Source organism: Platichthys flesus, chromosome 2, assembly GCF_949316205.1.
Source record: "Platichthys flesus chromosome 2, fPlaFle2.1, whole genome shotgun sequence".
NCBI lineage: Eukaryota > Metazoa > Chordata > Actinopteri > Pleuronectiformes > Pleuronectidae > Platichthys > Platichthys flesus.
In genome coordinates this window covers 1,309,130-1,597,487 of record NC_084946.1, presented here as the reverse complement: position 1 = coordinate 1,597,487, position 288,358 = coordinate 1,309,130, and the positions used below count along the sequence as shown (strand labels likewise).

At 40.4% G+C, this 288,358-nt stretch overlaps 3 protein-coding genes and 1 pseudogene across 3 annotated transcripts; 3 read left to right on the top strand and 1 right to left on the bottom strand.

Moving 5' to 3' along the window:
* Nucleotides 1-110,343: 110,343 nt before the first annotated feature.
* On the top strand, nucleotides 110,344-111,641 carry LOC133974258 (putative nuclease HARBI1; annotated as a pseudogene).
* Nucleotides 111,642-111,705: 64 nt separating this feature from the next.
* On the bottom strand, nucleotides 111,706-113,008 carry LOC133974823 (uncharacterized). Its single transcript, XM_062412601.1, has 5 exons — nucleotides 112,623-113,008; nucleotides 112,301-112,359; nucleotides 112,165-112,227; nucleotides 112,015-112,077; nucleotides 111,706-111,926 (listed from the first exon to the last, which is right to left on the bottom strand). Exons 1-5 carry the CDS (start codon nucleotides 112,867-112,869, stop codon nucleotides 111,738-111,740), a joined length of 621 nt encoding a protein of 206 aa, XP_062268585.1. The 5' UTR covers nucleotides 112,870-113,008; the 3' UTR covers nucleotides 111,706-111,737.
* A 4,837-nt stretch (nucleotides 113,009-117,845) lies between these two features.
* LOC133974241 (receptor-type tyrosine-protein phosphatase gamma-like) lies at nucleotides 117,846-239,081 on the top strand. Its single transcript, XM_062412146.1, has 11 exons — nucleotides 117,846-118,488; nucleotides 146,791-146,973; nucleotides 159,383-159,531; nucleotides 179,660-179,755; nucleotides 193,721-193,787; nucleotides 203,211-203,368; nucleotides 219,439-219,631; nucleotides 228,135-228,319; nucleotides 236,406-236,514; nucleotides 236,990-237,039; nucleotides 238,272-239,081. The coding sequence occupies exons 1-11, from the start codon at nucleotides 117,846-117,848 to the stop codon at nucleotides 239,079-239,081; spliced, it is 2,643 nt and encodes an 880-aa protein (XP_062268130.1).
* An 11,207-nt stretch (nucleotides 239,082-250,288) lies between these two features.
* Nucleotides 250,289-287,629, top strand: LOC133974807 (receptor-type tyrosine-protein phosphatase gamma-like). Its single transcript, XM_062412578.1, has 17 exons — nucleotides 250,289-250,370; nucleotides 252,139-252,230; nucleotides 254,480-254,571; nucleotides 260,158-260,254; nucleotides 261,257-261,339; nucleotides 261,552-261,686; nucleotides 263,058-263,192; nucleotides 263,566-263,741; nucleotides 264,992-265,127; nucleotides 270,153-270,299; nucleotides 271,894-271,987; nucleotides 274,963-275,039; nucleotides 275,843-275,971; nucleotides 276,630-276,776; nucleotides 277,607-277,749; nucleotides 282,472-282,607; nucleotides 282,853-287,629. Exons 1-17 carry the CDS (start codon nucleotides 250,291-250,293, stop codon nucleotides 283,000-283,002), a joined length of 2,049 nt encoding a protein of 682 aa, XP_062268562.1. The 5' UTR covers nucleotides 250,289-250,290; the 3' UTR covers nucleotides 283,003-287,629.
* Nucleotides 287,630-288,358: the final 729 nt, after the last annotated feature.

The following is a 288,358-nucleotide window of genomic DNA, read 5'->3' as shown; positions in this document are numbered from 1 at the left end:
GGCCTCTGCATTTTAATGCCATATCCTTTTGGTCTCACACGTGAAACTCTTTTGCAAGAACTGGAGCTGGGGTCTGAGGTGGTCCTTAAATGTTCGCAAGGTAGCTTGGTCTTTTTCTGAGACAGTTGAGTTTCACAGTGTTGCGGTTCTTTGTTGTTGACCTTTCTTCCTGCTGTGTCTGTTATTATGAGGCAGCTGGCGTGGTAAGGCAGCTAAGCACACAGTTGGCTGTCATCCTGGCCAGCAGATATCCAGCCCAGGCTCCAAAGTGCTGTTGAAGCTCTACTGCTGTTTATACTAATCCGCCTGTCCCCATGTTCTTTTGCCCCCCTGCAGCACTGACAGGAAGCCAAGCCGAGTCCCAAGCCCCTGCCCTTAGCCTTCGCAAAGCCACAGCTGATGGGACGCGACTCCGGAGAGCTGCCGCAGAGGAGACCTACTGGGCCTACTCAGGTGTGTGTCTGTGTGTTAGTGTACTCTCTTTCACTGGTATAACCAGTTTGAGACATTACAGTTAACTCTCTGCGATGAGTCTTGGTTGTTCCACATGGTTTGGGAAAATTGGAACGCCTATACAATTATTACTGGTAAATAAAGAAAAAATGAAAAGCTGAGCTACTGAAAGCCAGTAATGTTGCATACACACTAGCAGGTGAATGAATCAGAGCATCACATACTTTGGGAAGGATTCTTGTGCAGTATTTCTTACATACAACAGTTGGAATGCTTCAGATTTGTTGGTTCAAACCCTCAGAGTGTATGTGAAAATTGGGTAAATGTCATAAATAACTGCATTAAGTACGTTTTTAGTCAAGAAACTAGGATCAGTTCTCTGAACACAAAAGCAATACAAATGTTTCCATTAAAATTGTGATACTCAAAATAAATCTGTCATATGCTCAAACACCGTCATCTAATGGGAGTAAACATTTTGAGACCATGTCAGAGTCATGTTGTTCTTAAAAATGAAAATTCACTAGGACTTGTATCTCTTCAGACCTAATAAAAGAACAGAAAAAACGTGCCTCCATACTGCTTGTGTGGTGCCATCTAAGTTTCAGCAAGCCCCGACATTCATATTTGACACGACACAAGGTCATTTGAACCATGTTTTAGGCCTAAATGTCAACTGATATCTTCCTACAAGTGTATTCACAGACCCTTAGACACACCATCATGTTGCTGCGTCCACTAGCTTAGCCACTTCCTGTGGTATTGTGTTTTACAGTCGCAGAGCAAGAATCAACACTATACATAAATGCTTTATTTGTTTATTATCTGTTTATTTTGCTAGTGTATCAGCCCAGAACCAGATGGTCCCTACATTTATAATATAATCAGTGACCATGAATTTCCCAAACAGCAGGAAAATTAGCCGTCTATTTGAAACAGGCCTTGATTAGAGAATTAGCTTTAAATGCAATCTCATTACCTGTTGCAGGATAATGCTCATTTCCAAAGCACATACTCCATCAGTACAACTACAGAACCATTTTAAAATCACCACGCTGTTGCTCTGGGTTTCTCCTTTTATCAGAATAACTATTACCACTAATTGGGTGCAGTTGCATGTAGGTGGTTGTTGTATTTTGGTTTAGTTTTTTAATCTCTGAAACTCAGCTTCTCCCTGCATCACATTAAAACAATTCTTATAGCTAAAAGTAGTCAAGCTTGTCTTTTGATGGAAACATCTGCAGAAGTTGTGTCTTATTGAAACAGGAGTAAAACTCATCAGCCCTTATTTCATGATGCCAGACATACCCCCTGCTATGATTAAAGACTTAACCATCAATGAATACTGCCTTACATATTAGAACAGCATTGTGCTTTACAGTATGTTCAGTGACAGATATTAGACATTTTAGCAATTGGCGAAGCTTTAAAACTACAGTTTAGGGGCTAGCTGTTTGATTTAGAACATGCTGGGTGTGGGGCTCTAAAGTGAAAGCAATTATGTGCCACTGTCACTGCAATATGTTTGCCTCTCTCTCTCTCTCTCTCTCTCTCTCTCTCGTCTCTCTCTCTCTCTCTCTCTCTCTCTCTCTCTCTCTCTCTCTCTCTCTCTCTCTCTCTCTCTCTCTCTCTCTCTCTCTCTCTCTCTCTCTCTCTCTCTCTCTCTCTCTCTCTCTCTCTCTCTCTCTCTCTCTCTCTCTCTCTCTCTCTCTCTCTCAACCACTTTCCCCCTCATCTCTCCTCAGTCTGTACTCCTCTGGCCCGGAGGTGTCTCCAGGCCTTTTTTACCAGTGCTCCAGAAGAGGAAAAAAGCCACTTCTACTGTCCCTTTGGAGGCTTTAGTTTTTCAGAGAGGCAGCATTAATCTTTCACCATGCAAGCGACGCAAGCCTCAGGCCACAAATGATCTTTTTGTTTATTTATTTCAATATTTCCGCTTGCTTGTCTAACCCTAATTGGTCGCCCGTCGTGCCTGCGAGAGTGCGGGAGCATGTGGGTAAAAAAAAAAAAAAGACGAACGGAGCCAGTGACAGTTTCACTTAGTGTTGATCCAGGCAAGAGAGGAAAACAATAGAGAGACAGCAGGCTGAAATACTGGTTGATATTACATTTTTTGTGTCAAAGAACCACAGAAAGTACAGAGTTACGTGAAAAAGCAGTTTCTATAAAACCTGGGCTTATGTTATGTAAAGACTGAATACATTTTCGGAATCCTCAGTTCAAGCTAACCTATACAGTTAAAAAGAGTCAGAGTCCACCAATTAAAGTGCTGAAATGATTAGACTATCAGCCGATCAATAGGAAATTATTGACAACAATGGTGATAAATGCATCTTGCATAATAAACAATAAAAACCTTAAAAGTAACAAATGAACTGGAAGTTCTTGAAACTTCAGGCTAACCTCAAATTTAACGTCTAACCATTCCCCCTGTATCTCTGCCTGCCACTGATGCTAGCAAATTGTACACCAGTTTGTAATAAATCAAATTATATGTACTGAAATAATATAAACTTAACTCTTTGGTAGTTGTTCACTTTGCCCAGTCTGTATTCCAACCTCTGTTGTCAGGAGGTGAACATTTAAGGCAGAAGGATGTGGAATTTGACTCACTGATGACTTGGCTTCGTCTTCTCTTTCTACAGTCTTTAAATAGAATTAAATAGAATTACACTTCAATGTATTTTTGTTCTGACTAAGATCCATTTAATGTATGATTTATATTTTACATTGCTGCACTCCACACTATTCTCCATTAAAGATACTCTTCCTCTCTCGCCACAATCTTCCCCTCTTGTTCTCTCGCCTCTGATTCTCCTCTCAAAAGTTTCCTAAACTTCTGTCTGTCCTAATTAGCTTGTTCTAATCTTGTCCTCCAGAGGTCTGACAAAGTCTAATCGGGACCTCAGTGGGCTATGGCTGTTCGGCCCTCTGTCTGATCAGAATGGCAGATTAAATCCAGGCACAGTGCTGACAAATCAGGCGTTATCTGGAAACGGTCTTTTACAGGGACAAAGAGACAAAAAAAGACAAATACTCACAGTCACTGCTAGAGAAACACAATGAATCTGTACTGAACTGTATTTGTGGCTTATTCGTATTGGCACGTACCCAAGGTGCCTATTGGCTTTTTATTAGCCCTATACAGCATTTATTAACGTTGTATTCTGCATGAAGTGTGATGACCCTTATTGAGCAAATTGTATTAAACCTGTAATCAATGTACATCTTTGCTTACTATCAATAACCAGTACTTTGGAGGTTATTGAAGAGAAACTCTAATAATAGCATAAAATTGACATTAATAATTATTTCATTATGAGATAATTTCGGGCATGCCTTTTTATTATTTACTGGAACAATGATAGTGACAACAACAGACTTTGTGGTCACACTGACTTTAGAGCAAACAGCCAATGGTGACATGTGTCTACATATACATCATATAGGGTTTATATGTGCCATAGTGACCATGAAGTTAGAAACTCGAGGTCTAGTCTGTTCATCAAATCTTGACAGTCAGTTTAAAAAAAAAAAGAAATCATAGATGCAGTTTTGTAATATATTGTAATTATAATACTAATGAAGATGTATCGATGCACTATCTCCACTGTCATTTACTAATTATTGATATAAAATGCTGACAATCAAGGGACATTGTAATCAGATGATTATTGAATGAACAAAACTTAATATTAACTGCAAGTCATCATGAGGACAAGTCTCCAACTTTTACTCCTCCTATTAACCCCATTGAAGCTCTATTAGCCAAGCTTTATCTTAAGACATGCAATATAAACCATGTAATATACCATGTTAACCTTACCATTATATATGATTCCCATTCCACATAACCACAAGAGCTTTGCCATATAGTTTTTAGAGGCTATCTCTGGTAATGGGCTCACTGTGTCCCTCTCAGGTCAAATTGATTGACTCTCCCTGTCTGTGGATGCTTGTTTTCCGAATACCCTTATTTATTTGATTGAATTATACATTTTTAATTTTGCAATATATGAGCCACGTGTGGGCTGTCAAGGCTTGCTATCGACGTGAGAGGTGGAACTAATTTGTGTGCTCCTTGTCAAGGTGTTTTACCATTCAACAACAGTCACCATCAGGGAGCTCACAGGCCTTTGTGCTGCAGCCTTGAAGTGGGTAAATGAAGATGGCAGCTAAGGATATGAGTTGTAAAGTCATTTTACTCATGAAGGAAAGCAATTTTATTAGCTGATAGTAAGTAGTGTTGTATTTTTTTTTATTTCAATCTGGAACTTTTTATGCTTATGTAAGAGAGAAATTAAAAAAAATATAGTAAGAACAAACTTAGTTCAATACTAGCATCTTCTGAAGCACATGTCACATCCAGATATATTTATACTTAGCTTTGTGTTAAACATTTTTACAGTTTGGCTACATATGTAAGACGACATTTTCAAACCAAATTATCTCTTTCCACAAAAGCGTTTCACCTTTGTATTAGTTTTAATCCATGTCATTACTAACACAACTAAAACACAAATTACATGACCAATCACATACATTGGGCATGTGTACCAGTGTGCATAGAAAGCATGTGGCAGTAAGTTGCAGGAAGACCTACACTATAAGCAGAATTGCTTCAATAATAGCTTGTCTCCAATAACTATGTAAACAGCATAATTGTGAAATGCTGAATTTCACTGCACAACAGCTGTTTTAAAGAAAACAGGGTCAGCAATGCTTGTAATTAGTTTTCCAATTTGCATTCTACACTAGTGGCCGAGGCTAATAACGGTTGTTTTCTTCCAGAAGACAGTCATGTGACTGATGCCTGACAAATCCAAGAGGATTACTTCTTGACAAAAAAGGTCTAATCAGCAAGCTGTTGTGCCTACATCATTATTTCCAAATATCTTCGTTTCTGTCTGTTCAGACTAAAGTTTTCAAACAAAAACAGAGCCAGCAGTGTTTTCAAGTATATGGGACATTAGACTTAATCGTTGTCGACTGAAAAGAAAACAGAGTGTAAAGTAATGGAATGTGGATGTAGCCTATCTATCTGCATGACATTATTATTGTATTGTAGAGTATTGCATTGTTGGTTGCACTATTATAGAATTTTTGTTCCTCGAAGAATAATAACAGCCTTATCTTGCAAGTATTATCTTAGGAAGAAAAGGTTTGAATGAACCAGTAGAGAGGTTCAGTGTACCTGTACTGTGATGCAGCGGAGATCAATGACTGGTTTAGCCTAGCTTAGCATGAAGACTGAAAGAAGCAGTAAAATACAAGCATAACTTCAGCAAAACTCTAAATCCGTTTGATTATTAATACATTTCAAATTGGACATGGAAAGACACAAGTGACCCATTGGAATCCAGGACGTATTACAGATGTAATTAGGATGCACATGTTCACACACAGGTCACTTATGAACCAAAGGACCCTCACATATGTGCAGATGAATGACATTAAATGGTAAATGGTTTTGTTTTTATATAGCGCTTTTCTAGTCTTGATGACCACTCAAAGCGCTTTACAGTACAGCTTTACATTCACCTAATCACACTCCCATTCATACAGTGCATCTATTCGCAGCACTTTGTAGAGGGGTAGAGTGGTCGTCCCCCAAACCTGAAGGTCGGCAGTTCGATCCCCAGTCTGACCCATCTGCATGCTGAAGTGTCCTTGGGCAAGATGCTGAACCCCAAATGGCCCCCCTATAGAATAACAAAGTGCTGCTAATAGATGCACTGTATGAATATTTGTGTGAATGGGTGAGTGTAAACTGTAGTGTAAAGCGCTTTGAGTGGTCATCAAGACTAGAAAAGCGCTATATAAATACATAACCATTTACCATTTACCATTGTTGATCAGAAATAGCACCAGTGCTAACTGCTAATAAAACCACAATGTAAATTGTGTATTACCCTGGTGTTAAAGAAACAAGCTAAAACAAATATCCAGCAGTGGATTTAGATGTTTCATCTGACTATGAATGAGAGGACAGACAAGAGAATTTCCCAAAATGATGCGCTTGGTTTTTAGCACCCCCCATATATAGACAACAAATGACTGTACTATTCCTGCCATGGTCTCTTTCCAATCTTGCCGACAAATAGAACTGATGCTGTAACATTACATTACATTACATGTCATTTAGCTGACGCTTTTATCCAAAGCGACTTACATTTTGAGAACACTCATCATTTTATGAGGGGCCATCTAGGGGTTCAGTATCTTGCCAAGGACACTTAGGCATGCAGATGGGATAGAGTGGGATTCGAACCGGCGGCCTTCTTGTTGCAGAGCACCCGCTCTATCCCCTAGGCCACGCTCTCCCCGAGAGTAACAGAGATGGAGCATGAGAACAACAGTTTTTCTTCAGTAGGGCAATAGCATCATGACATTCTTTATTTTGAGGGGACTGTATAGCTTTAGTGGACAGAAAGTATTTATAAAAAAATAGATGTGATGATGTGAGTTATTGTTTTAACGATGATATTTGGGAGCTTTTAGAAGATAATACCGTTCCAAGGTGTCACTTTTCTTAAAAGTTTCCCTGTTTTATCTTGACCTTTTTATGTCACTTTTAGTCTGATTGTTGCTGTTACCGTTTTACACTTCACTGAAGAAGACAATTTTTTTTTGGTGGGGTTCTTACTGTCAACACCTACAGACCCCTATCAAAATTATTTAATGTATTTTTTTTTTTTAATCGTGATGCTTTATGCTTTGAATAAAGACTATGTTTGAGGAGGAAAATATATTTCTGTCCCACAACTGGATGACTCAGCTATTTCCTCTGAAGTGTCACTAAATCCCCATCGACTCTGTGGCTCAGTTCTGCAGCTCAGAATGACCCCTGACCTCTGTCTCTGCTGGAAGGGGCCAACAGAAAACACCAATCTCCCCACAGAGTGCTATACAGAATCTCAGTAAATACAGTAATGGCGTGCCATACTCAAAATCTCATATATCCTGATACATGCTCTAATCTAAAATGTGAATCTGCAGTCACTGCTAATGCCAAACACAAAGAAAACAATCAAATGATATATTCTGATATCTTTAATGTTTTATTCAGTTTTCTACTGTTTTACAAAGATTCTCAGAGGAAAGCTGTTTTGAGTTAGTTTAACAATGATCAAGGATTATCGAACAACTAGTTGAAGTTTAACCTTGACTAATTACAACTTTTCTGTAAATAAGTGTGAAACACAAAAATTGTTTTTCAAAATAACACGAGTTGTAAATCTATCGTATAAGCAATTTACAAAATAATCGAATGCATGTGTAGAGTCAGCCATTTCACAGACAATAATATCTGTGGATTCTTGATTCGATGCATATATTCCCATTTTTATCTGTTTCTTTGTGATCCTCAAATATAACAGTTTGTGATAAATTAAATCAATAACTCATTGATATGAATAATGTGATATATAGATTTATGAGCATCACATATAGATTCAGTAAATGGGTGTCAGTATGTAGTATACTTAATATATATTCATGAGGGGTAGAGGGGGGTATGTGAAAAGTCGCTCAGTCCACTTTGACCATTTTAGAGCTACAATAAACAATATAAAAATCACATTCACAGTTAAAAAAATAAAAAATACAGATAATAAAAGCAAGAGACATCACATGATAAAGATACAACTTATAGAGACGTGTCTTAAGAAAATAAATAAAACAGGTGACCGATTCTGCAAGTGTAATCTCCTCTGGCAGATTGTTCCAAGATGTTGGGGCCTCAACGGCAATGGCTCTGTCTCCTCTGGTTTTTAGCATAGACTTTGGAATAGCTACACATGTAGTGATACTGCATTTTGAGGAAGTCTGTTCCTGTTTCAATATGACAATGCCCCAAAGAAGGAATAAAGATTTGCTAAGGTCCATTATTTAATGTCTTTCCTCAGTTCAGTATTGAAGAAACTGACTGACCTGCACAGAGCCCTGACCTCCCTTGTGTTTTCTCATACAAACAATACATACAACAGAATAGACACGATAAAGCAGCTTTTTTGTTTAATTTACTTATGGCAGTTTCAACCATGTTCCACCACCTGATAAAGGATTTGTTTGGCTATGTCTTCACCTCTGTAGAATGTGTGTAGAGGTGCTTGAATTTTATAAGTAAAATGTACAACAAACAGCTCTATCATGGCAAACACAGACAGGCAAAACGAACGGATTGATACCCCCTGTGTGAGCCAGGCCTTATCACTCATTATCAGTGTTGGACCTCACAAGTGCCTCTGTGGCTTCAATGAAAAGATGTTATCTTCAACCAGGTTACAAATCTGTGAGGACCAGCAGAGGCTGTTCGGGTAGCAGGATGATAGGACGACACGTTCAACTATCACACAAGTGTAGTGGCTTAGTGTCAACATATATTTGGCCATGTATTTCATGTGTGTCAATAACATTCATTGCCTTTCGTACAGTCAATCAATAAACCATTCAAACTAATACCGAATCTGAATCAGACATGAAAAAGCAGGGACACCAGTTGTGCTAGTCTTTGATGATGAACACATTCAGAGGACAAAGAGGACAAAGAAAGCTCCTCTCAATCAACCTTGTCACTTCCATATTGCTGCTGTCATCCCATAAATGCCTATAGCTGTGTATGTGTGCACACAGCTCTGTGTTTGTGTGCGTGTGTATGGTTATTAAATGAAGGGCAGCGACCAATTGAGCTGTCTGTGCGAGGTGCAAGAGGTGATGCATTATAGGAGTACTCTCCGTGATTGTGTCAGTGGCTGTGTGTCTAATGCGGGATCAAACCAAGTCGCTCTCTGGGAAAAACGCATCGATTTGATGCCCTCACAGCCATCATAATATTTCCACACCTCAAGTAGTCCTTGAGTAGCCTTGGTATCTATTGAGGGCTCAGGAGGATAATATCCATCAAGTGTATATATCTGGAAAGCCGGCTCTGCAGTCAAGAAGCCCCTAAAATAGGTCTGTCATTCAGCCGCTGGCACCAGCAATTCACAAAGCTGCGACAACCTCCATTGGAAGTCACTGTCAACAGCAGTTTGTGTAACAGCAAACTGCAAAGAGTTACAAAGCTTTCCAGCACACTCTGATATAAATGGCCTGAGTCCTCTGGGTCTGAATCTTTGGTCATATCTCTTTAGAATATTTTGACTTTATTATATTTTGATCACATGCTAGGTAATCAGTAGCATTAGCAGGAGATGAGATTCAACTGTATCACTACATGGAGTATTAATAATTGGTTGATTCATGAGCTTATCATGTGGTCCTCTTAAAAACTGTAACTTTATTCTTCACCATTAGTATAACTGACTTACAAATGTAACTGTTTGGTCTCCCTCCTAATTATGGGAGACATACCCGCTACAGAAACTAGAAATACTTATTTAAAAAGTTTGCCTTTTTCAAAGGCGTGAATGTCCTGGATTCAACTTGGCAGATACGGAAACTTTAATTTCAGTAATAAACTAACTTATTATGCACAAAAAAATTAAACAGAATGAATTAAGTAATAAACAGAAGATAATCCATTACCCTGAGCTGCAAGCTTTCAAGGACAATGGTTGTCATACCAGCATTTACACAGCTCAGAGGGACAGAGGGGAAAAGCTGCCTCATGCTTGGAATTTGAGGAGCTGGGGAATCAATAAATAAAAAGTAGATGAAAAAATCTTAAAATGTTGTAAATTTGTTTCTATCCACATGGACAGTCATTAGCTGCTACAATAAAGTCTCTTTGCATGAGCTGAATATCCAGAATTTATTGAAAGTTAAGCCTATCTTTACTCCCACTTCTTCCTCTTGCACTGAATAACTTCCTTCATCAGGGATTTTTTTTTAATCAGTTTTGACAGTAACGTCCAATAATGTCCTCCGTGTGTTGGTCCGCTCTGTGCCTCCAGGCATCTTCAGGACGTCGTCAGAAAAAACAGAGCAGACCAACTTCTCACACTGTATGAAATATTTTGATGCATGTTGTTTTCCTTAATGGGAGAAGTAATTCAGTGCCGATGGGAACACCAGCGATATCGATGGAAATTAAGAGCCGAAATATGCTTTGACTCAGAGGGGGACAGAGAGTGAGAGAGATGGGAGATACAAAAATGGAGATGAATTGATAAATATGACAGAGGTCTGAAAAATGGAGCATCGGTGACTGGAGATAAAGATAAGGCAGCATATGAAGTTAAGTGAAAGAGAAAAATAAATGACCCAAAGAACCCCCTCATGTATGATGCTGGAAGAGGACAGCTGAATGGAGCTTGTGATCTGAAGAGTGACTGAGAAGGTTTATCCCCAAGTGACAGAAGTGGTGTCCTGTCAGAAAAGTTGCACTGGAGTTACACAAGTGAGGAAAATTACAAACAGTGGCTAAAGTTTGAAAGCGGCTCTGACACCATCATTCTGGGTTAACATCTCTCCCTGAAAAATGTCAACATGTTTGAACTATTTCTGATATGGAGCAACAAAAATTCATCTGGAGAGATTTCCTTTTGAAAACATATTTTATTATAAAACTCTATGAAGCCCAAACTTAATGCATTGGACAGTTGTTATATATTAAAACTGTAGTGAGAATGTATCCATTCCCACACGGGTTAAGCAAGATAATCCAGAGCTGTTCCAAGAGTTGATATGCACTAAACAAAAATACAGTGAGACTATAACAGTTCTCATAGGACTAAAGATAATGCTGACCTGTATATATGTGGAAGAAAATGTAGAGTACAGTGCAACCACAATTCAAGATGTTTTTCTCCACACCATGGTCCAAGGCTCTGGACACATGATGTCAGATGAAAGCTCAGCCCATTAGCCTGCTTGTGAACACCAATGTACCTGATGAGGCACTCTTAAAACAGATGGAAAAATGTGAATGATCAAAGTAAAAAGACCGACACGGTTAGATCCAGCTACATACCAAAAACTCACAAATGTATACAGTGCTCAGCTTGAGGTGAATGAAAGAATCTAGAAGGAGATATGATTCAGGATCTGGCAGGGAAGGTTGAGTAACCTACAAGCTTTGATGAGCCAATGAAACAATCAATCCAGACTCAGCAGTCCAAACCCCTGCCACTAACTCCAACGTCTTCTGGTCTCCTTCACTGTCAGTTTCTGTGAAACTTCTCAGTTGCTGTTGTTCCCCACACTTTTGAAAATTCCCTTCATTTTCACTTCATCTTTGGAGAATAATTCTTGCCCAAGTATCAGTTACATCTTTATTAATGCGATGTAAGTGAACTTACATTGTTTGCCCGGCTGCTGTTTATTTTATCATAGCTGTTATATGACATAGACCTAAGCCAGAGAGGCATTTGAACATGAAAACCATCCATGCTTATCATATACATTCTCTGCAATTGTCTCCATTCTCTTGGTCCCAAACTCAGTTTATTCTTTGCTCTCTCCATATGTGCTAATAAATTCACTGGCAGCTTGCCACAGAGAAACATTAGGTGAGAACATGGGGAAGGAAGGCTGGCAGGGGGTGACACCAATGAGACAGTGTGAAAATAAGATGGAAAGGGGTGATGAGACACTGATGACAGGTGAGGATCTTTTAATTGATTGTGATCTACTTCGCTGTTACTAACTACTGACTCTAGTCTACTTTTTTTCCCATTGTTAAGTTTTTAAAGTATTTTCAAAGTTCAGAGTTCGAACTGGGGAAATTCCGCTTGTAATGGATCCTACTTACTATGACTGATATTTAGAGTACAACAACCACGGACAGGGATGAGCAGCCCATGTTAGTAAATAATAGTGAATAAATCACCTGTATTTTGGACCAACTAGCTTCCTATACAGTATGTCCCTTGTAAGTAGAGAATGGAGATCCATTGACTGTAAAGACACAGTTTCTTATCTGAGACTGATCAGTTTAATTAAACTGATCAGTCTGAATTTACTCTAGTAAGAGCTGGTGCCCCTCGAACAAGTGAATATGAATTCTGCCACAAGGTACGAACTTTGCCGAAATTTTTAATTGCCTTAATTATTGGTGTTTTAGATTGTCTCTATTCTCTTTTTACTGATTGTACTACGAGGCAAATTCAGCATTCTCATAGTCCTTTGAAAAGTCCTAGCCCCCTGCTTATGCAAACTGTATCTTGAACTGATTTTCCTTTAGAATTCAAGTTCCAAAATCCAGTCTGTATACCTGTGTCTCTTTACCTGTCTCAATGTGGAATGCATGTCTTGAAAGCAGTCAGTGGGGGCAGGGCAGTATGCTTTCAGTCTGTGGACAAAGTCAAATACTTTAGTAAAGGAGGGTGCTCAGCACACAGCCCTGTGGTGCTCTGGTGTTGGCAGTTAAGGGTGAGTGCTTACCCACATGCACCGTTTGTAGTCTGCGGGTGAGGATCACCTGGATATAGTTGCCCAGGTGTGTGTTGAGGCCATTCTCCGTTTGATGACCAGCTTGTTGGGGAGTTTGGAGAGCTGAATTAATACGTTACGTCCTGTCTCTGCCTGCTGCATCCGGCTGCACCACCTCCAGCCTGAATGATGCAGAGGATTTGTTGCTGTTATGAACACATCTGTGCATGGGTGAGAGGGCAAACTTCACCAGACTTTACCCGCAGGTTCCAATTTTTTGTTCAAACCATGATCACAGCCTTTTTCTAAACAGAGCCAAGTATTTCTTCAAACATGATTATCAGTCTCCTGCTGATAGAATCATTCAATCTGAAAACAGTCATATGTGTGTGGGCAGTGGGCATTGTGTATTTGGAGGACTTGGTGTTTATATCACAACTTCAAAAGGACTAGAACGGTCTCATGTTGGTGGTGTTGCCATGCGCCATACTGACCAAATATTTGTCAACCCTGTTAACGTCATAGTGTTCATGATAATATATAAATATCTGCTGTGAAAACAGAGAATGTATCAGGCAAGTAAGATTTCTGGTCACATTTTATGTTACTGCAAAAGGGAAAACCATTCCAGGAAGTGATGTCACAGTCTATATAGTTTGGCAGTAGAACTGTAGCTCATATACTCGCTGCCATTTTAATTGTGTAGTATCGCCAACATTTGACAACCTCATGTTCCAATTTTAACATCTCTTCATCTTAACTGAACTCCGTTAACACACTGAAGGAACCCTGATTAATCAGTTTCAAATTGACTCAGTATGTCAATGCAATGGCCTTTTGGTACTTGCGTTTATTTTGGCCCAAATTTTTTTTTCTGTTTTGCTTTGTGTTATCAGGACTTTTGCCAGAAAGAAAGTTAAAATAGCAATGCTTAAGTATAGTGCATAACCTATTTGTTTTACCTAATTATTGTAGTTTCCTCCACAGTAAATAGCTGCTGTCAGTCACTGTAATTGGGATTTACATTAATGGGGGAAACATAATGTCAATTAAACATGTGGTTTCTAGAGATGGTCAGATAAATATCTGTGCTGCACATCCTTTTACTATCACTGTCTTCCAGTGCGTGTGTATATGTGTGTGTGTGTGTGTGTGTGTGTGTGTGTGTGTTTGTGTGTGTGGTGTAATAAGTATGCTGCTACGGCCTCCCTCCCAGTCTGCAGATGTAATGGAATGACTTGGCACCGCTGACAGCACACTCCACTAAAATGGGGCCCTGTGCACATCTGCCACTGTAGCCCTGCCACATAATTGTTCAATTTACTGTACAGCCAATATCCCCATGCTGTAATTGAATATGACTTTGTCCTGTTTGAGTAATCTCTTCGCTTCATGCTGCGACCCCTCACTGGGGCGTAGTGAGAGAGATGGAGAAAGAGAGAGAGACAGAGAGAGAGAGAGAGGGAGGTGAGAGTAGGAGGTGAGTAAAATGCATCTTGTGTAGATAAAGCATGTAGGTCACATTGAGCAGCCGGGCTTCTGGCAATGAGATCATTGCTCTGCTTCACAACCATCTGAGAAAACACAGAGAGAGATTCTCACTTTAAAATGATTGCAACAAGGGTGACTCAGACCCAGAGGACACAGGTTTCTTTAAAGGACTTAAAGTATTTCAGTTGCTTTAGTGACACATCTTAATGATATTCGCACTGTTACAACAGCAGGAGCATTCTGCTAAGTGTTAAATGCTGTTAAATGCTCAGCATTGTCTCTCCTCTCACACATCATGTCCAGTATGTGCATGCAGGGTTTCCTGTGTTTTACAATATAGGACCAGACGGTGAATATCCCTTGTACGTTTGAATGTCTTCTGCACAATTGAAGTTACCAACTACCACAAGATGTTAGCGGCCACCAGCAGATGTTTGGGACATATCTTCTGTTGTGTACAGCCGCATCATCAAGTGGTTTGGCCTTGTAATTGATGATACAGGCAGAGGCTAAAGGCAAATCTGAGGGGATACTGGCTTGTATGGCAGTACTATGAAGGCCAAGTGGCCCACTCGCTAGATCAGACATCATTACCTCTATGCCTTTTACTAAACCTTGTCCTCTTTTAGAACATAGGACAAGATGGAGAATAGCTCTTGTATGTTCTGCTGCACTAATTAATGTCGAACACCCTTATGTCGGTCTGTGTAAAGCAAGTTTCACCATTAACAATGGTCTTTCGCGTGCCAAAGTGTCCCTGGGAAATTGGGGAGACTGGAATTGAACTGCCACCTTCTGGTTGACGGATGTACCTCCTGACCCACACCCGCCCTTCCAGATTATTCACATTAGATATTATTGCTGTTAGATGCTTTTATTCATGTTTGATATGACAAATATGATAGAGGATATACTTCAAGGGCATACATACATCACCATTTGGTTGTACCTTTCTTACAGATAGTGGCTTTGAAAGAAAAGTGGACAAAGGTGGAATAAACAAAAGCACAAAATGATAATGACAATAATAAAAGCACAAACAGTCAGTTAAAGGTTACCATTGCTATAATATGATATGACTTTGTCCTCTCTGTCCTCTATCTGTGATGGAGCGATCTCCGTGTTTTACTTTACGATGAACTGCTGAGGTGCATCCCTCCAAAAGAAATGAAATGAAATTCAAATTTGATTAAAAACTTTGCTTTGAAAATATGCAAACAAGTTTTATGTTTGAAAGATTTTAATTACACTTTATTCATAAACAGCATAAGCAAAACCAAATCAATTCCAAGTAATTTTTAAGGCTACATTCACTGATACAGCTCCAATTTTTTTTTATGATTTTCAGATTGAAGTCAGGTCTGGTGGTGTTGGCTGGGCTATCTACTAGATTGCCTGTTGGGTTTGGGTCAGGCTCACTTTACTTTCTGGCTCAGATAGTTACGGACAAAAACATTGCAGTCCTTCCTGCACTGTATTAGTAATGTATTATAGTCCACTTGGGGGTTGTGAAATGAACAAACACATCATACTAAACCACAGGACAGCAGTGCCCTGGGCTCTATTACATATATATGTTATTGTCTGCATCGAAAAATAAATGATTTCACATAATTTGTCATTTTGATTCAGGTTAACATCAACTGTAATCTGCTTCACATGTGAGACCAAAATCATGTGACAAAGCTGCATTGACCCGATGGTTGTGTTGCAGTTGTGATCAGTGCAAAATATATAACATGATTTGCCCCGTGTGTGTGTGTGTGTGTGTGTGCATGGGTGTGTTTCTGGCCAATGAAAGGTCAAAACCCAGCATTGAGTTGGTCTTCGTGAGAACATGAGTGATTTTGTAGAAATGTTGGCTGCTAATTTGAACCTCACAGCTAAAGGTGGCAGAATTGAAATATCAATAAATCATTAGCACATTTTTTTTTTCACACATTAGTATAATTAGTGTGAACAAATGAGGCCACTAATGTGTCAGCTCTCCATACGGCTGCATCTTACGCTGGCTCTGGTTTGGTGAGTGGTTGTGTCTGTCCATTACAAAATCAACAAATGTATGCTTTTTGATCTTGTGTTGCAGATTTATACAGTCATGGCCTATGAATTCCTTCCAAAAACATATTTATGTAAAATAAGATTTATATCTCCTGCACATGTGTGTGTGTGTGGCTTGGAGTTGTCATTCAGCATGGTGATGTGGTCACACACATGCATGGACACTCGACTCACTGTCGAATATATATGGAGATGAGTTGTTGCACAATCGAGCTTCGCTAATTTAAACTTAATAAAAGTTGTTGTTGTGATCAGAATTTGACCAAAGATGTTGAATGTTGTTCTGTCATAACTACCGTATGACCTGTGTTGAGTTTTAAGTTTAACGTTTCTTTTTTTGGAAGTTTTGTCCTGAAAATATGGGGTAAATATGGAGCTAGATATTATAACCTCCCGATTATCTGATGTTAATGATGTTCATGTCTCCTCTTCAATCAGGAGTGCCAGATCCCATGCCATCAGACCACACTACCCACTGGTTTTGTTTTACTGACACAGAATAATATTGAGACCCGGTACTGCTTCCTGACCCAAAATTATTGCACAGAACACAATGCAGACACCAATGGTGCAACAACAGCAGCAGATTACACAGTTTACACTTGCATGGCTTTTTTTCTGTCGTCCTTCAGCTGCAGAAATCTGTTCCTTCAGCTTGTCTCTTTTGTCTGATACATTGATTCGTATTTTATTTGGTTTAGCATTAAAAAAAAAATCTGACCAAAACCTACAGTTGTTAGTTTACAAATGTCCAATGATGGACATGATGGTGAAGATCTTCTAACCTTGCCACAGACGCCTGTACAGTACTTACTCTAACTCAAATCGTAATCCTTACCCGAATTTCGTAAACTAGTGCCTGAACTGAAGTAAAAATCACATTATTATTAGAAGAGAGTTATTTATTTTATGGTGGTGGGTCAGGGAATTGGTTCTAGGCCTATCATGTTGGAGATAGGGTGGAGACATGGGACCCACATGAAGGAAGGGAGGTGATTTAGGTTGGAGCACTTGTTGCCAAATGTACTTTACTTTGGCTGGGGGATGAGGGTGCAATCAAGCCACTCAGATACTAGTATACATAGTTTGCCACTGTGCACCAGTCTTCCAGCCATCCCCCCACCCTCCCAGCAGGATCATCTCCCTGCTGTGGCCAGAACAGAATGTATTAGCTGAAGGGCTGGCATTTCTGATTATGGTTTATTTAGAGCAAGTGGCTGTTGCTCCGGGACCATTCCTCATTACGATGCACTGATAATATCCAGCCACCACACACAGCAATATACTCGAGGGACTGCATGTGTGTGTGCAAGTGTGTTGTACTTTCTCTAATGCCTCCCCCTGAAGCTCTGCGTGTGTGCATGTCGGCCTGAGAAGATCCAGCGCTACTGTGTATTGGAAATGAGAGTCGTTCTGCCGTTTGTGAATTAATTTTCTATGAGCTGAGAGTTGGATTTGATCTTAATAGGGACTTAGATGTACACTCCTCCTCCCCGTCTCTTTTTATTCCACATCAGTAATGCCGCACATCACTCACAAGTGTGTGTGTGTGTGTGTGCGTGTGTGTGTGTGTGTGCGAGACAGTGTATGCTCATTCCTTGCTCCTTGACTAATAGTAAGCCAGGCTACGCCCTAGGCCTCCTGTCTCATCCATCCGAGTATGTGAGTCTGTATGTGTGTGTATGACTTGGTGGGTGGGTATTATTGTGTGAGAGAGAGAGAGAGAGAGAGAGAGAGAGAGAGAGAGAGAGAGAGAGAGAGAGAGAGAGAGAGAGAGAGAGAGAGAGAGAGAGAGAGAGAGAGAGAGAGAGAGAGAGAGAGAGAGAGAGAGAGAGAGAGAGAGAGAGAGAGAGAGAGAGAGATATATATATATATATATATATATATATATATATATATATATATATATAGCCCGGGCAGGACGCTCTGTCTCATTTATCTGCTAGTGAAATTGAGTATGATGCGATGCCCCTGCTTAGCAATTATGCCTGAAATATTAAAAAGACTCCATCAAACATAAATTATGAATTAATTTGGCCGAGATCATCCCCGCTAAAGATTTCCAACACTTGTCATTCATCATCAGACAAGGCTGTGACAACATTGTAGAAGTGAAGGGCATGGTGTTATATCCATGTAAACACAGTGTGTCTTTGTGTGTGTGTGTGTGTGTGTGTGTGTGTGTGTGTGTGTGTGTTTGTGTGTCTGACATTACATCTAAAATACTGTCACCTTGGATTCATTGTAGGATGACTCATATGATTCCCAAAACACAGTGAATTGATGCTTTTGCCATATGAAACTCTTTATTGTTCGGTGTAACCTAAAGTCACATTATGAACACATTTTTCTGTTTATATTGGCCTGGAAGCCTGAGTCTTCTTCACAGTGTCTTAGTTGTTCCTAGGACTGTGCTCTTCTAGACAGATATGTCAGATGTAGCCATCTATAACCAGCTATATCTTGGTTTCCATAGACCTAATTGCCTTTACAAACAGATATTTTGTACAACAATTATTTGAATTGTATGAATCAGAAATAGGTCGTTTTAGATGCAGAGCCAGGCCAAGCCTTTTTTCGCTCATCAGCAGATTTTGATTTGCATTACGATGATCTCTTAATGGAGATAATAGCTCATCCTGCTTTTTATTTGCTGAGGCATCACTGGCAGCAAGTATAGTGCTGATACATCATCTTCTTGTTTACATGCCCTGTGACATGCACCATAGCGGGTCTAGACACATGTGAGATGTTTTATTACTGATACATCTCAGCTCATATCTGAGTCCATATGAAACATTTCTGGAATAGTTCCATTGTTGATGAATCCTGTTGCAGAAAGTTACCTTCCTTATATTTCTAAATGTGTAATCTATGATCAGTTTATTGATCTCTGTGGCTACTCTGTGTCATAGATTGAGTTTAAACTATATGAGTTATTGATCATAAATTCTCCTCATCCATGAATGCATACATGCAGCATATTGCTCTTTCACACACATCGGTTCAATGACGGCACTCTATCTGCCTCCCAAGGAGCAGGTATGTAAATGATTGATTGTAATGTCACCTTGAATAATTATCATAATCTAAAAAAAAGCACACACGTACAGTACATGGCAGATATGCCAGTAATGGCGGGCAATGTGTGTGTGTGTGTGTGTCTGCATATGCATGCTGTCTATATGAAGCACACCTTAATGTGCTTGCAGACATCCAAGCACAGCATTCCCCATGTATTGTTATTACTCTGGACACATGACAGAGATTACCAGAGGTTTTAAGCTACATTCCCCTTTGTGGAGGGTAAATTGTGTGGTTACAGAGCCACTTAGTCACTATTGTTCATGCTGAACAAAGCCCTGATGACAGAGGACAGGTTGAACTGTACGGATGGAGATGGAAAATGCTTGTGTCTACACAGAAAATACATAACCCTTTTCCTGTAGGTCTCACAGAGACAGCAACAGAGTGTTTTATCACAAGACATTTTATCCTTTCAGAAAGTTCCTACCTTCCCAAAGTCATCATTATAGATTCACAGTAAAGTAGGATATTACTTTCCAGCAAAAAAACAACTTCTTAATTAAATCTAACAGGCAAAATATGGAAACTGCCTTAAGTGTCAAAGTCACTCTGCTGACACTTGAAAAGAAAAAAAAAAATTCTGACCGGATTGATTATGTGTCCCTTGACCTGAATCTTATCAGAACACCTGCAGAGTATTTTACAGTGAAAGGTAGAGCAAAAAACAACAATGCAAAAAAAGTCCATTATAGAGTAACTGGAAAAATATTATCAGTGAAGTTTGGGAAATTATCCGTTCACAGGTTTGTTTTTTAACAGTAATCATTAAGCATTGGCTAAAGTATTACTCTGTGTACGTAAATGGACTTAACTGGGAATAAGTAAAAACATGTTTGATATTGTCCAGGTGTTTGTTACAAAATATATGATTGTTATGATTAAGCTCAATAATGGGCTAGATTTGATAGCCGAAATCTTGATGTCTGTTTGAATTGGTTTGAATAATTGTGTTGTTTCTTAGTCAGAAACACGACAAATACAAAGAGGAGGAATTTAAAGCTTGTGTGAGGGTTTGATCCCTGTATGGTTTTACTGATCCAACCTAACTGTCCAGGGTTTTAACAAAAACATGAGAATCGTGTTTCCTGCCAGGCCCCCTTAAGGCACAAAAATGTTGTATGTAGTTTCTTGAATTAACACATCACTCTCACAGGCTGGGGAGAGATGAAATGTCCGCCATCGGAGGAATATGGTATCATCTAATGTAAATATGTACACTTAAAATTGTAGTACATCACCCATGCTCAGGTTAATACATCTCAGGGTCTCCTGAAGATGGATCCTAATAATGCCTAATAATGTCAATTAACCCCCCAAACACAATTCCACAGGTAACCCACTGAATGGGATTTTTATGAATGAGAGGAAATAACTTACAGCATAGCATGTTCTGTCGATGTTCAGAGCAAAAAATCGGATTGTCATGACTTTTACTAATCATCAGGCAAAATACGAACTTTATACACAATCCAGTTACCTTGAAATTATTTTAGGTTTACATATTACTCATGTTTATAGTGCTGTTTTGAGAGAGGATGGTTTTAATTGGTGGCATTGTTTTTTGTATTATTAGGATTATTTATCAGGATCACTTTATGGTCAGGACGGATGGTGTTTGTACAAAGCAAAGATAGATAACTGTTTAGTGTGGTTTTGCTAATTCAACAAAAGCATTTTGTAAGGGTTTCCAAACAGTAACATTACAGCTATCTGTAGTGAAACCTAATAGAACTACAACTGGATCTAAAATTCACAGTATATTGAGTTAGTTTAACAGCTACAAAAACGCCTGTAATGTGGGCACAGCTCATATATAAGGCTCTGGTGTTGTGGAATAAACTTGATTTCAATAAAGTTTACTGGACAAGCTTATGAAGTGATCAAGGAATATCATGTTTTTCTTTTTTTCTTTTGTAATCCTGGTTTATGGAGAATTTCAGATGCTGACAGAGTGTGCGCTCTCTCCCGCACATCAGAGCCAAACTGGCCTGCTCTCCTGGATATCATTTATTCTGTGTGTCCGACATGGCAGTCATGATGACGGGACAAGTGCCCCATCACTCACCGTTTAGTGCTGTGGAGAAACAGAGGTGGTGTGTGTGTGTGTGTGTGTGTGTGTGTGTGTGTGTGTGTGTGTGTGTGGGGGTAGGGCAACCTGAATCAGACTCAGGTCAATGATAGTTTGAAGCTGTCCCCCCACCACCACCACCACCCATTTTCTTTCAATTCCTTTTTCTGTCCACATCCTAATCCATCTGCTCTTTCTCTCGCTCACTCTCTTTGTCTCGTTTGCTCGCTATCTGTGTGTGTGTGTGTGTGTGTGTGTGTGTGTGTGTGTGTTACCTATGTTACCATGAAATATACCCATTTCCTTCTTGCCTGGTTGCCACAGACCCAGACTGCATCGCATCACACACACACACACACACACACACACACACACACACACACACACACACACACACACACCTTTTAATTCCCTTTGATATATTACTCTGGCAGGAACCAATTTTAGCACCCAGAATTGGGCCTTAAATCACCAAATCACGTCCTTTCAACCCCTCCAACCATCTATCAACCTGCTTCAGCGGCAGAAAAGCAAACAAACGAGAGAAAAAACAAAAACATCAATATATCAGGGATGTAAATAAATTATTATACGCTAGGATGGCTAGAATAAATATTGTATCGACTAGGATTGAAGGATTTGTTTTAGCATTGAGTGATGACAACTGTGTCTCTGCCAAAAGCTTTTTTTTTTCGCTGCCAGCTGGCTTTGAAGTGTGTGGTGTGTGTGTGTGTTTGATAATGAATGCATGTCTATGTATATCTTTTAAGAAGCTTATTTATCCTCCTGTCTGGGAATAATTGTAGAGTTTCTCAAAGGAAAGTACAACGCTGTGTTGAACGTCCTTGAGAATAAAGAAAATGTTGATAGTTTGGTCAGTTTTATATGAGCAGGGAATATTACTTTGAAAATCACTGAAAACTAGTTGGAAATGTTGAGGCAATGCTAAATATATGAGAGTCAAACTCGTATAAACATTACAATTTAAAGCTTTATCTAGACATTAATCTATATGATTCACATTCAGGAGAAATCCCCAATAATAGCCTTTGCAATCAGTGCAGAACACAACCTGGATAACCAACTATAGGTAGATTTGCTAAAACAAAAATGGTTGTTTCCTTGTTGACTCAAAGCTGCTGTGTTTGAATAAACTATCATTTACCAAACTACTAACTTTTTAGTCACTCTACTCATCTTGTGTTTTTTCTTGGATTACCTGGCAGTGAACAGCATCTCACTCATTCTAAATGCTGCATATGTATTGTCAAATAAGTGGTGATTATCTTTGATTAAATTTTGGTTGATTTCATTACACCTGTATTTGATTCGTCTCCTCAGTATTTGGTGGTTCCTTCTCTCGTTTTATAAATGCTGCGCTTCTACTGTTATATCTGTGATATCCTCTGCTCTTATATGATATTCAGAGGACACATTCAGCCTGAGAACATTAAAATGTGTTATTCCTCCAATGGCAAATATTTAGCCAATTTTAGATAATTATAATTATAAAGTATTCATGAGGTATTGCAGTTAAGAGTCAGACAAACAATAGAAGCAGGTCTAAAGCAAGACTTTTTAAAAATCATCTAAGGAAAAGAGGCTGCATATACTGTATCATATATGTCAACATGTCAACCAGAATTTGAATAATATGGCTCTATAGATGAAAAGAGTAGTTATTGAAAACTGGACTTTTATCAGGTAATTTTGTTGTAGTTGGATTTGGCTGCAATGCTGTTTTACTCTGTAACTCCAAAAGTGTTTTGTGGAATCAAACTCTTCACCCGCACCTCCATCGGCATAGTGGTTAGTAGATAATGAGGGCATTTTCATTTTGGGTTAACTATGTAACTATTTGTCGCCTCAAGCACATTAGGATAGCAGAATTTGTACTTGATTAAAACGAGGTCCGGTTTACAACAGACAGGAACCTTCTGTAACTGTGTCTATAATAAGAAGAAGTGGAGCCCGATCACAAAAAAAACTAATTGTTGTTCTCACACCAGAGTAAATCATGTAATATATTTTAACTTTGAAATTGCAAAAGGGACCAGGAGAACAGTCCTGCTGATGACATGCTGCTGCAATGGGTGTTCTGTCCCATTTCTGGTGCCTAATCTTTTTTCATATGAATAAATTCAGTTTGACAAGACTATCGTAAGCTTCGTCATCAAAATTATACTATATAAATAATATTATCTTATCTATCAATGTTCTAGACTTAAACAGTTCAGAGGAGAAGGAACAGAAAGCTTAATTTATTTCTATTAGGAGTTGTCAGTAGCTTTTTCGGATAAAAAAACAACTTAATATGTTACTAAACATTTAGGGCTTAAACCATTGTAAAATAACTGTTTCTAGATTCACGAATATTAAATAGAGCTTAAATTCTTATTTGGTAACTGACAATCAATATATTTTATTTTATGTTTTTCGTATCAACAGAAAAGCTTGTCTTGTTACAGTTTTTGCAACCTCTTATTTTTGGACAGGCTTGGGTGATAAAGATGGGAGGCAAAGACATTAGTTGTTTCTTATATATACACATTTCTTGTATATCACCATAACATCAGAGGATCATCCACTGCACCAGGGGAAAGGTAGTGTGCACTTGCCGCTGCGCGCCCGCGCACCCACCCATACACATTCATCAGCCTGTCCTGCTTGCCCTATATCCCACACGCTGACACAAACACAAACAGTGTCATAGACACACGTGTAAACTCAGACTAGGTAAAAACAAAAGAATTTGTACTCTTAGACCCCCCCCCCCCAACATCAAATGGTAAAGCACTCCAGTGGGTAAGTGAAACCTGCCCAGCTTACTACTAATGAGATAATTTACCAAAAATCCTGCCTGGTCAGTCACCTCCACTCCCACACCAGCAGGCTTTTTCTTTCCGACTGTTGAACTCCACATCACAGCACTAAGCATAATTACCCTCATTACATCTTGCTCAAGACCTGTATTTGTACTGCTTATTCCAACAGAAGCTGATCTTCTTTCAATGTAATCGTTTTTTTTATATTGTACATATAAACAATTTTGTCTATACACATACCCTTATATATACGCTAGGCCTTCACTCCTCTGTCCACTTCACACACTTATTATTCAATTTATTATACATACAGTACATAATCTCCATTGTCAAAAGCACTGTCCCTACTTTAAAATATTTCTTCAACAGTAGAGTATTTATCCCCAAATAATACTATTGTGCACTTAAATCATTAAATGCTAAGTGGAATTGATTGGCTTAGAACTGGTCAGTGGTATTGCACAATGACAATACAGATGAATCGAATGTAACCTAATTTAATCTGATCTAAAGTCTTATCTGACCAACAAACCAAATGATACTACCATCTTAAGGCCCTGCAGGCCTGTGGGCAGGGGCTTGGAAGGGATTTTAACAACAGAACATGCATGCAGTGTAACCTTGTGTTAGCCAATTGCAGCCCCACGGGGTTGCCCCTTTATCATCTCAACTGAATCCTGTTTGGTGGAGATGAGAGGGCTAAAATCCTAATTCCATGTCGGATTAGCAATGTAGGGATGAGGTTAATTTGTTCTGCATGCAGAGGAGCTTGTGTGAGCTCAGGGGATGATCCAGGATCCTGTTCACTCTCCTGCTATGGCATATGGTTGGGTCATCTGCAGGAGTAAATGGGCTCTGTCAATAGAAGAGCAGGGGAAAAAAACTCACACACTAACACACATCAACTCCCTGAGGTCTACTTGAAAAAGGGCATGCGTGCGACAGCAACCACTGTGTCCTTGGATCGCTCCCGAGTGTAATTACAGCCCTTAAAGATGAAGGTTCACTCACTATTAATTAATCAATAAACAGCACACAAGGGGGGAGAAAGTTAAAGCAAATACAAGCAGTTGGTACCTTTCCAGAATAGAAAACGATGTATCCATTTTCAGGAGGTAAACAAATCTCAATGAATGTTCAGATGTATATCAGTGTCCCTTTACTGTGGCTGAGAGGGTAGAGCGCTCTTCCTCTAACCAGTAGGTTGGTGTTGTGCAATAGTGCTTAAAAACTCACTCAATAAATTTGGTTATTAAAATAAAATATAAAACGTTCATATTTAAAATATTAATATTAAATCATAACTTTAATTGATTAAAGGGGCACCACCTTTCAAAGAAGGGAAAAGATAGCCAATTTATTGATTAAGATCAGTCTCATTAAGATCTAGTTCAATTAGAAATCTCAATATGTTACCATTAAAGATTATATAATGAACAGTGAAGGTTATGGAGTTCTTAACAGTGTAATGGTAGGCAAAGTTCACTTATTCAATATTAATGACAGAACATTTGTGAAAGACATGTATGAACATGTATTATGAACATAATAAAGTATAAAAACACACACAAATTACTAAACAAACATTCTAACTAACAAGGATGTGTATGTGATTGTGTGTGTATGTATGCAAATTAGGGTGTTCTTAAAATGGTGGTTGACCAAAGCGTAAGGCCTTCCTGAGCTTGCTTCAAAATTGTCGCTGACCCCCTAAAATTGGAGCTCTGAGCTTCTCTTACTGAACTTCTCTGGAGTGTTTGACTCTAATATATACTTATTATAAAGTACCCCAAGGCTCTGTTCTGGATTATCTTCTTTTGTCTGTTTAAATTTCACTCTTGGCAAAAATATATGCTGTCATTGAATAACTCTCATACGTGCAGTGCTTGTAGTAAACATGTCTATTTGCTTGGCCTGTGGTGATGCTGGTTGTCTATGAAACTGGAAAAGTGGCCTGCAGTAATTGAGCTGCTGAAAAGGAAAGACATGCTGTGGGACTCAGCACTCCGCAGAACTCTGTACAGGACAATCACTTGTTATTGCATTAACGTATATGGAAGTGCATATAATATTAAGACTTTGCAAACCTGATGAGTATTACTGGGCTACCCAATAAATGCAGTGAAGTAGAAACTGCATTTGTTTCTTGCTGCCATGTAATCAAATGTAGAGTTTACATACAGTTTTTAGCTTTATTTTAGACTCATATTGCAACAGTGGTATTTAGAAAAACAGAAGTAAATATTACATATGTTTATGCAGATTTTATTTGATGCTCATACATAAACAAGTTATTGAATCATACATATAGCAAAGGCCTCTAAGCTGTGGCTACTTTCTTTTAATAAAATGATCATCCACTGTACATACACTACATTAGCCTACACACTCTTAGGGGCAAATCAATTGCCTAGATTCAGATGTATTTATTAGAAACTTCAATTGGCCGAGAGTCTGTAAATTCTTGGCATGAAATAGCACAAATATGGTGCAGTCATGCACACATTCCCTAATAAGAGTGCAAAAGCAAAACAGAAAAAGGCAAGTTGATATTTGACAGCGTGCAGGGACAGATTCATGAGAGCAGAACAAATTTCGAGAGAGAGGAGGACGCAGCACTGAGTATGATCGATGTTTTCAGTCTCCAGAGGAACTGGGGCTCTGGGTTTGAGTGAGCAGAGGGCCTTAATTTGATTTCTACTTTCAAAGCAGCTGGATCTCAGACTGGGCAGTTCAGATAGTTTGCATGCAAACCCACCTTGTTAGACTTCCATTGAGCTCAATCTAAACACGACTGTGGCCTGTTGGAGGCTAATGGCAGCAGGTCTCTTTCTTAAGCGACCGATGCATATATGTTTGAAAGGCTTACTTAGTCTTTTGATCAGCTCAATATAAAACATTACAGCAACAAAACGAACGCTGTGGTTTTACTTTTGCTCAACATATTTTGCTTAACACCTTGCTAAAGAGGGAGTGTTTTTATTAATTTAGCTGCCAGTCCAGTATAGGGAAATAAACATAATCAAATGAATCAAGTCAAAATGTTCTTGCATGCCAGATATTATTGCTGGTGGGCAAGTTTTTACCTGTGGGCAGCAAGATTCAAACCACTGCTGTAGGTCATCTGAGGACATGAAAGAAGACCTGTTCCACCTCGTTCGCAAACTATCAATTAAGCCCCGCATTCACCAACTACAAGGCCTGGCCAATAAACCTGTTTATTTTACTTGTATAAATATTGAAAATACTGTTTGTTCAAAATACACCACATTTGACACTGCTCATCCCTGGTCAATCAATATATGCTTGTCAAGAGAGAAGATGAATGGTTCCATATGCATTCCACTTCCAAACAGACAGGCATTTGAGTTACTGATAGGTACAGTAGATAGAGGGTCTTCTGAGGTGTTCAAGATTTTATCATATTGTGTAGTAAAGCATCTTGCAGTTCTGTCTGCAAGGTCCCCAACATTCTGGCCCGATGTGGTGGAATGCTATTGAGGTTCTAAAAAAAGAGAAGTAAAGTACTAGATTGTTGCCTGTCTGAGACAGATAATGATGTTATTTTTCAACTCAGCCAATGTTGTTTTAATTTAACATTATCTTTGTCTTTATAATCAGCTTAAGTCTTTTTTTATGCAACATGAGTTCTGGGTGACAGAGCAGTGCGTCTTGTTTCTCAAACCTTGAGTCTACTCATCAGATTTTTCTGCAGGATAATATATGAGCCAGAATTCACCTTTAAAGAGGTTATAAAGAACAGTCATGATAAACATTGGGAAACAGTGAGGGAGTATGTAAAACCGCCATTTGTCTGTAGGCCATGTTTTCTATTTGTTTGTTTGTTTTTGTTAGATGCAGTATTTCTGTGGATGTGGCAGCATGGTTATGGGTTACTGGGGATCAATAAGTACTCTTTTAGTAACCATTGGCTGTTTTGCTCTGTCTGGCAAATGTCTTGATTTCATTGAGATAATTGGAACACAAATGGATCAAATGGTTATTTTTCTGCAAATCCACTTTGTTGTCTCATCGAAACAGAACAAGTATCTCTTTCATTCCAGAGTCTCAATTGAAACGAAATAAGAATAATAAGAAGCCCTTTACCTCCCCCATTCACTGGCAGTTTAAATTGAACACAAACAAATATTTTTAGACAAAATGTACCCTCCCTCTATATATATAGATATATATATCTATATATATATACTATATATATATTATAATTTTCAGATCTGTATGTCGAACTCAACAGTTTTTAGGTGATCAGCAAGATTACTTCATAATACTTGAAGCTGAAATTAGGGTTGTTGTCCTTACTTGATCACTCTGGTCAGCCATCTCATAACCCTTCAATATTCTGGATCACTGTAAAGGATCAAACCCATAGCTAGACTGTGTAGTTGTTATTCGGAATAGGCAACTCATGATAGAAAAGACCATTAGCATTCACTGGGTATTCACTCTGTCATATGTACTCTGCTGTGATCTTTTTAAATTCTCTTTCAGATGACTGACATATTTCTCAGATCAACCTCTCTGATACTCGCATCTCATGTTAAAACCATAGTGAATCACTTTGAACATTTCAGATGAGCTTGAAAATACCATGTTTGATAATACAGTAGAAACTGGATATAGTAATCACAGATATAGTGATCAACTGGTTATATGGATCAAAACGATTGGGACACAAAATGAGATTTAAGATTAAGATTTTTTAAGATGCATTTATTTATCCCAATCTCATGCACAGACATGCAAAGGCACACTCATGCAGGTAGGGATATTTAACCTCTGCTTTTGACCCATCTGGTGCAGGACACACAGAGCAGTGAGCGACCATGTACAGTGCTCGGGGAGCAGATGTTGGGGGAGTAAGGTGCCTTGCTCAGGGGCACTAGACAGGGTAGGGAGACTCTTGGATTTTAGGACTAATCAATCCTGGTTCGTCTATTGTTGTCTCTCCGTGGTGTTTAACCAGAGACGAACCAGAGACCTTCTCTGCCCATAGTCCAAGTTTCTGCCACTAGACCACCGCCTCTCCTTGAGGCGGTGGTCACTATACAAATGCTGTTATGATAATTCAGTTATAGTGATCAGGTGGCTCGCTTTGTGTTCATTGTTGGGTCTTTTCATACATGTTTGGACCATAATTGTTTTTTAAAGTTTTTAATGGATCTCACATTAACAGCCATAGCACACAGAGATGTTGGTGGTATGGCTCAACTCTATTGTAGATGAGACTGTGGCTCCTGGCTCTTAATTGCAGGTGCAGAAATTTGTCCCGGGTGTCTGTCTCAGTGTCCCCTATGATCAGGGCTTGTCGTCTGTATATTTGATAATGTTGTCAGAACCATGTACAAGAATGCAGTCATGGGTGAAGAAGGAGAGAAGATGGTTCAACATAAAGTCTTGTTCAGATGAGGAAGAGGAAGGTTGTTTAACTTAATAGACCGGGTTCTGTTAGTCATAGAGTCCTTAGTCAATTTGCAGAGGGAGGTGCTGATACCAAGCTGCCTCAGCTAAGCAAACAGCTTGGAGAGAATCACAGCGTTGAACACTGAACTGGAATCAATGGCCAGTAGTTTGACATAAGAGTTGTCACTGTGTAGGGGAGTCAGGGCAGCGTGGTGCCGTGGAAATTAAGTCCTCTGTTGACCTGTTGGTGCAGTAGTCAATCTGATGGGGCTCCAGCGTAGTGGGCAGCCAGGACTTCAGATGTGAAAGAATAAGGCTCTCAATACACTTTGAAATGATGGGATGAGTGAAACTGCGTACAAGACATTTAGGGCCGTAGCAGTGGAGTCATTCTGCACTGCAATGATGGTTGCAGTTATCTCACCATATACAGGCTTACATGTTTGGCACATTGTAGACAGCAAACTGACATTTCCAGCAGAAACACTAGGAAGTTACTTATTCTCACTTTTGAAAGCTAAGATGTTTGAAGAATGTATGAGTTGTTCAGTCTGCTTAGAATCAGGGCGGATAAACCAATATGACCAGCCTACCATTTGATTTCATTGCATCAGAAGATGGACTGGCTTTGCTCAGGGCTTCTCATGAGCAAAGCCAATCTGAAGCTCTTGGCTGTAGCCTGGCGTCAGACTATCCTGCCTGCCTCAGTTAAACTGTAACATCATAAACATCTACAAATGGCAGTGCTGCTTGTGGAGCGGTTACACTGCTGAGCCATTTTCATTTGGTAAGGATTGGGCGTTGTGTTGACGGGAGTCAGATGTGTTTCAAGTCTTTACAAAGCAAGCCATTACCTTAGCAAATGCTCCGAGCTAAGATTAGACAAGAGGGAAAATATTTTTCTGCTTTGCTCATCAACAAGAACGTTCATTCACACTGACACATATTCAGATGTATTCTGCACAAACAAGTCATTCAGTTGGTACCAATGTAGAGTAAAAATGAAGGATGAAGTTTGCTAAATTAAAAAAATAAGGGTGGACACCAAGAAGATAGCAGAACAAAGCAGATCTAATGCCAACAGATGACATACGTATGTGTTAATAATTATTAGTTATGGGTGTAAAAGTCTAGTTTTCTAAAAGCCTCATTTCAGGTGTATGCTTCTCTCGGACTCTTTAATCTCAAACAAACAATGACAAGTCAAACTTGCTAATGTTTCAAAAGTCATGATTTTGTAGTTTTATAGGACTTTTCTAGTCTTGATGACCACTCAAAAGGTCTTTACAGTACAGTTGTACATTTACCCATTCACACACACATTCACACAGTGCAGCTATAAGCAGCACTTTGTTATTCTATTCGGAGCAATTCGGGGTTCAGCATCTTGTCCAAGGATACTACGGCATGCAGATGGGTCAGACTGGGGATCGACCTTCAGGTTCGAGGACGACCGCTCTTACCCTCAGCCACAGCCGCCCCCTGATCATAAACATTAACCAGACCAATAAAAAAGAGCTGCAATAATACACTCTTTTGCATTTTAGTATTACACAATACAATATCACAAATAACTGTGTACAAAATGTTCATTAGTTTACATTATAAACGCTATGAAGACAGGAATTATTCCAAGTCTTGCTGAGGCTGAATTTGCAAGGTGTTATCTTACTACTGCAACAACCTTGCAACCTGTTTACAAAAACATATTTTTCATTGCTGTTACCTAATAATACAGGGAAAGGGAATAATATATGTGTATGATCACTGCAGTTGAACTAGCCCTGCCAGTAGCCAGTGAAGAAGCGTTTGGTTGAATTCCCAGGATCCATCTGTTTCAGGGTTTGACCCAAACTAGTGCACTTACTCTTTTGGCCCCTTGTGGATACTGGTATTTGTGTGGGACCCAAGTGCTTGCTTGTTACCTGGAAACTGGTAAATATTTTGTATATAAGTCATTTCGGAATTCTTTACTTTGTATGAAGAGAATAATCCCCATTAATCATAATAAAAGCAACTGATAAAAAGCAGGTTCTACAGCTGTCAATGAAACCTGATTAAACTGCTAGACACCTGAAACAATCACTCATCAATGCTATAAGTACATTACATAGGAAGTGGCACATTTGCTTCCAAGACTCCACAATATCAATTTCATAGGAAAAATAAACACAATCACAAACATTTAGCCTATAGGCAGAGAAACCAAACAAACAGTAAATCGTATATAAGGGCTCCGGGCTGATTACTTTGGTCTGTAAAATTCACACTGACCGGCTTTATTGTTTCGCAGCCTGTTCAGTATGCCTGACACAGCTTTAATGTAATGACACGGAGTGTATACCCTGGGACTAGCGGCTTAGGGCTGACACGGACAAACACTGAGGATACGCAACAGAGCTAGGGTGAGTAAGCGTTGTTCCACAAGTAAGAGACAGACTGAGGTAATGTGTGTTTGCATAGTTAATAAACCTAGTGGCTCATGATGGGAAGAAGTGGGCGTGGGACTGACAGATGGAGATCACTTACCAAAAATGAAGAGGGTGATGATTTTTGAGCCGGAGATGTGGAAACAAAGAGATTCTGAAAGGAGAGGAAACAAGGGAGGGATGCACGTCATAAACGTCTTATTAAGCTTGGGTCTTAATGTTATAATTCAGGTCATTATTTATATTAGTAACGCAATAATAAACAAACCAAGTAAAGTAACCAGGACCTAGGAACACTGTCACATTGCAGAAATAAGAGACAACAGGAAGAGTTGAACAATCTGTGTAGATGTTAGCGGAAGGGAAAAAACATTTCCTCTACACTGTCAGTTTTATTTTAACACCTATTAAAACACAATTGTGTAGAGAGAGTGAGGGAGATCAAAACACAGAGCTTTCAATCAAAAGTTATTTATTTTACTCAAACAAAGGATCAAGGATCAGGCTGGTGCAGCAGGCCCTTCTGAGAGAGAGAGACACCTCCAGAAGAGCAGTGCTTAATGCTTTCTGGGAAGGCCCACCCAGATGGGCAGGTAAGTGGCTGAAGCTCCACCCACCAGCACAGAGCAAGGCACACAGGCAGGTAGAATGAGAGAGTCGTCACAGTTATCAGCCTTATCTCCAAGCTGGCCTGTGATGGATGCAACTTCTTGTTGCCTCTTTAGTGCAGCATGTGTTTAGCAGGGTAATTGAAAATGAGGCATGTGTGGGTAAATGGGTCAGGTGGTGGGGGCGGGTTTCTGGTCTTTTTCCAGGTTAACGGTGACTGAAATACTGAGGCCACTGATCACCAAGCACATAAAAAAGAGGCAGACATTGCTTCTCCCAGTACATTGTACAGCTTGGCTGCACAGAGGAACAGAAGGAGAAGCCGTTACAGAAGGATACAATCTCTCTTACTCTCTGAAGATATGCGTCGGGCAGCTTCCGCCGAAGATCCAACAGCATTTCTGAGGATATACAGTAATTGATACAGTTCAGCTCCTGGGCTCAGCTCTAAGTGGAAGGGCCAATCTGCCTTTGAAATACATAAAGAGAGGTTAACTCTGGCTCTTTCAAGTTGTTGCTTAACCCTAGACTGAGTATGTCGGAAGTGTGTGCTGTAATTGTGTGTGCTTCTCTAATAATGGTAGCATGGTGCACTGGTGGTGTAGAACTGGCCAAGGGACACTGAAAACAGCTGAGCCTCGTATTGATTTCAGATATACAGATATGGGCACTTGAATTAAAAAATAGAACAAAATAAATTCTTCAGGCTCGGGCAGAGGTTATCAACCTGGGAGGAAGGTCTCCTCAGGGGGGCTCCAAACAGTTTCACGGGAGGTTCAGTAAATGGAAGTGGAAAATATATCCCATATTGACAGTTTCTCCACACTCAATATTTAGTGATTAACACGTGTTAAATTGTTCAACAGGCAGCACATGTACACAGCAATGGCTGCGAATATATGATCTAATCTTTATTACCTCATTATAACCGTATCACTTTTTCCACTTTCTTTGTATCATTTCCCACATAATTAATTTAATCTGTAGCAGTCGCGGCATTACATGTGCACACGCACTAAGCAAAACAAATTCTGAGTGACAGGTACACACAACCAAAGGGTAAAAGAGAAGTCGTTTCGTAACAGAAAGAACTACATTGCAAGCCTGTTGAGGGAAAGTGCCTGACTGCAGCTGACTCTATGAGGTCTGACTGTCTGCTCGGACAGTGAAAATGGATGGTGCCTAATTTGTTTGATACGCTTAAATTTGTTCTTTCTTGGCTCATGTCCTATCCTTCCACCAAATTTGATGAAAATGTGTTGTTACAATTTTTCGTAATCTTGCTAACACACAAACAAATAAACCGTTCAAACAACAAGCACACTAGAATGGTACTAGTACTAGTAGAGCACACACCTGTAGCAAGGCCCAGCAGTCCCCTTTAACTCAAGCAAGCTGCACCAAATTGCACACACTCATATCAGAAATTGTGATATGAGAAACAAAGTCACAATAATGTCGAAAGGTCTTGTAATATAAAACATTGTGAAGTCATGGATCCCTCCCTGTAATCACATCATTAATGGATTTCTCCTCTGTCCATACTGCCCCTTCCACCACGTTTTTTAAAATTGATCAGCAGTAAAAAAACAACACAGCATTGAGTTTATTAGCTCCTCCCCATTTAGCTTTAACCTGCTTGCCATTGATTTCCTTTCTTGTACCTGGTAAGAGTAAGCCTACTGCTCCCCCCCCCCCCCCCCCCCCCAAGGGTTTACATAGTGTCAGTCTCTGCAAAGGGGCATCTAATCGGCCTTAGTCAAGATCACCTTGGCTGTTGCATGAAGAAAGAAAAGGCAGAAATCAGGAAAGGAAAATGATAAGGGATGGAAACACATTCTCATTGTCTAACTGAAGCTCAAGAGTGTCTGTTAAAGTGTAATGCCAAGGTTGTGGCCTCGGGAATGTGCCATGTGTCTCATCTACGTCTGCTGAATATTTGTGGTGACTGCTAATGCATTCAAACAGCAGGGGGAATCAGGGGCAGGGGACAGTAATTACTGTTCTATATCAGAAGAGTGTGTGCGTGTGCTGAATGAGTTTCATGCTTCATTACTGATGGGTGTTAAGGTAATAAGGCCCCTGACTGTCCACTGAGGGAACTCATCACTTCTTCTGGCAGTAAAATTAGCCCCACGTTGTTCTAGGTTTGCTCCTTTTCCTTTTGACTTCCACCGGTACAGCCGATTAAAGCCTCCCTAAGATGACTATTAAGTGCAGACCGGCAACCCCTCAAAATCCCACACCAGTCCCTGCTTAATCACATTTTAACCAACACTTGATCCTTTGTTCACTTCTGAACTTAGAAAGCAGCGGTGATAATGTCAGAGCAGCTCCATGCAGCCTGGAAACTTTAATTACACGTCTGTGTTGGGTTAGGATGGTGTTGTTACAGCCTCTAATGTGCACAAGTGAAGACAAAAAACTGTCATTTTTTTTCAATTACTCTCTGTTTAACTGTTGTGTGTATTAACAGTTTGAATATCACCCAGGCAATGAAGGAAGACTTTTAAGTGGTGTGTCCCTGATTTGCTGAGGACCTCTCCAGGGTCCTCAATTACAATTGGAGGGAATTATTTTCCTTGGCCTTTATACAACAATCTCTGGCTCACTTGACTATCAATGGAGAGGTGGAACGATAGTAGTTATTACCTGAGCACCTACATTAATTTTATAACATCTAGAATTGCACAAATACTTAATAGGGTTAAGAGAAGTGATAGGTCCTGGAGTAATTTCCTATGCCTCCAGTGTCATCTCAGTAGTGTGGAAAGGGGGACAGTAATTGCTGCCAGTTTAACCTGACGACATTTACTTGACGATTTGAATGCTTTAAATCTGCTTTGATTTGTTAAGTCTAGTAAGTTGCTTCATGTTCAATGTCCGATGTTACTTTCACCACCCAAAAAATCTTTCCCACTTTTAACTCTTACTTAAGATTCCAAGTCTAAAAGGTGCATGTCCACCCAAAATAACCTACTACATTATAGCTACATTATTTCATATATAATGGAAAATAAGGATCCTTACTTCCTGACAGACACGTTGACATCAAAACAAAGGCAGTATTTGTGAATATGAATATGAAGTTCATAGTTAACTGTATTAATACCTTTGTCAGATATGTTTGTGGGTTAACTTAGTTAATTTAATGCAAATTGTAGTTGCTGATTCTTTTACTGGTGATAATACAAATATGCATGTTAGTTTGTTTGCTTGTTGTGTTTGTGTATCGAGCATGTTAACAGAAACTTTACTAGGATAAGTCATGAAGTAATTGGTGATGGATATGAAATATTTTCAGTTGCACAGATTGTAGGCCTTAATAGAGACTGGCATGTTGTATGTCTCCATACAAATATTGGTTGACTGACCATTGTGCAAGCTCTAACTTAACTGGATGATGACAGGGCCTTACTTTAGTTCTTCCCAGTGTTTTTTTTTTACCAACAGGTGTATTATTGCTTTAGAGCAATTTATGACTCTTGCTCTGGTTTCCATACACAACACACTTCTAAAAAGTATTGCTTTTTAATACAACTAGGTTTAAAGAGAAAATATGTTCTGTATGGAGTGTTACTCACTGGAGTGAAGATGGATGACATGACAGCACCCAAAAGAGAATCCAAATCATATTGATTGCTCCCTGGTAACTGGCTGCAGTGTGGACCATAAACCCTCCCCCATGTTAGCAAATGGGACATGGTCCAAACTAAAACAAATTCTAAAAACATGGTGGCTGGAGATATCAAGATAGAGCAGGTTTGTATTGTAAATTGCTTTGAGTGGTTGATAAAACAAGAGAAGTGCTATATAACAGTCACTAAACCATTTATGTTAAAAAAACGTTCCTAAAGATTATCCTGCCATTCTATAGGGTTCCTCTCACAGTGATGTATGTTCAAGTGTTCATGTTTGTGTGAAGTTTGGTCTCATTTATTTTTGTACTGTGAAAAAGTCCTGATACACAACTAAGATTGACTAAATTGGTTGGGTGTTTTTATTGCTGGGATCTCAATACCTCCACTGCACGGACACTACAGTACACTATCTGGTTTCAAATTATGTCACTAGCACATGATAAAGCATCTTGTCATGCAACATAAAAACTGATTATATATTCATGCAGTCTACAATTGCAACATTTATAAATGATTCAGCTACTTCTCCGAATGTGAATGCGGCAAAATAGCTTGTATCCAGTGGTAAATATGCTGTTAATTAGTTAGGGGAAGGACAAGTGAATTAATGAATTTAACTGATCTGCAGGGAACACGTTTCCTGATGTCATCTTTATTAAGTGTGACCACTAATATACACTCCTCAATAGGTGTCCATCATGAGAGTCTAATTCTCCACCCTCTGACAGACAAAATAAATGCAAAGGTTAATGCTTTCAGATGCTGACCGGCATGCTTTCCTTTTGCCTCAGTTGGTCACTGTGATCGGCAAACACAGACTTCCATTATCCCTCCTCTCATTCTCTAATGAGCCAATTAATAAGGCCAGAGTCAGCCAAGTAGTGCAAAACAGGGCCGCAGTGGCAGGGGTCGATGCAACACATCAGTCATTGGAGACAAAATAGAAATAATTCCATGTGTTTGGTTGTAGAGGAGATGGCCCCGTGAAATTATTTGATCAGATAATCTTCCTTGCATAGTATTTTCACCATCTACCTCAAAACAATAGATTGTGATTATTCTACCTCTGCCACACATTTCATTCACTTGGCCTGCTGTCCACCTCCCATATTGATTTGTGTGAGTGGAATCTCCTGCTGAAAATAGATGAGGAGATTGCAACAAGCATTGCTGGGGTGCAGAGTCAAGGGTTTTTTAATAATCTCCTGGTATGAAGGATCCTCGAAGATTGTTAGCTAACAAACAACAGGAGGGGAGGGGAGGTCACAGGAAAAGACATGAGGGGCAGAGATGTAAGTGCTTGATAATTGAGCTGTACCAGTCGTGTAGATTTATAGTAACCAGAAAAAATCTGGACCTAGGATTTGGTTGGCCTAATTGATTAAATCCAATATGGGCGAATCATGACTTTGATCTCATGATTTGGAACTGAATACTTGCAAATGTGTTTAGCAAAACTTGTGTTTAGGTGATACTTAAATTCGGTAAATAAAAAAAAAAAAAAAAAATGGACTCAAGGATGAACTGATTGGATTTTGGTAATCAAGGGTCAAGGTCACAGTGACCTCACAAAGCACATTTATTTTCTTGTGAAGGTGAAATCTCTGAAACACCGTGAAGGAATCCTCTCACATTTGGCACAAACACCCACTTGAATTCAAGGGTTAAGAAGTCCAAGGTCAAAATCCCAAATGCCTCGCAAAGTATTCCTATGGTTATCTTGAATCTGATACCTTCCAGCTGGGGTCATACAAGCTATAGATGTAATTTCCTATCCAGGGATTACCTTGTGACATTTTTTCTTTGAGTTGTGTGGTTGTGAAAGATGTTTAGAAATGTCATATCTAAGCCATGTTTTAGCAGCTGTTCAAGTGTTGACGGGAGACCAGTGAAACCTCAGGCAAACCTCTGAGAGCTTGTTAAAGGTGGAGTCAGAACAGAGAGGAAAGAGGGAAGTGGAGTTATGAGGGGAGGAAGTGAATGGAGGTCAGAGAGCTGCATTAAGATTATTGAAACTATACCATAAGTCAACTGTGTGTCATGTCGACACATGTAAAGTGGGTGAGTCAATATTGCCATTTTAGTAAGGGTTTGGGTTTGAGTTAATGGAGAAATGATTTTTTGTGACATGAAAAGCCAAGGCAAAAGACTCATCGTGAAAAAAAAATGAAAGATATTAACAAAGTTGAAGAGCAATTCAAATGACATTTAGTGATGGTAAACCTGATACATGAAGTGTACTAATTAATACATAAGTCTCTTTTCAAGTACATTGTAGTTAGACTTAATGTCCCTTAACAAGTGATCTTCCTTTATACTGCCTGTTTATAGTTCCCCGGCTCTCATTGCAGCTGTTCATTTACAAAGAGGCTACTTTGTTTCTTTTCTTTGGTTGTTAAGTAGGTCTTAAATTTACTCCCACGTGTCAATAAAAAGGCTATAAATAGTCTCATGTATAGAAAGGTGGTGACAAAGTAAGTGATATACTGTGTAACTAAGGGAGGGGTCAGAGGGGGATTTAGATGTCAGAGTACAAGAAAGACAATGGGAGATGAAAAATGACAAGAAACAGAACAGAGGAAGAGAGATGGAGAGACATTAAAAAGAACCGAGAAAACGGAGAGAGAAGAAAGGAGCAAGGACAGAAGTGTGGAGACATGCCAGGTGAGGAGAAGAGAGGAGGGAGAGAATCCATTTCAGCTCTCAGTTCTTGGGTCAGCAAATTACCTGACAAATTAATTAAGATAATGATCCATGTGGAAAACTTTGGCAAAGTCAGCAATGACCTGTGTGTGTGTGTGTGTGTGTGTGTGTGTGTGTGTGTGTGTGTGTGTGTGTGTGTGTGTCAAGCCTCCCTGCCATTTGTTGGACTTTTATGAGGTAGGCAGAGAATGCATTGATTTCATAAAGGGCATAAAGAGATCCAGTAGCTGTTTGAACAGCCGAGTGTGAGATCAATGCAGAGGGAGATGAAAACGGTGACATTTACTCTGGTTTGTGCCCCTGGGCAGGAAGGACCTCACCACAAAGTCACACGTTCTGCTTACTCACCCTCTGCTGGCACATACTGCTCTTCTCCTGTTGAAGAAACAGGTCGCTTCTCATCTGCTGGCTGACACTGGCATTCTGACAGAGGTGACAGAACAAAAATCTGCATTACCTGGATACCTGGAAAAATGTAACTATGCATGACCTCATCTTCTGACTTCTTTGTGACTTCTTCATGATGTCAATGATCATATGATAGCGTATCTAGCACTTGCTGCCCTTGACTTTGACTGTATAGCTTCAAAAGTAAATATTTAAAAAGTAAAACGTAAAAGCTTAAAAATAGAAATATGTACAAAGTAATATTGAAGCATTTAATCACTAGAGTATTGCATCCATCCATCCATTATCCATACACCTGTTTCCTTGAGGGTCACAGTAACTACATTGCATGTATTAAGTGGTATGCAAATAAATATATATATATTAATGGTATTAGGGGATTCATCTTCGACTCTCATTAAGTTGAAGTTCCAGTTTAAAGCAGGAGCATTGAAATTAAATGATAAAGTGATGACGCTGTTCTTTTAGTTACAGTATATAACACAAATAATGTGATGAAATAACATTTTTAAATGAATTATGCTGGGGCTGAGTCAGTTTGACAGCACATGTTGCTGCTCTGAGATTAGTGGCTGCATACAAATCTGTAAATATTATGACATATTATGACATTACACCACATGTTCCACAGTATAAGAGGAATACTAGAGACAGATGCTGAGATGTTGATTGACACCAGATAATTTCCTTTCAGTCACAGAGTGACAATAAAACATTCTAACTCCAGGAAAAAAAGACTGCATAATAGGAACTTGAAAAAGTGCAGTAATAATTTAAAGGAATATGAGAATAATATAAATAAAAGTGTCCCAAGTGTTAATGATTGTCCAGATCAACGGTTTATCATCATGTATGATTAAATGAGTATGTTAATGAAAGACATGCACGTCCTCCAACTGCTCAATACTGAACTTAAAATGTCATAACCAGTTCAGTATTGTGCTTTTGTGGAGCTCTTGAACAGGCTTATAATAAAACAGACAGCTCTATTTTTCTCTCAGATACTTCCATTTGATAAAAGTCAATGAAAGAAGTATGTTATTGGAATATGACTTAAAATCATATTATAAGAGACTTTTTATCAAGGTGGGTCAGAAGGTAGGTCATTGGAAGTTCAGTGATTTGATCCTAGGCTCCTTCAGTCCACATGAGAAAGTTTCCTTGGCCAAGACACTGAATCCCAAACTGCCCCTGATGGCTGTGCCAACAGTGTGTGAATAGGGTGTATGAGGAAGGAGGTGCTAAGTGTAGTTATCTGTTCTTGGGTGGGTGAATGTTATTTGTAGTGCACTGGGCTTCAGTGAGCATTGATGCCAGAAAAAACTGCATAAATGGCATTTACCATTTATGTATTTACCTGTGAAACCAGGAAATGGGATTATTATTCTGTGATGAAAGGTTGTGGAAAGAGGACCCTTATTTTTAACAATGGTGTCATAAAGGCTGACAATTATCTAACTATGGTCCCCTCTGATTATAGTTATTTTGCATACCAGTAAATTAGGAAAGCGCTACCTGACAATTACGCCTTTAAAATCTGCAGTTAGTGGTTTACATTGGAAGCATTGGAGGTGAGTGAGTATAGAAATCTGCCATGTTTTGTCACTGTTCCGAAAATATACACTGAATGAATGATTGAATTAACAATGTCATTCACAACAATGACAAGGTGTAAGGGTCTTACGACGCAAATAAACAAATACCACAGAGCTCTATTTAGCTTCAAGGCACACATACTGTTTCAATATCAGACCTCCACATACAATATCTATAAATAAGACATACACAAATGTATACAAGCTGGTATAGGTACATATTAAAAGTCTATCTGTCCTTTCCAGTGCTTTTCACATAGTTACCAAACAAACACATTTAAATTAAAACAGCATTATCGTTTTTAATCAGATGTTCATTTGAGCCAAACCAAAATTAGATGAGACATTTTTTCTTCGCAGGATTTCTTATTTGTGTGAACATCTTGTGCTGCCCTTATTGTTTGAGTCGCTGCACTTATTGCAGTTTGGTTGTTTGTATAGTTACATTGTTGACTGTGTCAACACGCACAATGAATGCTATGGATGCAATTGGAATAGAAGTATCATAATGAATACCCCAACATGTATCTTACTAAAGTAAGTGTTAATCTTAACAGAATACTCAACACTATCGGTTATAGGTGCTTACAATCTAGCACCCTGAACTACTCTGCCCAAAAGTAAAAAATATGATGCATATGTAAATGTTAATTTTACTTATGAAAATGAAATTAAAAATATGATGTCAGCTATGGCCAACACTTGGTATCTGTGTTAAATTGTTGTGATTGTTTTGGTACAAGCTGATTTAAACAAGATGGAGAGTTCTAAAGATGTTCTAAAATGACGGCATTGATTGAGAGGTTTTCTGCTCTCATAATAGATTCTCCAACGATGTAGTACTTTGAGTCTATTCCTTTACAAATGGGCCCCACTGGGACAGTGCCATGGGCAACGCCACTAATTGTAGTAATTACCAGAGCGTCTCTGATGGCACCCGGTTGAACCATTTCTTGGTAATGGTGCTCAAACTGTCAACTTGCAGCTGTCTCCCGGGGTCCCTATTCTTCAAGGTAAATCTGCACTAAAGGAAGAAACAAGCTACTTGTGCATTTCTCTGACTACACAGTCCACCTGTACTGTTACTGCGCAGTCTATTTGTGCTGTGTGTGTTGTTTTTTGTTCCGATGCCCTTATTTTATCTCCACCTGCCTCTATATGTTTGTTTCAGTACCTGCGTCTGTTTCACTCAGTGATTTCCAATACATTCTCCACAAGTACCCTTGACAAGTTTGCACCTCAGGGAACAGACATAACCTAGATGTGTTCAGCTATGGGTTTTATGTGTAGGTGGAGAGAGCAGCAACAGCGGTGTGAGAGCAGCGCCAGAGCCTTGTCTTTTTCTCAGGAATATGTACAGTATTGGGGATCTTTGTGTGAACTCTTGGGTGGATTTAACCTTATATGATTGTAGAGAGTTGGTACTTGCAGACTTAAACAGAAGTCCTTGATCTTTGATTATCAAGGTTTTTTATTTGTCAAACACACAGCTACACAGAAATTATTGAATTTAGAAGTGACTTAAGATCTGAAAATAAAAAAGCAACAAAAAAGGCAACCGGAGCTCTGACAAGAGATAATCCATTTTCACATGTGGATGAACTGCAGTGGATTAAACTGTGTTCTATCAGGAATAAAAGCAGGTTAAAGTCTGTTGAATCTCTCTGTAGACCTTGTGTGATAAAACTGGAGTTAGGTACAGATCAGAGCAAGTGTATCAAACCATTTCTAAAGCTGAGTGTTCCCATGAGCACAGTGGACTCAGTAATTGTACAATTTTGAGCCACCTCGACTCTCAAAGATTCAGTAATGTTTGTATGCCCCAGATAAAAAAACGTCCCATAATGTAGTAGGTAGGTTGATATGAAATGTGAAAGGACCTATTGGTTTTTAATTGTAATGAGCAAATTATTCTGTGTCATTTTGAATTGTAAATTTTTAGCAGGACTTTGCCATCAGGAACCGTGATGGTTGGGATAGAGCCTCTGATTATCCCCTCAGCTGTCCTCACTATCACTATTGCAGGGTCTTGCGACATTCCTAAACCAGACAGTGATATCGCCCTGAGGATTTGTGGCTGTTATTTACATGTAATGTAGCAAAAAGTCCCATGTTTCTCACAGATATGTAGTGGAGTAAAAGTGTAAAGTAGCATATAAAAACAAAGTGCAATTGCACCACAGTTAATGTAGTAAGATACTTTCCACCACTGAAAAAAGGAAAATCAGAGGCTTAAATTGCTCAGTCAAGCTGCAAAACTCCAACATCGACATGCGAAACAGACATGTCTTTCAAATTCCATGCCCCCATTCTAATCACTTGGTTCCTGAATATTTAGCACACGAGGCATAAGGGTTTGGAGATCATTCATGATCATTCTTCTATGTTGTTTGTGTAGCACCAAATCACAGCACACTGTATTGCAAGACACTAAACAGAGTAAAGTCAATACCTTACAATAATAATTGTAATTGCAATGTTCCCCTTTAATTTGTTTGACTGGATTATTAATCTTTTGCAGATGAAAGCAGTCATGCTGCAATCTTACTCTTAAGCAATGTAGACACCAAACACAAAGCGAATTTTCACATCACGTTACTCACGAAAGTTTGGTTGTGGGATCAGGAGTATTTGCTTGTTCTCCTGTGAAAAGGAGAACTACTAGGTGAAGTGACCACACTCAATTTGTTGTACGTGTTGTGGTAATACCAGAGATCATTAAGTCCATCCTCACCGCATCAATCACCATCTGGTTCGCTGCCTCCAGTGCCAAGGACAAGGACAAGGGCAGACTGCAGCGGATCATTCGGTCAGCTGAAAAGGTCATCGGCTGTGACCTGCCGGCTCTCCTAGACCTGTTCCACTCCAGGACCAGTAGGAGAGTAGGCAAGATCATTGCTGATCCTTCCCATCCCGGTCACCACCTGTTCCAGAGACTCCCGTCCAGAAAAAGGTTCCGGGCCATCAGGACTAAAACCTTGCGTCACCTGAACAGTTTTTTCCCTATGGCAGTGAGGCTCACAAACAAGCCCCCTGACTCTTTCCCCCCGCACATAATTTATAATTACATATTATTGGCACTATCACCAATCTCTGCACTATTGCATCGCACGTGCCCATAACTTTCTTCCTGTTTATATTGTTGTTATATATTGTTGTTTTTTATATTTTTGTTTTATGTTCAGTGCACCAAACACACCACGAAAATTTCCTTTATGCGCAAATATACATGGAAAATAAAAGAATTCTGATCTTATTCTGAACTGGACTATCTGTAGATGCACATTGTCATCATGGAACATGCCATTTCCATTAAAACCTGTGGCTGATCAGTGGCTAATTTAATGATTTGATAGCACAGGTCAAATCTCAAAGCTGTGTTGGGCAAGAGTCCCTACAGAACTAACCATGTGGTAGGATCCACACACAATGGGTCGTAAAAGCGGGGCCTTTGAGCCAAGATTAAGCCAGCTAAAGTCTCCCTCTAAGATCCAGCATGGAGATTGTATCTTCTGGTGTTAACTTAATCCCTGGGGTCTCCCCAGAAACCCCTGCTCTGCTCCTGGCCCCTCCCACTCTCCTTTGACCTCTGACACTCAATTGGCTAAAAGCCAGCATCATCCCATGACCAGCACCTCAAGGAGGCAGAACCTCTCAGGTAGAATAAAACCACTGAGACATCAATGCTCGCTGCCATTTTTACCCTGCTCTGAAGACATCATGAGGCCCCTTCGGGGCCTCCCAGCTGTTTTAGTTGCTAAAGGGGGTAACCTTAACTTCTAGTTTATCAGCCATTTTTACCCTGCTCTGAAGACATCATGAGGCCCCTTCGGGGCCTCCCAGCTGTTTTAGTTGCTAAAGGGGGTAACCTTAATTATTTTCTTTCATTTCTTTCATTGTCTTTTATCTCAGTCGACGTTTTTATTTTCAAAAGGACTTTTGCTGTTTTAACTTGAAAAGACCAAACAGGAAATTGCACGCGGAACAATGTCACAATGACTGTTTCACTTTCCCCACGGACTTTACTTTCTTTTCCCAACAATCTACAAACGGCTTCCTCAGCCGTCCCCTGCAGAAGCGCGAGATTCATTCCGCTGAGGAGCACGACCTCCACATCCCTGACGAAGGACGATGTTCATCCCGTTGAGGAGCAAGACGAATCTACTCCTATTCGGCCCAGCCGACGCCGCTGCGACAGAGGAACCAGCGCAGCAGAGCTTGAGCGGCCACGATTATTCACTGGACTTCCGAAATATCCGCGCGACACGCGCATGCAACACAGTGAAGGTCACAGTAAGAGGCTTTATTGTCGGGGCAGATGTTAATCTAATACGTAGCGTATTGTTTAATACTTGAATGTATTTGTTTTGTATGAGACCGCAGAGTCTCCAGTGTTTTAGCGGCGATTCGCCACTTCCGGTTTCCGGTTACGGCCTTGTGCCATAGTTTTAAGCGCCGTGAGCAGCGTCTCCAGCTCATTGTGACCGTTTGAACAACTGTAAAGATACTTTACCGGTCAAACCTCAGCACACAACGCCACTCGGGTGCTGAGTGGTAAAGTAAATGTAACTTGTCTCTGACGTTGCTTTTAGAGAGCTTTGCTCTCTCCTTGTATTCTCTCTCTCTCTCTCTCTCTCCTTCTAAACCGACCTATACACACATCCGATCTGTATTTAGAATACAGTTCATGTAACATAGTTAAATCTATATTCAGAGAGGCTGGACACATCTGGAAGCCATGCGGCCGAACGCCAAAGCAGAGACAAAGAATTCTCTTTGTCTGAAAATCCCTTTGTGTAATTCATGTGACCACCAGTGTGAGCTCCGGCCACATGGTGTCATTAACATAGACTCCATTTTGAAGAACGCAAGTTAAACCACCATTTTGAGTCTATTATTGCCACGCCTCCTCTCTCACTCTCCTCCCATTCTGGCTCTAAATTCATAACGGCTCCGCCATCTTGTTTTGTAGTCAATTCGCCATTTTGAGAGTTTTTAGGCCTTGGTTCCACGAATCATGATCGGCCGCCATCTTAGATGTGACGTGACTTCGTCATCGCCACGCCCCCCTTCTTTTTCTCTCTCTCTCTCTCTCTCTCTCGCTCTCTCACACACACACACACACAGACACAGAGACACATTGATAGACACAGACAGATACACACACACAGATACACATAGATGAATAAATGTGTTTTCTAAATTGTGATAAGCGGCTGCTGTTGTTATCTTTGAAATATGGGAGTTTGTTAAAATGATGAATCATTAAATAACACTAACTGTATTTCACATGCACACACACAGAGAGACACTTTGACACAGACACACACGCATACCATGACAGACATACATAGGTAGACCGCCGGTTTTACATGTACTTTCTGAATTGTGATAAGTGCTGCTGCTGTGTTTATCTTTGAAATATCGGAGTTTGTTAAAATGATGAAACATTAAATAACACTAACTTTATTTCCCCTTTTTAATAAATGCTTTTGTAATTAAAGTATCCGTAGTCTGTGATTATTTGTGCATATGTATGTGATTGCAGCTGGATTATGATTGCCTGTGCTCGAACTTAGAAGCCTTCACTGTTAATTAAATAATTATTAATATTAAATATTGAGATTATTGATTTGACATTTATCATTATGAGACTGATATTTAAAGATTGAATTGTTGGTCCCTGTAACCAGGGTGGTGCCCCGCGACAATAAGCAATGATTACAGATTTGTATTATTCTTAATTGATAATTTTATTGTTTTCATTACTTATTTTAACTATTATTAATGGATAACCGTATCATTTCTAATTAAATGTGTTACTGTTCTTAATTAATAGCTTTATCATTTTTGATTATTTTTAATAAATAATTGTTAATTTAATAATCATATTTCATGATTATTAATAATTAGCCAACGTCAATTCTACTCCTACTATTGCACAACAGCTGATTGGTTTCCAGGAAATGTTTTGTTCAAATTAAGATATTTCAACGTGAGCAAGTTTAGCGATTGAAGCAAATGTCCAGAAGAACTTTTACAGTCCACAGGCACCAACACATTAGCTTTCTTTTGGGGTCTCTCTTGATCCATGCCTCTCACACATCTTTTGAACAACTGTACACAAGTCTGTACTGGTTACTCTGGTACAGTTACTTATGAATTGTTCATATAGCGCATTGTTCTGGACCAGACAGTAAAAAGAAGAAATGGCACATACACACAAATGCTGCAATAAGCACAGTTCTAAAACAAAAAAACGTTGTTCTTTTTGTTATGCAATATAAGTAACTGCAAAGAAAAGTTTGGATCAGGTTGCTTGTTATCACATTTATATTTTAATGGTGTGATGGGTACGTCCATCACACACTTACAAACAGGTCCTTAGCCTCTCTCCGCAGCATACTGTACCTTAGAATGGCTGTGATATGTTGGCTAACTTTCTTCATATTAAGTTTGTTATCATTACTAGTGCAGTGCCTGTTATAAATCTGCCTGTGGGGATAAGTTGTTTGTTTATTCTGTGTTAATGCTCGGGAGCTACTTCAGAATCAGGTCTACAACATACTGCCACCCTTTATTAGTTGTGTGCAGGATGTTGTGTGTAGAGCTGAGAAAGCAGGTGAGAAAACTGTGCGTTTATCCAGTTTATCTACAATGAAGATTTTATAGACAATGTTTTTCATTAAATGAAACAGATGTTGCTTCATCATTGCTCACATGTGTGGCTTATATACCAGTTTAAATTAATAACTTAGCTCTTATTTTTTCACCAATGTCAGCATTTCTGAGATCTGTAAGCATTTGGCTAAATCTTTAGACCCAAGTTCACAACCTTTCAAAGTTAAAGCTGTTGATAATCATTTCAATATGAAGCATTGCACCTAAAAAACTAACGTTGTGCTGTTACTTAGAAGGCAAACATTCCAAAGCAGGAAGTGAGTTTATACTGAGGCCTGCACCCATTGTACCATGCAACAGAAACCAGTAGAACCAAACTTTAACTTCAGCGTTCTGTGATTGACTATAATGCAACCATGTCAAAGAGAACGATGGAACAATATCCTCTGTCTCATCCCCATGATCTTAACAATGGATTCATTTTCCTTCTCGTTTTACTTGGTCAACATTAAATACTTTGTAAATGATCAGTGAGTCACCAGGCATTAACATTCTGCTCTTTCTTTTGAGGGTCATTAAGGGCTCAGATTGTAAGTTACCATGGAGGATCTTGAGGCTGTAATGAATCCATGGCACCAAATATATTATGTTTTCTTACTGGGAAAGGGCATACAGTTTTATCAAGCACAACTTCATGAGCTCAGCCTTGCCTCGCGTCCTCTGTGACACGTGAAGGACCCACCACTGCTCCACTCTCAGGGGCTGCTGCTAAAACTCAGGACCTTGTATTTCCTTCTCCTAGGATTTGCTAGGTAATGTTGATAAATCTGCCAAATGACATTGTAGATGCGATGCTGATTAATTTATTATACCAATTATGTTATATTATGAAATGCAAATAAGCTCCAAGCTAGATTCCTGGCTGCCATCAAACTGCTTAAACTACGTTTGCTGTGTTCGTCTTTTTCATATATTTTCCCTCACTTCGCTGTCTTACTTTTTTTGGTACCCTGATCATTTATGATCTAATAGTAGGAATGACATCATAATGATTTAACTATTAAGTCAGATAATAATGATTTACAAATCATATAGTGTAATAGATGAATAGATGATATGATTAAGAAATTATATAATTGCGATACTTCCCCCTAAAATTAAATTAAATAAATAAAAAAAACTGTTTCATTCAAGGTGTTTGGTGGACCCTTCACCATTGCAGCCCCACATAAGTGGCTGTTAACTAACAGCACACACTGCAGGTGTGTTAGCACATGAGGATTGTTTGAGAAAAGTGTCAAGGCACCTTTACCTTTATCAGACTGATTTGATTTTGTGTGTGTGTGTGAGTGTGATTGAGTAGAGTGAATCTTCCTTCAGATGGATGAACGTGTCACACATGCAAGATGTTTTCAACACATGGATCTAACAGCTGGCTTTTTCACTCCATGATTGTATTTTTGTAGAATGTTCAGTGAGGTTCTGAAAAACCTTCATCCGCCTAAAGGTGTTTGTGCACTGCAGTCATGAGGTGTGGATAAACGACATCAGCAGTGTGTGGGGAAACGAATGCCCCTTGTTCATTCCTCACATGCATGTGTTGATTCTGTGTCCCTTCAACAGATATTCTGACTCACACTTTTATGCCTTCTAATGATCTCTTTGTTTTCTTCTGTCTCCTTCTGTTCTCTTGTTTCCTTTGTGTTTCTGATCTCTCTGGACACCTCCCATCCAGGTAAGGAACTCAGTGTTGTTTGTATATTAACACCGTCTTAATCACTAGCTCTGTCCTGTGGGAAAAGAAAGTTCGGTCTCCTAGGCTTTTCTCTGCTGCCTGTGTATTTGTTTAGTGCAATACTGTATGACCTCTATTAAACCTTTCACTGAACAATGGAACAAATAATAATTGCAGTCATATCCATGGACAGAATGTTAATTAGTGTGACGTTATCAAGAGTGCATTTGGGTACGTTATATGTTTTAATTAGTGTCTGTGAAGTAGTAGCATTTTATAGTGTTTGACTGTGGTGCCTCTGTAAGGTTAGTAAGATGGTGGATTATTTTCTAATATCCATTTTGTAGTAAGGCACGTGGCACCAGAGTTTTGGAAGATTCCTTTGAGATTCTTGTTAGATGGCCGGCAGCTGGGGCCCTTCCAAGGCTTGGATAGACATGATGATCAACTGCAGTGTTGGACAGCATCTTACTTTTTTTATGAAATGTTCAACCCTGTGGACATAAGCATATCAGCGAAGTAACATACAATCACCCTATTCAAACTTATGTTGAATGCAGAGCTATCCTTAAAATAAACCAAAAGCTGAGGCAGCAACGTTGACCTTAGTGACCTGAGACTTATTTTACTCCAATATTCCATCACAATAAGCACCAGGTCTGCTTTTATTTGCTCCATGGTTATACAGACCTCAAATCAATCAGCATTTTCAGCTCCATGCCAAAATAATTTAACATTGAAAAGAATAAAAGGTGGCATGATGTTGGACTGTGATGGATCACCTCGCAGAAGCAGGCCTATAGGCCTTAAAAACAAACAGAAAGCAAGTGAATGTTTAGTGTGAGTAAGTATGCATGGATATTTTAGAAGTAAAAACAGGTTATATGCTGTAAAATTGCAGAAGCCTTGTTTCAAATTCTAGTTCATACCTTACAAGTAAATTGTCTGTCATGTAAAATCTAAAGCTGATGCTATGTGTGTTCACACTGTACGGTCAAATCATCAAGCCACAACCTGAGTGCTCACACCACATGTAAAATAGCAGAAATTTAGAAAGCTCCTCTGAGGCAGATGGAACTTTGTTAAGGAAGAAGAGTTCACAACTCAAACAACACAGTGAGGGGCAGCTTTGCTTAACTGTGCTTTCCTATGTGGCGAAATTAGCAAGGAGTACAACCATTGTATAAGGACTTGCAGGTGTTTATTTTGTAGAGAGTTGGAGGTAAACTAGCTACATTTTACTGAATGGAGTATGATATAATACTTCGATTTGATAGATAGCTAAACACATGGCAAATACTGAACTGTAGGAAATTTGTTCTTACTTTCAATTCAATTGTATTTCTATAGCGCAGAATCATAGCATTAATTTTCTCAAGGCACTATACATGTAAAGGTCGAGCGAGACCACTATGGTGTATTCATTCCAGCCTTTAATCGAACAGTCAGACTGAGAAAAGAGGCCCAGGCTTTTGGAATTGAGTCATGGCTCCACTTCAATCACTCTATTTGGATCACTCAAGAAGAATATTAATAACTAGTCTAAATAGGGTCTTTGAGACCAATGTGGTAATTTCTATCAACAGTATATTGATTAAATATGCAGCAATGGGAAAATATAAAGCTTTGAGGAAAGCATTACATCTTGGATGAGCCAGGGCAGATTTAGTCTTTCCATATACTAGCAACCATTTTCCTAATGGTTTACCAACTGTTAACCTGCAACATGGGTTGTACGTATGGAGAGAAGTGGCTTATACAAGTAATTTAAAGGCTAATCGAGACTATGTAGAAAAGCTAATTTCATATTTAGATTGGAAAAGGGAGTCAGGTTTATTTATTTGTATGCCCTCTTTTGTGACACCAAATACACATTTGAAACCTGTGTTTTTGCTAGACGAACAAGTCAGCATGAGCCAATTGTTCTAAAATGTGCGTCACCAGCTTTATTTAAGGAAACATTCATGTTAAGGTTTTTCTGAAGGCTTGTCATGGCAGCATGCAGGAAGCAGCAATTTCCTAAATGTTGTAGAAGGGATAGGAGGGATCAATCATTGTGGGCTTTTCTCCTTCCTCATGGTAGAAGGTAAATAGTCCACAATTTTAGCAGCACATAGGTTGCTTCCTAGAAATAAATAAACTTATCAATACCTCCGCACAGACAAATGGAATACCATGTTTTCCTGGATGTTTGGCACAAAACATCCAGGAAAACATCCAGGAAAACAGAATCAGATAGCATCAGAATCAGTCGAGGGGAAAGAAGAGAGTTTATGTGGTAGAGATGAATGCATTGGGTTCAATTTCACATAGCCTGCTGTGGAAAGCAGTGGGGTACTGTGTTGTACATACCTAAAGGGCTTGTCAGGGTCTAGCTCAGAACATCCAGATATATTTCACAACTGCAGGGTTTACTACTATATTGCACAGTTTGAGATAGTCGCATGTCACATGCACAATTCTGCTCTTTGCTCTTTTTACCATGGCAATGGAGGTTAATATTAGGGCACCTAAGATATAAAGAAGGGGTAATTCAGGGCAGCACTTAACACCCTTTAGGGCCATGACAGAACCATGTACCAAAGTAAATTGGGCTAGGATTATAGTTAAGCCAGAGAAATCATGTAGTATTTAAATCATAAATGGTGTTCTTTCCAGGAAGAGCGTTTCTATCGAGGAGAAAGCCATTCCAGCAGTGTGAGTGGGGCCAGTTTAAATTTTTAGTAGGTGATATAAAAGAGCACTCTGTCAGAAAGAAAATATCCAGGGCCTGAGGCACCCCATGATGTTTGGTATTAACAGTACAGAGATGTCATGGCCTCTAGTTGAAGTCAAACTGTGGTGTCAGCACTTTGGTCGGCTGCCACGATGGTTGTAGTACCTGACTGGGTTGGGTTAAGGTGTTTAGCTCTTACATTATAAACTGGTCCCACGTTCCCTCAGCAGTGTTGGTATTTTGGAGCTCCCTATGAGGAGTTAACGGCTAAGGCTAGAAATTATAGTGCCAAAGTGAAAGTATGTGGCAGTAAAGAGTACATCACCAAGAAGGAACCTGAGGAAGGCAGCGTTGATGGGCTCAGCAACAGCATCTGACAAGAGGAGGTTGTAGAGGGGATTCAGAGGAAAGAAGTGGCTGCTAGATGTGCCAGAGCAGTCTCTCAGGTAACACAGGCCTGTGAATGAGGAGGGAAAGAGTAGGATAAAAGAAAAGATAGCCAGAGTGAAGTGTGATTTCAAATCGCCAAACTCTTTGTGAAGGGACAGCTGACAGCATTGTATTTGGGGTGTAGTTTGACTTTGGCACATGTATCAAGGTGTAAAACAATAAAAAATACAAAACACCTGGGGAAATTCCCATGTTCAGAAATGTCGCTGAAGCACTTTGATATAGACTGAGTGGATGCTAAAATGAACAAGTCAGGGTTCATGGAGGTGAAGTGATACAGTCAGTAACTTTGAATGGACATAATGCAGGGCAGCCGGAGCTAGGGAGGGCTGGCAAATGGGCCTGTTTCTAATCTGCCCCCCCCCCCCCCCCCCCCCCTTTTCCATATATCTTTCTATAAACTATTAAGTTTAGCAAACATTTTCCTAATGGTTAACCAACTGTTGACCTGCAACATGGGTTGTACGTACTGAGAGAAGTGGCTTATACAAGTAATTTAAAGGCTAATCGAGACTATGTGGAAAAGGTAATTTCATATTTAGATTGGAAAAGGGAGTCAGGTTTATATCTTTATATGGTTTTGTATTTATTTAATTTGTATGCCCTCTTTTGTGACAACAAACACATTTGAAACCGGTGTTTTTGCTAGACGAGCAACTCAGCATGAGCCCATGGTTCTAAAATGTGCCTCACCCGCTTTATTTAAGAAAATATTCATGTTAAGGTTTTTCTGAAGGCTTGTCATGGCAGCATGCAGGAAGCAGCAATTTCCTAGCCTCTTCCCCCCCATAATGTAGAGGAACTCTGTACAGGAGTCTCACGCTCAGCTGTGGAGGGCTCTCTTAATTAAGGGGAAAGGTATGAATACAGTAGCACACTTTTGGAAGCCCTTGTCTTGATTAGACACCATGCTGGGAGAGTTAGGGAATTTCCTCAGCATGGCTTCCAATCAGCCCCCTTCAGCTGTGGCAACTTGTGCTGCTTTACACCTGCCAAAGGATCAGAGTTCTGGAAACGTTGAAGGCTCGTTTGGCAATCATCCAAGTCTGTGCCATTGCAATGCATTCTGGCATTTAGAACATAACACATTTTCAACGCCCCAACCTGTTTTTAATTAAGTGTTCTTGGTAATGAACACTTTTGTATATATAGATTTTGTAAGACATTTTCGCTGTGTCATACAATGTCAAATGTTGGACTAAAGAAGGGCAACTTTCTACACTTCCCTAAGAAATAACTGCACGGAACTGACATTTTTTAACTCAAAGTTTGTGGATTTTCCTCCACCACACAAAGCAGGTTATTTAAAGGAGTTCAGCAAGTAAGTCAGCACTGAACCAGACTCTGTTGGAGGTCTATATAGCCCACTCCCATTTAAAGCTAATTGATTAGGAATGGTAATTAATGTGAGTAACCCTTCACTGAGAGGAGTCTGAGTCAGAATGGACACGGTGAGAGTGGAATTTAGCCTAAATTTTGTAAAAGAGCTGGTAGTCCCTCAGGATATATATCTACCATCTGAGAGAAAACTTGTGTAGTCATCTGAAACATAGCGGGATTTGTATTCTGTGGACCAGACAGTATCTAAATATCTGTTAAGTGGGATGTCTGAGTTTTCTTCTATCCCACATACTATAAAAACACAGCTACCCATGCAATACTAATGAGTAGGTGCTGTTTGTCTTGAGTGAAGATCAGTGACGCGGAGGAATGATCTGACTGTGACACAATGAGGTACAGTGATTGGCATCGAGGACTGTGTTTGAAAAAACTATAATGAACTTTATTTCTTCATGAGGAAAATGACTCAAGTTTCACTGATAGGTCATGCAATGCACAGTAATTAATACATATTAATTATATATATATATATTTATTCCATCAGTCTATCTTTTTCACAACCTCTGTGAAAACTTACAGTAAGTCTCAGAGTCAGGTGACGCAGCATGAAGCAAGGCTAACATGTTCATCTGAGTGCTGTAGGTGAGTGGTCACAAGGAGAGGAATGTCAGCAGCATGAGGAGAGGAAAATATATTTTCTAGTTTCAGTGTATGCTTGGTGAGTCAAGGGAGTAAAGGCGAGGGAGAGAGCCAGGCGACAGGACAGGGGAATGGAGCTGGAAGCTACAGCAGGGGGACAACGTTTGCATGAGGTGTGATTAATGGCCATTCTGATTGGCTGTGACAGGGCCAGGTGACACTGGTAGGGGTAGAGTGGGGTGGTGGGGGATAGGACACGTTCTCTGAGGACACCTTTTAAACAGCTGGCCAACGGCGTCCTGGGAGTTACTGGTGTGTGTGTGTCAGTGTGAGTGAGTAATTGTGCTGAGTTGCATCCAGTGCTGTTATGTCTTATTTTCTCTCTCCTGCCATCCCTGGCCTCCTTTCCAGCACCAATCTCTGCCTCATACTCACTGTCTCTGCTGTAAGCGCCTTTCTTGGTGACGCAACTTCTCAATTGTGAGAGTGTCAAGATAATTATCGTTCTATAACTGATGGTCGAAACACTATTCATATTTTCCAATTACATTTGCTGATATTCTGTCCTCTTTATCTATTTTATGTTGAAATTGCTTTTTCCCCCAGCAATATCTTTCAGATCTTTTTAGTAAATTACATGTCCTTTCCTTTCCACAAATCACTACCCAAGAGGGAGAATTTAACATTTTTAAATGCTTTGTCCAAGATAAGATAACATGACTTTGTTTGCCACTAAGTAACCACACTGAAATTTCCCCAAAAATTACATTTAAAACACACATACATACAAATTTAGAATATGAATTAATGTTTAACCCATGCCATACCCCCTTGGCATTTCTACAGTATTAATTGATGCTCCACCATGTCTTTTAAATGGATGTGATGAACGTTTTCTGGAAGCTAGTGAAAGGAGAATTCGATTCAACAAGGAGACTAGAAGGTGGAACAAAATCAATGGTAACAGAGGAACATTAGCATTTGACCCCCCCTAAGTCTGAAGATGTCTCACACAGCACCCCAACTTAACTCTTTACCTCCCCACCTTGCATCAACCATTCCAGCAACATCCCCATAAATGGCTAGAGATACTGCCACTACCGGTGACCGACTGCTTGTCACTTGGAGGAATTTCCAGGATCATTGCCAGCTCTGTTAACTGCAAGAAAGAGACACAGCCACACAACCCTTTACCTTTCTCGCCCATGTGCGTCTTGCCTACAAGGAAGAAGAAGTATTTGTTTAATCTTGGCTTTATTGAGATAACAGTGCAGTTGTCCATATTGTTGAAAGTTCCTTTAAGAGCCAAAATGCCAATGCCAGCACAGTCCATACTGCCAACGTAGAGGCTACAGATACATTTATGGAAGTTCTTTTTCAGTTACATGAACTATAACAGTAAATCATTAAAATTAGCATACAAAATCATCCTGAGGGATATTTGACAGGATAGAGATATTACCTTCATTATTTAGGTGGACTACAATCACATGTATTTTTATACCAAAGAAATCTTTTAATTGTTTTTATCAATCAATATTGTTCCTGTACATTTCAACCGACACTCTCACTTTTGTCACCACAGCTGTCCAATTGTCTTTTCCATTCTATTTCTAAAATCACAGCACCTTTACTAATTGACTGTTTCCCTCATCTTTTTTCTTCTGTTCTTTGCTGATTTTAAAGTCCTTACACTGATTACCTGTCTCTTCTTTCCATTTCCTCCCTCTTTACCAAGTCCATTTTCTCCTGTCGTGCTCCTACTACAGTGAGACATGTAGATATTTCTCTCTCTGAGGCCTCCCATGCTTGGCTTCCCTCCATTCAAATGCAAATGATGCAGGCCAATTATGGCTCAGCATGCGGTTATGTCTGTGTTTGCAAGAACACATTCAAAGGCACATTGTGTCAGGGGAGATTTGAGTTAGCCAGTGTAGCATTCCCCCCAGGACTGCCAGTGGTAGATAAATTAAGACCCCAGACTGACAAAAGCAATAATAAATCATAATATTAGTGCTCTGCTGAACCATATTTGTTAATGTGGGTGCTCATTGCCACCTATCCTACTGCCATTGTGAGTGTGTGTATAGGAGCTGGGGCTCCTTCATGGCTGATCACACTAAGAGAAGGCAGGACTGCTTTTAGTCAATGGAATCAGTGTTGTTGCTTTGTATGGGTTTCACACATATCAGCAATTACACTGACTAGGTGTATTCATTCAATCCTTATTTATAGCACAACACTTGTCTGCACATGGAGATGTATTGTACATGATGCTTTGTAATAGAAACTCAGGACACTTCTTGTCTTACGATAATGGATTTACGGTGAAGGGGAGATTGTAATGACCACTTAAACTCACTCACTCCCCAGTGGTAAAAGTTTGTAGAAGGATCATTCACTTTTAGACACATACTTAAGATACAATTGTCTACCTTGCCACCGTGGAAGTAAATGCAGTTTTGCATTTTTTATACAGTAGTCCAGTGATTTTCAACAGTTTTTGAGCCGCGGCACTTTTTTTACATTTGCAAAATCCTGGGGCACACCACCAACCAAAATGACACTCTATGGCCTAACACAGTACATATAATACATATAGTTAGTAACATAGTTTATAAATGTATTAAAAAGCACTATTTTAAATTATTTCAGCCCTTTATCACTCTGATCTTTTAATGAGCACAAATTCAATCAGATTTATGAAATAATCTTTGATTTAACGAAACTTTATTTAACAAAGACAGATTTATCTGTTTTGAGTGCCAATAGTTACTCCAGCCGTTTACCCGTGCTTCATTGAATTTCTTCACTTTGACATTCAGAGCACTGGGTAGAAATCACATCGTGTCAACACCCACCGTGGGCCTTCGCGATGCTTTGTTTTAATTAAACAGTCGGATTCCCCTGGCTGCACCAGTTCTAAGTCAGCTGCTAGGCGCCAGCCGAGGCACACAGCCGGAGGGGGCCCCCCGCGCGAACGGAGGGTTCCCCCAGCGGGCGCCGTAGCTGAGGTGATCCGCGAGAAGGGACCGATACGCGTCCGGAGTCGCAGCCGCCGACCGCCGTACCCGGTCCCCTCAAAACAGTCCCCGCCTTCCGCACCGGCGACGGACACCGCCCCGTGGCCCCAGAGAAAGAATGCCCCCGCACCAGCGACGCCGTGAGGCGCCCCGGACGAGGACCTCCCCCCCGAGGCGTGCCGCACACCGAGCCTCCGGTGACCTGGAGAGGAGGGCGACACTAGATATTAGATCATTTCTCCACATTCTCCCTACAGTCTAGTGAGTTGTGGGTTAGGTGCATTTGTGAATTGTCTAAGGTGTGAATGGTTACCCCTCTATATAAATTCCAGCCCGTGACAGACCACCAACTTGGATGGACCCAGCCTTTTGACCAATGTGAACAGGGATACACTCCAGCAACCTTGAATGGGGTATATCGATAATAGATAAGTGGGTTGGGATTGGTGACCCTTTGTATAGTCAGTATTCCACTTTTTATTGAACAAAGAGCTGACTGGGAGTAGGAACAGCTGAGTGTAATACCGCTCTAAAGAAAGATAATTAAACTACTGGTCCCTTTTTAAAGACAGGTTAAACATTGGGCTTATCTTGTAAGCAAAAAGAAAAGTGCTGGGTCACATTTAACCCTCTATGTTCCAGGAAGACGATTTATGGATAGTCAAGGCTTCTCTTTCCCACCACATGATGGATGACAAGGATGTCACACCATGTCTGGGCCTTTTCCCTCTCGCTGCTGAGGGCCATGTCACCACCTGTTATTTTTCACCATTCACTGACTCTAACCCAGTCCAGGAACTTGTGTCACCATACGTCAGGCACTTGAGGGACAAGCTTAAAACCATTAACCATTTGTTAAAGCCCAAACTAACTAAGTGTTGCATTAGCTGAGGCCTGGTGCACACTTGGTATTCATATCTATGGATGTGTCCAATGTAACTGTGTGTGTTTGTGTGTCAGAATGACAAAGAAAGAGGAGTCAGGAGGCACTGAATGAATCTCATGCAGCTAAAGTCAAGACAAATTTCAGCAATTTAAGAAAAGTATCGGTCATGTTGTTGTGGTCAGTGTTGATAATTTGGCGTTGGTCACAAACAGCATATGTGCACAGGTAGGAGTAGAAATTGGTTCAGTTCATAGTAGAAAACAGTAGCGGGTCAGAGGACATCAGCTGAGTAGGAGGTCCTTCATATGTGGCAAACGAATCTCGTTCACTATGTTAAAATAATGTGGACATGTGGCCCAGACCCCCTTCAAATGTGGTCTGGAGTGATTGGATCAATATCCGTTCTGAATGGGTGGCAGAAACTTGGACTATGGGCAGAGAAGGTCTGTGGTTCGTCTCTGGTTCGACTCCACGGAGAGACAACAAAAGACGAACCTGGATTGATCTGTCCAAAAATTCAAGAGTCTCCCTGCCCTGTCTAGTGTCCCTGAGCAAGGCACCTTACTCCCCCAACATCTGCTCCACGAGCGCCGTACATGGTCGCTCGCTGCTCTGTGTCCACAGTCCAAAGACTTGATTTTTTGTCTCTGACCCTGTCATGAAAGAACGACCAATGTCAATTTACTCCAGCCCTTACAAAGTTGTCAGTGAGGAGGAATGTATTAAGTTTGCCATGAGGTGAACAATGTAATACGATTTATTTCAACCCAACTGTGTTTTTTCTCAACCTAGATAAATAGTATTTGTGCTGTCAAGCCGATCTGTTTTGTATTGTTACCATGTCAACACTAGTGTAAAACTCAACATGTTAATAATTAAAACCGTGATAGAGAATGTCTTGTTTGTTGCCTAGTGTAGGGGGCGCTATTTGTGGAGATGGGCAGCTCTATGGATTATATGACCTGAACAGGGAAAAAAGCTTCAACGATACATCAAGTCCCAAATAAGGAGCTTCTTCTGCAATTTACTGAATTTATTGTTGTTGATGATTTATGATCCTGTCAAGGATTTTATTTGGAATGTGCTTTATATTCATCAATAATTTTTCAACCCCAGTATTCAGAATGCTACCATGAAAACAGCCCAAAAAAAGGGTAAACACAATAAGGTGAATACATGACTCAGTGACTGTGTAAAATAAGAACCTCGCAGCAGATTTATTGTACCCAATTTTTCATCAGCAGAATGGGAGTTTTTTTTTGGGACGTCAGAGGCAAAATATGACTCCAACCAACCTAATAACAGAATACTTTTAAGCATTTATGGGTCATTTGCAATTACGTTAATAGTTCAAAAGCCTATTACTTTCACTGCTTAAAAACATTTTCCCTTACCAAGAGGACGCTCACCAAAATTATATTCATTTTTTTATTTTTTTATATGTCCATGAGTCACCTATGAAGGTCCCACTCAGGGCTCTGACATCTGCAGTGATGATCGAAATAGTTACATCTGATCCAAAATCCCCAAAACCCACTTCATGCATTTTTTTTTTAAATACTTAACAGACTTCTAAATGTTCATTTATCCAGGGAGTGTCCGCACCCAGATCCACTTTGCAAGTAAAACCTCTACCTTGATGCAGAGGTTCCAAGTTAATGTAATTCATCTTATTTTCCTCAGTTGATGATTAGTGTCCAACTTGTCTAACAATTAAGTCACCTGTAGAGTTGGTCTCTGTGTTCCACGGAATTTGATGTCAGGCTGAATTCACGAAACATTTAGTAGTGTAAGACTTAAGTGAACATTCGAGGAGAAGGCCTTAAATAGACACAATGCATGGGTCAGTTTTAAGTTTGTAAGAGGTCTCAGAGTACAGCCGATTTATTACTATAGCCAGCTACAATAATGATTGTAATATCTTAGTTTAATATCATTTCAATGTAATATTACAATTTTTAAACAACCTTAATTAAAAAAGATCATGAGCACGCTTGCGTTAGCATGCTAGTGATCTTTTTTGCATGATAGTCCCGTATTTTCACATAATAACATGTCGCACTTGTTTGAACCCGAGTAAAGCAATGATGTTACTGAATTTAACTAAACTGCTCCACAAAGCAGCCTGGCAGGGTTGCCTACAGACCACTGATTGAAGCCGGTTTACTTTTGATTCATACGTAAGATAATACAGAGCATCCAAGCTTTTCAATTTCAAATGTCATTTATTCGTCTGCATCAGCATAGATGTTATTTGGTTACTATAGTCTTGTCTCTTTAGTTGCAGCAAACAATAGCATTGGTTTATTTAAGATCTCAACAATGTTATTACAATGACATCCCCGGCAAAACTGTCTCATCTGTTTACATCGACTACTGATGACATGTCAGGTTTCGCGACGACTGCTGATGATGCAATGGCTTCTTGAGGAGCTGTCCCAGTTCGTAGGTGAAGATTTAAACCACTATCCCTTTTAACTCCATTACAAGGGACAAGCTAACCCATGAAAACAATGGGTAGGGGTAGGGCCAATGGGTGGAATGGGATTGGGCTCAAGTGTGGTCAAATCATTGCTTCTGTGGAGCGCTGATGTGCTGTCGAACTCTTCGAACTTCAAATGTTGCATCTATCTAAGTATAAAAATAGCCACTGTGCAGAAATGTGAGACTGAACTGCTTTACTGCACAAAGAGAGCTTTGAAAGAGTTATGTTAACCTTTAAATAGGTCAGTATTGAACAATGAAGGATACTCTCTTATTAAGCCAAAGCACTTGTTCTTTTGTTTGCACTGGAACTGAACTCCCTGTTGGTAGCATCAGTATTTTACATTTAGCAACCTGACCTCAAATCAATAATGCTTCAGCACTGTTTCACATTTGGATGATGATCTATCGTATGTAAATTTGTCACTTAAAGTTGCTCTCACCTACTTCATGAATAGGTCTGTGTCAGAGGAAACTCTTATCTGGAAACATTTTGCATCCCTTGTCATAACTTTGCTTAAAACAATCAGGATGCCTGATTATCTCATTCCCTTCACTTCTTTTACCAAACTGTCCCTGTGGCTAGTACCCTGTGGAGGCTTCACATCTCACACTGACATAATGAAATGTTCTGGTGTTGACCCGCAGCCATGAACAGCAGCTCCAGGATGTCCCGCATGGTGACTGGGTTGTGGATGCCTTTGTTCATGATTCATCTCACCTCTCACTGGCAGACATTTCTTTCTTCCTGTGTGTGATTCTAAAGATGGAGGTCATCTCTCCATTCCTTTCACTCCATTAAAAGGCCTGTTGCGATCCCCATCAATACCAAAAATGTAGAGCACAAAGTGTGTAGAAAGTGAAGGGGTCAGAATGCTTTGTGAGGACACTGTTAATGTGCTGCCCTCAGGGAGTTAAGTCCTTGAACTCTGAGGTTTCTCAGCTGGGCCTCGATGATGTATACCTGAGCACAAAGCCACAAATCATGGGCACTGAGGATTCCTGCAAAATCACAGCTGCTGTTCAAATATATTGCTTTGATATTACAGTTTCTTTGATGCAACACCTTCAGGGCATGGCTTGCATTTAGCCCTCAGAGGGCAGAGGTCTAAACAGAAAGAGTAGCCTGGAACAGCATGATGTATGTCTCCACACAAAGCACTGGAACATGAAACTGCAAACTGCTCCCACAAATAATATATTAACACATAACAGGGTGTAAATAGAGATGTTATGTATAATTCCACTTTGTCGTTGCAATCCTGAACAGGCCTGGCCACACGCATTCACTTTGGCAAAACTGGTCTTAGTGTATGATTTTTATTTATTTCAGGAACTGGTGTTAAAAAGGTCAGACAACAATCAACCAAAGGTACACTTGTTAAAGCTATTAGAATCTCTGCAGCTCTTTCGAGACATATTTTGTAAGCAGTGAATGGTCAATACTTTAATGGAGGTAAAAGGTGTCATCTGGACAGCTAAAAAGGTTGCTCCCTTTATGTGAATGCCACACTTTTGTTACACCTTCTTTTCAACAACCAGTCAATTACACATATTAACCTTGCTGGTTTTTGCCAAGCCATTGGGTGCCCACATTTGTCTTTTAACAAGGCACACCATATGGATTTTATTAGTCAGGAGGGATTTTAACAGAACACTTAAAGAGCCACATAAACATTTACTGTAACAATGTATCCGATTGTAATGTCTGGCAGAGTCCCAGTAGATATTTCTATCCATGCAACTGCTTAAAGGCATCAGCAGCTATGATTACTCTTTGTACATTGTAATCTACCTAATGTCTCCTAATTTATTCCACACTAAAAACCACTCATGGGTGTGGAAGAAAAAAGATGTATAGTGGAGATATATACAGTTGTAGTGAAGGAAACACAAAGTTTTTCATAATAATATTCACAACAGCCCCTAGTGTATTAGTTTTAATGTACAGAACAGTGTTACACCTGATAATAGCTGCACTATTTCAGGAGACACATCTGTGGGTCAGAACAGAGCGTTACGACATAGGACCATTCGAGATTTGTTAAAAAGCACATAATTTGAGAAACTGAGTATAACTGAATGTGTAACATTTCTGTATAGAGTAAACCACCAAAGAACGTCTGTGAGTTCTGCTAAGGCTGCAGGATTTCACGTGAAGCATTCAGGGACACAGAGGTAGTGAGGGATGAATGTGTTTATTTTACCACCATCTAAGATCACTGTCACACATTTATTATCTCAATCATCATCTGCTATGAACAAAATCTGTGTAATAACCAATGAAACACCATGAAAGCGTCTATTTGAAGTAATGATAGGAAAACAATTTCCTGTTCCTGCTATATATTTGAACCGTTTAACAGACAACAACAGGCATATTACAGACCATATCAAATTCAAACTACAGGTTTTTTTGTACAGACTACAGTTTGTAGTGAGCATTATAGATAGATTTAGGGTAATCTAAATATTGATCTCTTTATTTTATTTCAAATTTGACTGAAAAACTAAATTAAATCACTTACACCCTCAAGTGGCACAGGTGCTGCTTCTCCTGTTTTAAGCTTTAGTAGTGTTATATCAGCACTCTTTAGGCTTTGGGACGAAGCTAAATATAGCACAACTATTATGTGTGCCTTATTTACAGTCACATTATTTCGGGAAGGAGCCAGTCAATTTGTGGTTCTCCCTCCCTCCAGTAAACCCCAGCATTGGAACAAAACTGAGAAACAGAAGGTGATTTTGAATTATAAATAAAGAAGTGAAGCTGCTGTGTGAGAAACCCTTATCAGCTTAACTTAGACAACATTTTCTAAATTATACCTTGAAAATGCAGTCTGAAAACTTAAATCTTTGTATCAGTGTGAAGTGAGAAGATGCACTTGAAAGTCAATAGCATATGAATTGCTCTCACTGTTATTCCTGAGAGGCAAATTAGTCTTCTTAACGTGGAAATGACATGCTGTAAACTAGAGAAACTGTATATTGATGTGTCACCACAAGAAGTCTCTCTTTCTCTGCTACAAAATAACGATAATTGCTTCTCGGATAGAATAAACAACTCTTCCCCACTTGAAATAAAAGAAATATACTTGAAAACGTCCCTCACTACGTTTGTGAAGAGTCATGGCTTTAACCCAACAAGATAATTATGTGAGAAGCATTAGAAAATGCAAAGAAAATCTGAGCTGCATAAAAAAATTGGAATAACTCAACATTTCTTTCACAAGACAGCGTATATATTTGTCATTTCTGGTATTTCAAGTACACACAGCATGTCACCCTGTCGCCTTGAGGACACAAGGAGGTAAAACTGGAGCCTTTAAGTCAACATGATGAATTTTCCTTGACTGTTGCCTCCAGCGACCCGTTCCATGCATAGAGAGAAGGGATCCTGAGATAGTGTTTTTAACCTTGAATATGGCATTCCTGAAATACAAGCGATCAGTCACTGGGGGAAACCTTTCTTGCTCTGAATCCGCGACCTTCTACCTTTTATTGTAGACTTACTAGGAAGGCATGCTTACAGCTCCTCCCTTAAAAAAGGCTAAAACATTGCATTTGTCCCAGCAGACACTGGGTGGGGTCAGTATAGGATTTTCTCTTTTATGTGATGCAGCCCTGTTTGTTTTTTTTTACCTCTGGGCTTTATTTGCAATCAACTTATTCTCATTCCTCACTTGTCACATATGAATTCTCACTTTAGGAGCCCTTAGCCTACATTTTTTCAACGCATGGGGAACCGGACATAACTGTTGCACCAGACCCCAGCGTTTCTTTCTGTGGTTTAGGCAGCACTGGCATTTTCCATGAGGTTAAGGAAATATTGTGGTGTGGTTGATTACAGATAAAGTTCACTGTGACTTCGAGACCACACATCATCAGATGACGCTGTGCTTCACTCATGCATAAACTTTATCAAACTCCCCTGCATTTTGGGGAATAGAGCTAAGAGGGTGTCCAGACCAAAAATAAACGATAAGTGGAGTCCAAGTGTCCGTATTTAATGCGTTGGAAATTACACTGTCCTGGTGCGGTAGGGTGGATCACAGCGGTTCTCCTCACATTCTCCCTCCAGTGTGCATTAATTTCATGAATCCTCCAGTCGGCTTGTGCCCACTGTACATGCTTGAGTAAACTGAAGGAGAAGGGAACACATGTGTGGTAAGTGGCCCAGGACTGGAAAATGTGCTGCAGAGCAGATGACTGTATGAAAGTTTAATTGACCAGTGTACAGACAGTTTAGTTGCTCATACATGTCTTATCCTCTAAAATTCACACAAGTTGTAATTTATTACAACCTTATCATTGTTTTGAACTCCTGCAACCCCATCATACCCAGAATGCCACTGTGCTTATGCATTCCATATTAAGGCTGTAACCCAAACTGCACTGTGTGGAGTTTTTACAGCATTAAAAATACAGTAGTGCCTCACTAATCTGAAGCCTGCAGGCCTGCAGGTTGCTTGGAATAGGGAAATTCTCAGATTATTGTAATGCACTGCATTTCTTAAACTACTTAAACCGTCCACAGGTTGCAGCCAGTTTTTTCCCAGATCAGCATGCTACTGAAGCCCTGTGAGAACAGGTCTAATATATTTTCACTCTGATCTGTTGGACTTTACAACACTTGGACTACCTCTGAAGAAAATATGATTTAATTTGGTTGCCCCATATTTTGCTGCTAACCTTTGGTGGCCTGAACTGGTCTTTAGTTTTCTTAAACTTTTTTTTTCAACATACAAAAATGCAATTATTTGTCTACTGGTTTCCATGGTCTTTACTGGACTTACCATTGTCTCTATATTAATTTGAAGGTCTTAGACACTCTTGAATGTTTTCAAGTGTTTTTTTGATTTTCTAAATGAGTCTCTTGATAACAGTCCTAACAGTAACATCTCTTCCCATCTTTCATGTCATGTCATTTAGCTCACGCTTTTATCCAAAGCGACTTACATTTTTAGAACACTCAGCATTTATGAGGGGCCTTTTATGGGTTCAGTATCTTGCCAAGGACACTTAGGCATGCAGATGGGATAGAGTGGGATTCAAACCGGCAACCTTCTTGTTGCAGAGCACCTGCTCTATCCCCTAGGCCACGCTCTCCCCTTTCACCTTCTCTGCTTGATTAGGAGTTATAACCTCACAGTAAAGTGTGTAGTGATCATCGTGTGTGATATGTGTGCTTGTATTGTAGCTGTATCTATCTCTGTGAGGAATGATGTGGAGAGCTTAAGAGACATATTGATTTAACTTTTCAAGGGCTTATTTGTGTTTTGGGATGTGGATCGAAAATTGAGGTTAGAATGTTTTCTGAAATTTTGTGGCCTAAAATCTCTATTTTAAGTCTAAAGTTTTCCAGAAACCCAAAAGAAAAGACCTAACAGAGTGTAGTCTGGTTTGTTGTGCTATTAAGATCTCACCCCAGATCCCAAAACACTGTAGGCCTGCCACAAGAATAATTAAAACTAACCCTAATATAAGGTAACAATGCATGTGGATTTTGCTGAATATGTTTACTCTGTAGTTCATGGTTGTTAGCTACAGAGTTTTTAAAATTAGATAGAGGGAGGTCAGAAGGGAATGTACATGAATAATGACTGATTACAAATATATTGTTTGTTATCAACAAAAGTAACAGACACTTATCTGTCTGCATATCATATTGCCCTAACCTTCAGGGTTAGAACTGATGAGTTGAGAAATCAAGGTTTGAACACATTTTGTCATGTAGAAATACACAAGTTAGTCATACTATTGAGTGTTGTACAGATACATAACAGCAGGTCTGCATGGAGATGGAGTGAGGATCTAATTTAACCCAGCCATTTCCAATACATCCATTTCTAACGTTCTTCTCATGTAGGACAAACTTTGTGGACTACGGTATACCAAAAACATTGCTGCTTTGTTGGCAACCTGCTGTTAATGCAGAACAATATTAATAATATCCAAAAGTTGAAAATAATACAGTATAGCCACAGCAGATATTGGAAAAAAATATATGTTTGATATTCTCTGTCCGTGTGAAGTGTTGTTTGCTACGACAGCTCAGAGTAATGTACTGAATTATTCCCTGTGAGGCATTGCTGCTTATTGTGGTCCTGCTGTCTTGGAAGATTGGGCAACATTAAGAGCAATTCAGCCTCCAATAAATGAAACCCGATGAAATACAGCTCCTTATTCAAAGGGAAGACTTGTCAACATCCAATGAAAATGTGATAAATGCAGCATATGAAAAGAAACACATAAATTTATTAATTAGAACCATTGTATGTACAATTCATTTTTGTAGTATGGGCTAATGTGTAGTAAAAAAATACCTGCTCACACTTAAACGTGTTTAATGGTGCAGATGATAGATTGAGGCTGAACTGCTTCAGCTCCTGGATGTGTATGGTTGTAAAGTTGATGATACATGGTGTAAATACACAATATACTATATTTTACATGGAAAGGAAATGCATCTCTATCTTGTAGCTTAGAAACGGATCAATAAGAGAATTTTGGGAGTATGGAAGGGATGGAAATGCTTGATGTTATGAACATGTAAAGTAACTTTATTTGATAAGAGCTGCTGTGTGTATTTATGTTTGTGTATGTGTGAATGAGTGAGGGAGGGAGGGAGGGATGGAGGGAGATAGAGGTGTGTCTGGGCAACTCAGCCTTTCTGGGTGAAGTCTAGAGTTGATTGACATTCAGCTGAATAATACTATTATGATATCATCACATAGGTTTGTATTTAATTGTTTTATTGATGTGTTCGCTTCCTTTACAAAGAAAATACTGAACATGTGTCTCTGTAGCAATCAGGCGCACACTGTTTGAATGTTACTATGATACTGCATCTATCCTGGTCACATCAGGCAGCTTCTGCCCTCTTTCTTTTCTATAGACATAAACATTTCTTTACACAAAACAAATTGATAGTTGTTAGGGCGGCTGTAGCTTAGGGGTAGAGTGGTCGTCCTCAAATCTGAAGGTCGGCAGTTCGATCCCCAGTCTGACCCATCTGCATGCCGACGTGTCCTTTGGCAAGTTGCTGAACACGGGAATGGCCCCCATAGAATAACAAAGTCCTGCGAATAGATGCCCTGTATGGATGTATGTAAAACTGTACTGTAAAGCGCTTTGAGTGGTCGTCAAGACTAGAAAAGTGCTAGATAAATACAAAACCATTTACCAAAACCATTTATTCTATACACCCATAGACTGTGATGGCGACACCTTTCTGAATAATATGACAAGGGAGGGGGGAGGTGTCCATATAAGCATTTGAGTTCAAGGTGCTGGTGTCAATTGCAACATCCAGTGGCATCGCATATATATACATATTAGGATCCATGGCCATGATGATGTTTATTCCCATAATTGTAATATTAGCTCATATGAACCCATACACATGTTCATAACATGCAAATGTGTCATTTAGGGGGGAAAAAAGCAGATTGTCCATCTCCCCTCGGCAGGATGTGCTACTGCAGTATCCCACCCTAACCATGCTGGCTCGGTCAATTGACTGGCTGGATGAGGATTGCCTTGATGTCTTTCCCAGCCCCCAAATGCAGCTGTTTGTGCATCGGAGATGACGGGTTGTCACAGCTGAGTGTAAGAGATAGCGCTGCTTGACAACATTGCTTTCAGAGCATAAATTTAGTTGGTATCGCTGTCCTGCAACACTTTGATGCTGTGTGGTGTGGGTTTTTTTTACGGGGCAACTGTACAACTGCATCTGTAATCATCACCCTTCATATGATATTGTTTTTTTTTCTCTAAATGGGAGCATTAAATGTGTTGGCTTAGAAAACATTTGACTTGTTACAGATTTATGCTGTGTTTTTGTCAAAGAAAATATGTCATTTTTCAAGACTTGATCTAACTAGACTCAATGTTTGCATACCAAATCTTTTACTCCTTCTGAATTCAACCCAAAGCCCATTCATTGGGTGTCTATTTGATCAGAGCAGAGATAGTCAGCAAAAAACGATAGCTGGGTTGTGCGCTATTGAAGACTGCAGCGGTGGTTGAAAAACCTCAGATCTCCCCTGAGTTGGACAATCAAAGAGCCTGATGAGCCGCAGAGGCTGACAGCGAAGTGAATTCCTGGGGACAGGGGGCTCAGGGCCATGGCAGATAGACAGGAGGCCTGAATCTCTGATCACACAACCACATCTCTTTAGGCACACTCTGACTGTGAGTGGAGCACTTTGTCAACTGATTTCACATCACAGAAAATGGCAAAGAAACACAGCCACTGAAGAATTGATTTAAATTCTGTGAAATGCAAGGTGGACCACATGGGCTATGGCTGATTCATGAGATGTTGCTGTGGGGACAGGAGGGGGAATTAAAGGTCATTATATACTGCGGTGAAAGCCTGTGAACGTGACAAGAGCTGTTTGGTCCCAGTGAAATTTAGACTCTGGAAATTAGAATGTGTTTGCAGGCAGAAGTCCTTAATCAGGCTTGGACACTGCTAATGTAACCAGGTGCCCACAGTACAGGACATGTGGGACGAGTCAATTGAAAGTTTCATTCACAGGAGTTTAACTTCAGGACAGGAGAACAGGAGCTGCATTGCCCTCTCTGCTCACACAGTCTGACACTTTCTCATCCCTGTCTTTCCTGGCACTTATCCCTCTCCACTGTGTGACACTTTAGTGTATAAACCCTGCAGCCTTTTCTTTTTACATGCATGCTCTTTCATCATTGTTGGATGCATGCATCAAATGCAGTCCTACATTCGCTGTGGATTTTCTCTTGACAAAATCTCCCACCTGTCATATCCAAGTCTAAAGACTGAATTTAACAGGAATAGACTATTTGCTACTTCTTGGTCACACTTTGAATTTTGGGTGTCTTCAATATGATATCATTGCTGGTTGTCTAAAGCATTGACGGATTCAGAAGAAGGAAATAGGACAATGGTATATCTTTATATTCCAATACATGTCCTGAATTGATGCTTAGCACAACAATAGGCACTGGTGTTTTTATCATCTGCGTCCGTTGTTTGATTCCTAATGGGCGAGTAGGGAAGGTGGGGTCTTTAAACATTTCCTGAAGTGGATTGTAAGGAATTTAATGTCCAATTAGTCGTTGTTTTTGTTTTTCTTCATAAAAAGGTACATTTCTAGGAAATCTGAGAACAGAGTATTATGATTGCATGATATGAAAAATAACTAATGCATTATATGATCAAATATCATGAAAATTCCAGTTTATAACAATTAATTGTGCTAGTTATTGCTGTAATTTTTATTATACCTGATAACCTGATCATACTGCTTTCTTCTGCTGTTTCTTTGCTTATCTGCTTAAATGATAAGATTATTCATAACATATCTGATTGTTCTCAGCCACGAAATCTTCCAGCATTGATAGTTCCAATAAAACGCTATGTATTGATCAGTAGGTTTTAGGGTATAGTTGTAAAGGATTTTGTATTTATATAGCGCTTTTCTAGTCTTGATGACCACTCAAAGCTCTTTACAGTACAGTTTAACATTCACCCATTCACACACATTCATACAGTGCATCTATTAGCAGCACTTTGTTGTTCTATAAAGGGCAATTCAGGGCTCAGCATCTTGCTCAAGGACATGCAGACGGGGAAGACTGGGGATCCAACCTTCAGGTTGGAGGACGTCCACTCTACCCCTCAGCCACAGCCGCTGCTGATGTATTGTGTTACCTTTGGACCGAGCCGTCCTAAATTTACCAGGTATCCAGTGTATAACTAGGGTGACACACTGCTGGTAGTAGATTCATATTCAGCATCTTTGTTTTGATAATAAAATGTAGGCAATACAAAATGAACAAGCCTTTGTACTAATAGTTCATGAGGGCTGCTAGAATATCTTGGCTCTGGTACAGTTTAGATTGGTGGTCCCTTACTAAATCTGTCTGTAAAAACTGAGCTGCAAAGATGCGGTCAGGCTGTGCAGGGCAATCATTTTCTACAACGTTCTGCCGTTTGCTGTGCTGCTGCACACTACATGATAAAAACCCACTGAGACCTTGCTGTGCTTCATATCCTTCTTGTGTGCTAAAGTGAATGAGTGCATCTGGGGACACAGTTTAAGCGTTGCTGTGTTTGTGAGTTCCATGGGCAAAGAGCAGGTTAGTGTTAACAGAGCTGATACATCTGCTCTTCTGAGAGGACTAGAGCCAGTGTTGTGTGCATACACAGTTTTATAGTGTTATTATTAGGATAGGGCGAGGTCCCTCTGCCATATGCCTTTCCAGTATCTCTGTTTGAGTCAGAGTACGTAGTGAACTTAAAAGAAAATGAATCATAACAAAACAGCCTTTGCTGCAGCATTTGCAGGGCAGAAATTAATTTCTTTCATCTTGCTGTATCAATGTAAATTGAATTTATACAGACACTCACGTTTCACACAAATGCTTCTGCTATATTTGCGAGAACCTTCCACTCACTACAATGACTCAAGCTCTAAATTAACAGTCTAGCACTGTCCCATACATCCAAATATCTATACTTGAACGGGGATAAGAAAACTTAGCGCATCCCCACCTGCTTGTGTTGATTTGAACAGGAAGTATAAATACAAAGTACATTTTTTTTTTATAATGAAGGAACTGTAAATGTGTTTACTAGCCACAAAGCTTTTATCAACTCTTGTTGAGTTATTAAATTGAATTATGTCCCCTGTGGCCCAAATTATCTTATGTGTAGACCAGAATTATAAAGTAGGTAGCCTGATGACAGGATGTCTCAAACTGAAAACAAGGTCATTATCACATTTTGAATTGGGATTTTCTCAACCATGAAGTTATACCTTTTGTTTAATGACTCCTCTTAATTTAAAGTCTTTGAGACACTAATGCGCAAGTGCAGTGGACCGTGCAGCCTTGAAAGCAGACCAGGATAAGAGGAAAGTTTGTTGCTTTGATCACAATTGAGATACCATAATACTTCCATAGTTGCAATGGAGTCCGTGATAAAGCTGTTTGCCCCAAAATGAACCCATACTTTTTTTTTGCTTCACATATTAGTGATTTTGTGTAAAGGAAAATCACGCTACATTTGCAACAAGCAGCTTTTGCTTCTACTGTAACCATGGATGAGTAGAAAATCTCTTTTTTATTTTTGTTGAAACAGAGAGAAAAGATCTGCTGTATATTTAATTATTATGAGGCAAGATAAGAAACTATTAGGTACACCTTATATTTCATTTTTAGAAAACACAATCTGCCGAAGGTTTAAGGAGGAGTTTAGCATCATATTCTTTTCTTGACCCGAGATGGCAAACTTGTCTAAAACCCTGCAGGTTGCAAGAGAGTACAACCAAAATGTGTCTGTGATTCTGTGAATTTGAAATTGATACAAGTAGAAGAACAATCTTTTCCTCTGTCTTCCCACCGGTTTTGTTGCTCCTGATTTCTTGGGACTTTTGCTTGCCGAACCCCCTGGTGCATGAAAGGAAAAAAAGCCTACCCCTCCTCCTCATACACCTCCTGTCTTTTGGTTTTCTTCTGGGCGCAAACCAGAGAAAAAGAGAGTAGATGTGTAGCGAGAGAGGAATGGGGGAGAGACCGTGAGGAGGCTTGTTTGGAGGAAGAGAGCGAGGGACATGAAGAGCCAGAAAGGCAGGGGGAGATGTGTTGAAGAGAGGGGAAGGAGGCGAAGAAGGCAGGAGAAATAGCCAGAGGCGCTCCTTCTTTTTCCCTCTCTCTTTTCTTTCTGTCTTTCCCCACATGCCAGGCAGTGAAAGTGCTGGATGCTAATTACTTATTAGATTGCAGATATGCGTGGCGGGGTAGCAGGGCTAATTAGGTTAGTGCCCTGCTAAAATAAAATGTCTTAATGCTGACGCTACTTACGGTATCTCCAGCCCACCACCCCAGCCTGCCCTCCACCCACACCACCACTCCTCTCCCTCCTGTGAGGCCTGTAAGGCTTGATCCAAACTAAGCCAACCTGAGTGATGGGCAGTAACTGAAGGACAGAACAGGGGAAGCTGGAAAATGCAGCTGACGTCCAAGACAGACAGGAGGAGGGATAAGCCAGCCTCAGACAGCCCTAATTATCCCACTGACCTTTCTAGCAGGCGAGGAGCGGAAGGAGGAGAGAGGAAGGAATGTGAGCTGCTCTCCATGTGACTCAGATACCATGCAGGGCCTCACTGCTGACATATCAGAATCCAACCATCTCTTTGGCGAGACGGTCCTCACAGTAGCATCCACAGCATTAGCCGTTTGCCCAGGCACCTCAGGTGACCTGTGTTTACACTGACCTATGGCTGCTTAGACACAAGAACTGCAACCCTGAACTTTCCATCACCTGGAGGAGCTGTGTGAGAATGTAAAAGTGGGAAGTAATTGAAACAGACATTAAACTAGCGGGGGGGGGGGGGGTGTAAATTATGTTTATATTCTGTGCACTCTACACTCGACCCCCTCACTTAATCCAATATTTTCAGTTGGTCAGAACACATTTCACACTGATTGATCTCCAATGGTGATCTGCAACTCAAGCCAATTGAGTGGGTTATGAAAGACGCTCATATGTGTACACGGGATACACTGGTATTAAGTGCAGGTTACCCATGCATGTGTTGGCTGTGCACAGTGACCAAGTCCACTTTAGGTTTGTATCCTGTGTAGCTACAGTATATTGGGTTGATGGACATGCTGTGTGAGACGTAAGACACACTGTAACACTTTTGTCCAGGCTGAGATATCTTAACTGGATGGATTTTTTATGAAACTTGGAGGAGACAAACATTTTCCAAAGGAGAAGCTTTACTAACTTTGATAATCCTTTGACTCATTGTCACGTCAACGCTTTAAGACATAAAAATTCTTCAAAACTTCATCGTGTTAACATCATAACTGAGAGCAGGTTAGAAGGCTCACATAAGCATTTAGCTCAGGGGCAACCTGTGAGTGTAAGTGGGTGGTCGGCTGAGCTCCCATTGAGTGTCAGCAGAGATGTTTCTGCAGTCCACTGGTCTTTGAATGATTGACCCCTCTGGAGAACTCTAACAGCGAAAAGAATGGCCTCCAAATCAATGCCAGCGACAACACAAGAGCATACACATTGATGTGACGCAGACATTTCCTATTTTATGGTAAAAGAGAAAATGAAAATAGCTTAAAAATGACTTAAAGACAGTTTATGTTGAGAAAGGAAAGGTTAATACATGATTTATGTGTATGGCTGTTTGACTTCAACATGCTGTTTTTGTTTCTTTCTGGCTGCTGCTTCAGTGAAGTTTGATTGTAGTGAAGTTTAGGCCTACGTCAGGAATCTGCAGACTCTCACCTCATAATACAATTGAAGTTGAATAAGTTAGTTCCAGATGTTTTGGTTATGTACAATAAGTGTGTTTTTTATTCAGGCGGATTTAGTCGCTTCGTTTGGTTTCTTTTGGTTTGGTTGAGGTGAATGTGGTTGTTACAAGCAGTAGAGATTAGATGTCCGTATGTTGTTTTGCTGACAAATATTAATCCAACAAAGATTTGACTTCAGGAGAAACAGAGTGCAATAACAAGATCAAGGGGAACTTAAAAAAAGAATAGATATGCATGTAAAGCTAAGGTAACCTGAAGCATGGGAAATAAAACAGGATTGAAAGGTCAAATACGTTGTTTCTGGCATCAACTGGAGACATTTAGACTCTGTGTTGAAATCATAATTATGTAACTGCTGCTGCTCTTATTCATCCTCTATTTAAAATCCGAAAAAACGTACCGTCTGATTCTCTTTTCATTGACTGCTCACAGGTGCACACATCTTGAGTGAATACAAAATAAATTGTTATTGTTTTCAAAAATACTGGCAGGATGGTTCCAAAATGTAAATGAAGTTGCCGTACACAAGCTTTTGATGACATCATCAGTGGTGCTATTAAAATGTTGTACCTTTGTATCTTACATAGTTACCATGGAAACAGAAAGCGCAGTTTACATCATTAAATTAATGGAGGAACATCACCTCATCCAAAAAAAGAGTGAAACATGAATGGATAGACAGAAACATTTATTATTTTATTAGATTGGCTTGGATTGGTTGGCTTGTGGACAGTTGTGCTAAGTGACGTGCATTAAATGTAACAGTGGATCCAAACATACATGTCTGTACAAGATTATGTGCTCATCAAATATCTGTTGAATGGTGACTGTATTCTTGAGTTTAGGCAAGATGCTCAATGTGTGTGAGTGTGTGTGTGTGTTTGTATGTAAGTGTAACTGACCGACTGTATTGTTGTATGAATGTGAGCAGTGCGTGGGCAACAATAGCCACAGATGTATTTGGCAGCTGTATCAAACTCAGACTCCTCAAATCAGAAAGCATGCAGGACTCTGTTTGGTCGCACAACCCTCAGCCAGTGTTCTTTTTCTTTGTCCAGGCCATCACAATACTCTGGCATTGCTCAATATCTTTATATCTCAGGATAGTGAACACAGTCAAGTTTGGAAGTTTGTGGGAAGTGAAGAGACTGATAAATTCAGTTGTGTCTTGATTTATTGTTTCTGACTGTGAGCTCTGACTGCTGCTTTTCCAGTAAGCACCAGATATAAAAGTCATAGTCAGAAAAATGGGGACATAGTCCATGACAAAAAAATGTTTTACCAACAAAGGTAAATGCACATAACATTAGCTCATGATCCTAGACATACAGCAGGGGTCACCGAATAAAGCAATTCAGTTTAGTTCAAAACAACATTTTCCATCGCCAGAAATTGTCTTAGCATTAAAATGTTCATATGTTCACTTTCACAGCATTATTGACAATTATATGTGCTTATATTCGTGCAAACAGACTCCTTAGGAAGCCTGTAATGATGACCAGATACTTAGCCTGAGTTCGACTGGCTGAAGATATTCAAATCAAATTTTAAATGGTTTCGATGGTTAGCATATGCACTGTACTGATTGTAGGGATAAGTTAAACACTATTCTTTTATGAAGAGCAAGATATCATAGTTAATTCAAAACGGACATGAATGTGTTTTAGTTCTCAGGCTGCTGCTGTTCACTGCACAGCTTTGTGAGTTGGGTGAGTCAATCACTCCGAACAAAATGTTTCCATGCATTTCATTTGTTTAAGAATTGCTGCAATAATTATAATAGCATTTATTATTCAGTTAAATTTTACCACTGATGTTTTTTAACAGCTACTTTTTGGCGAATGAAGTACCTGAACAAAATATAATAAACTGAAAAATACACCCGACTCTATCTCAGTAATTGCTGTCAATATCAACTGTTGCTTCAGTTCTACCTGTGTCGCTGACAGCAGCATGCTGGCTACTGTCCTCCCACTGCTTGTCTCCTGTCTTCACCAGCGACATCTACTCCGACCTGACCCTCTCTTGCTGCTTCACCAGCTGCAGCAGCAGTGGCTGAAGTCTGCAAGTAATGGATTTCGCGATTTTGCTTATATCTCTGTGCCTCCTCAGGTCGATACCCTTGTCTTTGAAAGTATTTCTCATTCCTCTATATGAGGGAGCAAACATTCAGTGTCTGAACTTAAAGAATTCATATTTACGTTGTCCACTTGCAGCAAGCTGTTGATAATTAGTTGCAGCTCCTGTATGCTAGACGTCTTCTCTGTGTGAAAAAGCTTACATCATTATCATTTCTTTCCCCCACACTTGATCATGTTACTCAAGAGGACATGACCATTATTTTCTATAAGTGGTGATACTGTAGCAGGCCCCCACATATTAATCAATGTTTAGAAAACTCTGCAGGTAATATTTAAGGTGTGATATTTGCATAATTTCTTCCTTACAATTTTTGTTAACCATGAAATAATATATTGTGGGCTGGAATGTACACACAATATGATGCTCTTGACACAATGAGCCCCTGGGTACAGATGCTAACTACTCTTACTTTAAAACTACCCCTGAACTTCCTGCTGGGTGTGAAGAAAGAAAGACTGATGTTATTTCCATTAAACTTCTACTTTTCTCCTTAAATACTGCAGAGTATAGTGTATATATATATATATACTGTAAATACAGCCCACAACTCTACTGTCTCATTTCACTCTCATCACTTTCTCCACTATGCAGCTGTTCTCAGTGAAAATGCTCTAAATACAAGGGTTGACACCAGACAATTATACACTTGCTTCTATACATAAATATGTATAAATGACAGGTGTCCATAACTCCAAAGACACTAAGAAAAGCCATGTAGAAAAAAGTTACAGTGTTATGTTATGTTTCAATGACCAGTGATTTGTTGTTCCGCTGAGCATCCTTATTTTTGCAGCATGAAGTCTTTTGCAGTCTTCTCCAGGTTTAGTTTCTCTGTTCATTCATACTCCTGCAGCATATAGACTAACTCAGCCTCTCTGCTCCAAGTCTTTCAAACTCTGTACAGAATGACAGTGCTCTGCAGCAAAGAGGCTGCCCACCCTGCTCCTATTAGAAGTTCCTCAGAGAACATAGATGTTGTACCTTGAGGGTACACCGTGGGCACTTAGCCAACTTGCACCTGTTGGCCATGTCAAAAAGTACAAGTTTTGATCATGAATGGTTTATTAAATCAGTATTTAATTGGATAAGATTCAATCTTTTATTCACAGATGCTGGATTTAGGGTACAATAATTGTATCCATGGCTGTGTCATGCCATTTTCAATTTTGTATTTTTCATATTTGTCAGAAACACACATGGCTCAGGTGCAAATACTCTGATAGAATAGTGAAAAATACATGCCAATTGCTTAGAGCAAAAAGAATAAACTATGCATGTTGAGCTTTTTATTAGCAGCTTTAGCTTGGGATCACTGCAACATGTCTGGATGTCAGAAGTAATCGGTATCTGGATTATATTTGCCTGTAACAGAACTACATTTTCGCTTCAACAATTAGGCAAAAAGGTCTTGTAAAAAACAATCTAATTTAATCGCGGTGTCTTTTCAAATGTTTCAGTGTACCACACTTATTAGTTTGTTAAGTACGTCATCAGTGAAACATTAAGTGAAATCAGCTTATCTTTTCACTAAATGGTCATATGTAAATGTGCTTTTGTTAATTTCGGGTTCATTCAAAGGGTGAGCGCTCAGTTGTGCCAATCCAAGTATTGATGTTGCCCTCACCTCTTATCAATAAACAACCCCAGAGGGCTGCTAATGTGATTTCATTAAACTAACCTGCTTTTCATTTACCCTCACTTCACAGTCAATTAATATTGCGTAAGATTTAGATGCAATTTCCTCCATATCTTTCCTCTATGAAAGCATCCTCCTCTCCACTACCACACACACTTAGAGCTCTCTTTTTCCATTTCTCTTCTCAAACCAGCTTCTTCCAATTAGCCAGAAAGCACAGCCCCCATTAAATGAGTCTGTATTTGATATCATAGCCCCCACCCACTAGCTCCCCCCTCAGAGTACCCAGTGATGTGGTTGTGGTTCGTAAGAGAAGAAACTGACAGCTGTGTAATGGCACTAAGTCCGGGTGGGAGGAGGTTACAACTATGTGTGTAGACTCAGCATGTACTTCTTTAAAAAAAAATCACCACGTCTTTCAATTCTCTAGAATATGTTGGAAGCACTGTGTGTGCCTGAGTTTCAGTGAAGGTTATTTTTTTCGAGGTGCTGGTAAATCCCGGGACAGATGCATTGTGGGTGGGTGTCAGTGGGAAGGAGGAGACTATGGTGTTCCTGAGATATAGCCCTGAGGCCCCTGGAGATGAGTGGCAGGAAACCCTGTGCTGCTAATTAATGTAGTCCTTTGTTAAAGAGAAGCTCTTTTCTTCACACTGTGTACGTGTGTGTGTGTTGTATACTGTATGTGCATGTACATGTGCATGTGTGTTCTCAGAGGTAGAAGCGCTTCACAGAATAAATTACAGCTTCTCCTTGAGGGTTTAAAGGGGACTGCATGAATTTCACAGCTGAACAATCATCACTTCCCACTTGACACACAAACACACACACACACACTCCCACAGCCTACCTCGGAAATTTAACATGCGTCAGAAATGGTGAAAAATGGTTAAACTGAGGTTACGAAAATCAGTGTGTAATTGAATAGTTTTTTCATTTCATTGGAAAGAAAGAAACGCAGACATCATAGTTGGGTGAGTTCATGTTCATGTACTGTACTTCAACATTTGGAACAAATGGTGATTTGTGATAATCCAAGACACAGACATGTTATCTCTAGCCTCACAGCTCCATCAAAGGGTGGTATCAGAGGTATATTGCAAGCTTAGGTCAATCTAAGAAAAGTACATCTTTCATAAACTCTGAAGCTGTCATGTATTGTGTGTTTATGGTATTCAAAGATGCATGAAACAGTTGTCAGAAGTTGTTTGATTTGTATATAAATTTATGTTACTCATAAGATAATGCTATGGAGGGAATTATCTTTGATATTGATTTGTATTTACATCAGCCAATTCAGCACTTAATGTGCATTATGCCCTGTGGCAGCGTTGACAGTTACGAGCAGCTTAACATTGAAAGTACGCCTGTTGGTCTAACTGATGAATTGGGCATCTTAGGCCACTGGGGGCCAGCTAAAAGTTCGGCATGCATTATCATAAGATCCAGAAAGAGAAAGTGATTTACAGGAAGAGAAAAGACAGAGATGTGGTTATATAAAAAGAGGTGAAAAAGTTGCAAGGTTGCAGAAATACAGCTTCAGAGTGAATGAGGTTGACATAAGATGTAGTTGTGTCATCGACGACACTTGATCTTGATCTTGAACAGTCTGGAACAGTCTGTGTGGTACTTCCCTCACTGTTCAGAGTGCATGTGAATCTCTGAATAATTGCAAAGTTTACATATCAATGTAAAATACAGTTTAAATGTCACTGTCATTTCTGATTAATAACTGTAAATGTAATTCCAGAGATGATGTTAAATCTAAGCAGTTGTGTGTGACGTGAGTTGGGCTTCCCAGTGCATTATGTAGGAATTGTGCCACAAGAAAGCCATATGACAATGGGAATACATCTATGCTACATATTTGCCAGAGGCAGGACCGGCACATTAGATCAGTGTTTCCCACCGAATTGATTTGGTATGAGCTGCTAAGACGGGGGACAGATCTTGTGCCCTCGTAGCTGAAGCTGAAACTATGAGGTCTGGCTGTCTGTGTGGACAGTAACAAACCTTGATGGGTGAGCAAGTGGGATGCTGAGCTTGAGGCAAATAGAACTGCAGTTAGCTCTACAAGGAATCAACAGAACAAAGCCCTAACTTCGAATTTATTCGGGGCTTATCAGGAATTCATGAATTAATTTAATAATTAATGGAAAAAACTGTAGACACAACAACAAAAAAGGGTATTTCTGGTCACAATTGTTCATATTGTACTTCAATGTAGGCCTAAATATTGAATATTTTAGTTAAAAACTTTATTGAAAGATTTCATACCTTGAATGTTGTCAGAGTTACTTGTTATAATTGTTGTTTAAGTTATTCAATAAGTAGGAACCAACTTATATTTTGTCTCCCTGTCTTGCTGATCTGAATACCTGACCCGGGAGTTTTTGATCTGTTGCATTCCTATGACATCGTATATATTTTCATCAGTAAAGGAATCTTCAGCATTAGTAAAATTGCATCCATTTTTTTTATTATTGGCCCATGCAGTCATTTACAGCAGCATAATCATGATTTAACATCCCATATTCTGTCCCTGCAGCATCAGCTCAGACAGTGCGATGTGCAGAACACACAGTGAACATGTGGCCACTTAGAAATGACTGCTGTCTGTATTAGAAAGAGTTTGCATACATATTCATGCGACTGATTCACATTTCATTTGACTGATTAAATTCTCACATAGGTTTCATTATCCAGCAGTCTATAGCTGTCCACTATCAAAAAGGATCTTTCTCTTCCAACATAAAGTGAAGAAGTAAAGAAAACGCAGCTTCTATTTACATCATGTGAAGTCTTGTTGAGCTGTTCCTTTGGTGGGAAAAAAATATTTATGTCTGTTCATAAAGATTGGTGTCTTCACTGTCACTTTATTTGAGGGATTTGGTTCATTTATAAGGTTCTGGAACTAAATTTCAGTCTTCAGTGTTGGAACACCTCCAAAGATGGACATTAAACTCGGCTACTTGAATCATCAGTACAACAGAAGAGCGACTGTGTTGGGGAACAACCACTACTTTGATAATATATCAAAGATACAAGCCTGTGTACATAACAGCTTGTTGTTAAATGATTATTTGTATTTATTTAGTGCTTTTCTAGTCTTGATGACCACTCAAAGCTCTTTACAGTACAGTTTGACATTCAACCATTCACACACACATTCATGCAGTGAATCTATTAGCAGCACTTTGTTTATCTGAAGGGCAATTCAGGGTTCAGCATCTTTCCCAGGGACACTTTGGCATGCAGATGGGGAAGACTGGGAATCGATCTGGCAACCCTCAGATTGGAGAACTACAGTTCTACCCCTCAGCCACAGCCGCCCCAGTGTGTGTGTTAGTGGCTGTTGTAATTTTTGACTGGACAAGTCTTCCTCTTCCAGAAGCTGTATGATCTATAAACCTAATAAAACATGAATCTGTTTAAAATCAGTTTCAGGTTCTGAGTTGCTGTAATACTTATCATAGTGTGCTGCTCCCCATGCCCTAAGGTCCTGGTCGTGACGCTGCCCCATTTTCCCTGTTGACAAAACCCTCTCACAAACACACGCACTCTCACACACACACACACACACACACACACACACACACACACACACACAATCCTCATCTCTGTGAAATATCATGGGGGGGGGGAGGCTGATACACAGCTGGACCACTGCACTGTATGTATGTCTGTTAGTGTGCCAGCAGTGTGTGTAGGGGGTGAAAGGAAGGAGACTTGGGTGAGGCGGTCCAGCAGAGAGGCCGGTTGTGATTAATACAGTGTTTACACCCAGGGGGCCGGCATTCACCATCCCGGTAATCTGTCCTGCTGACGATTTGCTGGGTCTAATGTGAAATGAGGCGTGGAGCTGCATCGTTTATCATCGGGGCTGATGAGAGAGGCTTGGGGGATAGCAGCCAATAGGATGCTATTCAGACAAACAAGCCACTGGAAGTCATAAAGTCTGAAAAATGTAAGCCCATAAAGAGCATTTAAGTACATTATATACAGTGTGTGGAGGTTTTATTTTTCCATTTAGTGTTCATAATGAGACTGGCCTTTTGAAATGTTATCACAGTGTTGGCAGAAATCTCAGGTTTTATTTCGAAAAAATGTTGGCAGGTTTATAAAGCAAAGCACGTTAATGGACCATTCCTCTGTCTTAGCATGTTTAGACACACCACATATCCATTACTGTTCACCACTGTGATTTGCTCCATTATTTACGATTAATATATTGTCCTCAACAACATGTGTACTTTTATAATGACATAGCAGTTGTGAGTGCACATTTATTTGTGGTGCTGAAAATGCTTTACAACACGACAAAAACTGTCACTTTGCAGAATAAAAGTGGATGTGTTGTGCGCCGTGATGAATTACCGAGTTCTGGCAAGTTGCAAAGTCTCTCCCACATTAGGTTTATAGCTCAGTAAAATAAATGGAAACCAGTCCTGCTTGGAAGTAAATAAACAACTTCGTAACTCAATTCAAAAGCTTATTGAATATCTTGTAAATTGTGACAAATTGCAAGAGCATGTGTGACACTAAAGATTCTGCATTATCACCTGATGTAGTGTCCTATGGCTTTGTGTCAAATCTCAATTTAAGACCTTTATTGATTTACAGCTGATCAAGAATAACTGAGAAAACAGTTCGTCCGTGTCTGCAGGCAAACAATGAAACTGCAACGAGCAGTGTGTGTACACTATACTCTACTCAATGTAGGTTACTACAGCAAATGTGTTCCCTGGGATCCCTACACACTTGACTATAGACATCACAATAACATTATCCAGTATTTCATATATGCAAATTGTTAATAACAATCATAGTTATTCTAATCATAACTGCTTTACTCAGCATTGGCATAAATTCCACTGAGAACTTTGAGTAAAATGTTAAAATATTCTCCAAATGATGTTCTCCTCCGTGAAAACGAGTCTAAACTTAGTCAAAATCCCAAATAGTATTACTATTATCATATAACTGATATGACTAAATCTTTACTATATGATATCAGTATATGATTTCAAACATCTTTTCCAGCTTGTTAGATGTATGAATATTTCACTTATGTAATGAAATATTTTGAAGAACTACCTACGCAAAACTGAATCTAAAATATATGGTGCATTCGGTGTGATACAATCACAAAGCACAAGGGAATCCTCTGATGTGAGTCTTGACTTTAAAGGATTAGAGAGCGTGCGAGGCGTTTCAACAAAGCTATGGTATTGGAGAGATAAAAGTTGCAAATGGTATTTTTAGCCTGGATTTTCGGAGGTCTTTTCTGAGGACTGGTTTATGCAGTCTGCTCCGTCGTTTCACTCTGCTGAGTCGCACGTCTTCCCAGCAGGGCCAGGGTGGAGGCAAGCTAAATGGATTATAGCAAGGATGTGGCTACACTGATTTGGTACACAATACACTCTACTCTGTCTGTTCTACACCCTGCAGTCTTGGCACCTGGAATGGAAAAGAGCTAACTTAAGTGTATGCATGTTTGTGTCTCTGTGTGTTGTGGAGGTGTTTACAGACGAGACTGTCCTTCTTTAATCCCCCCCCCCAATGGTCTGTGAAAATAGGTTCAGATTATTAAATTCTATTGTTAGATGACCTCTAGTGGCCATTGTTATTATGGCGGGAGCAATGGATGAAGGGAGGCAATGTGGTACATCCAGCAACAAAGTCCTTTGTTAGGCAGAGGTCGGGTTACAAGACCAATGTGAATGTGCATTGTGAAACAAATAGTGTTTGCTGTTTCTTCTAACCAGACTTTTCAAAAAATGTATGCGAGTTCCTATAGTTTACAATAGCCATAATTCCCTGCTCAGCCTCAGAGATAGATAAACACCAGCCTTCTCCTCACCTCTCACAGTAATATCAATGGATATAACATTGAACTATAAGCTCTGTGAAAGACATACTGTTACTATGCACTAGATGAGATTAAGATATTTAGTTTTTGCCATAATAAGTAAATATCCTTCTCAAGGTTTGTAAATATTTAGGAATTGTAAGAAAGTGCAAATATGTGTTATTATTATTATTATTATTATTAGTATTGAGCTTGTGCCAGAATCTCTGCTCTTTGGAATTTGGTTCCTTTCTTCCTGTTCTTCCTTTCATCTAACAGACGTTAGCATTTTTATTTGTGGAAAACTCCACAGGGATTTAACTGGACCAAACCCTAATTGCATCCCAATTATGCTATTAATGTATAACAAGCATATAAATCAGCTGCTTCAAATGCAAGTAAGCTGTTTGATTCCTCGCTGATTTTGTTTTCACTGGAGAAAGAGTTGTTACCCATTTGGCTCGTAGTCCAGTCCGACTGCTGGTGGTCGCGAACACCCAGTAACATCCACTGGTGAAGATATAGCAATTAAATGAATGAAATACCGCTGAAGACATTCAAAAGTGCAAAGGATATTTTTCGTCTTGTTCTTTGTGCTAAAATGGGTATGCTGATCACATAGAAAAGAGACTCGGACTCAAACTAGCTGCAACAACTCCCACTGACGAGAACAGACACAATGCTCTTCCAGTTACAGGTCTCTGAGGCTGAAACACTGAATAGCCTCTATTTTACAGTAAATTGTACTGCAACCATATGAGAAGCCAATAGCTATTTTATGTCTGATATTATTTTTTCCATTTCCATTAATCAATTAGGTCCAGACTATTGTAACTAGACTGTAATGGATAACTTTATCCTGTAGTTTTCAGCCATAGCATGTGTTTGCTCTGGAAGTAGGTTAAACAGTCAGGGGAGATAGAAGTGAGCATTAGCACAGTGCTATGTGTTGCAAGGAGTGGGATGCTCATACTGCAGAACACCGCGTTTTACTGTACTTCTCATAGTTTGCAGTTGAAGGGATTTGTTTAACATATTTTAAACCTTTTAGAGCATATATAGTATTACTATTTGCCAATATTAGTGAAAGGACTCAGCATTTTTTGCAGCTCTTAATTTCTATTCCACTTGGCAGTGGTAATAGATACATTTCTGTGTGGCTGACCTTTTTAAGGGGACCACCACTTAATCCCCATACATCTTATTCTTCTGGTTTGGACAGTTAAATCAATATTTCTGAAAGGAAATAACGTTCTCTTACAACCAATGAAATGCAAACTTCCAGAACGTGGTGCCATTAATGAACAACCTGGACCTGCTCCAATAGTGAATAATGAATGGTAGACCATCTCTTTGGATTTGCTGCAATGTTTGCACCCAAACAAGCTTAATTTAATTGCAAATCATATTCACATATTTACATTCAATGACAGTTCACCTTGCTGTTCATGGAAATGCTGTTTTTATTTCACTTTCGCTCCAGTGTAAATGCACACCTCGGGTTGGCTCATCACAGTTAGAAGGCAGGATACATTTCTCACCTTTTTATTTGCAAATCTTCACCAATACAGAACAACCAGTCCTGCCACTTCAGGGAAATGACTTGGGTTCTGAAATTAATCTGTAGTCCCATTTTGACATAATAATGCATGGTTATGTAACGTATAATCCACAGCAAGAATGCACAGCAATGCAAAAATTATCCAAATGCAGTAAGAGGATGTGTGGTTTGGTGACAGTTAATGTCTTTGAGAATATGTAGAAAAGAGATGGATGCTGCATCCATTGTTCAACATATTCCATAATACTATTTATATTTACCTTGTACTCGAATCATAGTGTAAAAGTTGACTGGGCTGCATATTTGATAAGTTCAGGGTCAGTGTGTCCAATTACAAGCAAAGCAGAGCTAATAAACAGTGGAGAGTAAATCAATTAATTCTGTATATATCTGTGTATACAAGCTTTGGTTGTCTTTTATGTAAATGAAGTGATATGGTAGGCTGTGCAGGGTGTGGTGGGTGGACAGAGGATGGATGGTCTACTCTTCTGCACACCCTATGATTGTACATCCTTATATGTTAACATCCAACAACCCCTGTATTCATATCGTGTTTGAGTTGGAAATGCACCACACCTGAATGCATCTCACCTGGGACTTAATTGCTTAACTCTGCCCACTTGATAATCACACAAGACAGATCATTTGTACAGTTTTCATATATTTATAAAAACTTTTTAATATTTCCTTTTTTTCTGTCCTTGTACAGCTTAATGTCAATCATTTGTTCATTTGAATCTTCTGAATGCCGGTTTCTATTGTCAACCTGTCATTTCTAATAATGACCATTTTAAAAATACAGAAAAACGCAACAGTTAAATCTGACGACAACTATTTGAGGTTTTCATGCACAAATCAAGACCCACAGCTTTAGGGGCCTGTCTTTGCTAACAGCAGACAGATTAAGTTTTTATTATAATAATAATATGAATCCACCAAATATCTATCCACCAAAGTGCATCTGGTTTTTAAAAAAAATGGGAGCTCTAATTGGTTTGCTCCATATTATGTATAGAAAACACCCAACAACGTTTTTGCTCAATCCATTCGCCAAACGTGGAAGTAGACAGGACCTAAAAGCACCTGCTCCATGACCTCAGACCATTTTAAAAATAGAAACGTAAACATTTTGATCAAGCACAAGATTCTTAAAAACTGACTTTATTCAGTTTTGATGTAAGCAGTGCACTTTCTGTAGTATGTGCAAGTTAGTGTGTGTGTGTGCAGGCTTGTGTAGTCCTCTATCAGTAACAGCCTTATGCTGATGTGTCAAAATCTGTGCCGCCTACACTGTTGATATTATTTGCTACTCTGCATGCAGTCTGAGCCCGCCCGGCTTGGGGGGAGTGCAGGGCAATAATGTGGGTTAGGGAAGCAATAACTCCATTGGCTCTCTCATCAAATCAGTGGTGACTGATGCGGAATAATCAGCAATTGAAATCAGGGGGAAGAAAAAAGCTGAACCGACAAAATGAGAAATGTCATCATGAGAGGAGCAATAATAAAGAATCAATGAGGTGCAGTTGCTGTAGCACTTCTTTGAGGCACTAAGACAATTGAGACAGAGCTCTGCCTTCACATTTTTTAAAGGAAGACAAAGAAGAGAGTTTAGCAGCCATTGTGGGGCGGCTATCTGGTGTGTCGTCGTATAAAACCATGAACCTTAACACAACTGGAATACTCTGAATAATGTTTCGATACAAAGTGTTTAAATGTTACTAGAACTGTTGGCTTTCTCTAGGTCTCCACATCAAAGTGACCTGAAATAATGTATGTCGTGAACTCCAGTCATGGTGAAGGGCCTACATGAATACATCTCCTGTGTGCAGAAGTGAAATCACAGTATTGAAATGAGTCTTCTGTGTCTGTAAAAAGGCTAAATACCCTGAACACCCTCTCGGTGGAGGTAAAGCATTGTTGTTCCTCTTTCCTCTGACTTGGCATTTCACTTTGTGGCTTAGGAGGTAGCGCAGGTTGTCTATTAATCACAAGCTGTTGGCTCCTCCTGTCCACATGTTCACATGTCCTTGAGCAAGACATTGAACCACAGTTGCTCCCAGTAGTTTGATCGCCATATGAGTGAGAATGTTTTTGTGAGTGTAGATGAATGAGAAGCACAATCTAAAGCAAAGGTACTATATAAGAATACGCATACTTCTTTTTTTTTCTGTAAGTGTGGTCTGAGAGGCCCAAATACACACAAAAGGTTACAACTGTACTACTAATTCAATAATTGCGTGTCTGTCTGTATGTAGAACACATAACTTGTGAAGCATTTGTCTTATCTGCTTTATATTTATAAAAATGTAATCACCAGGTGAGCAGCACTCTGTGGCAGTCATTGAGGGGGGTAGTGTGATAATATTCAGTCTGTGGACCAAGTTAAACCAACAGACTGATTGGTGGCAGGTTCTGATCTTCGTCAGGGCAACGGTATTCACAGAATATCTTCCTGTTCTGTAATTTGTCTTCAAAGTAAAAGTACAACATTTTTTTTGTTGCTGCAATTCCTGACATTGTGCAGAAATACAGATTTTTATTTTGAAAAATTGTGAAGTTTGTTCGGAGGATTCTGTGGCTTGTTTGACAGACCTCTGAAATATGTAGCAGACATGCAATGTATGAAAAAATAACAACAGTAAAATAGATTATTTAAACTTATAAATAAGTGACATGCACAATCCTAAAGCTAATTCAGTTTCATTTAAAAAAAACTTTGACGATAAAATCTTCATTGCAGATAAAATAGGTAGGAAGAACACCTCGTAGAAACCTCAGAGAGAGTCACATGTGAGGGATCCCTCTCCCAGGACGGACAGAAGTGCAATATATGCCAGGTGTAGGAAAACATCATGATTAAAGTTTTTAGCAGCATTGATGACATCAATATTACTTCAATATTATATGTCAAGCAGTCCTGCTGCAATCCTGATCCACCATCCAGGTCGGATCCACTATAGTCCACAGTCATTGTCCACTGCCGCTTATTAGGATCCATCATCAGCCGCCGCCTCGGTCGTGGTCCGCCACCATTATATGACACCAACCCGACACAAGATCCGCCATTCCACTACGATAAGCCTGCACGACATAGAATCCTCCATACTGGATCCACCATTGCAACCTCTGATACGCGATCCACAAATCGTAATCCATGGTCCGGCCACAGCGGGCCGGGATCTGCGGGCGATAAAGCAAAGGGACTCGGGGAAGGGGTCCAGTCAGTAACTACTGATGAGATATGACTTACTTCAATGTGATAGGCATGGAGAAGAGGAAGAAGAAGCTGGAAAGAGAAGCTCTGTGTGTCATAAATTCCCTTTGCGTCTTAGCATCATCAGGGGTTTTTGCCTCGTAATCAATGATACAATGATACAGGCCGAACTTGGGGGTACACTGAGGCTCAAGGTAAATCTGACTGGCTGCTGGTTTGTATGGTAGTACGATGAAAACCATGTGGCCCACTCAGTAGATCAGCCATCAATACCTCTATGTCTTTTTAAACTAAACGCTTCCTATTTTAGAACATAGGACAAGTAACGTTCTGCCGCACTAATTAGCTCTAACTATAAGCTTTATCAAACAGGAAGGTTTTGAGCCTACTCTTAAACTAACAGATGGTGTCTGCATCCCGAACTGAAAATGGTAGATTATTCCACAGCCGAGGGGCTTGATGGCTAAAAGCTCTGGCTCCTACTCTACTTTTAGAGACTTTAGGGACAAGTAAGCCTGCATTCTGTGAGGGGAGTACTCTAGTGGGGTGATAGGGTACTTACAGCTCTTTAAGGTAAAATAGCGCCATATTATTAAGGGCCTTGAAAGTGAGGAGGAGAATTTTAAATTCTATTCTAGATTTAACTGGAAGCCAGTGTAGCGATGCTAATACTGGAGAAATGTGCTCTCTTCTATTTGTTCTCGTCAGGACACGTGCTGCAGCATTTTGGACAAGCTGTAGAATGACTTACTGCTGGAGCATGATAGTAATGAAATACAATAGTTCCTCAAAGATCACTCCCAAGTTCCTGACTGTTTCATTGGGCCGAGTGTGTCCTGATAATGTTTCCTAGTGGAAGCATATATAATGAGAATAAAATTGGGCCGAGCACAGAGCCCTGTGGAGCACCATGGTTAACTTTGGTGCGCACAGATGACTCATCATTAATTTGCATGAATTGAGAGCGATCTGAAAAATAAGATTTAAACCAGTTAAGGGCGTTTCCATTAATGTTAATTATTCTTTGTAATAAAATGTGATGGTCAAATGTGTTGAATGCTGCACTGAGATCAAACAGAACGAGGACAGACACAAGTCCCTGTTCTGAAGCTATTAGAAGGTCATTAGTGACTTTTGCTAAGGCTGTCTCTGTGCTGTGATTGGCTCTGAACCCAGACTGTAAGTTTTCATATATATTTTTTTCCTGGAGAAACTCCCACAGCTGATTGGCTACAACTTTTTCTAAGATTTTAGACATGTAGGGAAGATTAGATATTGGTCTGTAATTGGCTAAAACCTCTGGGTCGAGGGTGGGTTTTTTGAGAAGGGGTTTGATTACAGCTATTTTAAAAGACTGTGGTACATAACCTGATGATAATGACAGATTGATTGTGTTAAGTATCAAACTATCAATTAGGGGCAGAATTTCTTTAAGTAATTTGTAGGAATGGGATCTAAGATACAGGTTGTTGGTTTAGAAACTGAGATTATTTTGGTAAACTGATCACGGGTGATCATAGAGAAACTGTCTAAGTGATGGGTAGGATTCTCAGCCGTGTCTGAGATCTCTGTTTTTGGGAGGGTATTAGTGCCAATTGAGGGCAGGAGATGGTTGATTTTATTTCTAATAGTTAGAATTTTATCATTAAAAAAGGTCATAAAGATATTGCTATTTAGGGATTGAGGAATACTGGTTATGGTGGAGGTGTGACTCTTTGTCAGCCTGGCTACAGTGCTGAAGAGAAAACCTGGGGTTGTTTTTGTTTTCTTCTATTAGTTTTGAATAGTAGGCTTCCTTGCTTTGTGGAGAGCCTTTTTATATTCTTTAACACTATTCTTCCAGTCTATGAGATTTTCAACATGGTTGCTGGAGCACCACTTCCTTTCTAGTTTTCTTGATAATTGTTTTAACTCATTTGTCTTGGAATTATTCCACGGAGCTAATTTACTATGTTTGACAGTTTTCTTTTTTAGAGGCGCTATTGAGTCTAATGTTAATCGTAATGATTCTGCAGAGCTATCAACATGATGATCGATCTCAATGGAGCTTGTTTTTTTTTGTTGTTTATATGGACGGATAATACAGGTTCAAATGTAATTGGAATTATTTCCTTAAATTTAGCTACAGCACTATCAGGTAGACATCTAGAAAATGAGTTTTTTATTAGTGGCATATATTCAGTTATTGAAAAATCGAATGTTATTAAATTATGGTCTGATAGAACTGGATCGCGCAGAAGTACTGTTAAATGTTCAATTCCGACAACATACGATAATATAAGGTCAAGTGTGTGGATACAAACTGACTGAAACCAACTTAGTCTAGTATCGAAATAAATGCTACGCTAAGGCTATCTTTATTATTGTCAACATGAATATTAAAGTCACCAACTATAATCATTTTGTTGGTCTTTAGGACTAGGTTTGATAAAAACTCAGGGAATTCCGTAAAAAAGAAATCGGTATACGACCCAGGAGCACGGTAAACAACAGCAAATATGATTGGCTGTTGGTGTTTCCTGGATTGGCTGGAAGACTTAGAACAAGACATTAAAAATAGTTATAGCTGAGTTTAGGTTTAGGATTAATTAAATAGAACACAGATCATTTAAACTTAGTCACATTTCCCTGCTGGGGTCAAAGATTTTTTTTTTCTGTCTTTAGTTCAGAATCATGTTCATCAAATAGGTTAAAGGAGTTGAGGAAATTCTGTTTGTATGTATTCATTTATTTAAACTGTAATAAAACCCAGCATAGGTTTTGATGTAGGGATACTGCGCTATAGGGTCACACTTAGCAAATGGGCTATACATATTGTCAATTCAAACTTAGATGTTTATAAATGCAAACTTTATATTTGGGAAGTTATAAACCTGTGTTCAGGTGGCATTACGCAGCCACCTGCGTAATGCCACCTTTTCTGCTGCGTTTTGTCATTTCTTTTCAGTGGAGTTTGTTAAAGGCAAAGCCATGTATTTTCCTCAACTGTCACAGTCACATTCATTGTTTTCTTCTCTAAATTGTTATTGTTCCACCCGTGACCCATTTTCTCTCAGCCAGCCAACCCCACACACACACCTACACACACATATATGCACACACAGGCGTACACACACACTCACACACACACAAAAACATACACAAGCACACACAGAAAAAAGCGATCTCTGAAATGCAAACATCACAGGGGACCGGAGCACATCCATTGTGAGACCAAAAACCCAGAGCTGCAGTCATATGCCGGCACACCCACATGCACATAAGCAGGAATGTGTGACATACAAACACAACAGGGGACAAAAACACTGTCTTTTTTAGAGGCTTTTTATTAAAGTGTTTTGTACAATAAACAAGAGTCGAGCTGTAACAATAAAACACTCCTACATCTGTAAGAGATCTATGTCTGAAATCTATGGGAAATTCAATGTGGTCTGTCATTGTCCCTGATGCTGTCAGTGGTAACTGTTAAGCAAATTGACAGACTCAATTTGAATATTGTTCAAGTGCACACAAAGTACTACAAATAAAGATAGGTCACATGGCAGCTCCCAAAAGTAAGGAAAAAAACTCTTGATCACCTCCTGGTGGCTGGCTACAGTCCACTGGACTTTGACCAAACTTAAAAATCAAAGTACTGGTCAGAGAAGAAAGAGAAACCGCATCATCATTGACTACCAGTGTTGAGTAGAACAGGGATAATTAATCACAAATGCTGCTGACCTTGTCTTTGCTAGCAGGTAATTATGCATACAACATGAAAACCATGTGACGTGTTTCTTCATTCATGTATTGAAAGATTATTTCAATCAATCAAATTCAATCAAATTTTATTTTTGTAGCCCATATTCAAAAATCCCAGCTTGTATCATAGGGCTTCACAAGATGCGTCCTCATCTGTCCTTAACCCCTTAACCCTGCAACAAGATTGAAGAAAAAACTACCAGAACAAATATCAAACGTAACAGTGGGAAAAAAACTGTGTGCAATATTATGGAAAGTGTGTCATTATTGAAAGTATTGTTACATAAATATTAATATTTCAGGAACAAGATTTTAAATCACTTCGGGCATTGGTTTTCTTTGAAATGAGTTTTTCACAGCCTGTATGTACAAAAATACAGGGACAGATAAAGGATTCTAATGTGCACAAATCCACAAACACACACTTACCATGCAGTGCACATTTCCCCTAGTCCCATCTGAAAATATATTTTTTCCCAGGCTTCCAAAGAATCACTGCTACCTCAAATGTGCCTGCAGAGAGTAAACTTCTGTAGTTTTTATAGGTCATAGTCCTGTATGAAAATTGAGGATTTCAAATAGCTTCGCAAACAATGTTGCAAAACACACGACAAAGTCTCCACTTGATCAGAATTCATCTTGAAATAATCTTGCAAGAAAACCCAATATCCCACTAGTTTCTTCATTGTTTTCCTGCTCCTCTGATTGTAAACTATATTATTCTTCAGGAAAATGATTATGTTATCAAGGGTGAGCGAGGAAAAACACAATATAGAACTACTTATTTTTCTCTTTAGCACCACTTAAGAGCACTGAACTGCCCTACACTGGACAGTTTGTGGGCATTTAGGTTTCTGGTCTCTCCTCCGCTTCCCATAAACCAGCAAGGGCTATAGTGGAGGCTATGCTGTGTGTTGAGGTGCTCAGATAGTCATTATGTTGGTGATGGTAATGGGAAGGCCTGAGGAACGTGCCCAATAAGAGGAACTAAGCTTATCTCCCACCTAGACTGGCCTGAATACCATTAATTACCTTACCCCTGCCTCAGCTCTCTCTGTGTCTCTCTCTGGAGGCACTGCTCCACACTCTGAATAGAAATTATTTTTTTTCAACCTCCCCAACACTACTATCACACTGTCCTTCCTCTACCCTACACTTATCTAAGCTCATTGGATTGAATGAGGCTTTGGATTCCTACTGATAATAGAGAATGTTCCACTCCAATAATTTGTTTAGATTTATAATCAGCTATAAGAGGGGCCTAAGGACAACCATGCTGGTCAGTTGGTCAATCTGTAAGATAAGCAACAAGTCTGTATACCTAAGAAACATAAAAAGTAATGCTATTGCCAACCGAAACCAATGTTGACAGTTGGGGGTTGGGGGTTATGCTAATATGGTGAGGACAGTTTCCATACAATTTACTTCAGTCACGAACAAGATACAATTGTGAAAGTATTATTTTCACAATGCACATGTGTATAATAATGTCCGAATAACTATTCAGAACATGTTTTTAATAAACTTCAGTGAATAAACTTCGGTAAATCAATGAACACAATACATGCAGTATTAAGAAGTAGTAAGTCACATTTTTTTTTCCTTTTAAAAAATTACATTGTGTGTGAGTGAGTGACAGAGAGGAGCACTCACTCAGTGTCCATCTGGCCGGGGCCTGGTGCACTCTGACTTGGCCTGTGGATGATGAGAATATATGTCATATATAACAATGTTACACGTTAGTAACCTTGTGGACAGAGTGACTGTGACAACAAGATGATTATGTTTTGTGGCGCTGCTGGCACAGCAGCAGTGAACCTTTAATAGGCTCTGTGTGGGGGAAGATCTCTGTGTGTGGCTGGCCTATCAACGAATGATCCGGACACAGCTATCCAATGAGGATTTTCATTCATCACAAGTACGGATATGGACACATTTTACTCGGATTGGTACTCGTGCTCGTAAAAGTACATTATCGGTACCGGATACTCGTTTCATCTGACTATTCGGCTCATCCCTAGGCAAAAGGTCAATGAAAATAAGAGAAACAATAAGAACATCAGCAGGAAGTGAAGCTGCAAATTAGAAAATTACATAACGAATACAACCAGGGAATATCAGATACGTCATGGGTCAGAAGGTTAACCCTAAGTTATATTTAGCCTGTCAAATTTTTGCTTTGTTCTGCATCTTAGCTTAGGATATTAACATGCTGAACTGTGTGATCAACAGCGGAGGCTGTTGTTGGGAATGTCATTAATTTACAGCTGTGGGTAATAAACCATAGTAGCCCCCTGGACATGCTGATGTTGTCATCTGATGATGAAGAAAAGTAAGGTGACCACCTTGGTCATTGGGATGGTTATCATGGTTGTCATGGAAACCCTTTGTCGAGATTTGTCAGTCTTAACTACAGTGTTGTATCAGAGTGTGTGATCAACAATGTCAACCATAGAGAAAAGTTCTTAGTCCCTTTTTATCATTTTAGATTTTTCTCATGATTTGTCTATGATGTAACAAAATCTTTGGTTCTTTAAGTATCCGGTCAAACATGCTGACAAAAAAAATTACTCTTGTTTTAGTACCAAATATATATTTGGAGTGTCTGATTGAAGTACTAATACCTTTTCATGGAATAAATAATTGTAGCTTACCTCTTCCTTTCCAGACTCCTCATTCCAGACTATTTTAGCTTTGTCTCCACAGGTGGTGAGTATTGAGGAATCATTTAAAAACATTTGGCTCTAAAATGAACACCATCAATTCCGATGTCAGCCATGTCGTTGCCAGTTACCTGTAATTATAGTGCAAATCATTATCTTGCTTTCCTCTGCTCTTGCAAATCCAAAACATGAAACTCATTTACCATGTCTACAGATAATGTGTGCCTTGACTTCTCTCTGCATGTTTTAGTGCAAAACTAAATTGTAATTATTTCCTATGTCTTTCTTTGCCTTTTTTCTTCATGTGCTGTCATCACTTCACAACAGGTAAAAAAGTTGTTTGATATATCTGTAAATAACAAAATGTGCTGAATATGATTGGATGTTTTTGAAAAACACACAGACAGTTCCTGATTTTTGGGCTTGACAGCAGAACCGAACACATGCCTATTTACACACTGAGCAATTATAGCTCAACAACACTATTCATCGAGAATATGAATGTTTGTGGTTACCCCGATTTTATATCTGCTTTTGTCTCTTTACAATTGTGAATATGCTACCTGCTTGCAAACCAGGGTTGGGCCAGACTTCTTTGAAATGTAATTAGAGAAATCTGCATGGCATTTTTTGGTAATGTAATCCATTGATGCACTTTTAGATACACGTTGCATAATCAGCAGTGACATGTGGTTAAATAGAAACCTTCACAAAAGCATTACTGGCATAACCTACAGGTTTAGAGTGTTTTACCGTTGTATTTTTTTGTGTGTTTGAAAGTTAAAAGTGAGAAGTCAAAGGCATCTGAGAGGAATAACTTACTGTGACATACAGCCTCAGCATTTAGAATTTGTATTAAACTACCCTCATGAAAACATGCTGGCATAAACATCTCCAGGTGGACTTGTACTGGGAGTGTGCTTTTGTAATGCAACAGGAGCACTTGTTCAAAATGTTTATCTAACATGCTGGGGTCGGATGAGAGTTGAGATAGCTGGGCCCCAGCGGCTCTATATGGCAAGGTGGGGTTCTATTTAAGGAGGAGCTTCCACAACTTTAAAGTTGTATTTGCTGAATTTCTTAAAAAGTCCCTGCAAACAGTGGTGTTGGGGATTATACTATTTATAAACTACTCAACCAAGCACGTTATCTTAAATTGCAAATGTGATGCAGATCCATCAGTATGCATCCATTTTGTGAATGTACGCTATGCAATACGTTTTAGCAGAATCTTTTACAGTCCCACTCACAGTTACTTATCCAGATTCATACAATTATTATTAAAGTATAATGGCAATGCATATTGAGTTTTATGTCATTAGACAGAGCTAAAAGTGGTAACAGCATATATGATGGACTTTGCCTCCTGTGGGATTTCACACACGCCTCTGCTTAGTGCTGCTCACAAGCAAATTGACAATGACAAGACTGACACAACTTGATGAGATGCTTAGCTCCTTTTTCAAAGCACCTTGATGTAGTAACTTTGACTTTCTTCCCTCTCATCAGATTTTCAAGGGTAAATCTCTATTTGTCTCCAATTTGTCTCTCCAACGAGTAGACATGCACCTTTTCATAGTAGAAGGCATGGTCTTCAAGCTCTCTCCCTCTCTCTCTCTATCTTTCTCTCTCTTTCTCTCTCACACACACACACACAGGTAAACACACGCACACTTATGAGCTCATTGATTGTCTTTTTTAGTAGGGAGGCATTTGACTTATATGCACACCCACACACACAAAATAAACACACGCTATTTATAGTTTTTTCCGTGTATGTTTTAATTAAAAGAAAATGTTTCTATTTCCGTGCCTCATTATCCCGACTCTCAGTTAGTTTGTTACTCTGGACCTCACCATTTCTAGACTGATGCATTTGTAGCCGCAGCGCCTCAGCAGCCAATTAGTCTTTAATGTCAACTAAGTATCTTTGTCAGCCTGAGTGATATTTCACTCTGAGTGTTGCTGAATATATCATAACTCAACTCCCCCGCCCCTTTCTTTGCTCCAGCTCTTTAATCTACTCTGCTGTGAACGTTAAAGAACTGTTTCCATAATGTGTTTAGCTCATTTGCTACAAATAACAGTTGCAACTTTGGGTGAGAGACACCTTGAATGATTCACAGCTAGAAGGATGCCAGGGGGTTTGTATAGAAAGGATTAATGGCGTGTTACTTAGTTAGTACAATCCATCATCCTAAAAAGTTATCTGTGTAATATCAGTAAAGTGTCAAATTATTTTAAACTGGTTAGCACTGTTTCCTCACAGCAAGAATGTTTCCACTTTGAATCCCAGTTATTGTTCTTTTATGTTCTTCTAATGTCTGTGTGGGTTTCTCCATGTGCTCCAGCTTCCTCTCACAGCCCAAAAATTTAGATCAGTGTCAGGTTGACTGGAGACTCTTTGTCTCTGAACGTCAACCCAGCAATATGCAGGCAGCCTGTCAACACCCCTCCCCCAATGTCAGCTAGGATTGGATTGGCTCCAGCAGAAGGGCACTTTTCTCATCCAGGGCAAAAGGGCCAGTGCTTAAGCACCGCTAGGGGGTCTATCTGTGCACGTGCCTGATTATCACCATCATTTGCCCAGTGTCAAGCAGGGGCTAAAGAACATGACACGGCCCCTCTGTACAGCACCTAAGTCTAAAGTTGTGACCTACAGTTCGTTGAGATCAGACATTGGAATATGTAAAACACAACATTAATCTTGAAACCTGATTTCCCCATTCTCTAATGTCTGACAAGTTTCAGTTGTTTTATCACAACTCCCACAAGGACTAAAAAGTGGATATATTTAACTGCACATATTCATACAACTCTTCCGTTCTCTTATGTAGTGAAACTGCCAACTTTATCTTTTCTTCTCTGTCAAAGATGCTATTGCTCCTGTTCTATGAAGGTCAGTGTAATGGGAGTTAAAGTTTCAACAATTTCAACTTATTTGAACCTAAAACGTGCATCCAGTACATGTACATACATTACATTACATTACATTTCATTTAGCTGACGCTTTTATCCAAAGCGACTTACAATAAGTGCATTCAAACCCGAGGGTACATACCAAGGACGACAAGAATCAAGAAAGTACAATTTCTTCAAAATAAAGCAAAACTACAAAGTGCTATAAGTAAGTGCCATTTAAGTGCTACTAAAGTGTTAGTTTCAAAAGTTGTTAGTGTTTTTTTTTCTTCTTTTTTTATTCAAGGTAAAGTTGGAAGAGGTATGTTTTTAGTTTTCGGCGGAAGATGTGTAAACTTTCTGATGTCCGGATGTCAATGGTGAGCTCATTCCACCATTTAGGAGCCAGGACGGCAAACATTCATGTTTTTGATGAGTGTTTAGCTCGCAGTGAGGGAGCAACGAGCCAATTAGCCGAAGCAGAACTCAGATAGCTGCTACCAAGAGCAGAGACTTCCATTGATTGTATCTGTTTCACTCTATACAATGCACTAATGTAAAACCATTGTGACACTGCACAATTCATCAGGCGAGGGTTATATAGGTGTCATGTAAATAACTAAAATGTTAAGACTAAACTGAAGAGCACACCTTGACACTGTTGCATGAATGCACCTGCATTGGGCGGCTGTGGCTGATTGGGCGGCTGTGGCTGAGGGGTAGAGTGGTCATCCTCCAACCTGAAGGTCGGCGGTTCGATCCCCTGTCTGAACCATCTGCATGCCGAAGTGTCCTTGGGCAAGATGCTGAACCCCGAATGGCCCCCCATAGAATAGCAAAAGTGCTGCAAGTAGATGCACTGTATGAATGTGTGTGTGAATGGGTGAATGTGAAACTGTAATGTAAAAGCGCTTTGAGTGTTCATCGAGACTAGAAAAGCACTATATAAATACAAATCCATTTACCTGCGGCATATTAAGTGAATGTGGGAGCTGTACCTCAAGCATGACCAATTCTGCATCAGGTCTTTTTTTTTACAGGTGCCAATTTGAGAAAGACTTTTCTTCCAGTGTTTATAATGCCGTGCTTGTGCACGTGTGATTCTCTCATGATTAGCATGTGCCAGGCAGTGTCAGCCTGTCCTCATGTAGAGGGGCACAATGGGAGGCTTGGCCTTCTTCGTGATCACTCTCTTGCTCACCTCATTAAGTTGCCACCTCCAACTCAATTATTCACACCATTTAGCACTTAGTCCTTCATTTTGTCTCTCGCTCTCTTTCTCTTCATCTCTAACCCTCTTTCTCTCTTTCTCACCTTTACATCAGCATGTTCTTTTTTTTTTATCTGGCTTTCATACATCTTCTCAGCTTTCATTTTAGTGGCTCTGTAGGTGCTTTCTGACACTTACAGGGTTTCACTTATCACTGAATCATTTGTCTTTACCAAGAATGGATTTACAGTTACACTGAAGCAATTGGTCAGCAGTAGCCTGACCAATATCTTACACTGTGCTCATATTTGATTTGATTTTGTTACAGTTTTGCACTCAACCAAATATTAAAAAGGAGTCAGAATATACATTTAGCTAATCCATAAAAAAACACATGGAGAAATAAAAGCTCTTGTATTGAAACCGATCATTGATGGTGTATTCTTTGAGTGCAGATGGTATTGGACTACACACATACATTTTGCCAGTTTGTTTTGCATTGTTTGTCATGTTCAGATTTTAGTCTATTGAGGTGCCTGCAGTGTCCTGAGTCTTAAACAAGAGACAACTGAGAACAGACTTTGCTGTCCAGACATAGCAGAAGAGATGGCAGCACAGAGGCTTCTGTGTCCCTTAACCACCGGCCCTGGCCTCAGCCATTGTCAGGACCGGGCCAATCAAGCGTGGCGCACGGTGGCCACACCAACACAGATGTTGACCAAGCTCATTAAGTAAATGGGCCTAAAATTGATTTCAGTCAATACCCTATTCTCTGTGAGGGTGTGCATCTACCGATTGGAAGCAGGCTCCAGGGTACCGGGGCTAACAGCTTGAATAAATGCAGTATGTGGGGTGTCAGATAATGCCAGTCTTTGCAAATGCTTAGGGGGATTAGTTTGACTGGAGTTTAGCTATTTAGTGAGCTAATGTCGATTCCCAACAGGGGGTTACCTTCTAAATGAAAATAATTGAGTGTCGCTACAGCCTTTTACATCTCCCAGGCTCTCTCCTCTATATGCTATAGGTATGATGGTAGCTCTGTCTATATACGGTATTTATATATATATATATATATATATATATATAAATACTATAGCACCAAATCACAACATTCAATATCTCAACGCACTTCACAAACGTATTTATGTGTTTAAGCATTGATAGCAAATATTCCCTCATCTGTCACGCTCTGCTTCTTTTGTTCTGCAGAGTCCAGCACAACCCATTAAAGCACCATTGTATAGTTAATTAAGTTCACATTATGAGCTTGCCTAATTGGCTATGATTCTGTCAGGGACCAGGAGCCCAAGGATAGCATATCTTCTCATAAATTTCCCAAGTTTTTTACTTTCTCAAAGGAGCAGGACAGGGGGAAGACACTCAGTCATTGCACAAGGCATTTTCACCTACATAGGTTCAGGTTATTCACGGTAAAGAAATACATCTACTATACCTGTATTTTGAATGAATGACAACAATATATTGAATCAGTGAGTCAGTAAAAAGTCCATTAAAGATTATTTGGAAATAATATAGGATTTTACTTGTTATGGTTAGGGTCATTGATGATGGTAATGGAAAACAAAACATGTATATTACAAACTATGGCGTTCAGGGCAACTTCTGAACCTTAGCTTTCCGCTTCAGCACCATAGAATAAATGTTAAGATGGACAACTTGACAGCTCCCCAAAAGTTAAGCCACCTGGCTTTAGTATAGGTCATAAACCCTGCCTCCCTGTTAGTGGAGGAGCCATGCTGGATAGTAAAAACACACGTCCAATCAATATTGCATACATTTGTCACACTCATTTAGGTCTGAATGAATTTATTAGTGGGACCTTGCTACGGAGGCTCCATCACTACTGTGCAGATTCTGGCTTAGCATTTTGAAAAGAATGAGATATATATGAGATAATTCTAAAAGATACTGGTCCTATATGTTAGTGAGAGAAGAGGAGCCTCTAGAGCCTCTCAGGATTAAGAGAATCTTCCCAATCTGATTTTGATTCTTTGGTGTATGAAAGTAGAAAACTTTTGGGCATTTAGTATGAGTTTGCTCAAACTCATTTTATGAGGGGCACATCAGTGTGTTGGTGGACAGCCCCCACTATCACATCCCTGAGTTGCTCTCCCTCTCCTTCCATCTTTACTGTCCACAGACATGCACAACGTGGTGCTCGCTCTTGGTTGTTCCTGACAGTTGCTGACTTCTTCGGATACCTCCTGTTTTGCGAGCTCAATCTGATGTGGGCAATATGGAAACACTGTCAGAATCAAGAAGCTGTTATGGGTGGGCAGTGTGTCACAATAAACACCTCCCCCATCCCCTTCTCTATACATTACATCGTTCCCAAAGGACATTTGCACAGGGCTCTGGCAGTAAACATGCTTCATTACAGTCTTTTATTTCCAGGCTGCAAAGACACATCCAAATCAATTCCTGCTTGCCCTTTGATCTACTGTGCCAGAGCTTGTATGCTGATGTACACTTTACACAGGCACTAGTGTAAGGCCCTTGAGAAATGAAGATGACTGTGTTACAAAGATGATAGCACAGTCTATTATTATCAGTGGAGTCTCAGTTTGTGTTTCTGCTGTAACACAAGAAAACTAACGCACTACTTGCTGTGTAATCTTCCCTAAGAGGATACAGGCAGTGTCTTTAAAATACTTTTTATTTAGCTGCCAGTTATCAGGTATCCTGGTGAGAAGGGGGAGGGTAAAAGAACAGAAGGTGAGAAAGAAGAAAGGAAATAGTGGTGCAAGTCTCTGTGAGTGAATTATTTTGAATTATCATAAATTGATGTCTATATTTGTGTCGGGATATGGTCAGACTTCTAAGTTACAATTATGAATAAACAGGTGCTGATTTAACTTATATTACACAAATCATTGTCCACATTGAAAATCTATTCACAGTTTAGGTTGGGGAAAGTGACATAACCTCCTTGGGTCTTGACTTCTCATATACCTGCAGTCCAGTGGTCCCGAGGTGTGATTTGGATCTACTTTGACTTATGAAAAAACACTTCTCCTCCAGTAAAATGTGTTAAACATGTTCATGATAAACCCATTGAATATTTAATCTCAATGAACAAATACTTTCAGGCAGTGTAATACGCAACTGGAGAGGCAATTTTAGTTATCTGTTTCCAAGAGGCATCTTCTGATGTGAACAGTTCCTTGCATAAACAAGATCTTAGAAGCCTTAAAGGCCTATGTATGCTTCTATGTTTTGACAGATACGAACTAACACTGAGATGTGGCAACGCCTTCTTTGCCATGGAACGCCGCTCTCTGAGCTCCTCGGAGAGCTTTTCGTGCACCTCTTTTTCTAACTATCCGTCGGCATTTCGGAGAGAGCCTGGGGATAGCCCTTGGCTGTGATTGGTCCGCTAACGTCCGCTTATGACATTTCCGGACATACTTCCTGCTATTTCCTATAGCACAATAAACCCAAAACACAACTACGACTCTAGGATTAATGTGACAAGTGTGTTAAGCCAGCGGAGTTGTCCGGCTGACGGTGGCTGGTTAGATTACTAACAGCATGTGTGTACGGTCACATACGGTTATGACGCCCTGTCATAACAGCGCTAGTGGGCTAGCCACCATGCTAACTCGGGTGGCAACAGCTCAAAACCCGCTGTCACGACTTTAATTCCACGGCTATCATGACACTGTTTTTCAAATAAACACTTGGTAGTAGTTAGTATCGGGAGTCTCTGCTGACTGTGTGTGGAAGCTGGGGGAGAAGCTATCTGCCTCTGTGTAGCTTCAAGCTGTGGAATTAGCAACGCAGTTTGGAAACAAGACCGGGGAACCGCTGCGCTAAGAAACGATAACATCAGCATTTTACTCGCTGGGTGTCACTTTATTTCAGCAAAAACTGTTGCGTCATCAACAGCCTTTTTCTGTTAGTTGCCATCGTTCACTGTGTGTGAGGAGCCGGGGGGACGTAAATAAACAAGCTTGGACTTCTTCTACATACCTCATGAGGTAGGCTTCTCTAAGCTCGTCTTCTGTTTCGCCAACTACTGTTCTGGCGGTGAATTGTTTTCAGTACCCTCAGCTCGTAGAAGCATAAATGAAAAAGAGTCCGTTATAGAGTCATCCTAAAGAGTTTAGATACTCATCATTCCACAGTTTGACAAACAGTGCTTTGCAAAAAGAGATACTTTAGAGTTCTTTCTCCTATTTGTGGGCATCAAACCAAGATGAGTCCAAAGGCGCAAAGCTGAATAATCAGTGAGATTTAACTAAAGCTCATCGTAACAGTCTTGAGGAAGTTTTTGAATGAAACATGAATGCAATATATGCAGAAACCTAAGTCATTCCAAAGGGCTTACAGTTATAATTGTTGTTGCCACTGTAGCAAAAATTACAATGTGGAACATGTCAGACGATGTGAACTTTTTTTTGTTTTATTTTCTTTTCACCCTGCAGCCATCATTATGTATGTTTAAATCTTGTAGTGTCAGACGTGTTGGTTTATCCTAAATAAGAGATGAGCCGGACTGGTCCAATTCAAGTATTTATTGATATGCATGAAAGTTGAACAACATAGCTATGGACAATTATCACAGCCTAGGCTAAATCAGTTAGCAATAGGTTGTCAATAATGGCCCCGAACAGAAGGGGTTTGATATAATTATAACAGTAGATTTAATGTGATTGGTTTAAAATATTGGAGGAGAGTCACCGCAAATCAATTTGGTGCTCCCTTAAGGGTCCACATCTGTAGTCCCCCGCCTCATGTCAACAAATCCAGGAAGTGACAAGAAGACGTTCTCGGTCACGCTCCTACTCTACGCTGCCGGTTGCTAGACCACTCTCTCTCTCCTGATAGCCCGATGTTGTTTCATAAACTAGCCTTGAGTAGAGAATTTGATGTTTTCTGCTCCCTCAGCTGCACTGACTGTCCCAAAACAAAGTCACTCTGAACTTGGGATATCTGCCCGAAACTTTACGTGATGTCTTATGAGTCTGAGGGAAATACACCTTAATATGTTAAAGTTAGAAATGCGATCAGGTTTAAGTACAGTATACTGAATGTCACAAATACACAGTCCTCACAACAGGCAGCAGCTCTTATCAAGGCAGGTGGCTAAACACCCATGTGACACACACATTCTAATGTCAAGACCAAACAGTAGGAATGAAAAGGTCATTATCAAATCATCTGTGTGAACGCTTATCTGGCCCAAACTGTTCAAGGGCACACCCCCCCCCCCCGCCTTTATTGCAAAGAGTACAGTCAGACCAACACAACAGCTAAAATATTGAACTCCTAACAGTAGTCATAGAGAGCTTCACAATGGCAAGCCTGCATTAGATGTTTTTGACCATACAGTGTTTCAATGTTCTAACAAATTAGGCCTCTGCAGGTACCAAATCCTTAGAAGACCTTTGTCCGTCTTGTCTCTGGGAAAACAGATAAACATTTTTTGTAAAAGATTCAAAAGGAAAAGAAAATTGAATTACTAAAAAAAACAAGAAGCGGCACAAAGGTGAAAAATAATAATGCCCAGAAGATTTTGCTGTCTATGGTGATGTCACTCGTTACTTGTCTGACAACACCTTAGTATAAAGCCAGACCATCAGCAGCCTCCGGGTTGGAAAATCTGCTTGCCTTCACAGCAGAGACCTCAAATGCCACATCCATAATCTGCCTGCCAATTATCATCAGACTCACCTCTGCTGCCTCTGAAACTCCCTCCCTCCTTTAATTCCCCCATAACCCGCACACAGACAGAGCCTGACTGCTCTCTCAGCCAGCATGATGTTGACGAGATGGGCTTGAGCTGTCACTGTTGGTAGGAATTATAGAGCTCAAATGTTCCTGTCACTTCCTTGGCCCTTCCAGGTGAAGGCAGCTGAACAAAGGTTAACCTTGCACAAGGCAATCCACCAGTTTTGTTCTACATCGTCGGATTATTTTAGATGTGGCTTTTTTGTGTTAAATTCTAAAGAAAAATGATTGCTCAGCCTCATGGTTTACCTAGTGGCAGCACTGAAATGCTAATGAGGCAGCCTTACAATGGTGTGACAGCATATTTGTGGCACATTGCCTTTCACTGTGTGGAGTAGTCTCAACTGAAATTTGTGACAGAGAATTTACACCAAATGTGTCTATCGTGTGGGACACAGATGAATGCCACAGCACTGAAATCTCACCGAGTTCCTAAATCTCATTTTTTATCAAAAACCTTTCAGCATGACGTTAACAGTCTTTCCTACACAGGAATTTTTTTTTTATTTTGTAGTTGCTGGATCTCTACAGTAATCTGACTTCTTTAACGTCATGTAAGAGAAAAACACAGTCTGAGTAATCAGGTTAGGGGATTAGAGTAAATGGATTTAAAATTCTGCTTGAGAGAGACAGTCTCTCAGCAATGTTTACACATGACTGGTTGTCTGATTTAGCATGACAAAGACTTCAGACAGCAACTGTCTCCTAAAGAAACTAAATGGTTTTGCCATATGCGTTTTGGAAATAATTTAATTTCTGAATGCATTTTGATGACAGGCTATATTTCTTTATTGTGCAGTAACTGTTAAACAGATGGTTCTCACCTTGGGGTTGGAATCCCCACAATGGGTTTTACACAATGACGACCAGTAGAGTAAAGCAGGAATAAACAAAACTTAGTTTTGAAATTTAAACATCTATGCCTATTTTTAGCAGATATTTCTGCATTTCAACCCAAAAAGTTGGTAAGTTAGACTTAAACATTACTATAAAATCATATATCGTGCTTTAGTTAGTTTAGCTGAGTAACTTCAGCCCTATTAGAGTGAGTACAGGGGACTAATAATCTTTGCTTCCACTGAAGAATAGCTACAGCACTCTGGACACAGCCATCAAGGTGGATGGGCTAACTGGCTGCCTATAGATGAAAGGCAGTAATTGCTGTCAGGTGAAACTCGTGGCAGTGGAATGTGTTGACGAGGAATGGTGCACAAGTGCTGGGGTTGTGGTCAGACACTCTTCTGCACTGATGGAGTTTGTCCTAGTTACAGTATTTACAGAGGGAGTCAACAGCTGTTGTTGTTTTTTGTGGAGTAACTGCCGGTATTAACATGTTACTCATGTTAGAGGAAAATAATCTGGCTTTCATTCACTGTCTTGCTTAATGTATTTGCTGTAACAAAGTGTGTGGGTGTGTTTTCCTGTACGTATATCTTTGTGAGGACCATTTTAAGCATAGACGCTACAGAGTGAGGACATTTCTGTAAATTGTGGACATTTTGACCTGTCTTCACTTTTTCAATGGGCTGCTTGAGAGTTAAGACTTGATTTAAGTGTTAGGGTTAGAATTAGGTGTAGATTAGGGAAATGGTTAGGAATTTAGTTAAGGTTAGGGTAAGGGGCGAGGGAATGTATTATGTCAGTGGGTATCCTCACTAAGATAGAAGTACAAAAATGTGCGTATGTGTGTGCGCATGCCTCTTTTTCTCTTTGTGTGTGTGTGTGTTGTGTGTGTGTGTGTGTGTGTGTGTGTGTGTGTGTGTGTGTGTGTGTGGTTAGCTGGCTACAGCTGACCCCAGTCTGTGTGCACCTGACAGCAGCATAATGAAGGTGTCTGCTGTTCAGTTAGCTGAGTCGGACTCTTTCTATGGGATCTCCAGCCAGGGTCGTCCAGTCACAGCGAGCAGTCCATTTAACACTGCTGTGACTCCAGAGGAGATGGGGTATGGGCCACAGAGTGGAAAATGTACCTTGTGTTCAGGGGCAGAAAGGCCATGTTTATGAAAGACTCTACGATTTTGGAAAAGCCATTTGCTCTCTAACTCTAAGTCAAAAGAGAGGATAGATATTAAGTTAATCTCTCAGATATAGTTTTAGCCTAACTTAGTGGGAGCAGTAGGTAATTGCTAGCCTAATTATTACCATATAATTGATAACAGGGATACACACACACACACACATATATATATATTTATATATATATTTGTTTGCTGCAGTAATGATATGAATTTCCCCCATGTTTATTTTATGAATGATATGTGTCATTCTGTTGTTACTGTATAGAAGTGATAAAATGAGCAACAGACTAGAAAGTTGAATATACAGATGTAACCTCATATACATATATTAGGTTACAAAGAGTGGCGTCAGAAACTATGAAAAAAAATCCCTGCACTATTTTCACACTTTTTCAAAGTCAACTTTTTGACAAATGCTGTTTATTTTCTGATCCCTGTTGTAAACATAAAGGTAGAAATAACACAAGTATGCATGATAAGTACTCAAAACATATTCGACAGTACGACATTCTATACAAGTAATATGCAGGCATAAATCACACAGAGGATGGGATGAGAGTAGTGCAAACAGGAATAGTGAAAAATACTTAATTGTAAGTATTGTAATTTACATCAGCTGAATGTAATAAAGAACAGGGAAATATAGCAGCAGTTGTAGTATGATCGAAGCATTGATCTTGTATTGTGGATTTAAGTCAAAATGGATAAAATTGTCTACGTCTCATAAATGTTAAATGGTCAGTATTTATACAGCACTTGTCTAGTATTGATGACCATTCCAAATGTTTTACAGTACAGTTTTTGCCACGTATCATTTACTCACACATTCATACAGCACATTTTTTGCTATGAGACCTTCAGGTGCAATTTGGGGTTCAGTATCTTGCCCATGGACCTCTTGGCATGCAGATGGGTAACACTGTGATCAAATCAATAGCCTTTTGGTTAGAGGACGACCTGGGGCCCGTTTCACAAAGCAGTGTTGTGCAATAGTAGGAGTAGAATTGACGTTGGCTAATTATTAATAATCATGAAATATGATTATTAAAATAACAATTATTTCTTAAAAATAATCAAAAAATGATAAAGCTATTAATTAAGAATAGTAACACATTTAATTAGAAATGATACGGTTATCCATTAATAATAGTTAAAATAATTAATGAAAACAATAAAATTATCAATTAAGAATAATACAAATCTGTAATCATTGCTTATTGTCGCGGGGCACCACCCTGGTTACAGGGACCAACAATTCAATCTTTAAATATCAGTCTCAATGATATAGGTTATATTAATAATCTCAATATTTAGTATTAATGATTATATAATAAACAATGAAGGGTTTTAAGTTCGAACACAGGCTATAGTAATCCAGCTGTATACACATACATATGCACAAATAATCACAGAAATACAAATACTTCAATTACAAAAGTATTTATTAAAAAGGGGAAATAAAGTTAATGTTATTTCAATGATTCTTCATTTAACAAACTCCAATATTTCAAAGATGGTAACAACAGCAGCAGCACTTATCACAATTGTCACACATGTAATACGGAGTATCTATGTGTGTGTGTGTGGTCGTGTGTGGCTGCCTGTCTGTGTGTGTGTGTGTGTGTGTGTAAGAAAGAGAAAGGGGAGTGGCTATGGCGTAATGACGTGGTGACGTCCTCTGGCCGAATTCAAGGTGATGTTACATTCACGTACTTCCAAGATGGAGGTTACCTTAGTGACGCCACGTTGCGAAAAGCAAAATGGCTGCTGGTCACTGACCTTAACAAAGGGGATCTTTAAGACAAAGAGATTTCTTATCTCGTGGTTTTGACGCCGAATGGCGTCGAGATGTATAAATGCTCGTTAAATCTAGATTTCTCCATGTAACATGAAATGTATAAATGTAGGTCGGGACGTGTGTAAAAACAGGTTTAGGAGGAGAGAGAGAGAGAGAGAGAGAGAGAGAGAGAGAGAGAGAGAGAGAGAGAGAGAGAGAGAGAGAGAGAGAGAGAGAGAGAGAGAGAGAGAGAGAGAGATCAGGAAACATCGTCAGAGACAACTACTAGCAAAGCAGGCAGTCCAGTTACGTGAGATTTATCTTTTAACAGATGTAAATCTCCGCACAATATCTCTGACGGTAACACGCAAAAAGGAAGCGCCGGCTCTGTACCGCGCTCTTCCCAAAAACACAGTAAACAAAGAAACCGGATGTGTCGTCTCGGCCCGCCGTGTAGCACGGCTAAAAACAGATCAGCGATCTACAAACAAACATACAATCAAACAAATGACACGCTAAGTATTTAAACTAGTCTCTGCCCAGACAATAAAGCCTCTTACTGTGACCTCCGCGGTGTTGCTTGCGCGTGGTGCGCGGATTTCCCGGAAGTCCAGTGAATCTGTCGTTAAACTTCAGGATGCGTGCGAACGGGCGGATTCCTGGAAAACAAATCAGTGTCCTGGCCTCTTAAGCGGTGCTCCGGTGGGTCTCGTGGTTGCAACGGAGGTCAGCGCTGGACCGAAAAGAGCGAAGTCTCTTGCTCTTGGAACGGGATTCGGCTTCGTCTCTTCTGCAGGGATGAGCAGCGGTTGACGCAGCTGTGGATTTGGAAAGAAAGTCTCTGAGCTCGGCCAGCGAGCGAGTGAGTTCCTGTGCACGGCCTTTTCAAGTTAAAAACAAAAATAGTCTCTATCAAAGTAAGATCAGACTTAAGATAAAAGAAAATGAAAGAAATGAAAGAAAATAACTCTGGTTGCCCCCTTTAGCAACTAAATCATCTGGAAAGACCCGGAGGGGTCTGTTGACGTCTTCAGAGCAGGGAAAATGGCAGCGAGCATTGATGTCTCAGTGGTTTTATTCTACCTGAGAGGTTCTGCCTCCTTGAGGTGCTGGTCATAGGATGATGCTGGCTTTAAGCCAATTGAGTGTCAGAGTTGGACCTCAGTGGGCGGGGCTTGGAACTCAGCGGGGGTCCTGAAGGCTCTTCAGGACATTTCCCAACCACCAGGGGGAGATTCTCAGGCCTGCTGGAGAATGTTTTCCCTCCAAAAGTTTTACGACCCTTTGTCCTCACCGTCGGCTCCAGTGTCTGGTGTTCAGCCTCTGGACTGTGGCCCAACAGCAGGTTTAGTGAAAACTCTGAGTTAGTTAACCCTGAGATGAGGGAAACTCTGGTTTTTCAGTTTCACAAAGCCAGTTCAGCTTTACTCTGAGTCAGTTACCCTGGCAACATACTCCGTGAACCTAACCTGCTCGCTGGCAGGTTTTCTTCAACTAACCCCGAGTTTCTCCTGCTCTTAAGTTGAAGCCTGCAGACTGAAGGCAGTGGCAGACATGGCGTGTCCTTTTATTGAAGAGCCAGTTGATGTCGAGGCGCAGATACTCCGCAGACATCTCCACCGGGAGAGGATTATTAGACCCCGATTGGATGTTTTATCATTTCCCTGATGAGTATCTGTTTGAGCGTTTCCGTTTCTCTGCATCATCTATAATTTATATAAACGATATTCTCAGCCCTCACATCGCTCACATGACGCATCGTGGACATGCTCTCAGTTCCGAGCAAATTCTTTGTATTGCACTTCGTTTTTTTGCCAACGGCAGTTTTTTGTATAACGTCGGTGATGCAGAGCATGTGTCCAAGGCAACTGTCTGTCGGGCTGTCCGAAATGTGACACTTGCACTGAAACGGCTACTATGCACGTTTGTAGTGTTCCCAAGTCACAGACCCACCAGACTTCTCAAAGAAGAGTTCCACAGAATTGCAGGTATCAGTCTAAGCAGTAATTAATTTATGTCATAAAGCTTTGATACTTGAAGCACTAATCAGTCAATTTGATATATTTTAGAGTTTCCAGGTGTGATTGGCTGCATAGATGGCACTCACATTCCTATCATCGCTCCTTCAATAAATGAAGGAGATATGTGAATAGGAAATCTGTCCACAGCATTAATGTGCAGGTAGGCCTAAATAGTAGCCTTTAACATTCCAAATTAAATACTCTACACCATACAGCTAATTACTGTTCTCCACTGTGAAGATCATATGTGATGGAGCCCACATGATTAACAATGTGGAAGCGAAGTGGCCTGGGTCTGTGCATGACTCACGGATGTTTCGTGAGTCGACACTGAGTGCCAGATTTGCCGGTGGTGAGTTTATATATATAATTTATATACAGTATATAGTTATATCCTATGATCAAATATTTTGTTTCCTCCTATTGCAACTGAAACAAACTGTATCTTGTATTATCATAGTAGAGTTCGATGGTTACCTACTCGGAGACAGAGGGTACCCCTGCCAGCGCTATCTGCTGACCCCTTACCCTGACCCTGAGCCTGGCCCACAGCGACACTACAACTTGGCTCACTGCAGGACACGAGCCAGAGTGGAGATGACCATCGGGATACTCAAGGCCCGGTTCCAGTGCCTTCGTAGGCTCAGGGTCACCCTAGAGAGAGCTTGTGACATTATAGTGGCATGTGTGGTTCTCCACAACATTGCCACTATTAGAGGAGAACAATGTCCTACTCTTTCCCCCTGTGATCCAGGTATTAATCATACCCCCCCTGCTGATACACGAGATGGAAGAGCTGTTAGAGACATGATATGTGTCAATCATTTCTAACTGACCCATCACCTCCCCAATGTTCAAGAACGACAATATGCATCTCATTTTATGAGGTCTTCTTTATTTCCTAGAAGGACAAATTTTGTACAGTTGTTAATCCTTTGTTGTTGAAACAATTAAAAAACATCCACCTGTGGGCACGTCACCCACCTTTAACTGATGGTCCAGCAGTTGTATTTCCTTTTCTGTTTTGGTGATCTGCAGCCTTATGTGCTCCATTTCTAGGTGTGATTTGTTTATTTGAGATTCTAAATATACCTTGTAAAGTTGTTTCACAGGGAGCTATAGGAACATAAATGACATTGAATTTCAGTTCCATGTCTATTTAGTGTCATTGTAAGTTGTGGGTCAATGCTGAACAACATCTTACTGAGGTAAGCTGTGCTGTGGAGGTTGATGGACCTTCTTCCCCATTGTAATTTCCAGCATGGCTCTGTTAGAGAGAAAGAAGTTGCAAGTTGTATTGTGGAACAACACTATTAACTGAGCCAAAGTTATTTTAAAAAAAAAAGGTGTGTACTTCAGCAGGCCTCTCTGCATCTTCCCTCTCTGTGGCAGCTGATAAGGTTTCTTCATCATCCTCCTGTAATGAAACAGAATGTGTGTGTTATATTCTACCAATTATGAAAAATCTGTGGAATATTAAGAGTACTTACAACAGCATGGAGGTCTGTTATGGCAGAAGGCTCAACGAGACAGATTACACCATCAGTAACTGGTAGAAAATGAAGATTAGACAGTTGATGATTACCCAGAAAAGTGCCCCACCTAATTTAAACACAATTTTTCAAACTCTGAGTCACCTTAAAATAGATTGATATCTGAAAGCAAAAGCAGCCAATTGCAAAGAACTGTAGCTTACTGCTACAAGAAAAATCAGTGTGCCAACTAAGTTGTGTCTAAGATGAATGGGTGGCCATTACTGAGCGAACACTAGAAAAAGGATTAACGTACATGCCATTCATTTGAATAACTTACCTCTTATGTAGGCCCCTGTGACCTGGGGCGTGGGTGGGTCCGATGAACTCCCCCCAGAGATGCCCTCAGCAATGGGTCGTCCACTGTTCTGACTGAGGGCCATCTTTTCAGCCTCTGTGAGAGGTGGTGGTGGTGGACCGCCACCTGTTTTGCGGGCCTCAGCCTTTTTTCTGTTGGCTATAATGGAGGTCAAATTTAAATACATACAGAAAACACAACTTTGGAGACTTGTATGTATAAAAGGCATTTAGGTGTTGCTTTCATAGAGACAATATTAAATACTGGCAGTGTTGGGATTTCTCTTTTTTTTGCAGATTTCCCTAATTACTTAAATATATCCATCACATGTTGAATGTAGCCACTAAATGCTGTTTAATGAGGGCAGGCTAAACAACATCACAATTGCTTGTACTTTATTATACCTTACCTGTTTGAACTACATTTTTATATTTCATCTTTAGCTGCTGCCAAGTCCGTTTGGTGCCTGTTGGGTTGCACCTGTGCTCACAGACACACATATGGAATATAATTGTTGAATAAGTGGAACATTCAAGACAAAACATTTCTTTTTTTTCTCAAATTAATACTGACGCATTGACTCGGTCAGCAATTTCCTGCCACGCAAGATCCCGCGCTTTTGCTGCTGCCACAGTATTGCTTCTTTTTAAAAATATATGCTCACTTTCTGCATACGCAGTCATTAATATTTCCAACTCCACTGGGGAGAAGTAGGAGGATCGAGGCTGTTTACCACTTGTTGCCATGGTGAATCATGTTATCTGTGTTCCATTGATGAAGGCTTTTTATATCCTCATACACAAGCTTCACTCAGGGTTACCTTGACTCTGAGTTGATTGAACTAAGTGTTATCACCTGTTCTGAAACCGAAAACTTAGAGTTTGACAGCTCAGAGTTGCTCAACCCAGAGTTAAGGTTTTAACTCAGAGTTTGTTGAACCTGCTTTGTGAAACGGGCCCCTGGTCTACCCCCTGAGCCACAGCGCGTATACACATAAACATCTACATAAACACGATCATCATACCCTTTAAAGTGAAAGTCTCGAGATGCTGGACCCAGATTAACCCTACTATTGTGTGCTTTGAAGATGTGCCATAGATTTTACTGGGAAACAAGATTTCTCTGACCATTAGAGAAAGAAGAAGCAATGTGCAACATGTATAAATTATACTGGAATGGCTACAGGTTATTTTGTTTGTTATCCAGTGGTGAAGGAACATCATGCAGCCTCATTAACTGGAGGGAGGCGGAACAAAAAGGGAGAGCTATTTAAATACACTGCTGCAGTTAGATGAAAGAGGGCAACACCCTTACTTAACCCCCTGCCAAGCGCTGGTACCCCCTGCTTCCTCCGCTTTACTAAATCACAGCCCTTTAAAGGCTTTATTGAAGTTGTGACTTGCTAGCTGTATTTAACCTAACCCTATTTGTGAATTTTTTATGATACTTTCATTCAACGTTTACTAAAACTGTACTTATGTATTTTTGTCAGGCCTAGATGACATCATATGAATGGCTACACATTAAACAGTAAAAAAGTCACACATGTGACGTGATGATGTGAGGCAGGAGTTGCTCAGTGACATACCCAGGCAAGAGTAACGACACAGCGGGCACCTTTGAGGTGGAAAACTTTTACCCTCCAAGAAGCCCCTGAAGCAGAGATTCACCGGGTGGAGGACCATGGTTGGTCTGAGCCGTATCAAGCTCAGTAATGCCCGAAGCAGGAGCTGTCGGAGGGGAGGCAATTCAAGCCCAAGGGCGGATGGGGGCCGCCACTGAGTGGCAGCGTAACATTGGTTGGAAAGCTAATGTTGTGGAATATTCAGACGAAATGAAAATTATGCTTTTATAACACAAAATGTTTAGAAAATCTCAGGAGTGAGACACTGAATCCATCCTGGTGTGTTTGCTGCATTGCAGTGGACACAATTTCCTCAGTCTGATAATGATCTCTTTTTTTTAATTTGGCAGCTACTGAATAACTACAACATTAGCGTACACAGCCTCATATCGAGGCACAAGAAGGGCTGTTGTTGGTCTTTAGATTTCCAATTTGAAAAAGAAAATTTTTATTAAGGAATTTCTTCACAACCAAAGACTTCAGAATCATGCCATTCACGTGCATATCGGCAATAACAACTTTTAAAGATTGTTCATGTGTTTTTTGAAAACCAGCGAGTTGCCTCTAAGTTTTACACTTAATGTTGTCTTGTGTCTGCCAAGGTCTTCAAAATGAAATCTTAAAAGAAATAGTGGAAAAAGGAGTTTGTCAGTCATGGGTGACTATGTGAGGTTAGACTGGAGACTTCAGAAGGTTAGCTGGCCTTGACAGTGGCCGGCTGAGTGTCATCCTGCTTCTGTGTGTTATAGATGTAGCCTCCATGTTCCGCCTCATCTATCCCCATCTCGCCCCTACCAGCATCTTCTGCCCTGGGCTTGAAACCCTGTCAGACATGCCAGGTGCTCAAACAGTGTTCAATCTACTTCTAGCTTTTTCTCACTTTGCCCTTTGCACTCTCTTCTCTTTCTCTCCCCTACAAACTCTCTTTTCACTCCATTTATCTCATTATGTTCTGGCTATCTCCAGTGGCGTTGAAAATGAAGGGTTAATCTCTCTTCTCATCAATCTCAGCAGCCCAGAAGTGCCTGAGTCTCTCCTTGCATCGCAGAATGATGACTGGCACTTTTACTTGTTTGTAGAAATAAGTGTGGGGGCTAAATTGAATTTTAATGGATCGCGCATCCCCACAGTGAAAGGTGCAATCCATTACTGAATGATTGTAATGTTATTTGTTGCCAGTGTTGATTTATGGTACCTATAGTGGGGAGGACAAAAGGTGGTATGTTTGGGAAGGAAGCTTTGTGGTGTGTTGATGGTGTTTTAAGTACAGCACAGTGGAGAGAAGAGAGGAAGTTCAAGAGCCTATTAGCTGTTTATTCACCTCATTTGAAAGGAACAGGAAGTAGTTGTTTGAGTCTAAAAGGTAAAGGACTTGGTCATATGTAGTTACACCCAATGAAAAGAGTGAAGGGTGTTTTCAGCCAGCAAATGATGAATGCTTGAGTACTGTCCACACATTTTCTTATTCAACAAAAAAAGTAGCTTATTTGTTAATTAAAAAATTGATCCATTTTAATGATTTGAATCAATACGTATCATGTTGTTGAAGTTTTTTTTTTTTAAACATTCACTATCTTCTTTGGACACAAGTGCTATTCAATAACATACAATAACATGCTGAGATAATCCTGTCACAAGAGGTTTGAGCTGAATACACAATCAAAGACTAAAATGAAAAAAGAAAAGTACTTAAAACTAGGAAAATGTTGCATTCTAATACATGAGATCCACATTCGACAGCTCTTATGCTTTCTACCTCTGGCATCAAAATGTGTTCTGAATCATCACTTGTGATCGGCTCTCACTTTGCAAATAAATAATAATTTATGTCATTTGTGTTTATGAAGATCAAATTGTGTGGTTTTTAAGCAGCCTGAGTTTACAGATGTGTCATTATCCATGTGATTGTGTGTTGTAGTTGTGTTGTAGTGAGTACAATTATTGAGCTGCATGCAGCTCTGCCAAACACTAGACGAAAAGCAGCATTTCAGTCATAGGAAATCTTTGGGAACTCACCTGATCCCCTGCAGTTTGTGCCTATTTACAGAACGTCAGTACCGCGTTCTTCCGCGACGATAATCTTAGGAGAGCGGAGTAAACATTACGCGGGGAGGTGGTCTGGAGAACAAAGGGGGAGAGCAGCGGGGGCGATCTAATTAGCATATGACTCTGAGCGAAGCCGCTGCTGAGCCTCTCTCAATTCACCATTGGAGGAAACCACAGACCCTTGAAACGAAAAGTCACTCGTGATTGGCTGGTAGAAGTGTTGCCATTGGTCACCCTGGGTCATTGCAGCACACACGTGGGTAAAGCTCCCACACAATATAAATAATTAAAATGAATATATAGCTGTTACTAATAATATATATTATATATATTATAATTTATTAGTAAGCCTTTACCAAAAGCACTGCAGTTAACTCAGATTATACATTCATTCATGTGATGCTTGATGTTATATGTGAACCTCTTGTACAGGAGAAAAAACATGAACAACGTATATGTTGAGTCAAAGCTTTATTTACATACAGCACAAATATTGTACAAACACAACTGGCCTAGCCAGTGAAAAACTAATCAGGTGAAGCTTGAAATGTCTCTTTGCAGCCTCTGGGTCATATGTTCTTTGTGGGACTCTGTCCGAATCTGCCCCAGTGTGTAGACGTCTGTGGTGTGTAGCTGTGAGATCCAGTGTAGCTTCTAGTCTTATTTGAAGTGTGGCACACAGGTTCCTGGCTTTGGAAGGATGGATCTAATTCATCTGTCCTGCTTCAATCAGCTGTAAACACAATCAGTACAATTAGCACAGTTCAATGACAACATACACTTATACATGTTGCTGAAAGATGATCTAATGAATCTAACCTTACCCTCGTTCTTCTCTGCCGAGGTTCGTATGGATGAATTGGAAGCTCCTTCTTACTGGCTCATAGTGGGTCTTAGTAAGTCATAGTACAGGCAGCTGGAAAACAACATGAGTAACATGAGTTTATTATTAATAAATGGAAATAGCCTCGCTGCATCACCGTTGGAAGATCCACAGCAAAATTCCTACAAAAAATCCTAAACAGATACTTAGGTATCACGCTGGCCAAAGTGACTTGGTTATGGAGGCTCAGGCTGTCAACAAGATTTAAAAAAAATCCTCATGGAATGATAATTTTCAAATTGGATCAACATCCTATCTGTAGACTGTTTGAAATGGATAAGACCTATAAAAAGAACTGGTCAGTCAGTTGATTCACATTTCACTTAGGCCCCACTACAAATATTACAGAAAATATTACAAACAACATAGGGCTGCAGGATATATCGGCTATGTACGATATATCGATATAATTTCCACGGGGATACAAGATTTGACAATATCGTTTATATCGATATATGCGTTAAAATGGTCAGTTTCACCTCAAGCGTCCGCGTTTGCCTTGGGAGACTGTGAGCGCTAGTGGTGCAACGGATCATCATTGATCCGTGATCCGTTCGGATCAATTATTTCGGTTCGGCACACACATGATCCGCGGATTGATTTATGGAGAAAAAAAAATTGTGCGCACGTTCAGGCCACACACGGCGTGGTCATGGCGAGCGGAGGAACGGAGGAGCTTGAACACCCCGCGTCATTTAAATCCCCTGTTTGGGAGCATTTTGGCTTCCCTGTCAAAGTTAATGATGAAGGAAAGAGGTTAGTGGATAAAACCGTGACGGTGTGTAGGCACTGTGGCATAAGAAAGCCATACAACAGTGGAAACACATCTAGCATGGCCACGCATTTGCAGCGACATCACCCCGGTGTTTCACTGACAGGAGTGAAACCGAAAGCGGCTCAACAACCGCTTATCACCGCAGCATTTAAACAGCCCCTTCCTGCACAAACCGACCGGGCTAAAGCTATCACAAACGCTATTGGTGTGTTTATAGGTGCAGACATGAGGCCATATTCGGTTGTGCAAAACGAGGGTTTTAAATACATGTTGAACGTGCTCGAGCCACGTTACGACATTCCGTCGCGAACCCACTTCAGCGAAAAGATTGTGCCAGATCTTTATGAGCAGGAGAAGAAAAAAGTTGTGGATGAACTATCTGTAGCACCCTCTGTTGCACTCACAACAGACGGGTGGACGTCAAGGGGAACGGTGAGCTATGTGACAATAACCGCTCACTTCATCACAGCAGACTGGGAGATGAAAAGTCCGGTGCTGCAGACACGCCCCCTCTACGAAAGTCACACAGGCAGTCATCTTGCGCAGATGACTGCCTCATTTAATTAAAACTATTTAATATATTTGTTATTTCACACAATGTTAGATGTTGGCACCACATAATTTGTCAAAGAGATTTAAAGATTTTATTTATTTTGTTAAGAAGCATAAAAACTGTTCTGTTCATGTGTTCATGTGTTCATTCAATTTACCTTTCTTGCACTTGGCACATGTGCCAGCCAGAGTTCCATGTTCCATTCTGGTGAAAATGACTATACAAAATCACATGTTGATATATGTTGCAGTCATATACTGATCTGTGTTTTATTAAAAGTGCTTGCAACGTCTCACATGTGGCTTTTGACTTAAAAAAACCCATCTAACCCACTCTATAGAAAATATCGAGATATATATCGTATATCGCCATTCAGCCAAAAAATATCGGGATATCATATTTTGCCCATATCGTGCAGCCCTAAAACAACATAAACTTTCCACTGAAGTTTGTCCTTTGCAAATATGCGACGATAGAGAGAGAGTGCCGCCACAATCTAAACCTGCCACGAAGTGCATCACACCATAGTTAGGCATCTCCATCTGGACAAATTCTCTATTTCCAAATGGCAATATGTCAGTATGTCAGTCTCTGACTGTGTTCAGTATTTATAAATATTTTCTAATAGAGGCATACGATTGTTTATCAGTGATGGTATTTGGTCTAAATATCAACTCTTTGATTTGATATATGGGGACTATATTGAATATTCACAAGTCACACAATATGAATATAATTGTCATATTTTTCTAAACCATGGATATTGTGCACATATTTCTCAAGCACTTAGAGTATAAATTTGTTAGTATTTCTATCTTAGTTATTGGAGGCAGTGCTATCCATCTCTCTAACCAGGGACTCTTTAAGTGTTTTTGTTCCAGAACAAGAGGTTGAGTGTTGTATTACCAGCCAATATCAGTCAGCTCACACGAGTAGCCCACTCTATGTGCAGTAGGGCGAGTGTGCCTCTGACGGTTGTGCGTTTTGGTTGGCGGTACATCAGGCGCTGTAGGCGATAGCTGTGTTTTTTCCCCAGAGACTGTTGGAGAGGAACTAAAAATCAATGCAGGCAGCTTACGGACCATTTGAGGTGCCTAACAATCACCTAACAATCTGCCACCTTACTCAAGAACAAATCCTCACAGGGACCTATCAGCACAGCTGTGGTATGTGGGTGACTCTGTGTGTGTGTGTGGTGGGGAGGGGGCATATGTGAGTTGTATTGGTCAATCTCAGGGCTCCATAAAACCCAGCACCTTTTAGTCTGTCATACAACATTCTTTCCCTCTAACACAGACATTTGAGTTTAAACAGTCACTTGCATGGAAAAACTGTTCATAGGGTTATAGTTTATTATCCTATTATGCATAATGCGCTCAGGGTTTAATCTTTTATGTAATGATGAACATAACTGGGTTTTTAAGTAAAATAGGTCAGATTATCTTTTGTATTTTTAAAATATTTGTTATATATTCCTTAATTTGCAAAGCCTCATTCATGAATTATGTCCATAAACATCTGCTTGAATTAGAAACCATATTTTTATCGTTGGCTGAAATCAAATTTTAAACATAATAATTACTGTATATAAATTATCTTTGTTGTGATTTTTAAAAGTTAAGCATCGGACATAATAATTCAGTACCTAATAGATCAAGTAGGCTACTTAAAGATAGACTAAAGTTCCCAACTCAAAGAGTCACCTTTTCATTTTGACCTGTATAACACAAGTGCAGGAACCAAAAAGATAAATTAATATTTGCTCTGACATTCACACTTTTAGCAGGAAGGTTGTTGCCCCAGTTTGTCTGTGGGTGATTTATTTCTTTTACATTATAAATAAGTATCTAAACTGCACAGTTCTGTATTTGGTAATTTAGAAAGAACCCCTCTGATGATCTGAATTTCCTTTTTGGGTTAAACTGATCCAAGTCACTACAGAAACCTTTGTAACCACTGTTTCAGCCTAATCCACCTCTCACAGTAATCCACACATTTCAAGGTGTTCATAACATTGATAGAATAACATCAAAATAAAGCTTCAGCTCAGAGACAGCTTGATTGGCTACTGTTGACTGCTTCTAAAAACTGTCACTGCTCACTGCATGGTATTGAATCCTACCACTGAAAGTCAAATCATCAATGGTGAACAGCTGCTTTTATATATGAAACCCATTTTGTAGAGAACAGTTCAGGCACAGGATCCAGGCAGAAACACAAAGGCAGGCTGATACAGTGAACTAATCTTAATAAATAAAGCAGGGTTACAGGCAGATGACTTGATGAGCAGGCAAGCAGAAGAGTACAGACAACAGGAATCCAGTAACAGCTGATCCAGACACATGTAGCAAGAGCAGGGTGGGGAGGACAAGGGAACAAGAAGAGAATCCAAAGCAGATGATCCAAGGGTAGGTTATATATGTACCAGGAGGCCGAGCAGCATTAGGTTTGTGAGTGGGCAGGTAAGCTCAGGTGACTGAAGACTGAGACTGTGTTCAAACTACTAACACAATCAGTGTTAGCACTCAATCAGAGTTTAGAAAGTGTGAATGGTTTCTCTAAGGTGTGTGTCTGGTGGCTTTGGCTGCCCAAGTCAGATTTAAATATGCTGTCTGCACATTCACATCCAATCAATTTAGAATAACAGTATCTCCAGAATCTGACTTGAGAAACACGTGCGAACAAAGACAGAAAATTCAGATGTGTCTGCCAACCAGGAGGAGAATGGCAGTTCTGCAAAAAAAAAAAATTCTGGGAGAAATAAAAAAAAGATTTAGCGGCAATAGGCAGGACGGCTTAAGGATCTCTTATCCTGGGCCTCAGCAGTTACACAGAGTACATGCAAGGGGCCAGCGGATCTACTTCAGCTGCTGCTGAGCTGTGTGTGTGTTTGTATGTGTGTGTGTGTGTGTGTGAGAGGGTCAGGAAGTGGGGGGGCTTTGCATTTTTGGTTACCTTGTGGTATCTCAGTCAGTAGTAGAGATACAATTGGGGAACAGGGGGGATAAAATGTTGGGTGATCATGCACCAGACAGAGCCTATAAAGACACTGACACTGGTGCAGCTGCCCAGGCAGCCTGTATTGGGGAAAAAGGAGGAGACTTCAAAACTAAACAACTTATCAGGGATTTTCACAATTAGTGGAACGAAGTCTCTCTCGCTCTCTCACACACACACAACCACCTGCTGTGAAACATAAACAAAGCCCACACATTGTTGCACAGAAATAATCTTGTTGTCAACACAAAATAACAGTAAGCATGGCTCTTTCCAAGGTGACAGAGCAGGATGTCTTCATTATTATTTCAAACTGACAGCGGGAAGGAAAAACTGTATCAGTTGATACAAGGCAAAATGTGACAAACTGGTTTTTCGTAGCTGACAGTGTCACAGTGTTTGTGTCTTCATCTTCATCTTTTTGTAAACATTTGTCCCCTTTTCTTCACTTTCTTCTTCTACGTAATATTTGCACAGTAAATCTGCATTTGCATGAATCTTTCCTCCACTCTTCACGCTCATTCACACACTCACACCCATTCTACACAGGTTCCCTAAAAGTCACAAAATAGAGAACACTCTTCTAAAGATGTGTCAGTATCAGCTACTTTAAGAATTCCAAACAATTGAAAAGAGATGGATTTAAATAAAAACAAATATAAATGCAATAAAACATAACCCAATATCTTTGTTAAGAAGATTCAAGTGTAGAATTCTCTGTATCTCTTTTTCATAATCTGTGTAAATAAAAAAAATAGCCAGGTACATTTATTATTTTTCTTTTTTTGATAATTCCATCTTAACGTTTTCAGCGTTATAATCAACACAACACAACTATAAACCGTGAACACATTACATGAGCTGCAAAGTGTAGTGTGTAATCATATGGAAATGAGACAGGAGTAGGATATGATTAAAAACTCTGTGTTCTTAACAGGTTCTAGATGATAAGATTTGAGAGAACCTTTCTGCAAATATATTGGAATATTAATGAGAATAGCTGATTTTCTTCAAATTACTAAAAGTTATTATTGCTTTAAGATACAGATAAGATCTGAAAGATAGGGATCAAAGTTTGTGTTGCTTTGGGACATAACTTATATTGGTGCCAGCTTGTGTGAGGGTGCAATTGATTCAGTAATCAGTGACGTCATTGGATCCATTAAAATCCCATATTGCTTAACTGGTTGAGCAAAAATTATAGTTGTGTGCGAACAAGCAATAATGTACAATTAGTAACATCATCACCTTACGTTGTGTGTTTATCCTATTGTTTCAATATCTGTTAAAAATTTCCGTTTTAAGGAGCTTTATCTTTCCAAGACCAGTGTTATAATTACTGAAATCAATGAATATACTGTTACATCGAGAGACTGGGAATCTGCTCCTGTTGATTCACACAATGACTTGTATTTGAAAGATATATATCAATGGCATAGGCCGCCATCCATGTAGCATATCATTTTAAGACTGTAATAAGTATGTGTATAGTAAAAATCTACACCAACGCATATGAGCACATTTTTCAATGAGTGTGTTGTTGTTGGTAATATTTAATATTAAGCAGCTGCTCTGCATTTATACATCTACAGGGCTGTTTGTGTGTACATATGGGATTATAATAATTGGTAATACATAAATAACATGAACATTGAACAGTAGAAACGTATTTATTTACCATTTATTGTTATGGTGTTTGAGGTGGAGAGGAGTTTGAGTGTGAAAGAGGCTCTGGGAGATGAAGAGGGATGCCCCTGCTCTGACGGCATTTTGATCCACAAAAAAGAAGAACAGTTGCGATTTTGACTGCTGTGTGTGGAAGACCATACATGCTGCCACATTCTACACCATTTTTACTGTGCTTGAAAGGTGCGCCTGCTAGCAGGGCACTGCAGTCATTGAGCCAACAGACGTCCATGGCCTTTTGGCATACTGAGTCAGGGAAAACTTGATATTCATTGTGTTAGGAGACAGAAGAAACATGGTACGAGATGGATAGCTGATCATTGATTATAACACCAATGTTTCTGACGTTTTAAAGAGTTTCAGAACAAGGTGCTTTTCTCAACCATATCAAAAGGTCACAGAGACACGCAGCGAATCACATCTAGACCATCTGGGGGTAATGACAGGTGTAGTTGGCTGTCATCTATGAGAAGCCTAAGAGTCAAAAATTGGACCAAAGGAGGTGATGCGTATTGCAAAGAGAAGGGGCACTAGGACTGAGCCTTGTAGTGCTCCAGTGGGGAGAGGATTGGAAAAGGATGTTTATACATGCAATTAAGCAATAAAGCTAATGTCTGATAAAACCACAATATGGTAGAGTTCATTAACTAACACACAAAAAGTCAGCATTAATACCTAAAGGGGCTGCTTCCTACTACTGTTAGGTTTCAATTGTATCATGTGTATACAGGTCGTAGCCATACAGACTTTGAGTACTTGAATTGACATATACGAATTTTTGATGAAAACAAAAATGAAAATAACACAGTAGAACATCATCCTGCTAAATACGCCTCCTGTTGTCTTTGGTCTTCTGTCTGTGTTATAAAGCTTGACAGCTGTTTGAACTAAACACATGGGAGCTGCAGTCGTGATCAAAGGCTGCTGCTCCTCCTCTCTATTTTCTAGAGATGGACCATACAAGCTTTTGTAGTGACTACTTATTAAAAGTGATACCTTGATGGTCATTCTGCCATTTAGCTTTTTGCTTGTATAGTGAAATATGTGACTTGCAGTTGAAGCTGGTAAAGGAGTTAAAGTGACAGTTATGGTGGTAGGTCTGACAGCATGTCGAGTGAGTTGGAAGAGCTTAAAACAGCTGGAAGGAGTTGAAATGTAGGTTTGAACTTTAAGCCCCACAGACATTGAATTGTCAGTTTGTATCTAAGTACCTAAGCAGGTTTAAGAACCAATATATAAAGAGCAAAAGGTGAAAGTGACAGAGATGTCAGTTAATGTGCATGAAGGCAGAAGTAGAAGGCTCATCTGAAGAGGAGGATGAAAGCAGTTCAATCAGGAGAGACTTGATTTCCAATTTACTAGTATTTTTTGTACATACCCCTGTGAGATGTCATCAGGATTAGAAGGGGACGGAGCAGAGCATCGAACAGGAATACCCCCCGGGGTCTAGACACTGGTGGTGGTTTATCGGTCAAACGTATGTTTGCAAGGCACATCTTATGCTCGCTGTCCTAACGTACTCGCTGAGTGTGACATCCTCTGCCCTCAACCCTCACAAGGGTAAGAAAAACTACAAAAAACCTTGACATGGAAAAATGAAGAAACCTCAGGAAGAGCCGCATGCGAGGGATCCCTCTTCCAGAATGGAGTGAAGTTCAATGGATGCCACGAGTAATAAGTATATTGTCAGGCCGTCTTGTAGTTTTTTTAGTCTGCGATCAGCTGCCACCATGATCCGTTGACATGATCCATGATCAGTTGAGGCCGGGATCCTGATGAGGTGATGAATATCCTCAGACTGGAGGAGAATGGGGTGGAGGAGGGGTTGCACGAGTCGCTGAATGATGGCTGACTGAGGAAGAGAGGAGAAGGGATTTTTAAAGTTAGACAGCTGATGAATGACTGGCGGACAGAGACCGCGCCCGCCCTGATTGGATATTTAGGTAAACCCACAATCAGCTGATCACTGTGCAGGTAAGGACCTCCATTGGGCTCTCCTGATATTAGGAACACCCACGATCAGCTAATCGGCTGCAGGTTAAGTCTTCCTTACTGAACTTACGCTGAGCTTCATTTGAGAGTTCAGGTGATGCTGGCAGTGCTGGAGATAGCTGGGGTGTGTGCACTGTGTCACTGAGTTACAGTCTATATGTTGTGACACAAGTTGGATGAGCAAGCATTAAATTCAATCTCACTGTGTGTTCATGATAAAGAGATTTAAGTAGCTGAATAATCAGCTTAAGTGGAGACGTGAGTGCATTTCAGAAGCTGATGGTTCAGTTGTGTGTTATAAACAGTGAAATGTAAGATTACTCCTGCATCCTCTGTTCACCCAACAAAATGGGCCAATTGTATTTGCACATTGTCACTTAATTTCTGATGCAGATGTTAACTATCGATGGGCCAGTAGTTTCTATTGTAAACTGTCACTTGGAACAGCTGATTTTGCAACACACAGTTGAGAGCAGAGTTTGCTAGGATATGCAATTAACATTATTTGTTAAGGGTAAGTTTTCAAATATTACAAATATTAGTATATAAATAACTCCACTGCATGTTACTCATATAATTTTCAAGGTTTTTCTATGAAAACGTGTTTACCATGGTAAGACATCTTCCAAGACACCCCTCTGATGGGGGTGGGGAAGGAGAGCACTGAACTACCACCAGGTAGCAGCACAGGGTCCTTTCTGCAGCAATCTTTGTCCACGGTATATGCTATGCTAATTGAAATATAAGTGGGTATATGCCATATACCTGCATATACGTAGTGAGAGAAGGCTGCCTGCTGAAATGACCCCTTAAAAGCGATTTCCCTATGTTGCCTGTGAACTCTAATAAAGGTAATTCTGTGTAGTTTTTCAATTCAATCTAAGCGTCCTTATGAGATGGTTGAAGGAATAATATTGAACGTCTATATAAAGAAAGCTTTCATTAGGTTTGGCCTTTTACATATCAGCTTGATTTGCCTCAGCCCAAAACTTCTCCCTGCCTGCCTGCCTCTTACCACCTATTAAAGAATGGCTTTGATCATCTCGGAAATTCACTCCCAGTGTCACTTTAGTTTAAGTTTTGTTTATAGAGCCATTCATTATTCTCTGTTTTGTCTCTAAACTCCACCATTCTTTCTCCTTGTGACACTCAAAACTACACCCAAAAGTAAATCTCAGTCAAATCCCTGCTAGAATTAATGCTACCTTTTTTTTTGCCAAAGGGATGTTTATAATCTTTTATTCATAGCAGAAGAAAAGTAAAGAACAACAACTATAATCATAGTGGAACAATCCCAGGAACAGTGCAGCAGTCGAGGAGGATTTGAACAAAGCAATGTCAAAAGGATATAACGGCATAAAAATTAAATGTTTTATTTCCACAGTCCGGATCAGTGCTGTTAGTCTCGGCTTGTAAAACCCTAGCACGCGCACACGCACGCACACACGCACGCACGCACGCACGCACGCACGCACGCACGCGCACACACACACACACACACACACACACACACACACACACACACACACACACACAGGCATATATTGAATAAACAATCGCCGCACACAGATTACAGCTTTTCGGTGGACAACGCTGATGTTATTGTAGGTCACTTGTATTTCGGTAGTGCTCAGACACACCAATAATCACTGAATTAATTTGTGTGAAATGCAGGGAAATAGACCTGGATTGTAAAAACACACACCATCTTTAACAGGAATGTAGCACGAAGACTCTTTGGACAGTTTGATGTGCATGATACAGAAGCATAAAGACATGGCAGAATACTCATTCTGTGCAACCTCTTGCTCCAGCACCTGGCACATATTGAACTCTCTCCTCTACGAAGATAAAGACTCCAAGCATGGCCAAATAATGAAATGTTTTATTGGGCATCATGTCTGTGGTGTTGCTGGTTTCAGTTTTCCTCCTCTCAATGATCTACTACTGTTGCCTCCTATTTACAGTTATGCACTCGCTACATGCTTATGGATGGTCAGCAGGGTGCAGCATATCCTCTCATTCTCTTGCCACAATCCTCAAAGAAACTGTTAAACCAGTCTCGAATCTTGACAATCATGTTAGAAGATAAGCTTTTGGTTGTTAAAACAACAAAATTGTCAACCCAAGCCACCAGACAAGTGCTTATTTGCAGTGTCAAATGGATGTATTTGTTTTGTTTCAAATCTTAACCTTTGTTTTAATCATTCTACATTTTGTTTTGAGTTGGAGTGATGAAGTGGTCAAGTCAGAGCCCCAGACCTTAACCCAACCCAGAGGCTAAGGAATGAGCCCAGAACTGGTCAAACCACACATCCTGAAGAAAGGTCAAAAATTCCGACTGAACATTGTCTGATCCACAGATGCTCTGTAGTTTCAGTGTTGAAGGGATGTAAAAACAACACGTTAGAAAATTCTCAGACCTATTTCTGTCAAAACATTGTAAAAAGAATACATGTTTGTGACTTGTCTCTAGTTTTCTTCATCTTTTTTCTTATTGGCAATTCTGGTGCTGTGTCATTACACTCTGGATGATTGGAAAAAGTAGTGTGCAACCATCTTGCCCAAATGCTCAAAATCGTTTTCCTTTCCTTATTTATTAATGTCTCTATAATTGTGACTGAATAGCTTACTCCACAATGAGGGATTTAATTTTAAGACACTTACTTATCATTGTGATGTTGTATCTTGACTGATTTACAGAGTTGTATACTTTTAACATATATTACATGTGATGTAGTGCATTGTAGAAAGAAGCACTGTAGCACTGTACATGCTGTCCGGTCTTGGTACTTGCCTTTACTTCAGTCATTTAGATGAATCAGCACCATGACAAGTAATGTTCAATCACACACTAGTGTGCGGGGTGGAGGTGGGTCCCTCACTGATCACAGTACTGAAGAGACAACTGAATGACAGGAGTGAGAACATTTTTAATTTTGATGGCTTACAGGCGAATGGTCTCAAGGCAAGTCAGATTGTGATTGGATGAAAAGAGAAAATAAATGGTAGAGTTGGGAAAAACTGTGCATGCACAATAACAGGAGGTCCCTCTAACTGAATTAAGGCTTGGTTTCATTTATTATCCATACAATAATTTATGCCATCTTGTAAATCGAAAGAAGGGCAGTGGAAAGGCGCCTTGTCTTCCTTGTGTGGATTACATGACTTTGCAGAGCTCTGACACTCCACTGCCTTTATCTTCACCAGTTCTTCATCTTAAAGTGTGGAGAAACATTTTGGAGTGGAGAAGCTTAAGCCACAAACCCACTTGCCTCTGTCAGTCAGAGCAGCACATCTACTCTAAGGATGATTGGTCTACTTAAAGCGTCTCAGACTGAGCCCACGCAGCCGTTTATCACAAACTTTTCCAACAGAACTCTTCCCACTCTCATTTGCAGTGTGTTGTGTCGAGGTGAGAGGCAGCGAGAGGGAGGCGTGCGATAGTGTGGGTGCAGCTCCTCAGCAGCCAGGAATTCATCCAGCGTGGAAGCATTCATAAAAGTCTGACTGCTGGGGAGTGGAGACAAATGTACTGCAGTGTGTCTTTTATTTAACTAAGGTTTCAAATAATAGCACAAGCCATGAATTCTTCTTTTTTTAAATGTGCTACAGCTTGACTGTGTGGAGATCTCATTCCCCCGTAATGCAACACCGCCTGTGTCTAAGTGATGACACAGGTGTGTTTTCATCCCCTGATAGGGCTTCAGAAGTCAAATACATTGGTTATACAGCTCGGAGATGGTGACATTTTTATTTTACCCGAATATAACATTTTACTGTTGTGTATTGTCATAATAACTGTAACTTCTTCGTCAAATATGCAAATGAAAAACATATCTCAATATTTTAATAGCAAGCATAGCCCAGAGGGTAAACATCACCATTCTTAGGACTAAGTGAAACTCTCTGCACTTTGAATTAAGAAGTGTTATATATCGATTCAACGCTCAAGTCACCTGGGATATGTTTTGGCGTATGAAAACTCGTTAATTTAAAGCCAGCTCTACACGGCACAAATAACTATTGTTCTTACACTGTCCTTTGACTGGGAGTGAACACACGTTTTACACTGGCTTTGGGTTCTGCCTTGAACTTAAGGCAAAGTTAAGGTGACGAAAGGTGTAAGACATGAAGTTATTGTTATTCATGCTTGGATCAGTGTCCTCTCTGCCCTTCACAACATATCATGTTGTGGAACAATAGAAATTGGAGGTGATGCTGGAAATTTGATTATCTGGGTGGAAGTGTGAGGATTTTCCCCCCTGTGTGTGTGCGCGTGTGTGTGGTGGGCGCGACGTGAGGGCGGCTGTAGTCCTGTGTGGAGAGGGCATTTTGTTTTTTCAATCTCTTCACGCTCAGTTGGACAGTCAGATAGGATTAATGGTTGGTGGCGTGCAGAGTGACGGGGTCAGTGGGACACAGGGCGAGTTGTGAAATCACTTCTCTATGGTGCACAGGGACTGAGAACTCAGAGGCTGGATGCTGGATCAACATTATAGACTATCAGCTTGACTACATTTATTTAAAAGTTAACTTTTTCAAACTTATTTCCTGGTTAACTTTTGAGTGGAGCTTACCGTGCTTAATCTTAATAGCACTGTAGCAGTGATTATTTTAACGACAAAAACAATTAACAACACAGCCATGGTTCAGTTTTTTCAGTGACTCAGAGAAGTGGTAGAATTCAAAGGAGAAGTGAGTTGGAGACTTCTATTAACATTTACAGTCTTTTGTCATTTTTATTGTCACCGTATTTTGATGATATGGTACCTCAACTAAACCGATTGGAACCGATTTTAATTGTTAGTTATTTTGGAATCATTAACCCATTATTTTATAGAATACCTTTTGGGGGATATTGCTGCAAATAGGCACGTTTGTATCACTTCTTCACTTCTTCTTTTATATCACAACATAGCATAAAGCTGATAGAAGCATTACAGAATAGTGGCTTTTTAATAAGCATTTTACCACACTCCAGTCAGGCTCCAGTTCTCTGTCAAAAATGAGTCTTCATGAATTGAATCCACTTAGATTTTTTACACAATGTATGGCTTGGACTGGACACTGCTGTGTCTTGGAGGTATATATAGCCACATTTTGACCAAAAGTACCCACAGCCAGGACCTTTGTCAAGGAGCTTAAATCTCCTTGCGGACCAACTCATTTCCATGGAAGTTTGCTTAGAGTTCTTGGATGCATTTTGAAGATTTCTTTGATAATTTTTTCAACATTGATATCCTTTTATTCAAATTTCCCCTATGACCATGTCCAAAGAGTTTGTACACAGTTTCATGGACTTTGTGTGTTGACTGATTTGACGTCATGATGCTCAAACATTACTGTCTCAGAACTTAATGAAACTAACCAAAGAACTGTCAGAATGACAGTGGAGCTCTGCGGGGTACCTGGGTGAGACTGTTGAGTTGCACAGTAAACCAGGTATTTGTGTCTACAGGTAGTCGAAGATGATGTGAGAATTGGGTGCCTGGGACTTGGTTACTACATTTACAATTCTGAATCAAAAGTTGGATGTGGATGTTACGTGCTTGGGCATGTTGAAGTGTGTGTATGGTGCCCTTGCAGTACGTGTGTGTGTGTGTGCGTGATATTGGACAGCTGTGAAATGGAATGTGACTGACTTCAACAAGACTTATTGAATACACATGGCAAGCCAGGAGCCCAAGTGGCCTTTTGTCAAAACACTTTCCCTTCCTTCATATCTGTCATGTCCCTTGCCCCCCCCCCCACACACACACACAATTATATCTAATTAAGGCTGAGTGCCATTTCGGCTTCGACAAAATGCATCTTTCCCACCCATGTGTGCACTCACTCTTGCTCACTTCTTCCTATTGGTCACTAAGTGAAATGGATGCCTCCTGTGTTCAAGGTGACAGGAGGCAGTACCCATGGGATACTGTCTGCACCCACACCCATAGACAGCTATAAGCTATAAGCTCCCTGAAGTCAATAAATCATTACTCTTCTGTCCCTTCTTATTTTTTTATATTCATACATTTTACACATTTTCTATATTTCTCTTAACTACAGAGCAATATTTCATATTGTTCCTACATGTGTCATTTCCTTCATTCTAAAGTTTTTTTTTTTTTTTTAAAGCAATTAGGATTCTTAAGCCATTGACTGCTCTTTCTGATCATGTGTAAAATGTGACTGGGGAATGATCCCCAAAGCCTTGTGATTCATGTTGCTTTGAGCCTCGCAGGGGGTGTGTTATTATTTTCATGACATAACTGCAGCACTGATCATGCCTTATTATGGCTAGTGGGCATATTTCCTCAGCTCCTCTCTCATGTGTTGATGACAGAGCACAGTAATTGGCCACACTGAGTGACATCCTAGCATGTCTGGGAGCAGATAATGAGGCAGCCATTTTACGTAATGCTGACAGACACTTTGAGCTGTTAACGCAATTAACTGCCGCATCGGGCAGATCACTAGGTAAATTAATTTTAAGCCTCATTCCAGATTACACATTCATGGACATTAATCACCAACTGATTACTACTAAAACATTAAGAACATGGGAAAAAGTTTGCAAAATTTTGGACCAATTTACTAGTGCAGCTTTTATGCATTGGATTGGATGATGTCTGGCTGAGCATTGAGGCATCAGAAGATAAAGACACCCTAAGGAAAACATATTTTCTTTACTTGGTCAGATGTTATCAGAAAAACATATGTCCTGTATTAATGGTTGGACTCTGCTTTACCTTGTTAATGAAGCTTTACATACAAATAGTGCTCAACTGTATGTGTTTGGGAGTGTGTGTCTAACTGCAACATAGTTGCCAGAGAGGGTTTACAGAAGTAACATGACATCAGTCAATAAGTACATCATTTAAAATGGAATACATAAATAATCTAATTTAAAATGCAGTTTAAATAGAAAAGGAAAATAAATAACTTCCCATCTATTGGATTCAGATGGCCTTTGAGAAGCGATTTCCTTTCCTATTTGCATTTCCATTTCCTTGCTGCTTTTTTCCTTTTCCTATTAGCTGTGTGATTTGCTGAGTCATTTAGCTTTTCCTTTTAGCCTCTATATTTAGTCTTGTTAAGATACTTAGGGCAGTGCACTGGTAAAATGAAGTAAAACCTATGGGTAAAACAATATAAATTAGCCTAGGAGTGTATCAACTTATTGATTGGATCTGTACGGTTTTATATCTCCTTTGCTAATTTGCATTATATTGACACATATGTTCTGTATAAAATATATTTTTAATAATAATTATTAATAAATGGACATTGTGATGCAATTGTGATGTTGTATCTTGACTGATTTACAGATTTGTATAGTTTTAACATATATTACATGTGATGTAGTGCATTGTAGAAAGAAGCACTGTACCTGCTGTCCGGGCTGGGTACTCGCCTTTACTTCATTCATTTAGCAAAAGTTGTACTGAGCAGTGGACACTGTGTGCCAGTGTGCCAAAAACCACACAAATATATCAAAGAGAGTCATATAAATAACTAAAAGACAATCTTTTACTTGTTGATTTGATCCGTTGTTGATTTAACCCTTGTGTGGTGTTCATGTTTTTGTCGCTCATCCAATGTTCGCGGATCTGGTGGACCCACTGCATTATTGGGTCTTCAAATCAATACAGCTATAACAATTTATGTACAAATACTTAACAGATGTTTTCTTTATCCTAATAACAAGCAATATAGACAGCATATATGTTTAACATTGTCATTTACCCCTGTTAAATCACATTTATGAATAAAAGGGCTTCTCGTTTTTTTTTTATAAAATGCAATGCAAGAAAAATCAAGCACAGTCAAGATATAGGTGGAACAAACTAATATCAGTATTGATATTTATTTATTGGACCTCAATTATAAATTGAACATACACTGGTAATCTACACAACACGAGCAACACTTGCAAGTTCCAAGTATACGACGAAGAAGCATCACAGGCAGCCCAGATCTTGATTCTGTATTTTGTGGGTTTAGACAATATGTACTGCCTAAAGGGGCAGCGACCCCTACATGGCATCAGCTGCTCATCAACAGTGACATTAGGCCCAGGGTTGTAAAATAGGGTGAGGCGGGGCACCCACTTGTCCCATACTGTCCTGATGGCAGTTAGCCTGTCTTTAAGCTGCTGAACTAGTCTGTCGTCTCTGTTATCAAAGCAGATAATCTTGGAAATAATGTGGTAGATTTCCAGAGACATTGTTCCTCGAGAATGTTCTCTGCATGTTTATGCATCCTACATAGATTTTGTGGATTCCCGTCTAGATTTGAAAACTCAAGCAAGGATAAGATCCCCAAAGTATGAAAATAAATGGATTTGGTCCATCTCATTCCACCTCTCCAAAAACACACTGTCCCATCCAGAATGTTTTCTGGATGGAATCTGGAATGAAAAGTTCAAAAGAAGACTTGATGTCCTGTACATGACTGATCTATATTGGCACTGGTTGCATCCCTATTTCAGTGGTAGCCATTCGGGGTGGCTCATTTCTTTGGGCAAAAGACCAGTCAACTTCTTTTGACATCCATATTTCTCCACTTGCTGGCTGCTGACGGATGGCTCCTGTGTTTGGCTGCTGACGGCCTGGTCCTTGGGCTGGCTGCAGATGGGCTTTTCTTGAAGCTGGCTGATTGTCATTCTCATCCTCTTTTTCAAATTCTGAATTAACAGAAATATGATCTTCATAATCCTCAAAACTCTTCCTCTTCCTTGTCTTCAAAAGCTTCTCTCTCTTCAAAAATCATTTCTAAGGCCCTCTGAGCAAAGAATCATTTTTCCATGTTCATTGACTGTGATAAGTAGCCACACGTTCAAAGCTATGTATTTGTTGTATCCCTCCCCCAATTTGCAGCTGGTATAGTGTGAGAATTTTTTTTAGAATGTTTCCTGCAAGACAGGGTAAAATGTGCAGGAATGAGGGAGCAGAAGTGCTTAAATGTACAATTTCCACACATTTCTTACCCCTGGGTCCAATGGACCCGAACACCACATATGTAATGTAAATGTCTAGGAGGGGTGGGGGGGTGTACCATGTACAGTCATTGAAAATATGTTCTCTATATGTTCAACACAGAAAATGGACCAAGGCAAATTAGTTTGAGGTTGAACAAATTATTAATCGCAAACTTTTTCTTTCAGCAAACATTGAAAACGGGTCCCACAGACCCGAACACCACAAAAGGGTCTTAAATATTGATACCATATACCCGTCCATTAGTTGGAGCTGCGTATCCTTGATGTCGTGGGCTCTGAAGCCTGTCTCAGCAGTCACTGATCATAGAGGTGGTTAAAACAATAGTGACAGCAAAGTGCTCAGTGCATACCTAAGGGATAAGTTTTATAAAAGAAGAGAAACTCTGCACTCCACTCAAGCAATCTCCCCTTGAGCAAATCTCAAGTCATTTATCTCAACCATGAAGGAGTTAGGGTTTACCGGTGTCACACATTATTATCCAATCAATACATGCTTATCCAAGTAGGTCATAATCATAAACAAGCTTTATTCTAACTGCTGTAACTGTTATTCAATCAATGGAGGAACAATAAAAGAAAAATAGTGTACCTAAGGAATGGATTAATTAAATGATGAGTTCAACAGATGGCAGATGAGTGTCAATATGTCTCTGCCACTCTCCTTTGTATTAAGACACAAGTTAGAAATTACACATTTTGATTGTTTTTTGGTTATATTTCAAATGAAAGGCTGCTCCCCCTGCTGCAATGTTTACCTTGCTTCCTGAAACAATATTCTGTCCCCTGCCCATATTCATAAACGTCAAGATGTTAATTTGGCCATCAATGCAGCTGGTCAGACCATAAAGCAAAGTAACACACTGAATTTTAACAACAGTATTCTCTTGCTGTCAAATATTAAACCTCATATGGCTGCTACAGTTGTGACCTGTCAGAGAATCTGTGCACTGCCCCGCCAGCGATCACACTGCCACTGTACAGATACATTATGACGGTAGCCCAAAAAACGTACTGCTAATTAGAACTGAGTCTGGTGGAGACTGCACTTGCCAGTTAAAAGTGATGGTCCTCTCTGATCTGTCATCCATCTCTTCTTTATTCATTCACCCTATGAAGAAACCCACTGTCAGGAGAGATGACTTGAATGGACAGGCTGAATAACTTAAGTTATGCTGTTTAGTGCCAGACAGAGAACAAACTGATTGTTTAATACATTTTAACAGGAGGTATAAACAACAGTTTAACCAAATTTAAGGTTCGCATCGAGGGTATTAACAGACTTAATGACTAAGATTAAGATTAGATTAAGATTAGTTTATTTATACAAAACACATGAACAGACATGCACAACACACTCATGCAATGGTAGGTCAATTTATCCTCTGCATTTAACCCATCTGGTGCAGGACACACAGAGCAGTGAGCAGCCATGTACAGCACCCGGGGAGCAGATGTTGGGGGAGTAAGGTGCCTTGCTCAGGGGCACTAGACAGGGTAGGGAGAATTATCTTGGATTTTTGGACAGATCAATCCAGGTTCGTCTTTTGTTGTCTCTCCGTGGAGTCGAACCAGAGACGAACCAGAGACCTTCTCTGCCCATTGTCCAAGTTTCTACGACTAGACCACCGCCTCTCCTGCGGAATAGAATAGAACTCAGAAGGGAGGAAAGTAACCTATAGCACGGGGCCCAGGAGTTGTAATAATAGCAAATGTTTAATGTCTAATTATTTAAAAAAACTCTTTGAGGTTGAATCCACTGCAGAGACGGTCTGATTGCTCTCCATTGACCACTCCGAAGGGGGAGATGGCAGTCAGGCTGAACATAATGAGAGGCACACAATGAAGGAACAGTTGCCACAGTGAGGAAAGCTAAGATTAGCCAAGATTAACTGTCACTCAGGTAAACAGATAGCGGGGGGGGGGGGGGGATATTCTCTCGCATCTGAGATCCCTGCTGCGCTTGTGCAACTTCCACCTCAGATTGTCAGCAATCGACTCTTCTTCAACGTCAATTATTCACTTTGTAAATGCTCGTGGCTGCTGCTCCTGACCTTTCAGACAGTTTGAGGATTTTCAGTCAATTAAGAACCGTTCTTGAAGCAGATGCTGTGCCGACGACCTCGCTCACTTCAAACTGAAACACCTGCCACAATTCCAATTTGCTGCATAAACAAGATACAAGACTGTATGGAAAAAAAGTCTCCTAATGACCACAGTTATGGACTGCAAGCCGCTAAAGACAAAAGCTTTTGTTTTTTTTTTCAAAAAGAAAACACCTTGTGTGACATTTGCTGTCAAGAGAAGTCTGACAAACTTGAGAATAACAAAAATCAAGGTGTTCCAGTGAGACTGAGAATCGGAGGGAGGCTGGGGGAGGAAAACAGAGAGCAATCTTTCATGCCGATTCATATTCTGTCCAGGAAAAACAAAGACGCACTCTCGCCATATGTCCATCTCCTGCAATTAACCACTCACGTCAGAAAGGTCTCCTCAAGCGTGGAAATAACAAGATGGAGAGAGACAGAAAGCTTTGTGTGGCATGTTTCTCTTTTCCATTTGGCAGGAAGCTTCCTCTCAGCAGGCACTAAGAGATCCTCTCTCTCAGCACTGATTCCATCAGGATTAGTGGGGAAATGGCAGAAATCAATGCACTGAGGAGTTGGCCTGTATGCTGAGGATGCCTGGATTTGGAGACGAGGAACCAATCCAGTGAAGGGGGGGGGGGGGGGGGGGGGGTTTAGTTGTAATCTCTGAATGCAGTCAGTGCCAGAGTCTCCCTAACCCGTCTCGGTTTTACAATCCTCACCTGGAGTGAAAACACACAACATCTTTGTCCAGCAGCAGCCAGACAATGTAGATTGTAGATAAATTAATCCTCAGAGAAGTGACTGATACAGTAAAATTACCTGCCCATTTCTCTGTCTTCCCACGTGACTTTGACCAATTTCCATTCAAATCCTCCTTTATTCATTACTTACTGCTTCAACTTGTCTGAATAACATTAGCTGATGTGTGGACTTGCTTGCTAGACCTTATTTAAAATAAGGTCTGGTTGATAATTGGTATTTTGACTATTTCCAAAGCTTCACTAGGAGTTTCTCCTGCTCCTAGACTTTATGCTGAGACTGACCTTCTGTAATGTGTAATGTGCGAGTTAATGAAAATTCAAAGCAGGACTGACTGAAGATTTGAAATTGAAAGACTATAATGTTTGCACGCAGGCACACATACACATACATTCACACGTCAAGGTTGTATGGCTGTCATTGATTTAATTTAGACATCCATCATACCATGTCACTGTCAAATTATACCAGAATGAATTGATAAATTAAAAGCTGTTTTGTACTAAACTCCTACACATCCCGACACATGCAGACAGGGCCGGAGCATAATGGAAACTTAGATGGGAGTGGATTTGTAGGTTCAGTACCCTTGTGAGTCCACCGATTCAGCACGCATACTTCTCACCATTATCCAGTCGTGTGATTGAGGTGAGAGCTTTAGCAGTTAGGCTAGTCCCCTCTCTCCCTTCCTCTTTTACTTTTGCACTCGCACATACTGCTGCTTTCAGCAGAAATGAGCTGTATTAAGGCAGAGACTAATCGCTTCACATTTTCCCTTCCACTGCACTTGCCGGGCGGGCCACGGCTGTCTGGATCCATAGGTAATGCTAGCCTTATACGAAAGCCAGACCACCTCAATCAATAGCTGCCCCTGGGCCAGGACGGAGATGGGAAGGAGAACAGGATGCCGCCTAATTCAATGAAGGACACATTACCCCGTGCCTGCAACGCGCCAGGGTATGAGTAATCATAGACAAATTCATTTTAGAGCCCTCTAGCCCAGTATTGCTTTCAATTAAGGGCAGAGATTAGAGCAAGTGGGGTGCATATAGTGAGAGCTGCTGTGAGTGGGAAGCAAAAGGAGAGGCTCAGACAGAGATCGGATCAGTTTCTGTTGACATAGCCAATTTGCAGCTGAGGTCTTCTTCAGGCATTCAGTATATCCAGAGGAGTTGTTGTAATGCTTGACTGACCAGTTGACTGTGAAATGCAGATAATGATCCATCCATGAGAGGCTCAGTGTTGTTTTCCGTCTTATGGAGAACAAGTACATTATACTGTAGATGTTGCCGATGGAGTGCTGGCTAAAAAAAAGGCTGGAATGGAATGACATTTTTTGAAAAAAAATGAGCGTGGTTGAATCCAAACAGGTAAGACTGCTGCTCAAATGTGAAAACGAAAGCAACTCGTCCAAATTACTTTTCAGAGCATTTTAGTCCAACCTGATGAACCTGATCTACTCCACCGTTCCACAGAATGAATTGACAGGACAGAATTTGTATTATTTTTGTTTTTCTTAATCATTTATTTGGTGTTAATATAAACAGTAGTGGGAATTAAATATTAAGAATAACTTACACTTAGTTTAAGTAGACATTTGTTTTTGATAATTGTGTGTAGATAGTTGTTTATTATATATGAAGACACCAGGCCTGCTTTGGAATTTAAATAAGTAATGATGAGCCATAGTTATAGAGGCACACACAAAACATGGCATTTGTTTCTTGCAGCATCTTATCCATATAAACTCTGTGGGACTTATCTGTTGTTGACTCTCTGTCTGAACGGGACTTTTAAGAAATTTGGAAATGTTTAATTTGAGTAATAAAGTCATCAAAAAGGGCTGAACAAGAGCATTAGTAATTACGCAGGTAAGTGAATTCCTGCATAGAATCATTGCCTTCTGAATCTTTGAATTGCATCAACATCCTGCTCTTACATGTTGCACTGCTGCCATCCACTGAAGTTATATATATAACTCATTGGGTGAAGTGCAATCCAGTTCTACTTAAGAAGCACCCACTTGTGGTCAAGGTGCTTAAAGTGAGATTAAACTTAGTTTTACACTTGAATTATCTACATTACTTAATCAAGAATGAAAAAACGTGTATGCACTATTATGACAGCTCCAATCTATAGGCCTTAGGTATTTATGATTGTGCGTCGGTGCATGATAATGTAGAGTACGGTGTGTATGTGTGTGAGAGAATGTGTGTGTACATATAAATCTGTTTACTCTGTTGCTGTTTCCATGGCATTGACCTCATCTGCCCTCCTTCCTCTCCCTGTATATATCTGTCCAGCTCGCTTCTTGATGTCCTCCATGTTTTTTCACTTTGTGATTTTCCGCAGCTGTGGCTTTCATCATATCACATCATCCTCTGCATGCCAAAAGGGCAAAAGTGTGGGCATGCAGTCATTAAAATCCCCTGCTATGTCATCACTCAGTTGTTGTCAGACATATATATAGTTATGGAAAATGTTCAATTACTGAGTGGATATTATGCTGATAACTGTGATGTGTCAGGGAAAGAAAAAGGCTAAGTGGGATGTACAGTAAGAGATGGTATTTCTGCATGGATTCCTCTAAAAATGCCAGACGAACAAAAACACAGTGAGAGGCATAGACAGGAGCTGAACCTTTCTCCAGCAGTCAGTATGTTTATCAGTAAATGAGTTATCAGTAATGGAGGCTGTGTCTTTTCAAGTTGCTTTTAGATTTGATTTTCTAACTGGCATCTGGAAATAGCAAATAAATGCATTTCTGCTAAACTGCCAATATATAAGACGCAGATGGGAGCTTTGGAATGCAGTTTTGAAGCCACCTCTTAAGATCTCTTGGATTTCATTATATCCTCTATATGTAACAATCTGTATCTCTGGCATTTGTTCAGACTGGTGACATGTGATATATTGAGTGGTTATCATAAGGAATATTTTTAATTACTCTATGTTGTATTCTTTCCATGTGTAAAATCGTACAAATCAGTTAGATGCGGTGGAAGGCCTATGGAAATGCTAATGCTATGTTTACACCAATCACATATGAGGTCAAAGCAAATATACAAATAGACAACTCTCTTCTATTGTGTGTTTACAATAGAAGAACTTGAGCAATAGATTTGTGTGACACAATGTCACAATAGCCAATCATCATTGATGATGAAACTCACAATACTCAGGTCATGGCACCAATCCGAGCTAGCAGTTCATCTAACTAACCAGTAAGCTGATCAGCCCTAGGTATAGCGCTGGAATTGACAGTCATCCAGACGCAGCTCCTGGAGTGGGCTGTGAAATTCCCTTGTGTTAACTCACACACAACGGTGCTGGCTTCCACAACAGGTATCAAGTGGGTTAGGGTTAACACAACATGAACATTTGCTTTGTGATTGATGTGAACGAGCCATAAGGTGAAACAGCTCTATAGGTCTTATGTTCACAGTCAATCTAGGACCAAATGTTAGTCAAACAAAGTTAGCTGTGAGCTGGTGAGTGTGGTGGAGACAGATGTTATGCTAATTCATATTAGATATGAATTTTATTACTTGCAAAATTGTGAAACCCTCTTGGTTAGGTTATATGTCCTCAAGTAGATTAAGATATGCCAGATTATTCAAAACTGCCTCTCTCTTGACAAAACAAATAGATAGATTAACGAGTTGAAATCTGACTGGTGATAAATGCTAATGTTGCTCAGCATCAGATGCATGTTCTAAACTGCTTGATAACAGATGTATATCACAGCCTCAGCCTGTCACATTGAATAGTTCTGCTTTCTCTAGAGTAAAAACTTCAAAGTAGTCTTTATAAAGATCTTTATATACATTATATTACATGTCATTTAGCTGACGCTTTTATCCAAAGCAACTTACATTTTTAGAACACTCATCATTTTATGAGGGGCCATCTAGGGATTCAGTATCTTGCCAAGGACACTTAGGCATGCAGATGGGATAGAGTGGGATTCGAACCGGCAACCTTCTTGTTGCAGAGCACCCGCTCTATCCCCTAGGCCACGCTCTCCCAGATTATCAATAGATGCAAAGGCTTATAGCACCCTGGTTTTAAACTCTGTAAACATTTTAACAATAACAGACATCCCAAATCAACCCTAAACAACATAAGCAAATGCTTAATTGAGACGGAGATGAAATTTAATTTGTCTGCAGTTGAGAGTAAGAGACAAGAAATAAGCCTTTGGAAAGGTAGTTGACTGTGACCATTCATTGGCCTTTGCACCATTCAAAATCCACTACAGCTGAAGATGACTGTGATTTTTAAGAGCTGTACCTTCTTGATTTATTTCAGTACTGTTCCTATTCCATTACATGTCAGAGCAGTACACATCACCTAATTGTCAGTCATGTCTCTGTGAAAGCTGCTTTTTAACAGCTCATGTCTCATTCTCAGCATTTTAGAGTTCAACTAGAGTTTCCACTGACAGGAGAATTATAGGTCTGTGGATCTCACAACACTGCTTTTATAGGACATGATGGCACCAAAGTGCAGCAGCAACTCTGAGTCTAACATAAAGGACAATAAAGTTCTGTATATAGAGCAATTAATAAGGTGGCCTATTATCTAGGTTTTCCATCTCAGAATACACGTCTGAGACGTAGGAATAGTACACCACTTAGCTGTAAAGCACAGCAGGATGGCAGGTGAGTCACTTTAAATGCAGTGTCAATGTTTGTCTTATCTCTTTCATTCAGAGAAAATACACATGGTGATACCTATACCACAATACCTCAAAATATAGCACAGTTGATTTCAAATTAAGATTAGTAGTATGTCTTTTTAATTAAATACTGAGATTATTATAGGCTTTTAAGTACAATCATTCAGATCTTTTAATTTTCTAAATCAGAATATCCCAACTGAGTGTGTTCACTTTAAAGAACAACTAAAGAGCAAATTAAGATCAAGTGGTTCCACACCCATTTGTGATTCAGCTGTTTAATATCCTCTCTGTGTCCTGTATTTAACCAGGTAAAGGGTCCATAGAAATAATTAAATGTCTTTTTCAATCTCAATAAACATTGTTGGAATAAAAATCCAATGCAGCTCTCATATAGATCTGGTCAGAAATCCACCAATAGTGTATACAAAGGTACACATTTCTAAATGATTTAGCAGAAATCACAAGAGTACTATATCCTCCATCCATTAAAATTAACTGTGGGGACCAGAATTTGTCAGATCTCAAGAAGTTCAAGTTTCACCACAATATCTTTCAGCCACCATAAAAAGATGTGTCTTTAAACCTCATACTTATAAACAAGTATACACTGAGTTGCATTATAAACATTGTATGTTTTGAATTACTCATGTCAGGTGTGGGGTTGGGACGCCTCAGGCAGCATTGTGTCCCCAGTGTGCCCCATCGCCACAGTGTTGGGCAGAGGTGGGCTACATTTCAGTCGGAGAGATAATTTCCCAAGACTATTCCATTTGTATGGTGAACAAGGGGCAAGAATTGAAAAGGCATTTTACTTTCAGACTGTTTTAGTTAACAAAACTTCAGTCAAATAATTGTTAATTCAATTTATATTTCACTTTTTTCAAAAAGAAAGGCCAATGGCAGCATTCTATACAAGCTCTGGTTTAAACTCATACAGGCAGGTGACAGATCCCTTCAGCATCAACAACTGCCTAATTAACACACTGGTTTGTGCAACTTTATTTATTTATGTCTTACTGTCTATGGCCATGAGGATTTCCTTTTCAGTGCACATTAACATGAAGGCCCTTAAGTGCTGCTGAGTCAGAGAACTTCATGGTCACTTCTTAACATACTTTACTGTTGAGAAGAGTCCCTCATTGACAGCTAGAGTGATGGAAAGTGTTAACAGAAACCTATATGCCAGTCCAATTACATGGTCCTCATCAGTGAGTTGCGAGAGGTTGAGATGACTACAAATGGCATAGTGTTTGTGGCTTGGACAGATCATGCAGCTGCCTTAAATCTGGCTCCATTTACAAAATGATGGTCCATCGCTATTCTCCTCATCTCTTAGTGGTATCTCATTACCTGTGCTGATGATATAACCCACCAGAGACGACTAGACAGTGTAAGGATATGTGGAATTTGATGGACCCAGGAGCAGAGCTATTTAACAAAAAGAGTATTAAACATAAAGAGTCTTAACTAGACAAAAACACAAGGAAGCTTACAAGAGGCTCATGAGATCAGGACATGGCAGGGACGCAGGAAAGAAGAGCTCCATGGAACATCATCGACAAGAACGACAAGAGCAGCAAGAACAATCGGACAAGGACAAAGGGAAGGACAGAGGCTTATATACACAGAGGGAAGGCAGGGGCAATTAAATACAGGTGTAACACATGAGGACTGGGGAAGACAATCACCGACAGGAGGTGAAGACAGAAACAACACACAAGGAACAGAGACTACAAAATAAAGCAGGAAACAGAAACACAGAGTGCAAACATTACAACAACTCAAACATAAACAACAGAGATCTACCAGATAAACAGAAAACATTTACAGAATTTGGCCTGACAAATACAAACTAAATTACCAGACTGTTACAGACAGCTCAGCATGAAATGTGCCCAGATCAGCTCTGTCATCAGATATATGCAGACATTTGCTGATTCCTTGGAGAGCTGAGCCCCTGGGTACATTTGCTCTTATTAAAGCAAAGTTTTCTAGGATCAAGACCAGAAAACTCTGAGGGAAGTTTCATGTTAGTTGAAAACCCACCAAAGTATGCTATCTGTCAGTGTCCAGAATGACATTGTGCCGATTGACCTCAAAGTGAGCATCATGTCATATTCTATGGATTTGTGGCACTTCTTTTCAAAGATGTTTTCCTGAGAGTGCAGTCAAAGTTCCTTGTCATCTCCAACCCTCAACAGTAGGGGCAGTGTCAAACTTGAAGAACAGCTTGTATGTATCCCTATCCTTTTGTTCCCCACTGCTGTCCTCACACTCCTCTCTCCCTCAGCTGAGGCTAAGGTCAGTAGCAGGCCAACAAAAAAAGGTGTCCCTGTAATTACTGAAACATATAAAGACCTTAGCAAGAGCCTGGACCTTAGCCCACAACCTGGTTTCCTCTGGTTTCCCAACATTCCCCTGTGACATTTGTCATCACTTGCCTCGTCCCACCTTGGCATATGTCTTTGCGAGAAAGTGCACTTTGTAGAACATTGCCCATTTTAACTCTCAGTACCAATCTCAAAATACAGTATGTGCTTATGTCCTATCTCTGTTTCTTGAAGAGAGTCTTAAAGGAATACAGAGTCCTTGGTGTTGTCAGCTACATCACTGAAGCAACCCATATGTGCAAGTGTTTATTCTGAGCTTGTTTAACAAATCTGTTGGTTTTTTCCATCCTGTGAAGTTTATGTGTTCCTATTTCCTACTTCATGATATTATTTGCAGCTGGTGCAAATACTCAAAACACAGGACAAAAATGGTGTATGTCTGTATATGCATAATGAGCAGAGAATGGAGATCTGTGTTCACAGGATACACATGCTGAGACAGATTCTTATCAATCAATCAATCAAATTTTATTTGTATAGCCCATATTCACAAATTACAATTCATCTCATAGGGCTTTAACAGGGTGTGACATCCTCTGTCCTTAACCCTCAGCAAGAGTAAGGAAAAACTACAAAAAACCCTTTTAACAGGGTAAAAATATGTAGAAACCTCAGAGAGAGCCACATGTGAGGGATCCCTCTCCCAGGACGGACAGAAGTGCAATAGATGCCACGTGCAGGAGAACATCATCAATAATCAAAGTCTCTAGCAGCATTGATGAAGCACAGTCCATGCTCAGCAACCATCTAGACCACGATACACCATCCAGACCAGACGCCATTTCAGTCCTCAGTCACCGTCCACCGCCGCCCACCAGGAGGACCCATCACAAGCCACCACTGCGGTCCTGGTCCACCGCCCGTGCCCAATGCCAACGCGACACAGGGTCCGCCACCAGCACCACGATCAGCCCACATGACTCAGAATCCGCCACACTGGATCCAACACCGCGACCCCTGGTGCGCGATTCACAAACCGTAATCCATGGTGCGGCCACAGAGGCCCTGGATCTGCGGGTGATAAAGCAAAGGGATTCCGGGGAAGGGGGATAGGGATGGAGAAGAGGAAGGACAAGCTGGAAAGAGAAGCTCCGTGTGTCATGTGTCATAAAATAGAACAAGTAACGTTCTGGCGCACTAATTAGCTCTAACTATAAGCTTTATCAAAAAGGAAGGTTTTGAGCCTACTTTTAAACGAACAGATGGTGACTGCCTCCCGAACTGAAAGTGGTAGATTATTCCACAGCCGAGGGGCTTGATGGCTAAAAGCTCTGGCTCCTACTCTACTTTTAGAGAATTTAGGGACGACAAGTAGGCTTGAATTCTGGGAGCGGAGTGCTCTAGTGGGTTTATAAGGTATTAACAGCTCTTTAAGGTATAAAGGCGCTATATTATTAAGGGCCTTGAAGGTGAGGAGGAGAATTTTAAATTCTATTCTAGATTTAACTGGAAGCCAGTGTAGCGATGCTAATATTGGACACCTTATGCCAGGTGTCAGCTTACAAATTCAGAGCTGTAAACTTCATCACCTGAGCTGCATGTTAATAAGAAGTGCTCTTTTTTACTGCATGCATGGGTCATGGTTTAAATGTTCTTTGTTTAATTTTTTTCATCAAATGGCATTTTGTTTGACAAATGTTACTAAGAGGGTGGCAACGTGGCATTCCTGTTATAATTACCAGTCTCATCAACATGTCTCTCTCTCCATCTCCTGTGTACTGTTAGTTTAGCTCGTCAGTTTAGCCATGTCATCCTCCACAGCCCCTCTTCTTTATAACCTGTCTTTCTAGCCCCTCTTCACCTTTTTTAAAATCCATCGTCTCCCTTTTAAAACCTCCAATGTTCTGATTGCTACCTCACATGATGAAAGGACTTATTTCCCAAGGTAGCAGCATTCATCCACTCTATTGCCATCCAGAGGCTGTGGTGTCAAAGCTGCCCGATGTGAAACTTGAACTTTTAGAGTAGGTTAACCAACATGTCAAATTAAAGGATTTTGTTTCCAACTGGGTCTCTGGCCCAACAGCTGAGCAGCGCACTGGGAATGTCCCTGGAACATCTGATTGGCTACTCCATCGTCGGCTTCAGCCTAAATCTTTGATCGAACTCTCAGGTGTTCAAACAAGGCCCTGTGCCCTTTCAGCCCTGGCCTTCCCTCAGACTATCTTTATCTCACAGCCTCTGCAAAGAAGTGACTCCAATGCTCCTCTGGCCCCAGGCTTTCACTCTGTGGACAGCTACTCCCACAGGCCGGCATTCTGGAGTTCAAGGGCTCCCTATCAGCAAATAATGTGATTGACAGTGATTTCAGAGGGATTGTCCAATGATAAGTTGATAGGGAGCTACGCAGTGCAAAAAACGACCATAGAATGTGTTTCGTACGTATAATTTTGCACAAAGTCGGCCAAACATCATGACCTTATGATAACTACATTTTGAAATGTTCTATTTTCACTTTATCAGCTGATGCCACTGTTTGGGACTCATGGTATATATTCTGTGGGAATGTTTGATTGGAATCCAGACGACTTTGCGTCGCACAGTGTCAGCTGTTTTTGAGGGAAATTAGATGGCTCTGAAATTTTATTTATTACTAATGTAGCCTTCTAAAGCTGTATCTGTTTCACATTAAATTGTGTCTTTCTCGTGCTAAGACCCTGTTTCCTCTTGTGTCTTCCTCAGGTCTATATGGACCAGATGAGGGCTGGGCGACTGCCTACCCAGAATGCAGAGAGAGAAACCAGTCGCCAATCAATATTGTGGACCATGATACTAAAGTATCCACAGAGTATCAGGAACTGACACTGGAGGGCTTTGAGTCTGAATCCTCTAATAAGACAACAATGAAGAATACTGGAAAAACAGGTACAGTAAAGACCATACAGGCTCAACTGCAGATTGAAATTTCCCAGGTTATACCCTATTGATTTATGTGGGCTAAGCATTTTTTTCCTCCACTCATACAGACTGCAATGTTTGAGGCTGTAGAAGTATACAGTCAGCTAAATGTTAAACGGGAATAACTAAGCATATGGACATAGAGAAGACTGAGAGTGAAATAGGTGCTGATATTATTTGTTAAGCATTTGATACGCCTTGTACGTCCAATGTACTTCAAGTATTTTAATGTTTAGTCTATACAGTATATTTTATCTTGTGTTTTCTTATCTATCTTTTGTTTCTCTTGAAACAAAACCTCGGACCTGTTTAAGTTAAGATTGGGTCACATACCCCAAAATGACGGATTGGTGTTCTTCATAGAATTCTTTACAACAGAAGGCATTTTACCACAAACAGTGAGTCTGTGATGGACCACTGTTCAAAGAGAATGAAAAGCTGAAGTGTGACGCCTCTGATAATCCCAGCTCATACTGGCAGGTGTCTAAATGTCAAACATCTGTTGCATCACTTCCCTGCACATGAGTATGAAACAAGACAGGTGCAATATGTAGCAAGTCATTGATGATGAAGATTACACCTATCGCTTTCATTCAGACATCCTGCAATCCGTATTAGCAGTGCCATGGCAGGTGTCACTGCCGGTAGGATTCAGCACTAGGCCATCTGCATTTGGCTCTCTTGGCATCTTGAGGTCCCTCCTTGTAAGCCACGGGTATTTTTCACAATTCCAGGTTGTCAGTAAGATGGATGATCTCTCCCTCACTGGAGAAATGGAGTTGAAAGGCTTTGGAGAGGCAGCGGCCACAGGTGGTTGGCAAAGCTGTTGACAGCACTCTTGAGTGCTAACCAAAGCACTGCACAGCTGTGTGTTTAGCACAGTCCCGTTTAACATCCAATCACTTGCTCAGCCAAGGATATGGGATTCATCTGTGATGACATTTGAATACATTCCCAATTTGTTTAAAGGTATACTGTTGATTTAGTTAAGTTTATAAAATAAAGCCTATGCTATAAACTCTAATAAAAAAAGCCTACAAATATAAATATCTACTCTACCAAAAAAACACCAATATTTTATATATCCTATACATGTTTGGAAATAGATACAAATATTTACACATCTGAGACAAGAAGTGAAATGAACATCTGCAAGTGAAAATGACAAAAGAAAAAGTTACACAACTAGATCAATAAAGTTATCTTTGCAATAGTTCTGAAAATAGGGAAACAGCAGCAGGAGTAGAAATGTCTGAAGGTAAGAGCTTGATCACTTACTCTTGCTGATTCATATATAAGATCTTGCTTGCTCAATCCCTTTTTTCCCTTTAAAAAAAATAAAAATAAAATCAGCAATGCACTGTTTTAATAAATATGTTTGGCCAATTTCCAGGCCATGAGTCTCCAGGATGTCTAGTAAAGAAAAGGAATAACAGTAAAAAAAAACATGCCGTCAATTTTAAAGCATAATAATTGTACTGATTAAATAATCAAATTGGTTTTGCCAATATCAATGGTTTTCTCTTTATTAAAGACCTTTCTACGAAAAGGCTTTGGAAATTACTGGTTACTAAAAATGCCCTAATTCATTGCACTGGATCATTGTCATGCAGTTCTCATGGAATTAAATGAAATCAATAAGTCTTAATAGCTGCTGGCTGTATCATCTTAACTGTACAGGAACCAGTGATAGGAATCTTCTCTTACTCCTCAAGAAAGCAAATCAGACATATGACAAGCTATTCCTTTTGAATTGTTGTCCAGCACCTTTAATCTCTGGTACTGACTACAAAGTAGGACTCTATTTCCCAAAAGCATTGGAGACAAAGAAGAGCTTAACCTTAAGCTTTACATAATGACAAAACTGAACTTTGGAAGATGGGAATCTATATAGTATATGAGTCAGCTGAACATGGTTATTGAACTCCGTAATGCTCCCATATGAGTATGCTCATTAGAAGTAAATGTCTGATTCTCAGAGTAGATATTTTGAATCTAATCAACAGTTTGACAAAGAGAGAAAAACTGGGAATGTTTCTAATATCCTTTTTATATATACTGTATATATATATATATATATATATATATATATATATATATATATATTTATTTTTGTATTTTTTATTTCATCCTATTATTTTTTTTAAGCATTCATACTGTGTAACATTCATACTGTGCATCATGCTGCATTACTTCCTATATGAAAGGGGGGGGGGGGGATTTGGGGTTCAGTATATTGCCCAAGGCCACTTCGAGGAATACCAGGATCAATCCACCGACCTTTTGGTTAGAGGACGAACGCTCTAACCTCTGAGCCACAGCCGCCCCAAATTTATTATAAGCTGTTCTTGTGAAGTTAATTCAGGATAGTCTACGGCTAGCTTTCACATGTAGACTTTATTTTAGCAGCAATGCAATGCAAAAATACCAAGTATACTGTCAATCTTTACCGTGGAATAATATGCATGCTTATCAAAGCTAAGGGGTAAATATGAAATCAGACATGAGTGTAATATAAAATGCGAGAGCCAGCCCTGAGGCTAGTGTGGCAGGAAATACAGATTATTGTGCAGGCTTTATGAGCTCTGCAGAATTGTGGTTAAAAATAAATAGAATGTTGTAAGCTGTGACAAAGGCGGGATAATATTAAATGTCAGGGGGAGTAAAGTATACTGTAAATGATGAGAAGGAGGAGAGCAGCGGTAAACTTGAGATGGATTGATTTGGATCTTGACGTTCTCAAGTTCTTTGTTTTAGCAACAGTCACTTCCACCTGCACTCAGTATCCTGTATAATGGGAAAGAGCCATTGCCAGGATATATGCTGAGCCCAATTTTAGCCCCACTACAGGAAAGGGTTGAAATACAGCAAATCAAAACATTTTAAGTAATCTTTAAAACACTTTATATTGCAGCTTGACATAATTTGCAACAAGACCTTGATTATACATAACCATATATCTAGCACGCTTTCTACAATTTCTACCGAATCTTTGATACAGACCGTAGCAATATCTAATTGGAACAACCTCACACATTATTGAATCCAACAAAGATTAAATATGGGAGAAATCCTGTTTATCTGGACCACTGTAACGCACAGGGAAGGCAAAGTGTAACATATTCTAATGAAACAGGCTGTCAAGTCCTCCGCACATGCTGCTCAGCAGCACAAACAGCGATCATCACTAGTTGTTGTTGTGGCCTCTTTCACATTCTGTCTCTCAAAATTCTTTCGATCTGCTCTCAGGACGGGATGGCAGCAATGTCTTATTTATATGATACATGATAACACCAGCAGTATGTATTGTACATGTTATAGTATTTTTGAGTAACATACATCAATAACGACATCAGTTTCGTTGATTAAATTGTTTTTTTTAAAAGACATACATGTATGTCTCCTCAATAGAAGACATTTAATTATAATAATAAATCTGTTTCTGACTTTAACCTCATAGTTAGTGATTCATTTGTTGTCTGTTTTAAAAAGAAATTATGCTAATATCAGATTTACAGTACAACATTACCAAACCATCCCTACTGCCAAATGGATAATATCACATCCGATATCTGTCTCCACACTGATAAACATGCACTTCATCCTCTTTGAATCATGAATATCATCAGCAAATTTAGTAGAACTGAACTGTATACTTCTTACCATCATATTTTACTTACTGAAATTGACTAAGAAATATTACTTGGTATGTCATAATATGGGCAGCCTTGTTAACTTTATATAAACCTTCCACAGCCTATTTTTGGTATTTATTATTTACAAATTTGGAGGGCACAAATATGTTCATACTCAATATATAATGATAATAATATTACGTATAATACTACGTATTTTAGAGTTTGTCTCAGAACTTGTGGTTAGGTCCAGTGAAAAATCCTGGGATTTATACAACAAAGTGCACTATGTGAGCTTGTATCAATCTCAACCTGTTGACTTCACTGCTGTTAATAAATTGAGTGCTTTATTCAGTCCAAAAAACACAGTGAAACATAATTGAACCCAATACAGTGATTACGCTTCCACCACAACATTACTTGGAAAACAATTTACTTGTACATGAGTGTGATTTAGGAGACTGGGTTAAAGCAGCTCATCCGTCAGCTCAGAAAACCCAACGCCTGCACTGCTCATCTGTCCTTTATACCTTCTGTCTTGCAAAGCTGCCTCATAGATTCTCTTTTAATGAACGTGGCAGCAGTTAAGTCACAGTTGCTGTTCACCTCTGGTGTGTTTTTGTGGAGGGTTTTACATTGCCCCTTGATGTGTCAGTTTCCCAGCCGGGAGTGGCGTGTACTAGCTTGGGGGTCCCCTATCCCCACAACATCTTTCGCAGTCAATTTTGAATATGTCAAGTGTTCTGTTAAAATTCCCCATAATGCCTGCTGTTTAATTCTTGCATTTAATGGGGCCATTTGTTGCTGCAGAGGGAGCATTAATTAGACAGTTATCCACTCAGGCAAATGGCAACTAACTTTCAAAACAGCTAACCAGAGAAAACAGCGTGGCATATTAAAAAACGTGGCTCCTGCAGCTGTTTATGAGTTCCTGGGGTTCAAGTCATATGATGTCAGACAGCTGATTTGCATTCTGGTTGTACACGAGTGTGAAGGCTTTACTAATGGAAATACAATAATTAGATGCATCAGTGCTGGGATTCAAGAATACACGTATGCAACATATGCTGTGTTAACTCTCACATCTATGTTTAGCTTTTACTTAGCACATTGAGACTAATTCTATAACATTATTGACCAGACTCTGAGGACTTTGATTCTTAATTTTTTTTTTTTTTTTAAAGCCACTCTTTACAGGAACAGAAGTACTTAAGTGTAAAACTTTGCTAGTGGCCCCTTAAGGCTGTGATTATCATCTCACCTTACACACTGATGATGTTGCTGCTGTTAAAGCTTCGTTATTGAGTCTGGTAGAGTAGGGTACAGCTCTTCACATAGTTCTTTCATTATCAAATGATTGTGAAAAGGTTTGTTCTCACACTGATTACATTTGACCTACTACTGTTAAGCTTTGGCTGCACATTTATGCATGCAACACTGATGCAGGCAAAAGCAGCAGTGGTGCTCAGCAGCTCATGCACATTGCCAAGACACAAACAGTTGGATTTAATCCAAGTTTTTTCTTCGCATGCTTTCCTTGTCAATGTTACCTGCCACCAACATGGCTCATTACTTGTTATTGGGTTGCAATTCCATTTGCACGTATGGCGTGTATATTCATCTGCAATTTGGAGTTTATTCCACAGAGTAAATAGAAAAAACTTAAATGACATAACACATTGTGGAAATTCACTCATATACTGATGTAATCATTATCAATAGCACACCACTTTTAAACTCACCTCCTTAATCTTAAAAAAGAGCAGAACTGCAGTCAATGGTTATATGAATTGTGGCTCTAGTAAATAACTAATATTATTTCTGTGTGTGAAGCTTTGTCCTTGTCAGTGTGTCTGAATTCGTTCAAACTCATTCCACATGATTTCACTTGTGGAAGGCAGTATTACGATAGATTCAAGACCCATTCAGTCTTGGAAAACTGAAAAGGTAATATTGAGACATAGAGAGAAGAACTTACACTAATAACCCAAATTGAGCTAAGTTCACTGAATCACCTTTGGTAGGCCTCTGCATCAGATTTCACAACCATATCCTGACACACATTTGACCATGCTGCAGACTTTTTCCTCCCTCACCTACTTGTGTGAGTTGGCATTCTCTCCACTCTGACTTAGTACTCTGAGTAGCAGGAGCAAGTGCCTCTCTGTTGAACAGAGCTTCACATTTGTCTCATGTCTCTAAGAAGAAAAACCTGCTAGCTTGTTTTCTTTTCAGCTCAAAGTTAACTGTTGAATCTATGGTTAAAATCAATTAATGACAGGCAATTGGCTTGTTCTGTAATACCCAAGTAGCCTTTTCATTGGTTTGTTCATAAATAGCTTATTGAGTAACAACATGTATTTGTCATTAACAAATCAAAGTTTACAGTAATATCACAGTGAGTTGGCACAGATATGAATTCAGTTGTAAGAGACACAGGTTTGAGGCTATGTCCACGTTGATTCAGCTAAATCATGGATCCACGCCATCTTGTTTCTGGAAATTGTCCACATTTAAAGGCCCCAAAAAAGAATCTTTCCTTTCCACTGGGCATGAGTGGTGTACAGATGAGAAGCTTAAAAGCTAACCATAGAAAAAAAGCAATGAAGAAACAGTACCGTTTTTGGTTATAGCAAGAAAATTATGAAAGGCCATTCACTGATATAGTATCATTTTTACAAATCTCTGTTTCACACTTCTCATCTCATCTCATTTTCATCCGCTTATCCGGGGTCGGGTCGCGGGGGGAGCAGCTCAAGCAGGGGGCCCCAGACTTCCCTTTCCCGGGCCACATTGACCAACTCTGACGGGGGGATCCCGAGGCGTTCCCAGGCCAGTGTTGAGATATAATCTCTCCACCTAGTCCTGGGTCTTCCCCGAGGTCTCCTCCCCACTGGACGTGCCTGAAACACCTCCCAAGGAAGGCGCCCAGTGGGCATCCTTACCAGATGCCCGAACCACCTCAGCTGACTCCTTTCTAAGTAAAGGAGCAGCGGCTCTAATCCGAGTTCCTCACGGATGGCTGAGCTTCTCACCCTATCCCTAAGGGAGACGCCAGCCACCCTTCTGAGAAAACTCATCTCGGCCGCTTGTACCCGTGATCTCGTCCTTTCGGTCATCACCCAGCCCTCATGACCATAGGTGAGGATAGGAACGAAGATCGACTGGTAGATCGAGAGCTTTGCCTTGCGGCTCAGCTCTCTTTTCGTTACAACGGTGCGGTAAAGCGAACGCAATACCGCCCCCGCTGCTCCGATTCTCCGGCCAATCTCACGCTCCATAGTACCCTCACTCGCGAACAAGACCCCAAGGTACTTGAACTCCTTCACTTGGGCTAAGGACTCATTTCATACCCGGAGTCAGCAATCCATCGGTTTCCTGCTAAGAGTCATGGCCTCAGATTTAGCGGTGCTGATCCTCATCCCAGCCGCTTCACACTCGGCCGCAAGCCGATCCAGTGAGTGCTGAAGGTCACAGGCCGATGATCCAATGAGGACCACGTCATCTGCAAAAAGCAGTGACGAGATCCTCAGACCACCGAACTGCAACCCCTCCCCACCACGACTACGCCTCGATATCCTGTCCATGTATATCACAAACAGGATTGGTGACAAGGCGCAGCCCTGGCGGAGACCAGCATCCACTGAGAACGAAACTGACTGGCTGCCGAGGACGCGAACACAGCTCTCGCTTTGGGAGTACAGGGATTGGATGGCCCTGAGGATAGACCCCCTTACCCCATACTCCCGCAGCACCTCCCACAGTTTCTCTCGGGGGACCCGGTCATACGCCTTCTCCAGATCCACAAAACACATGTAGACCGGATGGGCATACTCCCAGGCCCCCTCCAGGATCCTTGCGAGAGTGAAGAGCTGGTCCGTAGTTCCACGTCCGGGGCGAAAACTGCATTGTTCCTCTTCAATCTGAGGTTCGACGATCGACCGAACCCTCCTTTCCAGCACCTTGGAGTAGACTTTACCAGGGAGGCTGAGAAGTGTGATGCCCCGGTAATTGGCACACACTCTCTGGTCCCCCTTTTTGAACAGGGGAACCACCACCCCGGTTTGCCACTCCTTTGGCACTGTACCCGACTCCCACGCGATGTTGAATAGGCGTGTCAACCATGACAGCCCCTCAACACCCAGAGCCTTTAGCATTTCTGGCCGGATCTCATCAATCCCTTAGGGCCTTGCCACTGCGGAGATGTTTGACCACCTCAGTGACCTCCACCAGGGAAATTGACGATGAAACACCATCAACCTCGAGCTCTGCCTCCAACATAGAGGGCGTGTTATTCGGATTCAGGAGTTCCTCAAAGTGTTCCTTCCAACGTCCGACAACCTCCTCAGTTGAGGTCAACAGAGTCCCATCCTTACTGTACACAGCTTGGATGGTTCCCCGTTTCCCCCTCCTGAGGTGCCGGATAGTCTTCCAGAAACACTTTGGTGCCGACCGAAAGTCCTTCTCCATGGCCTCTCCGAACTTCTGCCACACCCGCTGCTTAGCCTCCGGCACGGCAGCAGCTGCAGCCCTTCGGGCCTGTCACCCCTGCAACCGAGTCAGGAGTCCTCCAGGATATCATATCCCGGAAGGCCTCCTTCTTCAATCGGACGGCTTCCCTGACCACCGGTGTCCACCACGGTGTCCGAGGGTTACCGCCCCTTGAGGAGCCTAAGACCCTGAGGCTACAGCTAGCCGCCGCAGCTTCAGCAATGGAGGCTTTGAACACCGCCCACTCCGGCTCAATGCCCCCAACCTCCACAGGAATGCCAGAAAAACTCCGCCGGAGGTGTGAGTTGAAGATACCTAGGACGGGGGCCTCCTCCAGGCGTTCCCAGTTCACCCGCACTACTCGTTTGGGCTTACCAGGTCTATCCGGAAATTTCCCCCACTCCCTGATCCAACTCACAACCAGACCTCTCCTTGAACCGTCACCTTATCGTGGTGGAGAGGTTTGCGTGTCCCTGTGAACCTGAGGGCTGTGTTGTCTGGAGCCTTGTGCTCCTGGTAGGGTCTCTCATGGCAGAGTGGTCTCAGGTGAGGGGCCAGACTAAGAATGGTTCAAAAACCCTCAATGAATATCGACACAAGAGGAGATGGGACCCAGCCCGGAGGAAGCCCGGGGCCCCCGTCTGGAGCTATGCCCAGACGGAGGGCTCGATGGCGAGCGTCTGGTGGCCGGGTTTGCCACGGAGCCCGGTCGGGCATAGCCCGAACAAACTACGTGGCACCCCCCCTCTCTTCATCTCATGGGCCCACCACCTGTGGGAAGACCCGTTGGGGTCGGGTGCGCAGCCACATGGGTGGCAGCGAAGGTCAGGGGTCTCGACGGAACAGACCCGGGCGGCAGAAGCTGGCTCTGGGGACGTGGAACGTCACCTCGCTGTGGGGAAAGGAACCGGAGCTTGTGAGGGAGGTGGAGCGCTATCAGTTAGATCTGGTGGGGCTTACCTCCACGCACAGTCTCAGCTCTGGTACCGTACTCCTGGATAAGGGTTGGACTTTATTCTTCTCCGGAGTTGCCAAGGGCGTGAGGCGCCGGGCGGGTGTGGGGATACTCATAAATCCCCGGCTGAGCGCCGCGGTGTTGGAGTTTACCCCGGTAGACGAGAGGGTCGCCTCCCTGCGCCTAAGGGTTGTAGGGGGGAAAACTCTGACTGTTGTTTGTGCGTATGCACCAAACAGCAGTTCAGAGTACTCGGCCTTCTTGGAGACCCTGAATGGAGTCCTGTATGGGGCTCCAGTAGGGGACTCCGTACTTCTGCTGGGTGACTTCAACGCCCACGTGGGCAACGATGGAGACACCTGGAGAGGCGTGGTGGGGAGGAACGGCCTCCCTGATCTGAACCCGAGCGGTCGTTTGTTATTGGACTTCTGTGCTAGCCATGGATTATCCATAACAAACACCATGTTCGAACATAAGGGTGCTCATAAGTGTACCTGGTACCAGAGTACCCTAGGCCGAAGATCAATGATCGATTTTGTGATTGTGTCATCTGATCTGAGGCCGCATGTTTTGGACACTCGGGTAAAGAGAGGGGCGGAACTGTCAACCGACCACCATCTGTTTCACACTTCAACCTTTTAAATCTGCAACACGCTCCGGACACAGAGAACAATACTGCTGTTTTAAATTATCCTTGTGGTATTTTGACCAAAATATGTTACAGACATTTCATTAAGACCCCAAGGAACCATATCAATTGCGGTAAAATGGGCATGATATGTCCCCTTCAAAGCGAGCCACGGAGGCGGCATCAAGCTGCTGGCGACCGGCACCGGTTTGTGCAGCTCTGGGTGTGTGGAGCAAATCCGTACGGGCCACAAAAGTTATAAGGCGCAGCTCTCTCCCCCCCTCCTCCTCCTCCACTTCGAAGCCCGGGCATCGCAGGAGAGGCTGTCCGCTGAGCGAGCGCCCAAGCACGAGTACAATGCAGCCGGACACCGGGGGGGTCCTGGAACACGTTCCGGTGCTATTTATTAATAAAGCTCCCCACAAACAGCTGTCTTCTATTTATACCTGCTGCTTCAACTGGGGCGACACACACACACAGAAGCTACAACTCGGGTTAGCCTCCGAGAGCATTGTTCCTCCACACTGGACCCGAAATGGGATCTCTCCCCCCACCTCCCAGTCCGATGCTTCCCGGGTGGGGTGCCACATATCCCTGCAATACTGCTGTAAACACGTGCACAAGCAACCATTCCAGAAAGTGCTCCAACTTTAAACACAAACTAGCAGCAAGCGTTAGCTCGCTGCTGCAACCCGTAAACCATCTAAGTGCCGCAGCAGCAGAGACACTGTCCCCTCACCGACATGTCCACCAGCAGCGAGCTGCTGACGTTGAACCAGCAGCCGGAGGAGAGCACCAAGCGAGCCCGAGCACCGCGACAGATACCCGAGCTGAGGAGGGGGCTGTGTTTTTGGGACGGTAGACATGCCAGTTACCCAAATCAACGTGTAGAAGCACTATATAAGTGGAATTTTCATATTATGTCCCCTTTAACCTTAAAATTCTCTAAGATAGCGGCTCAAGTAAGAAAAAAGGCACTTCTCATAATTATTGTTTTTAAAATCTAGTTGTACATCTCTGACTCACTTACCAATTTATTTTGCTATCCTCACACTAACACAATTGATAAATACTCAACAGAGATAATTTAACACAGAGACAATAGTCTTCCTTAGTATTCACAAGTTTTATCACAAGAGCAGCAACAACAAAGGAAACTATGCCACAATGTGCATGTTTTCTATTCTACTTTAGTTTCTGGTAAATATTTAGAATAACACACAATAACTGCTGGTGACAAGGACTTAGTTCAGTGTACCTACTGTTGCCCCCTTTCAATTTTGAGGGCTGTCTGGAGCATGTATTGATAAAGATCTATCAGCAAACAACAACCTTTTCGAATTAATAGATAATAAATGAGGAGCCTACAATCAAAATGATGCAGTTACTGTTTAAATCAGGACACTACAGGCAAAACATTGTTTTTTTCATGAATTGGTCAATTTTGCGGTTTTGGTCTATTTTGTTTCCATGTGCATTCTAATGGAAAGAAATAACTTCAATCGGTACACATTTAGACTGCTTTTTTTTTACTTCCCTCTGTCTGTCTGCATTTGCAAGGGCCAATCCCTTTAAACTGTCCATCAACTTTCATCAAAGTACATTATTAACATAGTAGCTATAATAACTGACACATGGCCATACACTGAGTCTGTTATTTCTAGAGGGTTCTCCCAGTTAATGAGGGAGTTTTTTCTCTCCACAGTCGCCAAAGTGCTGCTCATTGTGGGAACTTTAGGGTTTTCACTACAAACTTAAGGTCTCAACCTTATTATTCTAAGATTTGGCTCTTAAATTGAACTGAACAGAACTGTGTTCATGTTTAGATGAGTACTGTACAAATAAAGTTATAATTATTATTATTATTATTATGATTGTTATTATCATTGTTTTTATTAGTATTATTATTTTAATCTGTTAATGTAAAGTGCTTTGAGATAGTGTGTCATGATTTGGTGCTATGCAAATCAAGTTCAATTGATCATTAGAAAAATTTTTATAATGTTCATGAACCTTTCTGATTGAGCTATGACATAATCATATATGTAAAGTGGGCCTGCTTCATCAGGTCTATGTAACAATCCATGAGTTTTTGACAATGCTTTGATAAAATGATGAACAAGGTCACTCTCCTCAATCCAGATCTCCCTTTAGAGATGGCCCAGTACTATCTGATGAAGTATGAAATCGAGGCAGATGGACTGATTAATATCTTCTCATAGCCACTTGAGAATGTGAAAATATTGCCCCTTCTCAATTTCCCCTATATTTAAGCAATATGTGATGGAATAACAAAGGAGGCTGCAAGGGCAATTTGAAGAGGCTGAAGAGGAAAATTTAGCTCGACAAATTAGCCCCTCATTTGAGAACTTGCCTCAGAGGCTAATGGAAAATGACTGAAATTGTCTTTTGTAAGCATGTTTTACTCAGAGCAAATTTAGAAGATAAACACGTATCTACCTTTAGCACATCCTCTGAATACATCCTTTTGTCTGTCTCCTCAGACCTAAAAGAGATATCACACAGTGCATGTGTCCTCATGCACAAGTTTTGAGAGTGTTTCCGGCAATCTTTGAAATTTGCCAACACACACCAATTTTGTGATGTATGACCACTCACCCAATTTTCCCTGTCTCTTTTTCCTTTGTTCCTCTGTCTTTTCTCCAGTGGCAATTATGCTGAAGGATGAATACTTTGTTCGGGGAGCAGGCCTACCAGGGAGATTTAAGGCAGAAAAAGTGGAGTTTCATTGGGGTCCCAGCAACGGATCTGATGGCTCTGAACACAGCATCAACAGCCGACGGTATCCTGTGGAGGCAAGTTCATTCTACCTAACCATGGCATATCCAGGAATGAGCCTTATCTGAAAGCATAAAGGGATGTTTCTTAAGGATGTAGATTTTGTTTTGATACCTCTTGTTCATTACTGGAACAGAACCAGGCTGTCAAATCAAATAAATGATTTTGTATCGCTAAAAAGATGAGGGCAGTGCTAACTAGCTGAAGGCCTACTGAGACTCGGTGGTCTTGCCTGCCTGAAATAAGCTTTAAAAACACAATTCACTGACTGGAGCATCTCATGTAGAGGCTCAGACACTTACAAGAGCACCAAGCAGAGGATGACACATGACATATCCATTTAATAGCCTGTATGTGTGTACCCAACGTACGTTCATGTACACAGAGTAATTTATTCAGCTCACTTCTGGCTGTATTTGCAGTAGCCACTTTCTCTGATCTTCACAACTCAACTGTATTGCAACCCTTTCAGAGAACACAAAGGGAAGGGAAGGCTACGCTAATTAAACATTTTCTGAAGTCCAAGATTCTGGTGCTAGTGCTACATCAAGTGCCAATGGATATTAGATAATCGTGATGGTGATGTCTAGGAGGTCAGCAAAAGAAAAACATTCACAGGTTGCTTAATCCAATGATTTATGAATAGTTTGGTTTGTGAAAGCCATGAACTCTTTCACTTGGTTTTGGCATGACAGGACTTTTAGTATCCAGCCTCAGCTTTTCCAGACCAAAGTCAGTGGTGTGTTACACCAAGTTTATAAATGAGTAGGGTGTGTATGTTTGAGTGTGTTATTTGCAGCTGTCAGTCTCTTGAAAACTGAAATGTCAGCCATCTCTCTGTTTGGATCTCTCCTGGACTGCCTCCTCTTTGCCATAGCTGGCCAAACAGATGTATATGTATTGTTTGACATTTGGCAGATCAGCACGCTGACAGATCAGCTTGATATTGTAATCTCCTCCTTCCGCTCCAAAGACTTTTTTACCAACAAAACCTTTTCACAAAGTAATATATTGGTGGCTTTGTGTCAGTGACTGAGATAGCTCAGTGTAGAAATTATGCATTTATCCTCTATTTGATTTAGAAATATTGCTTACGTGTCCACAGGTGAGGAATTCAGAGATTCTGCTGAAAACACAAAAGCTCTTATGTGAATGTATGACCAAGCATTCTCTGTGGTATTTTAAAATTGCCAATTTATGATATGCAATCAAAATTGATTTAGTTGAGAGAGGGCAGCAAGGAAAAGTTTCCTTGTGGCACTTTTATAAAAGTTTCAGTGAAAATCCAGCCGACTTTCTCATATTGACTTGATCTGTTGGATACACGCACACACACCAAAACAAACACACCCTGACAGTATTGGCAGCCTGATTTGGTGCAGACTTTGTTACAAATGTGTTCATTTAAATTCCAGATATACTTGTTATGAACAGGGTTTGTGTTTTATTAAAAAGGACATTTTATTATACTTTCAAATATTAAAGCATTATTTTTAGATTATTCAACATGTTACTTTAATCTAAATTCTGTGATTCAGACAGTGTGGACAAGTGAGCTGACAGCAGAGTCGCATATTTCACAAACAAGGATCAAACTCTTATATTAGAAATATAGGCACACACCCATCATCAAGACTAAAAGAGACACTGTCACTGCTGCTAAATGCAGCAAGGACGGCTAGTAAAAAGTCTCTGATTGTGTGATGTGTAAGTTACGGAGGCCTCCAGTGAAATAATGGAAAAAATATATATTATGTGACGATGACACACCTATAAGTTGTGGGAACAAGATATGAATCTGTTCTTCACTCAGCTCCATGGGATCCTTTAACAAAATTGGTTGCTCCACAAGATCCTCTAAGAACGCTGATGTCATGTTTCAAAGGAATTGATTGGTCAGTAGGTGGAGCTTTTATACTGCTTGATCTTTTATCTCCCACTTAACCTGCTCTGGAGCAGTTTAGCCGTTCAGTATAAGCTACCATGGTGATTTACCCCAATAAGAAGTGAACAAGCTTATTAAGTAAACCTGAAGTTACCCTGATAATTGAAAATCCTGCTTCGCAGTACAGGACTCCGATGTTTGAATTTATCTTACTGCTTGCTTGTAATGCAAAGGAAAGTATATATAGTAACAAATCTGGGATAGAATTGATCATAATCGATAACTGTACACTAATAGGTCACATGGACCCAGGGGAGGCTGCATTTAGCGCCCTAGGCAACCGTCTATCGCCCATGCCTAGAGGGCGGCACAAGAGGCTGATTTACCGTGACGTGATACATGCAATGTTAACCAATGCAGTAACATCACACCATCATCCTCTGTCACGAAAAGCTGTCCGCTGTCCGGCAGCGATGGAGCGATTTAGATTTCCCCACTGTTCTCCTGGAGTTTCAATCTCCTTGATTTTTGCCCACACATGATGCAATTTCCCGATCTTTAATTATGTACTTATTCCACATTTGTGGCACCAATCTGAAATCTCGCCTAGGGCTCCAACAGTGCCAGGGCCAGCCCTGCACGGACCTATATCACATCTGTTTTCCTGTTGAACTGATGAACAAAACACTGTGGTCAGTTGTGCTTGTCTGAGATGGATGTATTAATTTACTCAAAGTTGAAACTGTCGGTGGAGCAAGAAAATATAAATACTTTTAGAGATAACAAATCAATGATGTACAGGGAGGTGGTTCTTATTCTGTCAGCTTTATGATTTCAGTGGGATACATTGTGAGTAAAACATTTTTGTTTTCTGAATAGGTTTATACTGAGAATGGCAAATGCATAGCGTGCATTAATTCACACAGTTCACACAGTAATCAAATCTGGCCAATTCTAATACATTTTATCATATATTTCACCACGGTCACAGAAAATGTTCAGAAATATTTCGTATCCATAATGTGATTGTTGTCATGGACCCGATACCTTTACCACATGTGTGTTGCATGTGCACTGACAAGGGGGAATTGCATTTATCAGAATGTAAAGCTCTCAGATGCTGCTCCAAACAGCCACATCAGCAATGAGATAGGGACACAGGCTTTGATTGCAGTCCAGCGCCCAGTTCAATATTATTACCTGCTGCTACATTGCAGAGTGTTATCTCTGAAGGGAGAGGATGGAAAACTGATATATGGACACACATGCATTTAATCACTAACACACGTACACATAGTTTGCACACATTCAAAAAGGGTGTGCACCTTAAACAAGCATTATCACAATAAGGGATATGTCTCTACTTAGAGCTTTGATATCCAGACATATTTACGACTTCAGTTTTATCTTCAGAGGTTTGGGGATTTTCTCTGCTGAGATGTTGTTTAGTATCAACTGACCTCAACAAGATCTGTGGATTATTCTAAGTAACCTAGCACACCGTTTCTGGATAAGTTCTCAAATGAAGCTCAGCATTAGTTCAATGGGGAATAATTTGGAAATCTGCTAACTGCAGTAAAATCGCATTTCATCAATTACGTTGTTGCTGTCAACCTTTAAATCTGTGACCCCCTGGCTCCCTGTGGTTTCAGTAATTTGCTGGTCGAGCACTGCAGAGTGCACATTCAGACCTTCAACATTCCCTGCATCCCATTACAACCACCATTGTGTATAAACAAATATTGAGTGGGGTTTTTTTCTTTTAAAAGGAAAACTGTAAATTAACGTGAAGATTCCTTTCTTTCAAATATAAGTACTCATAAGATTTTGAAAATAAATACTTACAGGTGAGAGCTAGAGTCAATATTATGAATAGTTCATAGAAAAAAATCACTTAACAGCTGTAGAGAGCTTCAAGCAAATCCTCACATTTACTGTAAAAGGCTGAAAACATTGTTGGTATTTAATCCCTAAAATTGCATTTAACCTTTTTTTGGCTCTCTTGACAAATCTCTCCCTAAAATATATTTAAATGGTCAGTTAATTCAAGCAATTTTTTGTTGCACATTAATCCACAACGATGGTGTATTTTAAAGTCTAGACTTATCAAGGATGCAGGAATCCAGAATAAAGAAACTGATGCTTGTGTCTGTCACCACAGAACATAAACGATTATAAATGTGCAAGCGTTAGTCTGGTGGTTATGTGCTCCAGCAATTCTAACAATATTTAGTGTTGGGCTGTCACACATATGTAGATGAATAGACACTGACCGCAGATGACTTTTAAATGCAGTCAAATTATTTTATTAAATGTTTTTAAAAACTCCTTATTTTATTGTATTGTATGTGTCTCTATATACAGAATCAAAACATGACATGTGCACTGAGTGGATTTATCTCGGGCCTTGTTATTATTGCAGTTCTCTTCTATAAAATTGAAAACTGTAGCATGAAGTCTTGTGTATCATTTGACAAATATTTTTCAAAATTTGTCCTGGAAGATTTATTTTTGGAAAGATTTGAATTTGCACTCAACATAAAATAAAGTTATGTGCTCTCATTTATGAATCACCAGGACGAAAGAGATCAATAGAAAATGCCTTATGTAGAATATGCTGAATAGTGAATCTAAATGTACAATGAAGACATACTTACTTGTCTCCCTGTAATCATCTTTCATCATTATGGGCTGCTGCTGCTGTATAATCAAAACTTCATCACATTTGTCAACTTTGTCCAGTTGTGGTTCAATATTTCTCTCCCTTTTCAACTGATTTTTGTGTGATGTGGATATGGGTTTCCCAGGTGATACGAAGGCAATAGTTGATATTCTTACTGTTGATGAACTCATGACAGACAAAGGCAAGTCATATATTGAGACTTATCAAACGGTTGGGCTGAGAGCTTCACACTGAGTTAGTAAACCAAGCATATTGCTTCACATTTGTTTAGTTGCTACTGGTTAATGTCTCTCCTTGAATTTGTACAGTACACTGTGTGTAGTGTGGATATTGATATGGCTTTATGAGAGCCCTGCATAAATATTCTATGTATGGGACACAGTTAATCACTACTCATGTAGAGAACATGTCCCTCCAGTGAGTTACGACAAAGATAATGCTGTACATATTCATATTACTTATTTAGCTATGCTGATGGCATGGCTTGGTGGAGTCATACAATGTTAGATGGATTATTTCTTCTACAAGCACTGATGGCTCCCAGAGGATGACTGTATTGATCCTCTAGGGCTTTCAGTGTGTTGTCAGTTGTGGTTTTTGGATTTTGTGCTTAAGTTTCAGTTAGCACCCTCAACTTCTCAAAATGTCGGTTCCGGCCAATGTTAAGGTTCATGACCCAAACTCTGCAGCACAAATGACTGCCCCATCAGCTAAACGTAGTGTTTGCTGACTTATTAAATTAGAGGTAATGTAAATTAGAGTTCATCCTCAAAGGTTTTGCATATCTTTTGGAGTTATAAAATGTTTGAAGAAAGCTCCTGCATTGTTAGAAATCAATGTGTGATGGTTGATTGATTCTGACTATATTTCCTTCCAACCTGCCCCTAAGAATCTTGTACATCTTGTGTCGTCACAGTGTGGTTTACGGGTCTTGTTTCCCGAACAAAAATACTAAATCTTCTCTGGTAATAATAAAGTAATCTGAAATAGGTTTCCTGAAAATCCACTCCTGCACCCACATACCATTTGAGAAGCCTTGTTAATTACCCTTTTTCTTTCCTTTCTCCTATCTCTATTTTCACCCATGATTACTCTGCTGCTATTCCAGAATTTGTCTTTGATTATCCCTTGTTTCTCATATGTTCCCTTTCCCTTCCCCCTCCCTTTGCTTCCCTACTCTTTGCTTTCCATCCTATCCTTTTTCATTTCCTTTGCTTTCCCCTCTGCCACGTACCTCTCAGCAGCTCACTGTGTAGCAGTGGGCGTTGTTGAGGAGCGCTTATTCTGAGTTCTCCACATGAATGATGTATGATTTACAAGCCTTGCCATTTAGTAATTGTAGTCTAATAGGGCCCGTGAATGGCATGATGAAGTAGGGACCTGCTGCTCCGTACCTGCTGTTTTAAACGCTAATGCCGTGGTTAATATGCCAAGCACAGCACTGCCAGGCAGCACAGTGCACGTCTTATGCTGGAGTGTGTCACCCTGCAGCTCCTGCATGTGGGTATGCACACCCCTGTGCACTGTACACTCTCATTACATGGTTTTTCCAAATTCAAACATGTATAAGTGCCCCCACACATATTCTCAATGAGGAGTCTGTGTGGTCGACTCTGAATTGTTAAATCGGGCCCAAGGTCAAATAACAGAGGCAAAACAAATTTACACACACTGTTTGCAGAGTAGTGGACGAAATAGACCTCCAGAAATCTAGTTTATCATTAATACTAGTGTATTATGCCGGTTGTTTCGTGAATGCACACTAAACTTACCTGTGATGCACATTCACATCAGAACAATTGCACATTGAAATCCACTTAAAAAGTACAAGCTTTCATAGGCACATTCTGGGGACCCAGTGCAGGTCCTTGCAACAGGCCTGCGATGTGGAAGCTAGTTTAAATGTAAACATGTTTGGGATTGTGTTAGCATAATTAACAGTCTGAGCTGCTCTGCTGTTTAACTTCATTTATTCAGTCTGACTATATTTCTAAAAAATAAAATAAGTTGCCCACCGTGTGTGTGCTGCATATTCCTCAATCAGTCAATGCTAACATTTGATATTATATAAAATGTCATAATGATGTCATCCTGATGTTATGTAACATATAATGACAAATAGTTGGTTAATATAAATAAGCTGCATAGTGAGTCACTGATGTTAACGGTTGCAAAATGCATTACTACAATATGATGTTGTTTTCTGACTTCATGGCGATGTGATGATTATATCATTCCTACCGTATGATCAAACATCATTTTTAGATCAATAGACACACCTGGACATTTTTCATTATTGAATTCTTCAGGACATAACTAATCATACTATATTATATGACAAATCAATATAAGCTTTAGATGGATGTAAAGGATTTAGTTTTATTTTGGAGAAGTGGTGCAATGTAGCAAAGAGAATCTTGAAAGCAACCAGTTTTACTGAGTATGTAACTTTAAATATGTGCTTAAATCTCCAGCTGTATATTAACAACCGTTGAACTCCAGCAATATTACCTCAATTCAGTCAGATGTCGTTTGAAACCTTTATTGCAGCAGTAGAACATAGTTATCGTCTAGGCTCCGACTTCAAATCCCCAGATATAATTACATTAGTATAATGGGAAGTGATATTTTTAACCCCCCTGTCTGAGCCTTCAGGTGGACGCTGGGGGAGTTGAGGGGCTGAATCAACAGGCAGCAATATTTACGCAGGGCAGCAGAGGCACTGACAAGCAAAAGGATAGAAGGGACATTTTGCAGTTTAAATACCCCGCCGAATTTGGAGGCAGCAGTAGATATATGGTCAAACAATTTAAACTGGGATCTACACCACAATAAAACTTTGTAAAAGGTGAATACTATCGGAAGCCACCACGTCAAATTGTTACAATTCATACAACAAAACTGTAAAAACTGTTATTCAGAGAATAGAATGTACATTCTGAACAGGAGTAAAGGTATTCAAAACCATCTTTATTTAAGTATTCTAAGAAATCTTTCTCAGCTACTGCATATATACCTACTGACATTATGGTTACGGTAAAACCAACTTCATTGAACAAAAAAAACAAGATCCATCAGCAGGACATCTGTGGCAGCCAGTGTTGTACTATCTGGTTCTATTCCAGCATGAAAATGAAATCAATCATGAAATCTGGAACCCTCCACCTGCATTATATCAGAGACCTGGTCTATACCTCCCACCATGGTACCTCACCTGTCCAAGAGGAGCGAAAGTTGAAAGAAAGATGGAGGGGGAAGGGCTGAATGTGTGTGTGGCTTCAGAACTTGCTCTGCCAGCTTTTACCCACCTGCCTAGATAAGAAAGGCACTGTAAATTAACACGCGATAGGGGGGCTGAGAGCACAGGCACTGTGTGTGTGTGTGTGTGTGTGTGTGTGTGTGTGTGTGTGTGTGTGTGTGTGAGATAGGGGGGCTTTGTGCACTCGTTCACACATGCACACACACACATTTCCCGTCTTTGCTTTGCTGCAGGTATCACAGATAAAGATGTGTCATTGATGAATGGGATTTTATTTCCCATCAACCTTTGCTGCGTGGGAAATGGAAAGCACATCCTGGCCCCTAAATCATCAGATGAATAATGATAACACTGGGTAGCAGTTTTCATTTCTCCGCACTATTTTCTGCAAAGCTCAGTATGCAAACAGTTTGTTTCTCCCAGCGCATTTGGTGCGTGCAGGTGTGTTTGTGTGTGTGTGTGTGTGTGTGCGCGTATTCCAAACTGAAGGTAAAAATGAATGCTGATCTTCCACAAACTGGGGTGTAGCTGTTTAAGCTCTTGTTTGTGCCTTGTTTAATCAGACCTGAGGGGATAGAGTTCCAAATTCACAACCAACACAGAGGCCAAATTTCAAAGAGGCAAACAGCGTCCACCCCACTCTTACTCACGATATGAGAAATACAACACCTTTCTGACGGAGAATAATAAGGCAGTTTAATTCATGCTTCTCTATTTTTGGTACCATTTTTTTCCTTAATTGTTTCTGGCAGTCATTTCCTGACTGTGAATTATGAGATAAACAGTATTGGAGTCAGTGTGCGCAGCACAAACACTATCATTCATTTGGACTTGTAACCTGGCACTGTAAAATTTGATTTGGCTTATATTTGTCAAACAATCAAAAACACCTTGGCAAGCTGGCAGTGACTAAGATGTTTACAGCTGTCATGACCATGCCACACAAGGCGTTCATTAGCAGGCAGACGGCCATTCCAAGCCTTGTGATGCAACACATACCTGTTACCAAACACTGGCTCCACACTGGCCCCAGTCTGGAGCTAATATCAACAATGGCACTTTTACATTGATAATCCTCCTTCGAGTAGCATTTCGGCAATCCCAGGCCTGTGCCTGAAAGAAATGTTAACACTCAGATTTGCCTTTTGGAGTTTTCTTGTTAACAAGCCAAAGTTCTCTTTGGGGGATTTTTTTTGTATCCTTGACGTCCAATCAACACGTTGAGCACATTTCTGTGCTTGTACCACATTTGCAAAGCTGTTTTTGCCTCGTATTAACTAGTTTGCAGTCCTTTCCTTGAATGTTCCAGGTAATACAGAATATCTTGGCCCACTCTTGGGAAGACTTCTTATGTTCATCAGCTACATAGAAAAGGCGGAATATCAGCAGCTTCTGTCCTTCATTATTGTTTCCAGCTGGATTCCACTTCGCAGCCAGACACAGGATAAGTGTAGAAAAATTAAAAACTTGATGCATATTAAACTCCTCTTAAGGTCACAGTTATGCATGTTCGTGCAAATGAAGCACATACCGTTATTGTATTACTCTACCATTACAATTACAGTGAAAAGCTGAGTTGATTAAAAAGCACAAATAGTATTAAAATTAATTGATGACAGGCTTTAGTTTTTAATCTCGAGACAAACAGCGTTTCCTGACACATTTCTGAGCAGGAGAGGTGTAGGACATTATAATAGAATTTGTGTGCCTATAAGCAATGTCTATATGTGTGCAAACACCTTCGTCCGTGAAACGAGAGGTGAGCTGTCAGCTATCTGTGTTGATGCAGTAGCATGACAGGCGGAAAGAAAACTGTCAGTGCTGTTATACAGACAGACAGAGCTGATGAAAAACACCATTCACTCTCTTCTCCTGTTGCTCCCTACGGGAGGAAGGAAATCAGTCTAACTGGATGTTGCAGTCGAACATGTGGAGGTGTTCCGTACACAACCACATTATGTAGATGGAGGATGTTTTCCTGTGTTGTTGATCTTATTAGTAATGCTACCTTATCCTTGGGAGTTTTCCCTCTGTTATTTTTACATCCAGCTTTTCAGCCTTTTTTTCTCATTTATTGTCTTTTCTTTCTCGTTCTCCCTCTAAATCTTGCACTCTCGCTCTTAGCCAGCTACATTCCATTAGACCATCAAAGATAAATGATTACTGCCAGGCTGCACTTCCTCGTTTTTAAAATGTATATATATATATATATATATATATTTTTTTTAATTTTTTTTTATTTATGATTTGTCTTCCCTCCAGATAGGGAACTCACTCCATCCCTAAAATGATGTTGTATTTCCTGGGACCTGTCCTTAAAGACACAAAAAACATTCTTCATTCTTTAAAAGCCCAATGCTACCTAGAGGGCATATCGATGCTGTCCCAGTTGCCGAGCTTGTTTTTACCCTTTTTAATAATCTGGCTTGCTGATGGGGTCAGTCCCTTACCACCTTTTTTGATTATTTTTCTTAATTTAGTTTCTTCTTTTTTGTTTTATGTTTTCTGTTTTGGGTAAAAGCAATATTCCCACCCTACTCCTCCCAAACCCAATTGCTTATAAGAAAAAGTAACACTGTTGAAATTGAAAAAGCCACAGCTGACTCTCAGGGCTATTTCTCACGTAATGCATTTCAATTGGGTTTTTCAGATAGATTGCACGAGGCCACTGCATGCTCTAAACATATCTCATAACCCAGACTGTACAGCCCTGTGCCCGCATCTCCAATCTGTTTTGTCAAGCCATGGCAGCGAGGGAGATGAAAGGAAGCGAGTGTGTTGCATCAGTGACCGGCAACACTACGTCGTATGACCTTCTTTGATGGACGGCCTTTCTCCTGCTCTGAGGTGGCCAGGGAATTCAAAAACCCATAGCGTGGCGAGAGAGAGAGAGAGGGAGAAAGAGAGGCAGCATCAAACCTTGCTCTTGATGTACTGGCTTTCTTCTCTCAGCAAGGATGTGCAATCCATGTGGAGCATTCTGTTGTCTGTTTTCACACCAAGCCTTGCTTATGTCACCTCGGATCTGTCACTCCCTCAGGGGGGATCATGGGCTGCCATGCCCGGTCTCATCGCACACTCAGCACTGTAGTGGCAGCGTTTCCACCCAGTCCCCCAGTCCCCCCCTGCTTTACATTTCCATCCTAAGGCAACAGAGCCTTCCCAGGAGACACTTCAAGGTGGATGGAAAGAATGATAGGAGTTCTCAGAGATTTCTGTCAGGACACATGTTTCTGAATTGTTGTCCTGTGCTTGGAATCAGAGGATAAATGATGTCTGCATCAGACACATTTGATGCTCTCTCTCATCATTGACTGCTGAGCCTGCAACATATTTCATTAGTATGCCTTCAGAAACTATCATATCAATTCCATGCATGTCCAAAGTAAAAGCTGATAAAATTAAACACTGCAATATAAGACAAAGTGTATCATATTAAAATCACAATCATGATGTTAGCTTCCATTTTTAATTAAAGTTAGTCAGTAGGGATATTGACATTTTGTAATTAAACTTTCCGTGGGTCTTTTGATTTGAAGATCTCTACATTTGAAGGCTGTAACTATTTGTGATTGAGCGATAAGCTGATTAACAGAAATGTTTCTTTTTTTTCTTCACATGCCATATCATTATAAACAGATCCTTATATCTTGGGGAAAAAAAGCTAAATCATATCAGTATCGAGGGAAGCCACTTGGATGCAGATTTTATTATTAAGCCCTGCTATGTTAGCAATAAATGTGAGCCGATGTGTCCCTGTATAAAAAAACAACGCACGTTTGGATTTTATTATGGGGTCCATTATTTTTCAATAATGCAACCTTAGAATGCATTGTTTTTGCTGAACAACAGTGTGTTTTTGATTTATTTATAAGATTACCGATAAGTATCGACTAGTTTTGACTGTTTCCACAATTTAAATCTTTAATGCAAATCAGCCAGCCAATCGTTGTCAAAAATTCATTAGGTTCTTTTCAGTGAAATATATATGTGAAACAAAAACACAGTACAGCCAAAACTGCAGAAAATCTCTACATAAACTTCTCATTGCTCATTGCGCTATTTTTCTTTGAATGTATTAGGACATCAGATAGTTGTAGGTCTAGCTCTACTTGCTGTCCAATGATTGCGTAAATTGCTTTTGATTTTCTCTTGTGTATGTGTGTGTGTCAGCGTGCATGTGTGATAGTCACAGCGTTGATTGTAATACATAGGGATAATAGCTCCTCCTAGTGTCAAGCGTTATGATGTTAGCAATCTGAAACTCTGCTATCACCATTTAGACATCTAGCATTAAAGCTGAATTATCTTAAAGCCTCTCTTGTTAAACTTCTGATATTAAATTGGCTGAGAACTGGCAATAAAATATTCTTTATCTCCAGAGATGTCCCCATTACTTAATGAGAAAGGGGAAAATGCTGACTCCACTCTGGTGGAAATATTGCCTTTACTTTGATAGGAAATGAAGGAAAATGTATCTTTCCTTTGGAGAGTGTATTGTATACTTTCTGTTTTGGTGAGTAGAATTGCTTATCTTAGCTGGATCTACTCTATCGGTAGAAAAGTTGAGTTTCCTTGTGAGGTAATGTTTCCTTGAATGGAACAAAATTGTTGAAAAAATAACCAACTGAAATGAAATTCAAGTGGACTAACAGAACGCGATAATGGATTTACTCCTGGTTGTCGAACAGCCAATGTGTTCCTCCTGTAAGGGTCTTAGAGGGGTCATTGAAGTTTGCTCATCCAGTGTTTCATAGACCAGATGACCATGCCTGGTCATGTTAGGGTTACTGCGGGAGAATGAGATATTAAGGCCATCGACATGAGCCATCAAATAGCCTCCTCATGTTATTGGAGTTGAAGCTATGTCCATATTCTCGGCATGAAGTGAGGTGCTTCACGTTGGGGACCTCAGAATTTCTTCTGTGATCTTTGCAGATTGTGTGGTTTTGTTGGCTTAATCAAACCACATAATCTGCTGGAAAGCAAAGATTTGTATGTACCAGTAAATCTACATTCCACCTTTAATCTATGGCCACGTGCTTTGGGTATTGACAGAAAGACTCAGATTGTGGACACAAGCCACTGAACTTACTTTCCTGTGTAGCTTGGCTCACACCAAGTTACCGTGGTCAGACACCCAGAGGGAGCTCAGAGTGGAGCCACGGCTAGATTGTTTCAAAAGGAGCCAGTTGAAACAGCTGTCTGAGCAACTTGGATTGGAGCTTTTCTTGGCATAACTGGATACACTGGTGAAGACACAGTGTTTGAGAGAGCATAAATCCCATCTTCTGCACCTCTTCACTTCGTACATAAGCGTGACAAAAGTAGGGATTAACCTGTGTTTAGTGGATGGACAAGATTAATTTACAGTATAGTCAGGGTTGCATATCTGACCTGAGCTCCACCCAGACTTTCCATAATTTACTTATGATTCCATTAACCAACCACTTAATGGTGAAAGTTGCCTGAGGGCTGGAGCCAATCCCAGCTGACACCGCATGGTGGGAAAGGGGCAGGCTACACCCTGGACAGGTAGCCACTCCATCACAGGGCTGAAACTCGGACAAAGACACTCACATACACTTTGAAACACATTGATTTGTGATATAAGGTTGCCGAAAAACTGTATGTCTCTGGTCTGTGGGATAAGCAGAGAGACAACAAACTCCGCCCAGATACTTTTTGCTGTGAGGCGGCACTGTTTACCATTGCACTGCCGCTCCACCCAGGGTTTCATCTTCTGTATCCAAATTTAGCATTGTTTATCTCTAATAACTGCAAAAATGGCAATGAGCACTAAACTCACAAACGGCAAAACCATAGGTGACATGTCGTTTTTCTGTAAAGTGAATTGATTGTCGAACCATGTAGGTATTTGTGTTCTGTGCCACTGTCTAGGCAGAGACAGACAATTTGTAAACTATAAATGTTCTGGGCCACAGGGTGGACTTTATGTGAGTGATCTTCCTCATCACCTTCAGTCTTTCTATCTTTAACCTCTGGGCTCATACTGTAAGAGTGAGGACTGTCACTTAGTGTTTGAGCAATTTCTGTCTCAGCTTTTTCAACCACAGGATTAATACCATTGACCAGTGTGATGAAAACTTTACACTTGACACATGAGAGGTAGCCTGTTATGTAGTTATAAATCCATGGTGTCAGATCAGAAATACTGTAGACAGTAGTGGAAACTTTGTTTTCACAGTTTGTTGCCACTTCTCCTCAACAGTGTAACTAATATGGTTCATATTAATGAGCTCTGGTCCTCTTATCTCTCTGTGTCACTGTGAGTGAGTGGGGGCGGACACATACATACACTCACACAGACACACACACACATTTTCACTTGCTCCTGGTTTCAATCGCTGCTGGTATTTAACGTGATGGCCTATACGATAATGATTTTGACAGGAGTGAACGCCTCTCATGTTCATCATTTGTTAACTTATTTGTTCAGTTCAGCGTTCACAATAAAATATGGATGTGTTCATGCGCAACACTGTGTGTGTGTATGTGTGTATCACTGAGGAGAGCTGTTCACAGTGATAGATAACAGGATCTTCTAACATCATAGAATGAATGTGTGTACATTTGGTTTCCAGGTGAGTTGTTAGCTTTAAATCAGCTTGTTGTTCCCTCTCTCAGAAACCACTTAGAACATCTATAATAATGATGCATTAAGGTGTCAGCAGTGCAGGCTGCCTGATTCATCACGGCAGCCTGTTCAGGTTGAGAGTCTGTCTCCTGTGCTTACCTGCAACTATATTCATTTTTCATTGAGTACATTACAAAGTATCACATCTGTGTTTGATGATGATCTCAGACACACACATGTACACCTAACTAAATGTAATATAGTGTAAGTTATAAGATGTCCCATGATGTTTTGACCGATATACGTCATTTGTATGTACTGTATATACGGGTTAAAATACTTTGATCTATCCAGATTATTTTTCACATCACAAAGCTCACTGTATATAACATACAATGACAAAATGTAAAAAAAAAGAGTTTTCTACATGGTTATCATAGCAGCCTCATTGATTGACTCACAGGGCCGTACACTGCTTGTCTCTTTAGAATTGAAGTTAATTGAAGTTAAATTATTCACATTGATGCAATTATAATGATGCAGCTAAATAACTCCCAGTCGAATTGTTCTTAAAAGAAATATAAGCAACATTATTGCATCGGTGTAGTAGAACAAAAGCATGACTGCAGCATCAACATTGAAGAAGAACACTATATGATATGAAGCATGATTACCTTTTCTTCCCTTTACACGTCTTTACATTTACTTTAAACCTGGGAGGGCAGAGCATACATTTGGATTTTTAACAAAGCGTTCACCTAACCATGGGCCTTACTCAGCTAAGATAACAGTTGCAGCTTTGTGTATAGCTGGTCTCAGAATGGATTGGAGATGATGTATTTTGGCCTGATGTGAACATTCAAAAGTGGAGAAGTGGACCTTGGTTGCCCTGTATGTGACAGGAGGCTTCCCCTCTCCTCTCCAAAGTGTTTTCCTGAGCAGGGAATAAACAAGGTGTTTGGTGATGAGATGACTTGCCTCCGGGCTCAACAGCATCTCTCCCACTCAGGCTTTTGAACTCCAGGAAAGGAGAGGTGCTGTTACAGGCCCCCTAAGGCTGATCGCTGAGAGGAGACATACTTACTATGGTGCCAGATTGAAATATTGATATGCAGAGTTCACAATTCAAAGATAAACATCAGTGCAAAGTAGTGACTCCAAACATTACAATATATGGTGGAGTTCATTATAGAAAGAGTCGATTAAAGACTCAAGCCACATAAATGTCTGCCTTGAGCTGGATTAATGAGCAGTTCAGCAGAGTGACTGGACTTTTTTAGTAATTTGGCGGATCTGCTGCCACATTGTTGTGTCATGTTGTGATAAAGCTGACATATGGTACATATGGGAGACATGGCAACAACAAACGTCTTCTTGTTCAGAGTTCAGATCTCTTATATCGGAAACACTTGGACAGGCTGCACAAATCAGGTGACACATTAGGAGTAAAGACAGTAGGTGCTGGGCTTCTCCTCTAGGATGTTATATAAGCTCTCTCCTTAGAACAACCGAAAGAAATCACAGGCGCATAAGTGGTAAAGAGTCATGAGATATTTGGATGGAATGGCGTCAAAACACGTTAGTTGGTACAATGACATTCTACTGCAGGGGGACTCAGCAGTTGATAGAAGGGCCCAGAGGGGCTCACACCACACTTCTCACACAGCTTTAAAAGTCACAGATGGCTGCTTGAAACGTTGTCGTTTCTCTATTTGGTGTCATCACTATCCAACTTCACTATGTGAAAAAGACAAATACTGGTGTGTATAAACCGATTCAAATTTTTGGAGCTGCTGTCTCACTGCCACATTCCCAAGCACAGTTCTCCACTTTGATTATAATTAATTCCAGTCTGGGACAATGTGATGTTCCAGTCAAGTCGTCTCTGCTATAAACCCACCAAACAGACTCTATATCAGGCTGCTTGACAGGGTGTTTACTCCACAAATAGATCAAAAAGCGATGCACGGGGTCTTTATGCGAGGATTAGCAAGCTGGAGAAACTACAACACGAGTGATATTGACAGTGTTGATCTTGGCCAAGAAAAAGCTCCCGAAACTGCTTTTGGCAGGAATGTGTTCACCAGAAATCATGTAAACGCATGTGCATATGAACACAGTTTCTGTGTACATGCACATAGATACAGACACAATAATGTATTCCTCATTCTCACACAGTGCACACACATTAATTATGTGTCACCATGTCAACCGCCAGTGCCTGACTGTTTGACCAGTCTGTGCGTCTCATTGGTTTTCAATGAGCAGTGGCACATACTACTTGGTTGTTTTTTCAACACAAATAGCAAAGTGACAATTTACATTGCGTTGATCAACATCTCGATGGACAACTGTGTTTACAGAAATTCACCAAATATGGGAATTGTTCATTTAGTTAATGAGGATTATAGGGAGTTAGGTTTGCTATTATAAAATGCCATTCCAAGGCCCAAAGCTGCAATAAATATATCCTTCTAACCAAAGTTTAAAATAATGATAACGAGTATCCACTGTCTAATAAACATCATTCTGTGCCTCCATTATTTTCACAACCTATTTAAACACTGTAATTTTGCCATGCTTTCCTAACTTACCACATGGTTGTCTTTGCAACCAAATGGGATGATTTAAGGCTTCATCTTGTGTTTACTGCCAACAGAAATTGCCTCTGATACAAGACGACTGGCTGTCTGTGGTCACCAGATCCATGACTCAAATAAAATCATGTATTTTATCTCCACTTCTTTGGAAGGTAGTCCCAATTTGGAGCCATTTAAGGAAAAAAATATTTTTAAACAGGGGCTCGTGTCTGAATGGAACAGATACAGTAGAGAATGGACTAATAACATAGGAAATTACTAATGGGATGACATTAATATCCAATGACGATTGAATGGCAATTACTGCTCGTAGAGAACTAATAGTATATAACAAACACTGCTAGTTGGACATTAAGGAGATATTTTTCAGGTTGGACCTAATCATTCATCGTAACATTATTAAACATATGTTAGATGTGTGGACTCCTCTGTAAAAGGGAAAACAGTTTTACAGAAAAGAAACAACAGATTTATGTTGTATGAGTTCTAATTGGTCACAGGCCTCATTGATTGTTCATACAATATGCCAACTAGCTACCTCTTACAGCTAATGCCAGTCAAATATAATGGGAGATTTGAATTCTAGCCTTTCCTCATTACCACAATTATGCAAACACAAAAATAAGCAGTGAATCATTTCTCAATAAATGAAGCCCAGAGCTGTTAACGTTAGCAGTTTGTTTAGTCCACATTTCTCATACATGTAACGGCGAAAAAATTGTTGTCCTTCTGATTAGCTTTTTGTTTAATCACTTTCAAATCTTATTAAAAGTTTTCTTTACTTCTTAATGTGAAGGACCGGCTTCCAGCAGCAGCAGTCTTTGAATTCGCTGCTGCTCTAGTCAGGAGTGTGAAAATCCCACAGCAGGGAATCCCATAGTGTGTAATGAAAGCATGAAGGGCAGTTTTCACATTTATAGCAGACAAAGATTGTCTATTCATACATGGATCCATGTGTCCTCCAAATAAAGGTGGACAAAGAATATATATGTTTATATATAAGTAAATCCTAATGTTGTCAAAGACTTTATATCATAGTTAATTCTACATAGATGTTTTGTTTTGGTGCTTCCTGTTTCCAGCTCCAGCTTGATGGACTGATCATCTGGCTGTAGAAGAGCTATATATCCATCCATCCAGTGTGTGTGTGTTGAGCAACGTGAAATCTGAGACCTCATTATAATTATAACTATGCTATATATATGCTAGAGACTTTGATTATTGATGATGTTCTCCTGCACGTGGCATCTATTGCACTTCTGTCCGTCCTGGGAGAGGGATCCCTCACATGTGGCTCTCTCTGAGGTTTCTACATATTTTTACCCTGTTAAAAGGGTTTTTTGTAGTTTTTCCTTACTCTTGCTGAGGGTTAAGGACAGAGGATGTCACACCCTGTTAAAGCCCTATGAGATGAATTGTAATTTGTGAATATGGGCTATACAAATAAAATTTGATTGATTGATTGATTGATATATAATTAGACTGACATTGTTATACATGTTGTGCAATAGTAGTAGTAGATTTGACGTTGGCTTATTATTTATAATCATGAAATATGATTATTAAAATAACAATTATTTATTAAAAATAATTAAAAATTATAAAGCTATTAATTAAGAATAGTAAAACAATTAATTAGAAATGATACGGTTATCCATTAATAATAGTTACAATAATTAATGAAAACAATAAAATTATCAATTAAGAATAATACAATCTGTAATCATTGCTTATTGTCGCGGGGCACCACCCTGGTTACAGGGACCAACAATTCAGTCTTTAAATATCAGTCTCAAATGATATAAGTTATATTAATAATCTCAAGATTTAATATTAATGATTATATAATAAACAATGAAGGGTTTTAAGTTCGAGCACAGGCTATAGTAATCCAGCTGTATTCACATACATATGCACAAATAATCACAGAAATACGAATACTTTAATTAGAAAAGTATTTATTAAAAGGGGAAATAAAGTTAATGTTATTTCAATGATTCTTCATTTAACAAACTCCAATATTTCAAAGATGGCAACAACAGCAGCAGCATTTATCACAATTAAGACCACGCATGTGATACGGGGTATCTATGCGTGTGTGTGTGTGGTCGTGTGTGTGTCTGCCTGTTTGTGTCTCTCTGTGTGTGTGTGTGTGTGTGTGTGTGTGTAAGAAAGAAAAGGGGGAGTGGCTATGGCGTAATGACGAGGTCACGTGGTGACGTCCTCTGGCCGAATTCAAGGTGATGTTACATTCAAGTACTTTCAAGATGGAGGTTGCCTAAGTGAAGCCATGTTGCGAAAAGCAAGATGGCTGTCGGTCAGACTTTAAACAAAGGAATTTTTAAGACAAAGAGATTTCTTATCTCGTGGTTTTGGCGCCGAATGGCGTCGAGATGTTTAAAGGCTCTTTAAGTCTAGATTTCTCCATGTAACATGAAACATGTGAAAGGAGGTCGGGACGTGTGTAAAAACAGGTTTAGGAGAAAAGAGAGAGAGAGAGGGAGAGATAGAGAGAGATCGGGAAAGCTCTCAAAACATTGTCAGAGACAAACTTCCAGCGAAGCAGGCAGTCCAGTTACGTGAGATTTATCTTTTAACAGATGTAAATCTCCGCACAATATCTCTGACGGTAACACGTAAAAAGGAAACGCCGGCTCGTAACCGTGCGCTTCTCAGAACATAGTAGACAAAGGAACCGGATCTGAAGTCTCCAGTTCATCGCGCGTTACACGGCTAAAAACAGATCAGCGATCTACAAACAAACACACTCAAATAACAGTGTCTGGTGCTCAGCCTCTGCACTCTGGCCCAACATATAATAATATTAATGCTATCTGAACATATACTGACCTTTCTCAATCTCTCCCATTGAACTCTGGTTACAATTATACATCCAACTGAAGTCTATATACATACAAACAGCAGAATACTATATTCTATATACAGTTGAGCATTTATATCAATAGTATTTTGTAGGTAGAAAGTATTTGTATAGCTATAATTAGGGTTAACTTTGAGAGTGTGCATTCATTCATAATAGCACACTATGATGTATGGTTTTATTATCTTCAGTGAAGGAATGTGTCTCAAGATGTAACCCAGTGTTTCTGTCTCTCACAGATGCAGATCTACATGTACAACTCAGATGACTTCGACAGCCTCAGTGCATCGCTCAGGGAAAAGAGAATCATCGCAGCCATGGCTGTGTTTTTTCAGGTAGGAACCTTTTCTATGTTTCTCTCTCTATCTCTCAGTAGAAGTTGATCAAAGTACATTTTGTCTTTGTATAGGTTTGGTTAACATTTAACATCAAAACTTTAAGCAACAGAAGATCCACAAATACATTTAATTTCATTGAATTGCAATTTTCTTTACAAAGTGGTGTGCGCTAAGTCATAAATTACGATTGACCTTAGTTTGTGGGAGACTGGGGGTTGTATTTTTGTCTACTCTTCATGGGGTGTAGAGTGTGTTTCATCTATCTCTTCAGTTTGCTTTATCCTGTTGGTTTTCCAGAAAGCTAAAATGTCAGATTTTCTGTGCTGTAGTGCTTTGAGGGTGTGTGGGTATGAGCTGTAAGTCCTGTAAATCAAGATCAAAGTCCAGTCCCCAATAAAGTGCTCTACCTTCCCTTGGCCTGTGGAGTGGAGCTGTGGGTGGACTGGGATCACTGTAAGCTCTATCACTCTCTATTGACAAGAATAAAACATACCTACATATGAGGGTGTTGAACAGAATGAACAAAGTCATACATATGTTATATTTCTGTATTTTAATATTTTTTTCATTTTTCGTGATGATTCCTCGAGGAACGGTCAGGATCTTTAAAATGAACTGGGTTTATATAGAATGCACTTTAATGCCATCCTTTAGATTATGAAACATTTTTTATTTATTTATTAGAGGTTTTTGGTAGTTAGAGTTAGAACTTGCTTGAGAGGTTAACACTATATAATCAAGTGCCGTTTATCTCATTTAGTGTTTGTCAGTATTTGGATGAGAAAAGCTCCCTAAACTTTGGAATGGTTGCAGCACAAACACTTGAGATCCCACAATGTTGCCAGATTATTAGAATATTCAGAAGCCACAGCATCATGCCCATTCTAGCGGGGAATGAATGTGTCTTATTTCCCATGCACAGCCTACACAAAAGAGAAATTAATACTAAGAATGTTCTGTAAAATGAGGAATGTGTCATTTGAGTCAAACAAAAAATTCCTGCCAATCAATTTAATTTTCCATCTCTTTCCAAGTCTTTCATTGTCTTAAATTCAGACCTGATTATGGCATTTAAATAAGTAAACAGTAAGGAAAGACTGAAAACATTTATACTTTTCAGGAGTAGGAGGAGATGAGTAGGCAGATATAAAAAGTTGTTACCTGAAGCAGCCAAGTGAAAGCCTCCTTTAGCCTCTTTTATTTTGAGAAGCAGCTTAAAGTGCCTCCTCTATTGACAAGTAAATCCTTGTCCTCCAGAATAGCAAGCATTCTATCTATTCGATTAGATCTCCTTACAACCTTAACATAAAGTATGCATATATTTTCTCGGAACCTGATATTGATTAGTTGGATCTTATCACCTGAAAGACAGATTTAACCCGTGCGTCTCTTGCAGATAGATCTCAAGAAAGCTGCGCCTGGCTGCTTTGTTCACCATGCACAGTGGAGCGTGTTGGTGTCGGCCTCAGAAGTGCATTTTCCTTTATTCATCCAGTCACTGCTCACTAGCCTGCCTGCCTCACATGCTACAGTTTGTCTTTGGCAACCTGAGTAGACAGGCTTAAACTGTGTGTGTGTGTGTGTGTGTGTGTGTGTGTAGCTGCAGGAGGCGCTTTAAATTGATTGATTGTATGATGTAGTCCACACACACAGAACATCTATGAATGTGTGCCTATAAATCAAGTATTGATGCAGTTTTATCACTTGAATGTTTTACTTTAAGGGGAAAGAGCGATTTGTGTCTCTGTGTGTAGATGTGGTGTGTACATATTTTGTGAGCCATCACCCAATAGTTGTTTTTGACATGTGAGTACAAATTCATTACAAAACTGTTAGTAGTTTTCTTACTGTGTATTTGTGTGTGTGTGTGTGTGTGTGGAGCCGGGCTTGGAGAGTCTCGTGGGCCTGCTTGTGTTGATGGTGTTGAGAGAAGCTCTCCTCCTGGACTATACAGTTTAAATATGCCCTCTGCCATGCTGCACTGTTCTAAAGCAGCCTCCCTCACTATGCTCCATAGTGAGAACTGCTTGAGTAATTGTTTTCTTCGATTTTGTATTTAAATGGCTGCATATAACTGGCCAGATCTTTTATTTTTTGAGTTTCTTGGGTTGCTCAGTATACTGAATAACCAATTTGTCAGGCACAGGTGCCGTATATAAGCATTTGCTGTAGATACAAAGGTTACTTTAGAATCAAAAGATGGTACCACTCTTGCAGTGACTGAATTGCTTGATTTCAGAATTAAACTATTTTCACAAAGACCTCTGGTGGTAGAATAAAGACAAATGTTAACTATTGTGTTAATTCTATTTCTGTTACTTCCTTCTCTATTGAATTCAGCATGCCAACCAGCTAGCCCCAGCCACGGACTGTATATACAAATTAGGAACACATCTCCATTTCCCTCAACTATCCAACAATTAATGGCAAACATCCCGTGTACCAATGCCACTATCTTGACCCTAAGATTTAATTTGAAGCCAGAGTCTGACCAGTGGCGAATGCTAGCGAGGTCGCTCTGATACATGCACTAAACCAATTTCGTATCAGTCCTGTGTTTATAACATCAAGTGACTTCTCATTTTAATTATTTTTATATTCAGTACTCTTACTCTTAATTGAATCGTTTTGCCATTTTAGGCTCATCTTTGTATGAAAGAGACAAGTCCACATTACTTTATTACATTTTTGTGCACATAAAAAATTCCTTGTTATTCTTTTTGAAGACAATATAAATGATTTGAGGCTAAAAGAACTGCTAATGACAATTACTAACCTATAGGACAGACTGTGTGACTGATGATGCTTGTTTGTTATAAGCAGTGCATTCACTCAGGGTAATGACTCAATTCTGTCATTATTTAAGCCTCTCGTTGTACAAGCCAGTGTTATTGATTTTTACATTTAGAAGTGTTTTTCAGTTTTTATTTAAGTTTGCACAGTCCCATGCACATGTATTTACAAAATCAAATATTTGTATCCAAGCCCCAAACCAGATATTCACATATAATGGATGAATTGTATAGGCCTTCTCAGTAGATGTTACTAATGGGCTACATTTAAGTGGAATATGTTCAAAGTCATAACTTTATATGTGGAGCAAGCACATTGTACATGAAGAATGTCTAACACACCACATAAAACAATTTTAGCTAAATTAGGAGGTTCTCTAGCAAAATGACTTGTACATAATTGGCTGAACCTCCATTGGAAGGCAATGTATCATTGTCGGGAGATGCTAGTGGTATATGTCATTCTATCACTGCCTTATTTCTGTCCGGTTCCTTAAGATAATATAAGTCAAAACTAAGTAACATTATTATAGCATCTTATCGTCAGAGTCAGCCACATTTCTCTGGTGTCTTCAGTTCTATAATTTTGATTCCAGTTATTTCAGAGTAACATGGCTTTTCCCCCACTAGTACTTCACTAACTCAAATTGAAGTGGCTTTGAATGTCAACCTGTATTTTCCCCTTACCAAGTGCTGATGTTACCATCATGTACCTTCTCTAACTCCCATCATTGGTTGAGCACATACAGCCATGGGAGCAGCAAACTCCAGGATTAACACTGTGGCTCTGTGCACTGCTGACGTACAAAGTCACCCAGAAATTAAGTCAGGCATGCGCAAAGTTAAATGTGCAGTCAATCAGAGTTTGTTGATGACATCATATGTAGTTTTTGTTTAAAGTCAATATGTAAGTCAGTTTCGTCTCACCTTAAGGGAAAAAGAAATACACACATTCTCACTATCTTCCTGTGATCCCAGCCATTGGCCTTTCCAGTTTTAAATCAAACAGTGCCATTTATAGTTTGTCTCATCTGTGCTTTAACACCAGCTGATACTAAAATATTAGAAAAAACTTTAATATTAGACCACACAGGATCGACAGACAGAAATTTCTCTCAAATGCAACTTTACATTTCATCTCCACTGTTTAAACACATGGACAAGTCCAACCAAAAAAGTGGTAATGCAAATTTCTGAGGAAAAGGAGAGATGCATGTAGCTTGTATTATTGGCAGGAATTCATTACCAGGTCTCAAAGCACAGATTCAAAGCAGCACTGACAGCGTCAACCAAATACGTGATGTGACTCTTTACATTGGGAAAATGGAGATGAAAAGAAAAATCTATGGAAGTAAAGTTAGTTAGACAAATGAACCTCCATACAAACCTGTTGGCAATTTATATCTGCACACATTATTTTGTTTTGAGTCCAGTTAATGTCTGTTTGTTGGTCTTGTTCTCTCAGTACAGTTGAATTAAGTCAGTTAGTTTTACGTTTTCAGAACTAATTATACACCTTTGAACTAATTATTCAACCTAACTTCTGTTAACAGCCATTTCTAGGACACGGCTTATGATTGTAACTTAACATTTCCCATAAATATGAGTTTATGAGAGTGATAATGACTGCTCAAACTGATTGAAAATACCATCAGTTACCCCTCATGATAAAATCCAGTACAACCACAACTTAAGCATATCTGTAATTATGATTTTTTTTAACAAAGCAGTTTCCAGTAATTGATATTATTATAAATTTTTTTGTGGGGGGGGGGGGGGGGGGGCGGAGGAATCCTTGTCTGTTTACATGAGCCTGTATTACTCACATAATTGTAAACACGCAGAGTGCCCTGCTTGTCTTGATTTCTTTCTCTCTTAAGTGTTTCTCCATCCATCAGGAAGCCTTTCCCTCCTCTGCTATCAGTGTATATCTGCAGCATCTGAATAATTGCTTCTGTGTCATCTATTAATTAAACCATCACACTCGGGTTACAGGGCAAATTGGCCCCATCATCTCGACCGAGCTTGGTTATCACGCTTGTATGACCAACCATTGCTTTGCAGCACAGCGTCGGACTGAAATAGTTGGATGTTGTAAACATCGATCATTGCCCTTTTATTTGCTTATTTACAGCGTGGCCTGCCTCTGATGTTTACCTCACTCTCAGCAAGAAGCAGAAACATGTGAAACCAAGGCCAAGCTGGAATGTTCATCACATGGAACATCCAGTCCACCTTTGGACCATTTGTCCCTTTAGTTAACACAAGAATCCTGCTGAGTCGTTTCACATGATTTTGAAGCATCTGTACCTCATTTAATATTTTACAGTGAGAGGAAGGAAAAGGCAGGAGAACGAACAAAGAGATGATGGGAAATGTTTGTGTGTACTGAGAAAAAGAGCATCAATGGCAAAGAGCAGGATTGGAGAAAATGTAAAGTGGAGTAAAAAGAGTAGGGGGAAGGCTTCATGAGAAATAGTCCAAGGCAAAGTAGTTGTTAACCCTTATGGCTTTAACATAGATACGCAGAGTTGCAATGAACTACATGTGAAGTCATGAAGGCTGAGATTATTACAGGGAAGGGGCTTGTATTTCAAATTAAAAAAGCCTTTTCCTTAAGTTACTAAGGTGAAGGTTTTTAGTGTCTGTTGACCCTAAGAGAACAGATGTTCTCACTACGTCAAGTATCGGCTAGTTTAATTTGTTTCTTCTGAATTGCCATGGGTATTTTCAATCCAATATTATGAAAGTAGTTAAACTAGACTTGTCTGTATTGTAGATTTGAGGTGGTGCAGGTGTGGAGGAGGGTAGCGCAGTATGACTGAATAACAACAGTGAGAGAGCATTTTAAACTCTGATAGCTCAGGCATGATTGGCTCAAGGCACGGGTGTCAGTCAGTGATTGGATAAAAAGAGAATGAGCTGCTGGAGCCTAGGTGTAGCAGAAATTGTGTATGTGACTACGGAGACATGCACACCGACTTCCTGACTGAACCTTCACTTAACTTCATTAGCCTACTCCCGATGATGGTAATTACAAAGTATTAGCCAATCTGCTAAACCACCACCATCACAATGTTCACAACAAAAGAAGTCCTCAGGCTCTACAGTTATATAGTTACAAATGGAATGCATTACTTACGACACATCACTGTCTGAAGAATCAACTCTCAGTGTCTCAAAAATCAATCAGGCATTCCTCAATGCTGATTTATAAATTTAGTCATTTTTCTATGGAACACAAAGACATTGTAACAGCACCATGTTTATATCTGCAACTGCAGAGTCGTTTAAGGAATAAACCGGCTTGGAGTGTGTGCCTGTATGTATGTCCTCTAACCTGGCCATGCCAGACCCGTTCCCATCTGCAAATGTTTTACTTAATGCCAATTTTAATTTACAAGGAAAGTGGTCAATGCAAAATATGTCATTCCAGAGTAGAACCATAACTTATCAGAGATACAAAATGTAAACTAACATGTAGACTAACTCTTTATACAAAGATGGATGACGGATGGTTGATTCCCAAAGATGAAGCCAAAGTGTCTCAATCGCCACCTGGTGCTGTATAGTTAAAAAATTGACTCATTCATGTTAGGTTGTGGGATGGGCTTCATTGAAAAGTCAAAGTAGCCTATAGTGTATGTAAAATGTTGGTTATTATACAATAAATCAAATTGGACTTGTACAGCCCATATTCACAAATCACAATTCATCTCATAACAAGGTGTGACATCCTATGTTTTGACGGGACCGAGCTACCGCAGCTCCATCCTCCAATCGCAACTGTGTAGGGTCTGGCTCCATCTTTGTATACATTCTATTAGACTAACATGCTGTGTTTGTTCTATGATGCCTTGGCCACTCTGGCTGAGTAAGCAGTGTGTGTGCACTGCGGAATGGCTTGCCTTTCATTTTGCCACCCATGTTTAACAGATTAAAGCGTCCACACTGCCTGCGTAAACAGTGCTGCTCTTCTGGAAAATAGAGTTCTTGCACATTTTCTCTGCAATAGCCAGTGAAAAATTATGTTTCACCACAGTGCATATCTGCTGAATATGTCAAAATATAAATATTTTTAAACTCTTTAGCACTTCTATAGTCTTGATGACCACTCAAAGCATTATCCATTAGTTTGCCATTCACACACATTCAACAGTGAATCTATTAGCAGCACATTATTTTCTATGAGGGGAAATTCGGGGCTCAGCATCTTGCCCAAAGACACTTTGGCATTGCAGATTGGGATGACTGGGGACCGAACTGCCACCCTTCTGGTTGGAGGACGACCGCTCTACCTCTCAGCCTTGCATTTCTCATTACTGAATCCATTACTTTGTTTGAATAAGGCTTTTATCGTTAATGCAGGATTGAAAGTTGCACAACTACATACCGTAGAATTCTGACGTGTAGTAGCATATATAGCCATGCTTTTATTAAAGGAAATACAGTGATCATACCTGAATCCTCACATTGCAGCTCCTCTGCAGACACGCTGCATAAACGATGCCTGTGTGACCAAAAGACATATGCGACACACAGATCATCAATTAAAAATATATCTTAATAAAAATGCCCAAAAGATCAGTTCACTTTTGGTCAAGTTCTGAATTATTTTACCAGATCTAAATCCAAGAGGTGCTGAACAGCAAACTAATGTGTTTGTCTAGTATTTGTCCCCATCTCCCAGTACCCACTGATAAATTTGTCATTAATAGTAACTCCACTGCAATGTGTCTGGTTTGAAAGAACCATCACATCTATTATGCCATTGATTCATCAGCGGTTAGTCCGGCCAGTGCCAGGGGGAAGAAATGCGTCTCTCTATGACACAGAAGGGGGTGAAGCAAATCAAGAGAGAGGGGATACATTGTGAGGGATGTTGGATGGATAAAAGTGGAAGAAAGTGTTTGGCGATGAGAGAGAAGAATTGTTGGAGGAGAGAAATATGAGGACATGTCACATTGTACAGAGTTTTTTTTTCTGATTTGTCACTGCGGTGCGCAGTCCCTGTAGAGAAAGAGAGAGCCTGAGCTGTGGGAACAGATGAAGAGAAAGAACGAAAGATATAGGATTTAAAGAGGGAGAAAGGCATAGATAGAGAGAGAGTAGAACATTTTGAAGTGAGGCCTGGTGGCTCAGGATCTCGGGGGACGAGCCTGTGGGCTTTCAGAGACAAACATTAATAATGAAACGCTAATTCCCTCTGTCCTCCTTTCTTTCTCTCCTCCTCCCTTTCCCTTTTCTCTCCTCATTTTCTCTGTGTCTCCATGGCCGCCTTTATTTCTCTTAATCTCTTTTCATTTACACACACACACGCATGCGCGCACACACACACACACACACTTTTTCCTCACCCAATTTCTGTCTTGCCTTGAACCAAAAACAAGCTTATTTCACTTCCAGTTATGAACATCTGCTAAGTTCAAACTGTGTCTAACATTGCTGCAAGTAAGTTTAGGGTAATTCATTATTCTGTGTTACTGTACAAGCCCATGTTGTCAATGGGGATGATCCCAAAGAAGCAATGGAATACTTCCTTGTTACACAGTCCTTCAGCTTAAGCCATGTGTCACTGTTTCGATTCTTTCTACCATTTTGGCCACCTGCCCTTGGTGTCATAGTTACCTGAGACTGCCTCAGACAAAGATGATATCTCCATATGATCCTAGTTTTGGTGATGTCACTTATCCTCATGGTAATGCAGAAGGCATTTTACAAGCTAGTCATGGATTGGCAAGAATGCATCTGAAGGAAGAGTTCCTCGGTCGAACTTTGTTACAGCCCCTGTAGAGCTGAGAGTTTGCTGAGTTCAGCAGAGTTGCTCAACTCATTTGCATATTTCCATATGATTAAGTTGTGAACCGGCTTAAGATAAGGCATTCAGGCACATAACCTGCTAAGGAGGTTGTTGTTTTCATTTCTGTTTGTGTGTTAGTAGGATTACACAATAACTAACAATAACTCTATTATTTTTTGAAACTGAAGGGTAAGATATTGGTCAACGAATTACCCATTAGATTAATAAAGTCTAAATAAAGGTGAGAATCAAGGATTGTTATCATTACCTTTTTTTTACATTGCGAGATAGTGCTTTTTTGTTTGACATTTTCTCTATTTTACCAAATTAAATTCATGGATCTTGATGAAAAACCTATTTAGAGAACTAATATCTATGAGGCCGTACAATTAGGGCGACTTAAGGGGGAGTGCTGGACCTTGGCAGAGGTAAGCACTTGAACACTCATGGTTCCGTATCCAAACACGTGCTAGGTAACATACTGCGAAAATGCACTTTGTGTTTGGTGTGAACACAACATAACACAAACTCAGCTTATTAACTGCATTGGGCTCAGGTCAGGAGTGCACACAAAAAACTAAATACCTGTTGGGTTAAGGTTGTGCCATTTTCTTTCAGCATCGTTCAAACAGTCTTATGGGCCATCCACATGGTGACATTATGCAAACAGCTTTTGGGCATTTTTCTTTTATAACATTTTGTAGTCACCATGAATGAATGTGCAACATCATCAACAAGCCAATAGGAGATTGTGTTGACGCTGTTTTGAAGGAGATAGTAGGCCTACGCTTGTTTACGTTTGGACAACACATGTTGCTCTCACCCAAAAAGAGCTGTTGCCCAATGAAGGACGGATTGCAACTCTACCTGAACATCCACAAACATCAGTGAGCAGCAGGAACAGTTTGAAATTAAAGCATGTGTATGTCACATGATCATTCACGTGTACACCCATGTGTAGAATCATGGGTGTTTTGTTTTTTATATAATTCCTACTCAAGGTAATTGGATGAAATCATCCACAAAATTGCTTGCTTTACAATAGTATGTTTTCATGTGGTTGATGAAAGCCTAGAAATTGAACAGGCTGTGTTTTATTCAATGTGCTTTGGCTACGGTCCAAGCAGGCAGGCAGTGTGAGGACAAATCCCAATAATCCCTCTCACCAAACTTGACAATGAAATCCTATCCAACGAGAGTAGTGTTTTAGAATCCAAATGGACTTTGCGTGTGTGTTTGTTAAACCCCCAGGTGATGTGCATGTGTCCAAATCTAGGACATGCGAGGTCGAGGAAAGTCAGGCGAGGGAGGGGTGGGATGACAGTCTTGGCAGTCTCTTTGCTGTTCATGCAACTCGTTGGATATGGATGCTGGTAGTGGCTCTGCCTGAGTTTGCTTTGGTTCTACACAACACAGCTCTCTGTTGCTCTCCAAGGCATATTAACACTTTTGGCTAAAAGTGAAAAAATGATATTTCACCTAAAACTGCATTTTAATTAAAGGAAATCTATTGATGACCTGACAACCGTAAAGTATCTCCCTCTTTTCCACCCACCTCTCCTCCCCTCCGCATTTTTCCATGACCTTCTATGTAAGGTGCCTTGAGATAATGTATGTTATGATTGGATGACTGTGACATTGATGATTATCATTAGTAGTAATTGTTGTTGTATCTGCATGTAGTCAGTAGTGGTAGCAGTATAGTAATAATAATATGGTTGGAGTGATGTTGATATATGTGTCAAAATAAAAGTAGCTAATAGCAGTTTTTTTGAAGCAGGTATAGCCACGGTGGCAGCAGGGTTAGCAGTTTAAGCAATAGTCAGTGTATTAGAGCAGCAGTAATGACTTATATTTCAGAAAGACAACGCTTGTCAAAACAGCAGCTTTCTTTTTGTTTCTGTGTGCACAGATGTACTGCAGGTGGTCCTACTGCCCCTCAGAAGAATAGGCTGTTCCTGTTTTTAATGAAACAGCTTTTCCTTTATTGATCCCATGATTGACTCTCCAGTAGTGATGAGTCGTTCTTGAACGATTCGTTCATTTTGAACGAATCCTTACAAGGACTCGGGATTAACAAGTCCTCTCAAAAGAGATTCATTCATTTTCTCGTGGCCGCGCATCGGGACTGTTGCATAGGCTGATGCAGGTCTCGTGAAAAATAATCCAAGGACTCGTATCCGGTAGATGAACGAATCATTGATCTGAAGACTCTTTTGGCAGATGAACGAATCATGGATCTGAAGACACGGTCGGGAGTTGAACGATTCGTTCATCTGCCGGGTACGAGTTTTTTTGATCGTTTTTCACGTGAAAACTAATGACTCGAAAAAGGCTCTGGTCATCTCACGCCTTGATTACTGCAACTCCCTCCTGGCAGGTCTGCCTGCTACTGCCATCCGACCTTTGCAGCTCATCCAGAATGCAGCAGCTCGACTGGTTTTTAACCAACCGAAATTCACTCACGCTCCTCCGCTCTCTTCACTGGTTACCAGTGGCCGCTCGCATCCAGTTCAAAACACTAGTACTTGCGTACCATGCTGTGAACGGATCAGGTCCAGCCTACATCCAGGACATGGTCAAACGTTACACCCCAACTCGTTCACTCCGCTCTGCTTCGGCTAATCGGCTCGTTGCTCCCTCACTGCAAGCTAAACACTTTTACGATTGTTTGCTGTCCTGGCTCCTAGATGGTGGAATGAGCTCCCCATCGACATCCGGACATCTGAAAGTAGACACATCCTCCGCCGAAAACTAAAAACACACCTCTTCCGACTTTATCTTGAATGAATGGAGAAAAAAAAAAAAAAAAACACACACTAACAACTCTTTGAAACTAACACTTTTGGTAGCACTTAAATGGCACTTAGTTATAGCACTTTGTAGTTTTGTTTTATTTTGAAGAAATTGTACTTTCTTGATTCTTGTTGTCCTGGGTCTGTACCCTCGGGGTTGAATGCACTTATTGTAAGTCGCTTTGGATAAAAGCGTCAGCTAAATGAAATGTAAAAAAAAGATTCGTTCATTTTACTGAACGAGATTCAAAGAACGAGTCGGTAAAAGGATCCAAACTTCCCATCACTACTCTCCAGTCAACATGACTGTTACAATGAACACAGAAAAAGCTGGAAATGAACACCAAATGTAATAGCATAACTAACTGTTCCATTGTGTGGTGAGCCATAGTTGTAGAGATATAGCTTCATTATGGGACTCACACTAAATTACACACAAAGGACACAATTACTTTAGTTCACCTGGTATATGATCTGCAGCATATGATTAGCAATTTAAACCAGAGAAGTCAAATGATTGTATGCAGAAGTAGATAAAATAATTATTGACCCAAAACTACATACAGAAGAAAAGAGGCCACAGCTATAAATACTGTATCTGTGATTCATATTTTATTAAAACAACTGCTAAGGAGCCAGCCATCATCTCCCCCTGCAGTTTTAACATTTATACCAGTATGTAAGTATAATTGGCGTGAATATAATTTGTTTATTTCAAAGCATTGAAAAAAAGACACTTTTTAAAAAGACCTCACTGCTGAAGTTTGTACACAGACTTGTGTAACCTCCATATTACTATGTTTTTCTTTGGAAAATGCATTAACACAGCTACGTATACAGCACGCTCATTTTAGTTTGAAACACAGAGATGTTTGGACACATGACATAGATGCTTGCTGATTGGGTCTTTATAGACCATGTAGCATATGCTGATATGTCTGGAAGAATACAAGGCTCGGCATTGTTGTATAACACAACATTGAAAATCAAATGTTGCTGACCCTGTTGTCTTGCTTAAAGCTGTTGTGCAGTTAAATTCAGCATTTTGCAATGATTAGCTGCTTACATGCATGGAGACAAGCTTTTGTTTGAGCAGTGCCAGTTCACCAGCATGGGCACGTCTTCTTATTTTACGGTGGCAACTGCAGCCTGTGTACAGGAGCAGTCACGTCGTATGTTTTAAGGAACCAAAACGCTTATGTGGACAGACACAATTTTATTTTCAAATAAAAAACATAGCGTGTAGCTTTGAGTTCCTAATGAAATGTGTTGATAACAAAACGGCAATAGTGGGAGCAAATTGCGAACTGCAAATCGGAATGCACTTGAGGATACAAAATCACTACAGGAAACATGCAAATTGACTAGACTTTTTTTTTCTTGTTAGTGTTTAACATCTTAAAGGCAAGTGGACAAAAATACTTCACCCTGCTGTCTGTACAAACGGGTACTTGCTCGTCACCCTACAATATGTGTAATAGCAGTAATTATCTGGAATTTCAATAGAGCATCACTCAAACAATTTCCATGTTCCATTCAAATTATTTTCATGTGAAATTTGTAATGCATGTCCATGAAAGTAGTCCACCTATTTCTAGTCTGATGGATTTCCTTCTACAGACATGTCATATAACAATCTTTTGTGCATTTTAAGCAAATATTTAACCAAAGAGGGCTCTGATCAGGCTGACTGGTCAGTCATATTTGAAGGCACTTGTTCTTAGCCTTTTTGTGGGCCTGTTTTTCTTTTATTGATTTCTAGCTTCCATGACAACAATGATGCTCTAATTGAAGACAATGAAAATGCATGTGTTACTATGACATCGCTCCCTCTTTGAGTTGCCATGGAGAGGGCCTTGTTGATTGCTACTGATCGTTTCTCGTAATTACGCTGCACTTGGTTTCTCAGGATCTCTGCTGTGCTTTTTGACTTTTTTCCTCCACCCATGTCACTTTTATTGCCCCCTCTCTCTCTTTCTCGAGAGAGGATCTATTATTTCCTCTCTCTTTCCACAGGTTTTTTAAAACATAATGTTGGCGACTTTACTATGATTATGATTAGATGTGGGCATTATATAAGCTTAGTTCCCTGCAGGAATAAATAATCACCTTATCTGAGTCACTGCAGCAGCAACAGCAGGTATAAACAGAATTGAGGTAAACAATCATTGGCCGTAATGTGATTACTTTGTTTATTGTCTTTGGATTTTATTTGTATATATCTTTTCTAGTCTTGATTGTTTGGACATTCCCCATTCATACAAACATTCATAAAGTGCAGCTTTTGTAGCACTTCCTCTTTACAGATCAATCACAAACTTCTAGCACAGCCGTCAGGAGCAATTGTGGGTTCCGTCTCTTGCCCAAGGACACTGTTAAATAAGAAAACCAAAACATGTTGGTTGTCTTACAGGGGGTTTGATGGACCGTTGACACCAGTTTAGTCTCTCAACTGGACTGAGAGCCTGTACTGACTAATATATTATGCTTAATCTGTATACAGTGATGTAGTCTTTTAACAATGCTTTGTGTGATAATCCTTGTATTTTACAGCAGATCTTTTTGTGTTCCTCAGGTTGGAGGGAAGGACAATCCTGCTGTCGACCCCATAATCCATGGCCTGAAGGGCGTGGTCCATCATGGTGAGTGGCAGTGCTAGTGCCCAGTATCACAGGGAATAGATGGCTACATTTTAAGAGGTTTCAAGATGTTGTTATTCTTCTCTGTCCATCTATTTACAGAAGAGTTAGATTTTAGCACTGATGAACATTTAGCGTCCATTAAATTCTGACATTGAGCTCTGACATCAGAAATCAGCACAATTACACTATATTTTCTCCATAACTCACTCGAATTAATAAAAGTACAATTTGCATCCATAAGCTTACACATCTGCATGCAACCAGTCAGTGGTGGAGAAAAGGTAACATTTCAAAAAAGGCTCATGCAAAGAAATCAAATCAAGCAGCTGGGATTTAAACTATTGAACTCTGTTATTTCTTATAATCCGAAACTATCAGACATGATAGAAAAATTTAATTTTCACATTTCAAATATATAATGGTCAAAACTATCAAAAAAAAATAAGACCACAGTTGTAACATAAATGTTATTACCCTCATGAGTGTATGTTTTTAAAGACATTTTCTGGTTAAACACCAGTTACCCTACTTTCAGACAACAATCTCTGGACATTCTCCAAAGGGGTTGTATGTGAGAATGCAAATGTGCGAGCCCTCAGACTTTCTCCTTCAAGCCCCCAAGTCAAGACTCAGTATCACTTCCAAATGTGAGGCTGAAGTAGGATATCTTCACTCTCAGCAAGTGGACATGTCGATGATGTTTCCGCCCCATCGAGGCCATGCCCTCAACAGTAGTGGCCCGGGTTCGAATCTGACCCACAGCCCTTTGCTGCACGTCCCCCCCCACACTCTGTATACAAGTAGAAGAAAAACTCACAAAGATGATGTGCTGTATACAAAAACATGTGATCTCTGCAGTGGAATTAATTGGTTACATCCTGCCTCACCTGAAAACTCCAGAGACTTCTGTTGCTGTGAATGTGTCTGAGCAGAGAATCTCCTGCTGCGTTACACATATGTGAAAAGCAAACTCCGGAGAAAGTTGAATAGTCAAAGTTCATGTTTTAAAAACAGCATTAATAAGGGACACAGGCGGTCCCACCTCCATTGTGATCAGAGCCACCATTAGTGACAGTCTAATATAAAGAACATCAACCTGCTGATCTTGACTGGTGACCATTGCAACAGGAAGTGTGAGGGCCATGTGTAAAGAGCAACATGGGCAGTGCTTTGGAGGAAGTGAATCTGCAATTTCACTTGGAGAGGACTAATATGTGTTATTTTCACTAACAAACTTACTAGTTGAGGCAGTAATGTGGGTTTTGATGCTCTCTACACAACATTGAAAGATGCAGAGGAAACATATCTGAGTGGAATAATAAGCTGATGTATTTTATTTTATCTCAGTTCAATTGTAGGGTACTCCAGCTTTGTTTCTACTCCGCATCCAAAAGTATAATTCTTTTGCATCATTCACTGCCTCACATTCAGTATTTTCTTACAATAAATTAGGACTTCTTGGATGATTCCGTGTTTTTTTTCTTCCCATAACAAATCAAAGGGGTTTGCATGTCTTTGTTAGCACTGTCTACCCTGAGTTAAAAACAGTTGTCTCATGCACACAGCCCTGAAGTTCATCCCTGTCATGATCAAAACATTTACCCTAAAGCGATGTTCTGTACTCCCCCCCTTCGCACACCCAGCCACCCACCCAACGGGCCCCTCTCGCATTGCATCTACAGAACGGCTTCAGAGTGAATTTTTAGAGCTTCAGCATACACAAATAAAACTTTGATTAAACCCCACCGCATGATACATGTACTCCATCTCATGTTCAGCTGTCTTGGAAAAACTCCTCTGCCTCCAGAATTCATCTGCACAAAGACCACTCAAGGTCTATCCAGGCCACACTCCCATCTCTCCCACAGGGAGGGTAGTTGGTTAATTTCTCTGTCTCAACCAGTGCTACTCTACAGAGCAGCGGGTGGTTACATTTTTCACAGCACTCTCTTCTCTTGTAGCTGGGCTTGTCTGGCGTACATGCACCACAGGCCCGACTCTGCTGCTTTTGTACCTCATGTCTTGTTGCATTTTACATGAAACTTCGCTGGAAAAAATGACCTCTGACTAACTAGCCAGCTAGTGGCTCAATGCCATCCCTGTGAAACCAGTCCGGTATACAGAAGCCGAGCCTGATTTACATAGAGAGCTCATGAAAGGCTTCAGCAGCGAAGAGAGGAGCCCATTGTCTAAGCCGGGTTTGCAGGGGCTTTGGAGGCAGATGCAAAGACTTATAATGATGTGGTGGGATGATGGATAAGAACTAAAATAACAAATAATGAACTAAAACATATTCTAAGTCTCTAAATGATAAACTGCGATGTTTCCTGTGTTTTCTGAGGTAAACTCATAGTTACCACATGACCATAGGTTGATTTAAGAAAATACCTTTTGACGGTGCTGCCATATTACACTGGGGTCATCATTTGGAGCCAGTGTGCACAGAGTGATCATTGAGTGGAGCCAAGGTACAGGGCTGTGGCCCACACACCTGATCAATTTATCAATCTAGTGTGTTTTAGCTGTCAATCCTGATGTTTCATTCCATTTTTGTATCATCAAATAACTAATTATACTAGTGCACAAGTGTGCCGTGAGAGATCGTCAGGTGTGCCGTGGGAAATATCTAATATCTAGTGTTGCACTGATGTATCGGCCGAACATCGGTAGCGGCTCCGCCGGAGGCTCGGTGTGCGGCACGCCTAAATGTTTTTTGGCAGCTGCTGATTATAACTATAAAGTAACTTGTAATCTAACTTAGTTACTTTTAAAATGAACTAATCTGTAAAGTAACTAAGATACTTTTTAAATCAAGTAATCTGTAAGGTAACTGTGGCAACACTGGTTACAACCAATATATTTTTGATTAAGTTAAATAGCACCTTATTGTAATTAGCATCCTTATTATCCATTGTAGCATTAGATAATTGTGAGAGGATGTGATACTTGAATCTCATTGAATATCCCAAACATTGAGAGCTTACTCTCAATAAACATTAATGTTGATGCCACATTTTCACCACAGTCTGGCCTGCAGCTGTTTTGGTGCGAAAGAAAATAAATACAGAAGGAAGTTAGTTCATCTTTTTCTTTAAGAGCAGGATGAAAGGTCTGAGACAGAGTGAGGACAAATTTCTTAGGAGAGTTTTACCGTCTCAGTCAAGCTTATCCAAAACAGCAGGCCTTTCAGTTATCCTCACATTGACATGATGCATGGAACAGCAGGAAATTAGCTGCTGCTAAGAAGCAGTTCACTTCACCAAGAAGTGAAAAGGAGAGATGTGCTGACCGAAAAAACAAAGCTTGTAAATAAATACCTCGAACAACCTACATGCAAGTCCAGAATCCTGGTCTTAGCACAAGGCATATACCATGATGCCCAAACTTCTGAAATATACACTAAAATAGAAATCCATATAGAGCCTTTCAATAAAGATCTTCCTAAACACAGTTTGAGGAGAAAATAAGGACAGACAAATAGATGGATAATATATGTTCTCCAAATTTCTGGAAATCCTTCTGAGTAGAGGATGAAAGAAGAGATTATCATGTGAGCACTTTGCAATGGAGCCACATCAGATTGGATGTGAAACAGAGTGTTTTGTAATTAAACCCTCATCGGTAATGAATGGTAGACATATTTGTGCAGACGAAGGGAAGAAGAGGAAAAATGAAAACAGAAATTCTCTTCTTTAAATTCCTATACTGGCACCATAGGGTCGACACAGTACCTGGAATCAAGGGGGAAACACCATGAGCCATGTACGCCCTTTAAAAATGAATTGCCAATCAGGATCACAGTGTGCCAAGTCAGCGGAGACTACGTGCAGTGAGTAAGATAGTAAATTAATGGACTTGTAATTTGTGCCTGCGAGGAGGAAGGGCTTCATTTCAGCTCTGTGACACGAGAGCAGCAAGAGCACTGACACTTGAGTAGATAAACAGAGCAAATTACACAGTGATGTCACAGAGGGTGTGCAAATATACAGCTATATGCAGCATTTAAACAAAGGCAACTCACTCTCCATCTGTCTTTGCTCTGAACAGTTCTGGACAAACAGTGTTACAGTAAACCCGGCATACTCATCTCAAGCTCGCCGGACTGTCAGTCACAGAATATTGTTATTTCTTATTATGGCAGATAAAGTCTTTGTCTTCTCATCTCAGGTCCGGGATGAAATGTGCTGCAGATGACCAAAATCAAACATGTATTTATTATTATCGAATAGTTCTTGGTGTGTCCTTCAGGTGAAGAGAAGGAGCACAGGGTGTGTAGAAAAGATTTTCACACTGGAGAAATGAGAGAGACAAAGAAATCAGGTCAGAGAGTTAACTCATGCACAAAATGTGACACCAAGCTGCAGGGAGGGATAGAGCCCCCACATGATCAATAGAATGAAACCAGGTCCTGCTTTAATTATCTGATTAGTGAATGATTCAAATACGATTCTCCATTTGAGATTAATCCACTGAGTAAAAGAGTCATAGCAACGAAAAGTGAAGTGAACGTCAACGCACTTAACTTGTATGAGGTGATAGTATATTCTCTACATGCCATATGCCACCTTATATGGAATATGGACTATTGTTTTGTTATATATCTACTGTGTGAGTTTATTTTAAACATTCAGAAATGTTTGTATGTATGGTCAATGACATTTGGGCCGCACCATCTGAGATTGAGATCATGATGGACACCAAAGGTAGGAAGTAAATGTGATTAAAAAATAGATCCAATGTGAGCAGAGTCAACTCCACGTCTTGTTCCCACATGTTGTTCTGCTTCGGTGGTGGAGTATTACAGTGTTGAATTATATCAGCCTTTAAAGGAACCATTGTATGACCATTTTACCATAGTTGATATGGTTCCTTGGGGTCTTAATGAAATGTCTGTAACATATTTTGGTCAAAATACCAAAAGGATCATTTAAAACAGCACCTTTATACCCTGTCTAAAACAGCCCTCCTCAGATGGACCTGTTTTGAGTGCCCCCGCCCCCCTCTCATTTTTGCGTCGGACGGACGTTAAAAGCATCATCAACTAGCTAGGGGTGAATCCTGTGTTCTCACATTGACTTCTCCTGGATTTCCACATACTTTATACTAGGAGATCAGGTGGATAAAGTCTGTAGAGACTGCGCAGCGTCTCACTCGGACATTTGTGTTCACATATGCATCTCTTCCAGAGAAAAAATGGAGGATCTCTTGAGTCCAGTGCATGTCTGAAAGCAGCTATGAGATGTTTCCTGGTAATCATTTGAGCTTGCAGAGCAGTCTGCAGTCTGAGTAGACTCTCTTGGATCATTGGAATGTAACTGCTCGCCAGGCACACACTACAAAGTATCATTAGAAATATCATTTATGCCCACAATCCAATCAAATTAATTCAGACTTTATTTTCAAAGGATTAAGAATAGAAAACACAATTAAAGGAACACTTAAAAACACATGATGAATCCTAATAAATCCACACTATAAATCTCAACACTTACCATCTGTTGATAAGACTGCAGAGGTAGTCATTTGCCCCATGTTTAGCAGTAAAAACACTTATCACTGCAAAATGCAAAGTTCTCATTCATGCATAAAATGCCAACTCATTTTGTGTGCAAATGAAGCAATCTAACTGCAGTGCAGATAAATTAGTTCCTGCTTCTTTTATTTTTTAAAGTACAACTACTAAGATGTCAGCTTTCTACAAAAAGTCATGTGCCACAGACCCTCTAAGATTTTTTCTATACCCAGCTGCAGCACTGTCCAGGAGTTCAGAAATTAAGGAAACAGCCATTATGTATTTACTCTTTCGTCATAGATGCTTAAGGATGCTCTTGTAAACCAAAAGGCAAATACATCCATATCATTCAGATTCTGACTGGCTGCTAAGAGTTTCTAGAAATTAACCGTTTGGAGTCATGCATGAAAACGTAATTCTCTCACACCTACATCAGATAATGAGTGAATGGTCATTTGTGGGTGAACTATCCCTTTGAGATATAAAAGTTGTTTGTAGATCAGTCCTTATTTTAAGTTTGAAGTAGAAGAACTTGAGAGACTGTCCTCTCTCAATTCTACCGTGTACTTTTAGTTGAATAATATAACCCTAACCTTAAGCCTGAGTTGGTTATGAGATAATTCTCACATGAACTGGTCCATAACAAGTTTGCATTTCAGAAGGCATTGACTGTGTGAAATTGACCAGAAATGGCACTGAACACCTAAAACATCAAATTTCATGTCATGTGCACCTCTATCTCTTTAGGTTTTGTAACAACAGCTGTGAACTTTTGTAGCACACTGAACCAAGACCATACAGCTATGGCACAGTTTTGGATCAATACTGGCACCAGATACAGTCACGCAAACCCAGAGTCCTTGGAAGCCTCCCAAAATGTGACTGTGCTAAGCGTGTGTGGTTTTCCCTTGCTGGGGAATGAAAAATAAAGTCCTTACTGAGGACACTAAGGGACGATTAAATGAATGGACAGCTGTTCTGATGCCTCGCTGGAGGATTAGAGCTTAAAATACTTGCAGTATGAAAACAGCCTCATGCTGCTCCAACCAATGTTAGACTTTCCTGGGCCCTTCTGCATCGTCGCCGCTGCTACAACCACTTATGCTAGTGGGAGAAAAACAGGAGTCACAAACCAACACTGTCATACAATCTGTTTGGCCACACCAAGATGTCATCCTCTTTCATGCTCCATTGGCGTGCATGTGTCATCCACAAGTATACAACAGACATTTACTGAGCAATGTGTTTGGAGCGAGATGTGCCAAAGAGTGTGTTCAGTACTTGAGGGAGCTAATTCAGATGTATAAATCATGAAGAGGGTCTGTGTCATCATTTTCCTTTTCCTGAGTACACTCCACAAACCCCTACTCCCTCTCTATCATCACCCACCCCCCAGTCTCCTCTCTTCCTCCCTCCCCATTTCACTCGGTCGCACGGATTCAATGGAGCTGAAAATACTTCCCTGAACTTGGCACTGGGGAAGGCAGCAGGAGACAGGCCTTGTCAGTGGAGGGTGAAAAGGAAGAGAAAGAAGGGTTAGGGGGGATCTATATGTCACTGATAAAGAGAGTGCATCTTCCTCTCCCCCCGTCGCCGTCCCTGTCGAGTGACCCGCCCTGCTGCACTCATCTTCCCAACGTCATAGACACTCAAACACTCTCTCACCCTTTATTTCCATTCCTGTCACTCTCCTTCCTTTCATGTTTTCATCAGAACAGTGGATCATTGTCCCTGTCCCCTTTGCTGTTGGTTTCTTATTTTAGAGATAACACATGTGGTTATATAAGAAGAAAACTAATAATGGATAACCTTATTGTTTTACATGAGGAAATATTGTGTGTCTGTTTCACACTCCCCACTATTTAACAATGATAGGTTATTGCTTGTAGGTCGGTGGATTTGTTTACATAAATACAAAATGATAAAATCTATTGCTCTTCCTGTTTAATGGTTTCAACTGTTGACTGTAAACTGATGACTCATCCTGCACTCAGGGAAATACTCATTTTGTGACAAATGAAAATGTTTTGGATCCCAGCTTTAAAGTACATGTCTTTACTCCAAAAATGATTTGATGGTGCTTATCATCTTCCTCCGTTTCATCCTGTTCCAATTCATCAGCTAAATCCGCAGGCATGAGCGGAGGTGGTGACAAAAACAGAGAGCAGGCTGTCATCATAACTTTCCACAAACTAAAACCAAGACGCCCTGAGACAAAATTGTAAAGTTTCAGCTATATTAAAAACATGACTCAAGTTATCTCATTAACACAGTGTCGGCCCGTCAGCCTGTTTCCCTCTTTTCATTGGTCATTGAGAGTCGAGAGTCTAGTGGTAGCACATGACACTCATAGCATAATGCGCCAGCTCAGGCCAGGTAACACAACACTAAAGCTACTTTCAGACATGCTCTGAACTGTGGATAATCTTCTGATATTCTCCGGAGGTGCTGTATGTGAGGTTGCAGATGTCCAAGTGGGAGGCTCTGGACTGTCTCTGGAGTTTTTTGTGCCACACCTTTAGGAAAAACTCAACAGAATTAACCCATATGAGAAAACAAATCCTCCGCAGGATTGTTTATATCAAACATGCAACAAACGAAAAAATGAAAAATCGACAAAAGGAATATAAATATCTCAAGTTGAAAAAGCGGAGAGCCATACACATCCCAGACACAGACTTAGACATCAGGAGAGCTTTTGGTAAAATGAGCCAATGCTGGTGTTGTGCTGTAAACAAAAACCATGTGAGTTCTGGAGTATAATTAATGTGTTATGTCCTGCTTCTGCCTGCTGAGCCTCCCCTCACCTGAACACTGGAGATTTCTGTGTTGTTGTGAACATGTCTGAGCCGAGAATCTCATGCTGCGTTGATCATGTGTGAAAGGCAAACTGGACCCAATTATGCAGACAACCTCCAGAGTTCATGTCTGAAAATGGCTTAATACATCATTTTGCTCCACATCCTGCTTTTATCCACCATGAATACAACAATAATTCACATGAACATTTCCTCTGAGGTCATTAGGAACTAAATGACACAGCCACACATAAAACTATTGTACTGTTTAATCAATGCCTGTTTTTGTTGGATCCACATCGTTCTCCCTCTAAAAGAATCATTTTGTTACGGTTTGATGGAGGAGATGGACCCAGGATGCAGAGGTTATAACAAAAAAGGATTTAATATACAAAAAAGGTCTTTATCAAGACAAAAATAAACTAACACTAACAGGAAAACTTCTGGCGACAAGGCGCACAGAGAACATGGAAGCAGGAGAAGCTGGTCGAGACAGCAGTACAAAACAAACCTATGGAAGTCTACGTGTAGAAACGAGTAGCACAACAAGGAGTACAAACCGACAAAGGGCTTGGGGAACACAGAGGCTTAAATAGACACAAGAGGGAAGGCAGGAACAATTAACCACAGGTGAAACACATGAGGACTGGGAAGACAATCACCGAAAGGAAGTGAAGATAGAAACCACACACAAGGGACAGATACTACAAAATAAAACAGGAAACAGAAAATACACTGATGAGACTGAAATTAACAAACTAAAATGACAGGACACCACACATTTAAACAGTGTTTCTGGCTTGAAGCCTCAGCTGTGTTTCAAATCACTGGTGATTTCTGTTTGGAACAAACATTGTTAGTGAATCATTTCCTTGTGTCAACATTTGTGCTTGGAGATGTGATGTAGGTGACAAGTGCCACTATGTGTGTCAATAGGGTGACATTGAACAGGGCAGGCACAATGCAAATGCAATCAATAGCATTAACCTTAAGGCTGTGAAACAGTAGCACTGGGGTCTGCTCAAGAAACTCATAGTTTACAGTGAAACACAAAGTGCTGTGTAGATCATGTTGTATTAATCTGAACATTGTGTCCTGTCCACTCTCATGCAGAGAAAGAGACGTTCCTGGAGCCGTTTGTGCTGAAGGACCTGCTGCCGTCCGCACTGGGAAGTTACTATCGCTACACCGGCTCGTTGACCACTCCGCCCTGCAGTAAGGTGGTGGAGTGGATCATTTTCAGCAGACCTATCTACGTCTCATACAAACAGGTAAGACACACATATAACGCATCAAACAGGTGGAGATTACATGTGTGGGCTGTTTTGGTGGAAAAGCTTGGAAGTCAAGAATAGTATCCGAAGATCACAAGTAAAAAAACTAAATCATATTGGGATCTAATTTAAACTATGATCAGAAATTGAATGTGTATTATTATTTCAGGATAACAGCCTCTTCAATATGAGAATGGTTCAGAAAAGTCACTGCAGCTAATTGCTCTAAGTATGAACACATAAATTGTCTTCTAAATAAATGGGCCTTTAAAGTTCATATCCTTTTCTAGTGTTTACTACAGCCCATGAACTTTCCCTTCACACGTCTTTTGCCATATGACTTGAGTTCTGACTTTGTTTTTACGCCATGAACTGCGCTGAGGCATCATTTATGGAAGTAAATCTGTGTCATCGGGATTTGAAACAAAAAAGACATTGAATTTCTAGCACTGAATATTTATGCATGGAAATTATGTATTTGAATGTTTTTCAACGTTTAAAATTCAACCGCAAAAAATTCAACCTCAAAAAATTCAACCGCAAAAAATTCAACCTCAAAAATTCAACCGCAAAAAATTCAACCTCAAAAATTCAACCTCAAAAAATTCAACTGCAACATCCGGGGATCCAAGGAGGAGCAATCGATTCCAGATTCAAGATCGGGAGCGTGCGTGAGGTGCTTCGGTGAGTGTTTAAACTCTTCTATATGCCATCGGTGTAGTTTGTTTCTGTAAGATGTAGTAATAGACAGCTGACATGTGTACATTCACGGACTTTATTGGACATAAACTAAGTGGAACTTAAACGAGATGACGTTCGGATTTTTTTTTCTGAACGGGCCAGTGACTGGCATGGCTAACGCCAGGATTTCAATTTTGGATGGGCCACTATTTAATAGGAAAAATAATACTTATTATATGATCCCTGCTGACTTGTTTGTGTTTATCTGCTGTAGACGAGCTTTAACAGCGCGGTGCGCCGCTCTCTCTCCCGTTAAAAGTGAATGTCGCTCACCCAGCTCTCTCTCTCTCTCGCTCCACTGTCTCTCTCTCCTGTTACTACATGTGTTAAACCAAATGCGCGAAAAGCCAAATCAAATCAGAAATACGTAGACCACTTCTTTTTAACTCGCATACATATTTATTTTCATCAATGCTGCCTACCACACAATCAAATCCAAACATCCCTTCCTGTCTTTGGAAAAGACGGTCGCTCGGTGTCGACGTCGGGACACAATATTGCTCTGATGTTGCATGTCGAAGGTGAGTTAGCTTCAGCGTTGTCAGAGCTGTCAAAGCGTCTTGGTGTAACGTGTCTCCCACATACCTGGGACACCGTTCTCCACCGGCGGCATGAGGGCGGAGGACGGGCACGGCTGGGCTGGGGAACTTTATTTTGAAAGGTTTCCCGGCCCTGTCAGCTGTTTTAAGATATAATATATTTTAATTTTTTGGCTCGGCTGAGTGGCTCTCTAGGCAACCGCCCATGTCGCCTGTAGGAAAGACCGGCCCTGTCCTTACTGTTTCGGCTGTAGCTTCAGCGTTGTCAGAGCTGTCAAAGCGTCTTGGTGTGACGTGTCTTAAAACAGCTGAGGGTTACAGCTGACAGTGGAGCGAGAGAGAGAGAGAGAGAGAGCTGGGTGAGCGACATTCACTTTTAACGGGAGAGAGAGCGGCGCACCGCGCTGTTAAAGCTCGTCTACAGCAGATAAACACAAACAAGTCAGGCAGGGATCATATAATAAGTATTATTTTTCCTATTAAATAGTGGCCCATCCAAAATTGAAATCCTGGCGTTACCCATGCCAGTCACTGGCCCGTTCAGAAAAAAAAATCCGAACGTCATCTCGTTTAAGTTCCACTTAGTTTATGTCCAATAAAGTCCGTGAATGTACACATGTCAGCTGTCTATTACTACATCTTACAGAAACAAACTACACCGATGGCATATAGAAGAGTTTAAACACTCACCGAAGCACCTCACGCACGCTCCCGATCTTGAATCTGGAATCGATTGCTCCTCCTTGGATCCCCGGATGTTGCAGCTGAATTTTTTGAGGTTGAATTTTTGAGGTTGAATTTTTTGCGTTTGAATTTTTGAGGTTGAATTTTTTGCGGTTGAATTTTTTGAGGTTGAATTTTTTGCGGTTGAATTTTAAACGTTGAAAAACATTCAAATACATAATTTCCATGCATAAATATTCAGTGCTAGAAATTCAATGTCTTTTTTGTTTCAAATCCCGATGACACAGATTTACTTCCATAATCATTATGCAGGTATGTCTTTTACTTGCACAGACTGCAGAAAAACATAGACTTAGCTTGGAACTCATCGGTTTCTGAAAGGATGTTTGTTTTATGAGCACATATCAGTCTTTTGTGGTGCTTCATCTCAAGGTACTTGGATCAGAATTGCCTTGAGGCATGATCAAACTGAGAGTACATACAGTCAGGTCCATCTAGCAATAGCATGCCCCTAAAAAAACAGCCACCTTTCAAAGTGTCAACTTTTATATCCTGTTCTCTTGGTCCTTACAACAACCTGGACTTGTGGAAATACTGTACTAGTGGAGTGTGTTTTCTCAACCTTACTGGGCTCTTTGCTTGACTTGTGACTGGAGATGTTGATTGCAGCTTACTTTCTGAAACTGTCTAAGTGAGCTATCATCATTGTTATTTTTTACACCAACTTTATAGAATGTGTTTTTCTTTCACATCTCATATATACTCATTTATTAGATTTACTTGATGATATTTACTTATACATTTCATGTCGGCTAATTCACAGGTCTGTTAAGCAATCGAACCTCAGACCAAAGTTCACAACTTTTCTAAATAAAAGCTCTATAATCCTTTGTATAAAGCATTGCAGCAACAAAACCAACTTGTTATTTTCTATTAAGACGTAAAAATATCCAAATATATTATAATTCATATAATGTTGGACAAGTGCAAATCTCGGCAGTGTTTGTTTCGGTCTTTCAGTTTATTGAGAGTCTAAACAGATCTGACAGTTGCCCCTGTTTACTTTTCATGTGATGACCCAGAGTCACTGGCAGGATGACAGGGCTGTGTGCACATTCTGCCAGCTGACATCAGGCTGCCTTCCTCTCCTGTCCATCACTGCACCACAATGTTGTGTTTAACTTCTACTGTGTACACATCCATACAGTTATTGCAGGTTTTTTACAGGTGAGGCAGCAGCAGAAGGTCTAGTGACTATTCTCTGGTATTTTCTAATGATAAAATAACAACTTTGGTCTAATTATATATTTATTGTTCAATCTACTGAGACTTTGGTAAAACGTATGCATATTTCCTGTTAAATAGTGAAAAACAGGGATAAGAGTCGTCATTACTAGGAAAGCAGCTCCAGTGTGTTCAGTATTTGTTAATAAGGGTCTGTGGGAAAACATTTTTTTCCCCCCATCGTTCTTCCCAAGTTCAGAGAACATTTGGCAGACTTGTCCCTTAATGAGAACAAACGAGTTGCTCAAGAGCAGCACTGGAGCAAACTAAATGTGGATGAAATATTGGCTTCTCTGCCTTGAAGTGAGGAGAACAGGTCAGTGTATAGCCAGCAGTGGGGGGACATTACAAAGACGGAGGAGATTGAGGGAGATTGATTCAGAGGGAGGTAGTGGCAGGAGGCCAAAGAAATGGTGATGCTCTATAGCCAAACTTCTTTAACTGGTAAATAATACAAATACAAACATCCTGGCATACTGAAATAACATATTTGGTCGAACAACAGTTGAAAACCCAATGATTATCAATTTGATATGAAAAAGAGAAGGTGCATATCTTCACATCAGAGAAGATACCACCATGTTCATTCATCTTCTGTCATGGTTATAGGGGCACAACAAATAGGATCAAATTGGACTGAAGCTATTTGGTTTCAATTTGTAATGTGGGACAATTTTTACATTTGCTCCCCTCTAGGCGAGCTAAAATGATATATCAGTAAAATGTACACATTTCCCATTAATTCAGGATGTTTTCTAGAAATGGAAATGATCAGAATGTCTTCAGGACAAAGGGCAGTTAAAATATGATTATTTATTTTTGAGTGGTCTTGTGTCTCACTTTACCCCAGCTGGTGTAGTTTCTTAGCATGATGGCTTTTCTACAATGTTTATGACATTACAAATAAAACATATGTAATGTATTATTACACTAAAATATGTTTAAGACTAAACTTAACTTGTCCTTCATGGTGGGGTAAAGTGAGACAGTGTCCCTGTTTACCCCACAGCATTTGTCCCAGTTTACCCCACAGCCAACATTTTAGACAAAACAACATCTCTTAGCAATTCAGGCTAAACTTCAGCTAGCATCAATCACATGGTTTTTATATGTTGGAAGTTCACCAACATGTATGATATAAGTTGTTTTACCTGAATCAATTTGTTATGACACAACAGTTGATTAGTTCAGTGATTCTCAAATGGGGGTACGCGTACCCCTGGGGGTACTTGAAGGTACTCCAGGGGGTACTTGAGATTTTGTTTTTATATATTTAAAATTAGCATCCATTCAAAAATCCTTGAAAAATTGTTATTTAACAAACATTCAATAAAATATAAGTGTAAGTTCATGAACTAAATTGTATATTCAGTAGGCTTTTCAATTTAATTATCCTAAAAAAACAGAGTCTCCCCCATACCGATGGTTTGACCAAACCTGGCACACGCCACCTGTCATCACCTGTCATCACCTGCCTTGAAAACAGCAATGCTGCTGAAACACGGAGGGACAAGTACCAAAGAAGGCGAAACCAGAGGAGAGAGCCTTCCCTAAACAACACCGTGAGAGCTTGTGCCTCTTCGGAGCCTTGCTAAAACGTAAAAGTTTTCCGTTGTGAAGTTAATCATTCATAACAAGTCCGCGTCACTACCCGGTACCCTTTCAAAATAAAAGCATGTAATACAAAAGCGGAAATGAAATTGTATGACCTTAAAGCGAGCAAATATTTCACAATAAAATAACAGAAAGACACTTCAACAATATTAACAATAACATAGATTGGGTTATTTACACTTTTTGTTTTTTCTGTGGGGAGAGATTAGCCAACAGTGGCATTAAGCCACCACATCTTCAGCGGTATCTCCAGGTCCGGTTCTACGGGGGTGCATAAGCATGCATTGCACCCCCAAAAAAATTGTTTGCACCCTCAATTGAAAAAAAATAAAGATTTTTTTTTTTTATAAATATGATAAAAATAATAAAATACTTGCTCACAAAACAAATTGTAATGAAACTTGTGACTATTTCCATGAAATACCGTTGAGATATGAGCATCCGACATCACTCTGACTGTTCAACAAACTGACAAAATCACTCCGCATTTATGTATGGTGTTTTGTTTATATGTTGCTTGGCAACAGTCCGCTCAGTGGGAATTTATTTTTGTTGCCGGAAAATATATGATTAAATAAACAAACAAATCACAATCTATTGTCAATTATTATTATTAACAGTACATTTTACTAGTATATATTTTGCTTTATACTGTTGTATAAAGCAATATCACACTCGAGGGCGCAATGTTGTCGCTCTATATGATTGGCCGCCGGCCGGCATCGTGTGTCATGCCGGCGTCGTTTGCAAAATGCACGCACCCATAGTATATCTATAGCGCGCACGGTAGTGACGTTGAACTTCTTCGGCAGCAACAGTTATATATCCGTTGGATATCCATTTAGGAATGGATATCCGAAAATGGTTAAAAAAGAACACAGCAGAAGACATTAACCGGAGCAGGGAGGAGGATGGAGACAATGTGGGTCACGCGGCAGCCGGAACAGTTGACGTTACTTTGGCTTCTGTCAACATCAGCTCTATAACCGTTGTGGAGGCTAGCACTAGCAACGCCAGCTCAATCCTGCCCGACTCGCTGCCTTTGCCTGCGCCGCCCTCACTCCCGGACAAGCAGCCTTCGGCTTCGACACTGCCACCCGTTGGCGGCCCGCAAGTGCCAGGGGATCTCGGATCAACACAGCCTACCCAGGTATTTCTTAAAACATATCCGACTCGCCTGTACAGTGGGGTAAAGCGGTCCTTTTGCAGCTCGTGGTTTGCTGCTAGAGAATGGCTAGAGTATTCGTGTGAGAAAGATTCAATTTTCTGCTATGCCTGCAGAAACTTTGGGTCAAATAAAAACAGCACCGATGCTTTCACCATGACTGGCTACAACAACTGGCGCCATGCTCTTGTACGTGGAAAGGGGCTGGGAAGGCACGAGTCCAGCAAAGAGCACATGAAGTCAGTGGCATTGTGGAAGGAGAGGCGTACAAGGAGTGTGACTGGTACAGAGATCTCCACACTTGTAAATACAGCACAACTGGAGAGGAACCGCACCTATGTAGCAGCTATTGTTGACATCATTCAATTTATAGCTTTAAACCAGCTGCCTTTTCGTGGCTCAGATGATGCTTTGGATGCAAGAGGTGAGGTGGGCAGTGGCATTTTTCTTGCATTGATGGACTACACCCTTAAAAAGGACAAGGACCTTGCTAGGATTTTTAGCACCATCCCTGCGAATGCCACACATCACATCACATCCAAAATGAAATTATTGAAATCATGAGAACAATCATCACAGAGGAAATAGTGAAAGATATAGGAGAGGCTTGGTACACATTAAAGGTTGATGGCACCAAAGATCCCACTGGCTGCGAAAATATATCCATAGTGCTTCGCTACGTGGACACAAGCAACACTGTAAGGGAGCGACTTGTCTCAATGGCCACTACCAAACAATGTGATGCCAAGTCTCTGACTCAGCTGGTTTTGGCACAGTTGAGAGACATTGGGCTAAATACAGTGAAGGTGCTCAGTCAGTGTTACGATGGGGCAAGTGTCATGTCTGGAGTACACGGAGGGATGCAGAAAATCAAATCGTGCAGGAAGAATTGCAGAGAGAGGTGCCATACGTACACTGCTTTAATCATCAGTTGCATTTGGTTGTGGTGCACGCCATGTCTTCTGATTTCGCACTGGAAAACTTTTTCAGTGTATGCACCTCACTCTACAAGTACTTCAAGAAACCTACAGTGGCTGCAGTGTACACGGGCGAGAAGTTGAAGAGGTTGCTTGAGCAACGGTGGACAGGCCACCTGGCCACAGTGACGGTGATCCTGAAATCAATAGATAACATTGTCCACTTGCTTCGTGGGATCGAAGGCGCCCAAACCAGTGCAGCAGAGGTGCGAATGGAGGCCACAGGGCTTTTGAAGGCCATTACCCAGCCCAGCTTCCTGTTCATTGCCTGCATGACGCATCAAATATTGAGTTTGCTTGATCCTCCCAACACTGCACTCCAAGCCAAATCCACAGACCTCTACACTGGTGTCAGACTGGTCCAAAGTGCCTTGGCGTGTGTTGAGAAGCTGAGATGTGATACTCAGTTTGACACATTTTGGGAGAAATTCTCTCAAGACAGACAGACCTCAGAACCTCCTGCAGCAGCACCCCCACAGAAACGACCAAGAAATTTGAACCACTTGAGTGACTATGTGGTGGACACCACAGTTGGTCACCGTCAAAAGGAAGCGGAAGAGAGGACTGGGTGTAAAAGACTGTATTTCAGTACATTGGATGCTGTAGTGGGAGAGATTAAAGCAAGATTCAGCATAAGAAACAGCCAACTGGTGCAGGCCCTCTGCACCTTACACCCAGGGAGTGAAGATTTCCTGAACACAAACAAAGTGAGACCACTGCTTGACCTAACAGGCACAGAGATGAAGGAAGCTGAGTTTGCTGTAGCACAGCAGTTTCTGCAGGACGAAATGGCCAAATCAAATGAAAACTGGACTACACAGGACATTTTGATACGATACTGTGAGCCTCTAGCAGCCATGCCTACTGTGCTAAAAACACTCAAGCTGAGCCTTACCTTCGGTGCATCAAGTGCAACATGTGAAAATTCATTTTCAACTCTCAAAAATGTGTTCAGTGAACACAGAAGGAGCATGCTCCACAAAAGAAAAGCCTGTCTCATCCAGATTGCTGTGGAGAAGGACCTCACCAAGAAGTTAACTGGAGAGTGGAAAGAGACGCTGCTAAGAAGATTCAGCACAGCTTCAAGGAGGCTGCAGCTCTTCTGAGGGTAAGAAATATTTTTTGTAATCACATTTCAGATTTTATTGTATCAAGTATTATGTTTATTTTAACATGATTATGTATCCTACACTGCTATAGTTGTTGGGTAATGTTAGTCATTTTATTCTACTGAGGGGGGAATACCTCGTTTGTATTAAATATAATAATGTACAATTTGTTATGTACATAGTTTAACCTTTGACTTTTGACTGTCCAACAAGGATCCTGTGCCCCCTGGTGGATCAAGTGTGCCCCTGTCTTGGAACCTGGGACAGTTTGAGAAAATGGCTTCTGACAGCCTGATGTCTACATACTGGTAGTTGTTACAATTTGAATGACATTGTAAAATTATTTGTTCATATATGTCAACAACAGCTTCTTTTATTAATGTATTAAATGTATTATGTTCATAAGAACCCATATTTCTTTTTATTGTATTTATTTACTGTTATGTTAACTTTAAGAATTATACTGATTACTTTTTGGACAAAGTTCAAAATCTGAAAGTGTTCTTTCCTTGTTCAGCTAAAATCTGTTTTATTTTTAAGTGGCAATGTAAAATTATTTGTTATGTCAAATATCCTGCCCCAATTTATAAAAAATAAACGTTATTTTTGAATTGCAGTCACATGTTTTTTTTTTTGTGTAGAATTCTGTTCTTTTTTACAACTCACACATCACACATATCAAAAACCTATCTCATATTCAAAGCTATCTAAGATATCAATAAGCAAATGTTGCAGCTGAAATGTTCTCCACATCACAAGACATGATATGATACCATCTTTTAAGCACAGTAATTGTTTGTTGTCTCAACATGTCAGTAGAACTACACAGAAGTGCTTGTCTATGGTAGAAAGGCCTGTGTGTAAAAAAGCGAAGTCTGAACTGAAGCTGGGTAGCTGGTTTGTATAGTACTGGTGCACCCCCTGTAATCTCAGATGCACCCCAAGGCATTCTGTTCTGGAACCGGGCCTGGGTATCTCCAGACAAAACATGAAAGTCATGTTGGTAAGCCACCTGAGTTTTTTAAGAGAAAACTTTCTGAATTCAGGTCATCTCAAGACACGATGCGAAAAGCCTCCACGAAGCAGAGGGAAACAAGCTACCTGTCACTATTTTTTTTCGATCCTTAAAGAAGATATTTTAAGATGATAAATATTGAAAAAATATGTTTTTAAGCTAATCTTTTATTTAAAACTAAGTTAATTTATTTTTTGGGAAGAAGTGTTTAGCTATAATTAAGTTCATGAGTTCAGTTTGAGAACATATCTTTATTATGATCCCAAAAGAGGTCACTTTAAGTTGATAATTATTTTGATGTGCACAAATCTTTATTTATATTGAGATAATAATAGTTATTTTTTATATCTTTTTATTTCGAAATAGTTCATGAGAGACCACTAAAAATGAGCAATGTTATGGACATTGATGGAGTTTTAAAATGCTTTGCGCTGGTTAGGGAGTACTCGGCAGAATTTTCTCTTCGAAGGGGGTACGTCACTGAAAAAAGGTTGAGAACCACTGGATTAGTTCAAAGCAAGAAAATGTACTTACATGCAAAAAACACATTTTTGTGAAAAAACATAATTACCACAGCAACAGCACCAACTTCTCATTCATGGCAAGGGGGGAATGGGATGGGCTTGAAAACATAATGGTCACATGACCACAAATGTGTACCGTTGCCTAGATACAAGAGGTGTCTCACATTACCCAATGTCTCACTTTACCCCGCTCTCCCCTACAGTGTTTTTATCAGTTACCCATACATTAATACAGTGTATTTATGGGCAGCAATTTCGTTTTTCACGAGGGCCAATTTGTGGTTCAGCATCTTGCCCAGGGAGTTGATAAAGACTGGGATTGAACCATTGGTTACATAGGTTAAAGTACAAACCCTCAGCCACAGCTGCCTAAAAACCCAGTTAACTCCACAGATACACTGGAAGCTATATATTTTACCATAAAAGCTCTGCCATGATAAAACGTAGATGTCATTCTAAGTCTACCATTAAAACCTATAATATAGTTTTAATCTAATTTCAACAGCAGTACGTCTCGTGTTAAAGGTAAAGTATACAAAAAGCAATACTTCAAAGTCAGTAAATAGGAAATTATGCAAAAACCAGCAGAATATTAAAATGGGAAAATGAATCAAATAAGTGTCAACAAAAAAGCCAGTGACAGAGACATCACTCATCCTTCCCGTTCTTTGGCTGCTGATTTCGGACCATTTATCAATCCGTCTAAACAGCAGCCTCTATTGAAGTCCTTTGTTTTCTCCCCTCTTTTTTAGCTGTCCAGCTATCCTGAGAAAACCGCATGGAGAAAGATAAAAGGCAGAGGTTGGAAGGATAATTAACACTGATGGTGACTGTAGTTATTGCCATTTCTGCCTCTCTGTGTTTGATTTCTCTCTCTCCTCTTATTTTCAGCCTTTTGTTTTGGATGATAGTTGAAGTAGGTCAGCAGGAGAGACAGCAGTTGCTTTGGGCCTGCTTTTAAAGTGGATCGATGCTCAGGTTCTTGCACAACAGCTCACCTTAAATGCCTTCCTTTCAAACAGACATGTACACATGCCACCCTTGTATTTGTCTACCTGGCGTAAGGGTAGGTGTGTGTGTGGGAGAGAGGGAAGCTGCGTCTCAGATGTTTGCAGCCTTAGATGGCTTTTGCTATGTAGGTCTCACATCGCAGTTACTCTAAATATTAGCTGCGAGGAGGGAATTGCTAGTGAGTTATCTCTCTGTGCAGCAATTCCAACGGTACTATATGTGTTTTGTTTTTTTTTATGGTTTTCCACCTGGCTAAGGGAGCCTGTGCGAAGATTCAAATTGTATTGTTAGCTTTTAGAAAGCTCTTCAAGAATCACTGGTGTGGTGACATGCTCAATAATCCTACCAACGCAAGATCGCTTGCTTGGCCTGTATTAATGCTCTGTACTTTAGGCTTTGTCCTTTTCATCAGTCAGTCCTCCTCAAATACCATAATATCTTGACAACCAAAGATGTTTTTAAACAACAAATCACCAAAAGTGTTATTTAAATAAAAAGGGCAAGTATGGAGTCTACATATAAATATTTTTGGCAGGGTTTTCCACCATCCCCACCTGTCTGCTGGGATTCTGATCCCTCCCGACCGCAGCAATGACTTATGAATCTTTCTGCCTGGGCCAAGCTATCAGCATATTAAATATGTATCTGGGGATATGCAAACAGTTACTCTTTTCTTAATGTACAAGTTACAGATTAAGTCTTATTTACTGCCTCGAAAAATAAAAACGCTTTAGCTTGAGGCAGTAGAAACTGTGGAGAAAAACATTGTGGATTCTGTACTCGTTTCTCTGATTAAGGATGTTGTTCCCCATAGCAACAGATACACGCTGCCTAGAATCTGCCTATACTGCCACAGGAATATTGCTCTGCTGTGACTGAAACTTTGTGCTCTGATAGTATAGTGATTTCAGCTCAGGTTTGCGGGATGTGGAGGTTTGAGATACATATTGGACTGGTATGGGGCTGCACTGTGATGTGTGTACCAGTACTGTCCAAGCTGATCCAGGAGCTGAAGGGCTGAAGGCTCTAAACCTCATGCACTACTGTAGTCCACTGTAAGTGGAGTAACACGCAAACACACAAAAATTATGTCTGTGTCGCAAGTGAAGAATTAAAGTTCATGACATGCAATCAAACTTTATCAATTTCACAGAAAATATGCTCTTGATCTTACACATGTAGAGGAACTGAGGATTTTCACACTTCCATAATTGGGCTTTGCAAACCTTTTAGAAAATCACACTAGTCCAGTCCTTTTAATACACCCATGCTTCTGCTGCTTTGGAACTGCAGGAATTTAGGCCGAGGAATCAAACTGCATTGAACCAACTGATTCCACCTTCAATTAAAATAAGCAAAACAAATGCTAACAAAGAAATGCGAATGAATATAACTTTCAACTTTAATAAATATGTGTTAAAGGGCCCATATTGTGTAAAATACATTTTTCTGGGCTTTTACTATCTGTAATTCCTTGAAGGGGGTCAGTAGGGACCCTCAAAGTCCACTCCGCAGACTTTTTCACTCAGTCCATTCTAAGAAATATGTTGTGGAAACGTCTTGTTTCATACTTTCTCCCCTGTGTGAGTCACATGGGTTCGCACTTGTTTCTCTGCCCCACCCAGGCGGTACCAGTCCCGCTTCCGTACCCACCAACCCCGCTCCCCACCACCACCCCTCCACACCGAACACGACACCAAGCAGACATGTTGCTGAGCTAGCAGCTTGTAAGCTACCACAAGAAACCACACTGAAGGAACACTGCAGTGTGGAGTGATGCAAGGAAGAGAATGTGTCCGTGCACATTCCTCCTAAGAACGTTACTGTTCAAGACCAGCGGTTACGCTTTATTTCTTCTGCCGTGTCATTATGCTCAGTGCGGAGTTACTCTGTTGTGAAACTCCGTACTGTAACTAAGGACGTTACTCCTACATTGCCAACTGTCCTGCTAAAACTTGAACAAACATGAGGACGGTTTAACTTACCATTCAGAAACATCCTGTTGTAATTGACTGTAAATATGTGACTGGTCTTCTATAGCTGCAAACATAACAACGTTACTTTAAGTTTACCAGAGGTCGCCAATGCGCCAGAATGAGACCGGTGATAGGCCTGTTCGCGTGTCACTCAAAGTGCAGTCAGCCAATTAGAGGAGTGGATCAAGAGGCCGGTGAAAACAGCCTGTCCTGTCTACAGCTCCAGAGAGAGGCAGAAGAGAGGACATGGAAATACATATTGCTGCAGTTTTTCCAACTTTAAACCACTGATATATCATCTTAGAGTTACCAAAACCTCAAACTAAATACCAGAAAGGTGTTTAATATAGGGACTTTAAAATTAAAAGGTAAAGCAGCAGTTCATAACAAAGCCATAGCTGGAACACAAAGAGATAAGCTGAAGAGTCATGCCGCGATCTATATGTCTTTTATAATTTTTTCAGAGTGTCCTCCATTCTCAATTCTTTGTCCAGTCTAAACCCCAAGGGTTTACTAAGACTTGATAAACAGTGGAATCAGACTCTTATTAATCCCTTGCTTTGACGCTCACATTTGACTTCGATCATAACAAAGTTCCCCCTAAAACTGGTCACCATAGCTAGCAGGCTGATGTTTTATGGGCATTGTACATTTGTTTTGCAGCAGCTTTGGGGGTTTGGGATTTGGGTTTGCTGCAATCACATTCGGCTCAGGAAAAAAAGCTAATTTCCTCAACAACTATTATTTTTCTCAGCAGTAGGTGGGGATGTTTTACAGTTTATCCATGCGTGACTTTGCTCCAGAAGATATCTCATCACCTACTGTCTTAACATTACATACAGATATTCTTAAGATTAAGATTTGTTTATTTATACCAAACACATGCACAGACATGCACAACACACTCATGCAATGGTAGGTAAATTTATCCTCTGCATTTAACCCATCTGGTGCAGGACACACAGAGCAGTGAGCAGCCATGTACAGCGCCCGGAGAGCAGATGTTGGGGGAGTAAGGTGCCTTGCTCAGGGGCACTAGATGGTATCCAGAGTATTTCTAACTATGTTTGAATCAGAATAGGGTTTTCCACTTTGATACACTATTGGAGCGTCTTGGCAATGATCTTAATTGATCAAATGTTTCTTCTCATAGACACTCTATTTACCGCCATCACTAGAAACACGACTCCTTAGCAGTACGATAGGTCAAAAATAATGCAGCATATCTCCAAGTCCTACTTACAGAAATGAATCAAGGGGACGTCAACTCATCATTTATTGTCGGGCTCAGGGAAGACACTTGTTTTGCTGTGATGTGGTTTCTGTTTTGTATGTGGTTGTCATACAGCCCAGAGAGTTGCAGGAGAATATGCTGTCTTCAGATAGTTCCTCACTGCGATTTTTACCTTAATAAAACTGAATCTTCGTCTAAGCCCCCTCCCCCCCAGCTCTGCCTTGCTCACAAGCTGTTTGTCTGAGTGCAGTGATTCCAAACACATTGTACAGAGTATCCATCTGCCAACACAGGCAGAGAGATGACACTTCAATCACCCAGTGCAAACCATGTCTGCTTGCCCGTCTTGCCACACAGCATGTGTTTGACAAATGGCAACAGGAAGAGGACAACTTCAACATCAAACCAAAGCAGTACAAAATGTTCACAGCTTGATAGCATGGCAGCTAAATTAAGATTAAAACAATTTTGGCAAAAACTGTTTCAATGGATCAGAGAAACTAACTTTCACAAGTAACAATATCTACAGTATTTCATCTAAAAAAAATATGTTTGTATGTAGGAATTTCACAATCTCAGACCTACTTCCTGGTTTATCAAACCAAACCAAGGATTCATCTGATAGTCCAACCAGGTGCTGAAAGCTATGTTCGGAGATACAAATTTGAACTGGCTTTAGTCTGTATAGGGCAGCTACATTTGGCAAGGATTTGGAGGTTGCATCTGAGAACGAGCCTTTTCAGTTATTCATCATTCACCATGGTGTGAGTTTGGCACCTACCTTTACCCACTATGGACTGCCGGTGGGACAAGCCTTTTTGGCTACCTTAGCAAGAGCTCTTTCAGATACAGTTTATGCAAATAACAACAGTACTCTATTTTAATGTGTTTATCACAACATTTACTATTTCAAGGACTTGGCCAATTCAAACACTACATTAGTAGGGCTCTTTGGTCTGTGGCCAAAAAGATACCACAAGGTAGAGCATGAATATTCAATCAGAACTCCACAACTGCAATTATCCCCTGGGACAGCCCTTCACAAAAGCAGGCCACAAGGATGCTCATTCACTTAAAGTTCACCTATTTGAAGTAATCTCCAAACATTAGATGAGAGTGTCATTTTTATCATTGATGGTTGACAGACTTAAAAAACTCCTCTGGTGGGAGAAATTATTGATCGAAATCCTGATTCATGGATATGTAATCACTTGAGGTGTTGATGTTCAGAATAATTTGAACATGTAATATCAATCTATTATAAGATATGTCTTTGGATAACTGAAACAATTGTATCCGTCTATTGTAATTTTAAGTTTCTTGGTTTTTATTTGTGTATCTTTGTTTGTCTGAGCTAAGAATATTTTATGACATATTTTAAAAGATGTCAATACAATATTGTCCACCAAAAGTCAACTTGACAGATGTTAGAGTCTAACCTGAACAGTGACTCCCAGGAGTTCTGATTTTTACATTACTGTTTGTTTACTGACAACTTTACTGCCCAGCTCTCTCCCCCTTTCACAGCCTCTATGCTAAGATATTCTAATCATATCTTGACTCTCCCTCCATATCCAACCCGCAGACATGGGATTGGTATGAATCCTTTCATTTAAATCTTGGCAAGTTTAAAAATGAGCATATTTCTGGAGGTGTCAAATTATCCCCCCTAGAAATCTAAAAACAAACCCACGTTATGGATATTTTAAATCAAATAATGATGGACAGGACTAATTTCCTTTATAGCTTCGAACAAATTAAACTTTTACAACATTATTTCAAAGGTGTCATAGTACTATTTTGCACTCTATTTATTAATTGTTCATATTTTTCACTGACACATGGATACATTGTTTACCCAATATGTTCCTCATATTCTGGTATTATTAGTAATTTATTCCCAGTATTCTTCTTTATGATAAGCCTTTGTTTTGCTGCAGCAGTGACCCAGTTTTTCTCGTGGGGATCATTAAAATTTCATCCTCAACTTGTATTTCAGTTACATATCTGCATTGCATTCTCATATTTTGTTTTTTTGAGGGAATAGTAAGAATGGTTTCTTCTGCGAGAGGAATGGAAAAATCACCAACTCACAGTCACCCGGAGTGATTCTGAGTTAGTGAGTTGTGTCTGGAAGTAACTCTTCTCTACTTTTCTCCCTCCATTTCTCTGTCTCTCTCCCTGCCGGCACCAGTTGGAAGCTTTCTACTCGATCTTCACCACGGAGCAGCAGGACCACGTTAAGTCAGTGGAGTATCTGCGCAGTAACTTCAGGCCCATCCATAGCTTGGATAATCGCCACGTCTTTAAGTCAGCAGTCAAAGATGCCTGGCTACCTGACCTGACTGACAGCGCCAGTGGACCATACGGTACAGAGGCTTCCAAAGGTAGGGCGGTTGAGTTTTGATTATTTAGAAACAAGAAGTCTTTGTATATATTCCCATAAACATAACAAAAGCACATTCTATACCAGGAGCGTGCGTGACACCAAGCGTCATCTAAAAGCAATTTAATATCCTTATTTACTTACAACAAAGTAGTAACATTGAAAACTCAAGGTGCAGCCGTATGTCCTTGGTCTGATTGATTTGATCTTCTGTTCTTAAAGAAAGAACATGTGTATAAGCATAGACTTTTATTGTTACAAGAAAAAAAAGGCGCAGATGTTGTACTGCTGCATGTAGACGCTCTCCAATTGCTACATGTAAGCACTTTTTTGCCCACTGATTTATATAGCATCATTAAAGGCCTAAACTGGTCCAATATTCTCACATTATTCCTGGATGGTGACATTTCTTAATGCTAATAAATGAGGGATATTCATTCTTGCTCACATGCCCAGAGGAAACCAATTGTCTTCTCTTTGTGTGTGTGTGAGTGTGAGTGTGTGTGTGTGTGTGTGTGTGTGTGTGTGTGTGTGTGTGTGTGTGTGTGTGTGTGTGTGTGTGTGTGTGTGTGTGTGTGTGTGTGTGTGTGTGTGTGCGTGTGGTCTGGGCTAGTTCTCTGTCATTTCAGGGTAACTCCCCTAGCGTAAGGCAGTGGGAGGAACACCAGCCGTCCTCCCACTCCTGCCTCATTACCACTCAAACACATTTTGCAGTTTGTGTGTGTGTGCTCGCGCATGTCTCTTAGTGTATTTACAATTTCTCATGTGTGGCCTGGCATCTGTGCTGTGTCAACTGTCCTAGCAGGGTTTGTCCCCTGCCTTACTTCAGGTACGCTTCCATATGGTCTACTACAAGAGAGGTGCATCACACACCTACACAACCTACTCACCTGTATGTACTGTATATGTGTCCTGGCAATGTGTAGTGCATGCTCCTACAGTTTGTCCTTGAGCACAGCAGTGGGACATTTGCTGTAAGCAGATCTTTAAGGCCGGCAGAGGAAACATAGAAGAGGAGGAAGGTGAAGGACAGCAGGGGGAAATGCGCAAAGAGGAGAATGGGTGCAGAAAACAATAAAGACAAACAGACACACAGAGAAGCAGAGCACATGCCTACTACATATCTTGTTCTTAATGCTGCCATCCTACCTGAGTGAGTTAGAGAAGGAAATTAAATCATGTACACCTCTCTAATTCTGGACCTCACAACATACAACCACACAGCACACAAGTGATATACGCAACAAAACCTATACAGCAGCTCAACCACATGAGTCATTTTCCTTCCAGTCCCCCCTTCCTGTGCTAATTTATTCCATTAAGCTGTGGCTCAGCCTAGATCACCTTCCTTCTGCAACTGATTGTTTCCTATCAGCCAAAATAGTGCATTTACTTTTGGGTGTATGAATGAATGGCAGCCTCACATTTAGTGAGCCAGGATGATGGATAGATGCGTGGAGTCAGAAAACACAGCGGAATAGTGTTTGAGCGTTATTGGAGCCAGTACATCCAGTACACTTTGATTAATAAAATGATCAATATCCCTTTCATCTCTCAAGTCCAGTGACCTGACCCATACCCAGTGGTGGGAAGTAACGAAGTAGAAATCCTTTGTTACTCTACTTAAGTCGATTTTTCACATATCTATACTTTACTTGAGTATTTATTTTCCTGACGACTTTTTACATTTGAAGCCAAATATCTGTACTTTCTACTTCTTACATTCTCAAAACTGGCTCGTTACTTGAGTAGCGGAGGTTGGCACAACGCGCCTTCACGGCGCACTCTCTCTCTCTCTCGCTCACTTGCTAGCCCCCTGCCTCGGGAGATGCGCAGGTCCGGCGATGTGTTTGCCGTCGGGGGGGGGGGGGGCTGCCTTGGTCGACTGCCTTGTTGTTGTCTGTCCAAATGTCCGGAGACACTCCCCTACCACACTTTTACCAGCTTTTTAGTGTATGAGAAGATCTTGAGACAGTTTCCATGATATTCACCAATGCTTTATTATAATGTAATTGTACAATGTAACCCAAATTTAAACCATAATCTCTGCCGTCCTTCTTATTCTGCTGTGATCACAGCCATGTGCGAACAAGGTCCATTGTGTAGGATTTAGGAGGATCTACGTCTCAGAAATGGAATATAATATTCATAATGATGTTTTCATCAGTGTTAACACAAAACTAAGCACCACTTTGTTTTTTCACCTTAGAATTAGCCCATTATGTTTTCACGTTTTTATGTTACCTGAAGACTAACATAGATTTTCCTACATGCTTTGAAATAGGAAAGTGAGGAGTGTTCTTAGTTATAATCTTCAGCCTCACCACTATAGGCCAATAAATGCTCTTTGCCTTTAAAACCCCTTAATCCCAGCAAGGTCTTTCATTCTTAGGGCCTGAACAGTTTGTGCAAAATTAGGTTCATAACATGCTGGTCCTGTCTCTGTACTTGACTAAGATTGTAATCTTTCAACTCCAGATCAGAGAGCAAACAAACATTTCCAAGTTTTCAGCCCATTCGTTTTAAAATAGATTATAACATCGGAAAAATTCAAGGTCAAAGGGTGATACAAAATAATGATAGGGTTTATGTGGGATTTAGAACAAGAAATTGTAAGAAAGCCAAAAAGACCTTGGCTGACAAAATTATTTTGTAAAATAAAATTATAATGACATACACTCACGTGTCTGATGGAGATATCTTATAAAAACTTTTGTTAAATAACAAGTGGGACTACTTGCAGTCTGACAATTTTAAGCGTCGATGTTACAGTGAAAGCTTTGTTAGTGAATGAAGTAAATAATGATGCATTAACTACAACTGAGAAAATAATAGGGAGAGGAGGACAAGTTATGTTCATCGTATATATGTAAAGTAATGTTGTAAATAATGAAGTTTAACCTCATGATATGTTTGTACTTGCCTTGCAACATCTATTGTTAAGTGATACTGTGAATCAACAAGCATTATGTGTTCTCAGTATGATCACAAAGCTACATGGATGCATTCTAAAACCTGCAGCCCTTGTGTGCAACAATGCATTGTTACAGAACCTGTTGTATTTGGTTCTGTTCAACTTAATGAGATGCCAATCAAGATTCAAAGAACATACTGTATACGGAGATACAGCCTATTGGCATACACGTACTGTATATTAAAGAACCTTAGAGTCCATTCATAGGTGAATAGTTGCTGGAAAACGTCAGCCATGCCACATCCATCCATTCATCCATTCATCCAAGGTACCCAGGAGTTTGTGCTATTGTCGTGGCTGTCATTACTAGGCAACCAAACTGCTGGTCCAATTAGTAATTATTCGCAACATAGAAGTTCAATGATGAGGACTGAATGGATGAAGACCAGTTTACCTTCTTCTCTCTCCCTCTGTTTCAGCTCAGTATGCATGCATGTCCAGGATTTCTTTATTAAAAGAACAGTCCCTTTGTTTGGGATTTGCCCTCTCTGGTGCAGAGAAGTATTACATTTACTCTTTTTGTTTGTGCTTTTTGTTTTTGTATTTTGTAAAAAGATTTAAGACCATGCTTTAATCTCACAGTCATATTATTTCTCAATCAAATTCAGTCATTTGGCATCACAGCATCTTACAAATTGGTCAAATATAAATTTAATTTTACTTTTAAATGTTTTAATTAAGCTCTTTTGTGTAGCTTAAAATTGTTAAAATTACTTTACTAAAAAGATATCTGCTATCAGAATGAGCTTTTCCTTTTCTCTAAACATGATTCAGTGCACATGCTCTATTAGTTTAGATATTCATTTGCTGAATGAGGTCCCTGAATAACATAGAATGCATCAATAACTATTTCACTAAACGATACAAGTAGTTGGAGCAAAGCAAATGAGAAGTGCCAATTTACAGTCCTTTTTTAAATTAAGAAGTTGGCAGTTTTATAACAATGACGTTGATGATGTGAAGCACACAGATGAGCTGTGCTCTGCAAAGGATAAAAACAAACACCAGCACTGAAGGGTTTGGCCTTTGATACACTATATAAACATTTAACTGCACTCGACTAGTAATAGTCTAAAGCAGGATTTCCCACCATCCCTTGGTACAGATACTATTGTTACATTTCTAGTTCCAGCGAATCCTTCCCATTACAAAACCTTGCAGACGACCCACAATCAAGACCAATTCATAGATCAACCTTGATCAACATGCCTTTACGGCTGCTTTTGGACTCAGAGTTATTAGAGAGAGAAAGAGAGAGGGGTCCTCTGTGGGCTTTATGTGTGTCAGGCACCCCCTAGACTCCATCACTCACTGCCATCTGGGGTTCTCCCCTGTGTGTGCGTTTGTGTGTGTGTGTGTGTGTGTGTGTGTGTGTGTGTGTGTGTTTGTGTGTGTGAAATGGCCGCTTATCTTTGATGAAAGCTGAAAGAGGATCTGTTCATCACCCAGCCAAACACACTGGGCTACAAAACCCTTTCAGCTGAGTTACACTCAGGGAATATTAGAAGTCGTTTAAAGTGTCCCATTGGCCCGTTGTAGCAATTCTGCTACAACAAGAGTTTGTGCAAGGAGACACATGCACACCCAAACACACACACAGACACACACACACACAAATGCATACGGATAGTTCATGTGGCGAAAGAATCATGGACAAGACAAGCTTTATCAAAGAATCTGTCAAGATTAATGAAAATATGGTGGAAGCCACAGATACACTCAGGGGTGTTGTGGTGGGTAAACCCATGTAAACACTGTTAACGTAGCTTTTAAAATACAAAATGCCATTTATACACCTTTTTATGGTGGTTTACCTACTTGTTATTGTCAGAATTTAAAGTAAAATACAACACCATTTAATTCTGAGCATTAAATGACAGTTCAGAGTATAAGCTCATCTTACCCCTCCCCTTCTGAGAGTTGAATTGTTTTAAAAAGACTACAATGAAAGAGGACAGGATTGTAGCCAAGCTATCAAGGAAGGTAACGTTAACTGGAATAGCATTTGAAATTCAGCATCATTTTAATAATACCACTGTGTATGTATAGTTGGGTATTAGGTCTTGATGGTTACAAATCCTTTGTATATTATATGTAAAAATTCTAGGATATACAACAAGGTGTGGGGGCGTTCTGTGGTTTCAGGGGGAAGAGAGGCTTGCCCACTCACCAGACTGCATTATGAAGTGTCCTTGGGTGAGATACTGAACCCCACAATGGTTCCCCGATGACAGAATGTGATTGGTACTGACAGTGTTAATGTGGCCTGTATTGTATAGCCCCACCTCTTCTTATTTGTTATCTTATGCACCAGCACAACACCTGTGTTGCTGATTGGCTAGATTGCTGTTGTATGCTGTTGACTTGGTTCAAGCCACATTGTTTGGCCCAACTCTGTGTAGGAACCTCTGGATTTTTCTAAACATACACACAGAACAGACAAGTTGGCTAAATTTGACAAAATGTTTATCTGTTTGATGTAAAATCAATGACAAGAATGACCAACATAATATGTCTAACAGATGCTCATGTGAATACGATTAATACGTGTTAACATGTTGACTGACAGTGAGTAAAGGCCTCTGTATGCTTCTCCGAGTCCGTTACGTGCGGACGGACGAACAGATCGGACAGACTCTTTTTCATTTATGGTTCTACAAGCTGTTTGTGCTGAAAACAATTCACTGCCAGAACAGTAGTTGGCAAAGAAGGCGTTGCCATGTCTCTGTGTCCGTCAAAATGCAGAAGTATACATAGGCCTTTACACCAGTCAGTTTGTGTGCTAGCCTCACTCAAACAGTTTTGGATTTATAGGGTATTTCACATATTTTTATTTTGCATCTATGGTGAAGGGTTCGCTTTGAGTTCATTACCGTGCCATTATCCTGTCTGTTTTTAATTTGTATTCAGATGAACCATGTGACACATACACACATGAACGCACATAAACAAAGGTCCCTGCTCACTGGGCCCAGGGAGATATGACTTCTAAATTATGTCTGTGTGTGTTTTACTTATGTGTGTGCTTCTGTGTGTGTGTGTGTGTGTGTGTGTGTGTGTGTGTGTGTGTGTGTGTGTGTGTGTGTGTGTGTGTGTGTGTGTGTGTGTGACTAATGGCTTTAGTAATGCTAAGCCACAAGGGGCTCAACTGCAGGTTATGAATAGAAAAACTCCACTGCAGCTCTTTATGAGCAAGGTAATCAATTTGGTTCCACAAAGCATGTGAGCTCTATTCTCAATCAACCCATGTTCATCATCGAATTACCTTACACATTTGCATAATATAATACAGTGTTTGGAATAATCATTATGGGCTTTGTTGGATAGTAATACACTTCTCACTCTTACAGTAAACAGCAAATAGTGTACTGTAAAGAATTGCTGTCTAAAATACTTTACAGTTATACTACAATTAAACTGACTAAAGTATGTGGAAACTGAACGTTCCGCACCACATGTGATTTTTGCACGTTTATTTCCATCATTACTCTGCTGCTTAAACAGCCTCCATTCTCCTTTGAAGACTCTCCACTGGATGTTAGAACCTGGCTGCAGGGACTTGCTCCCATCCAGACACAAGAGCATTAATGAGGTCCAACAGTAACGTTGAGTGATGAAGCCTGACTCACAGTCAGCAATTCATCTCATTGGTCTGGATTTAGGTCTGCAGTCAAGTTCCTCCACACCAGAGGTGTAGTGTTATTTGTTAAAGTAACAGGTTGCACTTTTAATGATTGAAGTTTGAATCAAGCAATGAGACTGAATATCATTATAACAATTCTAACCATTCGTCATCGTTTTTTTTATTGTCTCTCATTCATCACATATGATTAAGAGATGATCGGATCGTTAAGATCAATGCACATGCATTTCAACCAGATCATGAAAGCGTCATATGTTCTATTTTCTAACTTGAAGAACAGTGGGTGAGCATGTTCCACACCAAACACGAGCTGGCTCTGTGCATGGATGCATTGTCATGTTGAAACAGGAGACGTTTTACCCAAGCACGTGGCCAGCACGAATAGAGGCCAGTCACCAAAACACTGAGGGTCTGGAGTTATTTGTACGGTAATAGGTAACATGGTAAACAACACTTCATGCAAATGTTTCACTTTGAAAACCTACTAGCAGTAATTCCCCCTATGAACACTTTAAGAAAGTGCTGCGCTTCTTTGATGGCAACCTAACAGCTATTGCAAAATGGCTGAATGTAAGCAAAGCTGTGAATAATATTACGAATGAAAACAGTTTTACTGTTAGAGAAGATAATAGAATTAATCTGTGGAACACTGGAGTCATCAGGCCTTCAGGTAAACACGGAGGAAGTTTGCACAGCAAACAGCTTCAACAGCAGATTGGAATGGGAACGGATCAGAAAACAGAAAGGGATCTTACTTTATGAAAAAACATACAGTATATAGAGGATTACGAGAGCCTTTGTCTAATGTTAACCTGTTTCATATTTACGAATACATGGTATGACCAGATATTTGAGATATGAAATCAAACAGTGTCCCCGTCGCTGAGCAACCTCAGTGGTCAAATAGAGACACCCAGTGGTCAGGAGCAGCCGGTGCAGGGCTCATCCTCTGAATGGAGAGAGTTGTATATTGTTGAATTCATTAGAGAAACATACAATGTTTATGTGTTTACTTTGATACCTCTAACTGCCACATATAGGTAAGGCAGAGCAGGTTTTATGAATTTAGCCTGAAGGCGACTATATATGAACCCATGTGGTTTTGGTGCCGGGAGGCAAAATCTTTATGTGTGTGTGTGTGTGTGTGTGATGCATAATGTGTGTGTGTGTGTGTGTGCATCATGTGTGCAGCAGTACTGTGTGCCATGTTTTACACATTGTATGTAGGCAGAGGCCAGCTATTCAGATGTGTGTGCACTAGATTGTGTGTTTTTGTGTGTGTGTGCTGATGACTCAGAGCAATATTAATAACACATCATGAATACAACTCTCTCTCTCCCTCTCTCCATCTCCCCCTCTCTGAGTGTATTTAAAAGACAAGCTGAGCCAATGTATTTAGCCATTAAATGATCTGTTCTTTTCTCCCTTTAATTATTATTGCTTTATTCTTCCTTCAAATTAACCCTTTTTTACATCTTGTGTTTCTTCTTTTCTCCCTTTCTTTCTCCTTATTTCCTTATTTTCTCCCTTATCTTCATTGGTTGCATTGACACTTCCCTTCCTTTTAAATGTCTTCCTTACTGCTTTCCTTCCTTTCTGACGTTCCACTTCCCCCCTAAATATCCTCCTTCTTTCAACACCTCCAACCAATTGATCCATGTTCTTTTTTCCTTTGTCCTTTCTTTGGCTATTGCTTTTCCCCCACCCTCCCCTCCTCCTCCTCCATCCTCGATCATTTGTCTGCCTTTTCATTTTCCTCCTCTCTCCTTCCTCTTTTCCCTTCTTTTTGTATTTCTTATCTTACTGCCTTCCCTTCCCCTCTTTTCTTTTTTCTAAACTTCCCTCCTGCTCATCTTCTTTCTATTTTGTCTTGCAACCTTCTCCCAGTGTGCAGCAGCGCTCCCATCAACATGAAGGTGCAGCATGTGAACAGCAGCGCTCTTGTGGTCCGCTGGTCGCGCCCAGAGATCACCTACCATCCGCCCATCCTCCATTTCCTGGTGTCCTACAGCTGGACAACCCACGACGACAGCTACGAGGAGACGCACCTCACAGACCCTAAGCACAAACTGGTAAGATGGAATCCTACGATTATTCCCTTATAAGTGACTAAACAAAAACATGACTTGAAAGCATATTGTACATACACTTTAAGGCACATCAGGAAGAAAGCAGGTCGGGGTCAGGTATGAGGGATCGAAGGTTATAACAGAAAGAATACGTGAGTGGATTTGTCTTTAAGGTGTTTGTTGCAATGTTGCTTATAAGCTGATGATTCCTTTGAAAAAGCCAGTGCTGACTTACAGTATGCTGCCTTCAGGTGCTGACTTCTACTTGTTGTTGAGTGATGAGATCTATTGAGGGAAAATAACTTGACTCTGCAAGCTGTGTTTTATTCTATAAATCATTACCTGACCCAGTGTCCTGCCAAGTGCCTAACAAAACAGAACATTGCATTAATTTCAGACTGATTGCAACATTTTTATTTTTTATATTTTATTGTGAGAACCCAGATAGATCTCACTGTAAATATTAACAACCAAGTAAAAAACAGGACAGTATCCCCATTTAGTTAGCTGGAGTTTATTCCATGTTAAAATCAGTAAAAAAGGACAAAAAAATTGACAAAATAGCTAAAAACATTTAGTGATTACAGTGTGTTGTGACGAAGAACTGAAGAGCCTAGTCCTCCCAACCAACCAATGGCGTCTGTGTGGTAACAGAACGTCACACTGCCTAGACTGAAAAAAGCATATACTGCCAGGGAACACATAGCATTTAGCAACACATAGCATTTAGCAATTAGTAGGACCAAAATATATATTTTCTAGGCAGCAGTCACAACAGATGTGTCACTAACCAAAATAAAAATCTGATAAAATTAACTTGTGGGAATAAACAGCAGCCCTCAAATCACCTTTATAAAAGCAAAGATGCCAATACTCTACACAGTGTCCCCAATGTGTCACTATCCACAACAGTACAATAGCCCAGTTCCATAATGCTGCGTCGTTGGAATGGAGCAGCTTCAGCCAGTGTGAAGTCATGTAATACGCCAATTGCTTACTGTGAGTATGTCAAATGTGTAAGACACATTTATCATATTACTTATATACCTGGTAGTGTTTAACAGTGTGACATATAAGGAAACACACACACATGTCATCTTCTTCTGGTGTTTTTCCCTTAGCCTGGTTTGAAAAATACAGATAAAGCTCTGTTCGGATTTTTCTGACTCATTCTTGGACCAAAAAGCAGTCCTGCTCTTAAACCGGATTTCTTCTTAATCCAAAAACGTTAAACGGCAAACTCCCCGGGGTAAATAAATTCATATAGTCTCTTATCATATTGAGAAACTCTACAGCTGTAGTAATTCACCAGCCATACAGAGATGTTTTATATACACAAAACTACTATGGTGAAACATCCACAGCCCTGGATTCTGTGAAGCTAATGTGAGTTTGACGTATGCAGTAGAGATCAGTGTCTTCGTTGCAGAAAACTCTCCTTCTGTTTCCCCAGCCAGTGTGTTGCTCAGGCACATTGGCAGATACACCCATGTAGTCTCATGTAGGTTCGTTTGATGGGACGAAGCAAAGCTTTTTTTAACAGCACAAGGAACATGGACTACTCCAGAGTAGTTTTTGTACAAAGTGTGGACAAGAGCAAAGATTACGGCTACTAACAATTCTTCCAGTGTACATTATTAGGATAGTCCTGCAACAAATCCGACATATCCTTATCACGCAGCCTTTCCTGGGGAAAATAGATGGCAGACATTTCAATAAATGATATATTTCCCAAACCTGAAGAGATTTTATTGGGAAACAAAGAGAGAAAGGGCTGAGTTTACAATAACACTTGGAACAACAAATCAACACTTGATTTGCTTATAAAAGAGTTGGGGATATAAATAAAAGCATGATGTTGAGTTAATCCAGATTTTCTAAGAACCCTTTTATTATTAGATAAAAGTCAAAGTTATGCTTGTTATTGTATCCTAATCCCTGACTAGAGGTGCTCTTCATGTCTGTATTTGGAAGTTATGCAGGACTCAAAAGACCCAATTTAGTCACAGCAAATTCCCTGATTCCAGATGAGCGTGAAAGCACAGTGCAGTTAGACATTTTTGTCCACTCTTGCTTTATTCCCTCCCACTTCCTTTATCCTTTCCCTGCTGATGCATTGCCAGCTGAAAATACACCAACCGCTGCTCCGGCCTACAGCCATCTGATGTTGGGTTAACTTGTTTAAGCGACTCTGATTTACCCTTACCACTGTGATGCCCTGTACATAACATGGACATATTTAAATCGTGTAGTATATTTCCATCTGTCCAGATGAATTTCTCATTAGACAGTGAGGGTACTATGAATGGAGCCAATGTCAACTTTATTTGCTGTAATTATAAATCATAATGAGCATTTTACGTACTATCAGATGCAGGTGCTCTGGGGAATGTATATGTGTGTGTATGTGTGTTTTATTGCAGAGATACAGAGGGTTTTACATCATCAAAACTGTGAGTGTAATTGCAGTGGAAAATCTAATAACTTCTTTTTGAACAGTTTTCGAGCACTAATACAGACACACAAACACACACACACACACACACACACACACACACACACACACACACACACACACACACACACACACATGCACATACACAGACACAAACCAAGCAATATCCTCCATCATTTCATTACAAATGGTCTCATCAGGGGCCAAAATGAGCTATGAGAGAAGGCTGTGGAGTGGACAGGAGGCTTCATTCCCTTACATTCTGGTCTGCCGGTCAGCTCGCAGAATACTAATGCTAAGCTGGAGGCGATGCAGGGCTGCCAGCCTGTGCAAAAAGCATGACCTTGGACCAGTGGTTGTGTGGGAAAACCGGATTTGCTGCACAAAAAGGATCTGAGTGCCCCCTGGCTGTGGAAGTGTGCACAATCTGCTTTCTGAACTGGGAATCTGCTGTGATAGAGATGGAGGGGAAGAGGTGGGAAGTGTTTTATCCTCTCATCATTAACTCAAGAGACCCCCCCCCACACACACACACACACACCCTTCTTCATCTTTCTCCACGTCTTCTCTCCCCAATTCCCTGTTCCCACACACAATTGTTTCCCCTCCCTCTCTCTGTCAGCCCTTTGATTCTGCTCTTATTCCTCATCCTCCCCTGATGCCTCTATCTAGGTCACAACAGGGACTTAGGGTTAGGCTTTAGGATCCCCAATACACAGACATGTCCCCCTTGTCACAATCAATGACCAATCCCCTAGCAATTAAATACTGTGGACTTGACTGGCCCATAGCACTTGTGAAAAAGCGGGGAAAGCGAGTAAGGGAAACAACAAATGACTGGAATTAACAGGGCAGAACTGGCATCAGTCGCAGAGTGGGAGTGTGGTAAAATCGATAAAAAAAAGCACCATAATTTGAAAAAAGACATTAGTGTAATGGTATAAATGTTCATAATGATCATTTCATGCATTAGCCATCTGGAGTCAATGGTAATTTAATGCAGTCTTTCATAGAGAATATGTATATAAGCCGTGGATTTGTTGGAGTGTCACTGGTCTCATGTTGGTCTCCTGAGCCAACAAGGTTGTTGAAAAAAAAAAGAAGCTTGAACATAACCAATACAGTTCAAATAGAAAGTAGATGAGTATATTATATGATTGTGATAATACTACAAATTAATAGTGGGAAAGTTAGGAAATAATTGTATTAAATATAATGGTTAAAGAGGAACAATGCGGTTTTCGCCCCGGACGTGGAACTACGGACCAGCTCTTCACTCTCGCAAGGATCCTGGAGGTGGCCTGGGAGTATGCCCATCCGGTCTACATGTGTTTTGTGGATCTGGAGAAGGCGTATGACCGGGTCCCCCGGGAGAAATTGTGGGAGGTGCTGCGGGAGTATGGGGTAAGGGGGTCTATCCTCAGGGCCATCCAATCCCTGTACTCCCAAAGCGAGAGCTGTGTTCACGTCCTCGGCAGCCAGTCAGTTTCGTTTCTAAGTGGATGCTGGTCTCCGCCAGGGCTGCGCCTTGTCACCAATCCTGTTTGTGATATACATGGACAGGATATCGAGGCGTAGTCTGAGGATCTCGTCACTGCTTTTTGCAGATGACGTGGTCCTCATTGGATCATCGGCCTGTGACCTTCAGCACTCACTGGATCGGCTGGCGACCGAGTGTGAAGCGGCTGGGATGAGGATCAGCACCGCTAAATCTGAGGCCATGACTCTTAGCAGGAAACCGATACTCCGGGTAGGAAATGAGTCCTTAGCCCAAGTGAAGGAGTTCAAGTACCTTGGGGTCTTGTTCGCGAGTGAGGGTACTATGGAGCGTGAGATTGGCCGGAGAATCGGAGCAGCGGGGGCGGTATTGCGTTCGCTTTACCGCACCGTTGTAACGAAAAGAGAGCTGAGCCGCAAGGCAAAGCTCTCGATCTACCGCTCGATCTTCGTTCCTATCCTCACCTATGGTCATGAGGGCTGGGTGATGACCGAAAGAACGAGATCGCGGGTACAAGCGGCCGAGATGAGTTTTCTCAGAAGGGTGGCTGGCGTCTCCCTTAGGGATAGGGTGAGAAGCTCAGCCATCCGTGAGGAACTCGGATTAGAGCCGTTGCTCCTTTACTTAGAAAGGAGTCAGCTGAGGTGGTTCGGGCATCTGGTAAGGATGCCCACTGGGCGCCTTCCTTGGAAGGTGTTTCAGGCACGTCCAGTGGGGAGGAGACCTCGGGGAAGACCTAGGACTAGGTGGAGAGATTATATCTCAACACTGGCCTGGGAACGCCTCGGGATCCCCCCGTCAGAGTTGGTCAATGTGGCCCGGGAAAGGGAAGTCTGGGGCCCCCTGCTTGAGCTGCTCTCCCCGCGACCCGACCCCGGATAAGCGGACGAAAATGAGATGATGAGATGAGATAATGGTTAAAGCAATTAAAATGGTGAATTGGTATCTTTCTTTCTGGCCTCTAACAGATGAATTATAGTTTTTTTTTTTTTTTTTTTATAGGCACTGAGAGGATTTACCAAAACTCTCAACTCTTGTTTAGGTTTTGTTGAACATGTTTAGGACCACAAACCTCCACTCCAATTTAAGTTACAATGGACATTTTTAGGAACCAACCAGCTTGGTGAAAATTATTTCATGGAGGTGTATTTTGCAAATGTGGAACATTATGATGTGATGTGACGTCAAATTTATAAATACTTTACAATTAACTCACCTCGACTTTTAAAACTAAAATTGCGTGTTTTCAGTAAAGATGCTACATGTTTGATTGTGTAGATAATGTCACTCAGTATATTAACAGCCTGGAGCTGTTCACTGTACACATCTGCAGTTGTCAGATGTGTACAGGACAATATTCATATTATTGACAATATTCATATTACTTAATTTAATATTCACTTGACTGTGTTATATGTTATATGTTACAATTTTATGTTATATGATATGTTACATAGTATGTTATTTTTTTGTCATTTTGTAAAGTCGCCTACTGCGTAGATGTTTGCCTGCCATGTCATAAGAATTTCACTGCTCTGATGACGCTGTCATTGGTGCATGTGACAATAAACTTTGATTTGATTTGATTTGATTTGACCACACCTTTCCATTGAAGGGTGAAAAACGCCTGCTCTCGCAGACTGTTTCCATGAGGCTCATAATGAAAATGAACCAATGTTGAATTCTCGGCAGAGAAACTGGGACATGACCACTGGGATTCACCATGTTGGATTTGGTGGGATATCTGCAAGATTTCTACATGACATAAATGAGATGTGTGGAGCTATCCTGGCATCACAAAGTGTTTGACGAAGCAATAGACTTCGAGCTGCTAATGTATAATGAGATATTGGCATGTTTTGGCATATCGCAAAGGACTGTGAGGGGAATAGGAAAAAGAAAATATTATCCAGGTGAAAACGTACACAGAGTTGAATGAGTTGTTTTACAGCCAGTAAACATTTATGGTAGGGATTATCATAACACTATGTTCCACAGACTGACTTGTGGCTAAACTCAGATTCCTTTAGGACGCAGTTATTTATTTATTATTTACTTTGGGTCAAAATGAACCAGAGCTCTTGTTTTATGGCTGTGATTAATCTAGCCAATTACCTGTTAACACAATCAGAAAACACAATTATCATTTACATTGGCTTGTTGGCTATCTGATGAATAAAAGTCAAATATTTATTCTTTACATTTTGCCCCAGCTCTTTTAAAAAGTAATTATACACATATTCAGTGTATCCATGTGCAGCAATTTCTCTATGAGAAGGTGCATTTGTGGTGTTGGTATTTTGCTCAAAGACACTTCGGCATGCGGAATGGGGAAGACTGGGATTGAATGTGTGAAAGTCTGATGAAAGAAACCATGGAGGAATGTATAGGATTATTATTAGATATTAGATTATTTTCTAGTAAGAAATGTACATTAGATATTTATAAATGTACATTCAATTTATTGAAAATAATACACACTATCACATTAGTAAAGGTTTTATTCTTAATTTGATAATGAGTTATTAGTTACTAAAAATACAATTTATCAATTGATAGTGAACTGCAGCCTATGGTTTACTAATGTGCATATAAAGAAAATGATGATATAATGAGATGCGGTAGTGGATAGAGTGATGGTTAAATGTCTCCTCCTGACTGATTTTTCCTTCTATGACTATAAAACTGAGTAGGCTATATTTTCCAATGTTCTACAGTAGCACTTCAATTGTAACTCAGTGTGATTCTGATTACTAGTGATAAAAGAGTGCATGCAATTTCTGCCCGACTCAGTGACTATAATATTCCATTAAAACAAAGCTGTAGCCAGGCTGCTTCAATTGATCTCTTACTGGTTCTAAGATTAATCTTACATTGTCGCCCCTTTATGTGATAGAGATGGATGGTTGTGAGGACTGCAAGTGCATGATATTTTTATCTTTCTGCTGGACCAAAGTGTCATGAGATCTTTAACTGGTTTATTCAGTAGAGGAATTTTTCTCAATGAGAGGACACTTTATGATATTGGATCATTTGGCAGAAACCCCAGTGCTGGCTCAGATGTTTTCTGTGTTACAGGGTGATGGTCAGTTTGTGAAGGTGAGCTGATGCTGTTAGAGAGGACAGGCTGCCAGCCCCCATGCTGAGCCACTCAAGGATAGAGAGGGGGGTGCAAGCATGTCCTTTGAGGAGGCTTCTTGGGTTGCTAATACCATAAAGAGTAGCGTTTCTAACATTGTGATCTTACAGCTGGCACAGGGGTCATCTTCTCCAACAGTATGCAAGCATCTTTTTTTCACTTGACAGAGGATTTGTCACCAAATCACCAAACTGGATCATGGGATTTTACCTGAGGCTCCTCCATCTGCAGTGAATTACAACTGGGTCTGAGACCTCTCAGCTCACTGTCTCGTGTATTTGACAGTGAAATTATTATTATTATTATTTGGAACCAACAGCTTAGATGAAAGTTCCAGCACTGAATGAGAGGGTGGTACATTATCAGTTTTTGGACAGCAGCAGATTGAATGTAAAGTGAACTGTCTGGATTAAAAGGCTGGTGGGAATTACGACTGTGTGGGGATGAGGAGGCCTTTGTGACCTTCACTGTGGCTTCACCAGGAGAGCAACACATTTCACTATCCTTCCCACACACCAGGCTCACACACTGGAGTTGAGCTTTGGTCTTAGGGCCAATCCCTTTTGTTCTGCACTATTTAAAATGTGCTGTGCTGTTATAGTTCTAGTTTTTGAATGAGCACCAGTCTCAGTTTTTGGGACATTTAAGGAGAAAATGTATGGATTGCCCAATGCAAAATCCTGATTTGTTTCCCTCCTCCTTTGTGTGTTATACATGGGTAATCCAGTCCCCCTCGATGTGGATTTCTGACCCCCCTGTTCCTCTCAGGATTGAGAAACCATTCCAGTTGCATGCACAGAATGTGAGTTTGAAGGTAGATTATAAAGGTTCTAGGTTTGTATGTAACTATCATGAGAAATAAAAACTTCCCATTACAATTTAGAATGTTTTAATCTATTCTTAATCTTAATCAGAGAATAAACTTTCTGTCCTGGGTTTTGTGTGTGTGTGTGTGTGTGTGTGTGTGTGTGTGTGTTTGTGTGTTTGTGTTATCCAGGAGGCTGTTATTTCTCCTGTCTCCCCCGATGTACTGTACCTGTTTCGAGTCCAGGCCGTCTGCATGAATGACATGCGCAGTGACTTCAGCCAGAGCATGCTTTTCAGAGGTAACACACACACACACACACTCACACAAATTCCAACACAAACATGAATCGTGCTAATGAATTTCTGCCTTTATGTCATCTTTTTACATAAACGCAGAAACTCTGCCTCATGAGCATTAGTATTTATTTTATGTGCACAGCCTTCTTTTAAAAGGCCTAGCATATTGTCTTGTATCATATAGAACTATAATAGGGCAGCAAAAATTCCTTTGATCATATCACAAAGAATCTCATACTAATAGCTGCAGGCTAAAAGAAAAAACAAAGAGGAAAAACTAAAATCATCTGAAATGCAGAGAGATGTATTTATTTCATCCAACTAATTTCAGTTTATTGTCTTCCTCATTCATTATTCAAAGACCACTTATATTATGCCATGCTGTGATTAATGTTCTTACAGTGCACTCATGGAAGTCTGTGACACCTCCCAAAGTCAAGTGTTGCCTCACTCACCCAGTTTCTCCCTGTATTTCAGCAAACACCACCAGGATCTTTGAGGGAACAAGGATTGTGAAAACCGGGATGGTAAGTTTGAATCACAAGTATTGTCTTTGCACCTTTTATCCAGCAGAGAGCAGTGTTTGTATTAGCATCCTTCTTTCCTGTGCGCCTTTCTGCACTTTGGCAAAAGCATAAATTCTACATATTTATTGCCATTGATTAGACCAGACAATTGTTTTGATTTGGTCTATAAGGGATATGAATCCATCATTGAATTACTTATTCTGCACACATTTCACATGACTCTAAAAAAATGAATAGGTTTTAAATGAACTGAAGAGATCCTGCATGTCAGTGGCTCCTAACCATTTGAAGCTGTAATTTGTAATCCTTAGTATGTTACAGAGCAGGGAACAGCTTGCATGACAATTATTGACTGTTATTCAATGAACATTGCATCTTAGATTGTTTTTAATTTTACAGGTTACTTAAATGGTAAAAATGTTAACTTTTATGGTATGATTTTCTTTTTTTAAAGCGTAAGCATCTGGCTACTAGACAGCCATTAAAAACATTGGTATTCCTTAAATTGGTCATGCACTGTGAGACTCTAGAAATGTTGTTGTTGAAGTCCTATGCACACTGTACGAGTAAATCATCTGAGGTCTGAGCCAAAACTCACTACTGATGTATTCACACTGTACAGACTGATATTCTGAATAGACCTGCCTGCTCACATGTGTCTGGTCTATCGGACTGTCTGGACCATCTCTGGACCTGTGTTTTTGTCAAAGAGAAATATATTGTTTGTTTAAGTGTTTGTTTTTGCTATCAATGTTAACAAGGGAGGAACATGTCTGTCACTCTGTGTCAAAATGTCAAAAAAAAGAGGCATCTGCAAGTTGAAAAGTATGTGGCTTGGAAGATGAGAGCATTTCGATTCAGTAGTTTTGTAGAAGGAAAGCAAACTACATTTAAGGCTACCTTATTGCAAATTGATGACAAGCTACACTCTGATTACTACACTGTAAGAACCCCCTTTATTTTATTTTTTTTTCTTGTTGTGTAACTGCTTCAAGCCATGAGTGTCATATCTTTCTATTATGTTTTAATACTTCACGCAGAAATAGTAAAAGAAATCACTTCAAAATGTTTCTTTAATCGCTGCTGTCAATGTTGTAACATTACTTTTAACAAACTGAGAATCAAACGTATAACTACACCTTAAAACACAGGTTAACCCTCTTTGAAATGTTAGATTTGACTGAGGTGAAAAATTATTTCAAATTCTAATCAGTTGCATTTTTCTTCTTTAGCCAACGGTCTCTCCAGCCTCCTCAGCCGACATGGCACCCATTTCCTCTGGCTCATCCACCTGGACTTCCTCAGGCATCCCCTTCTCTTTTGTCTCCATGGCGACAGGCATCGGTCCCTCATCCAGCGGTAGTCAGGCAACAGTGGCGTCCGTGGTGACCAGCACTTTACTGGCCGGGCTGGGTTTCAGTGGCGGTGTCATCTCTTCCTTCCCCAGCTCTGTTTGGCCAAGCAGAGCACTGAGGCATAATCCCACCTCCAATCGCCAAACCGCCGAACCAACTGAGCCTGCCAAGGAAACCGCCACATCTGCTTCTACTGTCACATCGTCTGCGGCCAACGATAACGGTGAGGCTAGTGGTGAGAACAGGGAGAACAGCAAGAGTCAGGAAGAGGATGGAGAGAGGGAAGGAGGGGACAAGGATAAAGAGGATGTGGAAGAAGAGAAAGGCGATAAGAAGAAGAAGAAGAAGAAGAAGAAGAAGAAGAAGGAATCAATACTAGAAGGCAAAGCAGGGAGGAAGGCCAGTCATATAGTGGTGAATGAGCCACTGGGCAAGACATCGGAATCCACCGCGAAGGAGAAAAAACAGACTGAACCAGATCCAACTAAAATGACACCTGGTGTAGAAAAACAACCAGAGGCCTATTCACACAGTCCACTTGACTCTGACCCCACTACAATTGCCGAGGCAGCCAATGAGACACCAGCACTCACTACCCCCAAGGAGCCTGCACCCACATTGAGACCACGAGCAGGGAGAGAAAAGAAGCACCGGTCTTTCTCCATCCACACTGGTGAGTCTGCTTAGTGAGTGCTTAAACTGTATGTAAACATCAGCTGTGATACTTTGTAGAGCGAGAACAGAAAAGTGGGAATTAGAGAATAAAGTGCAGAATAATACATTTTCTGTTCCTTTTACTAATGTCACCAAAACATTCCAACTTTTTAGTGTTTTCTCTAAAAATGTCCTCAGTCTCTTTGTGGAATCTAATGCAGCACGATGTCTGTGCACGTGCCTGAAATTCTCTATAGTCAGGAATGCATCAAGATAGACTATTTGAAGGAATCCTTACAAGTGAAATCATTTACCGTTGGATGTTTAGGACCACCAAGGCCCTCCTGAACAAGCTCATAACATGACCATATTTCTAAATGTGGGATTGACCGTTTGTGTTGCTCCCTTATATTTGCACACATTCCAAAAGTAAGAGGGGCTTACATTTTTCATATCAGTTCTGATTTTAGGAGGGAACACGAATATGTAGAAGACTGGCAGCTCTGATCATTATTTTACTTTAACCAGTGTAATCCTCTTAGATGTGTGAGGTCATTGGTAATGCAGTTTAAAGGGCTTTGGACATTTGTCATTGAATTAATGAATTTAAAGCATTGACTCTAATTCAGTAATAACCACGCAGTAAGTCAAATGACCATGATGGACAATTCATTTCAAAATAAGAATGGACTCAGAGAGATGCTACATCACAGCTGCACACAATCTCAAATATTCAATATATGCTACACTGAAAAAAAGTAGGACAATTTTAACACAGCTAAATCTTCATGAAAATTTGAATGAACCGAGTGATTGTGAGTGCTCAGCAGAACTCTGAACACTTTAAAATCACAAACTTGACCTTGGGGTTAGTTCAGTTTGAACTTGTAAACAGTGCAGTTTAGAAGATAAAGATAAACCCTTCGCTGAAGACAATATTTTCTACATTAGTTCCCTGTTCTAACATCAACACACATCACACCTCAAGTTCAACTGCAGACATCGTGTTTCTACCCTTGGGCAGTGCCTCTACACAGTTTGCCGGCAGGCAGTCTAGCATGATGTAGTGTGGCATGTTGGGTAGGCACATTAGGAAGCTCTTCCCCTCATGAAACAGGTCTGCCATCAGAGGACGGTTTCATTTACATAGGTTCTGAAAGGCCTGATTTTAGTGACGATCATTAAAAACAATCACAAACAATCACTAATAAGAGTGTCTTATTATATGAAAACATTTCATGATGATGAGCTCAGGCATTATATCCAATAGACACTTCATCAGTGGTGAGCAGCAGCCTCAGACTAATAACAACCCCCCTATAGATATACAGTGTTAATGTTATTTTTTATTCATGATCATCTGTCAATGTCTAATGTGTCGTGATGTGATATACTGTTGGGGAAAGGAATTTTTAAAGCATGAGATACAACTAAATGTTTGTCCTCATGTCTCATATCAAATAGATATGTTTTCTTTTTGCATTTTATCCAATATCCTGTCTATCCTGTTTAATAAATGATGACCCTGTTTGGCCCTCGACGTACTCCCAGTTTATAATTTTGGCCCTCTGTGATTTTGGCCTCTTTCAAAACTGAGATTTTTCCGACCCTCACTTCAAACCAAGTGGTAAATTTTCCAAAATGCCTTGCGGATCACAGGCAAGAGAGACCCAAAAATTTAGTATTTTTGGCATTAATAAGGATTTAAAAATGATGATAATGATTGTAATACCTTAGTTTAATATCATTTCAATGTATTATGATCATTTTTTCAACACAACCTTAATAAGAAGGATGCCGAGCATCGGAATCTTTGCTTTTTTCCCCTATGTTTTATCTGAGTTTAATAAGAAAAATATGCGGGTTTAGTCAATTGATTACAATTTTCTGGTTTTATTGACAAATATAATGGGTTGTTGTCCGCATAGCAGTGGATATTTACTTGAGGATAAAATTGGGCCAAGCACAGAACCCTGTGGAACAACATGGTTAACTTTGGTGTGCACAGATGACTCAACATTCATTTGCATTAATTGGAATTGATCTGGAAAATAGGATTTAAACCAGTTTAGGGAGGTTCCTTTAATGCTAATTAACTGTTCTAGTCTCTGTTATAAAAAATGTAATGTGACCTTTAAGTCATCATGGTCCTAATCGTTTATCTTGCAAGTGAATTTGTTTATAAACCTCATCTGGGGGCCTCACAGTGGGGACCCTGATTCAGCTGCCTGGAAACTGGAAACAGAAAATTAAGCAAAACTCTTTGCTTTCGATTTCCAAATTTCCTCCCCTCTTTTCTGTACTTCTCCTGCATCCCTCTATTTATCCATTTTCTCTTTTCCCCTCGCCACCCTCCCTCTCTCTTACTCCCCCCTCCACCACCTCATCCTCCCTGCCTCTCCTTCTCGTCTTCGCTCTGATCTGAGTGCTGGCCTACTTTCAGACACGGCGAAAGGAAATGAGGCTTGGAGGCCAGATTCAGCTGTAGGGGAGAGAAAAAAAGCCTGCTCCATTTTTAGTAACATGTGTTTGTGTGTGTGTGTCTGTGTGTGTGTTTGTGTATGTGTGTGTGTGAGTGTGCATGTATCTCACTGCACATTAGTGACTGACTTTTTAATTTTATTTTGGCAGAGCGCCGAAATCATAAGACAAATGCGGAAGGGAAAGAGAGACAGCATTTCATTTTTACTCTCTGTGCATCTGTGCATCTCTGTGTGTGTGGATATAAGGGAGGATATGCAGAGTTAGCGAGGATGCAAGCCAGCTGTGGTGCAATGCAGGGGCCCGGCCTGCTGTAATGTTTGGCTCCAGGCAAAGCTGCAGATTGAAGGCCATGGGGGCCGGCGTCAGCTCCAGCAACGTCACGGCACTGGGTAGGTGGGGATGATGGTGGTGTTGTGAACGTAAAGCAAATTGGAGGAAGCGAATTGTCTCAAATTATCTATGATTAGAGATATGTGTAGTTTTGATGCTGTTACCTGGCTGCACATATTCCACAGTGTATATAGTGTGCAGAGATCAGGGCAGGGGATCTGTTTACTGGGAATTGGGCTGGCAGTCTGTTCTTCTCTGTATTAATTTTTGATTTATTTTATTTATTTTAACATCCTTTGTTTTTTAGTCAGATGAAGTTAAAGGAGCAGCTTCATGTTGGCTTTCTCACTCAGCATGAGCTATTGAACGGCACCATCCCTTTGAGTCCTCTGTATTGATACAGTAGTGTTTAGCCTAGCTTAGCAAATAAGACTTGACCCAAAAATAATCAGTGAATCAATCAATCAATCAATCAAATTTTATTTGTATAGCCCATATTCACAAATTACAATTCATCTCATAGGGCTTTAACAGGGTGTGACATCCTCTGTCCTTAACCCTCAGCAAGAGTAAGGAAAAACTACAAAAAACCCTTTTAACAGGGTAAAAATATGTAGAAACCTCAGAGAGAGCCACATGTGAGGGATCCCTCTCCCAGGACGGACAGAAGTGCAATAGATGCCACGTGCAGGACAACATCATCAATAATCAAAGTCTCTAGCAGCATTGATGAGGGTAGACATCCCGAAGGACAACCCCAACATGACATGCCAAGCAGTCCCGCTGCAAGCACAGTCCATGCTCAGCAACCATCTAGACCACGATCCACCATCCAGACCAGACGCCACTCCAGTCCTCAGTCACCGTCCACCGCCGCCCACCAGGAGGACCCATCACAAGCCACCACCGCGGTCCTGGTCCACCGCCCGTGCCCACTGCCAACGCGACACAGGGTCCGCCACCAGCACCACGATAAGCCCACATGACTCAGAATCCGCCACACTGGATCCAACACCGCGACCCCCGGTGTGCGATCCACAAACAGTAATCCATGGTGCGGCCACAGAGGCCCTGGATCTGCGGGTGATAAAGCAAAGGGATTCCGGGGAAGGGGGATAGGGATGGAGAAGAGGAAGGAGAAGCTGGAAAGAGAAGCTCCGTGTGTCATGTGTCATAAAATAGAACAAGTAATGTTCTGGCGCACTAATTAGCTCTAACTATAAGCTTTATCAAAAAGGAAGGTTTTGAGCCTACTTTTAAACGAACAGATGGTGACTGCCTCCCGAAAGTGGTAGATTATTCCACATCCGAGGGTCTTGATGGCTAAAAGCTCTGGCTCCTACTCTACTTTTAGAGAATTTAGGAACGACAAGTAGGCTTGAATTCTGGGAGCGGAGTGCTCTAGTGGGTTTATAAGGTATTAACAGCTCTTTAAGTGAAGAGCTACATGAACAGGAAATTGAAAACAACATGACCATACACATGTCCATCAAACTTCTTCTAGTATAAAATGAGGAACATGGAGAAAGAAAAATGTTTCTCAAAGATTTCAGACTTTTATCAGAGCATTTTTTTCCAGTTGTAAGTTGCTCTTCATTTCCTTGGTGAATTGTATTGTTTGCACTCAGTGGAATGAGTTTTCATGTTGACCCCTTCTTAATTACATCTGCTTGTTTTGTCAACTGGGTTCTGTTTTGTATTTATTGGTGGCTGTCTCCACTGGTTTGTGAAGTAATGGACAAATTGGGGCCCTGGATAAAAAATTTTGTTAACATATATCCATGAAAAATATGGCCACAAACTGGGCCTTGTTTCCCCCCTCAACCCCGGTGAGCCTGGTTGCGAGAGCCCCAGCTTCCCAGCGCAGCCCTGCAGTGGGAGCAGTGGGAGCTTAAGCTGGCGCAGCAGCAGCATCCTTCCACACTGTTGAGTCAACGTTTAGAGGTGTCCTGGGGGTCCATTGTTTATGCTAGCCGGGCTCCCCGGCTAGCGTTAGCTCCCAAACTAACCGGGCCAGTGGAGCCCGGCTAGTGTTAGTTCGCAAGCTAATGCTAGCGTTAGCTCACTCGTCCAAGGCCATGTAGCGAGACTCCCTACATGGACATGGTGTGACTATGACGTTTATTTCGGTCGTAATCCCATTCGACGCACTCTAGCGTATCGTTTCTGACATAGAGGAACCACAACAAATCACGGGGGTTGTTTTTTTCCAGAGTTTTTGGGACGGTAGACATGCCAGATACCCAAATTAACGTGTAGAAGCACTACAAAAGTGGAATTGTCCTAATATGTCCCATTTAAAGCTGTCAGAAGACATTTCCTAAAATGTAAAAATATTCCTTTACAGAAGATAGCCTGTGGTATATAATTTGAGCTCTGTTCTCATGCTGAAATTTAGATAGATAGATTACTTTATTCATCCCCGAAGGGAAATTAAGTCGTCATAGCAGCCGCTATATTTTAATACAATAAAACACAATACAATAGAATAAAATAAAAAATATTAAGGTAGAAAGAATAAAAACAGAAACACAAGATAGATAGGTAGATAAGGTGCAGTGGCAAGATGATGGTAATAGGGGCGGTGTGGCCTAGTGGTTAGAGTGGTGGCTCTCCAACAAGAGGGTTGCCGGTTCAAACCCCACTCTCTCAAATCTGCATGCCAAAGTGCCCTTGGCAAGATACTGAACCCCTAAATGGCCCCTCATAAAATGATGAGTGTACTAATTGTAAGTCGCTTTGGACAAAAGCGTCAGCCAAATGACATGTAATGTAATAGTACTGATGATATGATGGTAATGTTATTGTTAGACAGTATATAAAAATAGTACAGTATATATAGTAAATAATATAACATAATATATATTAATATATTATAGTAATAATTATACCAATATTATAGCAGTATATAGTAATAATGGCAGCAACAGTATATATAATAATAATAGTGAATATAATAATATTGCATCCTTAACATTAACATGCATCCTTAACATTTGCATACAGCAGGTCCAAAGTCTTTTTCTCATACCCTTAAAGCACTGCTGTCTCTATGAACAGCAGATTTGCAGTTTTACAAGTTTTGAAGACTGCCAGCTCTCACACTCACTTACCGCAAATGCAACTTCTCTCACATAGTGAACAGATATTACACATTGCTGGTGAGTGCTTCTTGGTGTGTGCTGCCAAATTTCTCCAAAAATCTGCAGCAATAATAATAATAATAAAAAAGAGAGAAAGAATTCTGCTCTCATTGGCAGATGTGTTAAGAAATCAATTATGCTGCATAATGTTTCTGTTGACTAATAAATAATAATCTTATGCAAAGGTCAACTGATGAGCATACAATCCAAAACAACAGGCATTGACTGTACATTTTCTTGAGGTTATTTTACTTCAGTAATTATACATTATACATTTTTCTGGTTTAATATTTCTTTGTGTATATGTTTTAGTCACATCTTAGATTGTAATAGAAAATGTCCATTAGCAGATTTTAATGTGGAAGTGATGATAAAATTAATGTACAAGGACTTGGGACTTGACATGGGTCAATTTTTTCTAAAAAAACATCTCTGCCGACCTTGATTCCCTGTCTTTTCAATAAACTTGGTCCCACAAAAGAAGATAAGTGTTAATTGATTTTACTTTATCATATGTTGTCTTCTAAAAGGCTTTCATCTCTTATGCCTTCTTCTGAGTCAAATCCTCAATCTGCCTCTCCTCCCACAAGAACACGGCCCACACAATTCCTGTAGAATTTATTTCTTTCCTTGATTCCCTGTTTTTTCAATAAAAATGGTCCCACAAAAAAAGATAAGTGTTAATTGATTTTACTTTATCATATGTTGTCTTCTGAATGGCTTTTATCTCTTATGCCTTCTTCTGAGTCAAATCCTCCATCTGCCTCTCCTCCCACAAGAACACGGCCCACACAATTCCTGTAGAATTTATTTCTTTCCTCCATTAATTTCTCCATCTTTTTTCGCCAGATCGTCCCAGAGTTGCGACCAATCTGACTGGCCATGTAAATCCAGGTCCTGGGGTAGCTCCTGGCCGTGTGGAGTGGTTGGCACCTTTGTTGATGGTCTCAGCTCTAACTTTCCTCTGCCTTGTCCTCCTGCTGGCTGTGCTTGTCTACTGGAGGTTAGTACTACCGCACCATCACTTGCACTACTCTTGAGCTGCAGGTCTAGATGTTGGAAAGGTTGGTATAAGGTTTCTGATGTAGCATTGGTTGCATATGCATCATTACTGAGGTTGGTACATTAATAGATATTAAAAATGTATTTAAATGGTAAATGGTCTGTATTTAATGACCACTCAAAGTGCACTGTTATTTGTATCATTAATATTTAATTGGGTTGATTGATTTAAACCAAATAACTCTAAAAGAAAGTCTAACCTGCCTTTATCAGCTGGTGAAGGAATTACATTTGAGCTGATCCCAGTTGAGCTCTTCAGAATGTTGGATCAGCTTTATTCCAAAGAGTCAGGCATGCCTATTTTGGCTGTGGCTATAATCACTGTTACTGAGAACTATTACTTATTACAGTTACTAGTTACTGCATAAACAGTAATTACTGTGATTACTGTTAATAGTCACTACTTTTTTCAGTTTTATTAAACGTCTGCTCCAATTATTTTACTAATGTAAACATATGTCAGTCAGATAACACTGATTGGTTGTTTCAATCATTGGAGACACTGAAACCTCTGGAGAGGGCTGCATTGTCTGTTGTCATCTGCAGTTCCCCATTTCCCCAAAGACATAAGTAACCAGAAACAGTAATTGTCAATGCTTTACTTAAGTCATAATTTACACAACTAGTTATTTGCAAATGTAGTAGTGGTACTACAACACTGCCCATCACCACCATTTTTGTTGTCGGCATATACACTTTAGAAAGTGCATGAATGTCTCCTCTCATTCCCATTCTTGACAACCCGGACTTCCTGCCAGGCTGTGGCGATCAGGGCTTTAAAGTGTGGAGCACCCAAGGGCTGAAGAAAATGGGTGATCTATTTAAGGGCCAGACTTTGTTATCCGTTCAGCAGTTGCAACAAAAACTTGGTTTATCCAATCAGGGTGACTTTTACAGATATTTACAATTTAGAGATTTCATAGTTAAAGACACCACCTTAATGACTAATAACACCACTTTGTGTGTGGAGAGGACCTTGACTCTGCAGATTAGTAAGAAATGTATTGCTGTTTTTTACAGAGCTCTGAACTCTAGTTCTCCTCTTACCTCACAAACCACCAAGCAAGCCTGGGAGAAAGATCTAGGCGTTGCCATAGATGATGCTGACTGGCGGGAGGTCTGGTCTCAGGCCATGAACATTTCTGTGTGTAACCGCACCAAATCCATACAGTTCAGACTTGTGCATCGCACGCATATAACGCCTGTTGTCAAGAACAAAATGGATTCTAATATCTCCCCGCTCTGCTGGAAATGCAGATCTGAGACTGGTAGTTATGTTCACTGCCTCTGGTCGTGTGTGAAATTACAAAGCTACTGGTCTAGTATTGTGATTGAACTGACTGTTATCTTTGGTTTCCCAATACGGATGGACCCTATGTGCCTGATACTTTGTCTCTCGGAGGGTAGGATCACTGACAGTAAACACAGGAGACTTTTCAATATACTGTCTTTTGCTGCTAGAAAAAATATTCTGCTCTTCTGGAATAAGAATGTTGTTCCAACAAAAAAGTCATGGCACAACATTGTAATGGACTGCATTCCCAGTGAATACATCACATGCATGCTTCATTCAAAAATAGATTCCTTCTATAAGGTCTGGGACCCTTATTTGCAGCATATTGGGCCCACACTGTCATCCTCCTTGCTTCGTGGATTTCCCTGATCAGCCTAGCCTGTCTCTGTGACTTTGTCTTAAGTAGTTACGTGCACCTTGTGGCCTTGCTATGTTTGTATGCTCTGTATTGCCTTGTCTTGATGTGGGGGGGGGAGGGGGGGGACGGGCTGGAAAATGTGCCCAATGTCATTTATTTTTATTTTCTTAATTATTTTGTATCTACTGTACCCACATGCCCACATTTGTTTTTCTGTCGTGTCTGAGCAGTTCTGTATGTTTTGTGTTATAAGAAAATGTAATAAAAAATATTATTTAAAAAAAAAGAAAAAAAAAAAAAGAAAGTGCATTAAGAATGTTAGGGAAGAAGAACACAATTAGAGTCAAACTGAGGATTTCAGCATGTTTTTTCAATATTTAACATGCATTTTAAATAAAATACATATCTCTTATTTCGTTGAAGTCACTCTGTTTCTGAAATGTGGCGTGCATGTAAATTTAAAGTTGAGCTGGGCGATACTGAAAAAAACATATCACATTATATTTTTTCATATCAGTCGATGACGGTATATATTGGGATCTAAATCAAATTACTGTTTCTGTCACTCCTGCTTCAGATGTTGAAAGACATTAGTGGTATAATCTGTCTTTGTGGGAACATTCTTCCAACACAATTTGCAGTGCACATTACTCTGCTTCTTGTCGGACTTTAAATAGCCAGAATATCTCTACACCACCGAATTCCTCAGACCCTTCTTTTCAACAATTTCCTCGTTGACGCCACTGTTTGAGTTTCTGTTAACATTTTCTGTTGTAATTTACTCTTTTATCTCGCTCCCGCTCCCCTCTATTCTCATTATCATTGGCTGTACATGTTGTCTGTCAAAACATGGATGGAATGAATTCTATTGAAGTCTTATCGACCATGTCTTATATATCTATAGAGGAAAAGCTATTTCGCAATAATCTTTATCTAATGTAAAGATTGGTCTGTACTCTGTAATGATTACACCCTGGCTGTTGGGCTGATGTTTGAGTGATGTATGTAACAAACAAAGGGTATGTAGACATTGGCTGCCAGGTGGAAGCTTGAAGAACTGTATAGTGTAGCATACTGGCAAATGGATAACTGTAAATCCTTTCTTGGCCAAGTATTAACAAATATTTTGTAAGATATTTTAAACAGAGCCTTTTGTTTCTGCGGCCATCTATTATCATTTTTAAGTTGCTCGTAAAGGCTATGGCCAGTTCCCTGTACTTTACACACAAGCCTCTACAATCCCCATGTAGACAGTGCTCTCGGTACACTTTGGAAAAAATAAAGCATCAGATCCTGATTATATAACTAGTGTTAACCGGTTCAATCAAGTTGGACTTGCGGCGATCTGTAACAAAAAGCAAGATTACTGGCGGCATATGAAGACAGATAGAACGTGACAGTAAGCAATGCTGACACAATAATCACATAGTGTTAAATTTGGTGCCTGATGGATGACTAGCTCCACTACAGTTTTGTCTTTTCTTCACAAACCTGAATATTTACTCTACATCATATCTGTGAGACCGACCAAATCCGTTTGCTTTCAGGCTTCTTATTGGAAATACTGCTACATATGAAATATTGCGTAATCTCTCTCTCTCTCTCTCTCTCTCTCTCTCTCTCTCTCTCTCTCTCTCTCTCTCTCTCACACACACACACGCACAAATATGCACACGCACACACACACACAGGCGTAGCAACAGCTGCTGGGGGAGTGTTTGGGTATTTAATCCTATTGTAGAGCAAAGCTCAGGTCACAACCCTCTGTTCTGCACGGACTCCGCCCCCACTGCTGTCTTATTGGACAGTCCACATTACTCAGTGCTGCTGCATTCAGGTCGTAGAGGTAAATATGATATATAATATTTACAGGGACTAATGTGAAGAAGAACACTAGTATTTGAAATATATAATGCAGTGTTTGACTTGGTTACATGAAACTCAAGTGCATAACTAAATCATTGATCTAGTTATGGAGTTATGGAGATTGAATGGGGGCGGTAAGGCCTAGTGGTTACAGTGGTGGTGCTCCAACAAGAAGATGCCGGTTCAAACCCCACTCTCTCCCATCTGCATGCCGAAGTGTCCTTGGCAAGATACTGAACCCCTAAATGGCCCCTCATGAATGTTGAGTGTACTAATTGTAAGTCGCTTTGGACAAAAGCGTCAGCTAAAATGACATGTAATGTTATCTCAAGTGTGGAAAGCACACAGCTTTGTCCCATTTGATATGAATGCACAAGATTTCCCACACCAGGAAGTGGTATGGGATAGCTTTCTTTGATTTGGGGACTTATGTCAGTTTAGAGACCAGTTAATTGGGAATGGCGTGTCAAAGTGGAGACAAAAGCTGTGTCCTCGATTGAAAAAGAGCAGATTTTTTAGGTGAATTGTTATGGTTCCAAATCTACATAATGGCTCTAAAAGTGTCTTTTGTGTGTGTGTGTGTGTGTGTGTGTGTGTGTGTGTGACTGCGAGGGACCAGCCCCCTTCATGCCTTGTTAGGAAAGCCCTCCCTCTGTATTCCCTCCTTCTGTGTACACTGGCTGTCAGTTCAGGTTAGCAGCATGTATGTGGCAGACCGTCTGCTCTCTCCGCCACTTGTTCACCAGGATGAACGCTCTCTACTCTCTGCTCTGTATCAAATACAGGTAGGGAGGGTCTGAAAACACTTAGTAATTGTTGTTGTCACAGGAGGCGATAGTAGTAGATGAGGACTCCACAAAGGGTAGGTGGTAGCACACACTGTCATTTGGTTTTGTGTAGTTGTTGAATAGAAAACAGGTCACATAAAGTTCTCATGGATTACACTATAGTGCATTTGTAATGATTCTGTGTTTCTGCTATATCATGAAAACATTGCTGTTTCACTGCTATTTTTTAATTAATGTCTGAATGATGTAAATAATATTTGCTTATGATTCTGTAATTTATTTTTGGTGGAATGAATGTATGTAATACCAAAATGTCACAAATACAGTGGTGCGATGTGTTTGATAGAATCAGGTTACCATCAGCCACCATTCATCAAGGCTTCCTTTCTAGTTGAGGGTAGTTTGTTCTGCCTTGTCTTGAAAATCCCACATGAAGGCTTTCTGGTCTGGTGCTTTATGGGCAGCAGTTCATTCCCATAAAATAATCAAAGCTTAAAGGTTCAGTGTGTTAGATTTAAGAAGAGCAATGGAATATGGTATCCATAAATCTGTTATTATTTGTGTGTAATAACCTGTAACTAAGAATGTATTTTTGTTGCATTAGAATGATCCCCTTATCGTTACATCCGCTACCATGAGGTAGTTATTCAGAGTTGTAGTCAAGATATTGCAATTGATTTATTTAGTATTCAAAAAAATATCTGGTCAGATGCACATCCACATTGGGAAATATACTGACTTTAGAACATATCTGTAACATTTCAAGACACTAATGATTTTGTCAGGCCCAAATTAAATCTCCTTCCGTAGTTGTAGTTCATTTTCAACCGATAAAATGTTTGTTTAGGTGGTAACACAATGTTTCCTTACTTATTAGTACATGTGCAATTAAATTACACAGAAAAAGTGTTAATTTGTTTTATACAAACAGATCTCATCTGCTGCCGTGCAGACTATCTCATAAAAGGTGCCTGACAGTTAGATATATAGTAACTGCTGCTACTCTACCTCTATTTTCATTTTTAAGAGAGGGACTCAAGTGACTCCTCTCCTGTTTCTATCTGCTGTATTTTAAGTTCTTGTCAACTCCAAATATCTGGTGCAGATCTCCAGTTTACACCATTCTAATGTAAAACATCACATTTGTGAATTTTCACATACATGATATGACTCTTACTGCAGCTGAACACTTTCCTATCACAGCTTCTTCGTACAGTCTCTAACTTCAAACACATACTGTGTGTATGTGTGTGTGTGTGTGTGTGTGTGTGTGTGTGTTTGTGCGTGCAGGAGTTCAGAGTCTATTTCTACATTTTATTTTTACTTTGAGGGGAGGAGCACTATATTGCTGACTGCCATTACTAAGTCTCTCTTTCGCTCTCCCTTGCTCTCTCTCTCTCCACACACACACACACACAAACGTGATGATCTCTGACTCTGAAAGATGACCTGCATCATGCTGTCTAGCTGATGTCCAGGTCAGGACCAGATTTGTTAAGGGGTTTGTCAGAGGACTGAAGCCCAGGCCAAACCTGCTCCTCCTCACCAAAAATATCAATAGTTTGTGTCCAGACAAAATGGTCCCAGTGCTATTGGCTCTTTCACACTGACCTATTTCTCTGGTTTACCCTTTCTGTGAATAAGATTCAGATAAATTTTGGTAGCCAACTGTTTTTCTAACCAACATCAATCATGTAAAGATGGTGAATGTGTTTACCAAGAACCACTAAAGTTATAAAATGGGATCTCTCTGTCTTTCTGCCAGGCGTTGTTTCCAGACAGCCCATTTCTATGTGGAGGACAGCGATTCACCCAGAGTGGTGCCCAATGAGACGATCCCTGTCATCCACATCCCAGGTTAGAACTTGTATAATGTACATTTACTGTAGTAAACTGCCTGCCTGATAAACCCTTTTAGTTGTTTCATTGCTTGCCTATTGCTCTCTAAATATAAGGTAAGGTACTGAAACCTCTGCTGTGGTGTGAATTATAAGAGCTGTACGACCTCAATTGCATCTTTCTACTGTATTTTGGTGCAGTGTGTCTCCACAGTGTTAGCTAGGTGGTCTTCCACTATGTGGGGTTGTAGGTCAGGGCGGTTTTTGGATCCGAGGTCTGAGGTCATAAGCCAGTGTGAAGAGCCAACTGGTGTCATCTTCCGTTGACCAAACAGCCTGTCGTCAGCTCTCATCACCATAAACTCTCCTGACATGTTTGTCGGTGTCTTCTATGTGTATGATATCAACCCCCCCCCCACTTGCTCGCAGTGAATCCAGCGGAGGATCCCCTGCTGTGTTCACACAGCGACTTCTCCTCCAGTTGCCTACATTCACTTGAACAACTTCTAAAGATATAAATCAAGTATTTTGCATAAGCTCTATCTTAATAGGATATTAAATGTTGCACCATAATTTGGCGACATGAATCATACATGGTGACCATGGTGCCTGAAGTCTACTCTCAATGCACATGTGTAGTAGTAAACGCAAATATGGAGTATGTGAATTCTCAATGTGTGTATTTGATCGGTTCTTGCAAAGTGAATAGGGTATTATTTTAAAATCATATCAAACATCCTTACTGTGGAGAGTCAGTCAATGAGTGATTTTGTGCATGAGAGAGGGGGGAGAGAGGCTATAGGCACCATTCCCCAGTTACCAAACACACATACTCAAATCTTAGAAACCGCTCTTTAACTGGTCCAAACCCAGTCAAATCAGTTGAGAGCTCCTGCATGTGGCCCATTTACACATCCCCAGCAGGAACAGGCTCCTAGAAGTACAGATACAGTGAGTGTTGGAAGCCTCATAATTTTACAGACCCTCCTGTACAGAAAGACACACCGTGAGGGCAGCAGATTTATGGCAGCAGACAGACAGGGACGTGTTATCTTACCATATGTCAGCAGTGTTAATTGTCTCAAAAAGCTCAGACCTAAAGCTTTGCACACTCCAGAATCCTCTTTAAGACCTTCTGCTGGATTTAAAACCAACTACTCACCGAGCCTTAAACTCAACACACACACACACAGACGTAACCTCAGTATAATTTGTTATATTACCTAGTACTCTGGATAGATAGATAGACAGACAGACAGATAGATGGAAAGAGGGACAGACAGATACAGACAGGCAGACAGATAAAGACTGATGGACAGTGTATGATAGATAGATAGATAGATAGATAGATAGATAGATAGATAGATAGATAGATAGATAGATAGATAGATAGATAGATAGATAGATAGATAGATAGATAGATAGATAGATAGATAGATGTCATGGAGGAAAAGGAGTGTGCTGTCTGTGAAATATGTCAAAGCAATAAAAACAGATTTATTTATTATTATTTAAGTTATCCATGCAGCTAACTGGTTACAGACCTCTCCATGTAACTCACAGCAGCCAGCTGTGTTTACTTACACACAAATAATGTTGAAGACACAAAGTGAAAGTGAGCCAGTGTTTGTCATTAATATTTGATGAAGACTAAATTGTAGGAAGCTGTGAGGGCTTATGTGTCATGTTTTTTCAGTGAACCGGCTTCATTCATGTGGCTCGAGTTCAGCATCCGGAAGAACAGCTACCACTTCGCAGCTGTTTGTTATCAGATGAAACATGTGCTCCAGTCCTGTGTCAAAACACCTTAACAACAAAAAATACTAAATTTGCCCTAAACCCAGTCATATTAATTATTTATCTTTTTAAACTGGAAGAACATGGAATAAACCACCAATTTCTGTTTCCCATGCAGTCTCTGTCACGGGTGCCATTTGTTGGGGGAAAAATATTACGATATCAAGATGTATTAAGTCTTAAGGTTGCAGGAACGAGATGACTAACTCAACATGTGATTAAGTGAAATGTTACATCTCTCATCCATGAGGCTTCTTCAGTACAGTCCGCCCGGTCTTGTCAGTAAAGATTTCAGATTTCTATCTTGTTCCACCAATGTTACAACAGAGGATTTTTGGTTTCTCAATAAAGCCAAAGGGAGAAAGAGATATATTCATACATGTCTATTTTGAAAAATATATTTTTACAAATATACAAGTGGCCCTGTACCAGCACTTGCTCATGTTTTAACCCTGCTCTCATCTCTTACAGATGACATGGAAGCCATTCCAGTCAGGCAGTTCATAAAACACATCTCTGAACTGTACTCAAATAACCAACATGGATTCTCAGAGGATTTTGAGGTAAGCAGTAAAGTGTTGTAAATGCAAACCAAACCAGGCAAGGTAACAATGAAGGAGGTCTTAAACTGAAACTGTCTGCCAAGTTCTGTAAAGCTGAGGGGAGCTCAGGTTTCATACAAAATCTGTTAAAGGCTGGTATGAAAGTGGCATCTAGTATTTCTTTCAGACTGTCAGTTAGTCCCTAAGACAAAAATAATAGCAACATAAACCTCAGTACAGTGCATGAGCACTGTCTCAAGTGCTCATCTTTTTCACACTACTCCAGTCCTTCATTGAATTCTTAAATCTTCACATGAAAACACACACTATCAGTTCATGAGAGATAAACGAGTGAAATAATGTATAAGAGCAGGCTACCACCATAGTAAATTTTTTTAGCTCAGACACGTAATTGTTCCTATTCCCACTGTAGTTCTAAAGCTCTAATCTGCATATTATTCACAGTACAAGAGTACGCACTAACTCACTCATCACTCATCGTCATCCGCTTATCCGGGGTCGGGTCGCGGGGGGAGCAGCTCAAGCAGGGGGCCCCAGACTTCCCTTTCCCGGGCCACATTGACCAGCTCTGACGGGGGGATCCCAAGGCGTTCCCAGGCCAGTGTTGAGATATAATCTCTCCACCTAGTCCTGGGTCTTCCCTGAGGTCTCCTCCCCACTGGACGTGCCTGAAAAACCTCCCAAGGGAGGCGCCCAGTGGGCATCCTTACCAGATGCCCGAACCACCTCAGCTGACTCCTTTCTAAGTAAAGGAGCAGCGGCTCTAATCCGAGTTCCTCACGGATGACTGAGCTTCTCACCCTATCCCTTAGGGAGACGCCAGCCACCCTTCTGAGAAAACTCATCTCGGCCGCTTGTACCCGCGATCTCGTCCTTTCGGTCATCACCCAGCCCTCATGACCATAGGTGAGGATAGGAACGAAGATCGACCGGTAGATCGAGAGCTTTGCCTTGCGGCTCAGCTCTCTTTTCGTTACAACGGTACAGTAAAGCGAACGCAATACCGCCCCCGCTGCTCCGATTCTCCGGCCAATCTCATGCTCCATAGTACCCTCACTCGCGAACAAGACCCTGAGGTACTTAAACTCCTTCACTTGGGCTAAGGACTCATTTCCTACCCATAGTAAGCAATCCATCGGTTTCCTGCTAAGAGTCATGGCCTCAGATTTAGCGGTGCTGATCCTCATCCCAGCCGCTTCACACTCGGCCGCCAGCCGATCCAGTGAGTGCTGAAGGTCACAAGCCGATGATCCAATGAGGACCACATCATCCGCAAAAAGCAGTGACGAGATCCTCAGACCACCGAACTGCAACCCCTCCCCACCACGACTACGCCTCGATAGCCTGTCCATGTATATCACAAACAGGATTGGTGACAAGGCGCAGCCCTGGCGGAGACCAGCACCCACTGAGAACGAAACTGACTGGCTGCCGAGGACCCAAACACAGCTCTCGCTTTGGGAGTACAGAGATTGGATGGCCCTGAGGAGAGACCCCCTTACCCCATACTCCCGCAGCACCTCCCACAGTTTCTCCCGGGGGACCCGGTCATACGCCTTCTCCAGATCCACAAAACACAAGTGGACCGGATGGGCATACTCCCAGGCCCCCTCCAGGATCCTTGCGAGAGTGAAGAGCTGGTCCGTAGTTCCACGTCCGGGGCGAAAACCGCATTGTTCCTCTTAAATCTGAGGTTCGACGATCGGCCGAACCCTCCTTTCCAGCACCTTGGAGTAGACTTCACCAGGGAGGCTGAGAAGAGTGATACCCCGGTAATTGGTACACACTCTCTGGTCCCCCTTTTTGAACAGGGGAACCACCACCCCGGTTTGCCACTCCTTTGGCACTGTACCTAACTCCCACGCGATGTTGAGTAGGCGTGTCAACCATGACAGCCCCTCAACACCCAGAGCCTTTAGCATTTCTGGCTGGATCTCATCAATCCCTGGGGCTTTGCCACTGCGGAGATGTTTGACTACCTCAGTGACCTCCACCAGGGAAATTGACGACGAAACACCATCAACCTCGAGCTCTGCCTCCAACATAGAGGGCGTGTTATTCGGATTCAGGAGTTCCTCAAAGTGTTCCTTCCAACGTCCGACGACCTCCTCAGTTGAGGTCAACAGAGTCCCATCCTTACTGTACACAGCTTGGATGGTTCCCCGTTTCCCCCTCCTGAGGTGCCGGATAGTCTTCCAGAAACACTTTGGTGCCGACCGAAAGTCCTTTTCCATGGCCTCTCCGAACTTCTCCCACACCCGCTGCTTAGCCTCCGACACGGCAGCAGCTGCAGCCCTTCGGGCCTGTCGGTACCCTGCAACCGAGTCCGGAGTCCTCCAGGATATCATATCCCGGAAGGCCTCCTTCTTCAATCGGACGGCTTCCCTGACCTACGGTGTCCACCACGGTGTCCGAGGGTTACCGCCCCTTGAGGAGCCTAAGACCCTGAGGCCACAGCTAGCCACCGCAGCTTCAGCAATGGAGGCTTTGAACACCGCCCACTCTGGCTCAATGCCCCCAACCTCCACAAGAATGCCAGAAAAACTCCGCCGGAAGTGTGAGTTGAAGATACCTAGGACGGGGGCCTCCTCCAGACGTTCCCAGTTCACCCGCACTACTCGTTTGGGCTTACCAGGTCTATCCGGAAATTTCCCCCATTCCCTGATCCAACTCACAACCAGATGGTGGTCGGTTGACAGTTCCGCCCCTCTCTTTACCCGAGTGTCCAAAACATGCGGCCTCAGACCAGATGACGCAATCACAAAATCGATCATTGATCTTCGGCCTAGGGTACTCTGGTACCAGGTACACTTATGAGCACCCTTATGTTCGAACATGGTGTTTGTTATGGATAATCCATGACTAGCACAGAAGTCCAATAACAAACGACCGCTCGGGTTTAGATCAGGGAGGCCGTTCCTCCCCACCACGCCTCTCCAGGTGTCTCCATCGTTGCCCACGTGGGCGTTGAAGTCACCCAGCAGAACTACGGAGTCCCCTATTGGAGCCCCATACAGGACTCCATTCAGGGTCTCCAAGAAGGCCGAGTACTCTGAGCTGCTGTTTGGTGCATAAGCACAAACAACAGTCAGAGTTTTCCCCCCTACAACCCTTAGGCGCAGGGAGGCGACCCTCTCGTCTACCGGGGTAAACTCCAACACCGCGGCGCTCAGCCGGGGATTTATGAGTATCCCCACACCCGCCCGGCGCCTCACGCCCTTGGCAACTCCGGAGAAGAATAGAGTCCAACCCTTATCCAGGAGTACGGTACCAGAGCTGAGACTGTGCGTGGAGGTAAGCCCCACCAGATCTAACTGATAGCGCTCCACCTCCCTCACAAGCTCCGGTTCCTTTCCCCACAGCGAGGTGATGTTCCACGTCCCCAGAGCCAGCTTCTGCCGCCCGGGTCTGGTCCGTCGAGACCCCTGACCTTCGCTGCCACCCATGTGGCTGCGCACCCGACCCCAACGGGTCTTCCCACAGGTGGTGGGCCCATGGGATGAAGAGAGGGTGGGTGCCACGTAGTTTGTTCGGGCTATGCCTGACCGGGCTCCGTGGCAAACCCGGCCACCAGGCGCTCGCCATCGAGCCCTCCGTCTGGGCCTAGCTCCAGACGGGGGCCCCGGGCTTCCCCCGGGCCGGGACACATCTCCTCTCCTTCCGTTATTCATTGAGGTTTTTTTGAACCATTCTTAGTCTGGCCCCTCACCTGAGACCACTCTGCCATGAGAGACCCTACCAGGAGCACAAGGCTCCAGACAACACAGCCCTCAGGTTCATAGGGACACGCAAACCTCTCCACCACGATAAGGTGACGGTTCCAGGAGAAGGAGTACGCACTCATAAAACTCAAATGTCTGCTCATTAAAAAATATCGTTGATTCATTCAGGAGTGTTTCCCTTGTGTATTTAATCTTGAAGGGGAAGAAAATATGGGCTTAAATGCACTCCCATGTCAAATAAATATTAAAAGCAGAGATGGTGAGAGATAATGTAGACCATACTGCATACTGAATGATTATGGTTATTGCAGTGAAAACGACAGGGAAGTTTCCATGATGTGCAATTTATTTTAATTACCCCGCTTGCTTGCTTCATCACACCAATTATAGCTCCCTCGGTGTTTGTGGTCTGTCACAATATTCTCCGGTCCCTCTGCAGTCCATCACCATGCTCTTCCTAGAAATAGAAAAGGGGGTTGGCTGAGCAGGAGCCCCTGAATGAGTTACTTATCTAGAAAAGCAGAGCCCCTCACAAAGTACCTTTGTGTCCCCTCCCCTTTCTTCCTGTGCCCCAGTTTTCCCAGGATGCTGGAAAGAGCTTTCAGAAGAAACATATTTTAAACATGCTCAGAGGAAATACACCCACACTGTGGTTATCAGATAAGATGAATAAAACATTTACTTCACCTTGTATCAACCCACATAAACATCATGTTATCGCAGGATCGCACATGACATGTACATGACCTCTCAGTCAGCTTATACACAGGAGTCATTTTTCAGATATGCAGTCTGTTATGCGACCTGTTAAACAGTGTGTCAGACTCCATTGCCACCACCAAAGCACAAAACAAAATATCTTTTGGATGAATGTTGTCATCCCTTTGGTACCACACAAAGTGCTAAGTTAGTTGAACATTTTATGAAATATATTTGACCACAAACTTTTTCAAAATGATAACGAAGTTTGAGCAATAATGTTTGCAGCTGACGAGATCACTGAAGTTCATTTAAGTCCAGTGTGGGATCATATGAGAGGCTCAATACCTTTCTGCCACAGTCCTGACAAAACTGAAAATTATAATGAGGGTCATTGCAGGCTAATTGTGCACAATAATTAATCGTAGCATCCACTGCTTCATGTTGCAGGAGCTAGACTGTATTCGATTTGATCACATTACAGATCCTAAATAAACTTTTCAGACCAGGCCTCATCTTCGCAAAGCTTTGACCCTCATCATTCAATCTGTCATATAAATTGTACAGTGGATATACCAACTCCAGTCAAACCTTTTCCAGTCATACCTGCAGCCTCTCACATGTGCTCAAAGGGGAAGTCTGCTTCACCCCAAATAAAGCCTCATCCCAAGTAGGATGATAAATCCATGTTTAATAGTGATACAACAAGTTGATTGGCCTGTAAAGCTCCAGAGTGAATGACACAAGGGTCTGAGCCAAGTCCAGGGCCTGTTACTTTCCAACATGCTGCACTAATGCCTCGGGTCATGAAAATAGATTAATTATCATGCAAGGAATGTTGCTCGACTAGGAGGTATGAAGAAAGAAACACCTGCTGTCACCAAAGAGAAGAATGACAGAGAATGAGGGGCTGAAGAAGCTGGAATCAGCCCTAACAGGTAGAACTAGGAGAGCAGTCTTTTGGGGAGAGACATAACAGTTAGAATACAATTTACATTAAGTAAGGTACCTTACACAACTAAGTCATATCTTGAAAAAAAGTAGGATTCATCCTATGGGGACAATGGACATCCACAGTTAATGTTCAAGAAATGGAACATTTTGACACAAGTGTACAAACGCATTGGAATGACATGTCAGAATGTGTGTGTGTGTTCCTCCCCAGGCTGTTCAACGGTGCACTGCTGATATGAAGATCACATCAGAGCACTCCAACCACCCTGACAACAAGCACAAAAACAGATACATCAACATAGTGGCCTGTGAGTACACACTTTATTTATTAACCACTATAACAAAATTACTGAATGTATCTATGGCTGGTGTACTTTAAACTGCCTCAGTGGAAGTAGGACGCTGTCACAGCTCTGACAGTGACTCTTCTCCTGCTGCTGTTTTCTTAAATTTCACCCTGTCTCCCTTAGACCTTATGAATCACACCACATTCCACTGAAAATCTGTTCAGAGCCACTTCAACCACAGTCAGTGGCAGTTTTAATTTAATATCAGTTCGTTTTTTTTTTTTCATTTAACTCATTAATATTTATAATGGTAAACACTTGCCGTGATCAAGATAAAACCGCAAACAAATGTAACTGAACTGAATCAGAATAACAATAAAGATATCAGTTAGTTGAAACACTGAACACTGATTATTAAAGGTGAATCGTCAAAATCAGTAGGGGTCCTCTGGGGTCCAAGAATATTGACAGTTAACATCTTGCGAAGGTTAAACTTCCTGGAATTACAGATTTCCAGGAATCGTTCATTTCCCCACTGAAGGAGACATATCTTGTACCCAATAGATTCTTAGCCATATATTCATGGATGTTTGTCTCAGATATATAGTTGCACAAATACTTGATGAATCGTTGCTATCTTGTGGGACCATGAATAATCTTACCAAATACTCAATCATGTCAAAGCAAAACACAAAGTATATCTGTGAGTTGTTACAGACCAACCAACAACAATTTAAGACAAGCTCTGTTAGCTAAAACCCAACACACAGGCCTGGGGCTTGAGGGTATTGGTCTCACATGTCTCATATATTGACTTTGGCCGGAATTAGCTCAGTCTTGTATTTATTAAAGTGTGTGCTGGAGGCAGGGGACAGGCACATTGAGCAATGTTTTAAGTACAAAGGTTAATGTGCTTTCTGGTTGGTGTCTTGGCAGGGCGTGGACGTTACATGGAAAGCACTGTGTTGGGGCTAAGGATAGGTTTCAGTCTAACTGTTTTACTGCTCATTGTTTCCTCCTAAGATGACCACAGCAGGGTGAGGCTGAGGCTACTGGCTGGGAGGGACTCCAAACACACAGACTACATCAATGCCAACTATGTAGACGTGAGTGCTTCCACTGGGGAATCTAGAATACTGGTGTGTGTGTGTGTGTGTGTACGCAGGATAATGACAATCATTTTGGAGAAGATGACTGCAGGTATACAAAAATCTGAAATGTATCTAAGACACTTTGGAAGAATTTTTTAATAATTGTATAATTTTTATGCCACATATCGCCATACTAATGGTCTACCTCTCCACTCTTCATTCATCAGGGTTATAATAAGCCTAAAGCCTATATTGCCGCCCAGGGACCTCTCAAGTCCACTTATGAGGACTTCTGGAGGATGGTATGGGAACAGAATACGGGTGTCATTGTCATGATCACCAACTTAGTTGAAAAAGGAAGGGTAAGTGCTGATGCTGACTCAGGTGCAGTGTGTTTTTGGATTGGACGAGGTTTGAAGATTTGTTGCAATGTTTTATCTTCTACGGATGATATAGTGATCAGCATGTACTTATGTCCAGCCATCTACAATTTATAATTTATACGTTTTGTTTCTGGAGCAGAAATGGAAAGCCATCCTGAAATGTTTCATGAAACCTCACAGTACATTTCAGTGCTTAACGGTGTCAGAGTATGGCCCAACCAGTTGAATCTCAGGCCCTGATGCTCACCATTGGTCATTTGTTAGGCATATACAGAATAATGATATGGAACATATGCAGGTTGAAGTCACAGTAAGCTGAGTGCAGGTTAGAAATGAGGAGAGAGAAGAAGGCAGATGATTTACCTTGTGAGTAGCAGCACAATGTGTAACTGCTCAGATATTCACAGAGTTAAAAGGTTTTGTAAGAAATCTACCCAAAGACATGTTTCCAGTTCTACAATGAAATTGGATGCAATTTGCTGATAATTGTATCAGAGAATGTAGTGTAGATGAAGAGAACTCAGGATATTAAGGCTGATTATTATGGAAAGGAGAGACAGAATCTACCAGCTGACACATTCTGGTGCAGTCCTTGGCAGAAGTACAAGATTGTAGACCTTGTGCTCGATTTTTTATTTGTTAATTTAATAATGAATTACAGATTAGGATTTTCATCATAATATAATAAGCTTCTGCGGAACACAAGCACAATACAACTGGCCTCAGTGTCACACTGTGGATATATGATTTATTAGTTTGATATTTGAAGCTTAACCTGTGAGAAAGATAATTAAATTGTATTTATAATAGATTATAGATTTAGAATTACAGATTATAAAAATATAGATTATAATTTATAGTGTCTTTATATATATCATAAATACAAATCTCTACTTCGACCATCTCTCTCCAAAGTGTTAATAGTTTCTGTGCAGGTTCACATTATCAAGATATTTTAATTCAGATATATGTACACATCTCTATAGCACCATTTTAGGCGTATAACACAGATATGGATGAGAACCTGGTGTTGTGCATGCTCGCTCACTTTAATAGCCAAGCCATCAATAATGTGAAACAAGGTTTTCCTGCTGGGGCAAGTGAATGTGTCCACTTTGAGAAAAGTGGATGAACCTGTAGTGTCCTGTTGCTTGGGTTATTTTATGTAGGTACTTCACACAGCTGCCTGAGGTTAATGGATGGATGTTCCTGTATATGGACGCTGTGTTCATTTTAGTGTGCTGTAGAGTCCTGAAGGGGGCAGGGGTTCATCAGGTAACTGAATTTTAACTTGTCCGTGTCTGTGTGTGTGTCTGTGTCTGTGTCTGTGTGTGTGTTTGTGCAACACAGAGAAAATGTGACCAGTACTGGCCAACAGAAAACAGTGAAGAGTACGGCAACATGGTAGTATCCCTGAAAAGCACCAAGGTTCATGCCTGCCACACTGTTCGCTGCTTCACACTGCGCAACACTCAAGTCAAAAAGGTGAGAATAACAGACAGGAGGTGGGACTTCCTGTCTGGACAGGTCGAGGTTGAACATCTGGTTTTCATTTTGAAGATGGCATTAATTAGATATGATTGATTTGATATTTGTTATCATTATCAACGATTGAGACTGAAAATAGTGAAAGGATGTTATCTAGCTTTCAGGATCCATGTTCCCTTTATTCTGCTGCTATTGTAATTTGAAAGTCATGATTTAATTTCACTGAAGAGATGATAGGATCTATTCAGTCTTGAGTTTTCATAAATCAATTGGGGTGAAAGTTAATGCTACCAATTCCATGTTGTCTTTAATTATATCTATTCTAACAAACATATCTTCCGTCTTCTTTTCCTTCTTCTCTTGCATCCAGGGTGGGAGGGGGAGCTCCAAGGCAGGGGCCCAGAATGAACGCACAGTGCTCCAGTATCATTACACCCAGTGGCCAGACATGGGTGTCCCAGAGTACACACTGCCTGTCCTCACATTTGTCCGAAGATCCTCAGGGGCTCAGATGCCTGATATGGGGCCCATGCTTGTTCACTGCAGGTGATGTCTCTGTTCTACTTTCACTTCATTTTAACGTCCTTCCTCACACTGTGTGCTCAATGTACACATTAAAAAGAGTATTTTGATAATCTAGGTCTTGGATAATGAGTCTATGAATGCAAATCCCTTTTCAAGAGAGAAGAACACTGGTCATTCTGTCTGTCATTATTATTGTAAAACAAAGGCATTAATTCCACCCTCTAATTATTTAAGCTTTTCACTGCCATAACATCTGCAAAAATGAGACATTATTCAAATTGAAGTAGCAGAGATATGTATGACAAATAAAAATACAGCTGGTAACACCAATGTGTTTGTGCTTTTCCCATTAAATAGTTGTTTTTGCTGCAGCTTTAACTTCCTATCTCACTAAGCAGCAGCAGTAAACCTGCGATCGCTATTATAATTTGTATTTTTACATTAATGCAGGCAGTGTTTACAGGTTATTGGTGGTGGTGGGTGGGTGATGTGACTGCCCAATTGCTGTGGCTGCAGGCACACCACTCATTACTAACATCTGTTATGGTCGCACACACACACCCACACACACAAACACACAGGATCCATGTTGTACACACACACACACACCCACACACACCCACACACACACAGGATCCATGTTGTGTACACACACACACACACACACACCCACCCACACACACAGGATCCATGTTGTGTACACACACACACACACACACACACACAGTAGCAGACAGTGCCTCATCCCATTCAGACTGCCTTCACATTCAAAAGTTGAGCAAAACTTCCCAGCTGTTTTCACATAATTATTTCATCTTAATTTCTCAGTTCTGGACAGCTGAAAATGATTTGGTCTCAGTCATTGAAATCAACCAGATCCGGCATAAGGGATGGGATTTATTTATAAACTGAGCAAAGAAGTGTATTTTTTACAAGGACCATTTTGCATTGTAATCTCTCTTTATCAATATGTGCTCATTAAATACCTTAATTGCTGCTAGACTTGGACTTTATGTGGATTTGCATATTGTATCACATAAATTTCAAATTTTTAATGAAAAATTAACGCATTACAAATCTTTCCATCTTTAGATACTGTGAATATAGACGCCAAAAGTTCTGCTAAGCAATATGGATGCTCCGGCAAATACAGTGACATAGCAGATTAAATCAATGTAATTGCAACTTCCCTGTTTCATGTCTGAGTCCATCATTACCTCTAATGTAATTTGGTTTGTGCTGGTCCTCAGTTTCCATGTGTTGTGTTGCAGTGCTGGAGTGGGTCGGACGGGGACGTACATCGTCATCAACAGCATGCTGCAGCAGCTCAAAGACAAGAGCACAGTTAATGTACTCAGCTTCCTCAAACACATACGCAGCCAGCGCAACTACCTAGTCCAGACAGAGGTTGGTATATCCATGTTTGTGTGTGAACCAAATATCTGGTTTTCATGTTGTACATTATTAGAACATGGACAACAAAAACATTTGCTGGCTTAATTGTTTCCTCTGATGAGTTAAGCTTAAAGCTTTTTTTCTGCTGGTACCTTATTAAACGTATTAAAACAAGCACAGCAACATGATTCAAACCTGCATCTTAATCTGTCAGTTTGAATTATTCATCATCCACTCCTGCTGATACTGGAGGTCCATGCCTCACATATTGTTTCATCATCCATAGGGTTTCAATGATGGCTAGGTGTTACGACCCTGTCTAGGGGTAAATATAATCGCAACATGGTACAATAGTTCCCCCCCCCCTTGCCACACTCCCAAGAACCAGCCACAACAATTAACAGCCCGTTCGTGTTTATTGACACATTTGCTTCAGGGTGGGCTTACAGCAAAATAACAAACAGAAAACAACCCTAAGGCGAAACAACCTAACCTTCCCTACTCAAAATTAAAGAAAACAAAAGACATCATACTGACCTAACTCCTCACCAACAAAACAGGAGAAAACATGGTTCGAACGAAAATGCTACCCACCCCTACCAAGAATGGGCTGTTACCAAAAGAACAATTTACAGACGGCTGCATAAGTTGAGTCCGGCTGGAGGTCCTGCTGGCAGTGGCAAGAGGAGTGAGAACCGCAGGAGCTTTGGGAACCGTCCTCTTATCCTGGAAATACGATCCACCTCCATCCCTGCTGGAACCAATCCGCTCCCTGTAAACACATCCACCCACTCAAAGAGACACACCTGAAACTCATCCACTCGAACAGACACACCTGACACACATCACACAATCATCACGAGAGAGAGAGAGAGAGAGAGAGAGAGAGAGAGAGAGAGAGAGAGAGAGAGAGAGAGAGAGAGAGAGAGAGAGAGAGAGAGAGAGAGAGAGATCCACACAACCTCAAGGTTGTAACAATACCCGTGGCAATTGTGAGCACTTTTTCTTCACCATAATAATAATAATGATAACACTAGCACTTATCTTAACAAGGTTAAAAAGTGCTTCACACAAAAGGTCCAAGGCAAAATGAAGAATCGATTGTTATAAAATATATTCCGTTTAGTCCAATTTAAGAGCCAAATCATAACAGAATAAGGTAGAGACCTTAGGTTTTGTAGAGAAACCCAACAGTTCCCACAATGAGCAAGCATGGTGACTGTGGAGAGAAAAAACTCCCTCATTAACTGGGAGAAACATCTGTCAGAACCAGACTCAGTGTGGGTGGCCTTCTCCCTCGACCGTTTGGGGTGGGCAGAGTAAATGGGGAAGAGTAGAGGTGGGTGGCATAGAGCTGTAGAAAGGAGAGCCAGATGGGGGTGGGGCAGGGCCGGTCTTTCCTACAGGCGACATTGGCGGTTGGCGGTTGCCTAGGGCGCCACTCAGAGGGGGGCGCCAAAAACTGCGCCCAACAAAAAAAAATTGTATTCAATTACTTTAACAGTAATTTAAGATTATTCCTAATAATATGTGATAGTCACGTGGGTTTATGTTTCATTAGAGAGATCATTAAATGACAGCAGCACTCAGGTGGAACGTTTGGCACGGTAGCAGTTGCACCCCTTAAGCCTGAAACATGCTTCTGCATTTTCACGGGCCCGTAAGCGCAAGAGCCCTTCCAGGTCCCTTACGTCCTTATGTATCCCTTCTTACGTGCTTACGGGCATCGCCCCATTTTTCTAAAATTTACGGCTTTAAAGCTCCGCAAGCTCACTCAGCCCGCAAGGCTGTGATTGGTCTGCTTTACATCCCTTCTGGAGCTGCATTTCTAATTTATAAGAAGTTGCTCTTCAATGTCCAGCAGCTCCATCTCAATCAATTGTTGTTCGGTTGGAATTGTGAATACACTCTCTGCCATGGTTCACCGTGTGTTTGTAATGGCTGCCTGAAACATGCTTCTGCGAGTGCGTCTGCGTCTTTTCACGCCGCTGTGGCGCAAGACTCGTTGTCATTCATGCTTCCCCAACCGTTGCGCGTCTTACAAAGCAATTCCGTGCCAGAACACTAGGCGGAGTAAAGCCTGAAACATGCTTCTGCGACTGCGTCTGCGTCTTTTCACGCCGATGTGGCGCAAGACTCGTTTTCATTCATGCTTCCCCAACCGTTGCGCGTCTTACAAAGCAATTCCGCGCCAGAACACTAGGCGGAGTAATGCTTTTTGTCGAGACGACCTTAGAGACGCCTTCTTTCTTCTTCGTCGATTGTTTATTTACATAGCCACTGCGGCTCCTCGTAGCCTTTTTCTGGCGGACAAATCCGCCAGTCAGTGACAGGTTATACAAGTGATCATACTATCGGATATCTTCTGCCAAGTGCTCTTCTATTTGGTCCATATTCGTTCTTCTAAATCTTCCGTGATTTCTGCCGGTATTATGGGGCATGAAACCGGAAATGTAGCTCCAGAAGGGATGTAGAGCAGACCAATCACAGCCTTGCGGGCTGAGTGAGCTTGCGGAGCTTTGCCGTAAATTTTAGAAAAGGGGGTCGACACCCGTCAGCACGTAAGGAGGGATACATAAGCACGTAAGGGACCCGGAAGGGCTCTTGCGCTTACGGGCCCGTGAAAACGCAGAAGCATGTTTCAGGCTTAATGCTTTTTGTTGAAGACGACCTGAGAGACGCCTTCTTTGTGGGTGTGGCAATCGTTGTTGACTGTTTATTTACCTTCTACCAGTCGTGGTCTCCATTACAAACACACGGTGAACCATGGCAGAGAGTGTATTCACGATTCCAACCGAACAACAATTGATTGAGATGGAGCTGCTCGACATTGAAGAGCAACTTCTTATAATTAGTCATCAGGAAAAGCGACTGGAGAGGAGACGGAGGCGTAGGTGGTCTGTACGGCCATTAAATCAACCGGACATCGACGGGTTATAAAGGTGCTCATATTTTCGGACCTCTTCCGACAGGAGTTCTTTGCGGTTGTCCATTCTTCTTTTTAAAATCTTCCGTTGTTTCTGCCTGTATTATGGGGCATGAAACCGGAAATGCCTTGCGGGCTGAGTGAGCGGGCTGAGTGAGCTTGCGGAGCTTTGCCGTAAATTTTAGAAAAATGGGGCGACGCCCGTAAGCACGTAAGAAGGGATACATAAGCACGTAAGGGACCCGGAAGGGCTCTTGCGCTTACGGGCCTATTGTTTACTTTACAGTGTGTAGTTCAGCTCCGACACACACAGACTCTGTAATTATGTCATGTATTGTTATTGTGCGTTATAAAGACCAGTTATAAGCTAATGTTCAATAGGTCTATATAGTAAATGTTTATATTTCTTTATGAGTGATAATGTATATTAATATGTTTTGGAGGAAAGAGACACCATAATAATTGAATGTACTCAGAGAAATGCTTGTACTTGAAATTGTGTTTAATTTGAATAAGATGCAGTCCGGATGAGGAACTGAAGGCTCTGTGTCGTTACTGCTGCTGCATTCATGCTGTATTCCACAGATATACTTTGTTGCTGTGGTATCAATTTTGGGACCCATAACATATATCTCCAACCAATATTTTGACATTAAAAAAATGTATTTAACAGTAGGGTAAAATGGGGGGGAAATAGAGGTACGTACCTCCTTGGTATTGTCAGAATATGCTAGCACATTGAGGCTTATGTTTAGAGTGTGTGTGTCCAAGCAACAAAGAATGAAATAATGTTATAATAAGGTTAAAAAAAAATGGGTGTGGGGGGGGGGGGGGGGGGGGGGGGGGGGGCAGGAGTGAAGCTTGCCTAGAGCGCCAAATGTTCTAGAGCCAGCCCTGAGGTGTGGGGTGGAGGGTGGAAGAGAGGGAGGGAGAGATCAAGATTTAGACCATGGATTGCCCTGACTCAATGAGTGGTCATTTTGTCCCTTCTTCTTCAGTTTTTGGTGCATTACCACCCACTTATCTGGAGTGTAGACTTATGTTAGTCTCACTATCGCTCTCTGTCTTTTTTGGCTCTGAAATATCTCACCCAGATGAACTTTAAGGTAGTGAAATTGGGCACCATTTGATTTAATGTGAATAAATACTAGGTAGCCTACTACCAAGTTGGTCGTTATAAAAGTACCTAAGACTGACCAGAAAACATGTTCTTTTTGTGGATTTTTCAAAAGGAAAAGGAATCATAGATGTTTATTTCTGGCTACTCACCGGAGCAATATCAACATGGCTGCCACTATTCCCCTGGTCACTGTCCAAAGCAGGAAAGAACCATAAGAATTTGATCAGGTTTAGAAATCAGGTGGTAGAAATAATGCCAAGGGGATGTTTGTCAACACCTGGAACTGTCTCCATAGACTGGCCACCAGGACTGTGTGCAGGTGGACCCAGAAAATATACATTCAGTTTTTGCCAATGTCTTTCAATACTATAGAAAAATCAAGCCAAAACATTCTGGATTCAGGCCATGCTCTATTGCACTGGTAATGCCATTTGGAGGTCTGCATAGTAGTGATCAAGGAATGGAGCAGTGGTATTATTTTCCTATCAGTACATTCATTGGAATTTGCTGTCAATCAATGTATTTGATGTGTACTTTTTTTTAATCTCATTTGCTAACATGGAGGGTCAGGGTTTGTGGCACACATGCAGCCAGGCACCTGGGGGCAATCAAATCATTTGGCTTCACTTTTGGGAGCTGTCCTATCCTCAATCTTTATATACATTCTATTGATTTTTCCAACAGTATCTTCTCCTGCCCTCTGTCATTTAGTGAGACCCTGCTGGACACATGTCTCCAGATGGGGCTCCCTTCATTGGCCCGAGTAGAAAAGAGATAACTTCCTATGTTTTGGTTGCACAGCTGCAGTTGCACCTCATTTTGTACAGACTGACAGATTCGTATTAGCCATTAGATTCGACTAGTACTTGCTTTGATTGCAATGCAAATGTAACACATAATCAGTTATTTGTAAGTAGGTATGAGTGAAAACATCTGTACAATGATCTGCTATACCTGCTGCTTAACATATTTTTTGTCTTTTCTTATCCAGGAGCAGTACATCTTCATCCATAATGCCTTGATGGAAGCTATTTTGGGGAAGGAGACAGAAATGGTAGCTAGCCAGCTTCATAGTTACTTCACCAGCATCACAACACCAGGACACACTGGCCGGATACGTCTGGATAAACAGTTCAAGGTGAAGGGACACATGTGATAACACTATGGTTCAACTGGCCAAGAGGGAAATTTCATAACACCAATGTTTTTTGATAAAAATATACACTGGTTCGCATTATGACCAGTGTAGTGGAGCCTTCTGTGCTTCATTACCCACCACTACCAGAGCCAAAGAGGCTCCGAACCATCTGGCCGAGACAGTTTGGTCCTTGGCAGTGTCTTTCAGGTCTTTGCATGTTTCTCCCACATCTGACAATTCTCTATGAAAATCAACTATATATCTGTGAGTAATAAGTTTTGACTCAATTACAAAATATACTTTGTCATTGGACCATATAACCAAATCTAATTTCTAATATCAGTTTCAAAGACATTAAAATAAGCAATTAAAAATGTTGGTAGTTCATTAAATGATAGTACTTTGATTAAAAATCAAATAAGAAATGGGTTCTGACTAGAGGCCAAAATATGGGAAAAAAGACGTCAGGACAGGATTATCCTATATTATGATAAACTCATCCAAAAAAACTAATCCACAGGTATTTCATTAAATTAGTATGTAAGTAATTAAATAATATTAAAATACTGATATGTATTGACAATTGAATACAAAAGAAATTATCCTTCTGTCAATCTCTTCATCTAGCCCTGGTTTGGGTCACTTTCTTGTGGTAAGTCTTGACAACAGGAGAGTATGTGGCTAATGATAATTCACAACGTACACTGCAATCAAGTCCCAAGTTTCAAGTAGATGAAGTGTGAGCAGAGAACCATGTCTTTCTTTGTGATAGTAATAAATGTATGACTTTGTAAGAAGGGTCAAACTGCTGAATGAAGTCATGTTTTCAGCTGTTGTGTTTTTCCCCTGGTTGCTGAATAATCTTGTTCTTAGAATGGGGTTTTCTATTGTGAGCTTTCTTCTCTTTAACCTTCAGGTATCGCTTACCTACATCGTTAAATAAGAAGCTTGATGACTCACAAACACAGCACATCTAACCAGCAGTGGGGGACAAGTGCATTCTTGTTTTTTCAAATACATTGTACTATGTATATGAATGTGTCCTCAATTAGATAAATAGGTGCACATTTTGTAAAATTTTTATGAATCTGTACAATTGAGATGTAGTTAGTTAGTTCTCGACATGATTAGCTTAGCGTAGCACACACACCAGAAACTGGAGGGAACAGCAGGTATGACTGTCAGAGTATCCTCTGCTCTCTCTTTTGTATTCTTTGCATTTTGTATGTGGCTAACATATGCCGAAATGTGTAGAGGTTATACAATACCGTCAACAACAACCAAGACTCTTGTGAATACTTTACCATTCTTGAGAATCAAAAGCTCAAGGTGATTGGACTAATTACTGGACGACTTTCCAGCAGAAAGATAAAATGTCTAAAGATACATTTTCTTTTAATGGGCTCAGGTAGAGAGGTGAGGAGAAATGAGGAAATACGCTTTAGACAATAACCCACTTCAAGTCACTATGGAATAGATGTAAACTCAACAGTGATTAATGGGAAAAAATAAATGTTCCCCCTCAGTCTGTCATTCCACTGGTTGTTGGTGTAACACTCCCTCCCTCTCTTTTTCTGTTTTTTTTTTGTTTCAGCTTGTAACGCAGTGTAATTCCAGATTCATGGACTGCTTCAATGCTCAGAAAGTCTACAACAAAGAGAAAAATCGAAATTCCTCTGTGGTGCCATGTAAGTTTTACAGTCTTGTAAAAATTGATTAAATCTGAAGAAATGAAGTGGCTCTAAAATAACACGGTTCCTCCCTGGGTCAAACCCCTTCAAGGGAATCAATGTTATCTGAGTAGTTGTTTACGTAATCCTGCTATAACTGTCAAACATGCACTGAACACAGGAGGTAATTATCCGCCTCACTATAAAGCTTGTAGATTCAATCAGTATTTTTCAAACAGGGCAGCAGCAAGAACTGAACGTGCACCAACCTTTAGTCCAATGGTTATATAGGACTGTTACTGTTACAAGGACAAAACGTTCTTGCGCTTTCTCTAATTAGCTTTTCTCTCCATTTAAAATGTTCATAAAAACCTATTATTGCCACCTTCTCTTAGCCCTGCAGAGCAAGTCATCTTTAAATGTAGCAGCACCTCTGAACAACATGACAAAAGTATATGCCTATTGGAATTGTTTTTGTCACTATAAAGCAATACTAAATGAGTGACTGTACTTGAAATGTAATATTTGCACATAAAATCAAGGCATTTTAATCAGATTCCCCAAAAATGTTTTTTGCTATGAGTTTCTGAAATGTGAACAGAACAGCCCTGATTATCATTTTCATACCAGCTTTTAAAAAGTCATTAGCTGGGGCGACCTGATGGTGGAATGGTTAGGACTCACACCACATGGGGACAAATGCACTGAGCAGTCAACTCCAGGTTGTTTGCTGCTGCTGTCCATCCCCACCGGTCCTATGTGTCTCTGCTATTACTATATCTAACAAAGGCACAATACATAGTAAATTGAACTAGAAAATTCCTCCTGCCGAGAAATTTCGAATGGGTGCCTAGAATTTGCCGGTTCCAGACTAAATATTTTTATTTTTTTGGGAAGAGAGACAGACTGTGTCAATTTGAGAGAGAGACAGAGAGAGACCCAGAGAGAGAGAGAGAGAATGGCTGGTATAAAGAGAAAGAAAGAGAGACAGAAAGACTGGCTGCTTTAAGAGAGAGAGAGTAAGATCCAGAGAGAGAGAGACTGGTTTAAGAGAGAGAGAGAGAGAGAGAGAGAGAGAGAGAGAGAGAGAGAGAGAGAGAGAGAGAGAGAGAGAGAGAGAGAGAGAGAGAGAGAGAGAGAGAGAGAGAGAGAGTGAGAGAGAGAGACTGGTTTAGGAGAGAGAGAGACTGGTTTAGGAGAGAGAGAGAGAGAGACTGGTTTAAGAAAGAGAGAGAGAGAAACTGGCTGGTATAAAAGAGAGAGCGACAGACTTGATCAGTAGGTGGCGCTATCACTAACACTGCATACACACTCATATATCTCTTCAGGTCAGGGCTCTGATCATGTGACAGGATTTTGGGGGCGATTGCTTAAACTTCATTTTCACACCGACCACCAGGTGGCGCTATCACTGTCACTTCATACACACTAATACAGGAACCTGATGAGGAGCCAATCACATTGTTGTCCAAATCATTGAGAGTTGTATGTTTAAAGAGTTCAATAGTCCCTTTCTGAAAAACAATGTTGGAGTCTTTCCCTTACCTGGACTTGAAGTCGCCACCTCTGGGTCTCTATCCCCCTGCCCTACTGACTGCACCACCTATAGTAATTATTAACACCTGTGGAGTAGTCTAAAAACAGATCTCACTCTCCCCTTTTCTCCCTCTGGCCCCTCCCTCAGCGTGTGTGACTCCACTAACGACGCAGCTGTGACACAGAGACAGTGACAGATTGGACCTGAGGAGAAGGTCCCGAACAAAATGCTCTAATTCAAAATCTATAACTCCTATCCGATAAATGAAAACACTGTGAGAATAACAAGGTGTGGACGAACTAGGACATATCTATATTATTGTTTAGAGCCCAAAAATGAGGCTGTACGAGCAGTTTAGAAACGTACTTCTCATTTCATAAATTCTCCTCCTTCTCCATCATTACTTTTAATGGAAAGACATTTTTCCACACTCTAGCTCTCTGCTCAAACAAATACTTGTTACTCAAAAACTATCAGTCCTACTTGGAAAATGAAATTTTGAGAATCACAAGACTTTACACTACAACCAGATATATGTTTTATTCGTGAGAGCTGAGAAATGGAGCCGTGGGGGCGATTTACGTTTTATTTTTCAGTTTTAATCTTTTCCGAAAAATCTTCAGAATTAACATGGGGCTCCAATGGGAGAAGGATCCGAAAATAATTCCTCGATTTTTCGATGCGTATATAAGCAAAGGTCCGAGAGATTTGAGAGTGACATGTCTGCGAAAGAAACAATCTCACCACCTCAAATATCTAAAAATCATGTCTGAGGACCTCCGTTTGGGGATTTGAGAGCAGTTTTAGTGCACCCGGGGCACCTGAAAATGCCTCTTTTTCGCACTGTCGCTCTTTTGGTAGAGCGAGCTTGACTCCCATTGTACGTTTTCGGCCACGTTATCGCGATTTTTGAGCGAACCGGGGGACGAATACAAAATTTGAATAATAGCACATGATTCGACGTAATTCCGCAGGTTTATTTGTAGGTCTTGTGAATGTGCGACAAAATTTGTGGGAGGAGAAGCGTCCCAAACTTTTTGGAAGAATGTATAAGAATAAGAATAAGTATGGGGAATAGTAATATGTAGTGCATTGCATAACCCTATGCCTAGTGGTGCCATAATAAGAAGCACCACAGGATAGTAATATGTAGTCCTTTACGCGTTGCACCATGCAATGCGCGTTGCGTTGCATGGCAACGCGCCATGCAACTGCCTAGTGGTGCCTGCATTGTGCCTAGTGGTCTCAGTATGATCATTCAGCTACTCTGTTTTGTTTCCAGCTGTTGCGTAATCTGTTACTGGTTGTAGCCAATAACAGTGCAAGCATGATACACACAGACTGGCCTTTCAATGTGAACTAATAAGCTGATGTATTGCTATTCTTTTCCTCTCTCCATGCCAACCCCTCCACCACCCTCCCTTTGTACCTCACCTTTTTGTCTGTCTCTGAACAGCGGAGCAAGCCAGAGTCGGCCTAGCACCTTTGCCTGGCATCAAGGGCCCCGATTACATTAACGCATCTTATATCATGGTCAGTACATCCACTTCTTCTGTCAGTCGTTGATCTCCACTGTTACATCAAGGTTTTTTTTCTAAATACTGCAAAATCATAGCTGCAGAGACTGAGATATTCAGACTTTAATCGATAGGATGAGTCTACCTCCAAATACACTAGATTCTACTCTTCCCCTCAATGCAAAACTGACTAATACAAAATAAAAGATACTCCAGTAGCATGAATGAATGATGAAATCACTCAGAACTGCTATAGACCTGAGATCAACTGCAACTTAGACTTGATTATAAATAAAACCCAGACCCAAAGAAGAGTGAATATAACTTGGGTGTGGTCTGATATTTGGCTGTGGGTCAGGACCTCTATACAATGCTGTCATGTGTGATGAAAACATAAAATTAAAAATGTCAAGTCTCAAGTCTAGAGCAAGGAAAAATGTCCTGATTGACTAGAGAGTGTAATTTTCCAGCTCTCTTGAAACCCAGCCAAAACCAAAAAGGTCATCATATGTCATGTTTTCACGGGCTGAGTAGAACTCTCCATAACTACTGACATGATTTTGATGTGTAAAATCTGTGGATTATCTGTGATTTAGAAGTTCAGACTAGCCTCTGAATCCAAAAAGCCTGTAAAAAGCAGGTATGTATGAGGATATGACTGTTGTCAGGTGAAGTCACTTATCTCCATGTATGCGCGACAATGAACAGCTCATCTAATAGCAGCTCACTATCACCCTTACATCAGTTGATGCCATAATTTGGTGTCATTCTCCCTTTAACCCTTTTTTATTTGATGTTTTATTCCTATCTTTTCTACAGGGATACTACCGTAGTAATGAATTTATAATTACCCAGCATCCTCTGCCCCACACCATAAAAGACTTTTGGAGAATGATCTGGGACCACAATGCACAAATTATTGTTATGCTCCCCGCCAACCACGGACTGGTATGAATCCAACATACATGCACGCACACCTGTGTTTAGGTTATTATGAATCAGAGAAATCATCACACAGCTTCATGGCAAGAATTTTGTGTTTTTGTGTCATTTTGTGTAATTGTTGTCAGCAGCAAAGTGACCACCACACAATCACTTGCTTGTGCTCATCTGACAGTTTCCTGACTTTTATGTAGCAGGAGTTACATATACACTGATAAGCATCCAGCCAAATACTCACCTAACACACACACACACACATAGAAAGATTCACAAACACACAATCATTGATTGCAAACATCCCATCTCACAGTGGTTTGATGTACCACAGCCATTTTAGCATGGGACATTCATTGATGGGTTTTGCTAAATTTAAATACAGATAATCATATATTCAGACTTTTGTATAGCTCATTTAATCTATACATAGGTCTACTTACACACATTGCAAGAATAGAGCATAAAGCACAGGATTTTTGTTGATGAATTTTGTTTCACTGTTATCTACTCAAAGTGAACATTTCAGTTCATTGTTGAATTGAGTGAATCTTTTCATCCACCAGTATGATTTTTTTAACAGAAAGTTTACTTAATGAATAATGTATGCTGTTTTACATTGTTGAATAATAAAGACAGAAGTAAAACTGAGTGTCTGCTTTTTATGCAGGCGGAAGATGAGTTTGTGTACTGGCCCAGTCGGGAGGAGGCGATGCACTGTGAGGCGTTTACTGTCACTCTCATCTGCAAAGATCGACTCTGTCTGTCCAACGAGGAGCAGATTAGCATCCATGACTTCATCCTTGAAGCTACACAGGTTTGTGTTTGTGTGTGTGTGTGTGACAGAGGCCCTTTCAGACCTTTGAATCCAAAGTGGACAGCTCTGGGTGTGAAAACACCCAAGACACATTGACCCTGTAAACACCTGGTATAGACATGTTATTTTTCTGATCTGATCACAGGTGGACAGCTCTTAGTACAGTTGTGAAGGCACTCAGATCCAGTCACTCCAGACCACAGTCGGAGGTGGTCTGGTACGTGTCCACAACAGTCACATATGCGCCCTGGGCCACATATGAAGGACCTCATACTCAGCTGATGTCCTCTGACCTGCTTCCGTTTCATTTATCCTATTTGTACTCTTAACATATATGTTAATTTGTATGTAGAGCAGAAAGTGAGACTCTATCACAAGTGGTCACAGGAGACACATTGAGGAAGCATTTATTTTAAAGACACATGTACTTAGCACTGGCCACTTGTGATCAGAGCTCTCAGGACGGATGTTAATACCAGGTGTGAACAGGGTCATTGAGGACACATGTAAGATCTGATCACCCAGACACATGGGGCCATATTCTTTTCCCAGTGTGAATGCAAATGTGTCAACACTTGATTTACTATTTCTTTTACTTTTTTCAAATGAGAAATCTTTTATGAATTTTTTTTGGGGCTGTGTCAAGTGCATTGAATGACTCAACAATTTTGAATTTTCCTAAATGCAGTCCTATGCAAAACAGAAAATCAAAATTGCTTTACTTTGAATAAAGTTACATTGACAAGTTGAATATGACCTAAATCAAACATGCCTCGTCTGACCTTTATCTCTCTTGCTATCTTTCTGCTTGTTTCTACTTTTGAAACCAGGATGATTATGTTTTAGAGGTTCGACACTTTCAATGCCCCAAGTGGCCGAACCCTGATGCACCCATCAGCAGCACCTTTGAGCTCATCAACATCATAAAAGAGGAGGCGGCCACCCGCGATGGACCAACCATCGTCCACGATGAGTCAGTCCGATTTTTTTTTTACTCATATATTCTTTCTATGAAATAATATGTCACATGTTTTGATGTATTCAGACACACTTCAAAACATTGCTTCATTTTTAAATACATAATGCTAGTTATTATGACAAACTACTGAGGTTCATAAAAAACAGCAGAAACTCAAGACAATAGAAAATTACAGTGGCGGCTGTTGCTCAGGAGGTAGAGAGGATAGTCCACTTACTAACGTCCACTTATTGTCATGGTGTAGAGCGCAGGTGGACCCACATTTGCAGAAGCCATGTAGAATAACAATAGTGTCCTGTAATTTAAGGCAAAGGGACTTACAGAAAATAAGGTAAGTCCAAAATATCTACAAAACACTGGGATCAAAAGAAAAAACACTAGGAACAAGAAAAATTCACAAGAGAAGGATATGAAGGTGAGTGAAGACCAAAGGGTGAAAGGCAACGACAGTGAGAGACAAACAAACTGACAAAGACAAAGGGAAGCACAGAGACTTATAATCACACAGGGGAGGCAGGGGTAATTGAACACAGGGGAAACACATGAGGAACAAGTGCGGACAATCACAGGGGCTGCTTGATGAAATAATAATAATAATAATACTATATAATAATATAATAATAGGTAAAAAAGACAGGAAGTTAAGCCAGAGATATATGAGGAGTAGAAACTTCAAAATAAAACTAAATTTCAACAAAGAAAAGTGCAAAACAAAACAAAAACATCTTTATCTAAGAGTCCAAAGCCTAGAGTCAAGGCACTTATATGTCATTGGTTTGATCCCCAGCACCTCCGCACCACATGTCAAAGTGTCCTTGGGCAAGATACTGAACCCAAATTGATTCAATGATCATCTGTGTCTGCTAAATTAAAATTTTATTTTCAATAAGAACCCTGCATTCAAACAGGATATTGGTCAATCCTGACAGAGATCATGTAAGAGATCAGATTCCTACTTATTGTTTTACAGCCATTTTTATTGCAAGTGACATTTCTTACAACCCACTAACTCCCCCCACAACAGGTAACTCAATAAACTGCTCAATTAAAATGAATGAACGTGTCTTTCGTATTGACACATATTAACGTTCTTGAACAACACTCCAGCAGCTCTGCTCATGTTTAATCATTAGAATAATGAAGATTGCTTGTCGCATCCTCCAGAAGAAGAGCGACTAATTGAGCACTTCATCTGGTTGCTATACTGTAGTCTACTCGTAGCACCTGAGAGATTGTCAGTTAGAAGCTTGTCCTAATTGTCTGTGCGCTCATTACTCAGCCAGGCATGGGTTGTAAGCAGCGGTTTGTGCTGCTCTCCTGGCAGGGCTGCTAATGGAAGAGGAGACCCCTGACATAGTGAAGGACCCAGTCTTCTCCAGGGAGCCTCACGCTAGGGTGAGCTGTCATGCTTAGGTTTATGCTTTCGCTGAGAAATATTTAAACGCAAAGATGATGCTTATGATATGTGAGTGTCTCCACTCTGTGGCTGAGATGTTGTCAAGGAAATCTGAAAAAATTAGAGATGGAGCTGTTTTTAAGAGGCGACAGAGAGTGTTTGCTGTGGCCAGATTGAATCTCCAGCAGGTTGTGATCATGAGCGAAACATGCACTGCGAGATACTCATGATATTTTGTAGGTCTTCAACCAAATCTCTAAAAAGATTTTGACATGAAGCTAATGGAATGGGTTCTCGTCAGGGGGTTTCAGACCCTGGTGTTAATGCAGTCCAGCACATAGCCAATCACAGAATTTAAGGGGTTTCTCACAAAATGTTGCTTGCTGTGGACTACCTGTTCTTCTGGGGGGCCACTCAGCTTCAAACATAAATAGTTGTGCAAAGAATTAAAAAGCAGGGCTGGTGAAGTTCAAATCCTGGCTGTTGTCTCATCTCCACAAAGTTGATCGATCACAGTGTTAAGTTGGTGTGAATGTGAAATTGTTGACTCTGCAAAGGAAGAAGTGATCACTGATCAGACAGAGCCCCCAACTTAACCAGGATCTTTGTGAGGTGGTTTCTGAAACTATTTCATCAAGCAGCCCCGAAGATGAATATGAGTCTGGCTTTGTGTGCGTTGAGTTATGTCAGAAAGGGTCAAATAGTTAAATCCCCCCAGTCAAGTGTGTCCATAAATTGAGCCCCTACACAAATTACATGACTTTTTATAAGGTGGCCTCCCTGAAAGTGAATATATGGTTACAGAAATCTCAAACATTCAACTTATTCACTACGGAGGCCTAAAAGTGTCATGTAATCACTGTTTACCCAGACTATGTGTCATTTTAACATTACGACTCTGTTACACATATTACTGCTCTGTAATTGGCATTATTACAAATACTTGATGCTCTACAAGCTGAGAAGCCACAGTCAGGCCCACAACCTGATCAGTGAAGGGTGGTGGGCCAAACGTTGTTTACACTGCAATGACAGAGAATTATGGAGGACCATACATGACATAAGTAAAAATAAATAAATAAATAAATGTATAAATAAATACAGAAATAAATAAATAAATGAATAAATAAAAATGGAAATAAATAAATAAATACAGAAATAAATAAATAAATATGTTAATACCAAAAGAAATGTCAAAAGAAATGTCTTAAATATATTTTAACATTTATTTTTTCCCTGATACATTTCCTTTGCATTTGCAGTGTCCTTATGCTAATGAGAAAGGCGGGCCTAACCGCAGTCTCATGCAGGATTGGTCACAGGAGTGTAATGATCCAGCCCTACTACTTCTGCCTTTCAATGCTGGTGTCCAGTAGCTGTTTGCAGCGTTGAGCCAGTTCACACTTAAAATGAACTAGTTCAAGTTCAGAGGGTTAGTTAAGGTTATTTTTTATTGGGATGATTTAGCTGTCAGTAGTCCTGACTGTGTGCGTCACGTCTCGTGTTGTACTGAGCACAATGATCGAGCCGAGAGGAGGAGGAGGAAACAGAAACTCCAGCTCGGTACAAACCACCTGCAGCCTCTGCTCTGAACATGAAGCCGCTGATCTCTGAGCAGATGTGACCAGAGAAGCTCTATGTTTTCACTGTTTCCACTGTTCCACAGAGTCACTAACTGGCTCAAGTGCTCAAGTCTCAGTCACTGCCCGTGTCTCTGAGCGAGTGTGTGGCGGAGCGCAGGGGCTGTGTGTGTGTAGCTCAGTTGACCAATCCTGCTCGAGACTGAGGTTAGGCCCGCCTTTCTCATTAGCATAAGGACACTGAAATGTGGAAATAAATAAATGTGGAAATAAATAAAAGTTGCAATAAAAGTGGAAATAAATAAATAAATGTGGAAATAAGTTTAAGACATTGATTTATTTAATTCTGCATTTATTTCCATATTTATTTATTTATTTCCACATTTATTCCAACTTTTATTTTTCGATTTCAGTGTCCTTATGCTAATGAGAAAGGCGGGCCTAACCTCAGTCTCGAGCAGGATTGGTCAACTGAGCTACACACACACAGCCCCTGCGCTCCGCCACACACTCGCTCAGAGACACGGGCAGTGACTGAGATTGAGCTCTTCACCGTGAAACAGCCAGTTAGTGACTCTGTGGAACAGTGGAAACAGTGAAAACATAGAGCTTCTCTGGTCACATCTGCTCAGAGATCAGCGGCTTCATGTTCAGAGCAGAGGCGGCAGGTGGTTTGTACCGAGCTGGAGTTTCTGTTTCCTCCTCCTCTCGGCTCGCTCCTTGTGCTCATTACAACACGAGACGTGACGCTCACAGTCAGGACTACTGACAGCTAAATCATCCCAATAAAAAATAACCTTAACTAACCCTCTGAACTTGAACTAGTTCATTTTAAGTGTGAACTGGCTCAACGTCCCAAACAGCTACTGGACACCAGCATTGAAAGGCAGAAGTAGTAGGGCTGGATCATTACACTCCTGTGACCAATCCTGCATGAGACTGCGGTTAGGCCCGCCTTTGTCATTAGCATAAGGACACTGCAAATGCAAAGGAAATGTATCAGGGAAAAAATAAATGTTAAAATATATTTAAGACATTTCTTTTGACATTTCTTTTGGTATTAACATATTTATTTATTTATTTCTGTATTTATTTATTTATTTCCATTTTTATTTATTTATTTATTTATTTATTTCTGTATTTATTTATACATTTATTTATTTATTTATTTTTACTTATGTCATGTATGGTCCTCCATAGAGAATGTCCATGAGAAAAGCTACTTGATTACCCTCAGCTCTCTATGAACATAACCCAGTGAGATCATTGGACAACTGAGTGCCGGACACCCAGAATATTGAGAGAACTTTATTTTTAAGCATGTGCTAAAAACAACAATATACAAGGAAGGAATTATAATAACATGAAGCTCCAGAAATGGAATTCACATACTTGAATTTTAATAGTTACAGATATAATAAAAAGAAAACCAATAAGACCAAGAAGAAGTGTGGTAAAATTAAATTTCAGAATGAGGAGCCAGAAAACACTTCTGTAGCTAACAAAGGTATAATGATGATGTGAACCAGAGGGAGTGAAAAAGCATTTACAAAACATTGAATGATTCCATGAATGGACCCAAAACAGTAGTTTTGTATATTATTGTAAGTTTCCATTTTCATTTTTTGACACTCAGACACAACCTGGAACCAAATCCTCAGGTGTATGTGCAGAGAAAATAGATTAAAATAGATTAAATCACAACGACTTTTCCCTCTTGTTTGTGTGTGTGGTTGTCAGGTTGGGAGCGGTGTCAGCTGGCATGTTGTGTGCCCTCACCACCCTGTCTCAGCAGCTGGAGAGTGAGGGCGCCGTCGATATCTACCAGGTGGCCAAGATGATCAACCTCATGAGGCCAGGAGTCTTCACAGACATTGTGAGTCTGACAACACTGTAACTTTCCTTTTGTACCATCCCTGCAGGCGTCTTCTTCAAGAGTTTAAGTAAATCATATATTTTCATGGCTGATGATCAATTCTGGTTCAAATAACACATGGCCTCAGTATAACTATAATAGCTACAGTGTCACTTCAGGACTTGGCTCAAAGAAGAAGAAGAAACGCATTGTGGGCATATATTGTTCTCATCTTTTTGCTCTACCTGTCTCTTATTGGTCCACAGGACCAGTACCAGTACCTATACAAAGCTCTGCTCAGCCTCATCAGCACCACAGAGAACAGTTTGGGTCCTCTGGCCAGGGACGTTAAAGGGGCCATGGTGTCCATGTCAGACCAGTCAAACCAGGCAGAGAGCATGGAGTCATTGGTGTGAGGGAGGTCCCTCGGAGGCCTGGAACTGAGTGTGTCCTGTGTGTCCCAACACCCTGTGAGGTCCCTGAACCTACAAAGCTGGCACTTAACTTTGTAAAACGTCGAGTAACTATTGAGGACAAGACTTTTTGAGGCCTTTTTGCCAGACTCTTGGTTAAAACAAATAACCTGATTACTTTTTTACACTGATAAAAAGTTTTTGATATTTATTTTTTTCGCCATTTTATGTCTTAATGTTCTCCTACTGAAGGGTTTGCACCTGCGTTTTGAGTTTCACAGCGGCGTTGGTAGGCAACGAGAAACTTTTCTGTCTTTTCTTGTTTGCACTATATAATGTCAGTATTACTGCCTATACTAAAGCTGACTCACTTGGCTTTTCCTCACTTAAGCTCTGATTTTTTCTTTTTCTTTTGACATTCCATGACATTTGCCCTTATTCAAACAACTGCTTCTGTGAAGGACATTGTTCTGCCTGCCACCTACCAGTTCATTTAAAGCAGCGGATGGAGGAAGTTACAAACTCTCAGCCTCAGTAACAAAATGCTGGTCATCCCAGTATAACCTCGTTCCCCCTGCTCATCTCTAATATCATATTACCACTCATTTATCACAAGAGCCAAGATCTGGGAGGCTTGTAAGCTGAAAGTAATTTCCCTCTCATTTTTATTTTGTTGCCACTCTCTCCTGTTAGCAAGTCACATTCATGTTAGAGTACCTGACGTGGTAAAACAACTGCTACTGTGAACTTTCATTATTTCTTTGTATAATTCCTAATATGCTTTTTAATATATGGGAATACTGTATGTATACATATATAAATATATCCTCATAATAACTTTGTGATTTTGTACATGTTCTTTGTGGCCTCCTGCCGCAGGCCGGTTGATTTACATTACATCCGATAATTTACCACTCCAGTGCTCACAGCTGACTCACAGCAATCTGGGAGCAGACCCTCTCAGTCCTCTACGTTCTTGTATGCTGCCACATCATTTGTCCTCACACACACTAATACACACATACAGATGCCACAATTAGAGATTTTTTATTCAAAACATCTGATGAGCTACAACAGACGAGGCAACCTCTTGCCATTTTGGCATCATTTTGAAAATAATGTTGGGAACGTTTTTTTTGTTCTGGTCATTGAATCATTTTGACAATGAAGTCAGAGATGAAAAACACATAACATATATGTGGAGCCATCATTTACCCACATGCAACTGTATGTGTGTGTGTGTCATTGTATAGGGTTGAGCAAGTATGATCTCCCGGGGGACAGCAGACTCAACAACAAACTCTATGCAACAAATAGCTTATGTTCTAGAAATGAACACAGGGTTTAAAACAGTTTTTGGCTTCTCAGTGTTAATCTAGATTTGACACTTCACGATCAGTTTTTTTTAAACATATTAATTTTAATTGTGCTCACGTTGTCTGAAACATGAAAGAGCTGGAAAAAAACATTTTATTTAGCTTTAAAGAGATTTTGAGTTCACAACATGATATGTACTACATCTTTGACAACCAGAATCTGACAAGAAATATTTCCCAATAGGATTTCCCTTGAGTACTAATTTGGAGACCGGGAGCTGATGCTTTTATAATAACCATACTGTATGTTTGTCATGCTTTATTTCTGATGACTCATTTCAAAATGATCAATTATCCTTCAGTTTGCCAACTATAGGCTTGGGTAAGACGAGCTGCAGTATTTTTTTTGCAGTTTAGTTTTTTCATTATATAGTTGCCTGATCTCAAAATGTTAAGGCCTATGCTGCTTGTATCAGCTCCAACACAGTGCTCTACGATATGGTGAATGAGAGCTGTGTCTAACATGAGAATACAGTTACTGTTGCATGGAGTAGCATCACTAATGCCCAAAATATGCTGAAACAAAAAAGTTCTCTTTGCTTTCAACATCGTTTTATTTCCTTGTAATAACATGAGAAGAACCTGAAAATGCATTTGATAAAAAAATGAATCATTACACAACCCTACCCCTCTGTCAAACTGGAAGGATATTTTTCTATATTTTTGTTTCTGTCAACAAATTATATCAGAAGGTGTTAGCCTTTCACTCACTTCTTTCAGATCAGCCTGTCTGAGAAGGAAGATAACCCACCCCTACCCCTGCTTCTGATTGGCTTATCTACCCATTGCCTTTGTTGGTTGGGTTGGTCAAATTTGGGATGAAGGCTGATGATTGGTTAGGATTAGGGTACAGATATTATAGTAATGGCGCAGCCTCACATATACAGGTCGAAATTGAAACCACCCTGCGATTTGCCTAACACAAGTTGTTTTATTTGCCTCCTAGCCTGCACAGATTGGAAGTGAACAGAATGCAAAGATTTGCCCCAAATACATTCTTGTATGTGTGACCAGGACCTGAGCACCTTAGAAGCGGGGTAGGATCAAGTCTTCTACCTTTGGTGTGAATGAAGCACTCTGAGCCCACTGGTTTCTACTGAGGACATTAACGTCTAAAAAGTAGTTGTATTTGTAAATAGTAATTTCCTACAAACAACTCAAACAGGTTTATGACGATAAAACAGAATAACGCCCATCTTAACCTCTATCCTTTAAATCCATGGCTAAAACCAGATGTGATCAAACTGCAGCTGTTAAGACACCTGAAGAGATCAAATACAATATGCTGCAAACTGAAAATCAAGCAATCTCTATATGTAACTGTACGAGCAGAAACTGCACGGTCCAATTGCGTTTGGTCAAAGACAGAACAGGTCCAAGAGCCATGCTCGCTGTCAGGGGTGACTACTCGTCCCGCCCTCCCAAGGCCTTGTGTACATATTCACCATTCTTCATTCACTTTTCTCCGGAGATGTATTTTTGTGGCCTACAAGCAAAAAGCAGAGTTTCAGATGTTTCCTGCTTCAGCTGCAGTATGCTCTCTCACACACATATACATAATTGCTTACTTATTTTTTTTTTTCTTGAGGATGTTCTAACTCTACCACAGATTTAGATGATATTCTGTACCTGTGAAATGAACAATTTTGAAAGTATTTTCTTTACTTTTTTTCCACACAGCACAAAACAGTGTGTAATGGTGAGAGAAAGGGGGACAAATGTATTTCCATTTTTTAAGAAACTTTAACCAAAGACTTGAATCCTTCCAGAGCAGCAAAAGATATTGGATGAGCTTTTCTCTCTCTTTTGCCGACATCTCTCTTGTGACTGCCCAACCCACATCAGCCAACCACCACACACACACAGACACACAAACAAACACTTCACATAGACTTATTTTTTTTACATTAACATTGAAGTTCTTTAATTTACTGGTGCCATTATCATTTGGGACATTGAGAAGAATCAATGGATAATCTGAGTAGGAAGAGCATTAAAGACATATACTATTTCTCTTTATCTTGCAGTATTATCTCCCCAATGGGGAACACAGTAGAAACTCTCCAACTTTGAGGGGGAAATCTACAGAGCATCTTTGTTTCCCGACATTGTTTCATTTTTTATGAATTATACATTTCCAAGTGCCTGGTCACACCAGAAAGAGACAAAGCAAAACTCATTTGTACATATTAAAAGATACATAAAAGTGAACTAAACTAGCATTCAATATAAGATGTTAGCTAGCCACTGATGCTGGTTTGCTTCCAGTTTCTAATATTCAGGTAAAATTACCAATTCTATCCATACCTGCAGACTATGCTGCATCTCTCTACAAAGCATGAGGAAAATTCATCTTGGGTGAAGCTATCAAATTGATTAATTTAATAGCATTTTTACCTCTCCGGATCTCCCAATTATCAGTGTTTACTGTTTACTGGAGTGTCATGGTGTGGATTCATATATAGAATGTACTGGTGAGTGAAATAAAGTGTAAAATGTGCTGGTGTGACCAGGCCCTTCAGACTGTCACTGCCATCCTTCTGTCCCTGCTTTCATGCAATTCTTGCTCATTCTGAATGAAAAATGTTTTGTGTTGCCTTTGAAGTGCACACGCAGCTGTACTGTCAATGAAAATGTACATATATATTTAGTTGCCTCTGTAACACAGAACTTCTCCTGAAACTGTGTATTTATGAACTGTGTCAGAGGAGTGTTTGAAATGGTATCATACACATTTCCATTATTTCCTTTTGACTGATTTTGTAACATAAACATTACATTTCTTTTACTGTTTGAGTTTTGTGCCACAGAACTCTCACGATGGTTCCAAACGGACCCATCTGATCTATTATAACACACTTTTAAAATCTATTCTCTTTCATGTGAACTCACTTATGGCATTGCTTTCCTTGCTGTATCCTGTGGAAGCCAGGTGTCTTTGTATCCACATCATCAGATTCCAGTTTCCAGCTTCACGCCCTCCATTAATGTCCAGGCAGTGATTGTGATATTAAGATGTTATCCACCTTTCTTTTGATTTCTTCTGGTTTTCATCCTTTGGAAGCTACGAGTCTGCTGTCAGCTCTCTCGTATGTTTCTTGATAATGTCCTCCTTATTGACCCATTTTGGAAAGGTGGATGTTCCTTCCTCTTTTTAATCATGAACTAAGAAAGAAAAAAAGACAGATTTCTTTTTCCCTTTTTGTTTTATTGAAAGCTATATCAAAGCATTCTATTATAGTGTTATTTAATATGTAAATGGTATTGCTATACATAAAATAAAATATGGGTTTTGATGTAATTTTCTGAAATAGTTTGTGCAATATGTTTGTTGAGACTATAATGTCTCTTGTGAAGCAACTTTCCCAATAACCTGCGTGTTCTCATCGAAATCAAATATACTAACACTCTTTCAGTATAACTATGAAATTCCGCCATTGTATCTGAAAATTTTCAAATATAAGTTTTATTGAAAAACATCCATCTACAGACAAATTTCAGAAACGTTGTATTTCTGTCTGTATGTGGAGCGCATATCTTGCAAACTCACCCTAAGTTAACGGCCTTGCACATGGCATGTGGATTGTAAATAATAATAATGACAAAATCTTCGACAAGGATTGTGCGTAACAGAAAAGAAGAAGGAAGGAAAGGGAAAAAACAGCAACAAACGCTGTCAAACAAACAAAAAGTGATGAGGAAGTAGATGAAAAGCTTGATAAATGCAAAACAATTGAGGTATTTAAGATCATTCTCAAGTTTAAATGAGAACAAAAGATCGCATCTGTTAACCAGGTTGCATTAACAAATGGTTTAAAGAAAGCAGGTGGGGATATAAAATGGGGAAAGTGTTGAGGGATGGTTGCTGGAAAGATGAAAGAATGCTGAGCAGAAAATGAGCAGCTTAACCTGCAAACAATTTGTCAGAAAGAAATTGTAGAAGGTAAACAATAGGTGTGAGAAGCATGGGTGATATCAGCAAT

What these genes read in the sequence shown, in the direction of transcription:
- LOC133974241 (XM_062412146.1), top strand. Translation starts at nt 117,846, where the DNA reads ATGGCGAGCGGAGGAACGGAGGAGCTTGAACACCCCGCGTCATTTAAA. An exon ending in GCCGACGGTATCCTGTGGAG is followed by an intron (nt 159,532 to 179,659) that starts GCAAGTTCATTC and finishes TGTCTCTCACAG; the next exon opens with ATGCAGATCTACATGTACAA. An exon ending in TCTACGTCTCATACAAACAG is followed by an intron (nt 203,369 to 219,438) that starts GTAAGACACACA and finishes TGCCGGCACCAG; the next exon opens with TTGGAAGCTTTCTACTCGAT.
- LOC133974807 (XM_062412578.1), top strand. Translation starts at nt 250,291, where the DNA reads ATGTGGCAGACCGTCTGCTCTCTCCGCCACTTGTTCACCAGGATGAAC. An exon ending in GATTCTCAGAGGATTTTGAG is followed by an intron (nt 254,572 to 260,157) that starts GTAAGCAGTAAA and finishes GTTCCTCCCCAG; the next exon opens with GCTGTTCAACGGTGCACTGC. An exon ending in AAATTCCTCTGTGGTGCCAT is followed by an intron (nt 271,988 to 274,962) that starts GTAAGTTTTACA and finishes GTCTCTGAACAG; the next exon opens with CGGAGCAAGCCAGAGTCGGC.
- LOC133974823 (XM_062412601.1), bottom strand. Translation starts at nt 112,869, where the DNA reads ATGCCTTTTATACATACAAGTCTCCAAAGTTGTGTTTTCTGTATGTAT. An exon ending in ATGCAGAGAGGCCTGCTGAA is followed by an intron (nt 112,078 to 112,164) that starts GTACACACCTTT and finishes TCTCTCTAACAG; the next exon opens with AGCCATGCTGGAAATTACAA. An exon ending in CCACAGCACAGCTTACCTCA is followed by an intron (nt 111,927 to 112,014) that starts GTAAGATGTTGT and finishes ATGTTCCTATAG; the next exon opens with CTCCCTGTGAAACAACTTTA.